This window comes from Ovis aries, chromosome 23 (genome assembly GCF_016772045.2).
Source record: "Ovis aries strain OAR_USU_Benz2616 breed Rambouillet chromosome 23, ARS-UI_Ramb_v3.0, whole genome shotgun sequence".
Classification (NCBI taxonomy): domain Eukaryota; kingdom Metazoa; phylum Chordata; class Mammalia; order Artiodactyla; family Bovidae; genus Ovis; species Ovis aries.
Window position 1 is genome coordinate 23,758,097 of NC_056076.1, and position 288,358 is coordinate 24,046,454.

The window sequence follows — 288,358 nt, forward strand, 5'->3', positions numbered from 1 at the left end:
TAATCATTTAATCTATGAGAAGGAAGAAGCATGTTTTTATTTTCCTCCAAAAGTAAACATCCTTTTTCGCCATCTGGTGGCTAAAGACCGCATTTTCTGTGTAGATGAAAACAGCTGAACTCAGATTTAACAGCTAATTATGTTTAATACTTTCAGCTTCATCTTACTGTAAAGATATGCATATTTCCTTAACCAATGTAAATACAACTGAGGTGATTTTAATGGTTCAGAGCATTTTATTCATATCAATCTATCTGTAATATTTAATGCAAGAAAAGGAAAACTAACCTGCAATTATTTTAAAAAAGAATTTTGAGAGGTAATTCATTTTGAAAGTTAAATATGGTAGTAACATTTTGTCTAACTTACCTTTCTTTTGGTATAAGGAATTAACAATATTTGTATGAAAACAAGAAGATTCAAATATATTTTTAAATAAGCATAATAGATACGGTTAATTTCAAAGAGGAAACCTTTGTAGTAATAGTTACAACTGTATGTTGAAAATTCACCATACCAATAAGGGTAGAAAATTTAGGAGTATATGGTTTGTTCTGCTTATAAACTTTTTGTTAAGTAAAATGTCCAATGTATTTATTAGTACATTTATGTGTATATAAACCACCTCATTTCATTAAAAATTTAAAATTCATATTAAAAATTAGAAATGACAATAATTGAAGGTTGAATTTCTTTATTTTCTCCCAGAATATTTTAATATTGAAACCCAAATCATTACTTTAGAGAAAGGGGAAAACAGAAACATGGAAAGACAAACATTTCATTTAACTTATGGTATCGTGAGCAGTCACTTTTTTAGGCAACACTTTTTTTTTTCTTTGTAGAAAAGAAATAAAAAACAAACAGCACCATTAAAGAATGCATGATCCCTGAATTCTAAACAAAACACTGCCTAAGAATTGTTTCAATGCTTGTTGCACTCCGTCACATTTAGTCAGGTATCAAAGCAAGCATAACAGTATTAAATTGTAGCAGTCTTACTGATTCAACTGCTCCCCCTTCTGAGGATTTTACACACCTTTTCTGAGTTTTTCCTGTGGGAATAATATATTCTTTGGTAGAGGGCTGAAGGAGGGTTGGACTTTGCTGTATGCTGATATAAAATGTCTGTGTACGTTCCGGGCCTTTGCCCCCCAATCTGTATTTGTCATGCATGTTATGTTTGGGTTGATTCACATTTTGCTGTTACACTGTAAGAGTAATACCGCCTTTTAAAAAAGGCATTAAATGGCTAATGTCAAACAGATGTAAACATTCAGAATACTGACCAAAGGGAAAAAAAAAAATACACACAAACACACGTTAAAAAAGTGTACTGAAAATATGAGTCAGATTAGGTTTCCATGAAGCCAGGGGGGAAAAATACAGCAGTACAAGAAAAATTATGGCAACCAAGTAAAGCACTTTCTTTGAAACATTCATGAACAGTACAAATACAACAAAGTTTTTTCTACAGTCTAAATTATTCTGCAACTATCAAAGAGAGTACAAAGCGAAATAGTATGTGCTATAAAAAAAGCAGCTCCTTTAAATTATAGTAAAAATGCTTTTTGTTCGCTTTACAGTGACAAAGCATGAGGACTGAAGACAAGATTTTTTTTCTATTCAGTGACGTTTTGGCTACATCGGCCCCCGACAGTCTGGTGAGTTCCTTTTCCAGGACTCTTCACATTGTTCCCTAGAACATGGACAGTGACTCTGGGCTCTGCGTATTCGGTGGGCTCACTCCCTCCAGGTCGCTAGCCCGGTGCTGGCCTCCACACTACAGAGCAGATACGACCCTTAACTCGGCTTCAGCTTCTGTCACCTGGGATTTGACCAGACCCAGAAGGAACTGGGAAACCAAGGCCACAGTAATTTCCCCTTTAGAAATTGTGCGAGTGTTTGTAAAGGCCATGGGGCTGTAGCATCTTGGATTCTTACTCTTGGCTGTCCTCTGAAGCACCGCACGCACCAGCTTGTGTCTGTTTATTTTGAATGAGTAAGACTCTCCAGCTCTAGAAGTCAACTAAACCTTCCACAGCTCATCCCCAAAACACATACCACCACAAAGTCTTTATAGCAACCAGGCTCAACCTCATAGGTTTGTTTTCAAGTTTTTTCCTTCAAACTAGACCTTAGCAGGGAAATAGTCTATGTAACTATGGTGCTCAGGTCGCCAACATTTCTGCTATTCTCACTTTGGGGAAGGAAAAATTTTTTCATTCTGAAAATGACTCTTGCATGAGAACGTTCATATTAGCATGCCCATTAACTACCTAAATGTCTTTATACAACTTCAGGCAGATGTATATCATATAGGAGAGGGATCAGGGAATAGCAGTTTTCTTCCACCCCTGGTTTCAAAAGTGCTACTTAGGGAAATACAACCTTTGTGAAATTAATAATAAAAAAAATTCCATGATAGATGTGCAAGCCATGTTCCTGATATGGATATCACAGTGTCCAATTACCAGGATAACACACACACTAAAATTTGCACATTATACCATGGTAAACATGTAGCAAATAATATACTCCATTTGCACATAGGCAGATATCAGTGGAAATCAAGACACTAAGCACTTGCTCACCTAATCCAAATATACTGGCTTTTGTATATATATTAAATGGCCATTCATAACATATCTGACCTATGCTTTACTTGTGAATTTTTGTTTCCATCTTTCGAGTGCAAAGCTTTAATTCTTCAGTAATATAAACCATATGTGAACACTGGGAATTTAAACAAGGGCAGAGAAAGAGCAAGGGCAGAGAAATATTATGCTCTTTGGAACAGGGTGATAGAATCCACATGTGATCAGCAACTGATTCTCCAAACTTAATCATGTGAAAAATCAGAAAAGAGAGAAGGACACTTTTCTTTATTCCCAGTGAGTAACTTGCGGGCAATGTTCCACAATGATGGAATTGATAACGAGCTCAGTATCATATCAGCCTCAATTGTATCTCATATGCAGAGTGCAAAGGTTTTGTAGACCGGAGTTTCAACAAGGTGTCAGTTACTAGGGTAATGCTGAATCTGCTGGTGTGGACAGTATCTGACACTGGTAGAGGAGCAACTAAACTTGGGAGGAGGAGGTGGCATGCAAGTGTCTACGTTTCAGGGGTGCCCCTCTGTGAGCGTGCCCTTCCGAGCCAACATCAGAGCCAAGCAGACCATGGAGACCCACTGATGAGGATACCACTCAAACCACCTGGTGCAGAGTGAACTAAGGATCCGCTGGAACGAATGCTGCTTTTCTTGGGAAGGGCTGGTTAAGTGCATTGCTAATATTCTCAGCCACTAATTCTGTTAATTTTAATGTGAAAAACAGAAGTGACAGCAACTGAAGCACTGAATCTCAGCCACGGAGGTAGGCCTTATTTGCTTTGATTTCTTCCTAAGTATCTTTCACTATCAGCAATTTGTTAGTAAAAATGACATATCACTTAATAAAATTTGGCAACATCACAGTAATAAACATGGAGGAAAAAAAAATGCCATGGTTGACTACTATCAAAAAAATTGCAAGCTTTTTTTTTAATCCTCAGGAATGTAATTTCCACTCATTCCAGTCAAATTTTAAGACGTAATTTAAGGGAATGTCAAAAGTTAACTTTGATTAGGACGATGCCTTGTGAAAACAACTGTCATTCTTACCCTGAATACAGAAGACGCCCCCCCACACCCAGATTTTCTACCGCCACAGTCGACCAGTGGGTTTAAGGTACTCCCCATTTTGTGCTCGGCTAATATGAAGTTAAAATGGACATGGTTTTTGTTCTTTCATCTTCCCGCAGTGTGCATGTGCTTTCGAACCTGCTTTAGGAACAGAGCCTGCTGAAACTACAGCTGTCCTCCGGCACGAGGGTGGCTGAAGTCCATGGAATGCAACTCAAATACTCAATGCCCAGACTCTCGGCTAAACATTGAGAACAGTTGTAAGATGCAGTATCCCTTTTTCAAAAGTAGTTCCACTACCCCAAATGTGAAGGACGCACTGAATTCACCTGAGGGTGGGGGGAAACCAAGTCATGGAACACCCACAGCAATTCTAAAGGACTAGTTCAGAGTCAGATGCAATTACAGAGATCCTGACTCACGAGGAAAAAACTTGTTTGGAAAAATGTCAACACTTCAGCCTTCTAGAGTCCCTTTGGTCATCAATGACACTTTAAAAAAGAAATGGCCAACCTCTGCAGAGTCAGAAGTCAGAATGCAATGGTGTCATCAATAAAGGGCTATGATTATTTCCCCCCAATCTCAATATCCAGTAACTGTATTAGAGTGAATAGAATGGACCGATATTTACATCATCAACCCATTTAGGTGTGTTTGCATACACAGCATTTTACTTGTTTGCTCTGAATTTCGGGGCATCTTTTTTCATACTTGCTCTTAGAAGCCAGCCACGCACAAAGCTCTGAAATCCTCTGGGCCTCTTACAGTCTCATGTGTCAAGAGGCTTGAATCAGACTGCTGGGCAAGAGGCCCACACTGCAATTTCAGGCAGAAAAGACATTTCACTATGATGTGTGTGCCATGTCCAAGGCAGATCCAGGTAATCTGCCCATCTCCGAAAAGAGTCAAAAGGGAGGAAACAGAGTAAGGACAGTGGAGTTCATTAAAGGTATACCTCCTTTAATATCTCTTGTGATATGAGTAAATACAAGGAATCATACACTTAAATCAGATTCCCTTTGCCAAACAGAATGTCATCACTTATGGTGAAGGCAGATCCAAAGGAGTCAACTGTGGGAACCCTCACTGGAATGGTTTACCTGTAGAAGAATGTATCACCACCTCAAAATTGCTTTTACCAATCTCTTTCTACATCTCCATTTCTGGTTACCATGAAGTAATTAAATTGTCCTTTTCCTTGCTACACCTGGATTTTTTTTTTTTTTTAACCAACAAATTGGGAGGGAGTGACCTGTATACACACGTGTAGAAATTTTCCAGGAGTTGCAAATAGCAACTGAATATGCAAAAGACATGCTGCTGAGCCCCTTGGCTGGGATGCGATCTCCCCTCTCCCAGAAACGCCAGAAAACAATATGAGATACAGAAAAGAGCCTCTGTTCCAAACTAAAATAAATTAGCATGGGATAGACCCCAGAGTGACTCAATGTGTTGTTGATGATGCCGTTTGGCTTTTCCGTAGAGGAAAAGGGATACTGCACCTTTCACTCGGCTTTTATCGCACAACCAGGCAAGCGACACAGAGTTTAGAAGGCCCTATGCAGTCGTCGTGGCAGAAGGCCCCGCAGCCTTTGCACACAATCATGGCTTTCAGCCGGCAAGAGCATTTCAGTTCCAATTCGTCAGCGTTGCTGCTGTCGGCAAAGTTCTGAACAGGCATCTGGGCGTTTTGAGCGGGCAGGCCCGTGGTGGGACTGGAGCCACTTCCCAAAACCCCAATGGACTTTTCAATGGCAGACGTGGCCCTTCTGAAGCTTGTGCTCCCGAAGTGGATGGTTGGATAGTTTCCACAGAGCTGCTGTTGTTGCTGCACCTGCATTTTCTGAGCAGCTAATTGGGTAAAAGGCTTTTGCGGCTCGGAAAGCAAATAGGAAGAGAAATCGGCATTTTTCAGCGCAAAGGCCTTCAACTGTTCTTTCATCTCATTCTGGTCGTAGGAAACTTGTTTCATGCCCAGTTCGCAGCTGCTGCTCAAACCTTCCTCAAAAGAAAGAGGTTCCGATTTTATATTGCTACATATGCCCGTGGACTGTGGCCAACTGAGTCTCTTAGTGGTTTCCATGGTAACCGGCGGTTGTTTTTGCTCGGGTGGAACTTCTGGGTTAGGATGAGGTGGAGGTAGCGGAGGTGGCGGGGGCGGGGGCGGCGGGGGCAGGGCCAAGGGGGGCGGGGGCGGGGGCGGAGGCGGAGGCGGCGGGAGATGCACCAGGGCCTTGTGAGGCATTCCGTGCGGGGTCCCCCCGACGTCATCACCTTCTTTAATGGGCACGTTGGGGGGTGCCATGTTGGCTAACCTCAGCTGGTGAGGCGCCGAGGAAAGGCCAACCTCCCCCAGTCCCTTCTGTTCAAGGTGCCTGTTGAAGGCGAACGCATTACAGCCTGCTGAGCTCTTGGCAGAGGCCGGTAACAGAGCTGCTGGAGGAAGGGGGCCCCTGGGTGTCAGAGGCATTTGGTAAAACTGCTGTCTGTGCGAGGTCCCGGGGTCGGGATGGAAGCCCCCGTTCTTGTCGACGTGAAACAGGGTCTGCTGGAAGCTACACGAGGGGAGCAGCCGCTTCTGCTGTTTGACCTCAGGGCTGTGAGCAATCCTGCTCTGCGCAGGGTGCTTGTTCAGCCACTCCTGCTTCAGAGGTTGGCTGTGTGCCAGCGGACTCAGGCCGGAGCCGAGGACACAGGGCACCCCTTTCACGTCGGGGTCCACCAGCAGTTTCCCTGGCTCACATTTCACTTGCGTGTGCTCCCCCGCGGTCCTAGCCACCCTCTTCTTGGGGTGGTTCTCTCGCTTCCTCATTTGGAGCGGTGCCAGGGCTCCGGCCAAGTAGCCCTTCCCATCTGGATTGGGCGAGCTGAGGGGCATCTCAACCACGTTCCTCTCCGGGGCTGCTTTACCCGCTGAGGTAGTCGGAAGAGGCAGGGGGAGCCTGTTGATCTCCAGCTTGGCTCCCAATCTGGGCTGCGGCAACACTTTCTCCAGAGGCAGGTTGCCCTGGAGTAACTGTGTGACGAGGGGGTTGTTGGCCTCCACCGACGACAGGCGGCAGCTGGAGCTCCCAGCGCTGGGCACCCGCTTCAGGTTGTCTGTGGCCAAAGAGACGGCCTCCTCCAGGGGCCCGGAGGCGGGGGCCTTCACGGTCTGCGGCGGCTGCGCACTCGGGGCTGCCTCGGCGGCCGGAGCAGGCAGCTCGGAGCTGGGGAAGTCTTCAGTGTCCATCCTGAAGCCCTTGTCCACGTCGTGAGGTTCGGACTTCACGGGGAGCGTGACGCTTGTGATGAGATTCCGGGGCTGAAGTTCCGCCACGTGCGAGTAGCTGGCATGCTCGGTCTTGATGGACTTGGGACAGCTCTGCTCCAGATAGTCCTTCTGTTTGCTGGAAGCCGGATGGCTGGGCGGAGGCTGGCCCGTGCTCCGCATCCCGTCCTCACTCCAGCAGATCCGGCTGCCCGGGTTGTATGGATGGCTACAGGTGGTGTCAGCTTCACTCTTGAATGCGGCTGAGCCACGCGCCTGCTCGGCAAAGCTGTGACTTGGGGGATGCCCCTCTTTTAATTTATCGGGAACAACCAGGAGTCCTTCACGAAGACCCGGACAAGTGGCCTTCATCGTCTGACTGTCTTGCTCGGCCGCGGAAGCCGCGATGAAACTGGAACCGTGATCTCCGCCTTCAAGGGCCACTGGCTCAGGCCTGCTGATGACAGACACCTGCGGGAAGGCCACGGGTGCCCCGGTTGCCTCCGTCCTCCCGGGCCGGGTCTGGAGCTCCAAGCCAGCTTCTGTGCTCTCTAGGGAAACCGTCAGAGACAGGGTGGAGGTGAGCGTGGTGCTGTGGTCCACGATGACCTTACACGGGATCGATCGGTTTATGGCTGCTGGTGTGAAGCCGCCCGGGGTTGGCTGAGGTTTCCCAGAAGGGTCTCCCCTGTTCCGAGTCCCTGAAGTCTTTTCCAGGCTTTCGGCACTTAACTTGGGAGGGCTATCATAAGAGCTGATGGTCAGCATGCTCCCAGAAAACACTGCCACGGGTGGGCGTGCCACCAGGGCGTCGGTGACTGAAACAGGGTCCCTACAGCTGAGGGAGGCTCTCACAGTGGTGCCCATGGGCACGGTGGCCGGTTCTTCGCTCCCAGGCATGGCTATCTTCTCAGAAGGGTATCTGTTGTTCATTCCCGTTGGGGGCATCAAAACAGAGCTAGTGGGGAGATGGTTGGGCAAGTTGCTTCCAATCGAGGGAGCTGGCACGGAGGTGTACTGAGCAGAGCTGAGGCTGCCAGCACTGCTGCTGGGTACCAGTGCCAGCTGGTCATTGCGGGGGCTGGCCGAGCCTGAGCCCTCTGAGGGGGCAGGGAGAGGTGTGCTCTCCATACATTTTGGTATAATGGCTATGCATGGGGTGTCCGTTCCCTGGATGGTTTTTAACATGCTTATGTTACAAGCAGAAATTGTAGCGTTTGCACTGTCAACAGACATTAGGACGGCGGATTTATCAACAGGACTCACAAAGGGATGCTCTTTAATGGCTCCCGACAGAGCGGTGCTGCAGACAGACGCGGGGACGGGGTTTTTATTAAAAAGCATGGGCACACTGCTATTTTCAGAAGAGGTAGATGAAACCATTTTCTCAGGTAAGTGTGACACAGGTGTGTTTTCGTCAGAACTATGCACAGATAAGTCTGTGGCGGTTTCTGGAAGTTTCGTCGGGTTGAGAGGCTGCTGTAGAACCGTGACGGTGTCCCGGAGGTGCGCGGCCTTGTTGCTGGGAGATCGGCAGTTCGGGTTGACAATGATGACGCCAGGCGAGCCTTCAATTTTTGTTTCAGGGGCAGGAGAGACAACGTCTAAGCTTGGAGGCCCTTCCTTTGGGCCAAGCAGGGGAGGCCCCCGGGGCTCTTTCGGGTTCTGGAAGAGGTGGGCTCGTGCTTGATGCTTAGCAAAGAGCTTGGCCTTCGTCTGCTCTTTGATGTGCGCCAGGGTCCGGGCCTTCCCGCCCTCTCCGGGGCTCCCCATGGCACCTGAGACGATGCTGGCCGCGGCTGCCACAGCTGCGGCTGCCGCCGCCTCGCGCTGGGCCCTGGCTTGCTGCGCTCGGGCCTTGATGTCTGCCAGGGTCCGGGCTCCCGTGTTCCTCCCGCTACTGACCGAGGTGCTGGAAGACGCACGAGCCTCTGGTTTGGAGACGGGTTGGCTCTTGATGATAAAGGGTGGCCCGATTTTGGAAAGCTGGATCTACAGGAAGGAGGCGGGGGGCGGGGGGTAGGGTGGGGCGGGGCAGAAATGAAAAGATAAAGTAAGCATAAGGGAGCACCGAAGAGGCGCATGTGCACATGATTCCAGAGGAGCATATGAACTCAAGGGCAGGGAATAACCACGTTTTTTTAAGGGCCAACCCCTAAATCCAGGAATGGGCTTTTGGGGGTAAAAAAAAAAGCAACAATAAATGCAGCACGAATATGAAAATTAAAAAAATTTAACCTCTGTTTTAATCTACAAAACATCAAACAGTGACTTCATTCGGCATGGAAATTAAACATATTAAATGGAACATATATGAATGGAAAGGAAGCCCAAGGGAAAGGAACCCTCTTCAAATGAGGTGAACTAAAAATAGTTAAGCTTTCCACTTATCTTCCTGGCTGGCATGAAAAAGCAGGACCTTGACTCTGTTTGAATTTACTGGTCTTAATTTGACATAAAGGAGAAAGCCCCAAGGAAGGCTCAAGACTAGAATTCTCAGCTGTGATCCCAGGCTGTGTACTTTAGTTTCTCCAACAACCTCCCAAGTCGAAGGCTGGAGGTTTTATGTGGTCCCATACCACCTAGCATGCTGCCTTATACATATAATAAGCACACAATACAAGTTTGTAAATTCAGTTGTAAAATGAGCCTGGCTATTTCCGGTCTATTTCCTTCACAGAGTTGTTATAAAGAGGGAATGAGACTGTTTTTGTGAGAGTGCTCTGCCTTCCAAAGGGATTTTGTTATTAGCAGTATGTTATATTGAAAGCAAGGGCAACTTTAGTTTTCTGCCTCCAAAATAACATGGGTTGGGCAGTTTATTTTGGAAATCCACAGTGTGCTAAATTTCATACATGTCCCAACACACACTGTTCACTTACTCATACTAACTGAGAAACGCATGTGTGTGTGCTCAATTGCTAAGTCATGTCTGACTCTTTGCAACCCTATGGAATGTAGCCTGCCAGGATCCTCTCTGTCCATGGGATTTTCTAGGCAAGAATACTGGAGTGGGCTGCCATTTCCTCCTCCAAGGGATCTTCCCAATCCAGGGCTCAAACTTGCATCTCCTGCTTGGCAGGCGGATTCTTTACCATTGAGCCACCAAGGAAGCCCAAGAGATGCACAGTTGTCACCGAATTCATGAAGCCTAAGGCCTAACAACCAATATCCCAAAGCAATGGCCTGTGATATGCTAGCCACTGAGAATGTTCACAGAGTCACAGATATGTGGAGCTGGAAGGGATCTAGTTAAAGCCCTTAAGGTACAGTTACAAACACTGAGCCTCTGGAGATAGGCTGCTCTGGGGTCGTCTAACCAGAGCACGATGGAGACTTTCAGCTCCCTGTTCTCTCCTGTTGACATGTACTATGCTTCCTTTTATTCTGTCCTCTAGAAAAAAGATTTTTCCTAAAAAACTTACATCTCTCTTCTTAACATTTGTGCACTTACATATGTTGACATTATAAACACGTGACACATATTACAAGATCATTTCAACTTGAAATTATCCTTTAGAACACTGGAAGGTGGAATTATTTTCCTGAGCTCTCATTTCTCATTTTCAAACATGTGCTGGTTCTCTTCTAATCCAAAGGCTCCAAAGAAAGATAAATTTAGAAAAGGATTTCAGCTTTTCCTTTTAAGTACTTCCCTTCATTTAAAAAATTAGAAACATAAAACCTAACAACAAATTTATCTAACTAATCCACATATGTTTACATAAAGGTATATATCACTTTGAAAAACTGCTTTTGACAAAAAACAGGATACTTCAATGTATTATATACTTGTATATTTGTCTATACTTAAACATATTATACTTAAAAGTATTTCCTAGGGGAAGCATGCTTATTATATTTGTCTTTTCATTGCTTCATAAATTAAAATGCATAGCAGGGTTTTAATGGGAGCTTAATGTTCATCTTTTATATCTCTAGAATCTTATTTAATAGGGAATGATTCATTACACAGAATAACTACAATCACACCCTTAAAAGTCAACCTTAGGGAGATTAAGAGTCCCTATTACAAGTAGATGTCAGAGCAGAATAAAATAAAAAGACATGAAGAAAAACAAAGGCTGAGTTTGCTTATAATTCTTTGAATCAATCTTAATTTTCAGTTCATTTAGGCAGATTCAATTATATAAAAGGTTGGTATTCTGAGAGTTAAAAATCTACCTGAGAATCAAAATAAAAAGTATGATTAGGAACGTTTGCCTACAGGCTTTATTATTTTGTGAAGTCAAATACTTCTTAACTATCTTGGAAATAAAATAGTAGCATTTGTATACATGTATATCTGTGGCATTTTCCTCTGGGTTTGCTTTTGCAAAGCAATTTCATTTATTTATTCAAGAAGTATTTAATGAAGGTCTTTCAGAAGCCAGGCCCTCTCTGCTGGGCAGTGTGGTGTGTGGGGAGTTCAATGTTTGTTGGCAAATGAATGAAGGGATAATACGTACTTTCATTTCTTGAGTGCATGCCTCTGACTTGATCACTACTGTCTCTAGTTCTGATAACTTTTATAGAATGCTGAATTAACCTTCAAATTTATGTAGATCTCTGTCCTACATCTTGGAGTCCCCCAAAGGCCATGTATCTGAGTGGCCTGTGGGCTCCTCCAGGCCCAGTTCTCCCTCTTCATTTTTTTTTCCCCTTAAATGCCCAGGTCTAAATATATACATGTATCTAAACTTACTGTATGAACTCAATGCAGTCTGAAAAAGAATCACTTAGTATCAGACTGGTGCTGGGAGTACTGGATTATAAACTGTGACATTTATTTTTGAAAAATGAAATATCTGAATAGGAAAAGCCTATCTATGGAATTTTTCATTAAAAAAAAAAATACCATACCTTGAGAGGTGGGACCCTTGGCTCCTCTCTTGGGGGTGGCTCTTTCTCAGGTGGGCTGCTGGATGAGATGTTCCGTCCAGCAGATGACTGGTCATCGTCTATCCTAGCCCTCTTCTCCTTACAAATCCCAAAACCGTGATGCTCTGCAGTTTTCCTCTTTGATATTTCAGATTCTCTGCTTTCATTTCTTACCCCATCTGGGGACTTGGAGGGCTCTGACAACTTGGAAGAATGTGAGTTCTCCAGCCGATTCTGTGAGCTCCCCTGCTTATGCATTTTATTTCTAGAGCCTTCTGAAAATGAAGCCTTATCTACTGACGAGACGTATTGTTTGTCCTGTAGTTTAGCTGATAGGACCTCATTTCCCTTACTCTCTGTCTCTTCAGAAAAGATGGGTAAGTCCAATGGTGAAGACATCCCTTTCTTTTCTGCTCTTTGCAGGACATTATGATTTTTCACTTTGATCATTTCTGTAGAAGGAAGTTCTGGAATTGAAGTAGGATAAGATTTCTCAGTTTCAACGAGTGATTTACAAGGCTGCTGATTCAGGGTGTTACTGTGTAATTCTTCTGATGAATACGCTTCAGGAGCAATCGAAGAAGCAGCCATTTTGATGGGTTCAGGAGCATTTGATAGAATCTTCTGTTGAGAGGTAACACCCTCCCCCAAGGGCTTGGCAGGAGCAGAACCTTCGTCTTTCTGCGGGGAGGGTGGTTCTTCGGATACGGAAGTGGACTTCCTTTGTTGATGCACCATTCTTTCATTCATGGAAGAACTGGAAACTGGAGATGTTTCTGAAGGAAGTGGCAAACTGGATATAAAAGTGGTCTCAGGTGTGAGAAGCATGGAAGACACTGAAGAAGTTTCTGATGTCAAAGGTAAATCAGACATGGGTGAAGTTTCTGATGTTAAAGGTAAATTTGATACTGGGGATGCTTCCGATGTCAAAGGTAAATTGGACATCAAAGATGCTTCTGATGTCTCAGGTGAGGTGGATATTGGAGAGATTTCTGACAGCAAAGATGCATGAAGGTTTTCATCAGTGGCATTTCTCTGATTGTATTTGTCCACATTTTCAGTGCTAGACACCTCAGAGCAAAACGTTGTCTCAAGGGAGGTTGGAGTACACGACTCTTCTGAAGTGGATTGGTTTTCCCCTGCTGGGGATGTCAGACTGGTACAGGCTCCCTCTGGGCTCTCAGAAGAGAAGGATGTTTCAGAGACACAGGCATTTTCAGAAAGCTGCTCATCAGGCTCGCTCTGCAACTCCATATCCACGGCAATTCCTTCACTTGGAAATCGGCCTTCTAGGGACGATGACCCCGTTTTAATTTTTGGAGTGTTGGTCTCTAGTGCAGTTTCTGGCTCCTTATGTTCTGTGTCACTAACATGAGTCACGGATAAAGTGGAAGGAACAAGGGAGTCACAGACTTCCAGCTGATCAATGACAACCGACATCTCTTCCTGGGAAGATTCTGATTTCTCTTCCACGTTAACTTCGATAGGAGGCAAAGTTTCCAAAACATCATTCATCATAACACAAGATTCCACATGATCTTCAGGAGGTGCTAATTGTGGCTCTTCATGAGAGGTGACTGGACTTTCCGACTCCTCAGAAAATTCAGGTATTGTCTTGTGATTCTCATCCTGGCACTCACAGATGCTGGTCTCAACCTCTTCTGCAATTTCCTCCTGAATCACAGATTCTTCAGGGATCAAGATGTCCTCTGATTCTGACTCTGTCATTACATCTTTACCTACATCTACCACAGGACAAAGAGTAGCGCAGAATTCAGGCTCTGGAGAAATTGGGCTTTTCATGCTTTTTGGCTGTTGTTCTTTCAAAGGAGTCTGTGCAGAAATACTGGGAAGGCCAGGGGTCCCACATGAAGAACTACTTTCAGCTCCATCAATGTTTGGTCCAGATGTGAGCTTTACAGAGTCCTCTCTTGACATGCCCAACCTGAACAGAAATTAGAAATACTAAATTATTGTTCAACCACAAAACATGAAAGGTACAACTTGGATCCCTCACCAAATATAGCATTCATAGAAGTAAATGCATCAAATTAATTTTATTATTACTAAGTAGCATGCTTAGCCTATGTAAACTAGTTTATGATGGCTTAGGTTTTCTGCTCCTTTTATGTGCTCAGTTGCTCAGTTGTGTCCAACTCTTTGCAACCCCATGGACTGCAGCCCGCCAGGCTCCTCTGTCCATGGTATTCTTCAAGCAAGAATACCCGAGTGGGTTGTCATTTCCTTCTCCACAGGATCTTTCTGACCCAGGGATCAAACCTGCATCTCCTGCACTGGCAGGCAATTCTTTACCATTGAGCCATGTGGGAAGACTGCTTTTATAATCGTAACTGAAATAAACTCTGCACGCATGCTCACTCAGTCATGTCTGACTCTTTGCAACTCCATGGACTTCAGCCTGCCAGGCTCCTCTGTCTATGGGATTCTTCAGGTAAGAATACCGGAGTGGGTTGCCATTTCCTCCTCTAGGAGATTTTCCTGACCCAGGGATTGAATTCGTGTCTCGTAAAGCTCCTGTTTTGACAGGCAGATTCTTTACCACTGAGCCACCTGGGAAGCCCCAAAATAAACTTTTGGTTTTAAAAAAAGTATTGATTTTTATTCTATAAGTAAGGAAATATCAACCTTATCAAGTATTAGTAATAATAAAATTGCATAGTACAAAAGATTAAAAAAATATGGGCTGAAAGGCAAAAGAATATAAAAAAATCTAAACTTTTATACTCAGAAAGTAGAAATATATTCTTATAGTAGAAAATCTCATAGTCCTCAAAAGATGCAACATAACCAAGTAATTAAGATAAATGGAAGATGGGTACGCTGTAAAATTCTATAACTGAAATGACTTCCAAAGATTAAGTTCTCTTAACCCAATGTAAAAGATGCCCATCACCTTATTTAAGTATCTAAATGTCTAACCTAAGATATGACGGAAATTTCATTAAAGAATAATAAATATGGTTGGGGTCATCAAAGTTGGTTCCACTAGATTACATCTGTGTGAGGCAAGATATTTCAGTTCTTTCATGTAGATCTCTTACAGTAAAAATATTCCATAAAAAGACAGCATAAAATATCAAGAAATAGCCTAGGCCATAAGACAAAGTTCATCAGAATTATGATTGATAATATTGTAAATCACTATTTCCTATCATACTAAGTTACAATGTTAGCATCAGATGGTAGGGAAATATGCTGTTCTAAATGAAGTTAAATTAGAGTGCAGGCAATTACAAGGATGAGCAGGAGAGAGAATATTCCCAGAGGAAGAAACATATTTGAGTGAGGAAATAGAGCTGTAATAGGAAAATACCTCAGTGAAATCTTCTTCAACCTTTTACTTAAAACCTCAAAATAAAAAGAAAGTAAGAAAGAATGTGCTTTTTGGGTATTTGATCATTGCCTTCTTCACTAAATTTCAGAAATCTGAGAAAGAAAGATAGAGGATACTTCCTTCATAATTAGTCTCTCTTCTTTCAACTTTCCCTAAGATGGGTTCAAATTAAACCACAGTTTATATTATGCTAAGAAGGAAAGAATAATATAACTACACAACAGATGAATTTAGAACAGAAAAATCAGCCGGATACAAGGTCTCCTGGGGCCAGATCAAGTAAAGATATCACTGATACTAGATTAGATTGAGAATACACAAAACCTACCCACCAGCAGCCAAATTTCAGCTAGATGAGTCACAAGGATATTATTAAATATATACTATAATTTTGGATTAGCATATTCATAATATCTACACAAGTAATTAAAACAAATTTAAGACAGTATTCTATCAAAAATCCTCAAGGAAATCAACCCTGAATATTCACTGGAAGGACTGATGCTGAAGCTGAAGCTCAAATACTTTGGCTACCTGATGTGAAGAGCTAACTCATTGGAAAAGAACTTGATGCTAGGAAAAACTGAGGGCAAAAGAAGAAAGGGATGGCAGAGGATGAGATGGTTGGATGGCATCACTAACTCAATGGACACAATTCTGAGCAAACTCCAGGAAATGCTGAAGGACAGGGAAGCATGGCGTGCTGCAGTCCACGAGGTCGCAAAGAGTCAGACACGACTTAGCGACTGAACAACAACCCTGGATTAAAGGCAGAGTAAGCCAGTAAGAACCAAAATAAAGATCTCAAAGAGCAGAAAACTAAATCAGACAGATCTTAACTAAAGGGGAGCTTCAGTGGTAACATTCTTGGGAGAACTCAGAGCAGTGAGAAGGCACATGGTGTCAGCCAACTGAAAATTATCTGATGGGAGGAAAATATCCCTCCTGTATTGAGGGAATATAGGTAATCTGTAAGAAAATTAGAAGGGCAGTCAATGAAATGTCCAAAATGCATCAGTCATCCAGTATGTAATCAAAGATCAGAAAAGATAAGCAAGAAGTCCAGGGAGGTATTGGGACAGAAACTCTATGGATAAACCACAGCAAGGAAAGGGTCAATTAAATAAAAGAACTGTTGAATGAATATGCTCAGTGATTATCTGCTGACTGAGGAAAAGTCTCTGTGTGGTCTTGCAACATGGGCTGTCTGACATAGTGTGTGTGGCACAAAGACAATGCTTGATGAAGACTGAGTTGATAAAAGAACAGGCCCAACACACAATAAAAACTAAGGACAGGTTCTTTGGAGGTGACTGACTTGCTTATGCTTCTTCCATTACAGACAAGAGTGCTCCCAACACTCCCTTTGTCAGAAAAGACAAGGAAGGCAGGGTTCTTAATCTTGCTGGACATCAGCATGATGGAGAAGCATCTAAAAATACAGATTCCAGGGTTCATCTCCTGGAGACCCCCAATCAGTATGTCTGGGCTGAGTGTCCTAAATCTATCTACTCTGTTTTTTAATTTAATCAATTTATTTATGGTTGCACTGGGTGCTTGTTGCTGTGTGCGGGTTCTCTCCAGTTTTGGCAAGTAGGGGCTACTCTTTGTTATGGGGCCTGGACTTCTTATTGTGGTGGCTTCTCTTGGTGTGGAGCATTGGCTCTAGGTGCATGTGAAGTGAGTGAAGTCGCTCAGTCATGTCCGACTCTTTGCGACCCCATGGACTGTAGCCTACCAGCTCCTCTGTCCATGGGATTTTCCGGGCAAAGGTACTGGAGTGGGTTGCCACTTCCTTCTCCAGAGGATCTTCCTGACCCAGGGAATGAACCCAGGTCTACCTGCATTGCAGCAAATGCTCTAGGTGCATGGGCTTCCTTAGTTGTAGCATGTGGACCCAATAGTTGTAGCACAAAGGCTTAGTTGCCCTGTGGCATGTGGAATCTTCCCAACCTAGGGATTGAACCTGTGTCCCTTCTTAACCACTGGACCACCAGAAAAGTCTTGTATCTAGTTTTAAAAGCTGCAATGAGGACTGTGATGCCAGCAGGCTTGAGTAATAGTGCTAGTAATGATATAAGAAGGCTGATAACTAGCCTGCCGCAATTTTAATTTTTGAGAAAGGAGATTACAGCCTTTTAGTTTTGCTTAAATATGTATATGCATCCAAGGTCTCAGGGCAGCAACTGAAAAGGAGCCTTCCTCCTCTTGAGGATGGCTACTTAGGACAATTCACCAGGGATGAGGTGCACTCATGAGAGACTCCCTCTGACATTTTTCCTCATTTACAGGGGAGTTTTGTGAAATTAGATCAAATGGTACAAGTTGTATTGCCTTAGTGTCTTCTATACAAAACACCACTTTCAAGCATCAGTTGTGTTTGTGAGAATTAAAGCACAAATTCTTCTACCTAAGATGGTCTAAAGTGAGTGAAAGTCGCTCAGTCATGTCCGACTCTTGTGACCCCATGGATTGTATATACAGTCCATGGAATTCTCCAGGCCAGAATACTGGAGTGGGTTGCCATTCCCTTCTCCAGGGGATCTTCTGAAACTAGGTCTCCCACACTGCAGGTGGATTCTTTACCAGCTGAGCCACTAGGGAAGCCCAAGATGATCTAAAGTTACTGTCAACTGTCAGCTCTTAAATTCCTCTTTTTTTTCTTATGAATCTGATTGTCTGTGAGACTCAAATTCTGCTCAAGGAAAACGTGTCCCTGTTAACTGGGAGGCAAAGGAGAGGATACTTTCAATTTAGTTCAGTCACTACCACGCTTATCTATGTCTGGCATTATCTTTAAACACACACACAAATCAAAATAAGAAATTAAAAAGTGGTTATACCCTCCTACACTGTTGATGAGAATGTAAATTGGTGCAGCTACTGTGGAAAACAGCATGAAGATTCCTCAACAAAATAAAAATACCATTGTCATATAAGGCAATAATCCCACTCCTGGGCAAAGATCCAGAAAAAACTATAATTCAGAAAGATACACACACCCCAATGTTCACAGCAGCACTGCTGAAAATAGCCAAGATGCAAAAACAACCTGAATGTCCATTGGGAGATGAACACATAAAGAAGATGAGGTACATAAACACAATGGAATACTACTCGGTCATAAACCCTAACGGAATAATATCACTTGCAGCCACATGGATGGACGTAGAAACTATCAGTCCAGAAGTTAAGTCAGACATTTACAATATGATCACTTATATGTGGAATCTAAAATATGGCACAAATGAACTTATCTACAAAAGAGACTCACAGACACAGATAACAGACTGGTGGTTGCCAAGGGGTAGGAGAGAGAATGATTGGGAGTTCGACATTAGCAGATGCAAAGCAGTCTATACAGGATGGATACACAACAAGGTCTTACTGTATCACATGGAGGTGGTTTAGTTGCTAGGTGTGTACAGCCCTTGCGATTCCATGGACTATAGCCCGCCAGGCTCCTCTGTCCACGGGATTCTCCAGGCAAGAATACTGGAGTGGGTTGCCATTTCCTTCTCCAGGGGATCTTCCCAACCCAGGGATAGGACTTCGGTTTCTACATGCAAGTAGTCTCCTGCCTTGCCGGTGGGTTCTTTACTGACCGAGTCACCAGGGAAGTCCATGTATCACATGGATGGAGCTATATTCAATACCCTATGATAATCCATAATGGAAAAGAATATAAAGAAGAATGTACAATATATATTTATTATACATACGTACACTGAATCACCGCTGTAGAGCAGAAATTATTACAACACTGTGAATCAACTATCCTTGAGTAAAATAAAGGGTTTTTTTTTTAATTAAAAAAAGTGGTTATAGAGGAAGAATGGACAGAGCAATAGATAGTACTTCAGGCTTTCCTTAAAATAAGGAAAATTTCCTAAACAAATGTATACTCAGAGTCAACATTTTTGGAAAAATGTGAGAAATAAATATGTGTCTGCCGCTAAGTCACGTCAGTCATGTCCGACTGTGTGTGACCCCATGGGTGGCACCTGACAGGCTCCTCTGTCCCTGGGATTCTCCAGGCAAGAACACTAGAGTGGGTTGCCATTTCCCTCTCCAGAATATGTGTCTAAGGCTGCTTATCTCTAATGATTCATTAATGAAAATACTTAGACTAAAAAAATAGCAGATTTTTACTAAAATCCAGTTAAGAAAGACAAAATTGACTTCTCTGGAATTTCATGTGCTATTTTCAGTCCAAAATGAATTTTCATGGGCGAGTTATAAACCATTGAAAATGCATTTAAAAAAAAAATTTAAGTGCTGATGTGTCACTATAATTTTACCTGCAATTTCTTACACTGAGGGACTATTGCCTTTTATCACAGGTTTATTAAGTTTTACAGCACATGAGTGTGCTATGTGAAGCAAGAGAATTACATTTTCATTTCCTTCTAAGAGAAATGACAAAAAAATGCTCTAGTACTTACTTTTCTCCATAAAATCTTTCAAAGAATTTTTCTTTCCAAGGTTCTGTTTTCTTTTCCTTCTCAATTTCTTGCCTTATCCGCAGTTGCATTTCTGGAGTAAACTCTCCTAGAAAGAAAATGCTTAGATATTGAGGAAAAGCTGTCATATCTTTTGCCAATTAATAAAGAGAATATGTAACTAATTTGAGTAAACGTTTATAAATACTGAAAAGCAACAGGTTGAGTGCTAATGATATTTCTACGGCTTCTCTTTTTATGAACATCACTCAGTAATTTAGTCACAGACAGACTTGAAAGCATTTAGTAAATGTACTGTGTACTAGAGGTGGTAAATGAAACTGTGTATATTCAGTGTCCTTGATGAAACCAATCTGGTGAATGCCAAAGCATACCATTGAGTATAATAATACAAGGTGGAAAGCCCTATATAGGCCATAAGTAAGAATATTCATAAATGTAGGGAAAGTACTTAACTCTGCCTAAATCGATTAAGAAAGACCATCTACAGAAACTGAGTCTTGAGTTAGCCTTTGAAAGATGACCACGCTTTCATAAGGTCATTAGCTCACAAGGCACAGAGATATGAATATGTATATTCATGTTCTTTTAAGAGGCCAATTGTGAGTAAAATACAGGATGAAATGGAATAGGAAAGATAGGCTGCGGTCAATTAACCAACACACATTTTAAAGAGAGCCCTGAATGTTTTTCTGTAAGAGACCGAGGGAGGTCCTGGCGGTGTTCAGGGAGGGAGAAAAATGGCCAAATAAGCAACTTAGAAACTGGCAGGGAGGCTACTAGGTAGCATAGACAGAGATGAGATTACAGTCAGGCCAGCATCTTGAGAACGTTGAAGAAGATGCAGATTCAAAAATGCAAGTTCCTAACCAGATGGACCTGGGGAGAAGGGAGAGGAACAAAGGTATCACTACAGTTCCAGAGTTAGGAGCTGTGAGAAAAGGGGTGCCCTCAGGAGACAGAAGGCAGAAGAAATGGTAGACATTTAAAGGGAATAGAATTTAATGCTGGCATTTTGGTTTTGAGGGGCTTGATGCTAGGAAGATCCTGCAGACTTGTGGAACAGAGCGCTGAGGACTGGGAAAGAGTAGCTGAAGACAATTTTGGACGTTATCAGCTTATGGGCCATAGATGGAATCCTGGTGGTGAACAAGGCTGCTCGGAGTACATGAAGAGTTATAAAAGCGAAGAACAGGGAAGAGAATGGTGGAGGCATCACTATTATCGGCAGGTGAAAGAACAGGAGCTCCTGAAGGAAGCTGAGAAAAGGCTGTCAGAAAGGTACCCGGGATGCAACCTGAGATATATTATGAATGTCTAAAGGAAATGGCTTCAACCGCTCTGGTGAAAGAAAAAGCACACAGTTAACTATAATAATGTAAAAAACCCTGTAAAAGTCACAAGAATAAATGTAGTAAAAGTACAGAGAGGGAAAGCACTTAATTCTGCCTAAAGCAACTAGGGAAGACCATGCATAGAACCTGATTCTTGAGTTAGCTTCTGAAAAGTGACCAAGCTTTCAGCTCACAAGGCACAGAGATACGAATATGTATTGGGCGGGGTAGAAAACAAGTGAGATATTGGAGAAGCAACATGAAAGGCAGGACAGAGGACACTGGGCTTTAAAATCAAGAAAGCAATTCATATTCTCTAGAAAGAACTGTTTCCACTGTGTAAGACTGGGCCACTCCCAGCCGTAACAGCGTGCTTGGGGAAAGGAGTAAAAATGTGGTAACACTGGATATTTTCTAGTCTTTCAAGAAGACTGGTGACTAAGGGAAGGATAAGGCAAAGTGTGCCTTCAGGGGAAGACAACATTGAAAGAAGATTCTTCAGACTCTTAGGCAGTAAGAAAATATATAATATATCAAACATATAATTAAAATGATTATTCTAAAGAATATCTTGCTATATCAAAATGTTATCATGTTCTAGATAATGCTATGCTTTCTGCAAAATTCCTGGACATCAAAATTGCCAAGAATAATAAGAGAATTAATGAAGTCATTCGAAATAGGATGTGAGTTTTAATTCAAGTATACTTCAGTGGGGGAAATGACTTGGGAATCAGAGAAGAGTGCAAATCTCAGAACAGTATGTGTACGCAAATCTGTCAAATAATAATGGAAAATAGAAATTTACCTTCTGCCAGTCGCTGTTTCCAGCCTTGTGCTGCATATGCAAAGAATTCATTATTTAGAGCTGAAGTACTGAGGCGTAAAATTCCATCACTTCCCATCTAGGAAATAAGCCGACAAAAACAAGATTCCATCAAGAATAATTCAAAGCAAAAGCAAGCAGGAAAGAAGCGAAAACTGAAGGTATGTGTAAGAGAGAGAGAAAATGAGAGTGAAAGACAGGGCAGGAGGCAGGGAGGAAAGGAAGGAATTTAACAAAAGATGAATCTCCTAGTAGGAAAACTGCACTGTTTACAGTGACTACTATAATGACTAAATACAGCAATTTAAAGGAAGTCTGTATTAGGCATTTCCATTATCAGTGGTGAGTATAACAAATATATGTGGTTTAATCAAAGAAGTTTTCTATCTTTATCATTTTATTGTGCTTTAAGGGGTACCAAATGAAAAATCAAGATATGTACACACCTTTAGATTGAGTTTTTTAAAATTAAATTTTCTGAATTTTTTGTGAAAGCAAAAGAAATCTAGTCAGATCACTTGGATTCTTCCACTGTCTTGAGGTTTAGACAACAGAAAGTTCTGGAGCATATTAAAACACACCCATGCTCTCATACATACCTCTCTCTCTCTTCTTCTCCCCTCTCTGGATGCACACAGGAAACAAGTATACAAAGTTTAACAGCAGTATACGCTATATGCTACTAATGTTTTCCCTCAAATATTTTTAAAATTCATGTATAGAAGAGATTCAGAGAAGCATCACCAAACTGGATGCTTTTTTTAACTTTCCGACTATTTACAACATCTTTTCTGGGTATATATTCTGCCTGCTGAGACGGGATAAAAAGAACTAGTGTGTCCTTGGCTGACTTTGTAAGTAGCTGTGGAGTGAAGAGAAAACATAAAAAGTTAAACAATGCCAAAAATAAGGTGAGTGGGAATTAAGAAGGGCAAAAAAAAAAAAAGTTAGGGAAGATATCTAGGTGGCCCTGAGTAGTTGAGAAGAACTTGATGCCAGAGGTGAAATGGGTTAGGGTCTTGGGAGATTAACAGGATTGGGACAGGATGGTTTTATACAAAGCATACAGTACAGGGTGTAAACTGTGTTGTGGACACAGGATGTCGCGATCAGTAACTGGACGGTTCGTGAAGAGGTGAAGATGTCTTAGCCTGCTACTCAAAGGCTTGGCAAACTGTAGCTCCAGTCATATCTTCAAAGATTTCTTTTTATTCTCACAAACACACTCATATCCTAAGCTCTAAGAAGTCTCTGCCATCTGAAAACACACTCAGATTTCTTATCCCCATGTTTCCATTCTTTTTTTTTTTCTTTTGTCTTCTTTACACGCCATTTTCACCCACAGAAATGCTGTCCCTCTTTTAAAATTTAACTCAAACCATGACTTCATGAACGTGTCAGCTGAACCATCATTCAGGAGCAAAGAAGAAAACTGAGTTGAACACTAAATCTTATACTAGCGACTCTAAATGGAATCTCTTGTTCAGTCGCTCAGTCGTGTATGACTCTTTGCGACCCTATGGACTGCAGCACCAGGCTCCTCTGCCCTTCACTGTCTTGGAGTTTGTGCAAACGCATGTCCATGGAGTCAGTGATGCCATCCAAATATCTCATCCTCTGGTACTCCCTTTTCCTCTTAACCTAAATGGAATAATGGTCAAAAAATCCAGAGAAGAGAGGCACTGAACAGATGTGACATAAGCTGAATGCTGCCATCACGACAGCCATAGATTGGAGATCTTGAATTTCCTTACCTAAGATACCGATAACCACACTAAAATATTTAGTCCGCTTGGAAAACTTCACCCAAGACTGTTCACTCATGGATTCACCATTTCCTCCCAATGACTTCATCTTCATCCAACAGATACTTACTGCAAGCGTGCATGTTCAGTTGCTTCGGTCATGTCTGACTCCTGCGAGCCCAGGGGCTGTAGCCCCCTGACTCCTTTGTTCATGGAATTATTCAGGCAAGGATACTGTAGCGGGTTGCCATTTCCTCCTCTAGGGAATCTTCCCTACCCAGGGATCGAACCAGCATCTTCTGTGTCTCTTGCATTGGCAAGTGGGTTCTTTACCACTAGCACCACCTGGGAAGCCCAGATACTTATTAAGTCACTTATATGAACCTGTGTACCTGGCACTTGTCTGGGTGCAGGCAATACAGCGGCAGTAAAAGGAAAAGCCTCTACCCTCATTTTCGAATGTACTCCACATATAGCAGATGCTTCTGGTCCCTGTATCTCTCCCACCCACCTGGGCTCAGCATAGTTGTGACGTCTGGTGACACTTCCATGACAGTCTCCACCTCAGGGTCTCACCACAGCCCCAAAATGGGAGTGGATAAATTGGACAATTCTAGGACACCACCTTTTGGGATGCAGTTATGAACTGAACCAAAGGATGCCATTTGGTGCTGTATCCCCAACAGTTAGAACAAGTAGGTGGAAGGCAAGTGCCTTGAAGAGAAAAGTGAAGTAGTTTACTATGAGGTACATTTATGGAAGGCATGATGAACAAAGTTAGATTTTCTACATCTGAGCACATGCATGTGCTGAACAATTTGGAGTCCATGCACAATGCCTGTTATATTGCAGGTACTCAATAAATGTTTATTGCACTCTCCTTGCTTTGTGTAAGTGAACGATTTAACACTGAACTCTAGTAGCTGACATGCAGGATTTTAGTTTAGTATATTTTGCCAGGCCAGGGGACATGACGAGTTATTAATTGACATTTCAGCATAATTTTAAGACACAAAGAAATACCAGATCCAGATTAGCTCTGACAGAGTCTCAAGATTTCAGCGCATGAAAATGCACAACAGTGTGAAATGACCACATTCAAGAATATGGAAGCTAGCCCTGGAGGAAACTGTTTCTCTTTTACAACCGAAAAATAATATTAATGGCCAGCCTTCCAGCCTGTATGAGACAGCACAGTTAAACATGAGGGCTGAATTTGACTTAGGAAATACATGCCAATAAAACTTTTGAAATACACAATTAACTTTATGGCCTTTAAGAAATACTGTCCAAAAGACACGGCATTTAAATGAGCTGGAACAATAAACATTTCTGAAAGGTTTACTTATTTATCACCGAGCTATAAATTCTTGTTGTTTTTTTTTTTCTGATTACCCACAATAGAAACATTCATTCTATGTAACTTTCTTACAATGAAAAATCTAAAGAAGTTATTGATAAGTTATGTTTTATTTTTAATTAGAAGGAAAAAAAAACTCTGTGTGTGCTCATTGCTCTGGAGGAAAATAAGTGTGAGGAAGGAAATCTTATTTGTGGAGAGATCCTTTCATGAAGATTTAAGTCTTGATTGGTGAGTATATCACTTGCCTTTGGGTTGATTATATTAACATACCTTTTATGGGATGTCTATCAGTGGAATGCAAAGGATTAAAAAGATGTTGCTACTTACAAGCCATCCAATGTTTGACGTTCAATTAATATTGTTCTATATGAGAATATATCTTGGGTTAATAATAATCCTTTGCACATCTAATAGATTATGTATCCCTTTTTCTAATTTAGGATTTCCTGCAAGTGATTTGGGCTTCCCAGGTGGTGCAAGTGGTAAAGAACCTTCCTGCCAATGCAGGAGATATGAGAGATGAAGGTTTGATCCCTGGGTTGGGAAGATCCCCTGGAGGAGTGCATTGTAACCCACTGCAGTATTCTTGTTGGCAGAATCCCATGGACGGAGGCACCTGGAGGGCTACAGTCCACAGAGAGGCAAAGAGTTGGACATGACTGAAGTGACTTAGCACGCAAGTGATTTGGAATGGATGGCAGGTGGGCTGCTTAGATGAACAGTGAGAAATGTGCTGCAGAGTCCAAAAGTGGCTAAATCCTAACAGGGCATCTGGACAGACCAAGCAGTTTGGAATTTATTCTACAGGTAGTGGGGAGGGAGCCAATCGAAACAAAGTCAAAACAAGATAAAAACGTTCATGCTGAGTGTGTGGTAAGAAGCAGACTGTCAATCTGTTGATGTAGATGGTGTGTCCGGGACGGGCCTCTCTGTTCATTGCTGATCAAGAACACCGGAGCCAACACTTGCATGAGTGAAGGAGAAGCCACCAGCCATCGGGGGAGGGTATGCTCAGTGGATGGATGTACTTGCAGAGGCCCTCAGGTGGGGCTTGCGAGGAGGCCCTAAGAGCTCGAGAGACCTTAACAGTGGGAGGAACAGGGCCTCAAAGACCAGAATCATACTGGGCCTGGCAGCCCACTGAAAAGACTGGCTTGTCCCTCCTGAGTGAGCTGGAGAGCCTCTGGGGGATTTGGGCCCAACAGTGAAAAGCTCTGACATTTCAAATGGAGAGCTCTGACTGCTGTGTTTAAAAAAGACTTCAGAGCTGCCCAAGAGCAATATAAATACCAGGTCACGTCTGTGATTTTAATTTTTCTAATAATCACACTGAAAGCAGTAAAAACATGAAACTCATTCTAATAACACAGTTTTAATCTGACCTATCCAAGATGTTGTTTCAATATATAATCAATATGAGACATTATCAATGAGCTATTTCTCATTCTCTCTGTATACTAATTCTTTGATGTCCACTATGTATTTTTAGAACATTATCTTAGTTTAGATAACCCATATTTCTAAAGCTCCATAGTCACTGCTGGCTAGCAACTACTGTTGTGGAGAGCACAGTTTTAGAAGACAAGAGACTCACCAGCGACATGAGGATGTAGTTATTGAGATAATCCAGATGGTAGCTGCACTAGGTTGACAGCTACAGAGATGGTGAGAAAGGCTGGGTTCCAATTATATTCGGAAGGTTGAGCCAATAGTACTTGATGATGGACTGGATGTGTGGTGTGAGATAAAGTGAGCAGGCAAGGGTGATGCCAAAGACTTCTGGCCTTGGCAATTAAAACTATGAATTGCTATGTATTACAATGTAAAAAAAGATGGGAAGAGGTTTGGTCTGGAACCAATTAAGGTTGAGATGCTGATTATAATTACACATTGAGGTCTTTTACCTATCATTCTGCATATAGTAGAAAGAATGCCCTGGACAAATGCAGGACTAAAAACAGGGACTTCTGTCAAGAAGGAACAAGAGAAGACCAAGGAACAAATGATGAAAAGTGTTGAGACTACTCAGCAGCAGGAGTAAAGATGGATGACATGTAGAAGTATGGGACTCAGAAATGATGGGGCTGGGTGAGCATGTGTTGGGTGGTGAATGAACTAAAGGCTTGAAAGATGATTCCCAAGAAGAAGGCTTGGCTAATTTGGTGGATGCTGGAAAGAGACATTAGGACAGGTAAAAGCACAAGGAGGGAGTAGTGTCTTAGACAAAGAAATGATGGGATTTTCTTTGAATATGTTAATATAAGGGTATGGAGAAGGCAATCAAGTAAAGGTGATCTAATCAATACTGGAAACTCAGGGAAGAAGCTCACTGGGGAGGAAGGAATCAAGCATAGAAAATTTGTCATTAGTAGTAAAGAAAGTGTTAATTGAAAACATGGATATGAGTGAGAACACCCAGGAAGAGCTAACCAAAAGAGAAGATGGCATAAAGCAGAGCCCTGAGGAACACCAACACAGAAGGAATGGCCAGAAGTAAGTCTTCCTGCTAGGAAGACTGAGAAAAATCAGTCACAGGTGGGAAGAAAATCAAGGCAGATGGCATCAAAGCTGAAAGAAAAGAGTTTCCAGAAGATGAGCTGTACTGTGAATGTACTATCTACTGAGCTATATGGGATTACTCAGGTCAACACTGTGTATAGTACACTATACTAGCTGTTATGTCTGATAAAACAATCAATAGGGTCTTTAGAGCAAGGACAACCTAGTCAGTGAGAGACCAACTAGGAATCTAATGCAACAGCGAAAGAGGAATGAACAGACAAGACTATAAGAAATTATTACCAACCCTCTTATACCTTGGAACAAGCATCCAGTGCCCTTGTAGTCTATACTCCAGGACGAATTAAAGTTGGGGAATTCATCCTCTCTAAACAGTAATTTTTCATTTTTTACCTTACCATTAAGTATGATTCAGATGGCTCAGGAGACTCTCCATAAGTATGGCTCAAGTTTTATCCATAAGAGAAAATGTAATTCTTTAAGCATAAAGTTGGACATAAAAAGTGAAAGAGGGCTGCTGAGAGAGATGGGTTAGTAAGGGTGAGAGAATCAATGGCATGCTAAAGATAATTTGGCCAATAATTTTTGAATGCTATTTCTAAAACTGCATTAAGACAATATTTTCTAAACTGTGTGTTGCAAAACAGGGATTTTTCAAATGAGGAATTACAATTTTAATGGATAATCTAGCTAAAAGGAAATTGATTCTACTATCCAATAAATAGAGCCTATACTTCCTAAACATGGTAGAATGATTTTCTTTACTGCATGTATTCTGGAATGTGTTAGGATTTATTTTAAAGCATCATGCAGTATTTCCCAAACTTTTAAACCCTGCAATCCTCTTCTAGAAGAATTATCAGTATCTCACAGAACAAAAACAAGTGTTCTCCAAAATACAGTTTGGGAGAGGATGTATTGGGTTGGCCAAAAAGTTCATTCAGGTTTTTCTATAATACTATCTTATGGGAAAAAAAATACCATCCTAAGGAAAAAATGGAATGAACTTTTGGCCAACTCAATATTAAAAGTTGTGAAAGTGCCATTGTCACAGAGGTCAAATGAGATAAAACTACCACAGTGAATTTGCACACACTAGGTACTAAATCCTTGTTAAGCAAAATGAATGAAAATTTCTAAGATATAGATATGGGATAACTTTCTGTCCATTGCAAAAATCAAATATTCATAATAAATAAAAAAGTAAAAACAGTAAAGGATGATGCTGTAAGTCTAAACAACCTCAATTTCAAAGCCTACTGCAAGAAACAATTATTTCACGTTACTTTTAAAAGTTTTATCGAGGTATGTGTGTGCGTGCTCAGTTGCTTCAGTCATATTGGACTCTTTATGACCCTGTGAGCTGTAGCCCACCAGGCTCCACTGTCTGTAGGATTCTCCAGGCAAGAATACTGGAGTGGGTTGCCACTCCCTCCTCCAGGGGATTTTCCTGACCCAGGGATCAGACCAACATCTTCTGCATCTCCTGCCTGCAGGTGGATTCTTTACCACTGAGCCACCAGGAAAGCCCAAAGTATAAGCGCATATAACAACTTTTCTTTAAATACACAGAAACTATCATTATAAAATTGTAATCAAGACTATCTGGAACTATATGGATGTCAAAGAAACAAGTGCAACAACATTTTCATCTTTCCTCCACCTTATTTTTTTTAAAAGTGCATGGAATTAAGCTAATGTGAACAAAAAGAAATCCCAGAAAATATTACCAAAGAAATCAACATTTAGATTGAAAAGCAGAAGGCTCTTTTGTCATCACTGTCATAATGGGCCGTTAAAATTGGTTTTATAATAAAAGCCTCTCTTCTGAGCCAAGCTGATTCCTTTTCTTCTTACTATTTGCTCCTCAGGAAATCCCTGCTGAATGTTACATTGGAAACCACAAGATAAGTAGTTGAGCAGGGAAGAATTTGGGAGGTGGAAGATCCACTCTACTGAGGGTGATGGCAGGTGTAACTGTTAACTAGAATAAAGCTCCTGAGGCAGAGGTGTGGGTAACATTTAATTATTAAATGAGATGTGCAAGTATGTAAACTGCCAAGGGGTTTGAAAACAAAAGATTATAAGATGACAAAATAACAGCTAGTCTTGTGGGAGCAGATTCTCACCTCATTAAAAAATACATGTAAACATATATGTGGGTTGGGAAGACTCCCTGGGGAAGGAAATAGCTACCCACTCCAGTGTTCTTGCCTGGAGAATTTCATGGACAGAGGAGCCTGGCAGGGTACAGTCCATAGAGTCACAGAGTTGGCTATGCCTGAGCAACTAACACTTTCACTTTTTTTCATATACCTATATAATCATGTATAACTATGTGTATGTAATAAAGTTTTCTTCATTTTCTTTATCTGGAAACACACTTTAACAATCCAATGACTTAGCTAAGATAAGCATTGCCTTTGGAACGGAATCTCTTGGACCTCTCAAAAGAATTGTTCACCAGACACCTCCCCAAGCCTCCAAGTTGACAGAGGAAGTGTTCAATTAAGTGGTTAGGAAGGCCATGCCCCAGGATAAGACCTGCTGGAAATCAATTTCTCAGGTCCCAATTAATGAGCAAAAGGAATTCCCTAGAAATAAGAGAAAAAGATTTTCTTATAATTGCTGCTACAAATTTCAGCATTTACAATCAGAAGATCCACACTGAGGGATGTGTATGATATTAAAAATATATGAAAACACCATTTTGATATTGATTCTTAAAAGACTTCAATTACTGAGTTTCAATTACTTTACTTAAATGAGATTTACCTTAATCTTATATACAGTATTAAAAGCAAATATCATTTTCTAAAGACATTGTTTTGTACATTTACATTCTGCCACTTTTTCTAAGACTCACTCTATTTTAAATTGCAAAGGGAGGAATCTCTCTGTTCAAAGTGCTATAATGTCTCTAATGCTTCAGCATCCTGCTCAGAAGATACATAGCCTGTGGTGAAATAGGTAAAAATAGTGAAATACAGACATCTAAAGATAGAAGTCAAGTCATAGACAGATCAAGCTTTAATCACCCTTTCAAAATTAGAGAAGTATGTTTTGATCTTTATGGTTCATCTTTTCCATTAAACTTTGTAAACAACCCCCTGGCCACATACTGGGACAATCTGACAGGGCTTGATGAGAAATTACTTTTTTGATCCAAATGTAGATAAACAAAATTTGAACATGTTTTAGCAAATATGAGAATGTGTGTATATCTTAAAAGACATTCTCTCTTATAACTGTATTTTCATCAATGTTCCCTGGGTGGGGGGAAATGCAAAAGCAAACTTCCAATGCAACCATATAATACTAAAGTTTTATGTAGTGAAAAAAGTTCATGTTCTTGTACAGATAAAACTAGGTTCTGTTATAATGTGGTGGGAATCAATGAATCACTGTTTCTGCTTGTACTACACAGAACAGCTGTGTTTAATTGACTATCTATTAGTCACTCATTTCTTTAACAAACATTTCATAAGCAGCTACTACTTGCCAGGGACTGTGAAATGGACAGATAGCTTCTGCTGCCATAAGAGCTTTATTAATATCTAGGATAGGACAGAAAAAAAAATAATGTTCATTGTAATGGTACAATAAGTACCCAGAGGAGGAAAAGATGCTATAACAACTTCCAGGCCTGGCTAACTAGTATGCCTTTAGTTTCCCCTTTTATAGCCTGTTAATATCTATGCCTGGAGTATACTCCTCTCCCCAGTTAAACAATGGCTCGGCCCACTAGTCAGAGAAGGAAATGGCAACCCACTCCAGTACCCTTGCCTGGAAAATCCCATGGACGGAGGAGCTTGGAAGGCTGCAGTCCATGGGGTCACTGAGGGTTGGACACGACTGAGCAACTTCACTTTCACTTTTCACTTTCAGGCAACACACTCCAGTGTTCTTGCCTGGAGAATCCCAGGGACGGGGGAGCCTGGTGGACTGCCATCTATGGGGTCGCACAGAGTTGGACACGACTGAAGCAACTTAGCAGCAGCAGTAGCCCACTACTGTTCAGTTATAGCTATATTTATAATAATAAGTATAATTAATTTAGTACCTACACAGGTAAGTGGTAAAACAGGATTTTATCACTTAAATGAATATATGTTTACTCTACCATGGGGCTTCCTTTAATTAACATGCAGGCATTTATTCTTCTACTCAAAACCATTATGTGTTAGGTGTTGGGGGAAAAAACAACAATAAACAAAAAGACAGGTCCTGTCCTGAAATGTTATAATGAAAAATTGTGTAACATGTACAATGACACAATGTTCCAGGTCCATGTATGTCGGAAGGATTCTCTGAGATACTAATTTCTGGGCAGTGATGTATGTGGAGGCAGGGAAGAGTAAGCCCTGTAAAAGGTGAAGGATAGCTCAGTTGGTAAATCATCCGCCTGCAAGGTGGGAGACCTGGGTTTGATCCCTGGGTTGGGACGATCGCCTGGAGAAGGGAAAGGCAACCCACTCCAGTATTCTGGCCTGGAGAATTCCACAGACTGTATAGCCCACGGGGTCATAAAGAGGCAGACACGACTGAGCAACTCGCACTTCCACTTTCATCAAAACTCTGAAAAGAGAGGTAAAGGATACAATTTGAAGGGTTGAGAGTGTGGTAGCTGAAGGATTCTGTAGCATCAAGATCCGTTGTTGTTTGTGCATATTTCCTTTTTTTAAAATGGATATTCTTAGCTGAGAAAGATCCACCTCTACAGGGTTTAATTTCTTTGCTTATAAACTAAGGATAACAAACTATTTGTTTCACAGAGTTTTTGTGAGGATTAAATCCCTAAATATGTACAAAATGCTTTGACTAGGGCTCATTTAGGGAGAGATCTCAAGAAGTTGAGCTATAATAATAACTAGTAGTAGAGGTGACAGACACACCCCAGGGTACCCCTGATGTGCCTGTGTGTGTGTGTGTGTCTTTGTGCTGTGTATCTGTGTGCTGATATCATTGTTCGGTCGCTAAGTCATGTCTACCTCTTTGTGATCCCATGGACTGCAGCCCGCCAGGCTCCTCTGTCCATGGGATTCTCCAGGCAAGAACACTGGAGTGGGTAGCCATTCCCTTCTCCAGGGGATCTTCCCAACCCAGGGATCGAACCTGCATTTCCTGTACTGCAGGCAGATTATTTACCACTGAGCCACCAGGAAAGCCCTTGCTTATCTGTGTTCAGGGGATTAAAAGAGAGAATACAAGACTCCAAGCAGCATTATCAAGGAAGATGGATTAAAAAGAAAGAACAGGCTAATCTCCATGGGGATAGAGATTTACGTTCCATGATACAGCAGGTTCTTAATAAATACTTGTTTATTTTGTTGTGGTTTAGCTGTATCACTATTTGACGCATCTATGTAACCTTATCTAGTCTTTCGATGGCAGTGCCAAAAAGATGCTTTTGTTAGGGGTGAAAAAAACAACAACTGATTTTATAAGGAACATACAGAGAGCAGGAGCTAATTTTAGGTACTGTTTCTGATGTAAAGTCACAAAGAAGAAAACAAAGCAGACAATGGATTTTAGCTTTCACCCAAGGGGTTATCAACACCAGGGTTATGTTACTGTAACACAACCTCCCAAAGTGAGACCAATGGATACTTTCAAATTAAATCAATCAGTTGTGCAGCAAAACAGAAAATGGAAAGAATACTCTGGTAGGTTTTAAATCCTTCCAGAGTGGAATGTAGAGGTTACTATAATAAATTGAAACAAAAAACATTACAACAAACTTCTAATGTTTGAAAGATGCTCCGTGGCATTCTCCTTAGGTTAAGTCACCAAGCATATCAAAGTGGAAAGAGGGCTGAATTTAAAGTCAGTAAATCAGGCTGCTCATCCCAGTTTTGCATTTCCTATCTGTCTGAAGATGCTCCAGATTCTTAACAGCTTCAGCCTCTGTCTCATTACTCAATGGAAAAGTAAACAACCTCGCAAAGCTGTTCCGTGAATTAGAAATAACAAATGGAAAGAACTCAACCACTTTCTAGTGAGTGAGATTTTAAAAGATAATACTTATGAAAAGCGACATTTTAAGAAATCACTATCTAATGCTGCTGCTGCTGCTGCCGCTGAGTCACTTCAGTCGTGATCGACTCTGTGCGACCCCATAGATGGCAGCCCACCAGGCTCTTCCATCCCTGGGATTCTCTAGGCAAGAACACTGGAGTGTGTTGCCATTTCCTTCTCCAATGGATGAAAGTGAAAAGTGAAAGTGAAGTTGCTCAGTCGTGTCCAACCCTCAGTGACCCCATGGACTGCAGCCTTCCAGGCTCCTCTGTCCATGGGATTTTCCAGGCAAGAGTACTGGAGTGGGTTGACACTGCCTTCTCCACTATCTAATAATACTAACCATCATTTACTGAGTAGTCAGGCTATGATCTTTTAAACCTGGGAATTCTTAAGTATGTTCTTTTTCAGTTGACGTCACTTGAACACATATACCACTGATACCGAAGAAGCAACATTTGCAAGCAGTTACCTGCTTTTGAAACTAGGTGTCATAACTGGAGAGCTGCATACCAGGTAGATATTGTCTTAGTGTTTTCGCTTGTCACCTGAACTCTGCTGTTCCCTTCTGAGTGATCAGTCCCTTAACCTTGAGCAATATTAGTCCTGCTACTCATGCCAAAGCTGGCTGGCAAAGACAAAGCTGTCAGAGAGAGACATTCTGTGAAATTGAGATAACCAATTAATTACCTCCTCCCTGTTTCACAGAAAGAAATAAGGTCTGAAACACCATAAGAGATGTCTTGAGAAGAACCAAGATATACCAGATCATCTAGCAAAAGAATGGAGAGGTCTATACATTTAGCTCCTTCCTCCTCCCCTGTAATTACTTAAAATCCTCCCCACCAACTCATCAGATCTCTTTTTCTTGCAACCTGAGCCAGGCCAGATGAATACAACTAGAAAGTATTACACTGAGTAATCTATTAAACATTTTCTACTTTGAAGAGAGTGCGCAGTTCATTGGAGAAAGAAATTCCTTCTGCAAAGAGAGCCAACAACCATGAAGAAAGCTGAACTGCAATGCAAATGAGTAACGAGCCAGCAGTTCAACTTACACAGCACATTATAAGGGGAGAGTTTCATAAAGATAAGACTCTAAATCAACTTGTAAATTTTTATAACAAAATGCCAAACATGCCACTTAAATCAAACCGACACTGAGCACCTAAGTGAAAACCCTAAGACACACAAGCCTCCCTTTGTCAGTAACGGAGGATGCCTGTCCATCCCAGATAGCTAAATTACTTCAGTCAGATGGTGGCGCACCTAACCTCCATTCCTTTACTTCCTCGTTTCCCCAGGACATTCTATGATAGGAATCCTTGAGATATTATTCCCAGGGAAATAAATAATTTTATGGTTAATTAACTTTATCTACACAAAGTTCAACAAGTTCCTTCTCTGCAGAGCTTTGGAGCCTTTACTATGCCAATGAGTGCGGCCTTTCTCAAACTCCTGAAAGCTCAGAACGTAGCTCCCCATGGAATATTCTGGGGGAGTGAGGCTGTGAAGATTGTGTTCACGACAGGAAAGGCTGCCTTATGGTATCTAAAGTACAGCAAGTCGGAGCATTGACAGAGTCAGAGTCTGGCCTACAGAGTGAAGCAAGTCAGAAGGAGAGAAACAAACATCTGACATTAATGCATATGTGTGGAATCTAGAAAAACGGTACAGATGAACCTATTTCCAAAGCAGGAATGAAACCCAGATATAAAGAACGCGCGTATGGACGTGGGGCGGGGACAGGATGGGGCTGGTGGGGAGGGGAGGTGGGATGGATTGAGAGATTGGGATTGACATAGAAACGCTACCATGGATACAACAGAAAACTAGTGGGGAGCACGGGGAGCCTAGCTCGGTGCTCTGTGACGACCCAGAGGGGTGGGATTGGATAGGGGGAGGTGAGGTAGGCCCAAGCGGGAGGGGATATATGTACACATAGAGCTGGTTCACTTCACTGTACAGCAGACACCAACACAACATCGCAAGGCAATTATCCTCCAAAAACAAAACCTACTGTTCGTTCTGTGAAAAATAAATAAACCCCACACATATCCCCGCCCCCCCCCCAAAAAAAGGGTTATAGACTGAGACTCTTACTCTATCCCTCAATTGACTGGTCTTTGAAATTCCAGTTCAGTGAACTCTCAGCCTGTTGTCAAAGACCAGAATAAAAGAGGCCTTTGTGAACCATGTCCTGGTCATTCTTACAAAATTGCCACTGAAACATAACTCACACACTATCAGGTATTCCCTACATGTAAACCAATTATTCTGTTTTTTTGTTTTTTTTTTAATGAAGTCTGTGTGGCTTTTTGTGCTTGTACTCAGCTCCAGAGTATGTCCACCATGAACAGACTCATTGGCATTGAAAAGCGGGAATGAAAGAAAAGAAGTAGCACACTGAGACCTCACTTGACCTTCATGTCTATCGACCTGAGTCACTCGCTATTGCGGGGTGTGCTGACGGGAGAGGAGGGAAAGAGGACCCCTTTGCCAAGTGGAATAACCTCACACCTTCATTTGAGCTGACTGTACTTCAAGCCAGCACTCAACTTGTTTCCAGGTAAGGAACATTACCAATGGTAAATTTTAACTAAACTTGCCACCACAAAATGAACAAGAGGCTTGGAAAGGTCTCTTCCAAGAAATGAATTCAACATTAGCAAGCAAGTTTAAGCAAAAAGAAACAGAGTAGAGCTGCCAGGAATGCTTCTAGTATAAACCCACTATGGGTCACATAGAAAGAAGGCTTCCCTTGTGGCTCAGCTGGCAAATAATCCTCCTGCAATGTGGGAGACCTGGGTTTGATCCCTGGGTTGGGAAGATCCCCTGCAGAAGGGAAAGGCCACCCACTCCAGTATTCTGGCCTGGAGAATTCCATGGACTCTATAGTCCATGGGGTCAGAAAGAGTTGGACACGACTGAGCGACTGTCACTCACTCACTCACACAGAAAGAAGGACCAGGATAAGGAGGATGGGGAATGGGGGAGACTGGAGGGAGATGTGGGGAGATGCATACACTGTGGGTCTAGAGAATACCACCAACTCAGGAAATAACTTGTGGTCTAAAGCCGAGTGAAAGGAAACTTGGACAGAATAAAAAGGATGCTTGCTTCTCAAGGGAAATATGGGAGCAATAATTGGCCTGTTTTAGAGTTAGAACTAACCATATGTCCTTAGGCGAGTTACTGGAACCATATGAAACTCATTTACAAGGTCTATAAAATGAAGTGATTAAAATAGAAGACCTGGAATGTTTCTTCCAGACCCAACGTTCTCTGACATCGGAAGAGGGAAGGAACAAAAAATGACAGTGAGTCCTGAGACCAAACCCAAAGGCGCGCCTGTTAGTGAAATTAGGGCAAAACGAAGTAAGGAAGAAAGTAGCTGCAGACAAGCTCAAGGAGTGGCCTGATTCCATGGGCTGCGGCCACCTGCACTCAAGGTCACCTGAGTCCCTGAATGTCGCTGCCCTGAAACCTGTGACTAGACCCCCCTGAGATTTAAGAACTAGAGAATGCGTGCGTGTGTCTGTGTATGGGCAGGGTGACCTCTGGAGAACTGCAAAACAAGAGGCAAGGATGACGTCCAGGAGAAAAGCTTTCAAAGGATAAGAAATGCCATTTGAAGTGCCTAGGTTGGGGTGGGGGGATGGGGAGATACTTTCACATTGGGAAACATTCTTGGCCTACAGAGGGCAGAGTGGAAAGATACAGAGGTCCAGCAATGCGCCCACAGTCACGTAATGCAGAAATGCCCTGCAGTTCACACGCCTTAGGGCTTCCCAGGTGGCACAGTGGTGCAGATCTGCCTGCCAAGGCAGGAGTTGCAAGCAACACGGGTTCAATTCCTGAGTCAGGAAGACCCCCTAGAGTAGGAAATGGCACGCAACTCCAGTATTCTTGACTGGAAAATCCCATGGACAGAGAAGTCTGGCAGGCTACAGTCCATGGGTCTGCAAAAAGTCAGACATGACTAAGCGCGCGCGTACACACCCCGTATGCCTTTCAAATGACTCAATGGATGTGCATGCACGCATGCACACACACACACACACACACACACACACACACACACACACACACACACCCCCCATATGCCTTTCAAATGACTCAATGGATGTGCATGCAAGGAAAATACCTGCTATGCTGGTCCAAAGCGAGAATATAAAACCAGCTTTTTGAATGGGTTTTGGTATCTACTGATTTTCTTTCTTGGCATACACCTAATGTATATTTTGAAAGAAAACTGAAACTTGCTGCGTTCAGAACTTTTATGAAGGTCACTCACAGAAAACTGCATCACTGAAGTTACCTCCAAATCTCTATCAACAGTCTGCTATGGCGTTTATCAGTCTCCAACCGCAGCCATGGCACTCCCAGTCATTCCACATATACGTGCATCATTCTACTCCCTAGCAAGCCTACCCAGATGCTCATGCCTGACCATTTACATACCAGAACATGTAACACTTGACTAATAGTAATCTCTGCTTGTTTCTCTTGTATAATTATATAATTCGTATAGTATTTAAAACTACGTGTATAGGAAAATTGTCTTTTCTGTGATTTTTGTTTTAAGGCAGTAAAAGGGCTTTACAAAATATACATTTTAAAATAGGGTCACTGCTTCTGAAGACTTTACATCATTGGTTTTAAAAGTTTTGGGTTCACAATGCCTTTTCTACATTACATAAGAACTATGAAAGAAACTGGGCTTCCCCGGTAGCTCAGCTGGTAAAGAATCCACCTGCAATGCAGGAGACTCCAGTTGGATTCCTGGTTTGGGAAGATCCTCTGGAGAAGGGACAGGCTACCCACTCCAGTATTCCTGGGCTTCCCTGGTGGCTCAGATGGTAAAGAATCTGCCTGCAATGCAAGAGACCTCCATTATGCAGAATACTCCAGTATTCCTTCCTGGAGAATCCCATGGACAGAGGAGCCTGATGGACTACGGCCCATGGGGTCGTAGAAGAGTTGGATACAACTGAGCGACTAAGCACAGCACACAGCATGAAAGATTCTGTGGGTGCAAACTGTGTGGCAAGCTGCTACTCTCCAAGCATTCATCCTGTCCTTCATTCCTTCTTAATTACAAACATTTCCTCTGAGTCTGAGCAGCAGTAGAGACGACATTTTCCAGACTCTCCTGCAGTTAGGTGTGGCCATGAGACTAAGTCCTCCACAATGGAAGGTGAGCAAACATAATCTGTGTATCTTGTACATTATTTCTATAAGCTTGCCATCCACAATCCTTGAACTAGAACACAGATGTGATAACTTCAACCTCTGGGAATGAAAAGCTCTAAAGGGTAAAACTGTCCAGTCTCCATAGACCAACTCTCTACTTGTGCACTATGATATGAGAGGAAAAAAAACCTGCTACCATACTTAAGCTGCCCTATTCTGGAACTCTCTAACACAGCAGCATAGCCTCAACCTTGACAATCACACCCTGGAAATAAAGAAACAAAAGCACAAGCATGCAACATAACGCACACAATTTCAGGAATCCCACAGACCCCTGAAGCATTCCTTGGTGCTCTGAACCAAATATTTGGTAGTAGTTTTAATGGCTCTTATGAAATGTCTCTTTAGGTAGCTAAATTTTGGGTAGCTTAGTTTTAATGTCTCTTAGGTAGCCAAAATGTCTCTTAGGAAAATCAGCTTTGAAAACATCGGATGAGCATTTGTTGTGGAGTAGTCACAAGAAAACTCATTTTGTCACCTGGTATTGCAATTGACAGGTGAAACAGGAAAGCATTCTGAAATAGGAAAGCATGGTAAATGACTGGCTTTTCCCCCGATAACCGAAATTCCTTCATATCTCTTCTCTGTATGTTCAGGACTGCAAGCCAGTACTGAATGTCAAGCTCACTTGGGTGTGCTAATGTTAAGTATCAGAAGCAATAATCATTTAGACTTTAAGACTACAATATAGCTCTTCTTTAAATGAGAGAAATCACTAACATATCATAGCTCATACTCTCTTTGTGTCATTAATAAAGGGTAAATTACCAAAGTAAATATCTTGCAGTAAGTATGTAAAGTAGCAAGCAAAGAGCCAAAATCATACTTTATGATTAACTCCTATGAACAAATACACTTTAAAAAAAAACAAGAATTTAGCAAAATTATAGCCACTGAACGATCAACAATTGTTCTTAGTGTTTTCCAAAACAACATTATCTATTTCCCCTTTAATTTTATATCACTTCTTAGAAAGCAAATAGTATTGCCTGAAGAATAATATTTTGTTCATAAACTAAAAAGTGTAGGAATATGCAAAACTAGTTAATTTCATATAGTATGAAAATATAGGACAATAAGGATTGCATATTTTGTGACTGTATCACCGTTTTTCCAGCAACTATAGGAATGGATAGAATTTTAATATTTTTGACAGAAGTTTTGTATTGCTTAACAACATACAAGTAATGATACCAAAAGCATGAAAACATAGGAAATCAGAGAGGAATTTTTAGGGAAGCAATACTGTAAAAATTCAAGAGATATCTGCAAGAGACACCCACAGACCCCCACCGTCACGCCAAAAGCAGAGTGATCTAACCACACCATATGCTCTCTCCCATGGGACACACATGACCTACATGCAAACAGTCAACTGAACCACTAAATTGTATTCAGGATAACAAAGCAGGACTGCTTTTAAAATTCCAAGTTATTTATAAAAATCAGTTACCACTGATACAATTCATTATCGTAATAACTGAAAAATGTTTCCATCTAATTAAATAATAACCATATACTGACAAGTGAACAGTCAGTCATTTGGGAATTCAGATAGCCCAAAATATATGGTTCTGACCTCATAAACAGGAATCAAATGCAGTTATATAAATATTGTACACAATTAGGTCAGGGGAGCTGAACTAAATTTTGATAGAAAATTATGTCTATTTTGAAAAGCAGTTTGAGGCATATGGCATAAAATCAAATCAAATATTAAATGGGAAGAATGTTCACCAAATTTGCATATAAAGGCAAAAAGGGGAGCAAATGTGAATGCCATCAACATCAGAAACTAAAAAAAAAATTATTTCCCCCAAATGGATAGAGAAATTATGGCAATAAAATAAATTCACACATCTGCTTACAAAATAAGATGTAATTTAGTTAATGTAGAAATCAAGAAAAACCATGATATCTACACTGATTCTAAAATGACAAAATTACTCTCTTGGGCTAAAATATAGGAAACAGAATAGAAAATCTAAATGACATAATGAAAAAGGCAAGAACATCTTTAAACAACATTAGAAAAAGAATACAAAGCTATGTATAAGTGCTTTATATATATTTATTCCATCATAAACTGTTATAAACATTTTATAAAATATAGTCTTGGTAAAATATTTTTCCCAGAAATAATCAATCATACAAAACTTCCCAAACATTCAATAAAAAGATAAAGCTGAAAGTGCCATATGGGAAAAAAAAAAAGGAAGTGTGATATGGTCAGGTAAACTGAAAAATCTATATATTTCATTAAATGATGACTAAAGACAATAACACAGAAATTATATTTGAATGAAAAAGATTGTTAAATTTTTTCACCAATAGATCCATATCTAAACAAGTAGTGAATTATAAATTAGATATTCAAATCAAGGGCAGAAACTCAAGGAAAACTTATATTGGTTGGAATAGATACCATTTAAGAAAGGTAACTACAGAGATACGTCTTCAACAACATAAATAGGGAGAGTCTACTTTTTGTTTCTTTGAATATATATATTCAGAAGTTCACAGGCATCCTTTTCCAAGTGAACTATGATCAAGTGAAAGAGGAAACTCAAACTACAAAAAAAAAAAAAAAAAGTTGATTATGAACAACTCTCTCTAGCCAAGACATTGTAACTGTGAAACCGTGTGGACCCAAGTTTTTATTGACACTAACGCTAATTACAGTTTCCTAGCTGATCTTAATGAGTTACCAATGAAACAAGGTACAACAAGAAGAGGAAAATACCACGTTTTATCCATATCAAATGCTATGACTCAGCTTTTAAGACAGATCTACCAAACTCCTGATGCTGTAGCTGGGGGTAGTGGTGGGACTGGAGTGACCAGAGAGCGGTAGGGAAAAGGAACAGCAAAAGAATTCTCCTTGCACGTATGGCAGGACAGATGGGCTATTGCAAAGCCAAATCACGGAAAGAAAAAACGTGTTTTAAAATTTTTACCACCTTTCCTTGAAAGGTAGCATATATAGAAAATGAACAAATTACAAGTATATAGCCTGAATCATCTTCACAAAATAAACACTTCTGTGTTATCAGTATCCAGTTTAAGAAAGAGAATAGTTACAGCTAACAGAAGTTCTCCCTCCCTGGTACTAATCCCCAAGGATAACAGAACAGGACAGATGAGCTGCATCCGGCTTGACCTTTATGGCGACTGAGGACAGAGTACCATATACTTTTGTACTCAGCACATATGCTCAGTATTCTTGTGAGATGCATCCACGTTGCTGTGAGCAGAGGTACTTAATCCATTCTCACAGTGGTGAATTGAGACACTGGAATAACACCCAGCAATTTAGTTATCCATTCTCTTGTTCACACGTATCTCAGCAGTTTTCTAGGTTTGGGATCTTTCTAGGTACTGAAACAGTATGACTACAATAACTTCTGTTCATGTCTTTTGGTAAATATATGTATGATCCCACTGGGTATAAACAGAAGAATTTAAAGGCTGGATCAATTTTAATAAGTATTGTCAGACCATTTCTCAAAGTCATTGAAAACTCCTACCAAAGCAAGAGTTCTATGTACTTCACTTCCTCACCAGTATTTTTTATTATCTATAAATGATTCCAAAAAATTTTTTTGTTTATTTGCTTATAATGCTAACCATCTTCTTGAATATGTAGTTGTATTTCATCATGGTTTCATTTGTGTTTACCTCATGAATAAGGATGCTGAGAACCTTTTCCTATGTTCACTGACTGTTTTTATACCATACTTTTGAAATGCCAGCTCAAGCTTTTTTGTTCTTAATAAAAATTATTAGCATTAACTAGGAAATTTAACAAAATTGTTGGATAACAATCCACAGAGATCAATGTTATCACTAAATGCCAACACCAAATAGAAAATGACACCACCCTCACGGCAGAAAGTAAAGAGGAACTAAAGAGCCTCTTGACAGTGGAAGAGGAGAGTGAAAAAACTGGCTTAAAGCTCAACATTCAAAAAATGAAGATCATTTAAAGTTTGTGTTTCTTTGTTAATTTTCTGTTTAGTTGATCTATCCATAGGTGTGAGTGGGGTATGCTATCCAAAAGTCTACAAGCAATAAATGTTGGAGAGGGTGTGGAGAAAAGGGAACCCTCTTACACTGTTGGTGGGAATGCAAACTAGTACAGCCACTACGGAGAACAGTGTGGAGATTCCTGAAAAAACTGGAAATAGAACTGTCTTATGACCCAGCAATCCCACTGCTGGGCATACACACCAAGGAAACTAGAATTGAAAGAGATACATGTACCCCAATGTTCATCGCAGTACTGTTTATAATAGCCAGGACATGGAAGCAACCTAGATGGCCATCAGCAGATGAACGGATAAGAGACCTGTGGTACATATACACAATGGAGTATTACTCAGCCATTACAAAGAATACATTTGAATCAGTTCTAATGAGGTGGATGAAACTGGAGCTTATTATACACAGTGAAGTAAGCCAGAAATAAAAACACCAATACAGTATACTAATGTATACATATGGAATTTAGAAAGATAGTAACGATAACCCTGTATGCGAGACAGCAAAAGAGACACAGACTTATAGAACAGTCTTTTGGACTCTGTGGGAGAGGGAGAGGGTGGGATGATTTGGGGGAATGTCATGGAAACATGTATAATATCATATAAGAAACGAACTGCCCATCCAGGTTTGATACAGGATCTTTGGGGCTGGTGCACTGGGATGACCTAGAGGGATGGTTCGGGGAGGGAGGAGGGAGGGAGGTTCAGGATGGGTAACACGTGTATGCCTGTGGCAGATTCATGTTGATGTATGGCAAAACCAATGCAATATTGTAAAGTAATTAGCCTCCAATTAAAATAAATAAATAAATAAATAAAATGAAGATGATCGCATCCAGTCCCATCACTTCATGGCAAATAGATGGGGAAATAATGGAAACAGTGACCGACTTTATTTTGGGGGCTCCAAAATCACTGCAGATGGTAACTTCAGCCATGAAATTAAAAGACACTTGCTCCTTGGAAGAAAAGCTATGAAAAACCTGGACAGTGTATTAAAAACCAGAGACATTACTTTGTCAACAAAGGTCCATCTAGTCAAAGATATGGTTTTTCAAGTAGTCATGTATGAATGTGAGAGCTGGACCATAAAGAAGGCTGAGCACCAAAGAATTAATGCTTGGAACTGTGGTGTTGGAGAAGACTCTTGAGAGTCCCTTGGACTGCAAGGAGATCAAACCTGTCAATCCTAAAGGAAATTAATCCTGAATATTCATTGGAAGGACTGATGCTGAAGCTGAAGCTCCAACAATTTGGCCACCTGATGAGAAGAGCCGACTCGTTAGAAAAGACCCTGATGCTGGGAAAGATTGAAGGCAGGATGAGAAGGGGATGACAGAGGGTGAGATGGTTGGATGGCATCACTGACTCAATAAACATGAGTAAGCTCCAGGAGATGCTGATAGACAGGGAAGCCTGGTGTGCTTCAATCCATGAGGTCACAGAGTCAGACATGACAGAGCAACTGAACTTGAACAATAACAACAAACAACAACATGAATACTACTTTGGAATAAATAAATCCAAATGAAAAATGTGAGATCCTCTATACCACAGGTTCTCAACCTCTTATTCAGTTGCTATGTTATGTCTAACTCTTTGTGACCCCGTGGACTATAGCACACCAGGCTTTCCTGTCCTTCAGTATCTCCTGCAGTTTGCTCAAAATAATGTCCACTGAGTCAGTGATGCCATCTAACCATCTCATCCTCTATCACTCCCTTCTCCTCCTGCCCTCAATCTTTCCCAACATCATGGTCTTTTCCAACAAGTTGGCTCTTCCCCTTAGCTGACCAAAGTATTGGAGCTTCAGCTTCAGCATCAGTCCCGCCAATGAATATTCAGAGTTGATTTCCTTTAGGATTGACTGGTTTGATCTCCTTGCAGTCCAAGGGACTCTCAAGAGCCACCTAAAGCACCACAGTTTGAAAGCATCAGTTCTTCAGCACCCAGCCTTCTTGTATGTTCCAACTCTCACCTCCGCACATGACTACTAGAAAAATCAAAGCTTTGACTATACCTCTTAGCCTTTGAGCCTTTGACTTAACTTCTTAGCCTTGAGATATTCCTCCCCCTGGGGACATTCTGCAACATCAAGAGAATATTTTTCATTGTTAGTACTAAAGGTGTGGGATCCTGATGACCTCTAGTGGGTAGAGATCTGGTGTGCTGGCAAACGTCTTACAGTGCACAGGACAGCTCTCCCCCAAGCCCGGCCCCAACTCCCCACCCCCAACAGAAGACTATCTTATACAACATATCATTAGTGCCAAGGTTGACAAACCCTGCTGTATACTGAAAACTATAAAACATTTAAAAAGTTGAAGGATAAGTAAACAGGGAATGGGATATACATTGTTTAATGGATTAGAAGACTTTAACAAAGTATAGATGTCAGAAAGGCATGGAGAAATTCTTTAGGCTGATGAGTATGTTCATTATGTGAACTCCAGTACTGGTTTCAGGAATGAATATGATACCACCTTGTACACGTTCAAAGTGTGCAGTTTATTTCCTGCCAACCATACTTCAATAGAGCTATTAAGATATTTGTAATTCTCCAAACTAACATAATTTTTAAAAAATGAACTTAAGAGACATTCTACACCTATTAAAAAACTGAATTTGTAATTAAAAGTTTTCCACAAGGAGTTTTCCATGTACAGCTAACTCTGTAAGTGAATTTTTCCAAATAGTTTGGGAAAAAAAATATCCTATTCAAACTTTCTCATCAAATAAGGTATTTACTAAATAATTTTAAGAGGCAAGCATCACTTTTACTAGGAAAACCTGACAAAGATATTGCTGCTGCTGCTGCTAAGTTGCTTCAGTCGTGTCCGACTCTGTGTGACCCCAGAGACGGCAGCCCACCAGGCTCCCCCGTCCCTGGGATTCTCCAGGCAAGAACCCTGGAGTGGGTTGCCATTTCCTTCTCCAATGCATGAAAGTGAAAAGTGAAAGTGAAGTCGCTCAGTTGTGTCCGACTTTTAGTGACCCCATGGACTGCAGCCCACCAGGCTCCTCCGTCCATGGGATCCTCCAGGCAAGAGTACTGGAGTGGGGTGCCATTGCCTTCTCTGACAAAGACATTACCAGAAAGGAATTACTACAAGTCAATTTCTCCATCGATCATAAATACAAAAATCCTAAGCAAACTACAAACAAATTACATTTATATGTATGAATGTATGTGTATGTTTTGGAGAAGGCGATGGCACCCCACTCCAGTACTCTTGCCTGGAAAACCCCATGGATGGAGGAGCCTGGTAGGCTGCAGTCCATGGGATCGCAAAGAGTCAGACATGACTGAGCGACTTCATTTTCACTTTTCACTTTCATGCACTGGAGAAGGAAGTGGCAACCCACTCCAGTGTTCCTGCCTGGAGAATCCCAGGGACGGGGGAGCCTGGTGGGCTGCCGTCTATAGGGTCACACAGAGTCGCACAAGACTGAAGTGACTTAGCAGCATGGAGGAATTAATCTACTGAAAGATGTCTAAGACCTCTCCTAAGGAAACTGCCAAATTATTGAGAGAAGTTAGAGAAGACCCAAATCAATGGAAGGTGAAACTATTATTCATTGATTAGAAAATTGAATGTGCAAAGTTTTAATTCTTCCCAACCAGTCCATTCTGAAGGAGATCAGTCCTGGGATTTCTTTGGAGGGAATGATGCTAAAGCTGAAACTCCAGTACTTTGGCCACCTCATGCGAAGAGTTGACTCATTGGAAAAGACTCTGATGTTGGGAGGGATTAGGGGCAGGAGGAGAAGGGGATGACAGAGGATGAGATGGCTGGATGGCATCACTGACTCAATGGACATGAGTCTGAGTGAACTCGGGGAGTTGGTGATGGACAGGGAGGCCTGGCGTGCTGCGATTCATGGGGTCGCAAAGAGTCGGACACGACTGAGCAACTGAACTGAACTGAACTGAAATCAGTCTATATATTAGACTATATATGCATTCCTAACCAAAATCTAAGCATTTTTATGAAAATTGATACTATTCCAAAATCTCTATGGAAATACAAAGGGCCTCTGAAAGGTAAGTGAAAAAAAGGTTGGTGGATTGCCTCTATCAGACCTCAAGCTGCCAATTGTCAAAATAAGATGGTCTGGATGCAAAAATAGACAAAAAGACCAATGTAAACAGCATCTATGAAAGAAGCAAAGATTTCTGGTCAAGAAGCTTTTGACAAAGGTGACATTACAGTTCAATGGGGGAAAGAATGCCTTTTCAGTAAACTATGTTTGGCAAACTGGATATCATTTAAACAAAAACTCTGTATCTCATATCACACTCTAATTTAACCCCAATGATTTGTAGGTGTAGATCTAAGGGGATCATTTTAGGACATTTCTCATCACCACACAAAAAGGTTCAACACAGTGATAAAAATCAACAATTTGGGGTACTTTAAAGTTAAGAACTTCTTTTCATCAAAGAAAAAACACCATTTAGAAAATCAAAAGACAAGCCAGAATGTGAGAGAAGACATCAGCAAGTACCAAGACAAATCAACAAGGAAGAGATGACTAAAGTGGATTAAAGACTCTGAACTGGTAAGTGACCAAACGGGCTATCCAAATATCCAAAAACAAAATATTGCTCAGCCTCATTAGTCATCACAGTAATACAAATTAAAACTACAATATAAACTTATAAACACTGACAATTTCCAGTCTTGGTAAGGATGTGGAATAAACTGAATGCTCACATACTCCTGATAGAACTGGAGTAACTACTTTGGGAAGTTGTTTAATACTATTTTTAAAAATTGAATATATACAAATTCTATGATCCATCAATTAGACCCATAGGAATATACTCCAAAGACTTTTGTACTTAGGTAAACCAAAAATCACAGATACCAAGTGTTCAGAGCAGTACTACTCAAAACAGCCCAAACTGAAAACAACCCAAATGTTAATCAAAAGATTCAATAAGAAAACAATGATGTAATCACACAAAGAAAGGCTACACAACACAAGAATAAACTAATTACTGCCACACAACAAATGTATGAATTTCTCTCACGTATTTACCTTAAAAAAAAAAAAAGTATACATGGAATGACTACATTTACATAGTTGATGGTGACACAAATCAGGATAGTGGTTCCTCTGCAGGAGTGTTAAGAAGGCCAAACAGGGTTCCGAAATGGTAGGATATGCTTCATCTTCCTAAGAAGGACTGCACACCAGTTTTAAGGATGTGCATCTCAAAAATCCATGAAATATACAAATATCAGACGGACATTCATTTGTCTGCATGCTGTATGTCAATAAAATGTTTGTTTACATGTAAACATGAAGTATGTTTTCCTCTCTCATTTTAAGAGACAGCTGACCCAGAGAACAGCAAGTAAGAGAAATGTGGTAGCTGAGACAGACCTAGAATTGATAAAATCAGAAACTGCCACGGTAAATTTGGGGGCTTTCCTAAAAAAACGTAAGTTTAACATTTTCTGCAATTATCTATAGTTTGGCATAAGCTTTTAAAAAGCTAGAGAAAAAAACTTGATTTTGCTGCTAAATATGTTTTCTTTTACATAAAGTAAAAGCTTACAGTACTCTGCTGACTACATTATTAAATTTAAATCAAACTATCAAACACATTTGGTATAACGAAAGCATTTTCGGTTAAATTTCAAGAATTGCAGCTTATCTTGAGTTTTGAAAGTGGATCTGTGTAAAATTGGTGGGATGGTTATTTTCCAATACTTTTTCTTCCCTGATGAAATACTCTAATATTCAAAATACAATAAATGTTAGCTTCATTATTGCTATAAAGTTATTTTGTCTTTTGTAACATTAAGTGTAAGTGTGTGCATTTTAAGATAACCAGAAGGCAAAAATTTTCCTTATTCCTTAAGAATCAAACATATATCAATATATGGAAATATATCAATATAATAAATATCTCTAAGCTATTAAACATATCAAATAAAACCTGTGCATCAATAAGAGCTTAGTCAATTCTGCTTAATAGTTTTTTCTGGCTTCTTTCTTTTCCTTCCAATAGAATCTCTGAACAGATAAAACAAGTATCACATGAATAATTTAAATAAGAACACAGAGCACAAAAAGTAGCATTCTGGAAACAATCCCAAGAGGCAATTAAACAAAATGGGGAAATTGAACCACCTGAAGCACTTCCTCAGCCCTCCATGAATGCCTTCATTCTTTCTTTCACTCACCATTTATTTAACAGTATTGTTATGTACCAAACACCAGATTTAAATAACCAAAACTCTGGCACTGAAACATCAATTATTAAGAAATCTGAAAAGGCTTGATGCACAATTACTATAGGCAAGAAAAAGAAATGAAAGATATATTCTATGAGTCATTCTCACCTCCGAGCATATTTCTATGGCACACTTCTGTTTTGGACCTTACCATTTTTGAAGATTCTTCCACCTTGTATAGTCCTTGTAACTTTACCCCACTGCTTTCCAAACAGGATGCTTAAGATCAGCCTCCATGTTTATGAGTATGGTGACCGCTGAAAATCAGGCATAGGGAAGGGACTTGTGGTCACAGCAGGGGAGGAGAGGGTGGGACACGGAGAGAGCAGCACTGACGGGTACACATTGCCGTGTGGAGAACAGATGGCTAGTGGGGAGATGCTGGGCAGCGCAGGGGGCTCAGCCCGCTGCCCTGTGGCAACCGAGGGGCCAGGACGGGTGAATGGGAGAGGCGGGTTATATGCACACGCACAGCCGCTGCACAGCGGTGAACAGCAGAAACCGACACAATACCATAAAGCAATTATTCTCCAACTAGAAATAAATTTTAAAAAAATTAAAAGAAAATCTGCTATAAATTATCTCACTCTCCAAAGCAAATAGACACAAACACCTCAAAAGTATGGAAGATAATGACAAAGTGAAAGTGAAAGTGAAGTCGCTCAGTCGTGTCCGACTCTTTGCCACCCCGTGGAAGTAGCCTGCACCAGGCTCCTCTGTCCATGGGATTTTCTAGGCAAGAATACTGGAGTGGATTACCATTTCCTTCTCCAGGGAATCTTCCCTACCCAGGGATCAAACCCAGGTCTCCCACATTGTAGACAGACACTTTACCGTCTGAATCACCAGGGAAGTCAAAGATACAATCAAAAGAAACATTCCTTTTTTTGAGGGAAAAGTACTTTAAACAATTACTATAGTTAATTACTGAGTGAAGTTGCTCAGTCGTGTCCAACTCTTTGCGACCCCATGGACTGTCGCCTACCAGGCTCCTCCGTCCATGGAATTTTCCAGGCAAGAGTAATATAGATATTAATAATGGAAACTGAAAAGCTGTGTTGTTTTTTTAAGTAATCTTATACTTTAGTACAATCCTCTCTTTACAAGCTTCTGTAAAATAAAAGAGCTTAGCAAAACTGCAACTTTTCTCTTTGAAGTCTTTATGTGAAATATAATCTAAGATGACAGGAAAACTATAAAGCAGTTTTTCTGAGGTGTTTTTACCCACAGAAATATTAATTTAAATTTCATTTAAAAATACTTATTGAGTACCTACCACATTATAGCACATATCAAAATAGCCATGCATTATTAATATGTCACTTTTAGAAAAAGGATGGCTTACTCAATAAAGGGTTTTAGTATACTTGGTAATCCAGCAGAGGAAAACAATTTGAACTAATATTTATTACCATCTATAAAAGCTACACTTAAATCGAAACACAGTGGAGTTCCATTTTCAGAATGCTTGTGAAAGGAACTCTTTGAACCTGTCCCCAGTGAAACAATTATAATAGTAAAAAGTTATTCTAAAAAAAAATACAACAATTTAAATTTTCTGGAATTTGTCTTAAGGGAATATAGCAAGTGAAGAGTTATCCAAAAAATCTACTACATCTTGGTAACCACAGCAAGAGTCTGTGTCAGTTAAAATCCAAACCATTGCCTCCACCCAGCAGGTTCCTGTGATGGAAGCTTCTCCCTAGGTAGCTGCGGCCAAGAAGAGGGGACCCCTCTCTCCTCAGTGTCCAGTAAAGGAGTCCAGTAACTCAATGGGAGGGACAGGCCAACAGCATATCTCACCCCCTTCTAGCCCTGAAGTGCAGGGGCTAGATTCCTGGCAAGTACAACCAAGAGGTCAAGGGTTCTTTCCTCTATCACACTCCAGACAGTAGCTCTACTCCAGGTGAGGAAGGCCAGGAATACTGGACCTTGAACGTTCTTACTTAAGCCCACCTGCAGGGTGGAGGTTCCATTCCAGCAGAGACAATATGAGAAAACCAGAGGCTTGCACTCCCACCAATCTTTGCTTCTAAAGCAGGAGTATCACTCCTGTCCCCAGCTCTGGAACAGTGGCTCTGGATATTTTCCAAGGTCAAGAGGGACTCGATAAGAACAGAGACCTTCTAAAGTCTCCCCCACCAAGGCTGACTGTACTTAAAACAGAGTGCAGGGACGTTCAAGCTGAAGGGTACTCTTGAAACAAATGGAGATTTTGCTGGTGGGCAATTAAGAGGAGACTGGAAGGTTTCTGAGAGCAACAAGCTAAATTTATCAGCAAACCAGGGAAAGAGACAGGTAAGAGGTGCCCTCTTAGAGTTTAAACAAACCTCTAAAAGCAGCCTCAAAACCATCCCTAAAAGGGCTCTAATTTAATTGGATCAGACTGTGGAGAAATTTATGCCCCAGGGCCTTGTTAAAAACATAAAGCAATTAGGTAGCAATTAATAGAGCTTAAGGGCTGAGTGTACTACCAAATGAAACTATAAAATCCTTCAGCACACACATTATATCTACCCAATAATCTTATCCCCCCTACTCACCAAGGAAACAGAACACTTAGAAAGAGGCTAACAATGTGTGTGAATGGCAAGTGTAATTTTATTATGATGACTGAAAACCTAATACAAATTGATTCCCATTCCCCAAAGCAAATATAAACAAACTTTTCAAGATTATAATAAATAATGATAAAGTTACAATCAAAAGAGCTATCCTCCTTCTTTAATGAGAAAAAATATTTTAAACACTTATTAGATTCAGTGCAGATAATTATAATGGTTTAGCAGAGAGATCAGGGAAAGGGACAAAGAGCTCTAGCATGACTGTGTTCATGGCCAAGGCTGTGCTCTTTAAGAAGAAACAGCAGAGGCTTGACACTGCAGGAAAAATCAATTTCACTAAAATAATCCAGCCAAGTCCCTAATCAAATTAACAAGAAAACCACAACACAAACAATCCCTAGAGAAGGGCTGGAAGTGGAATCAGTATACAGATGCTGCAAGATATAACGTACAATTTCTAGAGAGGGAGACAGAGAGAGGGAGGGGGGCTACTGAGAGAGACATAAAGAAACAGGAAAGTGTGACCCATAGGCTGGAAAACAATCAGGCAAGAAAAGTGCTTGTGAGAAGCACGGATGTTAGATTTAAGACAAAAAGGCTTCAAAGCAGCCATGATAATTACCTTTAAATAATTAAACAAAATTATGTGCAAATAAGTTGAGGAAGGTATGCTGACAATGTGTCATCAAATAGAAAATATCAATAAAGAGACAGCAACTATGAAAAAGAACCAAGTGAAAATTCTGGATTTAAAAGTAAAATAAAATGAAAATCACACTAGAGGGGCTCAAGAGTTAATTCGAACTGGCAGAAGAAAGAATCAGCAAACTTGAAGACAGAGCAATAGAAATTACACATTCTGAAGAACACAGAGAAAAAAAGGATGAAATGAGTGAAGAGAGCCTCAGAGAAATGTGGGGCACAATTAAGTGTACAAATGAATAGGTAACAGGAGTAACCCAAAGAGAGGAGAGAGAGAGAGAAGGGAGCAGAAAACGGTCAAAGGAATAATGGCCAACCACCCCAAACTGAATGGAGAATGGTCTACAAATTGAAGAAACTCAATGTACTTTAAGTAAGATCAATGTAAAGCAATGCACACTCAGATACATCATAGTAAAAATGCTGGAAACCAAAGAGATAATTCTGAAATAAACAAGAAAGAAAAGACTGATTATGTACAAAGAAAGCATAATAACATTCATTACAAATAATAAAATAAGGGACCTCCCTGGCAGTCCACTGGTTAAGACTCTGTGCTTCCACTGTAGGGGACCCAGGTTTGATCCCTGGTTGGGGAGCTAAGACTCCCACATACCATATGGCAGTGATTAAAATAAAATAAAAGAATACAGCAGTAAGGGGTACATTTAACAAAAGAAATGCAAAATTTATACTCTGAAAACAAACAAAAAATTTTTTAATTGAAAGAAATCACAGAAGATCTAAATAAATAAAAAAACATCCTAAGTTATGGATCAAAGGACTTCATCCTGTTAAGCTGGCAATAGTCTCAAAAGTGATCTACAGATTTGACAATTCCTATCAAAATTACAACTGGCTTCTTTACAGAATTTGACAGGCTGATCCTAAATTCTTTGGGAAATTCAGGATCCCAGAACAGATAAAACAACCTTGAAAAAAAAAAATGGCAGGATTTACATTTTTAAAAATCTAAAGGAAAAAAATTTTAATATTAAAAGACTAGACTAGTTTGGGGTGTATGAGTATAATATTGACATAGGCAATATATTCTTAAGCTAGACATGAAACCCTACATCATACAGGAAAAATCAAATTTTCTATAGAGCTAAGGGTAGCTTAAGAAACACTATAGGCATTTGGAGAAAACCAGGAAAATACTCCCAAATTCTATCACAATAGGTAGAACAATAGCAACAGCACAATATTGCTCTATCACAATAGCATTTAATTATATATTATGCTAACCCAGCTTCCTCTTGCAAACTTGCTCACATACTCCTACAAGGACCATTCCTGGACTTACACCTCTTGAATTGCACCCAGTTCACTGTTGCACCACCATCAAAAAAGTGAGAGAGTTCCAGAAAACATCTATTTCTGTTTTATTGACTATGCCAGTCTTTGACTGTGTGGATCACAATAAACTGGAAAATTCTGAAAGAGATGGGAATACCAGACCACCTGACCTGCCTCTTGAGAAATCTATATGCAAGTCAGGAAGCAACAGTTAGAACTGGACACGGAACAAAAAACTGGTTCCAAAGAAGTACGTCAAGGTTGTATATTGCCACCCTGCTTATTTAACTTTTATGCAGAGTACATCATGAGAAATGCTGGGCTGGAAGAAGCACCAGCTTGAATCAAGATTGCTGGGAAAAACATCAATACCCTCAGATATGCAGATGACACCACTCTTATGGCAGAAAGTGAAGGAGAACTAAAGAGCCTCTTGATGAAAGTGAAAGAGGAGACTGAAGAAGTTGGCTTAAAGCTCAACATTCAGAAAACTAAGATCATGGCATCCAGTCCCATCACTTCATGGGAAATAGATGGGGAAACAGTGGCAACAGTAGCTGACTTTCTTTTTCTGGCCTCCAAAATCACTGCAGATGGTGATTGCAGCCATGAAATTAAAAGACACTTACTCCTTGGAAGGAAAGTTATGACTAACCTAGACAGCATATTAAAAAGCAGAGACATTACTTTGTCAACAAAGGTTCATCTAGTCAAGGCTATGGTCTTTCCAGTAGTCATGTACGGATGTGAGTTGGACTATAAAGAAAGCTGAGCACAGAAGAATTGATGCTTTGAACTGTGGTACTGGAGAAGACTCTTAAGAGTCCCTTGGACTGCAAGGAGATCCAACCAGTCTGTCCTAAAGGAGATCGGTCCTGGGTGTTCATTGGAATGACTGATGTTGAAGCTGAAACTCCAATATTTTGGCCACCAGATGCTAAGAGCTGACTCATTTGAAAAGACCCTTATGTTGGGAAAGATTGAAGGCAGGAGGAGAAGGGGATGACAGAGGATGAGATAATTAGATGGCATCACCAACTCAATGGACATGAGTTTGGGTAAACTCCAGGAATTGGTGATGGACAGGGAGGCCTGGCATGCTGTGGTTCATGGGGTCGCAAAGAGTCAGACACAACTGAGTGACTGAACTGAACTGAGTCCACTGTTCCTCTCCTTTCATCATCTCCCTTGTTATCAACTTTACATCTTCTGGCTCATCATGTTCAGATGATTTTGCCCTTCCCATCTTCTGGATACACCCATAGGATGAAAGCCCAATCTATGGTAGAAAGCCCTTGTTATTCTCTAGCCAGTACAGCTGGTATATTTTAGAAAAATCTATTCTATAAAGTAGACAGTTTTGATAAGGCAGTCTTCAACTCTGGGACACATCTCTCTCTCCAGCTTGTCTATTCTGCTGCTTTCAATGAACTGAATTTCTCACTCTTCATTGACTATTTCAACTTCCATTCAATCCTCCCACACATGAAAAATTTCAGCCAAAATCTCACCTCTGTCCTTAAGTTATGCTGTTCCAGTTAACCTTACGACTATTTATACATCAAAACAAATTTCTTAAATGATATATTCCTGTCTCTATTTTTTCCCTTCCTTTTTTCAATTTAATCCTTACCCTCTTCCAATCTGGTTTTCTTCACTATCAAATAAAGGGACTGCATCTAAAAAGTACACTAACGAGGAAAAAGGAATTACAATTATCATTGTTCATGATACAATGATCTGAAAAATTTAAGAGTACAAAACGAAAAACAATTAAAATATATCAAAAATTGAGTAAGATGGCTAAGGGAAAAAAATAGCTTTCACATACACAAGACAATTCTGTTACAGAAGAAAAGACTCCATTTACAATAGCACTTTTTAAGAGAACAATGGCCTCAAGGGACTCAGTAAGAAATTCTAAGATCTTAGAAACCTTTCAACAAGAAATTCTAAGATCTAAGAAATTCTAGGGCTTCCCAAGTGGCGCTGGTGGTAAAGAACCCACCTGCCAATGCAGGGGAAGTAAGAAATGTGGGTTCGATCCCTGGGTTGGGAAGATCCCCTGCCGGAGGGAATGGCAACCCACTCCAGTATTCTTGTCTGGAGAATCCCATGGGCAGAGGAGCCTGGCAGGCTACAGTCCAAAGGGCTGCAAAGAGTCGGACACGACTGAAGTGACTTAGCACAGACATGCACACAGGAAATTCTGAGACTTATATGAATGGAAAAACGAAGCAGTCTCTCCAAATTCTCTCCTTTCATTCTCTTTCAAAGCCACTCTCCAGTGGTTTTTCTTCCTACTATACCTTCAAAATTGTTCTTGGGAGGATCACCAGTGAAATGGGGACCGATCCATCATCACCTCTTAGATACTTGAGTGTTAATATAATTCACTCACTCCTTAAATATTTACTCTCGATTTCTGTGATACAACACTTGGGTTTCCTCTATGTCATTTCATTGGCTATTGCCTTTCAGTTTTATTTGCAAGCTGAATCTCTTACTCAGTCATTAAGACATGGAACTCTCAAGCCTAAGCCTTAGCCCTCTTCTCATTCTATCCTTTAGTACATGTCATTCATACCCATGGCCTTAACATCTGTAGGTTAGTGGTTCCCAATTTTTTTTTTAATACCTTCTGCTTAGAACTCTAACCTTCAAACCAACAGAACTGATTTTCAAATTCAGAATTTCCCTACAGACTTCTCAAAGGCCCCTCAGATGGAACATGTCCTAAACCAAAAACATGATTTGCTTCCAGTTTTACCTACCCCAGTGAATGGCACCAACCATCCATCCACTGATGATGGGCTAACAAGACACTGAAGCTGAGCTATCAGAGGAAACCAAGGCAGCTACAGTTCACATGAAGAGAATCAGAGAACCAAAGAAGAGAACCAGAGTACCTCAGAGAGAAAATCTAGAGTTCTCCTTGGACAAAATAATCAGGGGTTCGGCAAGAACTACTCACAAAGTCCTCACCAAGAGATTGGAAAAACACAGACCTCAGTCATGGGGAAGAATCTGCCACAGACTGAACACTTCTGATTCGGCTTAAAATATGTTAGGGTTCAAGTATCAAGTTGTTTACAGATACAGGTATATCTCGTTTTGTCATGTTACTCCACTCATCCGATACTGTGTTTCTGCAAATTAAAGGTTTGTGGCAACATGCAGTAGCAGTCTATCAGAGCCATTTTTCTAACAGTATTTGCTCACTTTGCTTCTCTGTATCATATTTGGGGAATTCTCATAATACTTCAAATGTATTATTATTATTATTATTACATTTGTTATGGTGATCTGTGTTTAGTGATCTTTGATGGCACTACTGTAATTGTGTCAGGGGACCATCAACTATACCCATGTAAGATGTCAAACTTACTATAGCACTTACAATAGTGCTGGTCCCTGTTTCCTGTAGAATGTCACAAACCTCATTTCATAGTTCATCAGGCACTCTATATATCAGATCTAGGCCCTTAAATCTAATTCTCATTTCCACTATATAATCATAAGGGATTTGATTTAGGTCATACCTGAATGGTCTAGCAGTTTTCCCTACTTTCTTCAATTTGAGTCTGAATTTGGTAATAAGGAGTTCATGATCTGAGCCACAGTCAGCTCCTGGTCTTGTTTTTATTGACTGTATAGAGCTTCTCCATCTTTGGCTGCAAAGAATATAATCAATCTGATTTCGGTATTGACCATCTGGTGATGTCCATGTGTAGAGTCTTCTCTTGTGTTGTTGGAAGAGGGTGTTTGCTATGACCAATGCATTTTCTTGGCAAAACTCTATTAGTCTTTGCCCTGCTTCATTCTGTATTCCAAGGCCAAATTTGCCTGTTATCTCCAGGTGTTTCTTAACTTCCTACTTTAGCATTCCAGTCCCCTATAATGAAAAGGACATCTTTTTTGGGTGTTAGTTCTAAAAGGTCTTGTAGGTCTTCATAGAACCATTCAACTTCAGCTTCTTCAGCGTTACTGGTTGGGGCATAGACTTGGATAACTGTGATATTGAATGGTTTGCCTTGGAGATGAACAGAGATCATTCTGTCGTTTTTGAGATTGCATCCAAGTACTGTATTTTGGACTCTTTTGTTGCCCATGATGGCTACTCCATTTCTTCTGAGGGATTCCTGTATGCAGTAATAGATATAATAGTCATCTGAGTTAAATTCACCCATTCCAGGAGACAGGGATCCTGTCACCCATTGTACAGAAGACAGGGATCAAGATCATCCCCATGGAAAAGAAATACAAAAAAGCAAAATGGCTGTCTGGGGAGGCCTTACAAATAGCTGTGAAAAGAAGAGAGGCAAAAAGCAAAGGAGAAAAAGAAAGATATAAGCATCTGAATGCAGAGTTCCAAAGAATAGCAAGAAGAGATAAGAAAGCCTTCCTCAGTGATCAATGCAAAGAAATAGAGGAAAAGAACAGAATGGGAAAGACTAGAGATATCTTCAAGAAAATTAGAGATACCAAGGGAACATTTCATGCAAAGATGGGCTCGATAAAGGACAGAAATGGTATGGACCTAACAGAAGCAGAAGATATTAAGAAGACATGGCAAGAATACACAGAAGAACTGTACAAAAAGGATCTTCATGACCCAGATAATCATGATGGTGTGATCATTCATCTAGAGCCAGACATCCCGGAATGTGAAGTCAAGTGGGCCTTAGAAAGCATCACTACAAACAAAGCTAGTGGAGGTGATGGCATTCCAGTAGAGCTGTTTCAAATCCTGAAAGATGATGCTGTGAAATTGCTGCACTCAATATGCCAGAAAATTTGGAAAACTCAGCAGTGGCCACAGGACTGGAAACAGTCAGCTTCCATTCCAATTCCAAAGAAAGGCAATGTCAAAGAATGCTCAAACTATCGCACAAATGCACTCATCTCACATGCTAGTAAAGTAATGCTCAAAATTCTCCAAGCCAGGCTTCAGCAATACGTGAATTGTGAACTTCCAGATGTTCAAGCTGGTTTCAGAGGAACCAGAGATCAAATTGCCAACATCCGCTGGATCATCAAAAAAGCAAGAGAGTTCCAGAAAAACACCTATTTCTGCTTTATTGACTATGCCAAAGCCTATGACTGTGTGGATCACAATAAACTGTGGAAAATTCTGAAAGAGATGGGAATACCAGACCACCTGATCTGCCTCTTGAGAAATCTGTATGCAGGTCAGGAAGCAACTGTTAGAACTGGACATGGCACAACAGACTGGTTCCAAATAGGAAAAGGAGTACGTCAAGGCTGTATATTGTCACCCTAACTTATTTAACTTATGTGCAGAGTACATCATGAGAAACACTGGACTAGGAGAAACACAACTGTAATCAAGATTGCTGGGAGAAATATCAATAACCTCAGATATGCAGATGACACCACCCTTATGGCAGAAAGTGAAGAGGAACTAAAAAGTCTCTTGATGAAAGTGAAAGAGGAGAGTGAAAAGGTTGGCTTAAAGCTCAACATTCAGAAAACGAAGATCATGGCATCTGGTCCCATCACTTCATGCGAAATAGAATGGGAAACAGTGGAAACAGTGTCAGAATTTATTTTGGGGGGCTTTAAAACCACTGCAGATGGTGATTACAGCCATGAAATTAAAAGACGCTTACTCCTTGGAAGAAAAGTTATGACTAACCTAGGTAGTATATTCAAAAGCAGAGACATTACTTTGCTGACTGGTCTGTCTAGTCCAGGCTATGGTTTTTCCTGCGGTCATGTATGGATGTGAGAGTTGGACTGTGAAGGAGGCTGAGCGCCAAAGAATTGATGCTTTTGAACTGTGGTGTTGGAGAAACTCTTGAGAGTCCCTTGGACTGCAAGGAGATCCAACCAGTCCATCCTGAAGGAGATTAGCCCTGGGATTTCTTTGGAAGGACTGATGCTAAAGCTGAAACTGCAGTACTTTGGCCACCTCATGCGAAGAGCTGACTCGTTGGAAAAGACTCTGATGCTGGGAGGGATTGGGGGCAGGAGGAGAAGGGGACGACAGAGGATGAGATGGCTGGATGGCATCACTGACTCGATGGACGTGAGTTTGAGTGAACTCCGGGAGATGGTGATGGACAGGGAGGCCTGGCGTGCTGTGATTCATGGGGTCACAAAGAGTCGGACATGACTGAGCGACTGAACTGAAATGAACTGATAGTGCTGGTCCAGAACAAATGCCATAACTACATCAAGCTCACTTCTTTGCCTGCTCATAAGCTTCCTCTCTCTTCAAAACTTTATTCCCAGTGGCTTTCTGTACATTCCCTCCAATTGTGGTTTCTCCTACCAAACTGTAAGCTTGGTGAAGGCAGATACAGGGTAATCTCATGTAACTGAGTATCCCCCATGACTAGCACCCTACACTTAGCTCCCCATTAAACTTCTATTAATATTTGCAAATATAACTAATTTCCCCTGAATCATCTTTAGCTTTAACTGAAACTGCTGAAATCATTTTTATCCTGTTTCTGTATGACGCAGTCGACCTTGTTCTCTGAATTGTCACACTGGGTCCAGTTTCTGGACTTCCAGGTCTATCCTACGTCACCTTATTGAGCTCTCTCTTCATCCTAAGACAGAGAGGTCTGTAGGTGTTGGATCATTACTGGATATTGAGAGAGTCTTTTCAGGAACTCAGCTGCACCTTGTTCAAGTCTTTCAGATCCAGATAAGGGATCAGGAAAAAGCACACGCTCACCCTACTGATGCTTCCTCAAGTAAAGGTTTGTACTTGTGGGGAGTAACAATTGATGCTTTAAAAAGAATCTACTAACCACATGTTTAAGGATACATCACTGAGTCTAGGCCTCCCTTTAGCTGGCAAAACAGCCAGTCGTTGGGACACAGAAAGCCAGCTAACCCCTTAGGCAAGCGTGGACTGGAAACATGTTCTTCAGTGGGAATGTCCACAGTTGAAAGATTAAATCCTAGAGGAATTTCCAGAGAACAGGAGCCAGGTAGAGATTTACTCCTCCTCCCAAAGGCTCCACCCTTGCTTCTGGCCCTGATAACACAGCCGGGGTTCCATCTAAGGTAAAGCTACAGTCTCTTTCAGTCAAATCCCATACCAGTTCTCTGCTGCAGGCAGTTATTTTTATTCTGGTCACCTCTGAACTCCATGTGGGTTTCCCAGGTGATGTAGTGGTAAAGAATCCAACTGCCAATGCAGGAGGGCCAAGAGAAGCAGGTTAGATCCTTAGGTTGGGAAGGTCGCCTGGAGTAGGATACGGTACTTCGCTCTAGTATTTTGCCTGGGAAATCCCATGGACAGAAGAGCCTGGCAAGTCACAGTTCATGGGGTCACAAAGAGTCGGACATGACAGCACATACACACGTAACTCCATCTACTCTCATCTGCATTATCTCCAGCAGAAACCTCACAGTTTCTGGAATCGGGATGGCATTCTCCATCCAGGTTCCAAGACTGGTAAAGAAATAGAATGATGGGTAAAAGCCAGTCCCCTTTTAATGGGAATTTTAGAAGCAGGGAAGTAAATTAAATATGCAGACTTATACTGCCAGCTTAATCCAGAAGCTCAGACATAATTAGACCATCCCCATCCTGCTTATAATTGATTCTTTACTCCTTTACAGTGATCTTTAATAAATTTGACAAATAGAATGAAAATATTTTCTCAGGCAATTTTATTTTCTGATTAGGGCTTAATAACTGCTATGAGTTCTAAAGGTGAATTCTGTTCTCTTCTTCTCTTGAGCCTAATTTAAGAGTAAGTCACCGTATGACACCTGTTCCTACTCATCCACAGTGACCTTGGCATTACAATACCCCTTATTAAAAGGAGAGGCACTAATATGTAACCTGCCATATGCATGACTCTCTTCCTCAAATCTAGTCCTTTGTATGATAAGACAAGTTGTTCAAGTTCCTTGTTCTCCATTCCTGTATAAGCTGGTAGTTAGGAACTGAGCATACATGCATTATTAAATAATTTATATAAAAAAGGTAATTATGAAAATATCAGATGACAATATTAAATATTTATCAATCTGATATGCCAGTGACCGTTGATAATACAGGGCCAAGGATACCCCCTCATGCCTTGAGAGCGGCCACTTAGTATCTAATATAAAGGAGGAAAGAAGTGGTTTAACGCACAGAATGGGACATTGTCCAGGTTAAATGAGTTTGTGCTCTTCAATTAATCACCTCACACATGGGATGGAAGGAGGCTCCATTTGTTGGATTGCCTATTACGTGCAATTACTTGCACATCTGTAACTCAATCCACTTTAAACATTATTTGATACACACTGAAGCAGATCCTGATAAACAGAAGTTGATGTTAACTATCCAGTTAGCTAAGAAATGAATAATATCGTGATGAAATCACTTCCCTCCATAAGCATAAGGCTCAAATGGCCAGAATGGAAATATGCAGGCATGGTCTGCATGGATCTCTCTGACTGTGCGTGATTTACAATCACCAGTAACTGAGTCAGGATAGAAGGAATATTGGATTTCCTAAGTACTTTAAGACATCCTTTCAGTAGCAGGGAAAAAGCCAAAGTGTCAGTTCCATTAAAATAATTACATCTCAAGTACGCACTTACTTTTACCTCAAGGCTTAAGATATGAGTATTTCTTTAATATCTTTAATACGTTCAAATTTTTATAATCTGTTAGGTAAATTGACATTTCATTATATATGCTATTTGTAGAATAAAATAACGGTATAATTTTAAAATCAATATATACAGTACATAGAGCAATCTCTAAGAGGAGCCTGAGTTATTGCAAATGTATGAGCTATTCCCATGAAGGAAAAAGATGGAAAGCCCTTTCCCATTTGCATTTATAAAGGCTGCGTGACTTCTTTAAATATATACACTGATGCCAACAGAGCCATCAGAAATCAATAAATCACATTCTCCCGTGCTGTAAAATGTCTGACACACGCATTCATTTTCCCGGTCCGAAATTCTCTGCAAAAGGGACTGTGTAAATGTTCCATTTTGGTTTAATGACATTCTCCACAGTTAAAATTATGTGCATTATTGCCAGTGAGTTCAAAAACCTGAAGAGCACAAAGCTAGATCGGATTTTAAAGAGCCTACATAGTACATATCCTTCAGTGGCCCATCATTTAATAGACCATAGGCACACAGAACCAAATGGGAAGATAAGTAAGAATGGATTGAAATACTGCAATTACCATTTGCACACACAAAAATAATAGGCATAATTTATTTAGAAGCAGCTGGGGGAAGGCCCTGTAAGTATTTGGAGAGACAGTCTGATAGCCTGACGCCACCGAATGGAGGCAAAGATGAACATCACTTAAAAATGATACGGATGACAGAAATGACAACTATCTATTCATCAGTGATTTTCAATCTGAGAATGTAATAAAAACCTAAATACGACTCCACTTTAGTTGACATTTATTCTACCAGCTGCCATATATTTTTAAAAGGTCATAGAAGTGTCCTATGTCGACGTCATTTATAAAGTACAAATTCTTAAAGAAAGAAGGGATCCGTTATGTACAATCAAGAAGGTTCTAAAAATTCTCCAAGCACATCTTGCAGAGAGCTAAGCAAAAAAGCCATGTCTGAAATAAACCCAAGCACTGAATTTAATAAGCCAGCATGGGGACTGAACAAGAACTAGCTAGCAACAGTTCTACCTGCTCACCGGCAGTAACCAGTGCTGCCCTGGCCCACCCCTTCTTTCCTTTTTTTTTTTTTTTGCAGTTTTATTTACTTATTTTTGGCTGTGCTGGATCTCCGTTGCTGTGCAGGCTTTTTCTCTAGTTGCAGCAAGCAAGGCTCTCTCTCCAGTTGTGGTGTGCGGGCTTCTCATTGCAGTGACTTCTCTTATGGAGCACAGGCTCCAAGGCGCAGGGGCTTCAGTAGTTGCAGGGTCTAGAGCACAAGCTCCACAGCTGTGGCACACAGGCTTAGCTGCTCCGCAGGCTGCGGGATCCTCCCAGACCAGGGACCCAAGCCACGGCTCCTGCATTAGCAAGTGGATTCCCCACCACTGAGCCACCAGGGAAGCCTCGCTTCTTTCTGTGTGTTGATCTCTGAACCAAAATGCTGTGGCCAAGGAGATGACGTTTGACTCCTGTGTTTTCCCAAACTGGATTATACTGGAAGTGTGTTATTCTGAGACTCTTTTTTTTTAACAACGTGTCTTTCTTAACCTTTATCCCACATTATCCTTTTCATGAGACCTCCACCCACACCAGTCCCCCTGACCTAACTTTTCTTCCTATGGAGCCTGGACCCCATAATCAGTTGCCCGAACAAGGATCTCACAAGTCCCTTAAAATCTTTTGGCTCCTTTTTAAATCTTCAACAGCTCTGGCAAAACTCAACTGCTGGCTCCAAGCTAAATGGACCACTATCTAGCAGTGTTGAGTGGAAAACACAGAAGTAGACCAAGGATGTCTGCCACCATCTACACTCAGATGGGGCCTTCATGTTGGTCAGCAAGCACTTTTCTCCAGGATGAATTCATAGGACAATCCATCCAGCTGCTTTCCAAAGCTCTTTAACTCTCAAGAAATCCTGAATCCTCTAGTTCCTGAGCAGACAAACCACCACCCAGCTGAAAACCCCTCACTTTACACCATACTCTTTGAAAGAAAGTGTTAGTCTCACAGTCATGTTCAACTCTCTGGCGACCCTATGGAGTGTAGGCCACCAGGGTCCTCTGTCCAAAGAATTCTCCAGGCAAAAGTACTGGAGTGGGTCGCCATTCATTCCCTTCTCCCAGAATCTTCTTGATCCAGGGATAGAATTCGGGTCTCCTGCATTGCAGGCAGATTCTTTACCATCTGAGCTACCAGGGAAGCACTGTACCCTTTACTTTCAGTTATTTCTTCACTCCATCCTTCATGATCATCTTCTCTCTGAGCTCAGAAATTAGCACTATTTTTTTTTTTTTCTTAAACCAGCTTCTTCAACAAGAAGTCTATCCCTTTCCATTATTCTAAGACTTGGGGTCATAAATCAAATCCTTGTTCTTCTATCTTCAATTTCTTCTGGGAACTGCCTCAATTTTTAGGACAAAATCATGTTTAAGTCCACCCTAGCTTTAAAAATACAGCAATACTTTGCTATTCTTAAGTGCACAATAAATAGTACCTAAAAGGAGTGTTCCATTTCTCCTTCTCCCTCAAATCCAATTACCAAGTCATGATGATTTTATTTCTAATGTCTGTATTGGGCAGAAGGGCCTCCCCTCCTGAATTCATAGGTTGAAGCCCTAATTGAAGCCCTAACCGTACACTTGGAGACAAGGCCTTCAGAAAGGTAAATGCATGTGTGCTAAGTGGCTTCAGTCGTGTCTGACTCTTTGCAATCCTGTCGACTGTAGATCTCCTGGCTCCTCTGTCCATGGGATGCTCCAGGCAAGAATCCTGGAGTGGGTTGCCATGCCCTCTTCCAGGGGATCTTCCCAATCCAGGGATCGAACCCACGTCTCTTATCTCTCCTGCACTGGCAGGAGGGTTCTTACCACTAGTGCCACCTGGGAAGCCCCCTTCAAAGAGGTAATGAGGGTTAAATCAGGTCATACTGGTGAGGCCCTAATGCAGTATGAGGGGTGTCTTTATAAGAGAAAGCGACATTGGAATTTGGGGCATGCAAAGAAAAGGACAAGTCAAGGCACATATAAAAGGGAGCTATCTACAAGCCTAAAGAGCAGAGAGGCCCAGGGAGACTCCAAGAATGCCAGCACCTTGATCTTGGACTTGCAGCCTCCAGAACTGGCAGAAAACAAATTGCTGTTTTTAAGTCACCCAGTCTGTGGTATTTTGTTAACAGCAGCCCTAGCAAACTAATACACTGTCTTCTGAATAAGGCCCCTCCTTTCCATTCTACAATATAGTGGCTTTGGCTAAAATTCTTATTTATCAGACATGTTAAATTAGCCTTTTAAGGGGCTTCCCAGGCTGTAGTCATTCATTCATTTGGAAAACATTTACTGAGCACTCATTCCAGGCCTGGAAAATCCCATGGACAGAGGAGCCTAGTAGGCTGCAGTCCATGGGGTCGTGAAGAGTCAGACACGACTGAGTGACATCACTTTCACTTTTCACTTTCATGCATTGGAGAAGGAAATGGCAACCCACTCCAGTGTTCTTGCCTGGAGAATCCCAGGGACGGGAGAGCCTGGTGGGCTGCCGTCTATGGGGTCGCACAGAGTTGGACACGACTGAAGCGACTTAGCAGCAGCAGCAGCAGCACTCCAGACCAGGCACAGTGAGGAGGAGAAATAGAGCCACTTTACCCTGGGGCTGTTAATTTCCATGGGGAAAGACAAAAGAACAAATACATAAACAAGTTAGTCACAGACTTTAATAAGTGCAGGAAAGGAAACAGAAAACTTAGAAAACAACCAGAGATAGTACTTTAGATAGGAGAGAGAAGAAAAGCGCTTGTGAGGAGCTGACATTGAGACTTAGTGGAAAACGAGGTGGCTTTGCCAAATGATGCTGGGAAAGCATTTCCAGCAGAGCTGAGGGACAACAAAAGGCTGAGGCATCAGGCACAGGAAGGAAGACAGTGTGGCTACATGGTACCCAGAAGGAGAGCGCGGGATCTCTCCTCTACCATGCTTCGCTCTTCCAATAGAGCTTTCTCTGTAACACAAATCTAACAACAGCACGCTCCAAATGTAAAATCTTGGTATGTTCTACATTGCTTACTGACCTATGAGGACTTTTTTAAAAGCTCACTCCACCTACCTTTCTAGCCTCAACTTTCTCCCCTCAGCCATCTCAAATTACGTGTGGACAGATACCATACGCTTCTCTGCCGGTCCTGGCCGCAAGGGAGCATGATGCAGAGAAAGAACATCACATTGGGGGTGGACAAATCTGTGTTCAAATTCTGGTGTCCATGTTTTTACTTGGAAGAGGCTGGGTGAGACCTTTCCTTTCCTTATCCTCAGTTTCCAGTTATATAAGACAGGAACACAGACTCTTCGGAGAGCTGCTGTAAGGACTAGTGACCATCTCTGTGGGAGGCCTGGCCCTGTAGGCAGTCAGTGTTATTACCGGTAGGCATGGTTTCCTCTGCTAGGAATGCCCGCCTTACTTCTTAACCTGGGAAACTTCTCTATCATTTTGGACCTCGTTCAATAATACCTTCTCTTGAAACCTTCTCTAACTCCCACAGACAGGATATAACCACCTCCTCTATGTTCTCGTGGGACTTCACTGGTAGCTCAGCTGGTAAAGAATCCACTTGCAATGCAGGAGACCTCCATTTGATTTCTGTGTTGGGAAGATCCCCTGGAAAAGGGATAGGCTACCCACTCCCAGTATTCTTGGGCTTCCTGGTGGCTCAGGGGTAAAGAATCCACCTGCAATGCAGGAGACCTGGGTTCAATCCCTGGGTTGGGAAAAGCCCACTGAGGAGGGCATGTCCACCCACTCCAATATTCTTGCCTGGAGAATCCCCATGGGCAGAAGAGCCTGGTAGGCTACAGTCCATGGAGCCGCAAAGAGCTGGACATGACCAAGTGACTAAGTGCAGCACATGTCCCCTTAGCACAATGCATATGCCACCACCACAGCACTGTTCTCACCTACAGGCTTTCCTGTCTCTCTTCTCTAACCATACTTCCCTCAGGATATGAACTGTAGGTATTAACATCTGTATCATCAATGCTTTCCCAGGCAGCACTAGTAGTAAAGAACCACCTGCCAATGCAGGAGACATAGAGATGCAGGTTTGATGCCAGGGGCAGAAAGATTCCCTGGAGGGCAGGATGGCAACTCACTCCAGTATTCTCGCCTGGAGAATCCCAGGGACAGAGGAGCCTGGTGGGCTACCGTCCACAGGGTCACAAAGAGTTGGACACAACTGAAGCGACTTAGCATGCACGCACAGGTTACATAAACGTAGTTGAATGAATGGACCATACATCCTTCCCCAAACCACTAGAATTGGCTTTCCATCCATATCATTCTACTTCCTCAAAGGGTCTGTCAGTCAGGAACCCAGCAGGTACAGGTGACTCATTCAAGTTAGCATTCTTCAAAGAAAGTGGATTAAAGGGACTGTTTATAAAGATGTGGGCAGGATGCAGCCAAACCACGGAGGACAGTGCAGTAAGCCAGAGTGAACGATGGGGGCAACTATTGGACCTGAAGGGTGAGGGGAGAAGGGAGTGATTGGAACTTGGAGAGGGATGTGTGGTGCAGACTTTCTGATAGAAGCTGCTCAATGGGTGTGGCTTCTGTTGTCCAGGAAGGGCAGGTGAGGGGCTCAGTCTCACTCTGCTTCCTCCCCTGCTGGGGCGTCCCAACAACAGAAACCAATTAAGAGTCCAGGGGCCTTCTCATCCTCCTCCTGAGTGATTCAGGCCGGAAGTGTATATGAACGCGGGCCTCTGAGCTAGAGAAGTTGTGGCGGGACTCGTGTTGGTGCAGAGTGGGATCACGGAGCCCAGTGGGGTAAGGTGAGCGACTGTATGGAGGGGAGACCTGGAGAGGGGAGACAGAGCAGGTCGGGGGGCACCTTCACAGCGTGACGGAGGGGTCAAGCAGGAAGGGAAAGGCGCAGGGGAGGTGGGGAGGTGGGCAGTCATGGAGAGTCAAAGCCTCAGGCTGGTAAGGAGACCATCCCCACGGGGAGGTAAGGTGACCAAGACAGAAGACTGACTGACTCCCAGGGGGTTCATGGACTATTTAGATATATTGAGAGTAACAGAAAGTGATTTGTCACTGTCAGTGTTGGACAGCTACAGAAAGGGATAAAGCCAGGATAAACCAGGAGGCATTAGGTTAGTTTTGATGCATTAGTGTGAATTCATAGTTTACAAGTTATAGAGGTGCAACTAGAAATAAATGTAAATGGAAACTGGTTTACAGTTACGGACTGTGAATAGGCTCATACTCTTTCTCCTGTAAGATGTGCCTCATCTCCAAGACACAGAAGGTAGTCACACACGCAAACATGCACAGGCATGTATGGATGCACGCAATCCTGCATATACAGACATGTATGTATTTCATAAGTCTGTCCTAGATCTGGGAGCAGCCATACCCCAACAGCAAAGAACATATGTATAGTAAGATCTTGATTTCTAAATACTACCTTCCAGTAAAGGGAACTAAGGTTCCTTGGAGAAGGGGTGCATTCCAGGGCTGGGGCAGGGAAAGTATAAGATGAGATTGGAACAATTCCAAATGAGATACTCAAAGAGTGATGGAGACACTTCAGAAGCCAGAGGAACCAGCTTGAACAGGCTCCTAGTGACCAAATGTGGACAACTGAGCATAATAACTTGCTAAAAAACTAGGGAACAATGAAGAAACCACAGAGAAAGGAGTAAGTGGAAAAACTGACAGGCTGAAGAGGAATAGGATATCTACACAGCTTAAAAGAAAGTCCTTACAAAATACTATTTAATTACAAAGAAAAAAATATGTAATATCCTGTAGAAGCCTTGGGGGATACATTTTAATAGAATGTTCAAGTGATCAACATCAGTATCAGGAGAAATCAAATTTGTGCCAGCTCATAGGTGCAAGGAGAACACATCATCACTTGTCATATTCTTCCTCATGGTAAAATCTGAATCTGATCACTAGGAAACATCACACAAACTAACATTGGCTTATAATCTTCAAAAGTGTCAGAATCACAAAGTCAAGGGAAGAATGAAGAACTATTCTAGAGTGAAGGAGACTAAAAAGATATGACAACTAAATACAATGACAGATTTGATACTAAAAGGATCTTGTTACTAAAAGTGACATTACTGGGACAGGTGGCTAAACGTGAATAGAGTCTAAGAATTACACAGTAAGAATCATAAACGCCAGTTTTCTGATCTTGATTGGCTACATTGTGCTTATGTAAGAGGATGCCCTTGTTTGCAGGAAAAAAAAAAACAGGCTTAAAATCATAATATATTGGGGACAGGGGGTCTGATGGATAATGAGGCTTGAAACTTCTCTACTATATTTTTAAGTCTTCTAATAGTTTGTTATTATTTCCAAGCTATGGTTTTTCCAGTAATCATGTTTGGATGTGAGAGCTGAGGACCATAAAGAAGGCTGAGTACAAAATATTGATGCTTTTGAACTGTGGTGCTGGAGAAGATTCTTGAGAGTCCCTTGAACTGCAAGGAGATCAAACCAATCAATCCTAAATGAAATCAATCCTGAATATTCACTGGAAGGATTGATGCCAAAGCTGAAGCTCCAATATCTGGCCAGCTGATACGAAGAACTAACTCATGGAAAAAGACCCTGATGCTGGGGAAGACTAAAAGTAGCATGAGAAATGGGAGACAGGGGATGAGATGGTTAGATAGCATTACTGACTCAATGGACATGAGTTTGAGCAAACTCTTGGAGATGGTGAAGGACAGGGAAGCCTGGCATGCTGCAGCCCACAGGGTGACAGGGAACTGGACACGACTTAGCAAACGAACAACAGCAAAATTAAAAACAAAGGAAGACAGAGGCATTGTTCTTGCTGAGGCAGCAGTCCATATATACATTAGTCTCTATAGACAGCCTCCTGGAGCAAAGCAGAGCCAAGGAGGCAGAGGGCGGATCTAACGGAATGAAGGAAAGATGTCCCACTTACTCCCTGTGACCTCCTAAAGTCCATTTGACACTACTGCCTGCACATAATCTCATTGATGATCTCACAGATTTGCTATTTTCTATCTATTCCCTGGCTCCTCCCATACCCTTTATAATATGCACTTCCTCACAAATATATGTCTTTTTCTGGAATGATTATGATATCTCACAGTATCATCAAATTCCATAGCTGACACTATAATCTATGTAGATTCTAATCATTAATTACATTTTCTCCAGTTACAAAACTTGAACACATAATCACTTCTGGACATTTCCTATAATAGAAGCATCTCAACCCAACACATTAAAAATAAAACCCATACCTACCCCATTTCAGTGAACAATGATAGTTGACTTTCCCCCCAGACCCCCACTGCACAGCCTCCAACAGAACTTCCTAAAAACCAAATTTCTAAAGTTGAATTCCTCACAGTGCACCATTTTACTTTTGGAGATGATGAGCACTCTAAAGTTCAAGAATAGGCCTGGCTGCTTTAAACCAATTTGAATATTCCATTTCCCCCCAGTTGGAGTCATTGTTTAAGTGGACAGGTGATCCATATAGTACTATTCATGTGACTCTTAGGTCCTGTTTTTGAAATACTAGGACAGAAGCATCAATATGTAACAGGAAGGAAAGAGGCAGGGCACAACTTATGAAGGAATGACACAGTCCAAGGACACAACATATACCAAGGAAAATCAAATGGGTCCAAGACGGCAGACAAGCAGACTCCGACTAGCCTTTGATCCTCAACCAGCAAGCTAGATGACACACCCAGAGGCTTCCTGACAGTTCCAAAACACTACCAAAAGACAAAGGAGTGGGCCCAATTCCTGGAAATCTCCATCCCTTCCCCAAAATAGCTGGAATAACCCTCCCACTCATTAGCTTATGAAGTTACCCAGCCCATAAAAACTAACCGCAGCAACATTTCAAGGCCACCAGACTCTGCCCTCTGCGATGGCTCATACTCTCTCCAGACTCACCCTCTGCAATGACCCTTACTCTCTCTGTGGAGTATGCTTCTCCCTGAATCTGAGAAAATCCACGTATTACCTATCCCTTTGTCTCTCACTAAATTCTTTCTGCGATGAGGCATCAAGAACCTGAGCTCCATTATGTCCTGAAACCAGTACCATGGGTTTGGGCTGGAAGGAAATGGCACCCCACTCCAGTACTCTTGCCTGGAAACTCCCATGGATGGAGAAGCCTGGTAGGCTGCAGTCCATGGGATCGCTAAGGGTCGGACACGACTGAGCAACTTCACTTTCACTTTTCACTTTCATGCATTGGAGGAGGAAATGGCAACCCACTCCAGTACTCTTGCCTGGAGAATCCCAGGGAATGGGGATCCTGGTGGGCTGCCATCTATGGGGTTGCACAGAGTCAGACATGACTGAAGTGACTTAGCAGCAGCAGCAGCAGCAGCAGCAAGTCCTGACCATGTGGGTTTGTGTCCCACCCTGGGTTTTGGCTGGGTTGGAGTCCCAGCATAAAGTCCCAATCTGAGGTCAACAAACAGCTTCAAATATATTCCCTAAGAATGTGAACCAGTAGAAAAACACCCAGTTTTTAAAAATTCAGGTAGCCATCTTACCACAAAGGAATTCAGGTTTAGAATAGTGCCAACTATAAGAGAAAAGATTTTTTTAAATGAATTCTTTAAACACAGTTAAACTGGTCAGTGATAACTGAATCCTTGGACTAACAACTGGAAGCCTACTCCAACCTTCATCTTACAATTACCTGAGCCAATAAATCCCCTTTATATTTAAGTAAGTTTGAGTTCAGTTTTCTGTTAATTGCAGCATAATGTGTGTGAGGTAAAATTAAAATCAACTAGATGTGACAAGGTTATAAAACAACTAGGAATATGTAAAACATGTAATCTAAGATAAACAGTCCTCTAGAAAAAGAAAGGAAAAGTACAAACATGGAAAAAAAACCAAATACCAGAAAGGCTGGCTTAATGATAAATGAGGAACCCAGCTTCCCTTATTTTAAAGGTGTCATAATGAATTAAACTTTGGCTTCACATGGCCCAGAATAGGAGAGCATATAGGACTGCTTCAGGGGAGAACTCAGGCAGTAACTTGGGCAGTCAAAGGAAGAAGACAAGAAAGCTGAGAATTTCAAATTTTGTAAAAATATGTGAAATCAGGCTTTCATACAAGTGAAATTTCACATAATTGCACTACCTTCCACTGACTCAAGTAAATTTGTGTAATCAGATTCACATTTCCATGCCTTTCCTACTCCTTCTGGCCTAGAAAATGGTGATGTTCACCTCCTTCTGGATTTTTATAAACTGAACAGAAATAGAGCAGTTTTGGAAGCTTGTTGCATTCAGTCGCCTGTTCCTTGCTGCTGGGAGAGAGGGCTGAGCTCAGCTCCAGCAGGGCAGAGACACAGTTCTCAATTTCTCAATGTCGAATGTGGATGGGGCCACAGAGTCTTCCTGTCCTCCCAAATAACTCTAGATAGTATCTCCACTTGCCTCCAGACCTTCTACAAACCGACCCCACAGGCAGTGTCATTTACTTTTCAGGGTTGAAAATATGCAGGGAATTCAGTCCTTTCGTTTCTTCTCGAAGGCCTGATGTCTTAGGACAGACTCTTAATCTCTCTTTTTAATTAATTAATTTTTTTATTGAAGGATAATTGCTTTATAGAATTCCGTTTTCTGTAAAACCTCAACATCAATCAGCCATAGATATACATATATCCCCTCCCTTCCGAACCTCCCTCCCATTTCCCTCCCCACCCCACCCCTCTAGGTTGATACAGTGCCCCTGTTTGAGTTTCCTGAGCCACACTGCAAATTCCCATTGGCTATCTGTTTTACATATGGCAATGTAAGTTTCCATGTTACTCTTTCCATACATCTCACCCTCTCCTCCCCTCTCCACATGTCTGTAAGTCTATTCTCTATGTCTGTTTCTCCACTTCTGCCCTGTAAGTAAATTCTTCAGTACTATTTTTCTAGATTCCATATATATGCATTAGAATACAATATTTAAATATTTAATCTTTTTCTTTCTGACTTACTTCACTCTATATAAAAGGTTTCAGGTTCATCCACCTCATCAGAACTGACTCAAATGTGTTCCTTTTTATGGCTGAGTAATATTCCATTGTGTATATGTACCACAACTTCTTTATCCATTCATCTGTTGATGGACTCTAGGTTGCCTCCATGTGCTAGCTATTATAAATAGTGCTGCAATGAACAACGGGATACATGTGTCTTTTTCAATTCTGGTTTCCTCAGGGTATATGCCTAGGAGTGGGATTGTTGGGTCCTATGGTGGTTTTATTCCTAGTTTTTAAGGACTCTCCATACCATCTTCTATAGTGGCTGTATCAATGTACATTTCTACCAACAGTGCAACAGTGTTCCCTTTTCTTTACATCCTCTCCAGCATTTAATGTTTGTAGACTTTTTGATGATGGCCATTCTGACCCATGTGAGGTGATATCTCATTGTAGTTTTGATTTGAATTTCTCTAATAATGAGTGATGTTGAGCATCTTTTCATGTGTTTCCTAGCCATCTGGATGTCTTCTTTAGAAAAATGTTTGTTTAGGTCTTTTTCCCATTTTTTTATTGGGTTGTTTGTTTTTCTGATATTGAGTTGTATAAGCTGCTTGTATATTTTGGAAACTAATCCTTTGTCAGTTGTTTCATTTGTTATTATTTTCTCCCATTCTGACGGCTGTCTTTTCACTGTCTTTACAGTTTCCTTTGCTGTGCAAAATTTTTTAGTTTAATCAGGTCCCATGTGTTTACTTTTGTTTTTATTTGCTATTCTAGGAGGTGGGTCATAGAGGATCTTGCTTTGATTTATGTCACCCCTAAGGAGACAAAAGAACTGTACACAGAAAATTACAAGACACTAATGAAAGAAATCAAGGACAACATATAGAGAAATATTCCATGTTCCTAGATGGGAAGAATCAATGTTGTGAAAATGAATATACTACCAAATGCAATCTACAGATTCAATGTGATCCCTGTGAAATTACCAATGGTTTTTCACAGAACTAGAACAAAAAAATTCCACAATTCATATGGAAACACAGAAGACCCTGAACAGCCAAACCAGTCTTGAAAAAGAAGAATGGAGCTAGAGGAGTCAACCTTCCTGACTTCAGGTTATACTACAAAGCTATAGTCATCAAGACAGCATGGCACTTGTGCAAAAACATAAATATAGACCAATGGAATAAGATAGAAAGCCCAGAAATAAACCCATGCACCTATGATTACCTTATTTTTGACAAAGGAGGCAAGACTACACAATGGGGCAAAGACAGCCTCTTCAATAAATGGTGCTGGGAAAACTGGACAGCTACATGTAAAAGAATGAAATTAGAACACTTCCTAACACCATAAACAAAGATAAACTCAAAATGGATTAAAGACCTAAATGTAAGAAGCCATAAAACGCTTAGAGGAAAACACAGGCACAACACTAGATGACATAAATCAAAGCAGACTCTCAATCTCTTATCTCAACTACTGTCTTTATCTCTTACCCAGTCTCCCTGGGTCTTATCTTTCGTCCAATACATTACTTACAGGGCTACTGGCTCCTAAGAGAAAATAAGGACTGACTTTATTATCCTTTGGATCTTCTTCTCCTGCCCTAGGTCCAGGCAGTACATTTATTTAAATTATTCTTTGTCTGCTGTTTCTCATTTGAGAAATTGCTTGAGTATCCCCTGGTTTCAGAAGAAGTTAAAGAGTTGACTCTGCAACCAGGTCTCCCAGGTCGTAGACCACACTGTCCTTTAGCACAGTATCCTACCATACACACAGCAAGTCTTTGTAAATGACAAGCTCTTCCTCTGTAAAATGCACTTTCTCTTGATGCTACTTACAAAACACCTTCAAGGTGCAAGATAAGCATCTGTTTCATCCTAAAATCTTCTTCAGTACTATGATGCTTAGGGCTGGTGCACTGGAACGACCCAGAGGGATGGTATGGGGAGGGAGGGGGGTGGGGTTCAGGATGGGGAACATGTGTATACCTGTGGCGGATTCATGTTGATGTATGGCAAAACCAATACAATATTATAAATTAACCTCCAATTAAAATAAATAAATTTATGTTTAAAAATAAATAAAGTTCTTCACCCTCTCTGCCTTCTGAGGACTTTCTTTATATTTCTATTTATAAGACAAGACAGAAAGCCTGGTCTTATACTAAATTTCCCATAGATCTATCCAGTTATCAGACTTCTTTCCTAGTAAACAGGAAGCTATATTTCAGGATAAGCTTGTCTTTCTCCTCCACCTGCTATTCCTCTGCAAGAATCATTCTTGAAGCCTCTGTATTTAGCAAAGTAATAATACATGCTCTGTAAATATTTCTTGAATACATAATTTCCCACTGAACTACCTGTTCTTTGAGGACAGCTATTGTGCCTTATTCATTTATATGCCTCACAGTGACTGGAAAATACTGAGTAACAGAAACTGCTACAGGTTGGTTTAAATACTAGACTTATTCAGAGTGGCCTTCTGGGTTACTGAAATACTTGGCTAATCCTAAGACAATCTGTCATTTCTTTATTGCAAAAAGATGTGAGTATTTTATATATGCTGAATCTCATTCCAGCAACAGGAGGTAGAACTGTAAACAAGATAAACCACACATACCTTGAAGTGGAGGGAATAGCTGTATAACTAATAAGTTCACTGTCCCCCAAATAAATAAAGTTTTTCTAAATACCTGAATGCAATGCTCAGTCATACCAACTTGAAACCCAAGAATTATCAGAGACTTCTCCCGAAATCCTGCTTCAAGTGTTATTTGGAAAAATGTAAAATTGCTACCACTGGATGATAGTGATGATGGTGGCTATGTGACTGGTGATGGTGACTGCATTATCCTATTCCTTTTCCCTTGTAGCTCAGTTGGTAAAGAATCTGCCCGCAATGCAGGAGACCTGGGTTTGATCCCTGGGTCTGGAAGATCCCCTGTAGAAGGAAATGGCAACCCATTCTAGTACTCTTGCCTGGAGAATCCCAAGGACAGAGAAGCCAGGCAGGCTACAGTTCATGGGGTCGCAAGAGTTGGACGCAACTTAGCAGCTAAACCACGTTCCTTTTCAAGTTCAATGCTATTCCTCAAATTCAAGCTCTCGTTTTGCCTTTTGGAACAACTAAAATGACCTTCTAACAACCCCTTCCACATGCTTCCCATCTCTAACATTCCCTTTTCAGTACTGCCAGAATAATTTTCTTAAGAAGTAGTGATCTTATTACACAGCTCTGCTCAAAAGCCCTCAATGGCTTTGCACTGCAAACACAGCAAGAACACTGTTCAGACTTCTTAGCCTTATACTCAAGTTATCTTCTAAAATCGACTTTGAATTTGTCATTCCAGACGCACTGGTACTGTCATTCCTATAATCCAGACTCCGCTCACAATTCACTTTTGATTTTGTATATTTGAATCTTTCACATAAAACACATCTCCACCTATTTTATTCAAATTCTGCCTATACTTCTAGGCCCAATTCAAGGATCTTGAATTTGTCTGTGATTTTTTTTTCCCTTCTACATACAAAAGTTCAATTTACTTTGTGCTTTTCTCTATATGTTCACCTGTTTCTAACTCATATTTTCATTATTTAGGAATATAGCTTCTGTGTCCAACTAGAGTGTATTTAATCACTGATTCAATAAATATGTAATAGGTACTTACTGTATTTCTGTTATTCCAAAGCACCAAATATTTATTATATTCAGAAGTAAATATTGAATAAATTTTCAAACAAAAATGCACAAAAATCAAAATAGTATTTTTCTAAAATGAACAATAATATCCACCAAAGATATACAAAAGAATGGTAGAAAATAGCAGCTCATCAAATTTTAAGTATGTATGAAAGGGTTGTTAAGAAAACAGAATCAAACAAAAAGCTAAAAATATTTGTTCAAAATAATATGGAAATGTTGAATCAACCTTGCCCATATCAATTTATGGATGTGTCTATAGTTTTGAGATGCAGATTTATAAACACATGCATAATATGTCCATCAACTGCAAACTACATACAGTGTCAACTCTTATTGAAATGAGAATTGCAAGGAAATGTTTCCTTAGTTACCATTTAATAATTTTGCAAAATTTAATAAAAATTTATGTGATGAAATATTTTTTTTTCTTTTCAAAGCCAACAGCTTCAGGAGATGATTGATGCCTGCTATTATGAGTCTATATTTGTACTTCCTTATTTTATAAGCTTTTCAAAAATACAAAAATACACTTAAAGCATTTCCAGTTCAACTAAAAATAAAGATAAAAAGGTGATTATTTATAGGCAATCATATTCATGATGATAGACTCTCAGAAGCCAACTCCAAACATAAATTTTAAATGCTTTTTGGAAAGAGCTGAGAATGAAAACATTTACATAATTTCTTAGAAACCCTGGCTTTTTATTGCTGCACTTCAATATTCCCTCAGGGCAAAGGAGCAGCTACTTCAAAGATTTATTTGATAATGGAACATTTGATTTCTTTGTTTTTCCTTCTCAATGTGGGTAGGTCTGTTGTTTCCACTCTATGGCAATGTGCTATATTTTAAAATTTGAATTGGCTCACTAGTGATAGTAAAAAATGAGTCTGTTTTGGCAGATTAAGCAAACACACTAATGCCAGCAATAAGTATATAAATTACATAAATATACTAGATTATTATACTAGATTATTACAAAACCATCCACTCAGGTATCAGTCATCTTTGATAACAGACCCGGCACTTCATAATGATATAACTGGTAACTGATATCAAATGTCTGAAACTTCTACTTACCTGCCTATCCACTTCTGGGAGCAAAAGCAGGAGGTACTGTTGAAAATGCTGAGGTAAGGAAGCAAATGTATGTTTATTTATTAATGCCCTCAAGTTAGTGTTGACAAGAATAGATCCCGGGGTTTCTATGTCAATGTCCTCAGCTTTGGTCCATTTCAAGTGTCCTGTGATAAATAAGCAAGAGGTATGAATTCACTATAGATTGGGAAAACATACACCTGTACACACACATAAAATGTATACTGAAGGTATATATATATATTCAATAATGTACTTAATTGTGTCTCTTTTCAGAGTGACATTTCAGAAGAAAATCTCCAAAGCTTCTTTGCGTTTGTATTTTGCCTTAGTTGCCTTTAATTTTCATAATGTCTACTTCACTCAATACCATCTGTTTATTTAACCCAAAATAGCACCAGGTCTAGATAAAGTTGATAAAAATATCTGGAATGCAGCATTAAAAATGAGTCAAAAATGCAGGATAGAGCAAAAATACAGGGAATAGATTGAGTAGTCAGGATGCACATTTATAGGAATTTGAGAATGAAAAAACACAGCATATCACAGAGGGACAATATTTGAAGAGCAAATGTCTCTCCAAGTTTTAGAACTAAAAAATGAGTTTTAGAACTAAAAAATGACAAGAGTCCTCAGAAAAAGCAACATACCAAATCACAAAAAGGATAAATACTCATTCCTCCATCTGATGTGTTGAAACAGCAAAATATCAAAAATAAAAAGAATATCTTAAAATTATTTTGAGCAAAAACAGATTACCCGCAAAGAGATCAATGTAAGACCCAGGAATCATATTACCAACAAATAACAGATGACAATGAAAAGGCCAAAAGAAAATAAGTTTTGATCTAGAATTTCATTAATAAAAATGTCCTTCTAAATGGCAATGATAGCAAAGATATAAGAATATTTTCAGTACCATCCAAAATGGAAATTCTCTCAGATATGCAGATGAGACCACACTAATGACAGAAACAGAAGAGGAACTAAAGAGCCTCTTGATGAAGGTGAAATCATAGAGTAAAAAGCTGGCTTAAAACTCAGCATTCAAAAAAAACCTAAAATGGTGACATCTGGTCCCATCACTTCATGGAAATAGATGAAGAAAAAGTGGAAACAGTAACAGATTTTATTTTCTTGGGCTCCAAAATCACTGCCAATGGTGACTGCAGCCACAAAATTAAAAGATTCTTTCTCCTTGGAAGAAAAGCTATGACAAACCTAGCCAGTGTATTAAAAAGCAGAGACATCACTTTGCTGACAAAGGCCCGTACAGTCAAAGTTATGGCTTTTCTGTAGTCATGTACAGATGTGAGAGCTGGACCATAAAGAAGGCTGAGTTCTTGAGGAATTAATGCTTTCAAACTGTGGTGTTGGAGAAGATTCTTGAGAATCCTTTGGACTGCAAGGAGATCAAACCAGTCAATCCTAAAGGAAATCAACTCTGAATATTCACTGGAAGGATTAATGCTGAAGCTGAAGCTCCAATACTTTGGCCACCTGATGCAAAGAGCCAACTCATTGGAAAAAGACTGTGATGCTGGGAAAGACAGAGCACAAGAGTAGAAAGGGGCAACAGAGGATGAGAAGGCTGGATGGCATCACTCTCTCAATGGACATGAGTTGAGCAAGCTTGGGAGATAGTGTAGGACAGGGAAGCCTGAAGTACTGCAATCCATGGGGTTACCTTAAAGAGATGGACACAACTTAGCAACTGAACAATAGTCCCTTAGAGAATCATGCTGAAAAATCATTAGTGCATGCTTTTAACAAACAAAGAAATTAACTCAAAGCAAGAATGGGTGGGTTGCAGAAGTAATAAAAACCCAGAAGATGAATAGACATGAGTAACTCCAAATAAATACTAACAGAGGAAAATAAAACTAACACAAATTAAAATGTAAAAAAGAAAAAAGAAAACAGTACACAATTGCATGAGAGATGATGCAGTGTGACTGAAATAAGAATGCTATATAACTCTGGCACTGTTTGGGAACAAAAGAGATACCATCTAGCTTTTAACTTTGTTAAAACTCTGTAGGTAGAGTCTATAGGTGTCATTGGGAAAAATGAAAGACTTAGAACTTCCAAATAAATTCCTGGAAAGAAAACTCAATCATATGAAGTCATAAAAGGAGGAGAAAAAAATTTTTAATTAAGTCCCCCAACTCAATAAAAAAATATACAAGTGGATTTTCACATTAGTTTTTAAAAGTAACACAATCCAATTATATGCTGTCTTACAAGAGATACTTAAAGATCACATGAATAGAAGAAAATGAGGAGAAAAACTCAAAACAAGCAGGCAGACATTCAACACAACAAGAAAAGCAATACTATAATACTAACATCAGATAAAGATAAACAAAGCTTTAAAAGAAAAAAAAAACCCTTTTTGGGGGTAAAAAAGCAATTCCTTAGGTATAAAATGAATTCACTGGGAAAATACAATGACCTTAAGCCTGCATCCATTTAAACTGCATAACATTCAAAATTTAAAACTGAGAGAATTAAAAATAGAAATTGGTATTCCATTATGCTAGTAGGATATCTGGACATATTTTATCAGACAGTAGACGGTGAAGAAGCTGCCTGCAATACAGGAGACCTGGGTTCAATCCCTGGGTCAGGAAAATCTCCTGGAGAAGGGAATGGCTACCTACTCCAGGATTCTTTCCTGGGAAATCTCATGGACAGAGGAGCCTGCTGGGCTACAGTCCATGGAGTCACAAAGAGTTGGACATGACTCAGTGACTAACATTGAGGTAACAGGTAAAAAACATGTCTTAGGAATGCAGAGGACTTTAAAAACTATAATCAATCTTAAACCAATGAATTTAACATATAGCACTGAACTAAGGCATTTTCTTTTAGTAAGCACTCAAGAAACAGTTTTTAAAAGATACCCTAAACAGACCAGTGAGTCTCAACAAATACTGAAGAATAACAGAAAATCTCATCTCTATATCCACAAAGAAATAAACTTAGATATCAATAACAGAAATGTAGCAACTCTTTGGTCTTCCCACACCAATTATATGTTTGGAAACTTGGAAGCAAACTTACAAGTAACTCATAAGATAAAAAATTTTGTAAAGGAAATTACAAAACATTTGGATTCTAAGTGACATGTCAAAATTTGTAAAAAGCAGCTAAATTGTTATAAAGATAAATTGTGCATATTTAAGAGTACAAAAAATACTGAAAATTCAAGAGTTGAGTGTGCAAATCAAGAAGTTAATGAGTGAACTACTGAATAAAAACTGAAAAAGAAAGATAGTAAAGAAGCAGAATGGATATTCATAAGTAGAAAAGAACAATTATGACTATCAAGAACAGAAAAAGGATTTTTTCATTAACATTAATAAAACAAGTATACCTCTAATGAGAGATGGCTTAAATAAACATTAATAGGAATAAAACATAGGCACATATTTGAGGTACAGTATAGATTCAAAGGCAAATATAATTATAATGAAAAGTAGAGTTAAAAAAGTATGGATGGATGGATGCTCAGACGTATTAGACTGATGCCAGGTTCCTCTGTCCATAGAATTTTCCAGGCAAGAATGTTGGAGTGGGCTGCCATTTCCTTCCCAAGGGAATCATCCTGACCCAGGGACTGAACGTGCATCTCTTGCATCTCCTGCACTGGCTGAGACAGAAGTAAGTAGGTGCCCAACACGCTACTGGAGATCAGTGCAGAAACAACTCCAGAAAGAATGAAGGGATGGAGCCAAAGCAAAAACAATACCCAGCTGTGGATGTGACTGGTGATAGAAGCAAGGTCCGATGCAGTAAGGAGCAATATTGCATAGGATCCTGGAATGTCAGGTCCATGAATCAAGGCAAATTGGAAGTGGTCAAACAGGAGATGGCAAGAGTGAACATCAACATTTTTGGAATCAGCGAACTAAAATGGACTAGAATGGGTGAATTTAACTCAGATGACCATTATATCTACTACTGTGGGCAGGAATCCCTTAGAAGAAATGGAGTAGCCATCATGGTCAACAAGAGTCCGAAATGCAGTACTTGGATGCAATCTCAAAAGGACAGAATGATCTCTGTTCATCTCCAAGGCAAACCATTCAATATCACAGTAATCCAAGTCTATGCCCCAACCAGTAATGCTGAAGAAGATGAACGGTTCTATGAAGACCTATGAGACCTTTTAGAACTAACACCCAAAAAGATGTCCTTTTCATTACAGGGGACTGGAATGCAAAAGTAGGAAGTCAAGAAACACCTGGAGATAACAGGCAAATTTGGCCTTGGAATGCGGAATGAAGCAGGGCAAAGACTAATAGAGTTTTGCCAAGAGAACACACTGGCCATAGCAAACACCCTCTTCCAACAACACAAGAGAAGACTCTACACATGGACATCACCAGATGGTCAACACCGAAATCAGACTGATTATATTCTTTGCAGCCAAAGATGGAGAAGCTCTATACAGTCAACAAAAACAAGACCAGGAGCTGACTGTGGCTCTGATCATGAACTCCTTATTACCAAATTCAGACTCAAATTGAAGAAAGTAGGGAAAACCGCTAGACCATTCAGGTATGACCTAAATCAAATCCCTTATGATTACACAGTGGAAGTGAGAAATAGATTTAAGGGCCTAGATCTGATAGGTAGAGTGCCTGATGAACTATGGAATAAGGTTCGTGACATTGTACAGGAGACAGGGATCAAGACCATCCCCAGGGAAAAGAAATGCAAAAAAGCAAAATGGCTGTCTGAGGAGGCCTTACAAATAGCTGGGAAAAGAAGAGAGGCAGAAAACAAAGGAGAAAAGGAAAGATATAAGCATATGAATGCAGAGTTCCGAAGAATAGCAGGAAGAGATAAGAAAGCCTTCCTCAGCGATCAATGCAAAGAAATAGAGGAAAAGAACAGAATGGGAAAGACTAGAAATCTCTTCAAGAAAATTAGAGATACCAAGGGAATATTTCATGCAAAGATGGGCTCGATAAAGGACAGAAATGGTATGGACCTAACAGAAGCAGAAGATATTAAGAAGACGTGGCAAGAATACATGGAAAAACTGTACAAAAAGATCTTCACAACCCAGATAATCACGATGGTGTGATCACTCATCTAGAGCCAGACATCCTGGAATGTGAAGTCAAGTGGACCTTAGAAAGCATCACTATGAAGAAAGCTAGTGGAAATGATGGAATTCCAGTTGAGCTATTTCAAATCCTGAAAGATGATGCTGTGAAAGTGTTGCGCTCAATATGCCAGCAAATTTGGAAAACTCAGCAGTGGCCACAGGACTGGAAAAGTTCAGTATTCATTCCAATCCCAAAGAAAGGCAATGCGAAAGAATGCTCAAACTACTGCACAACTGAACTCATCTCACAGGCTAGTAAGGTAATGCTCAAAATTCTCCAAGCCAGGCTTCAGCAATACGTGAACCATGAACTTCCAGATGTTCAAGCTGGTTTTAGAAAAGGCAGAGGAACCAGAGATCAAATTGCCAACATCCGCTGGATCATGGAAAAAGCAAGAGAGTTCCAGAAAAGCATCTATTTCTGCTTTATTGACTATGCCAAGGTCTTTGACTATGTGGATCACAATAAACTGTGGAAAATTCTGAAAGAGATGGGAATACCAGACCACCTGACCTGCCTCTTGAGAAACGTATATGTAGGTCAGGAAGCAACAGTTAGAACTGGACATGGAACAACAGACTGGTTCCAAATAGGAAAAGGAGTATGTCAAGGATGTATACTGTCACCCTGCTTATTTAACTTCTATGCAGAGTACATCATGAGAAATGCTGGACTGGAAGAAACACAAGCTGGAATTAAGATTGCCAGGAGAAATATCAATAACCTTAGATATGCAGCTGACACCATCCTTATGGCAGAAAGTGAAGACGAACTAAAAAGCCTCTTGATGAAAGTGAAAGAGGAGAGTGAAAAAGTTGGCTTAAAGCTCAACATTCAGAAAACGAAGATCATGGCATCTGGTCCCATCACTTCATGGGAAATAGATGGGGAAACAGTGTCAGACTTTTTTCTTTTTTTGGCTCCAAAATCACTGCAGATGGTGACTGCAGCCATGAAATTAAAAGACGCTTACTCCTTGGAAGGAACGTTATGACCAACCTAGATAGCCTGTTGAAAAGCAGAGACATTACTCTGCCAACAAAGGTCCATCTAGTCAAGGCTATGGTTTTTCCAGTGGTCATGTATGGATGTGAGAGTTGGAGTGTGAAGAAAGCTGAGCACCGAAGAATTGATGCTTTTGAACTGTGGTGTTGGAGAAGACTCTTGAGAGTCCCTCGGACTGCAAGGAGATCCAACCAGTCCTTTCTGAAAGAGATCAGCCCTGGGATTTCTTTGGAAGGAATGATGCTAAAGCTGAAACTCAAGTACTTTGGCCACCTCATGTGAAGAGCTGACTCACTGGAAAAGACTCTGATGCTGGGAAGGATTGGGGACAGTAGGGGAAGGGGACGACAAAGGATGAGATGCCTGGATGGCATCACCAACTCGATGGACGTGAGTCTGAGTGAACTCTGGGAGGTGGTGATGGACAGGGAGGCCTGGCGTCCTGCAATTCATGGGGTCTCAAAGTGTCGGACATGACTGAGTGACTGAACTGAACTATGATTTTAGCCATTATCTTTGAACACATCCCCAGTGGCTAAGATGGTAAAGAGTCTGCCTACAGTTGGGAGACGCGGGTTCAATCCCTGGGTTGGGAAGATCCTCTGGAGAAGGATGGCAACCTACTCCATTACTCTTGCCTGGAAAATCCCAGGGATGGCACAGCCTGGTATGCTACAGTCTATGGCGTCACGAAGAGTTGGACAGGACTGAGTGACTTCACGTTCAACACAGACTGTTCAGTTAAAACTTTATGGTTCCCTGGTGGCTCAGACGGTAAAGCATCTGTCTACAATGTGGGAAACCCGGGTTCAATCCCTGGGTTGGGAAGATCTCCTGGAGAAGGAAGTGGCAACCCATTCCAGTATTCGTTCTGGAAAATCCCATGGATGGAGGAGCCTGTTAGGCTACAGTCCATGGGGTTGCAAAGAGTTGGACATGACTTCACTTTCACTTTTGAAGACAGATAAACTAAAATATTTCAAGCTCACAAATTTTCAAATTATATTAAAAATAGCAAACCTCAGTAAATTTGTGTAAATTCTTATAAAATAAATAGAAAACCCTCCCACTCAAAGTGTATACACATCACATATTACAAACAGCTCTGAAGACTAATTTTACCAATACATCAAGCAACTCTCCCACCACATATATATATATTCCAGAGAATAGGGAAAGAAAGACAGCTCTTAAATTTACTTTATGAAGTTAATATAACTTATTTCAAAATAAGGACACACAAGGATAATACAAGAAAGAGAATTTGTGGCCAATCTCACTTCTAAACACAAAAATGTACAATCTTATCAATTAAAAAAAGGGTGTCCACTTTCACCGCTACTATTCAACATAGTTCTGGAAGTTTTGGCCACAGCAATCAGAGCAGAAAAAGAAATAAAAGGAATCCAAATTGGAAAAGAAGAAGTAAAACTCTCACTGTTTGCAGATGACATGATCCTCTACATGGAAAACCCTAAAGACTCCACCAGAAAATTACTAGAGCTCATCAATGAATATAGTAAAGTTGCAGGATATAAAATCAACACACAGAAATCCCTTGCATTCCTATACACGAATAATGAGAAAGTAGAAAAAGAAATTAAGGAAACAATTCCATTCACCATTGCAACAAAAAGAATAAAATACTTAGGAATATATCTACCTAAAGAAACTAAAGACCTATATATAGAAAACTATAAAACACTGATGAAAGAAATCAAAGAGGACACTAACAGATGGAGAAATATACCATGTTCATGGATCGGAAGAATCAATATAGTGAAAATGAGTATACTACCCAAAGCAATTTACAAATTCAATGCAATCCCTGTCAAGCTACCAGCCACATTTTTCACAGAACTAGAACAAATAATTTCAAGATTTGTGTGGAAATACAAAAAACCTCGAATAGCCAAAGCAATCTTGAGAAAGAAGAATGGAACTGGAGGAATCAACTTGCCTGACTTCAGGCTCTACTACAAAGCCACAGTCATCAAGACAGTATGGTACTGGCACAAAGACAGACATATAGATCAATGGAACAAAACAGAAAGCCCAGAGATAAATCCACACACATATGGACACCTTATCTTTGACAAAGGAGGCAAGAATATACAATGGAGTAAAGACAATCTCTTTGACAAGTGGTGCTGGGAAAACTGGTCAACCACTTGTAAAAGAATGAAACTAGATCACTTTCTAACACCGTACACAAAAATAAACTCAAAATGGATTAAAGATCTAAATGTAAGATCAGAAACTATAAAACTCCTAGAGGAGAACATAGGCAAAACACTCTCAGACATAAATCACAGCAGGATCCTCTATGATCCACCTCCCAGAATTCTGGAAATAAAAGCAAAAATAAACAAATGGGATCTAATTAAAAGCTTCTGCACAACAAAGGAAACTATAAGCAAGGTGAAAAGACAGCCTTCTGAATGGGAGAAAATAATAGCAAATGAAGCAACTGACAAACAACTAATCTCAAAAATATACAAGAAACTTCTGCAGCTCAATTCCAGAAAAATAAACGACCCAATCAAAAAATGGGCCAAAGAACTAAATAGACATTTCTCCAAAGAAGACATACGTATGGCTAACAAACACATGAAAAGATGCTCAACATCACTCATTATTAGAGAAATGCAAATCAAAACCACAATGAGGTACCACTTCACACCAGTCAGAATGGCTGCGATCCAAAAATCTGCAAGCAATAAATGCTGGAGAGGGTGTGGAGAAAAGGGAACCCTCCTACACTGTTGGTGGGAATGCAAACTAGTACAGCCACTATGGAGAACAGTGTGGAGATTCCTGAAAAAAATTGCAAATAGAACTACCTTATGACCCAGCAATCCCACTGCTGGGCATACACACCGAGGAAACCAGAATTGAAAGAGACACATGTACCCCAATGTTCATCGCAGCACTGTTTATAATAGCCAGGACATGGAGACAGCCTAGATGTCCATCAGCAGATGAATGGATAAGCAAGCTGTGGTACATGTACACAATGGAGTATTACTCAGCTGTAAAAAAGAATTCATTTGAATCAGTTCTGATGAGATGGATGAAACTGGAGCCAATTATACAGAGTGAAGTAAGCCAGAAAGAAAAACACCAATTCAGTATACTAACACATATATATGGAATTTAGGAAGATGACAATGACGACCCTGTATGCAAGACAGGGAAAGAGACACAGATGTGTATAACGGACTTTTGGACTCAGAGGGAGAGGGAGAGGGTGGGATGATTTGGGAGAATGACATTCTAACATGTATACTATCATGTAAGAATTGAATCGCCAGTCTATGTCTGACGCAGGATGCAGCATGCTTGGGGCTGGTGCATGGGGATGACCCAGAGAGATGTTATGGGGAGGGAGGTGGGAGGGGGGTTCATGTTTGGGAACACATGTAAGAATTAAAGAAAAAAAAAAAATAAATAAATTCCATTAAAAAAAAAAAAATTCTAAAGGATTCCCAAAAAAACTCTTGACATTTGTTAGGAGTGAAGTCAAAGTGATACAGATGTATGTTTGATTAGCACCTTTATTTTTCTACATATTTAAAGTGTTTCACAGGAAAATAAAATAGACTATAAGGAGAAAGGAATTTCAAACTTATGCTGTTGGTTACTATCTGGCATGGTTCAAAATACTTAAGAGTATCATAGGGATGCAAAGAAAGATTCAGAGAGGTACACAGACTTTCATGAGAAAAAAAAAAGATCTATTTCAAAGATGTCCATCGAAGCAAAAATATGCTTTATAATTTCAGAACAAAGACAGAGTAGATGAAGTGAAGTCGTTCAGTTGTGTCTAACTCTTTGCAACCCCATGGGCAGTAGCCTGCACCAGGCTCCTCCGTCCATGGGATTTTCTAGGCAAGAATACTGGAGTGGGTTGCCATTTCCTTCTCCAGGGAATCTTCCCAACCCAAGGATCGAACTCAGGTCTCCCACAGTGTAGATAGACACTTTACCATCTGAGCCAGAACTTATTGCTAAATTTGTGGCCACACAGGATGTTTAATCCCATTTTAATTATCCTAACATACTTATTCTTAATTGGCTTAAGAACAAGCTCATTATATCTAATCTTATCTTATACTTGTCTTATCTTATCAAAGCTAGTACCTCACCTCCCTAATCAGAGGAAGAAAAGAGGCAGTTATCTTAGTGTCTAATCCCTGCACACTAAAGTATATAGTAGTTGAAGTCTAGAGAAGCAGAGAAGAGAAGGGACAAACTGCCACACTAAGTGTCTACATTACAGAAGACAACATTAGGAGTCAATAAAATCATGGGAAAGCATCTGATCGGGGTCAGGGAAATTATTGTAACCAAAGGGAGTTTGAAGAGCATCAATCTGAGTAAAGGCGGCAGACTCTGGAGCTTTCCAGAAGGGAAATCCCACAGGATTAGCACATAAAATGTCCACAGGAGATACACTCAAGCAGAGGGAAGGAGCCCATTAAAGAGGCAGACCAAAGCCTTATGTTACAAGAACTGCCCAAAGAAATACAGAAAGAGCTCAAAATCAAAGAGTTCTTCGTTGTCTCAAAAAAAATTACAGAGGAATAGATTCTGAAAGAGCTCAGTGAAGAAAAGTAGGCTTTTGAAGAGTGAAGTCTAAAGAAAAAACAATGATCAGAGGGCAAAATCTAGCCATCTACAACCTAAATTCAAGTACCTTTCACAAAATGAAGAGACTGTAAAAATTCTATCAGGGAGCATTGACTTGATTACAATACAGTACCCTGAGGTTAGTGACAAACAAGGATTATGGAAAAAAAATAGATTTTTAAGTGTTAATAATCCTGATGGACTCTTTGCAACCCTATGGACTATACAGTCCGTGGAATTCTCCAGGTCAGAATACTGGAGTGGGTAGTCGCTGCCTCCTCCAGGGGATCTTCCCAACCCAGGGATTGAACCCAGGTCTCCCACATTGCAGGCAGATTCTTTACCAGCTGAGCCACCAGGGAAGCCCATTTAAAAAATAACATAACGAAAACACAGAGGTAAGAGGGACTGTAAGTGCGATTATCTCCCCCTCCTTCAAAATACATTATCCAAAGTTTGAGTAGTTAAAAAAATTATCACTTCTATTTCAGTCTGTCACATTTTAACAGCTTTGGAGAGAACTTTCAGATATGAATACATCTTGTGGCAATGTTTAACGATTTTGTTTTTGGTTTTACTTTCATTCTTTTTTATTATTCAGGCTAAACTTAATTAAATTTAGTATTTTTAATTAAAATGGTATAATTCGGTTTTTCTAAGATGACCTCTGACTATGGCTACACATTAGGAGATGTCATATACTATTTATAAAACAACAGGGAAAGTTATCGTTGATAACAGGGTTTCAGGTTACTATTCAATTTTTTTACTTTCCTGCATTAATTTATCTTAAAAGTATGTAACATTTTATGAAACCAGCAAAATTGTAATTCTTCACTACAAAAAGATTAAACCTAATAAAATATACTGGAATGAATCCCAGAAGTTGGACTCACTGAGGACATTTATTAAAATCCCCTCAGAGACATCCATTAGAAGCTAGAATTTGTTTAGCAAGCACTTTTTAAACTCCTACTGTGTGACTAGGAAGGAAGAAGCATAATTATAAATGGTATAGATCAACGACCTCTAATTCAAGGAACTTACATTTTACTTATAGAAATATACAAGAAATTAATACCAAAAAAGTGGTAAGAAAGATTATCATTAATATTTTTTTGTAAATTTCATAATCCATCTCTCAGAAAACTCCATAGGTGACGTTTTATATGAGTTTTATCCTTTGCTAAGATAAAGATATGGGCTTCCCTGGTGGCTTGCTGCTGCTGCTGCTAAGTCACTTCAGTTGTGTCCGACTCTGTGCGACCCCATAGATGGCAGCCCAATCTGCCGGTAATGCAGGAGACCTGGATTCGATCTGTGGGTCTAGAAGATCCCCTAGAGAAGGAAATGGAAACCTTCTCCAGTATAATTACCTGGGAAATCCCATGGACAGAGGAGCCTGGAGGGCTACAGTCCATGGGGTCACAAGAGTTGAACAGGACTTAGCGACTAAACCACCACCAAGTTAATGATAAAGGACATGAAAACAACTGATCAGGCAAAAAAAAAAACCCATATACTTCAAACTCCATTTTCAGTCAGAACCCACCTTACAATCTCACTGATGTGGTTTTTCCACCTAGCTATTTGGTGGTCTAATACTATACTAATTTTCAAGCCCTGAGATAATCAAAGGGCCCCTGTAGATACTGTTAGTTTGTTTTCATGCATGTCAGATTAGTGTTTTCTACCAGGCATGACTCAGAAATGGGAGCAGGACCAACAAGGTTTTGGTTGTTTTTTAATATAACATCATCAAATACTCTTTAGATCCATTTTCTTTTTCGACTGCACTCACTCAGAGTAACCCACGTCACCATGTCTACTCAGCCAGAGAGCTACTCGGAGAAATAGCCACAAAACCCTGGCCAAGAACAAATAAGATAAAACAGGAAAAAAAAAAAAAAAAACCTATGTGAAAAGTAGTGGGTTCCCAAGCTGAGTGCTATCAGTATTTCTTGTAAGAATTTCAAGATCACTATCAGAACCGGAACAGCTGAGGGACGCTGAAGCTTTCTTATGATTACTACTGTAACCCTGTCACTGCTGCTGCCACACCACCACCACCACCACTGTCTCAGCCTCCCCAGAAAGCTGGCCTGTGAAGGAACCTGAGGAGGGTTGCACTGTGGTCTGTCCTTTACTGCAGGGACCTCGGGGAAACTCTGGAATTCACTGTGTCCTGGGCCACATACATTTAGATGCCAAGATCCTGTTGAAACCTATTACCTTGGACAGGGTGACTATTCCACTATTGGACAAATTAAGTAATTGCCAAAGACCAACAGGAAGCATTCAGGTACAACTAGGAGTGTTTTGTGTCCTGTTAGGATAATCTGACAATGAGGATCAAACTCTTCACAGTCTGAAGTCTAATTTAGACTGGATTTAATTTCAGAATTATCAGCTGAAGGTAGAACAGACTTACAGCCTTTATTTTCATTCAGAATGATTTCAACAGGCTAGGACTTATATTCTGAAGGAGATCAGCCCTGGGATTTCTTTGGAAGGAATGATGCTAAAGCTGAAACTCCAGTACTTTGGCCACCTCATGCGAAGAGCTGACTCATTGGAAAAGACCCTGATGTTGGGAGGGATTGGGGGCAGGAGGAGAAGGGGACAACAGAGGATGAGATGGCTGGATGGCATCACTGACTCAATGGACGTGAGTCTGAGTGAACTCCAGGAGTTGGTGATGGACAGGGAGGCCTGGTGTGCTGTGATTCATGGGGTCGCAAAGAGTGAGACACGACTGAGCGACTGAACTGAACTGAGGACTTATATAGTTATCTCTCCATAGAGAAGACAAAGAAGGTTAAAGCTACATTTCTAAAACTGTGTGAATTAGATGTCTAACTGGTAGGAGAGGCAGATGACTCTATCTGGCTGGCTAAGGAGTGCCGGGTGGGCTCATCTGGTTTTGCGTTCACCCTGTGTCGGTTCAACACAGACAGACCTTCCCAAAGAAGCACAGGGTCAATCTTATTCAACTACACAGAAGTAACTATCCTACTATGCAGAAAACTACAGGATGTCTCACTCATCAAGACAAATATACTTGCCTGTTACTTATCCTGTTACTTATAAATAACTCGCTGAAAACGTATTCAACACCTACTAAATGAGAGAGACATAATGGGTGCGGAAAGTACTACAAAGATAGATGGGAAAGTCACTGTTTCTAAGGAAGTAACAACTTCATGGCAAAGAGTGGGGAGCAAAATGTACATATATATATGAAGTAATAAAACCATCCTGATTCTAAAATGTTGCACAGCCCACAGAATCTTTTACTCTGTAAGAGCCCTAAGGTCACAGAAAATCAGAAACATCACTTCCTAAAAGAGACATGAGATACTACCTGGAGATGGTTACATTTAAGGCCGTTTTACTTCCCTTCGACATGTTTTCACTTATCATTTTATAGTGCCGGGCATACACTGGAGGGTTAATCAGTACCACTGACTTCATCTGCACAAAAGAAGCCGCTGTACTCAGTTGGTTGCTGGGTTAGTCAGTCAGTCAGAGTTCCTTCCTAGTAATAAACTTCAGGTAACTTTTGACAGATTTTTACAGTAATTGACTTATTTTAAATCTCACCTTCTTCCTCTGTCTGATCTTATAGGATCAGCCAGAAAATCTGTTAGTCACTAGCTCTCCTTCTATGTGCAACTACGGTCTCTACACTTCCGTGCCCATGGCAGGCTCGTCACATCATGGATGCTATGCTGCTCTTCACTGATGCCCACAAGTCTAGGCAGACTAGACATTCAGAACATATCCCCAGATAAGAGTTTAGATTTTGGGAGCCAGCCAGTCCCTGGCTTAGATCTTTAGCCATGTCATTTATGGACAACCTCCTTCACCCTCTGGCCCTCAGTTTATTCAGGTGCAAAATAAAAATCATTCCACTGTACATAATTGAAGCAAATGAGATAACATGGCAAAGTATCTAGTCATTGTTCAGTCGCTAAGTTATGTCCGACTCTTCTGCAGCCCCATGGAATGTAGCCAGCCAGGCTCCTCTGTTCATGCGATTTTTCCAGGCAAGGATACTGGAGTGGGTTGCCATTTCCTTCTCCAGAGGATCTTCCCCACATAGGAATCCAACCCGGGTCTCCTGCATTGGCAGGCGAATTCTCTACCACTGAACCACCAGGGAAGCCCCATAGTACCTAGACCACTGCATTAAATACAGGGAGTGGATAAGATTTTACCCTTCCATTCCTTCCTTAAAGTAGCTTCATGATTTCCAGTACTCTGTAGTCTAACAAAAAGCAGGTTAAAAAGAACATTGTGGTCTCTCCTTTATCACCTTTTAAATTTGCTAGCAAATGAGCCAAAACACCTTTACTGTTTTTTGTTAATGCGTAAGATGTTTAGTGGCATGCAGGATTCCTAGGTTATGACAATTAAAACAAAAGATCCTGACTGAAGACCTGAACATCTGATAGGATCCTGAAAAGAGTACAAGCCTTGCTTACCTCCCAGCCCTGAAGGCAGCTAATTAAAGGAATGAAGAGGTCCCTGTGCCTTGAATTTTCTTAACTCATGATATGGTGTTGACTTTCCTGAGGTTGGTAGCACACAAATTTAACAGACGGTCACTGACTTTTTAATTACTTAAGGTATCATATGGTGACTGCAGCCATGAAATTAAAAGACGCTTACTCCTTGGAAGAAAAGTTATGACCAACCTAGATAGCATATTCAAAAGCAGAGACGTTACTTTGCCGACTAAGGTCCGTCTAGTCAAGGCTATGGTTTTTCCTGTGGTCATGTATGGATGTGAGAGTTGGACTGTGAAGAAGGCTGAGCACTGAATAATTGATGCTTTTGAACTGTGGTGTTGGAGAAAACTCTTGAGAGTCCCTTGGACTGCAAGGAGATCCAACCAGTCCATTCTGAAGGAGATCAACCCTGGGATTTCTTTGGAAGGAATGATGCTAAAGCTGAAACTCCAGTACTTTGGCCACCTCATGCGAAGAGTTGACTCATTGGAAAAGACTCTGATGCTGGGAGGGATTGGGGGCAGGAGGAGAAGGGGATGACCGAGGATGAGATGGCTGGATGGCATCACGGACTCGATGGACGTGAGTCTGAGTGAACTCCGGGAGTTCGTGATGGACAGGGAGGCCTGGTGTGCTGTGATTCATGGGGTCGCAAAGAGTCGGACACGACTGAGCGACTGAACTGAACTGAAGGTATCATAACATGATGTTTTGGGGGGCTTGTTTCTTTTTAGTATATTCTTTACATATCACTCTCCCATTACACTTTTCAACTTCAGAAGCTACTTAAAATACTTTAGAAAACTCAAAGATTAAGGGGAAAATGTCAATATATATGTAGGTATGGTTATACACTAACTTACACATTCGAGGCCAGACAATAACTATAAAATGATTTAGCCTTGGAAATAATGAAAAAGATAATTCTGCTATATTTAAAGAATTTGTAGCAAAAATAAATTCTGTTTTCCCAAAGATCTCTGATATAAGGCTATCTAAACCCTATTATAAAGACTTTACTGAAAATACGCTCCCAGAATTTAACAAAATCTTGGTATGCAGTTGGCAATCAATAAATCTTTACTCAATCAATAAATACATGGGTTAAAATCTTGCTTGAATTTTACAAACAGATAAAACTCTGCAAATAAGAATTACCGTAAGTTGCCAAGTAAGTAAGTGGCAGAACCAGTAATAAAGTTCAGGTCAATAAATTTGTACTTTCTACCAGCCATTTTACAAAATGTTACAATGATCATTACCCTTACTCAGAGATAAAATAACTGAGAGAAATGAAGCCATTAGGTCCAGGCATCCAATAAGGCAGGTTTGGTCTAGAATTTTAATGTTCAGCCTAGGATATGTTTATTTCCCTCTTTCTCAATTTTCATCTTCCTTTTCCCCCTAATGTTGCTGTTGATTTCCTGATGAAAAGTCATCAGGAAGGAAATCTTCAGAAGAAAACCTGGGGCTGACTTGCAGGACCTCATATGTGTGTCTCCTACACTTCTCAGCAATTGTACACTGTTTTTCAGACAAGCACTACTGAATATTTCAAGCAGCATAAGATGAAAAGCAAGGCAGAGTAGTTTTACTGCAGCGAATCCCAACAGTGTACTCTTTAGTTCAGTGAACACTTTATAAAAGTTGCACTTCCCCTCCTCCCCCCAGTACAGTGTATTCCAATAAAGTGAAACCCAGTAGGCAGGAACAAAACACAGCACATTAGATTGAATCATGACTTGGCAGATAATTACTTGAATCGTATATCCTTTTAAATCCCTTATCTTTAGCCTCTGCTCCGTCCAGCAATATCATTCATAAATTTAGCAACATGCTTAAAATCATTCCACTGTAATATGCTGCCTTATTTAGCACCTTCTTTGGTTTAGATACATTGGGAAGATTTAAAATTTCCCTTGTTTAACTATTAAAAGAAAGTTCCTATTATTTCATTCAACAATATTTAAATCTCTAAAATGAGAAATGTTATAGTCAATCGAACACTCACCTAAACCAGACTTTTTTAATCGCTTTAAGTGCTGACTTGTTTGTTTTCCAGTGGGAGATTTTTGCCCATGTTTCATTTCTTTATCTGAACTGTCTGCTTCACCATTTTTAGATTCAGATCCTAAAAGAGGAAATAGTTATTATGTCATTATCTTCCTCTTGCTGTCCTTGAAAAGAAAAATCTCAAATTGTTTTACCAACCATAGATATAATCTCCTTTTCTAAGAGTTAATACACTGCCTTTGGCCACAATCTGATTCCTCTACTGGATATAAAGAGAAAAGTCCAATAAATCAATCAAACAGAACAAAAAGCAAGAACAGATGGCCTAATAGTGGAGTCAAAAACACATTCACTGATCTGATAGCTTTTAAAAGAAACACTCAGATCTTTTGTGAAAATATATGAATACACTTCAACAATACTATGCCACTTGGAGACGATGCAAGGCCAAGACAGAAAGATGAAGGATGAAGAGAGGGAGAGATCATGCCTTTATGAATAACTTTACGTTGAAGCAGGAAGAGAAAACGCAAACATCAATCTATAATAAATAGAATGGTACATAGCTGAAAAAGTGACAGAAGGTAAATTAGAAGAAAAGGTCAGGGCTGCACTGAGGTGAGAAGAATGCCGCCAGAACACAAAAACTAATAAACGATTCCTAGATTTTGTAGCAGAGGATGGCAAAACAAATTCACACTCACAGAAGAATGGCTTTTGATGGCATTACACATCAGCATGTGGTCCAGCATTCAAGTTCAGCTTTCACACAAAAGCCAAAGCAAGAGAAACCCAGCTAGCAGTACCACACATCTCCTTACATCTATTGACATTAGCAAATGAAGTCCTGTGATGATGAGCAAGACATGCTCTTGCTTTTTTCTTTTTTAAGAGCAAAATGCCCAGTTAGGTTTGAATCAAGGAAAGAGTTGAAGGCACACACACACACACACACACACACACACACACACACACACAAATAAATGAAACCTTAAGTGGAAATAGTATTCAGTTTCAGAGAAAATTCATGACATCTCTCTCTCAGTGAGGAACTCTCCTCCAGGGAGTAACTGACCAAGCATAGAATATTTTAGCTCTTTACCTGAAGGCGAATCCGACTGCTCATCAGACACCTTTAATGGTGTCAGAACCACACGAGGGACAGTCTTGTTTACCATCATTGAGACTCCATTTCTTCTCTTCTGCTGCTGCCTTAAAGCCTACAAAAACATGATAATAAAATAGAACAGAAACATGTAGTCAGAATGATTTCTCATAACTGAATTAAATGATCCACTTGTCTATCATTAGATAGAACCTCTCAGACTTAAATTCCACAGAGTCACTCATATGTCAAGACTCTTCAGCGTCACCTTCTGTCATTTTTCCCTCAAAAGCATAAAATTGGGCTTTGGCAGAGGGTAGAAACCTGAGACCATTTTCGGGAGAATTCTGAAAACCAAACAGCATGGGGAGGTTTGTGGTACCCGAGCTGTGGCTTGAGAGCCCATGGAATTGGAAACCATGACTCCCAAAGAAAAGAAATGTAAAATAAATGTTTCGAAACCAGGATAAAAATATATGTGTCTGCACTCCTCTTGCAGGTGCGTCCTCTCCAGTGGGCTGCTCAGTCAATCAAGTTAACACCGAGTGTCATCAGTATGTACAGCAGGTAAGGACTACAGTATTGATGCACTCACTCAGCCGTGGGGAGCGCTGCACAAAATCACTGAACATGGCAGGAATCATTTATTTCTGTGAAGGGAATCAGTCCTAATCTTGGAAACCTTGCAGCACTTGGCTCCTGTCTGCTTGACTTTGGGCATTAACCTTCAGAACACGAACATGACGGCGTTCTGGCAAATCCAGTGCGGGGGGTGGGGGGGGGGAGATTGATACGAGAATAAATTGCTCCAAATGGGAGTGCTTTATGTTTCATAAATGAATCGGCCCTGGTGATGATAATGTAATAAAAAGACATTGAAAAGTTTTGAAATACAGCTTATCTAGCTGATCGTTTTACGCAGAAAATTACCCGTAATAAAAAGGGGCTTAAGCATACACAATTGAAGAGACATTAAATTCACGGTTCCAGGAATGCTAAAACTCCTCAAAAGGGTAAAAGGCTGACCACAGACAGTCTCCAACCTTTTTATTCCTGGTTTCTGTGTAATTTCTACCAATTTTATAACATCTCAGTTACTTGATTAATGTTCTTTGACCAATAATTGTCACTGTCTCCTGAAATGCTGTATTGACACTATAGCCCCCTGCTGACAGAAACAACACTATTGTATATGCGAAGTGTTTCACCTGAATGTCCAACTTGCTGACCATGAAATTCAGCAATCAAATAATTACAGGTGTGTAAAACTAAATATCACTTAAATGAGAGAAAGCATATTCAGATGAGAGTTAAAACCAGGTGGGGAAGTGAATAGCTTAATGATACTGTTGCTAATAATAATAGGGGACATTTTCCCTTCAATTCTTACATTTAATGAGTTTATAAAGTACCAGCCACTTGGGGAGGCGCGGGGGGATGGAGGGGACAGGAGATACAAAGATGATAAAGACGCCATCCTCCTCATGAGTTCACGTGCTATATAAAATATTTACAACATTTACTCTTTCATTAAGATGTGTACATAATTGCATACATTTCTCTAGCCCTGCATAAGAACTCCAAGCACTTTATAGACATTAACCTACAATCCAACATAAAACAATATAAGGCAAGGCAGTACCTTAAATTACAATTAAGCTCACCTTTGCCCACTATATAAGATAAGACTTCCCAAAACAATTAAAATCTATATAAAGAGTGATCATTTTCTAGGAGTCTACATAGATTTCAAATTTTTCCCTTGGCAATCCTAATAGGTATTTTTAAAATATTCATTTAATGGCACAGTGGGGCAGTATATTTTGGAAAATGTTGAAGAGATGATGAAAAGATAAAAGAGATGATACAATCAGAGGCTTAGAAGCCAGAATCACAAAGTCAAAGGTGACATGTCTTTTTATAGGGTTTGTGGTAAATAATTACTAAAATAACAAAAATGCTGTCCTCAAGTCTTACAGCTAAGACTCTGTTATAGAAAAAGTAACAATTGGACAGAAATAAACCAAGATAACAATAATATGAAAAGAAAAACCCATGGCTATTTTGAATTTTAAATAGTCAAGCTGGAGCCAAGGTAGATATAAGGAATGTTAGTCAATATTGAGCCCATTTCAATGGTCTCAATGATTTTTTCTGAATATATATTTCCTACCCAGAAATTTAAACATTATTCCTTGGTACAGCATGTTCTAAAATATTGAAATGCAACACTACATGTTTGTAGGTGATGAAAACTTTGTCGAGCTTTCTTTTTTTTTTTTTTTTGCTTGTACTGTGTGGCAATGCAGAATCTTCTTATTCCTTGCCTACCAGGGGTACAACCCACACCCCATGCAGTAGAAGCATCCTAACCACTGGATGCCAGGGAAGTCCCAACATGCCTACCATTGAAATGACTTTTGCTCTTTAGTTCTTCTATGTCTTTGCTAAAGTCTCGTTAGTAAGTGATGATGGGAAAACTGGACAGCTGCATGTAAAAAATGAAATTAGAATACTCCCTAATACCAAACACAAAAATAAACTCAAATGGATTAAGTACCTAAACCTAAGGTCAGATACTATAAAACTCTTAGAGGAAAATATAGGCAGGCAGAACTCTCACATAAATTGCAGGAAGATCTTTTCTGACCCACTTCCTAGATTAATAAAAATAAAAACAAAAATAAACAAATGGGACCTAATTAAACCTAAAAGCTTTTGTGCAGCAAAGGAAACCATAGAAAAAGTGAAAAGACAAACCTCAGAATGGGAGAAAATATTTGCAAACGAAGTAACTGACAAAAGATTAATCTCCAAAATATAGACAGCTCATGTAGTTCAATACCAAAAAACCAAACAACCCAATGAAAAAAATGGGTGGAAGTCCTAAATAGACATTTTTCCAGAGAAGGCATTCAGATGGCCAATAAGTGTATGAAAAGTTGTTCCACATCACTAATTATTAGAGAAATGCAAATCAAACCTACAGTGAGGTATTGTCTCACATCAGTTAGAATAGCCATCATCAAAAAATCTACAAACAGTAAATGCTGGAGAGGATGTGAAGAAAAGAGAACCCTTTCACAATGTTGGTGGGAATGTAAGGTGGTTCAGCCACTGTGGAGAACAGTATGGAGGTTCCTCAAAAAACTAAAAATAGAACTAGTGTAGGATCCAGCGATCCCACTCCTGGGTATATCCCTGATGAAAACCGTAATCCGAAAGATCCATGCACCCTGCTGTCCACTGCAGCACTGTTCACAATAGCCAGGACACGCAAGCGGCAAATGTCAATCAGCAGAGGAATGGATGAAGAAGCTTGTTGACCATGCCGCGTGAAACCAGCAACCCGCTTGGCAAGGATCCCTCTTCGTGCCATTGCATGGTACATACATGCAATGGAACAGTGTGTGCATGCTCTGTCACTTAATCATGTCTGACTCTGTGCAACCCCATGGACTATAGCCCATCAGGCTCCTCTGTCCATGAAATTTTCCAGGCAAGAATACTGGAGGGGGTTTCCATTTCCCACTCCAGAGGATTTTCCCAACCCAGAAATGGAACCTAAGTCTTCTGCATTAGCAGACAGATTGTTTACTACAGATTCTTTACTACCTGGGAAGCCCAAAATGTACTATTACCCAGCCATAAAAGTAAACAAAATAGAGCCATTTGCAGAGACATGGATAAACCTGGAATCTGTTGTATAAAGTCAGAGAGAAAAAAAAAAAACACAAACATTGTATAATACAGTTTATCTGAGGAATCTAGGAAAAATGACACAGATAAACTTATTTGCAAAGCAGAAATAGAGAAACAGATGTAAAGAACGAAATTCTGGATACCAAGGGGAGAAAGAGGGGTGGGATGATTGGGAGTTTGGGGTTGACATATGTACACTATTGATACTATGTATTAAAATAGATATTTAATGAGGACCTACTTCATAGCACAAGGAACTCTACTCATTGTTCTGTGGTACCTAAATGGATAGGAAATTTCTTTTTATAAATTTATTTAACTGGAGGATAATTACTTTACAATATTGTATTGGTTTTGCCATACATCAACATGAATCCGCCACAGGTATACACGTGTTCCCTATCCTGAACCCCCTCCTCCCTCCCTCCCCGTACCATCCCTCTGGGTCATCTCAGTGCACCAGCCCCAAGCATTCAGTATCATGCATCGAACCTGGACTGGTGATTCATTTCTTATATGATATTATACATGTTTCAATGCCATTCTCCCAAATCATCCCACCCTCTCCCTCTCCCACAGAGTCCAAAAGACTGTTCTATACATCTGTGTCTCTTTTGCTGTCTCGCATACAGGGTTATCGTTACCATTTTTCTAAATTCCATATATATGCGTTAGTATACTGTATTGGTGTTTTTCTTTCTGGCTTACTTCACTCTGTATAATAGGCTCCAGTTTCATCCACCTCATTAGAATAGCAAATGAAGCAACTGACAAACAACTAATCTCAAAAATATACAAGCAACTTATGCAGCTCAAGTCCAGAAAAATAAACGACCCAATCAAAAATGGGCCAAAGAACTAAATAGACATTTCTCCAAAGATGATGTACAGATGGCTAACAAACACATGAAAAGATGCTCAACACCACTCATTATCAGAGAAATGCAAATCAAGACCACAATGAGGTACCATTTCACACCAGTCAGAATGGTTGCAACCCAAAAGTCTACAAGCAATAAATGGCGGAGAGGGTGTGGAGAAAAGGGAACCCTCTTACACTGTTGGTGGGAATGCAAACTAGTACAGCCACTATGGAGAACAGTGTGGAGATTCCTTAAAAAACTGGAAATGGAACTGCCATACAACCCAGAAATCCCACTGCTGGGCATACACACTGAGGAAACCAGAACTGAAAGAGACATGTGCCCCAATGTTCACTGCAGCACTGTTTATAATAGCCAGGACATGGAAGCAACCTAGATGTCCATCAGCAGACGAATGGATAAGAAAGCTGTGGTACATATACGCAATGGAGTATTACTCAGCCATTAAAAGAATACATTTGAATCAGTTCTAATGAGGTGGATAGGAAATTTTAAAAACAGGATATATGTATACATGTAACTGATTTTCTTTGCTGTACAGCAGAAACATAACACCATAAAACAATGATACTCCAATAAAAATCAATTAAAAAAACACTGTTCTAAGTGTATTAAAAATACACACTTTGTTTGCCTTACCTCTGAAAACCAAGCATTATTTTCTATTCCAACTAACATTTTTAGGGTCAAATAAGCAAAAACTGGGAAGCCTTTGTTTACTATGATGTTAGTATCTAGCAGCTGAACTCAGGAGTATCGGGATTCAGCTATCAGAGAGGGCATCTTGATTATGTTTACTTGATCCATAGCCATTTTAGGGTGAATCATTTTAGGAGAGCCTGAAGCTTCCAACTCATTTTCTAGAAAACAGGACTTATTTGGCTATGGATCCTGGGGATACCCTCCAAGCAGATCAGAATATGGATAGAGGAGAAAAAATCATGCTGACTTAACTGAGGTGTCTGGGATAGTTTGGGATGACTTGCGACAGGAGAACTCCAGCGTTTGTTATGTGCATGCGGTGGGCAGTAAAGTGATCCGGAGTCCCCCACGGCAGGGTATACATTCTGCAAATAGAGAAGCTAGCTGCTCAAGGTTTGTTTGGGTTGGTTATATAACTATATTTCTGCAACTACGTGCACATCGGGCACTTGCCACATATGCTGCATGTCTCCTGACATTCCCCTGAAAAATACGCAATGCTTTCTGGACCACGCTGGCTAGGGTAAGACGATGACAAGGGGTAGGCTGGGGACTGCAAAAGCGCATACCCCCTGGAAGGGGAGTAACGGCCTAAGAGTCGAAACGCAACTGGACTTTTTGGTGAGGTTTCCTGTTAAACAATGTGCCTGACAAAACAAAGAGGATTCTGAGCCAAATTCAGCCAGGGGGCACCACTTTTTGTACCTGCTGCTGCTGCTAAGTCACTTCAGTTGTGTCCGACTCTGTGTGACCCCACAGACGGCAGCCCTACTAGACATCATTCCCAGTGTTTCTCAACCTCCCCAAATAAATGAGTCTGACCCACTGCCTGAGAGAATTATTTGAATCCCCCTCCTCTACTGAGCTGACTTACAGCAGAACAGGGGCTGCAGAGCTGTCTTAATGCCTGTGAGGTATGAGGCTGTAGGGTCAGTGAAAGACTTAACTCATGAGCTGAGTAATGCTGGGCAAATTACTTGGGTAAATGCCCCTGCAAAACAGAGACAACAGTGTTGGTAAGATATCTTAAATAGGAACACCACAGAGCTATAGTTTAATAGGCTTTGGGGGGATGGTTTATAGCCACCTGGCTTCCTTTCAGTGAGTCCTCTGAGACTATGTCTAGCACCCCCTTCACAACAGGATACTCATGTACCCCATTATCCTTAACTTTATCCATTTATCTTTAACATCATCCATTATCCTTTTAGCTTCAGCCAAAATTCCAAGAGAACAAGAACACTGCCTATTTTACACTAGAAATACAATAGAGGAGAAATGAAATTTACTTGGTAATTGTCTAAGCTTGGGTATCTCAACCTGGAAATATACATCCATGTAATAGATCAAGAAAATATGATTAGGAAGGCCACTTTCAATGGTCATGGAAGATCTGATCAGCACAAGGATACCCTGAAAAGGGAGATTATCTGTTGTTGTGACAACATGAGGATTGGATGGTTATTTCTATTCCACATCATAGGTTTTAATTAGTGAGTGGTGGCCCTGTTGATCAATCTATAACAGTTTTAATTTGTCATTGATATTATACAATAAGTCTTACTGTATCAGTCTAGATTCATTTTTAAGAAGAAGATGTCAATGAGGTGCCTCCAACTACTCAACTCTTAGGTATATGTTGGAATGTTAATGGAATTATTTCACTGAACTACTTTAAATCTTAATTTCAAGTCTAGAAAGAAGCAATACTGAAACTAAATAAAAAAGCAGACAGCACGTGTAAATACAGCCCGCTATAAAAGCTGCCCATACATGTAATGTCCTCATGTCCAAACTACGCAGAGTACATTGGACTTGCCAAGTTTAATACTTCCAGGTATCATTCAATATGAAAGAAACTTACAGGCTTGCACTTGGAAACAGACTTACTTATTAAAGGAAACCAACATAACAGAGCTAAACCAGTCTAGGAAAGTAAAGATCATGTCACACATCAATTACAATTCTGGCTTTAAGTGAAAAGAAAGAAATCAAAAGATGCTGAGTGAGCATGCTTTCCTCTAGAGATGTATTACAATATTCTCTTGTAAAAAGAGACAGAAAATCTTTAGATAAACATTTTATTTTAAAAGAAAAATTCTTGGGAAAACTCAAAAAATATGGAACAATTCTCATTTCCACCTCAATGAAAAATAAAGTAAAATCTAAAGTCAGAGGCTTTTATGTTAACTTGGGATTTACATAAGAAGTAATACCTTCTTTGTTTTCATAGAGAAAGAAGAGCAACAGTGTAATTTAAGAATGCACTGGATGTGGCAAACCCTTCACTGAAAAATCTGAAAATAGCACATGCTGTGAATGCTGAAATAATGAGAAATACACACATATGAAACAGCTGGCTGTGTCAGGCACCACCAACGCGCATTGTTGCTTGTACACTAAATGTCAACACCCACGTTCAGAAACTGCTATCGGGCAACACAACCTTTGGAATTTCACAGTATTGGTCAAACATATAAAGCAGAAGCAAAATACCAGGAATATGTCTGATTTGTGATACAAAGGGGGAAAAGTGATCTGCAACTTTATGAATAAATTCTACCATCCTAAATAAATAATGAAGAAAGTCAAAGAAACTAACAGGAACAAGACAGAAAGGGTCTCTTGTCCGTCGTGTTACCTCCCATCGTAACATATCTCATCCTTTTTTAATCTTGTCTTTGACTCTGCTGTTTAGAAACTTCCAAAATTTAACCTTCCTTAATTATGCTTCCTTGAAATTCAAAATATAATCATTTCACACTTTTTAGGATCATTACAGCTAAAATATCCAGGCAGAAAGAAGACAGGGAACGAGGTAATCATCAGCAATCTGCTATTCTCCAGAGGCTTCTGATTATTATTTGGAAGATGTTATTCAGAAAAATAACTACTGAAATAACAACATATTACTAATGCAGTTAAACTCCACATATGATATGAACTAATGTCCCGATGATTAGAAAGTTAAAGGGACCCAAATATCAGGAGCAATGAAAATACCCTACATCAACAGACAAGGGGCATCCCAGCTTTCACAAAGCCCGGCTTGTAATTACACTGCAGTCAAGAGCGGTGCACAGTTAAGTACCCACTCACTGTGGCAACATGCTTTGGGTGGGGGTGGGGGCTTCAGAGCTGGGGGATTTTATCTGGCTTGTTTGGGGTAAGGTTTGTTTCAGACGAAGCAATTAAAACATTTTTAAGTTTATTATTGACTGTGCTGGGTATCTTCATTGCTGCGTGGCTTTTCTCGAGATGTGGTGGCTTCCCTTGCTGCTGAGGACAAGTTTTACAGCTCTTGGGCTTCACAAGCTGCGGCACGTGCACCTTAGAGCACGGGCTTGGCAGTTGGTGCATGGGCTTCATTATTCTGTGGCATGTGGGATCTTCTCAGACCAGAGATCGAACCCACGTCTCCTGTACTGGCAGGTGGATTCTTTACCACTGAGCCACGAGGCAAGCCTGAGGTTTGTTTTAAATTACTTTTCTTCACTATGTGCTGTGCTGTGCTTAGTAGCTCAGTCATGTCTGACTCTTTGCGACCCCATGCACTGTAGCCCGCCAGGCTCCTCTGGCCATGGGGGATTCTCCTGGCAAGAATACTGGAGTGGATGGCCATGCCCTCCTCCAGGAGACCTTCCCAACCCAGGAACTGAACCAGGGTCTCCTACAAATCAGGCAGATTCTTCATCAGCTGAGCTACCAGGGAAGCCATTTCTTCACTATACTTACATGTAAAAAGCTGCTGCTGCTACTGCTAAGTCACTTCAATCATGTCCGACTCTTTGTGACCCCGTGGACTGCAGCCTACCAGGCTCCTCTGTCCATGAGATTTTCCAGGCAAGAGTGTGTAAAAAGCTACTGGATTTTTTTCCCCCACCTTCTTTTTCTAAGAATCTACACTGCGCAATATAGAGCTGAAATACAAAAGCCCTACTGACTCAAAATATACTCCTAGTAAAATGATAAATGCTACTATATTTAAGTATCTACCTTTAATATGTGCTGATACTGAACACAAGCAGTCTTTGTTAGGAAATAATATTATTTTTTGAAAAAATTATCTTGTTTTGGCTGTGCTGTGTGGCACGTGGGATCTCAGTTCCTGGACCAGGAACTGAACCCATGCCTTCTGCATTGGAAGGTGGAGTCTTAACCACAGAGAAGCCCAGAAATAATATTCTTAATGACTAAGTGCACTGGAGAAGGAAATGGCAACCCACTCTAGTATTCTTGCTTGGGGAATCCCGGGGATGGGGGAGCCTGGTGGGCTGTCGTCTATGGGGTCGCACAGAGTCGGACATGACTGAAGTGACTTAGCAGCAGCAGCATGCTTTCCTTACATTATACCACTACTCGGGAATGCAGGTTTCCTTGGATGATGTCAAAACTCCATGTATCCTATTACACTGCTGTAGTTGTTTTTAGTTGCTAAGTTGTGTCTGACTCTTTTGCGACCCCATGGACTGTAGTCCACCAGGCTCCTCTGTCCATGGGATTCTCCAGAAAATGATACTGGAGTGGGTTCCCATGCTCTTCTCCAGGGGATCTTCCTGACCCAGGGATTGAACCCACATCTCCTGTACTGCAGAGGGATTTTTTTACCACTGAGGCACCTAGGAAGAATATGCTAAAAGGAACTAATAGTTGAGAGGGCAGAATCTGAAACTGTGATTCTGGGTTCAAATGTCATCTTCAAGATTTACTCACTGGACAGTCTTGGGTAAGTTTTCTAGTTCCTCTGGGCTGTAGCTTCCTCATTTGAAACATATTTTAAAGGATTACTTTAAAAGATTTGTGTGAGCATTAAATGGCATAGTGCCTGTTAAATGCAGAGCATAAAAATAAATGACAAGCTAATGTAATTATTTTTAGGGTTATTCGGCTGGCCCTAGGTTCTTAAGATTATGATTCATGCTGTAAGATTATGGTTTATGTATACACACAAAACATATTCACAACCACAGAACACATACATATATATATATATATATATAACAGTATATACACTTTCAAAGAATTCTACACGGTCATAGGCCATTCAACTATCAAAAAGAAAGCTGCAAATCTGCTGAGGCTGCTGCAATTCAAAATGCCGCATATTCAGTCAATTTTTGAAACGCTGCCTTAAGAAACTCAGCAATTACAAGGAATCTGGCAAAATTCTACAAGAACAGCTTTTCTTCTAAATGTACTTCCAATACGAATTTGATTATTAATCAAATATTAGCATATCTGCTATATATTGTGCCACACTGTCCGGGTGACTAACTTGTTACCTGATTATAAGACAGTAAGTTTTAAGACATGAATAAATAGCTCTCTCAGGACATTAAGAAGCTTACAGGGCTGGCTCCTTAAAACAAGGTTTAGATGCTAATCAAGCAAGTAGTACTTCCCGTGGATACGCAATCTACAAAAAATAAAACAAACAAAAAATACCCAGGAACTCAAAACTGTGTCATGTTTTAGTAATTGTAAAAAAAAAAAACAAAACAGAAAACAAAAAAAACATTCAAAGGATATGAAACAAACATGAAGAAAGTTAAAAATAATGTGACGTGACGGTAAAGAGATGTGAATGAATAGCTTTGCATTCATATGGAGGACGATTCGCGGTGTCCACAGTTTCTAAATCACTGCTCTTCAGAAGCATGAGTGTCGTTTAGGTTTGCATCTACGTCTCTTTTTTTAAATTTTAATTTATTTTAATTGGAGGCCCGTCTAGGTTCGATGCAGGATACAGGATGCTTGGGGCTGGCACATCTACCTTTCCTAAATGCTCAAGTCAGCAGTCTCCCGTTTCGTTGGTATGTTAGTACCTGCATCCACTTTCCCACTAGAATCAGCCTTTCCCCAGGCGTCCCTACCATCACCCCTAGTTTACTTCATCAGGGAAAAAGGGATCGCCACACTGAATTTAATTTTGTTCTCTGGCATCTAAAACATTTCACAAGAGCAAGGACACAAATAGCGAGCTCAGTATTTGACCTCTGTAGGATGAAACACTGTTACTACCTTACATATAATACCAGTGAGTAGAAATACTGTGATTTCAGTAGCTAAAATGGAATTAAAAAGTAATAGAATTCAGTATAAAAATGTTGTTTCCTTCTTAAAGTTTCCTAGTTTGAAACAGAGGAGTCGGTGGAGACATTCTAACTTCAAGAGATTAGATGTGAATATTACGTAGCTTTATGTGTTGGTAAGACTTCAAAAATGTTTTTAACTTTATTTAAAAACATGGCTTCTTTTTCCTTCTTATAAATCTACCATTTAGAATGACACCTCTATTACTAGACTTGGTAAGGGTCAGCAAGGGGTGAGGTGGAGGTGGCTGTCACAAAATGATGAAAATAAAAAATCAGGAAAGCAGTTAAACAAGGGAAAACCATGAATTCAGGGCTAAGTATGTGAGCTCTGCATTTACTGACATTATTCTAATCATGCACTGCTCCCCTCTGCCCACAGAATCTCCTTCTTTTCTTCTGGACACATGCAGCATTTCTGGGGTGGCTGTAGCTAACATTCATTAGCGATTATTATGGGCTACACATTCACTTTACCACCTCCTTTCAGCTTATCACCTCTCTTAATTCTTGGATCATTCCCAGGTGAAGGGTACTTTTATTTTCTCCATCTTCTAGAAGAGTTAAGATTCAGAAAAGAAATGTGGCTTACCCAGAGTCACATAGTGAGTAGCAAGGGTTGAAACCAGGTTATGTCTGAGTGGTAAAGAATCCGACTGCAATGCAGGAGACCCAGGTTCAATCCCTGAGTCAGGGAGATTCCCTAGAGAAGGGAATGGATACCCACTCCAGTATTCTTGCCAGGAGAATTCCATGGCCAGAGGAGCCCGATAGGCTGCAGTTCATGGGGTTGCAAAGAGTTGGATACAACTGAGTCACTAACACTTTCTTTCTTTCTCCAGTCCAATATTATAACCACACTTTTCACCATCATCTCTGGACAAGGACACACAGGTCAAGACTGCTTATGTAATGTGGGGATGATACTGCAAAGCTGACCTCTATTCAGCACCAAACACACTAATGGATAGTCGAGATGCAAGGAAGCCACAACCACTATTTTTCTTATTTATAGCAATGCATTTCAGTAACAAGAAAGAAATTACATTTCTTTTTGACGTCAACTATCAGATAAACATAAGACCATAAATAGAGACAGTATTTTCAAAATACGTGTATGAACAAGCAATATATTTGCTCTAAATCACACACACACACACTCACACACACACACACACACGCACACTCTTAATTAAGTTCGATATGTTTCCAAGCACACTTTGCCTCTTCTATTTTACATCAAAGTTCTCAGCCAAGCCTCTCCTAGTCTGTAGCTTAAAGTCAGCGTACTGGATATTAGCGGGGTGGCTGAATCTAACACATCTCTGCGGCTTCCAGATTACTACATTCCTATTTATTTTGCTTTTCCTGCATAAGCTTCATTATCTTAAGTAGGTAGAACTGAGAGACAGACAAGTGCCAGCGACCTTACCTGTTTGAGAGCCTTTTTGGTGTGTTGCTGGAAGGAAGACACTAACTTGCTCTGCACTGCTGTGTTAGGAAGGCTTGAATCTCGGGTGGAAGACGCCTCATCGGTTACCTGCTTCGCACACACTAGAAACAGAGAGATAATGATATTACTAATTTGAATTCCTTTTTTTAATATTCACTATAATTAACTCGCTTGGAGCTTTTCTCCAATTGAAAATGGATACCTAAAAAAAAGCAAAATAGCACAATATAAAGATGAGTATCTCAATTTGAAAGAAGGGATCATTTAATCACTCTGTGGCCACAGTTACACTGAACCTCTCTGAGCCTCAGTTCCCTTACCCGCTAACTGATGATAATTTCAATGTCTCGGGCTACTGTACAGACATAAAAAAGAGCACAGTATCTGTCTCAAGAGGTGGGAGTCAGTAGGTACTTTCTGGAGGTGAGTATGCAGACTGGGCAATTCATAACATTCTGAAGAAAGAATCCACATCAATGAAATTGTTTTCAATCTACCAACCGCAGAATCCCCTGGAGAAGGGAATGGCTACCCCCTCCAGTATTCTTGCCTGGAGAATCCATGTACAGAGGAGCCTGGTAGGCTACAGTCCATGGGGTCGCAAAGAGTCAGATACAGCTAAGCGACTCACACTTTCACTTTCAGCCTCAGAGGTACTGTGAATCTTCCCTTTAAAAGCCCTCCGTCTATAGAATCTGTGCACTGGGGTGTGTGTATATCCTCTGCTATGGGCCAAAGTACATAGCATGGAGAAGGAAAAATGAAATGTGAGATGCTGAGTGTTAACTGAAGGTAATTATTTTTAAGAAAATCATGGACTCTGCAGATTACAATATGATCTACCCATTTTTACTACAGTCAAGCCATCCCCGGTGCCTCATCTATGGAAGTCAAGTTCACCGTCATTTCTACTCTGTAACACCTGTGCTGGAGCGCCAACGCTTCTTTCCATCCTCCTCAGACACTCTGCCTGAGAGAGCGGGTTTCACACTGATGTGACTCTGGCAGCAGCAGAGATAGAAGGCCTTTTCTCTGTACTCCAGGGGAGGGGGAATTTATGTGGAAAATCCACACAAGGAAGCACTGTGATTAGTGGCAAATGGAGGCATATGTCAAAGGCAGGAGGCAAGAGGAAGTCATATGGAAGAAAATAACTCGAGAACATATTGTAAAAGCTTAAAATAAGCCTTCTTAAGGGCACCAGGGTTAACACTAATCTAAGAAAAATTTCCAAGGAACAGGAGCTTGGGACAATTCCGACCTGAGTGTGAAAGGTGGGTGGACGAGTTAAGATTCTAGTCACACTGTAGAGTCATTTTACTCCAATAAAATCTGAAACAAACAAACAAAAATTCTAGTAAAAAATGCAGACATGTGCATGTGGCCGTGTTGACAGCACTGTTTTGGGGAGGTGGGAGGGGGATTCAGGATTGGGAGCTCGCATACACCCGTGGCGGATTCATGTCAATGTATGGCAAAACCAATACAATATTGTAAAGTAAAACAAAGTAAAAATAAAATTAAATAAATAAATAAAGCTCACACTGACTAGAAACGGAAAATGCAGCCCATGAAAGAAGATGCTCAGGCAAAAGAGTGAATCGAGTTTTGTTTGAGTGATACAAAGTAGTCAGGAAGACAAAATGAACACATTCTAGAAAATAGCTGTTAGTTATTAATGCCAGGCATTTCACATACGTGACCTCATTTCATCCTCACAGCTTCCTTGCGAGATGGAAAAAGTGTCATCTCCACATTGGAGAGAGAAAACTACAGCTCAGAAATGGTCATTCATGTGCCCACGCTCACAGCCAGTAGAACAGCAGAACTGGGGTCCAAGGCCAGGTCCATAATCTTCCATTTAGAATATCTGGCTTCAAAGCCAAGAACTGATACAGAAAATTTAATGTCTAAAGAACATGTTGCATAATGTTGGAAGACATGAAACAGGAAGTTAATAAGGCCACAAAGAAACAAGACGTTGAGCTCTGATAAGAAAAAACTGAGGTCAACTGGCCCAGAAAACATTAAGGTCGAAGTAGCAAAAGGATGAGCCCAGATATCCAGGGAGAGCAATGCCTGAGTTAAAGATCAGGTAACTTTTTTCTCTTCGATACACTATGACATTTTATGCTTAAAACAATCTAAATGGTCCAGTAAAGAAACATTTTATAATACTGCTTACATAAACTATGGCTTCCTGGCCTCTCTCCTTAATATCATCACTTATTTGTACCCTTTGCCAAAGCTTACTTATCAAGGAATATGAGAAATAGCCATCAGTTTATATTCTAAAGATAAATTTATTTTTATACTGATTACATGGAACACTTTTTTTTTTTTCAATATTCTGGAGTCAATAGGAAGTGTGTCAAACTGGAGAGATGAGAGGAAGGTGGTGGATACGTTATACAATCCCAACTGAACAGAGCTAAATGGATGGAATGTGAGCCCAGCCAAAAGAAAAGTGCACATTAGCAAATACGTTTTACTACTTTCACATTCTTAAATTAGTATCACCACCTAGAAAAATACAAACCTAATGGTAGTTTAAAAAGACAGCCAAAATGCAGCACGTGGGTTTCAGGGAATTTGTAAAAAGCATCAGAATGCTCCTGGCCTACTGGGCATCAAAACACATTTACCAATTTTCTCAGGAAATGATTTTATTCATAAGTGTTTCAAAGGTAAACTTCAATGCAGCAGGATCAAAAAAACAACAATTACTGAATCAGTGTGGGTGTAATCAAAACCTTATGTCTTTTATTTTCTGACTGCTACAATAAGCAGTATACACTCAGCTGTCACTTCCTGAGGATAACAGGTATCTAAATTACAACTGGCTCTATTTGTTTCTGACCTAGGAAACCACGGGGTATTGTGATACCTATTTCGGTGTCAGTGTATACGCTGTATGGTTGTTTAAATTCACTACCGCATTGTGTTAATAGTGAATCACATGTGTTTACACACAGTGCTTCCAAAAGAAAGAGTTGTCAACATATAGCCCAGAATTTCAGTTGGAGGGAATGACAATAAAAGTGAAACAGCCTCAAAAAATACTGTGAAGTTTTTCCTCAATGTGGTTCAATTCCCTTTAACTCAATTCTGTTTTACTTCATCTTACATTCCAGCCTAGACCCAAGTGAAGCATCATGAGAATTCCTTTACTACAGAGTCATTTTCCTCCCTGGTTCCTCTTTCTGAACTTTATCCTATTTCTCTGGGCCAAACTGGTTTCCCTGTAATTATTTATTTCTAAAAAAATAAATGCAGATTCTTAAAGAAAAATGTAATAGAAAATAAAATATATAAATGAGTATTCCTGTATATTTAAACCTTGTTTCTAAGGGAAAGTTCAAGAATAAAAATGAGTAGGACAGAATATAATGCATGCACAGCCTTCAAAGAGTGTGTGCCTGTGTCTGTGTGTGTGTGTGTATGTGTGTGTGTGTGTGTGTGTACACTGATTATATAGACCCTAAACACGGGCATCTAAGTGATATATTCATTCTCTGCCGTGAGGGTAGCTGAATCTAAAACCACTCACTGTGGAGATGGAGCAGTGGTTGAACACACTCTTGCAAGATTCATATTCTGACAAAACACACAGTTTTCACTCTTACTTTATCCTTGCAGCTTTCTTAACAGATGTGATAAATAAATAATACAGGGCTTATTTTAAACAGTTGCCTGAATATTTATCTAAGGGCTGCGTTTGGCCTCTGAAATACAAGCCAAAAAAAAATTAATGTTCAAGAAAGGGCCAGGGGAAATCCCCTGTATGTTGAAATTACAACAGGAGCCAGGAAACTGAAGAATTAGGACAGATGTTTTAGCCAATAAATATCTAACTCTGACATGCAGCTTAGAAGTGATATCTTCTTGGCACTTGGGATAGAACAGAAACTCTTTCTCTTTTTTTCTTTTGTAACTCTGCACTGGCAGCATCACAAAATTCATGCTAGGACTTTATACCTGGAAACCCCACAAGACTGCCTGCCCTACTTGTAGCTGGACAAACTGAAGACTAGAAAAAATAAAATGTTTTAAAAGGCACAGGAATATTATTTCTATGTTTTGCTTGCCTGATAAAACTAGGCAAGCTAAAAGCATAGTTGAAAGTTAATCTGCCAGGTTTTAATTCCAACAGTTTAATGGGACTTTTCAGTCGCTGTCGCTCATCTACCTCTACTCTCATTCACACTCAGATTCCCAAACTCCTCCTCCAAAATATTTTACTGAGAAGGCTTGGGACCCAAGGGATTTACAGGTCATCACCAGTTAGCCCTTGAGGCTAGAGGAACTGCTGAGTGCATCTCAACAAGACTGGATGGCAGCCTCTTTTCTCCAAGTCCCAAGCTGTCCCTTCCCCTCTCTCTTCTTTTTCATTCACCATGAGACCCAACAGTGTGACGGAACTGGAAAATATGGACTAAAGCTCATACTTTGTGAGCAGGGCTGCTCAGAGTGGGAAATGACTGAGCGCCTGAGCACAGCACTGAGATGAAGGCATGGGTGACATTCCCCCCAGCCTAAGTACTAAGCCCCTGACAGCTACACAAGAGGGCTTTGAACTTTAGCACAAGACACAAAAACAGGAGAAAGGAGAATGGACTCCTTTGAAATTTTTTTTTTAAATTTTACATTAGCGTATAGCTGATTAACAACGTTGTGATACTTTCAGCTATACAACAGAATGATTCAGTCACACATATATAGGCATACATTCTCCTCTAAACACCGCACCCCACCCCCACCCCGCCACCATCCAAGCTGCCACATAACATTGAGCAGAGTTCGCTGTGCTATACAGTAGGACCTTGTTGGCTATCCGCTTTAAATATAGCAGTGTGTACATGTCGATCCCAAACTCCCTTCCCCCGATAACCGTATGTTTGAGCAGAATGCAATCTTGACTCTGTCTTTATTTCTAGTCTCACACCTGGTCATCTTCCCAACTCCCATCTCTCTGATTCAGCCAGTCGAAATCTTGTGGCATTTCCTGAACTCACATAATACTCGCCGTATTTGTCTCACTTGCTCTGACCGTCCCTCTTTCATCTTTCTGCCTAGCAAACTCATCTTGACAGACCGAACTCAAACAGCTCCCTCCAAGCTTTCCTGACTATCCCCATCTCTGAGGAAGACTTACTCTTCTCCTACCCATGCTTTCTTGGAACTTAGTGTTATGAATTCATGTCAGTCTCTCAGATACTGTTGCCTGCATCTGCCTTATCACTCACAGGCCCAGCAACTTGAATACTTACTTCTGTGCAAAGACTGGCACAGAGCAGTTGATCCATGAACGTTAATTAAACTAAACTGTCCAATTTTATTTTTATGAAATTTGTCTCAAGTATCTATTTCTTTTCCTTAAAAAAAACATTGGCTATGCTGGATCTTCATTGCTGTGCAGGTTTTTCTCTAGTTGTGGTGCTGCTGCTGCTGCTGCTGCTAAGTCGCTTCAGTCGTGTCCGACTCTGTGCGACCCCATAGATGGCAGCCCACCAGGCTCCCCCATCCCTGGGATTCTCCAGGCAAGAACACTGGAGTGGGTTGCCATTTCCTTCTCCAATGCATGAAAGTGAAAAGTGAAAGGGAAGTCGCTCAGTCGTGTCCGACTCTTAGCGACCCCATGGACTGCAGCCCACCAGGCTCCTCCTTCTGGGATTTTCCAGGCAAGAGTACTGGAGTGGGGTGCCATTGCCTTCTCTGGTAGTTGTGGTGAGTAGGGGGTTATTCTTTGTTGAAAGTGCTTGGGCTTCTCATTGCAGTGGCTTCTCTTGTTGCAAAGCATGGTCTCTAGGCAATTGAGCGTCAGCAGTTGTGTCTCTAGAGCACAGGCTCAGTGGTTGTGGTGCACGGGCTTATCTGGCCTGTAGCATGTGGAATCTTCCTGGACCAGGGATTGAATATGTGTTCCCTGCATTGGCAGGTGGATTCTTAAACCACCAGACCACTAGGGAAGTTCTGAAGTATTTCTTTCTAAAGTTAACTTTCAGTTACTGTTTTTAACAAGAATTCATGGAAGGGGAAGTCAGCAAAGCACAGTTGTTGTTATTGTTGTTGGTTTTTTTTGGTGGAAAAGCATATATACACACAAATTAATTTTTAAAATTTGAAAACAGAATCTTTATTAAAAGATTGCACGTTATCCTAAGATAAATTAGGGAAAATATGAAAACCAAACTGAAAAAAAACATCTTATGCAAGTCCGTGGCAGATCTATGTGAAGTGTGAAAGCTAAAAGTGTTAGTCGCTCAATCGTGTCTGACTCTTTGGGACCCCATGGACTGGAGCCCGTCAGGCTCCTCTGTCCATGGAATTCTTCAGACAACAATACTGGAATGGGTTGCCATTCCCTTCTCCAGGGGATCTTCCCGATCCAGGGATCGAACCCAGGTTTCCTGCATTGTGGGCAGATTCTTTAACATCAGAGCCACCTGGGAAGCCCCATGACCTGCCACTAAATGTAGATACATTTCCTTTTGCTGTCCTTACTTGTTGACTTATTTCAAGAGGAACCTCACAGTCTGGAGGTTTTGTGTGGTAAAATAAAAATAACTATCACTGAAAAGTCAAAATTAGAAATGACAATGCTTACTTGAAATGTCAGGAGCCGTGTGGGGGCAGAACCACAAAATAGCCCAGGATGTGGGCACAAGAGAGTCAACGCAACAAAGATATTAATCATCATATGTCTCATTCATCTACATACGAAGTGACTGGCTACCTGAGGTAACCAGGGTTCAAAGGGCTAATGAAGGCAGGAAAATGAGCATTCCTTGATCGATTTCATTTCTTTCAGTTCTTCCTCCAACCACTTCATTTCAATTTTCTGAACAAACAGACACTCTCATATCAAAACAGTTTTCCATCAAATTGATCCTGTATACGCTATAGGCTTAGCAGAGTTCTTCTAAACTACAAAAATTTAAATCAACTAGCACACAGTATATCAGGATTAATAATGTGGAACTGTGGTGTTGGAGAAGACTCTTGAGAGTCCCTTGAACTGAAAGGAGATCCTACCAGTCCATTCTAAAGGAAATCAGTCCTGAATATTCTTTGGAAGGACTCATGCTGAAGCTGAAACTCCAATACTTTAGCCACCTAAAGTGGTGCGAAGAGCTGACTCATCTGAAAAGACCCTGAAGCTGGGAAAGATTGAGGGCAGGAGAAGGGGACGACAGAGGATGAGCATCACCAACTCAATGGACGTGGGTTTGGGTGGTCTCCGGGAGTTGATGATGGACAGGGAGGCCTGGTGTGCTGTGGTTCATGGGGTCACAAAGAGTCGGACACGACTGAGCGACTGAACTAAACTGAATGTGGCACATTGTTAGAATTCAATTTCAAAAGAGGGCTAGATCTTAGAGGAGCTTAATTGTTTATTAATCATTTATTCAATTGCAACACTTTTATTAAACACCTTCCTGCCAAGGACTGTATAAAATGCAGGGGAATAACAGTGACGAAGACCTAAGACCTGACTTTGAGCCCTTAAGTTTTCTTAAAAGTACTTTTTTCATAAAACAATGGTATAGGGCTTCCCTGGTGGCTCAGTGGTTAAAAAAAAAAATCCGCCTGCCAATGCAGGAGGCATGGGTTCTATCCCTGATCCAGTAAGATCCCACATGCCACAGAGCAGCTGGCCCATGCACCACAAATACTGAGCCTGTGCCCTGGAGCCTGGGAACCGAAGCAAGAGGACTCACCGCGAAGAGAAGCCTGCACATGGCAACTAGAGCCCAGCCCCTACTCCCTGCAACTAGACAAAAGCCCTCACAGCAATGAAGATCCAGCACAGCCAAAGATAAGGAATGATTAAAATTAAAAAAAAAGGTTTAGAACTATTCCTTCTGCCTGAGAAAAACCAACCCTATGAACCTGCTGGCAGTGATAACCAAAATTTGTTTTAAAGGATCAATAAGTGGATAATTCAAAATTATCCCCAGATTGGCAAATAACCCCAAAAATTTATGTTTGAACTGTGCTATGTTTTATGTGTCACACTTACATTTGAAATTGTGCACATCAGATACTCTGGATATAAACAGCAGCAACATACATGCCAAAAACTGTTGAAGATGACTTAATGGCAACCAGACAAAATCATGTGATCTCAGCTAAATATTTCCAGGACTCCATTTCTTTCAGGAAAAAGGCAACTCCTTAATCCTTTTTGGATTCAAACTGAGGAGAACCGCTCCTCTCAGAGCAGTCCTTATTCCAATATATGTTTAGATATCTAGATTTAAACAATTTCCCTTGTTGCATTACAAGAAAACATCCAAAGGGTATAAGAGGTGAGCAATTAAACAGAGAAATAATAGCAATAAAATAATGGAAACAGCAATTTTCCCCTCAGACTTTCAAGGGAGGCAGTGTCTAAACATTGTAAGTACTGGTATTAGATAGTATTTGAACAACATTCTCTATGAATAAAATACAACTAATATAACTTGGATGGTGATTTCAGCCATGAAATTAAAAGATGTTTGTTCCTTGGAAGGAAAGCTATGACAAACTTACACAGCATATTAAAAAGCAGAGACATCGTTTTGCTGACCAATGTCCATATAGTTAAAGCTATGGTTTTTCCCGTAGTCATGTACAGATGTGAGAGCTGCACCATAAATAAGGCTGAGCACTGCAGAACTGATGCATCAAACTGTGGTGCTAGAGAAGACTCTTAAGAGTCCCTTGGACTGCAAGGAGATTAAACCAGTCAATCCTAAAGGAAATTAACCCTGAATATTCATTGGAAAGGCTGATGTTGAAGCTCCAACATTTTGGCCACCTGACATGAAGAGCTGATTCACTGGCAAAGACTCTGATGCTAGGGGAAGATTGACGACAAAAGGAGAAAGGAGCGGCAAAGATGGTTCAACAGCATCACCGATTCAATGGACATGAGTTTGAGCAAACTCCAGAAGACCGTGGAGAAGAGAGGAGGCTGGTGTGTCCATGGGGTCCCAATGAGTCAGACACAGCTAAGCCACTGAACAACAACAGAAACAAACTAAACTTTACTATACAGTCTGCTATATTAGGTCAAAAGGCCCTTTTCTTGGTCAGAAGAGGGCTGCAGAAAAGAGAGCAAAAATTAACTAGGAGGAAGAACGAATCAGATGATTCATGAGTATACCAGGCATGTGTATCAGTAAGAACGTGCTCCACAAGACGTAATCATGCCAGACACATTAACGATTTGGGTGGCAGATATCACACACGACAAATGACGGTCATCTGATATCCCAGACCTAGATGTACTGCAATTTTATTGCAATGTCCTCCAATAGTTCACAAACACATTGGTTTGTATCAGACCAGACAATGAATTTCCACAAGTAACTAGGAAGAATAGTTTACTCATTGAAGGTATAGGAATCCCTCCTAATCAGCACTCAATTTATCACCAGGACATTTTAGTTGGATTAGTACCTCTGTATATCTAGACAAGAAGCTCAGATAAGAAAAGAGAAACAAAACCAGAAATAATAATATTTAATAGAAAAAGCATACATATCCCATAAAGTGAAGTCACTCAGTCGTGTCCAACTCTTTATGACCCCATGGACTGTAGCCTACCAGGGTCCTCTGTCCATGGGATTTTCCAGGCAAGAATACTGGAGTGGGTTGCCATTTCCTTCTCCAACATATCCTATAACCACCTAATCCCTCCTATCATAGAACCAATATAGAATCCACTTAGAATTATGGAAAATAACACAATAAGCTGCTTTGTGTGGTGGGGGGGGTGGTAATTAGAAGCTATTTCTCTTATACCCCACAACACCTGTGATCTACATGGCAACAAGTTCCTGAAACATCTGCTCCAAAATACAGCAACCCATCTAGAAAATGAGAAATAGAAAAAAGCAGCCGCAAAGAATATCATTAAAAGGTTGGCATAGGTCAAGGATAAGTGCTTCATTCATGGGCACTACTAATGATGCCATACTTCAACATATAAAGCATAACTCCAGTGAATAAGAAAGGGAGTTAGACAAACAGATGGTTAACTGTTTGAGAAATGGTTATACCCTGTCACTTTAGAGAAAAAAGAAACGATGGATTATCTGACATGACTGAAAAAAGTACTTCATTTTAAAAGCATGGATTCTTTGTTCCTCTCTATCAATCACAAACTGTATCAATCAAGAAGAAATCTGACTCTTTGGGATGAGTAATTGGTAGAATACATTTAATTTTGGTTTTATATGAGAGGGACTTCGCTTTTATCATGAGATCGTACTCTATTTCCAATCTTTATCTCTATATTATGAAATATTTCTTTCCTTGAACAAGAAAAGAGGGGAAAGTACACTTAAATGGGTCACTTTATCTACACTTAAAAACTTTTTTTTTAACTCCATGACTCTTGGACTGTTAAAATTAACCAAAATCCATTTACACAAGAACAAAGTTCAGGGTTCAAGGGGAAATATGTAAGAAAAAGAGGTCCCTAATGGGTAAAAGAAATGGAAAATAGTATCTATAAGTCATGTTTGAAAGAGCTGGGATAAGTTATTTGGAGGAGTTAAGATGAAGGGGGTGGGAGCTAAGATGATGCCCAGCTGTTCTCCATCATCAGAGGGGGGAAAAGGAGAAAATTGGTTTAATTAAAAGCTCCAGAGATTTCAGCATAAGGAAAAAATTCTTGATTATAAAGGTTATCAAAAACACAGAGACACAAATATAAAGAAGACTGTGGGATTCCCATCCCTCTGGGCATTTACTATTAGAATAATGTCTCCTTGAATTGACTGGTTTAAGTAAAATGCTGACATGAGAGAGATCCAGGCCTGTGTGAATCTCTGAAGTCCCTCATACTTCCCCTGAACTGTGAAGGCTGTGGGCTGGGATGAAAGAAAGGAGAATGAGAAAGAGTGGGCAGAGGAAGTTTTATATCCTGCCAACGGTCATTTCTGACTGTGAAGAGTATTCTTTTTCCTCTGTTTTTTCTTCCATGTGTAACTAAAACAACAACATTTTCACACACTTAAGTTTCCCTGGGCCACCAATGTAGAGCAGGTGTCTCTAGGAGCCAACAAAGCTGTTAACGATAATGCAGACGTTGGATAAAAGACAAATTCGCTCAACCTAAGAAAAATCAGGGGACCTGACACAGTCGCTGAAAGAATTCCTTCCCTCCTACAAGATTCTCAGGAATGGCTGTCAGGGAGAGATGGATGATGAACACAAAGAAGGCTCGTGTGTCATCTGATGTAAAATCACACGTGAGCAGTCACAGGCAAGCTCCTGAAAAAGCCCAGCAACACCAGACCAATACCACCGCGAGCAGAGACACCCAATTGTGGGGCGACCTCTTCAAAAGTCACTTGAACACATCCTCCACAGCTCCAGGGTGCACACATCCCCCTTCCCACCCCTTGTATAAAACTGCCAGGGATAAACTGCCAGTGTGACCATTCCCAGAGGGAGCCGAAACCTTCATTAGTACCCTTCTCACTTCCTCCAGGAAGCTGCTCATCTGGGTGTAATTGATGTCTCAACTGAGATCCCATCCACACACTTCAGGCCATTTTAAAGCACTTTTCACTTTTGAAAAAAAAGGCCCCTCAAACTGCGGCCTCTGAGCCAACGCAAACAAAGAGTGAGCTGAATAATGTTTCATTAAGTTAACATGACTCTGCCAAGAATCATACAATCAGAAACCCGCTTATAAAACTGGCCATAAGGAATAATGAAAAGGGACCACATAAAATTCTGCGAATGCTAGAATCATTATTCACCCCGGGATCTGAGGACTAAAACATAGGATGTGTGTTCTCTATAATCTTTTTCCTTAAATAGAGACTTTGAAAATACTAATTCTCCAGCTAGAGTGCTGCTTCCTCCCTGAAAGCCATTAGGGTTAATAACAAGCAAAACCTTTTTTGATCTCTATGGATGAAAATTGTACATTCTCCAGTTTCCTCATTTTAAAAGATTAAGTAGGATGGCTGCTTTGGATTTTAAACATGAAATATATTATGGCCACAAAAAGAGAAGCTCATTATTTTTTCTTTTTAATAACAATTTATAAACAGAAGGGGAAGGAGGTGAAGACGATCTACGGATGGTATCGTTTCTATAAAATAAGTATGGTTTCCACAGCCAGCCATGTATTGTAAGTCAACCTAATATGTATAAGCAAACTCATAATATACCAATGTATTATGTTCAGAAAGCAACTCAGACACAAACATAAGCATAAATCTCAGACTAAAATAGTCCACAAAATTCTAAATATTTTCTTTGGGTGACACAGATCTATACTTATACAGACATAAATGGTCATGGGTTGTCAACAAAGATATATATATCAAGTGATTCTCCTAAATCACTCTTTCACCTCTTGAGCTAAGCCTATAAAATGTGAAGAGTTTACTTTCTTGAGTCTCTAATTCTTATTAACTGGAAAAATTGTTTAGGAGTCAAAGAAACCTAATGCACAGCTCTAGTTTTGTGTCTTGCTAATTCTAGAATTGAGAATATATTACCTTTCCCATACTGTAAAAAAAAAAAAAAAGCAACCAGACTTTAAAATAAAATAACTTGGCGAGGCGTCTATCATTTAAAAACAAATCTGTTTTGCTGGCCAACGGACTGCAAGAAGAAAGCAAACGCATTACTGTTATTATCTTTATCTAAAGATTCGCATGTCACTGGAATCAAGCTACAAGACTTCTTTCCGGTTACCAGCTTTCGTAAAGCGCTTTCTTTTCAAATACTTTCCTGAGTTTCCATTTAGTGGTGTAACACATGTCAACTAATCTCTGTTCATCTGAAATAACTCTATGGTAGCAGAGGCTTAGTCTCAGGACTGCCCCAAGGGTATCTTACCAATTGATAGTTATTATTCACTTTAATACTATTCACTCTCTCATATCCCAAAGGAGGAACGGGAAAAGGAGAAAAGAATAAAGATTTAAAAAACAGATGGTGGGACCCTCCTCTCCCCTGCCCTCTCTCCCAAGGCCCCCACAACCCCTCACTTCCCACCTTCCCTCTCTAATTATATTTTCAAAGTGTATTTGTACAGCTGTAAGAAGTGTGGAAATTATATCCATTCTAACTGCTGGTTCAAACACCTATTAGAAATAGAGTAAGTAAGGAAATCATCTAAACCAGTTCAGCTTCATGGCATTTATTACTGATTTGTCAGAAATCATGTGGTAGCCCATTCCTTCATTTGGATAAGCCGGTGGTTCCTCCTTGTCAAATTCTCAAGGTTAGCATCAGAACAGAGTTGGACAACTGTTGCAAAGCTAAACTGCACCAGTGACTCCCGGGCTAAGAGTGTTCCCCAAGGTTCCAGGCAGGGTCACAGAGTGGTCAGAGCCTGGCTTTTGGGGTCACTCACATCAACCTGAGCATGCCACCCGAATGAAACACTGAACCTCTAAGTCTGTTTCCTTACTGGTAAAAAAATAAATAAATAAATAATAAAATTAAAAATATAAACAACATAAAAATCAAAAATAGAAAAATTCAATCAAATACAGCAACAGAGCCTAGGAAGTCTGACTAGCTCACAGGAGAGCTGTCAGCATTAATCAGTCTACATGTAAACAGTTCACAAAGGATAGGCGTTGTGAGCACTCAACATATTTTCAGTATCGAGGTTTGAAAATCTATCCTGGGGTTAACAGACTGTACACAGAAGTATATGGTATTCATATAGATAGGGAACACACTCGTTCTACAAGAAGCAATTGTGGTTTGCAATAAGATGTAAAAGTGGGCAAGTCAAGGAACACTCAAGGAAATAAGCTATTTACCATTCTTTCAGTGATTTCTCAAAGCAATTTCGTTAGTACAACTTCAAAGGAGAGACCAGGAAATCCAGTTTTGGTCCCCATTAGCTGGAGATGTGTGGGTATGTGCTCTTTGGTGAAGTACTCATTCACATTTCAAATTAGGGGAGTTTGCTTATCCCTGTTGTGGTTTAATTATTGCCTAAGTGCTTTCACCCTGCCCTGGACCCCTTCAGAGCCACTAAAACCCTCCCACTCTTTCTTCTGAAATTCAGGATTAGTCATTAGCAAAATCTGATTGACCTGGCCCTCGTCCACGGACACTACTTCCCCTGGAACCTTCTCAGGTAGCAGCCTGTGTCTTTCCCACACATCTTGTATTGCTGGGCCTGAAAATGGGACTTCTGACATCTGTGCTCCTTCCTGCTCCTTAAACGCCTCCAGCATTGTATCTCCAACAGTCGGTTGTCAACAGACTGTTTTACCTTTCTGTAATTATCTACCAACTCCTGGGTCACTCCCTTTCATCTCTGGACGATTTCAGCTCCTAAATATCACACCCTTTCAATGCTAGTTCTGTCGTAACCGTTTCAATATCCACACAGATGATTCTCTACTACCACCAGCCTTTACAACATCCTTGTGCGGATAAGAAAAGACAATATTTCCTCCATGTTGACCCTGCTCCATCTCATGACAGGAAGCTGGGCAAAGGAAGGGCTGCTCAATTTCAGTCACTGATGCTCACCTTGGCCAGGACACTCTGAAGAGGGCCCACACTACCTAACTATTCGTAACAGCCTTCAAGCTCCCCTCCCTCTTTCTTCTCAGCTCAGACACACCTCCCATAATCCACTCTAGCCTCAAGTTCAGGGCCTTCCCCAGTGGCTCAGGGGTAAAGAATCTGCCTGCCAATGCAGGAGATGGGGGTTCGATCCCTGAGTTGGGAAGATCCCTTGGAGACGGAAATGGCAACCCACTCCAGCATTCTTGCCTGGGAAATCTCATGGACAGAGGAGCTTGACAGGCTACCGTGGGGTAGCAAAGAGTTAGACATGAGTTAGCAACTGAACAACAACCACAACCTCAGTTTCATATATTCCACTCTTAAAGCATCTATCCTTCCAACTCATTTCCTCTTGAACACCAAATCAAACAATTCTTCCTCCCTAAGGAGACCTCCACCTCCTCCTTCATGCCATTCCTCACACAAATGTGCCTTTGCTCAACCCCCACAACCAGCTTAAATTCCACAGAGATGGGTCTTAATGCTCCATGTCATGCACCCTCAACTCCCGCACCCCTCTCTGGCTTCATCGTTCACCCCTGAACCCCAGCTCTGGTCCACTTCAACATCGGTCTACTCTGCACTCACAGAGTGGTCCTGAACGTGACTGGAGAAAAATGCACAGAAATGCTGGCTGTTCTCACGTTAAATTCACGATCAGCAGTCTCAGAACTGTCCTTAATGATGTCAGACCCAAGACAAACAGTTTTTCTATCTTCTCCTTAGATCTAGAGCTACCTCTCCATCTTCACCCGTGGCTGAAGAATTTATTTCCTATTTCACTGAGAAAAATGGAGCATTAGGAAGTGAACTTGTGCAGCCCCTCCCCACATACTCACCTACCTTCATTTCTAGCTAGCACCCTCATTTTTCCTATTGCTTCCTCACAGCACCAGTCAATACTCCTGAAGAGTGCCAATCCCTTCATCTGTGATCGCCTTCCCTCTCATCCAATCAAGTACATGGCAACAGGACACCTTCCTCATCAAAACCTCTTCAACTGGATTTCTTCCCAGCAGTATATGATTGTTTTCATTTATCTCTCATATTCAGAAAACTTTCCTTTCTTCCACTTTCTCTTGCAGCCATTTCCCCATTTCACTCCTTCCCTTTATCTCAAAAAACCTTGAAAGAATTGACTACACTTGGGGTCTCCCAATTTCTGTTCTCCCATTCTCTTGCACATTACTCCATTTGTGCTTGCAGTCTTAACGTATGATAAAAAAAAGTCATTGTCAATAATGTCACAAAACTAAATCCAATGTTTTTTTCTCGGCCTTCATCATAAGTTGACACAGAGAGAGCAACTGACACATTTGAGTTACATCCTCCCCAGACACACTTTCTTCACTGTTTTCAGAACAGACAACATAAGTTGTCTGTCCACTTATCCTCTGTCTCATTTGCTGGTTCCTATAATCTCTCCTACCTCTTAAATTTCAAGTACCCCAAACTCAGTTTTTGAGCCTCTCCTCTTTTCTATCTGCCTTCAATTTCTTGGTGATTTCATCCAGTTTCTTACCTTTAAAGCTCATCTATAAACTGACCACTTTCAAATGTATATTTCCAGCAAAGTCTTTCCCATTAATCTAAGACAGACAAGTCCAGTTATTTAACATATTCGCTTGGATGCTGAAAATTAATTTCATGTTTAATATGTCCTACACTGAGCTCCTCTGTCAACATCCCCCACCCCAAACTGACTCTCTTGCAAGTATTCCATCTAAGTTAAAGAAAATAGTTCTACTTGCTGGCATTCAAAACTCTGAAGTCATCTCCAACTCCTTTCTTTATCTCGTAACTACACTAATTTCAGCAGTTCCTATTGGGTCTACCCTAGAATTCACTTACTTTTCATCACATTCATTGCTACTGTTGTTATTCAAACTCCATCATCTCTTATCTAGATTACACCAAAGCTTTCTAACTTGTCTCCCCGTTTTTGTCCTTGTTCTCTTATATATGGTTTTTTTGTACTTAGTGATCCTGCTAAGGCCTGAGATCATTGTTCTTCTAGCTCAAAACCCTGCAGTGGTTTAACATCTCACTCAAAACAAAATTTTGTGTCATGGCACTCTAAAAATTCTCTGCAACTGTATCTTACCATCTTCTCCTTTGCTCACTCTGGACTCCAACCACACTGGCCTAATGTTTCTGGAACATTCCAGGCACTCTCCAGCTTTAAGGCCTTTATAACTGCTGCTTCTTCTGTCTAGAACTCTCTCCCATCAAATGCCTGTTCCCTCACTCCCTTAGGTCTTTTCTCAGATGTACTTCTCTCTCGTTCTTATCTCCTTATTTAATTGATTTTGCCCCATAACACTTGTCAGCACTAAATAAGCTGTAAATTTCACATAGTTATCTTGCTTATTGTCTGTCTCTCTACCAATAGACAATCCATGCGAGGTCTCTTTTAACTGCAACAACTATAATGTTGAGAACAGCATTCGGCACATAGCAGAAACTCAATATATATGTTGATCTACATTAACAGAAAGTAGGTGGGAGAGACAAGGAGGTTGCAAGTGTTCATGCAAGCATGCAGTACAGCAAGAGGACCCAGTAAGATTCCCATTCAGCCACTGAAGGAGAATATGCCCCATTCACTAGGCCTGCCAGAAATCCAGAAATTGTCCTGCATCTCTGCTCTCTCTTTCTAAACACAAGGAGCTGCCAAAGTTCACAGCACTACCGTAATAGTGGTGGGGGGTTTAGTTGAGTTTTCAGAAGGTACAGGAGGAATAAGGACATCAAATTAAATGAAAGCTGGTTTTAAAAAAAAAAAAAGTTTACAAAGCTGATTTCAGTCATTTCACTAAGACAAGAATCTGTTTTTCCTATAATAATTCAGCACCTTGGCTACAGGTCAGATGGCGCTGAAGCAAAATCAGCCTCTAGAGGACTATCAGAAAGACACCAGTTTAAAGGGCAGGAGTGGCTAGTCAGAATACAAAGGGACTCCTACGACCATTAATGAAATGAATGGCTTTGGGCTATTACTGAAATATGATATTTCTGCAAGGATCCTTTAAGGTTTGTTTGTTTAACGGTAATTTACTGATTTCTATGAGTCCACCTACACAGACTTTAATGACACAGTCTTCCTCTCAAAGCATGATATGGGTCCACTTGGGGGACCAGTGAGTTAGGTTAAAAAAAATAGAAAAGAACAGCAGCTTTTGTGGAGCAAAGATTTGCCAAAACTGCAGTACAGAAATTACATACACCAACAGATCATAATGCAAGTCTTGAGAAAGTTAAAAATGAATCCACATGGACAGAATTCAAGTGGAAAATGCCCCCTTAGAATTCCAGAAGGGTTGTTCACTTTTCAAAAGCATTTCATAAGAATATAACTCATTCGGTCCCTGTTTCACTGTGAGGAATGTTAACATTAAGCTTAATTTATTAAACACAAACCTAGGAACAAAGTTATTATAAAACTACTTGGGATCACAGGAAAAATCAGCACAATCAGAAACCAAACATCAGCCGAGCTGTCTCAAGCCTCACATAAGGATAAAACCACAGCAAACCACATAAGCCTCTCACCTTGCACAAGAAATATAACGATAACACTCAATACTATGCAGGGAAATCCATACTGTTAAAAAGCAAAATAAGGCAGAAAGCAAACAACTGAATCCTTTTCTTAGGTGCTAACCTTTAGAACTGTTTAATGATAAATGGTGGCAAAAACTTAAAATTGTATCAATAATGGTAGGGAACTCAATTAGCAAGTTATTGGAACTCTACATAACCTTTAAGAGAACAGAATTTCTATCTCAAAATCTGCCACACTTACCTCCATTTCCTTCCCCATTGGCATTGGCCTCCGCCATCTCTGAGCCATCCAATTCAGACTCACAGCCTAAATCCAAAGTTCCATCAGCTGAGCATGATGACTCCTCTTTCTATATTATTTTAAAAATAATGATTTATGGAGATGTATTAGCAATGGAAAACACTCAAAATACTTCCAGAGCCCTAAGGAATTATCAAAGTTACTTGTGATTTTAAATTGCAATACTGATTTATTTTTTAACATAAAACCACTCCTTGGAGGGGGGTGGATTACTGGGAAAAGCACACTGCCATAGTTGATTTTTTTGGGAGATAACCTTTAAAATCTACACAAAAGACAAAGTTTCTTTTAGTCATATGTTTCTCTTTTTCTCTCTACCGTCTTCATTTTAAAAAATGGCTTTACAACTTGGATGTAATCATAAATTAACCCCCAAGTAGCTACAAAAAATAATAAATAATACAAGTCTTTTGATTAACCTGTATTATTTTCTTAAACACACACATAGAACAAGAGCCTGATGCTTAAGAGCTGAGAAAGAATCCCCACTTCTTTGCCAGGTATAACTTTTACCATTCAAAATAAAACAGAAGAAACTTCCCAAAGGAAATTAATGAATTTTAAACGTAACCCATCATTTACTAAAGCTGATATTTTCAATTTATGAGAAAATACACTGATTTTGCACGTTCTAAGTTATACAGCCATTTGTATCAGCTTTTGTCCTCTGGAATTTGGCATCTTACATGGCATTTCCATTCCAGATGTAAATGGAAATTACACCAAAATCATTAAGACTTGGTTATCTGCAGCTTTTAATTTCTCTGTTCTTCTCATATGAGTAAAAGCTTTTATTACTAAAAACTTCCCAGAGATCACTGTTTCTTTCAAATTTAAATAACATTTAAAACAGCAAATTTTCAAGAGGAATGGGTACATTTCTTATTTTTATAAAAGACAGACATACAGGTGTGAAGCTGGTGTATCAATGTGTAATCATCAAATCAAATAGGTTTTTGGCAACTGTGATCATCTTAAAACTTTTGGCTGATGAACCATGGCATTCCTCCATGTAAATTTTTAAGAATCAAGAATTTCAAGGAAGCCACAACCATTTTCCATTACTATATGTTAGAGTGAAACCACAGATATGCTTTCTTTAAAGAAGAATGTCATTGTTTATTCTTAATATGAAATCATTTTTAAGACATCTGAAAACATTTAAAAGGCAAAGGGATCATTCTACCCCCTCACCCAAATCTAATTTTGTTTACCTTCACATGTCTGAATAAAGGCATGATACACAGTAATAACAGACATAATATGCAGAACAGTCCAACTTACTTTGAGAGCATAGAGGCCTGACTTCCCAGGGATTTTGAAGAATGTTCCATCCCCGATTCGCGTGTTAGTGTGAAGCATTGCATTCAGACAGGCTAATGGAGAAGTTCCACTAGGAAATAAAAGTGCGCAAAAAATGAAGCAGTCTGAGATGCAGTTTCTGGGGCAAAACCGTTCTCAGTCTCTTGGGGGAAAAAAAAAAAAAAGACCCTCTTGCATGCCTTTTTAAAATATCCTCCCAACCCCGAAAACATCTACATTACAATAACAGGCCAGTCCAGTTTCGCCAAAGTTAATCAGATGCATCTGTCTTATAGGCTTCAGGCAAAAAGTCTCCTGAATTGAAATTATGCTTTTATTCATAAAGCAACCAACACTATATTTCAAAGAAACCAAAGCCCAAACGTTTATGTGGTGTTATTTTGCAAATAACACCATGAAGCCTCAGGTTTTAAATATTACAGACAAGTTGATGGTTGCACTTGAATGATCAAATAAACCAAGTTCAAGGACAGCTCCATCCTATAGGTTGAAAAGCAACAAAAGAATAATAAGAAACCAGGGAAGAACTGATTTAAAATTACAAGTATTTAAGTTACTCATGGGATTGCACTTCTCAGAAGGCCAAGTAAAAATCTATATCTATGCTTCTTCAGTGACATTCTTTCCTCAGCTCTTTATTTGTCAAATAAAGAAAACATGTGTTTGGGAATCCTACCCAGCTAATGATAATGTTCTGCAGTAAAGAAGTAAGTGACTGAACTATAAAAACAGATTTTTTTAAAGGAATCAAATGGTATTAAATATTGATTAAAATATCAAAACACATATGTACAAACATCTTTGAAATGTATTCATATAATTAAAAAGATGTTTATGAAATGTATAATACATATATATTTTCTGGGGTAACTTTAGAACTTCTTTTGTGTTTTGTTTGTAAACTGATATTTCTGTATACTAGAATTTAGAGGTAGAACTGTTACTTGCATTTAATTATGTTTCCATATACACTTTACTTCCTAATACGCTATAAGTTCAATATTTGGTTGAATCAATACAGATTAGAAACCCTATTCACCATCTCATTCACCTAGTTAGGGTTCTGGGTATATAATCCAAGAAATCCTTGGACAAGAGAACCTTTAGGATATCAAGGTTTCAAAGTTTGAATTTCTGTGATAGAAACATATTTTTATGTGACTAAACTAAAAGTGTTCTAAAAACCAAGATTGTCCCATCTTTTACTTCCTATGAATGCTCACCAATAAAATGGAAAAAGCCAAATTTGCTGAGCTGCCACAACACACTTACTAGCCAGTCAGCATATATACACATCATGGTCATAAAGGTTTATAAGTATTCTAATAAGAACACTTTATTATTTTAGGAAACAGTTTCTCTATGCCAACACATCAGTACGTTTCCATTTGGTCTGACAGGAAGCAAGAGCCCTAGCATAAATTTGGTCACAGAACAACACAGAACAGTGAAGTACACATGGAAATAAGGCTGGGAGTTTATGTAATAGCTTTCCTCTCGAAGCTTCTACAAGCCTACAGACCTCATTTCATTATTTTCCCTCACAAAAGATGCTCTGCTCATATGTAAAGTGGGCCAAGCATTCCTTATAAAGTAAAATACATTCATCTCCCAGAAATAGCTGTCCATGAATAAATTTCAGATAAACAAGGCTATACATGTTACATTGAACACTGTAAAATATATATTTTTATCATTATTCTCTTCAGAAAAAGCACAGACAATTTGAAGCTGGGAATTATTATACCAGATTTGTGGAGCTTTAATTTGGCGAAACTGTCAGAAACACAGATTTTTTTCTGTAGGGACCTAGCAAGAAAATGTTACCACTACAAGTAAAATAGAATTCTATACATGTAAATGAAACAATATGGTTTTGAAATATAGAAATACTTAATAATACTAATTGTCCACATTTCAAACCTCACACACATTCTTCCTTTTCTTCTTTCCTAAGGTCCTAATACACACAATTTCAAGAACTCAGATTTAGAATTTTAGAGAATAATGCAGATTTAAAGACAACTAAAAAATACAGAATAAACATAATTTAATATCACTATAATTTACATTTTCTTTCTAAGGTACAGTAAACCAAAGATAATGGTGGAAGATAAACTGACTACTAAATAGTTTAATGCTATGCTTGTTTCAAAGATAAGTGATAATACCCAGTTTCATATAAATAATAAGCTCTGTTGAATATGGATATATTATTAAACTATATTGTTTATTAACTCAATAAATGCAAGATTTACTGTGGAAATATTTTAAAAATATATAATTTATAATCACATGACACAGATATCCCAAAGTCTCAAAGACTACTGTCATTTTCCCCAAAACAAAAAGGAAATCCACTTTATTTTAAAACTATACATTTGCATTTCAGAAGAATTAAAAATATTTTGCAATCAAATGCAAATTTTACTACTCAGGCTGATTAGTCACTTAGTTTTAAACATATCAATTGCATTTCTTCATAGAAAAAAAATCAAATTAAATGGCCCATTCATTTAAAAACTGTAAAACTTTAGCATTGAAAGAGGAAGTGCTTACTAGAAAGGTAACTTTCATCCACTGCATATCCATAGGAAAGTGAATTTTAAAAATCTTTCATACCCTTTACTTATTGCTATCATTCTCAACATTTCCACAGAGTCTGGAAATTGTGGACTGCTTTCCCTGAAAAAGTGAATGTCCTAAGTAACTGCCACTGAATAAGAATAAATAAAAATCTCATTAATGTATTTCTATTATTTTAATATTCAGAAAAAATAGATTCAGCAAGTGTACCTAGGCCAGCTTTAAGAAAGATATAAATATATATTTATATATCTGTATATATTAAAAAACAGTGTCTTATTGTGGGTATGAAAAAAGATGAGGCAAGTATGTGTTAAAAGTCTGTATTCTTAGAGAGCATAGACATCTTCTATGTAATATTCCTTATTTTTAAATTAAAAAATATTTGCTCACAATGTGAGTTAATTGCCTAAGTCAGAATCTGAAAGCAAAAAATTCTGGAATAGACTATGTGCCTGTGTATACTGTATATGACATAATAACACATCAACATTTTAATTCAAAAATCTCCAAAATTTCAAGTTACTTACTTTCTAAAAGGATGAATTGGAAGAATTGCGATATCCCAATTTATAAAAAGAGAAAGAAAAAAGGGAAACAAAAGTTAGTTTTTCAGCTTAAAATGCAATTCTACATCCCACTATTTCAATAAATAAGACAGTATACAAGAAACACACCAAACTCTTAGATTTGGCTGTAAACTCTGGAGGACTGGAGTAAAAGGTAAATTCCACTTTCTTCCCTACACTTCCATTTTGTCTACAATGCTCATATATCGATAGCACCATATTGGGAATATAATTAGAAACAAACAATCAGGACACTATTTGTCCCCAGTTCCTTTCTTTCTGCCATGCCCTGTAACCAGGCCCTTCCCTATACACCTGCCAGGATAGATATACAGCTTCTTCTATTTGTTTGTCTTCCTCCCTAGACTGTAGGGTTGTGGAACCCTTCTGGCTTGTTTTCATTTCCCACAACCCCTGAAGCAGAACGGGGTGAAATTTGGAGGCAGGGGAGCAGGCATAATTTAAACTGTCTAGACATCAAAGAACCCCCAGAGATGCTTTGCAGAGCCCCAGTGCTGTGTGAACTACAGAAAAACCGTTGCTTTATCACATCAAATTGCTGACAGAACATATAAAATTTTACTAATAGTGCACACTTGGTGAAGAGAATGGATGGCCTGTCTATTTTAATAATTTTTAAAACCAGAGAAAATACCTGGGGAATGCAATTGGAAGGATATTTAGATACGACAAAGAAAACATCATTCCTTTCCATAGAAAATTAACAGTGCTTTATAAGGCAATAATTAAGTAATCCAAATCTTAAGCTACTTTATTTTACTAAGCATCTCTTCACAAAAATTTCAGATGAAGCTGTTTCCTGAAAACATTTTTAAATCTTGCTTTGTAATCTGGGGAACATTGAAAAAAGTAATCCTAAACAACGTTAAGTCTAAAAATTCAACAGATTTAAGGAGTGATTATTAAGCAGCATTATTCATCAGTTACTGTGCTAAGTCCTATTAATACAAATTAACTGAACCAATTTTATATTCACTCTTTAAAATAATAAACTTCAAGTATTTTCAGTGTTGAGAGCCAGGAGAAAATGTCTTAATTTTAAAGAATATATTTTTAAGAGGAAGTTATGTGGACCTCTGAGATGGAAGTAATGTTTCAGTTCTTTATACAGAATATTAGTATTCATTATGTGAAAATTAATTGTTTACTTAGGATTTGGTCATTTCATTTTATATATGTTATACTTCCCAAAAATGTTTTCTAAAATACTGAAAAACAAATAATGCACCCTTGGCTTTATGCATGTGCTTACATATTCAATGGGCAAGTCACTACTAGTGGAGAAGAAAAAACTATTTCTACCACGGAATGTGGATAAGTCTTAAACACACATACACACAGTTTATACCAGTTGATAAATCAGTAACCTAGATGGTTAAAAACTATCCTAGAAAGTCAAGGCCAAACTAACTTTTTATTTTTTTGAAAGGCAAATATATTAAGCATTTATTGAGTACATCATTATATTTTTTTACTTTATTTATTTTAATTGGAGGCTAATTACTTTACAATATTGTAGTGGTTTTTGCCATACATTGACATGAATCAGCCCTGGGTGTACATGCAAACTAACTTCTTACTCTAAGAAACAATACTGTTAGTCTGGAACCCTTGAAAATGAGTGGGAAAAAAAAGTTGAAAGTTAGAGTCCTATATACATATACATTATCTGAAGAAGCTCAGCACACAGAATATTAAGACCAAAAAAGAATCTACAGAAAGTCTGAAATTTGATTTGGATGATGAGAACAGTGTCTCAAGTTTCACAGAACCTCTTAGATCACTAGTGAAAGTTGTTTAATGGGCACTGACATATGACAAATAATAAAGATTTAAGTTATAAAATGTAAGTTTGATTCCTAGTTTTCAGGTGTAACTGAGACTGCAGTTAAGAATCTCACTGTAGTCAACTAGCTAAGAGATACAGCTGAAATCTAAATTCTACTCTGATTTCAAACCCCATGCTGCTGCTGCTAAGTCGCTTCAGTCGTGTCCGACTCTGTGCAACCCCATAGACGGCAGCCCACCAGGCTCCCCCGTCCCTGGGATTCTCCAGGCAAGAACACTGGAGTGGGTTGCCATTTCCTTCTCCAATGCATGAAAGTGAAAAGTGAAAGTGAAGTCGCTCAGTTGTATCCAACTCTTAGCAACCCCATGGACTGCAGCCTACCAGGCTCCTCCGTCCATAGGATTTTCCAGGCAAGAGTACCAGAGTGAGGTGCCATATATAAACATACAAAAATAAACAAGAACAACCAATTAATTCAAGAGATGAGTCACTTAAAAGGAAAATATTTTCCATATTTCTTTATAAAGAATACCTACATGCTTTTCATTATTCAATGTGTCTGTAGGGTAAAATTGGAAACATAGCCCCAATATTCTTTTACTAGGTATGGATATTGAAGCAAGAAATAATTACCAAGTGACATATGTTGCACAATTCTTAAATTTAGAGAAACAGTTTCAGACTCCAAACCTAAACACACATCTCTGATTGGCTTGAACAATGTAAAATTATATTCTTTGGGGAATATAAACAGGCATTTGAACTTAGACCTTTTATCCACTTTATGGACACAATGAAGCTACCACTAGATAGACTACAGTGATTCCTATAGTCATGTTCACTAAACAGACCTTTTGTTTAAGGAGACAAGAATTTCAAAACATCAATGCAAGGACAAAAGTTTGCTTAGTATTATTTTAGAATAGTATCTATAAGGAAAATTAAGAAATAGTCCTATAAAAATGTAAGCTAAAGCATATAATCTAAATTATAATTTTTAAAGACCTCAAAGTAAAATATGAGGTGATCTGGTTATCTTTGATTATAGACATTAAGGGAAGGATATACCACATGTATAGCTGGAAACGAGGAATTGTATGCATGTCGTGACGGGCCACATTACCACTGCTATCCTAGGAAAGGCAATGCAGTACAATGAGAGACTCTAGCTTCTGAAGCCAGTTAGCCTGAGTTCAGCTGAGGATAGACCATTTACTAGCTCTATGACTTTAGACTTCATTTCTATGGGTCTCAGGCTTCACAACTACAAAATGTGGATAACAAAGGTCACTATTTCATAGGGGATTATTCTGAAGATTTAATGAGTTAAAATACATAAAACACCCAGAATTGTGTCTGGCATACTGTATGTGTTTAAAAATTATAAATTATTACTATGTATAATAATAACAAATTATTATGAAAGGAAATCAACTCGGAATATTCACTGGAATGACTGATGCTGAAGCTAAAGCTCCAATACTTTGGCCATCTGACGGGAACAGCCGACTCACTGGAAAGACCCTGATGCTGGGAAGCATTGAGGGCAGGAAGAGAAGGGAGTGAGACAGGATGAGATGGTGGGATGGCATCATCGACTCAATGGACATGCTGCTACTGCTGCTGCTAAGTTGCTTCTGTCGTGTCCGACTCTGTGCAACCACACAGACAGCAGCCCACCAGGCTCCTCCATCCCTGGGATTCTCCAGGCAAGAATACTGGAGTGGGTTGCCATTTCCTTTTCCAATGAATGCATGCGTGCTAAGTTGCTTCAATCATGTTCAACTCTGTGCGACCCCATGGACAGCAATCCACCAGGCTCCTCTGTCCACAGGATTCTCTAGGCAAGAATACTGGAGTGGGTTGCCATGTCCTTATCCGCAATGGACATTAAGTTTGAGCAAACTCCAGGAGACAGTGAAGGACTGGGAAGCCTGGCATGCTGCAGTCCACGATGTTGCAAAGAGTCAGACACAACTTAGCAACTGAACAACAATTATGATAACTACTATGCCCCAAAATAACCAACATCTAAAGATACAAAGGATGGCAAATGGAAAGAGATTAAATATTCTGTAGTTTAAAGAACTTATTCAGGTAAAGTTTTAATTTCATTTTTGTTTCATTAGCAAAAATAAGTGAAGATATGCAAGTGTATACATTCCTTTCCCACAGCCTTTCACATGTGATTAATACTGAAAATAACTTATTCAGTAGAGAGAAAAGATGCTAAAAATATCTATTATTATAGATGCCATTTATTGAGCATCTCTACGTGACTGGGCTTTCATACTATTATCTATATTCCTTACAGTTCCCATAAAATGTAAGCATGGTCCCTAGTTTTACAGATGTAACCGAGGCTGAGAGGTTAAGACTCAGAGTGTAGTCAGATAACAACTAACTGATACAGCTGAAATCCAAATTCTACTCTGATTTCAACACCCATGCTCTTTTGACTACCCCCAATTCTCTGTCTATAGAGTTGTTTCTTCCACTTAACTAACCTTGGATACCACAAGTGAATATATAACACTTGAGGGAAACACACAAAGGAAAGCCAGATGCCAGAAAAGAATAAGATGTTGGCTTCATCTTCATTTAATATTGTCTGTAACAACGACTCCTCTAGGGTAAATTCCAAATAATATAATGAAAGAACCAGATTACAGAAGATGACATTGTTGGTTGTCTTGTTCAGGTAATGCTACCCTATGAAAACGAAGGAAGAAAGACCTTTGAGAGAATATGGTTAAGAATTCAGACCCATAATTGAGATGCCTCTTTGCAGAACTAGATCATTAAAGAATAACACAATCCATTAGTTGAATAAATATTTATTGAGCACATTATATATGTGAAGCTAATCTTGAAATAAATTTGCACTCTTGACAGTGCTTTGCACAGAACAGAAATGTAGGCTGGGCTGAGCTGAATTCTCTGAATACATATGAAATGACAAGGGATTCAGGAGAAAGGAGCCTTGAAGCATGTGTCACAAAATGAAGAAAATCATTTGGAATTTAGATGTTATCCCTAATTTATTCCAGGGAGGCAACTGAGATGCAATCACTTGTGGATTTATTCTATCACCAGCTCCAGCGCAGAGGCAGCCAACCCATGGTCTTTGATGGCTTTTCAGGACTTTATACTACTTCCCTACAACTGTAGTCTCAGAGTATTTTCACTTAAGCCAAAAAAAAAACCAAACATATAAAATAAAACAATGGATTTCATATATTAAAGAACAGCACTGTCAGCACAATTGGTATGATAAAACAGGTTTGTATCAAAATGTTAATTTCTGTATACTACTTGCAGCTACTCATACTCACACTCTCTCATTTTTTAGTAATGGCCAATACCACAGCACTTCTGAATGTGCGCTATGGGATGTTAGTTCCAAGTGCGCCTCAAAAAAACTGTCAAAGGAGTTTCAGAAAAAAAAAATGCATTCTCCTCTTGCAAACTCAGCAAATATATTAACAGTGTACACTAAAATCTCTGAAAAATCTTACATTAACTCCAGAAACCTGCTTAAGTCAGTGTTTCCTAAGCATATGTAATTTAAAAATCTTTTCCACAATAGTATGTAGCAACATCTCTGATTATAGTATGCCAAGAAAAATACTTGAGGAAATGCCGAACTATATTTATGGTTAGGGTCATGAGGAAATAGTACCTAGCGGTCATATTCCCAGGAACATTTAATTGTATTAGCAAGATGCTTAAAAATTATTTGAAAAGTATATAAAATAGTTGTTTCTCTGTGTAAAAATAATGGAGTGTGATTATTCTTCCGTGTGTAGACTTCCAAAATTGAAAAGCATCCAAGTACTTCAAACAGCATTGAAAAATTTACAAACAGTATCCATATATACATGAAAACATATTTGCAATATCATATTACCTGAAATGAAAGTCATCATACTTATCTCTCCCAGTGGAGAGCTTCCTCCTGACTCTAATTTCTCTCACTCAATGAGTATGGTCTTCCTCTTCATCACCCAGAAATGAAGCATTTCTTAGACTATTAGAATTATTCTGCCTCAACAAAGTTCATCTTTCAATTTACATTTTTCACTTCCTCACAGCCTAATTGAAACAATCTTTACATCACAAGAGGACAGTTTTAGAAACCCTAGCCCTACCCCTGCCTTCAATGTCTGCCTGCTGCAATTCCATCTACCCACAGGGGCCAGGGCCATGTTCCTATTTAAAAGACAAAAACAGATACAATGTTGCTCAGGCTTCAGGCCTTGATGTGCACCAGATTGACTGACTGCTTCTTTACCATCCGTACTTTTCACTCCCTACCAAAGGAAGCACAGAGTCACTAGGACCCTCTACCGTAGGATCCGCAACCCCTTCATCTCCACCTTCCCCAACTCTCAGGTTACTCCCCAACCCCAAGACTACTCTCCTCTAATCTGATGCAACTCCGTAAACCGTGTGCCTCTGCAGTTTCCCATCTCTCTGTTTTGGCTCCTCTCGCATCCTCTGCCTGGAAATGCATCCCACTCTTTGCTCCATTTATCACTCAAAACAAAGTGTTTCGCTACCACCTGTATGGTGACGTCTTCCGTGATACCACGGTGTCTCCCTCACTGTACGGTAGTCTCAACACCCTGGATATCCCTCACAATTTCCTCTCATTACAACCGTTTATGCGTCTAACTCTCCTACCCTTAAAACTTCCAACAAGTTTGGGAATGCCACGGGGGACAGACACATATTTATCTATCCTTTATTATTTGACAAGCAATCCCAAGGCACTCAGAAGGTGTTTGTTGAAATGAACATAATCATTGCTATAAAAACTGTTGCAATCACGGATCTGTGGACATAACACCCACACGCTGAATAGCCTCTATAGTCTATTTAAACTCCTGACTACAATCATATGTGTCAAACAGCCAACATATCACACAGGCTACGTAGTAGCCATATTATATTTGCACGCTCTGCATTCCTTTCTCCTAGGAACTTTCCTGACTTTAGTTTAGCCATCACTGAAATGGTCCTGACTTCATCAGAAAGGCTAGCCTTGGTAACTATCTGGCCAGATGGTAGGAGTCTGAGTATCTTTGGGGAAGCATATAGAAATAAAGGGAATGAGCATACATTATTTTCAGTAGAAACATAAGCTGTAAAGGGACAAAAAAAAAATATTAGCTAGGGACTACCTTCACCTCGACAAGCAGGGAGCCTACCAAGAACAAAACTAACCACAGTCAAGCAGAGCAAAACAGAGGAAGAAAACATGGGGGAAACGATGGCATCACTCGGACTCCTGCATTATCTAGTCATGTTGAAGGTCAACTGGATGTCCACGTTAAATAACCCAACAAATCCCCTGCTTATTTTATTGTTGACACTTGGATAACTGAGAGGCTGACCTCATTTTTCTAAGCCTCAATGTGCTCCTCTGTAAAATGATGAGTTTAAAATAGGTGATGATGATGCATCTGAGTCAGTTCTAATGAGGTGGATAAACCTAGAGCCTAGTATACAGAGTGAAGTGAGTCAGAAAGAAAAACACCAACAGTATATTAATGCATATATAATGGAATCCAGAAGGATGGTACTGACAAATCTGTTCACAGAGCAGCAACGGAGACGCAAACACCAAGGACAGACATATGCACAAGGGTTGGAGAGAAGAGGTAGAGGGTGAGATGAGTGGAGAGAGCAGCATGGATGCAGCAGCGTGGAAGCCACTCAGTTGTGTCCAACTCTTTGCAACCCCATGGACTATACAGTCCATGGAATTCTCCAGGCCAGAATACTGAAATGGGTAGCCTTTCCCTTCTCCAGGGGATCCTCCCAACCCAGGGATTGAAGCCAGGTCTCCCTCATTGCAGGTGGATTCTTAACCAGCTGAGCCATAAGGGAAGCCCAAGTGAGTAGCCTATCCCTTCTCCAGCAGATCTTCCCAACCCAGGAACTGAACTGGGGTCTCCTGCACTGCCGGTGCATTCTTTACCAGCTGAGCCACACGGGAAGCCTGCATGGACACACATACACTAACATATGTACATATATGACCAATGGCAACTTGCTGGATGACTCAGGGAACACAAGCTGGGCTCTGTAATAACCTAGAAGGTTGGGAATGGGTGAGAGGTAGGAGAGAGATTCAAGACGGAGGGGACGTATGTACACCTATGGTTAATTCATGTTGATGTATGACAAAAACCAAACCAATATTGTAAACCAATCATCAATCAAATAAAATTAAATAAATATTTTTTAAAATATGTGATGAGTTTTAAATAGCTTTAAAATTAAAGTTATACTAATATCTTTCTGGTTAAGGCTTCAAGGGCAATTACAAATGGTTGGACAACTGGCACGTTGTTCATTTTAGCCACGCCACCTGTCTCTTCGCCTCTCTTCCTACTCATTTGTCAAAGGCGGCTCCCATTCACCTCCTAAAAATTTCTAATCAACGCTCTAGTCTATAGCAATGGTTTCTGAACTTCTGTAGGCATCACAGCCTGTCCTGTGACTGCAGCATTTAGTTCTGGGCTATCTAATATCTCACGGCTCAAAGGCAATAAGTGCCTTAGGGCACTGGCTTCATCAAGACCCTTTGTGTCCCCCTCATTAAGGCCCTGTCAGACTCAGATGCTCAGAAAACATTCAGAGACTGGTGATAAGCTTAACATTTCATAATCTACAGAACAGAACAAAATTTGAAGCACGGCAATACCAGCAATTGGCTGAGGACGTCCAGAAATAGGAACTATGAATTACTCTAGTGAGAATATAAACTGACACAGCCAGTTTGAAAAGACATCTGGCAATATCTAGAGGGAAAACAAAACCAAACAGGTGTGCAAGCTTTACAAATCAGCAATTCCACTTTTTGGTACAGACCCTAGAAAAACTCAACTCACATTCACAGTCCCTAATTTTTTTAGGAGGAAAAAAAAAAAAACTGTCAGTAAATTAAATGTTCACCAGAACATAATAACTATAGACATAGATACACTTAATCTATATATACACAGTGAAATTATAAAATCCTGAGCCACAATGGTATACAGCAAACATATAACAATGATTAACTCTGAGTAAAAAAGGAAATCAAAGGAACTCCAGCTTTTTCTGCCAGACTTTATTTAAAAGAAATCCAAAGCAAATATGACAATAAGTCTACAACTGTTAATTCCAGCTGGTGCTTGTTGGTCTACGATATTTTGCTGTATTTTCAAAATTTTTCAGAACAGAAAAAACAAAGACTATTGATAATTTTGTTCTTTAACCCTAAGTTTATCTGCTGTCCAATTCTATTAGATCTTTCTCCCTATTTCAGCTTATATTAAGGTTTAAACATTTTGCACATGTAAATCCATATATACATGGAATTATATGGAAGTGTAAAGGTACATCATTATACAGACTAAAAGCAATAAGCCACTCTCAACTTCTCCCAACGACACCCATTGCTTCTGAAATAATGACTATTAATGATGTACCACTTTTTTTTTTCTCCCAGAGCTTTTCCTATTTTTATTCTGATATATGTATAGATTCAACTCTATGCTTTTATATTTTAAATTTATTTTCAACAGAAGTGAGAGATATTATTGCATACCAGTAGATGCATGCTTTTTTACTTAATAACCTTAAGTTTCCCATAGAATATATTTTTTGTTCTTAATGTTCCACAGACTATTAAATGCTCTTAATAATCATGCAATGCTCCCACTATCCTATAGAGTAGATAAGCTGTACTGTAATTTTTAAACTTCTTTATTATTTAACATGTAGCTTACATCTGATTTTACCCATTAAAACAGTGCTGCAATGAAGAACCAACATATACACCTCCTTGTTTATGTGCTATAGATTGAACACTTGTGTTCTCCCCAGATTCATATGTTGAAACCTAATCCCCAATGTGATGCTAATTGAAGGTGGGGGCCTTTGGGAAGTGATCATATCACAAAGATGGAGCCATCACCCATGGTATCAGTGTTGTTATGAAAGAGACTGTCCACAGGATTTCCCAGGTGAGAATACTGGAGCAGGAAGCCACTCTCTTCTCTGGGGGACGTTCCCATCCCAGGGATCAAACCTGGGTCTCTGGCCTGGCAGACAAATTCTTTACCATCTGAGCCACCAGGGAATTATAGCAGCCTGAACAGTTGGACTGTGAAGAAGGCTGAGCGCTGAAGAATTGATGCTTTTGAACTGTGGTGTTGGAGAAGACTCTTGAGAGTCCCTTGGACTGCAAGGAGATCCAACCAGTCCACTCTGAAGGAGATCAGCCCTGGGATTTCTTTGGAGGGAATGATGCTAAAGCTGAAACTCCAGTACTTTGGCCACCTCATGCAAAGAGTTGACTCACTGGAAAAGACTCTGATGCTGGGAGGGATTGGGGGCAGGAGGAGAAGGGGACAACAGAGGATGAGATGGCTGGATGGCATCACGGACTCGATGGACGTGAGTATGAGTGAACTCCGGGAGTTGGTGATGGACAGGGAGGCCTGGCGTGTGGCGATTCATGGGGTCGCAAAGAGTCGGACACGATTGAGTGACTGAACTGAACTGAACAGAACAGAACAGACTAAGACAGTAGGTATAATATAACTATTCCTCTAGGATAGATTCAAACAGTAGAATTACTACATCAAAAAAGCATAAAAAAAAATGTTGATAGCTATTTCCAAATTATCTTCCCTGAGAGTAACTACTTTCCCCACCCGAGTCAAGGGTGGACAGTATGAATCTTTACATTTTTGCTAATCTAATCAAATGGAGGTAAAGTGGTCATTCCAGGTAGAGGGAGCAGCATGCAGGAGGCACAAAGGAAAAAAACGGAACATGTCTGCAGAAACAGAATTATTTGGTATTTCCAAGCAGCGAGTGGGAGGGAGAACAGGGCTGGGATCGGACCCCAAAAGCAAGGTACACACCATGCCAGCTGCATGACACTTGTGCGTGCTTAGGTGTTCAGTCATGTCCGACTCTTTGTGACCCCATGGACTGTAGCTTTCCAGGCTCCCCTGTCCTTGGGGATTCTCCAGGCAAGAATACTGGAGTAGGTTGCCATGCCCTCCTCCAGGGGATCTTCCCAAACCAGGGATTGAACCCAGGTCTCTTGTATTGCAGGCAGATTCTTTACTGACTGAGCCACATGGGAAACCCAAGGATAGTAGAGTAGGTGGCCTATCCCTTCTCCAGAGGATCTTTCTGAGCCAGGAATCGAACCAGGGCCTCCTGCATTGCAGGTGGATTCTGTATCAGCTGAGCTACCAGGGAAGCCCAGGCATGACGTTTATACCTCAGTTTAGACTCTATGGAGAGGAGTTTAGACTCCATGCAGGACACGATGGAGAGCCCCAAGGGACTTTCAGGAAGGAAATGCCCTTGCCCTGCTGTACACAAGATCCAGAATGAGACCCATTTCCAAGAAGACACAACAGTTAGGACCCTGCCGTCCTTGATTGAGGGAAGACAACCTGAGCTTCATCATAGCAATGATGGTAAGGAAAGGATGTAGAGAAAGACTCAAGAAATACATGAGAAGAGAATGAACTTGCGGTTGCTGAGGAGAAGACTGGGAGGAAGGGATAGTTTGGGAGACTGGGATGGACATGTACACACTGCTGTGTACGAAATGTATAACCAACAAGGACATACTGTAGAGCACAGGGAACTCTGCTGAACATTATGTGGCAGCCTGGATGGGTGTGGAGTTTGGGGGGAGAATGGGTACATGTATATGTATGGCTGAGTCCCTTTAATGTTTACCTGCAACCATCACAACACTGTTTGTTAATGGGCTATAGCCCCATCAAAATAAAAAGTAAAATATTAAAAAGAGATACATGAGAAGAAATGTGGGGGACAAAACTCAGGAGGACACAGAAACTGACTAGATGTGTGTGATGAGGTAGTAGAAGCGGGTTAGAATTGCTTCAGGGGCTGGGGGTAAGCAGTGGTGTTATTAATTAAAATTGGTTAACATAAAAGAGATGGTTTGGGGAAAAACATGGTAAATTTAGTTCTGGACTCACTAACTTAAAGGTATGCAAGCATACAAAATTCAGATACACACACATCACAGAGTTAATGCTGGGGTTAGAGACTAGACACTGGGGGACCATCACTTATAGAGGGTATTTGGAAAGGTGAAAATTGAAAGGCACAGATGTGGAGTGATAAGAGAAAAATGACTGACTGGAGCTTATTACATTTCTGAGTCAGAAAACTACATGAGAAGATATTTCTGAGATGAAAAACAGGAAAAATGAATCCTATGAAGAATTTCATTATAATAATATGAAATGTAACTCTAACTTGAGGATATGATTATTTTAGAAGTCAGAACAAATCTCTGTAATCACAGGTAGAAACAACCTGTGAGTAGGAAATTACCTAGAGGATCTCACCAGCAGGGACTTTTCTTTTAAATATGCTTTTTTTCTTTTAATATAAGAACATTACTAAAATATCTGTCAACTGAATAAAAGATGAAAAAAATCACTAAAAATTCTCAATTCCTTATAACAACGCTGAGCATTTTACAAACTTTCTACTAGTCTATGTTTCTGGTAGGTTTCTATTTTAAAGTTATGATTTACCTAAATGTTCAATCACCACATTTTATTTTATACTATACCCTGTCCATACTACTACACAGCCATAATATATCAAGTGGTTAAAAATATTCTATTGACATGTGTCAAGCCAGTGGTTTTCAATCTAGCCATGCATTAAAATTTTTAGGGCAATTTTTTAAACGCAAATTTTGAGGCAATTCCAAACATCTTAAATAAACATCTCTGGGTAGAGCCAAAGCACTGGCACTCTCTTTAATGTTTTTCCAAATGATTTTACTGCACAGTCAAGTTTGCGAATAACTGATATTACTGGTGAGTGTTTAAATTATATTCATTTATAATTGAAATAGAATTGATCTGAATATTTTAGTATATATGATACTTTTTTTTTCCCCTTACATTCAAGAATATTTTAAGATAGGCTTGCATAAGTGGCATTATTATTTCAGGAGATAAATGTTATCTAATGACCTTTTGCAAATAATGCCAACTGGCTTTTCAAATGAGTTGTTTTAGTTTATACTCTCACCAGGAGTGAGAAAGCAGAAAGCATCATTTGGAGTCAGGGTGAAGTGCTTGTACTAACTAATTTATTAGGTAAACCAAAGGACAATCTCCAATGGCTACTTTACCTTGCATTTCTATGATTACTAGGCAGATCAAATCTTATCTACATATTTGTTTATTCCCTGGTTTTATGCACTGCAGTTCCTCTGTTCATGACCTCCGACCACAATGTTCTAAGGTCAACACCTCTTTTTGTTTTCATAATCTCTTGAATTAATAGCTCTAGCTTTTATTAACTAGAAATATTAACTAAAAATATTTTCTGCATTGTCACAATGCTTTTGTGATATACAAACACATAAAATTTTATGTAGTCACATACATTCATCTTTCCCTTTGTCTATTGTAAAGCTTCTGTGAAGAGTCATTCCCCTCTCAATGTGTGCATGTGGTAAGTCACTTCAGTCATGTCTGACTCTGCAACCCCATGGACTGTAGCCTTGCAAGCTCCTCTGTCTGCAGGACTCTCCAGGCAAGAATCCTGGAGTGGGTTGCCATGCCCTCCTCCAGGGGATCTTCCTGACCCAGGGATCGAACCCACATCTCTTCTATCTCCTGCCTTGTCAGGAAGGTTCTTAACCACTAGCGCCACCTGGGAAGCCTCTTCTGTCTCAAAGGTGAATTCAAATGTTAAATCTGAATTTTTCTGTTTTTCCAGTGGTATGACTTTTCATGCTTTAATTTTCGATCGTGTCTGTTTCTTCCTCAATATAAAACATAACTAACACATAACATGTTCCATAAACACTTTTAAGGTGTATAAACATTTCCTTATCCATTACTTCATTTCTGATTCATCCTCCTACCCCTCTCTGCAGAAGACTCTGGTACTACTGATGGGAAATTCCTTGATCAGCAGAATGTCAAAAGAACTCAACTCAGAGTTTTGCTGGCTATGGGAAAAATTTTACCTTTAAATGTTTGATAAAGGAAATGTCTAAAAATAACTACACCAACCACTACTGTTAAGACTGGCAATCATACCACAGGACAAATGTCAATTTAACTTAGTTTTCTTCTCCCTTCCTTCCTTCCCTTCTTCTTTCTTTGACTACTTGCATTCTCAAGGCAATTTGTTCAGCAGCAGTTGTCTGGTTTGATTAAAAGTATTCCCATAAAAAGATATTTAATAAATTTAGCTTTTTGCTATAAAAATAGAAGTGTTATCAAATTCAAACACCATAATGATTTCAGATAGCATGAAATACATCCACAAAATTCAGACAGAATTACAGAGTAAAAACAAACTTGAGAAAGGAAAAATACAAAGATCAGTGAATTTAAGCATCTTTCCCTTCCCCAAACTTAATATTCGACACCTAAAAATACATCTAAGAAGCTGGCAGTAGGCCTAAAAGAAATTTAATACACCTAGTTCTTGTTTTAATTTCACCCTCTGGGAAATATGATTCATGAGAGACCTAGCTGGGAGTAGGGACTGCAGAAAAGCAACCCAAATTAAATCTCTCCGAACAGAGAAAAAGAGTAAAATAAAAGCAACAATGGCTAGGATCAATGCAAATGTAAAAAGAGAATAAATAATACTGTTTCAGACTAATGTTTGTTGAAAACTATAAAATTATACTCACATACATAGTAATAAATTCCAAAAGTAATGCTACTGATATGTTATATATGTATTACCTCTGTTTTATGGAAATAAAGATCTTCCTTAGGAAAAATGCGCATTTTGATGACCCAGGGGAAGAAACGTATCTTTAGACAAAACAAGATTTCCTGTACATTATTTTATAGTAATATTAATGTTCCATCTAGGCACACAGAGACTCTCCAGACAACAACTCCAGCAACAAAACGAGAGAACAATATGTAAATACAATTGGGTGGGGTGGAAAGGAAAAGAATTCATGAGCCTATTCAAGAAAAATTATTTTAAACCTGAAGCCTTGTTCAATCAACTAAATGGTAACTAAATAGTTATGAAAATTATAGAGAACTATCTATGTTTATGTAACAATAAATGGTCTTCTGTCTTCATTCTTCAATGTTTTTTAAAAAATAAAATTTTGGATATGATGGCTTCTGGCCACTTGGCAAACATCTTATTTAAGTAAGCACAACTACTCCAAACCACTCATTTAGTCTGAATTAATATTCTTGAGGCTTTAAATACCCACTTGAAACTTCCAGGAAATAGTTCTTCAATGCACCTGCCACCTAATTTCATGAAATCAATATTTCACTTAAGCTAAGTCAGGAAATCTTAAGATGCTGAATTCAATTATGACCATTACTTCATGAGCTGCTAGTAGATAAAGCACAGCACTGAAGTTGAAAATCATTACAGTTAAAGAGCTTTACCTCTTTGGAAAAGTGGGGTGTTTCCTAAGGTACCATTAACATAATATAGAGCATATCATGTTAGGATAACAGTAACAACTTAATATATAATATAGTGCCTTTCTATTGCCAAATGTTAGTTTATAAGCACAGAAACAATATCTCTCTGGCTATGCCTACAATAAATCTATTGGGATGGTGGGAAGCATCTATCTACCCATAGAAAAAGGAAAACTAATAATATTGATCCAAACTTCATCCAAAGATGCAAATAAGTATTTAGTGAAATCCACATATATTACTGTTTAAGCAAAACACAATCACCACATCTTCAGTCATGTATAAGCACAATGTTATACATGAAAGGCAACAGGAAGCTGAGGTTCCACACAGAAAAGCTCACACACACATTAAAAGGAAAAAATAAACTTTTATAAACAGTAAACGCCTGGTACTGGTTTTCAACTGCTGTCCCTCCCCAGATATGTACTAACTACCTGACTGGCTTCCATGCACCGACTCTTCTATTTCCTCGAGTCCAGAGTGGGGTATCATTACTTCTATTTCTAAACAGAGAATGAAAAACTTTCCAAAGAGATAAAATTTGAGATTCTAAACCTCTCCATCCTGTAAATGGTAAACATTTGACGATCATTAAATTGCTCCTTTTGTCACCTGACTTGTGAAAGTGAGTTTTAAGAAAACTCAGGAAATATTAAAAATAAATGTTATGCTAGTACATTCCTAGGTCTCCCATTTCCTCCTTGGTTTGTTCTAATAGGTATTCTTTTTCTTCTTTTTTAGTTTCCTTCAGGACCCCTTCTTCAAGTCTAACGTTTGTCTGTGACTTAACACTTGACTGTGATAGAAAGTTTGAAATTTCGAGACAGCCAAACCCAGGCTCAAATACCAGAGCTTCCACTTATAATTGTGTGAAGTTAGGGAAGACATCTAACTTCTCTCAGGATCGATTTCCTCATCTGTAAAATGAAGAAATAACACCCAACTTCTCAATGTTACTGTATGGATTAAATAAGCTAAAGGATAAAAACTGCCTGGCTCAATGCCTAATACTGACCAGTTACTGCATAAAAGTTTGTTTCTTGCCCTTTTGCCAAAATGACAATCAACAGACAGTTCTAATGATATTCACAGACACATTTATCCGTGTTTGTTCTTTTCTGTTCTTTACTTGTATTCTACTCTTAGACCTAATGAACTTCATGCGTGTTCAACACTCAGCAAGCTTTTCATTACCGTAAAGGAAAATAACTGAAATAATATTACATAAATAAATAGCAGCCGAGAGGAAGCACCGAATTTCTAAAGAACATATTCAAAATTGAAGAAACTCTAGTATATTCTCTCTAAAAACAAAATGCCCAAGCAGTTTAATGAGGACCGGCAGAATTTGTTAAAAAGTACAGCCCAATTTGATTCTTAGTAAAACAGGGTTAGAAAAATGAAGTGCTCTCAGTGAAGGTAAAGCAAAACATTCACTGGGAAAAGTCAGCCATCACCCGCAACAATATTTATTAATGTAGGCAGACTGCTTAAAAGAGCCCCAAGCAAAAGGGTGAACAGGTAGACCACAACTTCAGCAAGAGGATCATGGAGATGCAGTCAGTGTTCACAGGGAAGAAGGCTCCAGATATATACCAGAAAGGAAAATAAAATATTTCTATCTAATGTTACAATGGGATTTTTGTGTGTAGATGAATTTGGAGTCAAAATATGGCCACAGTTTACACAAACTGTCATTCGGACAGAGAAACCAGAAAACACAACAGGGCCTCCCAAATATTCTCTTTCCAACAAGTCACGCTTTCTCAGTTTAGATTCTAGTCTTCACTGTCACACAGACAAAACAGAGATAATGTAGGTAAGCGACACCAAACTGGGAACCACCCTCATAACCTTCTTCACAGTCATTCAAATCACTGCCTGGCCTCCAGGTGGCCAGTTGTCTCCTCACACCCACTAAACATGAACCGGGGAATGAGTGACAACGTCAGGGTTCCATACAGGGGACCCTCGATGTCCGTTTTCACCCAACATCACTATCTGGTACCTACCCGGAAGGAATGAACGGAACCACTCCAACGCAATCCCAGCCACTCCTGCTAGTTCAAGCATTCGGTTCAGCATCACCTCATGACCAACACGAAAGCAGCTGAGGCTCTAATATAATCATCATGGAAAGTTGTCCCAAATCCTTCATTCGAGGAAGATCCTTCATACACACCAACGCTGTCTCCAAGCCATGCCGGGGTCTGAAACCAGACTGGAAAATATTATATATGTGTATATATAGTAAAACTCCCACAAACCACTCTTCTCCTACGTCACATTTATGAACAGCTGCTTAACCCCTCCTAAACACATATATTGCCTTCTCAAGGTGAAAATATGAACATTCAAGGAAAGATCTTTTCCACAGTAGAAGGGAAACTGAGAGTATATGAAGACCTGGTGCTGCCTGGTAAGGTGGTTGAGGCGGTCCCAAACGGAACATACTTTGTCCTGAAGGGGAAAGAGAAAACACAATATTGGTTTCCAAGGCTAGTCTTCTAAGCTTGGTACATAGGATCAAGCTCTTCCAGTATTTACAAAACACAACAACAACAACATATCTTGACTTTTTCAGGAGGCGGGAAAGCAATGCCATATGAACCACTGATGCTTTGTTTGGTATTACCAAGGTGCCTTCTTCCTCCTGAATCCCACTGTGTGGTCACCCACCACACATCCCACTTTTGTAATCCTGCCTACCACTGCCTTGACTGCATTACCAGACTCTACTGATGCAGGAGGTCTATACTGACTACATTTGCTCACTATGTAGACACAGCCAGCAGCCTTTGAATGAACAACAACTTTAATGGTAGCAATTATTAAAAAAAATGATCAATGAGCCCCAAGAGGTATTATATGGTAAAGAACAAGAACAAACTAACTTTAAAAATACCAATTTTCCTCCTCACTTTTTAATGAACAGGCGTTTGTAGAAACTGACATTATATAAAGTTTTCAAAGTTTAAACAGATAATCTACTATTTTTATCCTCTTGAGACTTCTATTACAAGATTTAAGACGATTTCCTTGTCACTTGTCCCTTTCTCTCCTAAAACAATACTTAAAACTAAAACTTTCAATGCCATTACAGTATTTTACTAAGCTTCTCTATCTCCAGTGTGTGTCTAAAATAAAATTTAAAAATGGGTTAAATCACCGCAGCGTTATTTTCTATGTGCTTAGCCTAAATGATCTGAATCAAGCAAATGGCTACCTATAAGATGCTCATCATATATAATTCCATTTGAAATTAATAAAATTCTGTTTTCTAATCTCCATTTCATTTACTTTACTGGCCAGACTCATCCCATCCTTGCCAGTTACTAAAATTAAAAAATGTGGTGATGCCCATCTGGTGTACTGTTTCCCCTGCCCACTCGGTATATACTTTGGTTCTCAAGTCAATTATTCCATTGATGTGAAATATCCAGAAACGTCGTCGACAGGCCTGGATCTGAGATTTATACCGAACATGACAGTCATTATATTTTTCTGGACACTCTCCACTAACTTCACTGTATCTCATAAAATATGACATGTCTCTCATAAAGAAAACGTGGAATGGATCACCTACACAAAGGACTCAGAAAATATTACACTGAAAGCAACAGATCCCTTGGTTGCTTAGCTCAGACATACAGTCCTGTTGGTGCTTAGCAAAATACAATGCTTTTCCTCTGAAAATTTTAAGTCCTTGTATATGACATATTGCCCCTCTTATGCATAATCTGTGGGTCTGCAAGTATAGTAAGTATAAGCGTCTTCTCAAACCATCCCATTTACAGATCTAAGATAACAATGTCTATAAGTAATACATGTTCAAGAAAATAAATATTCACTGAGATGTCTGTCATGATCTAAGGACTATATAGGATGTGCAAACATGAGTAAGATACGTCACTAGCTGTCTTGGAATTCATAGCTTAGTTGAGAGAAAGACACAGAAACTAAAAGAATTGTGATAAAGTTACATTTAAAAATCTCTCTTGTAATATAAAAGAAGGGACCATATTTCTGCCTGGAAATCGAGGAGAAAGTTTCCAGAGGAGGTGATCCACATCTTAAATGATGAATAGCTATTATCCCGGCAGTGATGGTAATAACAAACAGAAGCTAAGGTATTAGCATATGTGTAATTTACAAGAATATTGGAAAAAAAAGATCACTGCTCTAAAGCAAAATATATTCTATCCTATAGTATTTAGTTTACAGACAGTAGAAATATTTCAGTATAGTGAATAAACTCCTAGTGTTATAGGAAAGTTCAGTAACTACTAACCAAGCCAAAGCTATGAGATCCTTAATGACAGAAACATACAAATAATGATGTAGAGTTTTCCTAGAAATTAATAATTCCCACATACTTAAATGCAGACCTCCTCGGAGATAGCAGAGTAGCTATGTTTACTAAAGTCTCTTCTTCAAAATATCATTTTGCATATGTGAAACTTCTCAAATTCCAAACAAAATTAAGATGATAGTACAAATATACAGGACTCCGAGACACATCTTTTTTTTTTTTCCCAAAACATACCAATTAGATAATTAGCAGGAGGTACTGTCAGGATATGACATGTTAACATAAAATTTGGAGAGTGGAAAAGCAGAAGAAATAGTACATCTATATTGTACATTCAAAAGGCTAAAGTGGCCCAAGTGGTCTAAGCATGAGAGCAAGATACAGAAATACACCTCTTTAGTTACAAATAAGATCGTCCTCAAAGCATTTCATTTAATGAAAAACAATCTACCCACTGGTATGTTGTAAACTGGGAAAATCCTCGATCCTGGAATACCAAAATTAGTCACTGGCAGGCATCATACTAAAAACAGTTCGGGCTCCGCTTCATCAGGTAACAGTGGTTTTAAATCTAATCACTGAATCTGAGTTTAAGAACACAAACTGATTAGAATCCCTTTGCTAACTTCTCATGAACTTTTAGATTAAAACTTATGTATTAAATAATACAGCATGCAGGCACATTCTGTAGCACTAGAGCTGCCTGGGAAGCCCATTCAATAATATTATATACTTCTTAGTGAAATATGAATCTTTTAGCACCAGTGTGCCAAAATATCACTGTGAAATATGATCAAATACAAATTTACTTGATAACCCATTCCATCTTGATTAATTTTTTTAAAGTACTACTAATGCACTAGGGTATGAAATCTCACAAATCAAACATATGATTGACAGTACATTTAAAAAATTATTTTATCCTCATTTCAGCCCTATAATACACAATACAGATCCATAAGTTTCCCTATTTCACTGGAGAGAAAAGACAAAAAAAGAAAACAAAAAAGACTGAGTGACTTATCCAGGATAACACATTTCATTGGAAATGGAAATAGAGCTAGAATTCAAATTTCCAATCAGAAAATATCATGAGTCTATTATATGAAGGGCACTATGGGGAAGAGAAGGATCAATGGGACAAAAACTGCAGTCCTGTTACAACAAGAGAAAATTTGAGATAGTTTATTAGCTACTACAACAAAGGCATAGATGTATTAATGCTATAAAGAAACAACAAGGATAAAATGATGAATTAAAGCTAAAGAACTCTTCACTGAGGAGGTGGTATATGACAGGTGAATTGGGCTCTGGAGGCAGGGGGCAGAGGACAAGAAATAGTGAAGTTCATAACAGGCTGTCTAGAGTCAGAGAGTTGAAAATATATGTTAATGTCTGCATAAAGTCAAATATATAGGTAATTTTTTCAAATGTCACAAGTTACAGTATATACTTAACTAAACCAAGTCTAAGCAGGAGATTTTATTAAAAATAGATACAACAAAGGCTAATAGTTGTTCCCCTTAAGTTACCTTTCCCTACAGCTAAGACTCCCACATTTTAGCTGGGAACACGCTTCCTGCGACAGACTACACTCTTCTGTTTCCCATTCTGCTAACTGTAAATATATATCTGGTCAATGGGACATGAGGAAAATGGATGCACTCAACACTTAAAATGTATCTACAGAGGGACTGTGCCTACCTCTTCTACCTGCTGCTTGGAACACGGATTTGGTGGCAATCATGTCAGACCATAGTGATAAGGACTCAATCCTAGGGACAACAGAGCAATAAGACAAAAGGACCCTGGCTCCTTGCATATCCTGATATAACAAAGCTATCCCATCATTCCTGGGACGCCCCACCTTCAGACTGTAATGTGAGAAATGAAGTTTTATTTGATCAACCACCTATTTTGGGACTCCATGAAACCCATGCAAACCTATATACTAGCTTGTATAAATATCTATGCTATGAAAGTGAAAGTCACTCAGTCGTGTCCACCTCTTTGTGACCCATGGACTATACAATCCATTGGAATTACCCAAACCAGAATACTGGAGCGGGTAGCCGTCCCCTTTTCCAGGGGATTTTTCCAACCGAGGGATCAAACCCAGGTCCCCCACACTGCAGGCAGACTCTTTATCAACTGAGCTATCAGGGAAGGATAAATAAATACAAATTAAAAGTATTCTCAAAACCTGAGCAAAACAATCTGAAAATATTTACTCACAAAGGATTTATATAATCAGCAATATGCAGTTGTCATAATAGGCTTTCAATCTATTTTTAAATTTGAATCTATATGATAACCCCTAAACAGTGGAAAGGTCAGAGATCAATACTATTACAAGTGAAGAATAAAACAACAGATCAGGCATTCATTACAAAAAAACTTTGACAGATTCAAATTTTACTGGCTTTAACTTCATTTAATCCATGAAATAATCATTACATATATTTCATACTATATTGATATACTAAAGATCCATTTATAAAGAAAAGTCAAATGAGTTGTTAATGCCCAGAAAAAGAATCAATAAATGAAAACTAGATTTTTACTGTAAGTTTACATTAGTTGACAATGTTCCATTTACCCACTAGACTTCTCAATTTTATTTTGATTATCTTTAAATATTTCTATTCATTTTTTATAGAGAAGAGAGGAAAATTTAATAAGTAAACATAAATATATTACCATGATGTGAATGAAGAAACAGAGCAGGCTGCAAGAGTCTAAAAGGAAAAGAGAAAATAGAGGCTGGATGCCCTGTGTGCATCAAATTGTCTGCAGGCAAATCTATTTACCCTTGCTTCACAAATTACTTATATTATAGACATTCTAAAGAATAACAGGAATAAGCATGTTCAATAAAACGATCCATGCCATCGTGTCTTACTGAGCTCACTGGCTCTCTATGTCAACCCACAAAGGCAGGAGTGAAAGGCAGTCACAACCCTTTCCCTTGTTCTTCTCAGACTCCTTCTTTGGGTAAAGTCTTGATGTTAACTGAAAGCCAATGAGTCCAGAATCAAGAATACCAGATAACCACCTGAAGTATAAATTACAGAACATTCTCTCTTGCACCCCAGTCCCCTGCCAAAATATGTACTATTGGAGGCAAATAAAACCAGGTAATAGAGGGTGACTGGATCAATGAAAACACATCACTTCAGGAAAATCGATTGAAAGACATGTCCTTTCTAATAGTACCTTAGAATAGAAGATTTATATTCTTTTTTGTGTGTTTGTGGTCTGTACTTTACTGGGCTTTTTGCACATCATTCTTCTCAAATTCTGAAATGATCATCCTCTTCTAAGTTTTAAGATGAGTCACATATTTACTAGTTCTATTACAGTGGACAATTCATCTTCTCTAAGCCTTAGTTTATTGATTTGCAAAATAAAAGCTTAAGATGATATGATCTACAAAGTCCTTAACAGGAACAAAATGTTATTGTTCTGAGTTAAACTTCATTCACATCTTAGATTGCATCGTAATGCTGCTCTGAATGCCCTTCTTTTAAGGAGGCTTGCTTTCAAATAAATTCTCAAAAGCATGCCTAAAAACTGGGAGAGTAATAACCACAGCAAATGGCCCTTTGGGTAAACTAGTCCTGATTTTACCAAAAGGTCTAATGGCTACCCACTCCAGTATTCTTGCCTGGAAAATTCCATAGACAGCAAAGCCCAGCAGGTGACAGTCCATGGCATTGCAAAGAGTCAGACACGACTGAGCGTGTACCTTTAACTCCTCAGATTCTAGGAATTAGGAATTCTGTTACTCTCTTACCACAAGAAACACTTCTAATAAAGGCTGGAAATCGCCTGGGTCACCAGGTGGTAGAAAATTGGGTAAGGAAAAGACTAGGTTTAAAATTTAGATAATCAGATGCTCCTACTCAAAATTCTACAGACATCATTTCACAATATGCCATCCCTTTCATAGGAAAAAAAGGAGATAAGAATGAAGGAGAGCGTGGGACACATTGAGACATTCCATAGCATGGAAACATTCACATTACCATGGGTAAAATAGACAGCCAGTGGGAATTTGCTGTATGATGCACAGAGGCTCAAACAAAGTGATCTGTGACAACCTAGACGGGTGGGATGGGGAGGGAGGTGGGGGGTGGGATTTAAGAGGGAGGGGACATATGTATATCTATGGCTGATTCATGTTGATGCATGGCAGAAGCCAACACAATTTTGTAAAACAGTTATTTTTCAATTAAAAATAAATACATTAATAAAAAATAAAGAGAAAAAAGAACATGCCACTGTACCTAACAAAATGATTTATAACACTTTGAAAACTAAAAGTTTTCAATGGCTTGACTCAAAAGGATGGTGCTTAAAAACAATAAAATAAATCCTAATTTTAAAATCCAAGTTCATACTTTCAACATTAAGGACAAGTAAAAGAAATGGGCAATAAAAACAACTATTCTAAGTAATTCCAAATAGTACTGTCTAGCATTAGTGGTTCAGGGGTAGAATTCTCGCCTGTCAAATAGTGTTTTCTGTATACCTGATGCAGCACTTTCCTTCTTGGCATGAAGATGCAGGGTGATTCCAAAGTGATCTCTATTCTTCAGAATTCAGGATTTGAGCCACTGACTATCCCACTAGCCACAATGTATTCCAACAAATCTTCATGTGTGATATTTTTCTATATCTAGCAATCAGTAGGTCACCTTCAACAAATGCAAATTAAGCAACAAATTGAAAAATCATCATTGCACACATTGTATTTCATGCAGACTGGTTAGAGAGGAATGAAATTACGGATTTGGGCTATCTGCAGTGGTCTGATGGAGAAAGTGCTCTACCAGGAAATTTTACAATTGTCTTTTGTAAAAATGAGCAATAAAAGTAAAAAGGTATGAGTGGTGTTTTTATACCTCCCAGTAGAAATAGAATGGATGGATGTGATGAGAGAGGATGGATAAGTGGTCATGACATAGATTCCCAATAACAGTAAAGTTTATCTGACTGGTCTGCTTAAGAAAATGTTCTAAAGAATGCAGTGATGCTAGTCCTGACCATACTCAACTATTCACTTGCACCTTCTTTTCTTTCCCTAGATGCATATCTTAAAAAAGAATAATGTTAATAACAGCATCCTCCATCCCCATGGTTTAGTCAGTCTCATCTATTTTCATTCAGTTATTTCATAAAAATAGTGACTACCACTTTCTAAAACTGTCTTTTGTTAGCAATATGCTTTGGCCACAGTGAAACAATTCCCCCAGAAACAATCTATAAGTCCAACTTCGACAGCAAAACAATAAGAGTCCTATGGAGGCCGTGGTTCTTCCATTATCCAAAGTATGTATCCCACCTTATGACATCATCTTCCAGATAAAACAGCAAAGAGTTACAATGCAAATACATCTTGCTGCTACCCATAAGCCCCAGTCTTCACTAAAGATCACCCACCCTCCCACTTCATGTTGGACAAGCGTAACAGGTGAAGTTTGGGAAAGGCTTTGAAGCTTCCAAATCTGGGTGATGGAAATGGAATTTTAAAAATTCTTTCAACTCTGTTTACAAATAGGCTCTAAATTGAGAGTCTCAACACACCTATCTACAGGCTTGACTTAAATCTCAGTGAATTTTATACACATATATAGACAATCAACAGTTAGCCAGAGAAGCTGCAGCTGCTAAGGGAGTGGGGGTTGGGGTGGGGGGAGTATTTACTTGATAGACTCATACAAACAATACTTTTAAAAACAAAATGTTATCCTGCCAACAAATATTTTTAAAGATTAAGTGCAATTTGAATCAGATATCAAACTCCAGACTTGTCACCTGCTAGCTAAATGAACTATCTCAAGTTACTTAACCTCATCTGCCTTAGTTTCCCTATCTGTAAAATGGGAAATATAGTATCTATCACCCACCTGTTTAAAAAGATAACTCATGTCAAGTCCTTACTCTTGGGCCTAATAAAAGTAAATTATATATAAAAAAAAACAATTAGGTATTCTTTTACTTGTCAAGCCCCTACTCATTAATCTGCTTGACATGCTACAGTAAGCATGGTATCTCAGCTCTAGGTAAAATAAATTAATGGATACATAGATGCAGTTCCTATCTTTGATGAGCTTATGTTTGTGATGGAAGGACAATACTTCTTGATAGGTTGGAATATCATATATTTTATAAAGAATTTAGAAATTCCTAAGTTTAGCTTTTTTAATAAAAAATAAAAACCCATTATGTTCTATGCTGAAGACATCCTCCACAGAGGAGAGGTTAAAAGATGTAATTGAAAGATTCAGAGAAGAATGTTTGGAATCACATTGTTAAATCTTCAAAAGAAGGAACTTCATTTTATTCATCTATGAATTCAGCAGCTTCCACGATCTCAAGAACATAGCATATGCTTAATAAATGTTATTGGAATGAGGATATGCCTTAAAGCTTCCACAAAACCCCCGGATTTTACATAGCAAAAAAGGACACCCTTGATAGGTATTTGATTAACTTATCGATGTCCACACTTGTTTTCTTTTCTCTGATGTTCTTTTATTTGACTAATAAACACCTGGAAAAGATCTACCCACATGCGTGAGTCCCCTGGCCAGAAGACAGTCACCAACAAACTGAAGAGAGAACAGAGCCCAAATACAAGCCTCATTCAGCACCTAAAGCAGGGCTTAACTAACTTTTTAAAAAATGTTAATAGAAATCATCTGAATTTCAGAAAATTATCCATGTGATTCTGTATAAGACATTCAGGAGGTAGGTAGGATATATAGTCCTTAATTGTCCTGAAAGAACTAGGACGTTGTCTAAGGAATTATCCACTGTAGCTTTTAGAAAACCTGTCTTAACAAAATGTCATGATTTTTATTCCTCTGAAAACAAATCAACTATAAAAAGAAGTCCTATGTCAGCATATCAACTGTTTTGCATCTGAATTATGTTGTCAAGTTCAAAACATGGAAGCAAAACTAAAATCATTTAAGCATGTGGCAATTAAGAGCAGAAGCAATGAAATGAGGAGATAAGGAGAAAACCACCACCTAGAAAAAAATTAAATAACAATACCCCAGTGAAACGGGTATTTCGTCCAAAAGATTTTCACCTGCATAGGATACTTAGAAAGACTCAAATACAATATAATTTTATATCCATTTCTGCTCCTATTCCACACTGAAATGTTTATAGAGTGCTCAGTATTTCTGGAATAAATTATACCAAGATCTTGATAAAGCTGAAATCACCTAAATTACCTCTTTTGTTCAATTATTTGGAAGAATGGAGAAAGAAGGCTTGACAGAATAAAATGTTGTATTAAGAAATGGCCATTTCATAGCTGTAATTGCATACCTTAGTGAATATTGATGCCTTGAGGGTTATGTGCAGTCACCACAGCTATTTTTACCAAAGGCTTCAAATAAAATCCAAATCAATTTATGTTATGTGACTATATACATTATATTTGAACAGGCAAGTTAAGCCAAGTATTTTATCAGTTTATATGTTAGGAATAACATATGAACACACATATTAGGAGTCTGTAATGACAGAAGCGCAGTACAGTGTTAAGCACACTGTTACGAATAACTTCCAAGTTGAATCAGATACTCAAAATTCTAGAAAAATTCTATGGTATGCCATGAATTCTAGAAACGTAAAGTCCCACGTTCTGAAAGACTCTTGTAGACTGAATGTGTGTGCACCCCATCCCACAATTCCTGTGTTGAAGCTCTCGTCTCCAATGTGGCTAGGAGGGATGGTTATCTCTCAGGAAGGGATTAAGGTTGAAAGAGGTCATATAGATGGAGCCCTGATCTGATGGGAGTGTCCTTAGAAGAAGAGACACTGAAGAGCTTTCTCTAGCTCCCTCTGCACACACACACACCCAGAAAAGGCCATGTGAGGATACAGTGAGAAGCTGGCTGTCTACAAGCCAGGAACAGTACCCTCACTAGAAACCTATCCTGATGGACCTGCATCTAGGACTTCTAGCCTCCAGAACTATGAGAGAGAAAAAGCAGTTCTGTTGTTTAAGCCGCCCAGCATGTGATGATTTGTTATGGCAGCCAGGGCACAGTAACCAATCGCTGCTATTACGACCTCAGTCTGGGAACCAGGAGGGGTACAGATGCAAACTTATTCCACTGGTTTGAGGCTTTCTGCCTGAATACTGCTTCCTTTCCATTCTGTAATCCAGTCTTACGGAACAATGTGAAAACTACCAGAAGTGTGTGACACACGCAGACACAACATTGCTTACTACCGTCTCACAGGCCCTACTTCTGCTTTGCAAATTACAAAAAGGTGCTGGGAGAAATTTCACAGCAAAGGGAAGTACAGCTGACCCTTGAGCAACATGGAAATTAATCTGCATATAATTCACTGTCAGCCCTTTGTATTTGCAGTTCTTCCATGTCTGCAGATTCAACCAATGACAGATTGTGTAGTACTGTAGGATTTACTATTGAAAAATATTTGTGTATAAGTCGATCCACAAATTTCTAAAACCCAAGCTGTGCAAGGGTCAGCTGTAGTCAACTGTGGCTGCAACATCAAAAGCGTGACTGCAAAGGCTTTAAAACTGCCAAAGTCCAGGTTGATTAGGGCTGGGCTGAAGAGTTGAAATTTGACCCTGTAGGGTAATGTTTCACACAATTATTTACCTAATTCAGGAAATGCTTCCACAGTAATATATAATCATATTATCCCCTTGAAGAATTATTCCAATCACTGTGTCATCATAAAAAGAAGGAACTTTAAGAAAAGTTTAATTATGAGAGATTATCATAATCATGAGAGATTTTGCTTTTAAACAATGATACCCACATATAAATTATGAATGCTTATTTAATCAGTTTTATACCATTTAATTTAAAACTAATTAATTGTGCACAAGGCACACAATTCTAACAAACAACATTTTAAGTGATGTATTTGGGGAAGAACCAAATGTTTGTAAGAATGACCAAATTAGAAATTCCAAATCTTATATCTAAATGTAAGGTATAATGTATGCATTCATCATTCATATCATAAACCCTACATTATCAGAATAGCATGTGTTTCTTCAGATACCATGTGACTAGAAAAAAGTACCACGCCTGATCTCATCTAATTATATCCAAACATACAACCAACAACAGCTTTTGACTCATAGTTTATTAGGTACAATATATTCTCTGCATTATTTTGGATTATCAGTTAAGAAATGCTACTATAAATGGGGTAGTTGTTAAGCAAAAAAATAGATTTAAAAAGGGGGAGACCAGATTTAAAGAGATGAATTAAGAAGACACTGTATTAATCTAGCTGAAAATTTTTAAGTGCAAAGAATGAATGGCAAAGACTAGGAATAGAGAGAAAGAAAGATGTAGTTAGAACACAGAACTAACACTAACCAAGAACCAACTGGCCATGAGAGGAATGGGAAAAGAGAATTAGGAATGATCCCGACTGAGATTTGTAATCCAAGTAACGACAAGTAAAATTTTATGTCAACTAAGAGAGAAACTATTCTAAAGGCTTGCTTACATACTCTCATGAACACACACCTAGACACCCATATAAATACATGATTTACATATGATTTTTCTATGATTCTGATTAATAACATCACTGTCTCCTTCATTCCTTTCTAAGTAGCTGAGTGTGCACACCATTTACACAATGAGAGAATTAGATGTTAGCACACGGCAGGGTGACACTGTGAGTTAACACTGTAATTCTAAAAGGCCCTGACACAAACTAGACCATCATTTCAGTACAAAAGGGGCGATGCCAACATGGAGTCTGGAAATCAGAATTGATTTTGCAGTTGAAATTATTTGTGTTTCTTTCTTATCTTTAGACAAAACATTTTAGCAGTGAGAAAGAAGCATCTCCTATAGCACTAATTAGAAACATAAATCTCACCAAGAGAAATGCCAAAGAATTTTATTGTTTGTCACTGTACATGCTAATGGAATTTTTTGACATTTTATCCCCCTGGAAAAATGCAACATCTTTAATAAACCACAGTACAAAGTGAAGACCCTTATTTCAGAATATCATGACAAAGCCTGCAAAACAGAAAACATGGAAGACCTTAAGACAGGAGCGAACAACAAATTTAGTCTCAGAATTCCCAGGAGGAATAAAAAGTTCTCACTGATAGCAGGATAATTACGAAATCTTGGGTTGTCAACTGCATGCTCCACATTACAAAATCAAAAATATGTCAACGTCCTGAGTAATACCAAGCATGAGAGAGATCATTTATAAAGTTTTTCAAATGTCTCTATTGTGATATGTAATTATAGGTTGCTGTCCTGTAAATGGTTGATGAAATCGAACATAGATTTTTTTTTTCCCTGAAGTAAGGCATCTATAGTATTGTAAAAGTGTACCTTACAGGGCTTCCCTGGTGGTCCAATGGTTGAGAATCTGCCTGCCAGTGCAGGGAACTTGGGTTTGATCCCTGCTCCAAGAAGATCCCACATGCCAGAGAGCCACTAAGCCCATGTCACAACTACAGAGCCTGCACTCTTAGAGCCTGGGAGCTGTGACTACTGAGCCCGTGCACCACAACTATTGAAGGCCCTGTGCTCTGCAACAAGAAAAGCCCCCCCAATAAGAAGCCCACACAATGCAATGAGAGAGGAGCCCCCTGCTCTCTACAGCTAGAGGAAGCCCAGGAGCAGCAACGAAGACCCAGTGTAGCTAAAAATAAATAAATAAATCTTTTTTAAAAAATAAATGTACCTTATAAATATTGCCCGGCCCCTAACCCAACAGAGGGTTTTTTAATTGTGCTATGATTTTTTGACCATTATTTTAAGACTGCCTCACCTCCGTTAGAAAACTATTTACCTACTATCAAATAATATGCCAACTATATCACAGTTTATGCTACATTAATGACCGGTATCTTGTAACAATAATGCTGGGCACATAACCAGTTACCCCCACTGACAAATGGGGCCCCTCCTTTCACTAGGTAAAGCTACAGACCTCATTCCTTGACCTACTGCTCCTGGATGTGTCACTAAAACAGCATATGTTTCTCTGGAAGCATTGCTTTAAAAATCACATCAGCAGAGAAAAACATATCCTTGGGCATCAAAACTCCCTCAGTCCCCTTTGTAAAGGAATTATAACTTCTGAATAAGCAAGCCAAAAGCAGAAAATCAGAATCAGGGCAAGGCAACCCCCAAAGTCATCCAAACCAACACAGTCACCGCAGTTGCTTTCTCTTTTTCTATGAACATATGTTTAATTACTGCAGACAAGACTAGAGTCCACAGTAGCACCCTCTCTCCCTCAGGAAGTGGGAATGTTTAGCCAAGCAGTCCAAACAGGAATATCAAATATCCATCCATAAAAGCTGCAGTCTAGAATATGTACATTTCTATCCTCTCTGTGCAAGCAACATGGCTCTTTGACTGATTATAAGATTCTGATCATGTGAAAAGCATTCCGAACAGCTCTGTCTAATCAACTGTTGACAACTCATTAGCACAAAGTAACAGAAGCCTGGAAATAACTCAATCAGTAAAGCAAGTACAATATAGATGGACCAGAATAAAATTATATTGATAAAGATCTTCTATGTTATTATACAGAAGGGAATTAAAACTTACCAGATATATTTTCCTTAAAAATACTTCTAGGAGATCTTGCCATGATCATATTAATTTTCTCTAACAAAAACTATATGTTCTTCTGACAATTTACTATATTTATATACCTTTTTAAAAACCACATGGGGAATTCTTATTTCAGTCTAGCTTTCCCAAATACAGTGCAACCAAATACTATACATTTCATCAATAACTTGAAGAAGATACACAGAACATGATATGGAAGAGCTGTTCTCTTTTTATCCTGTCTGTATGAAAATTGTGCAATTTGAAGTGTCCCTGGGAAAGAAGAAAAGGTACCATAAAATGTCAAAAATAAATAAGTGAACAATATCACATCTACTGAACAAAAACATCAGCTTTGCCAAAATTATTGGTTTATTTTTTAAGTTTTAAGTGTCAACCAGAGGCACCTACAGTGTTTGAGAACAGGCAACGGCACAATAAGCTCATGTGTTCACCACTCATCTGTCAGAAGCGATCTGCATGCATTTATTTAAAGGTATTCCCTCAAAACTGGTAGATTCTTTTTGATTAAAACAATTAAAAATAGGATTAAAAAATACAACCTGTAATGCCAAAAAGAAGCTTCTAACTTTAAATGCAAGCCAAAGGGATCACTGAGGACCAGCAAGTTAACATCCTGAGGAAGAATGTTTGCTCAACAAATATTTACTGAGTATCTTCTGAGTGCCAGGAGTGTGAGGGTACCCTCCCCATAAGGAGTTCACAGAGCAGCGGGAAGACAAACAAGGACAAATTTAGAGTCCAGTGAGGTCCAGTGTTATAGGAAACCTGCCTGACACACAGGACGAAGAACCCTCCCCCCACTGCCCAACAACCCAGCTCTTGAAAGAAATGGCGTTATTTTAAAACAAATGGCATTGGAATGATGATGGATAAAGGGCCAATCTTCTCTCTTCCAGAAATGCCAGGCACAGCGGTGGACTGGGGGAGGGCCGCTAACATGACCTCTCATTCATAGAGACCCCCGGGAGGTTATGGGCGCATCAGTAACCTTCACAGTCACTCCCCTGCAGTTAATCAGGCATATCTGAAAGCCTGCACATCTTGAAAAGCACATCATTAATAAATACCTAGAAATGAAACAGCTATGCTTGACCTTATGATGATGGAATTTTTAAATGTAACTTTACTTAAGAAAAACAGATACAGTTACACTTCATTTACTCAGCTCCCATAAATACTTGGAAACTATTTAAGAATTTGAAAGGTAACAAAATAAAAATAAATGTCAGAATCTGTTCCCTAAAGCAATATACAATAGGAAAGTTGAAACTCAAAAATCTGAGAACTACTTTTATTTTAGAGATGATTTTAATAAGCACACTAGAAAAGAAGAATGGTTACAGATACAGCAGTTGTAAGGAACCATCACAACTGACAGGAGCGAGAATTCAAAGAGACAGAAAGAAACGGGGACATAAAATGCACAGTGTGAAGCCCTCTGCACAGAGTTGATTTTATAAAGTAGAACTTAAAACAGAACCACGGTCTCTTTCTTGGCCTATTCCCTTTCCTATTTAACTTGTGAATCCCTTGCAGGTAACTTTAAACAGTTCTACACAGATTCATCCGTACTTATAACGACATTTTTTTTTTTTTCTTCACAGGACACAATAAGAGAGGACGGGGATGATGAAGAGGGGTTGAATTCAGAGGAATAGGGTATGTTTTCCATTTCAATTTTCATACTCTTTAAAGAAGTTGTGTTTTGTTTGTTAACATATAGTTAAAGCCCTTTAATGTACCATTCTGGGAAGACGAGCATCTTGAAAAAACTATGAAAAAAAAATTGCTGTTACAATGGTTAAGTGTAATTAAAATGCTGCTCATGGCCATGGTACAGGAGTTTTATATCTCAAGGTACATAACAGCTGATAGTGGCCTGCTCACTCCTGTGGAGAGGATCGCGGTGAACACATTTCAAGTGTCTGCTTATAGGAGAAGCTTCGAGTGCTTGCACTGGTAGACTGCGCTGGCTCAGCCCACATTCAACAGGGGTTCAGATCTTCAGGTTTGTACCCCTTCTTTTCTTCTGGCTATAGCCTACACATTTCGGACAGGCAGTCAGGGGAATATTAATTTCCAGGTGTCCCTGTTTTGTTCCTGAGCCCCTTATAATGACGTCTGGCTTAGAAGCAAGGGACCCCTCTAAGAGAGTTGTTAGGCGCTGTCAGCAACTTTCCTCCCCAGTGTTACCTCCACTTTGTGGGAAACAATAATTGCAAACACTATAGTTACATTAGCTCGGGCTCTTTCTTCAGAACAGGCAGATAAAGCCTCTAAAACAGAGATGAAAAACTGAGCCTAGGAGTCCTTCATACCACTAAATTGTGATGTTCGTGGGCAAAACTTGCAAGAGATGCATTTTAAACAGCTAGAAGCCAATGAGACTCACAGGTTATAGTAACGAGTTTCAGGTAACACCAATTTTGTAGGAAAAGTTAGTCTTGGGAGGACATTGATTGCTCTCTGCAAATGCTATCTCAGTTACCAGATTCAAAAGGTAACTCAGCAGATTAAATTTTTGCCAAGCTGAGACCACTGTCTTGTCAATGACTTACAGGCAGGCAACATCATACAATTAAAAAAATTTACTCTATGTAACATGAATGAGTAGATACACATATGACAGCTCTATGGTTATTTTACCTTATAACAAATTCCTTTCTTCTCTTTGAGTAATATCATTTATATGGCCCTAAACTACTGGATAAGGCCAACACTGTAAAATTCATAACTAAACAAAAATAAAGGATCACCACAGATAAAGAAAATGTAGTTTACATTCATTCAATAAAATATTATTTGGCAACAAAAAGAAATGAAGTACTGATTCATGGTACCACACAGGTGGACTCTGAAAACATGATGCTAAATGAAGCCAGTCACAAAAGGCTATAGAGTGCATAATTCCAATTATACAAAATGTCCAGGATAGGCAAATCCACAGACAGTAGTGCATGAGTGATTGCCAGGGGCTGGGGAGAATAGGGAATTGGGAGTGACTGCTAATGGATATGGGGTTCACTTAGGGTGGTGAAAATGTTCTAAAATTAGATAGCGGTAATGATTGCACAGTTTTGGGGAATGTTCTGGAAACCAACAAATTGTACATTTTCAAAGGGCAAATGTTATGATATATGAATATCTCAATAAAACTTTTTCTTAAAAAAGACAATAATTTATCCAAGTAGAGTAATTCTAAATATAAGAGGGCTAAATTTTCAACTACATTCACTGGCAATTTCAATTTTATCAGAATGAGCTCATCTTACATCCTGGAATCTATCTGTGAAGCCTGTAAAATGTTTCTCTTTCAGTAGTCACTTTCAGAAACAAAAATCTTCTCTTACAAGAAAGATGAGTAACTCCAACTATAGGCAAATTCACACAGTGCTGCTCCTTGTTAATGAAATACATTCTCTATCAGTCTAATTTATTAAGTGAACAAGTAGTTTCAAGGAAATCTTGGGTCACTCAAATATTTGGCAGTCACCAAAGAATCCGCATGTAGCTACTTAATTCGCAATCAACTACAACATCAAAACCTAGATACATCTGTTGCTTTGCAATCAGTAGCAATTGTTAATCAAAGAAAACAGAAAATGTAAATATGAATACTGACCTTGTTTCTTTTAACCCTTCTTTCTGAATGACTTCCAATATCTGCTTTGCTGTCATTGGTGAGTTGGGGTGTTTCTCTAGTGCCTAAAAAATAAAGACAGACATAAGACTTCTAGATTACTGCATAGAAGCATACAAGATGAAAATGTGTGTGAATCATGCAAATTTTAAAGGGGAAGGGGCTATTATGCCAAAATTAGGTTACATGATACATGTCAGGTGTGCAAGTGATAGGATATAATTTTTTCCTGGGCATTTATGGCAATTTCTGCAACATACAGGGGCCATTCTGCAAAAATGTCACAAAGGCATACACCACAAAAAAAAGTAATGTGAAACCTAAAAACACCGAGTTAGTAAATGTATATAATTTCCTTTATTTAAAATTGCTAACATTTTATTGTTAAAGTCATGTTTTCAGGCTGTTAAAATGTTTCCTAAATTTCTAAAAGCTTGGAAACATGAGCCTGAATACCATCAACAGCAGAGAACAAAGCACTAGTCAGAAATAACCTCACTGGATTCATAGTCTGATCAACTTCTTCTGTATTAAAAAACAACAAAAAACCCTGTATTAAAAACCCTTCGTGGCCAAAATGGAGAAAAAGCACACAGAAACCCAAGTATCCCATTACAGTGTGTCTTCCAGTTCAGCTCAGTTTCCTTTCATTTGCCTTTTCCAATTCATTTTCAAGTAAACCCCCTTCCTCTTCCGGTTCAGCCCATCTCAGCTTTATGAACTGAGTCCTATTTTCTTTCTCTCCCCATCTGTCCTACTTATTTTTGAGTGGAGGAGATTTTTTGAACAAAGTATGGGAAATGACATGGGACACAGTTAAATATTTCCACAGGCATTAGACCACCAGCCCTGGAAATCAAGGCTCTTTATTTACCCCGGGACTGAACTACACGCAGTGAAAGCAGTGAACAATGGTCCCCACACTACTCACGAACAAGGGCTGTGAGGACCACATCTGGGACAAGAAAACAAGTCTACACATATCTCCACAATGACTTCTTCCAAGGGTAGATGACACCTATTGCGTTAGCCAAAATGTTCATTTGGGTTTTTCTAGGACGGGGAAGCCCGGTGGGCTGCCATCTATGGGGTCACACAGAGTCGGACATGACTGAAGTGACTTAGCAGCAGCAGCAGCAGAACATCTTATGGAAAAACCCAAATGAACCTTTTGGCCAACCCAATACTTAAATTTTCTGTACAGGAGTTTGTGCACAAGTCATGGCCCCATACAACTTAATGATTCTAGAGTCCTAATTTATGATCACTATGATTATCAGACCAGAATTATCATAATAATTGAGGATTAATCAAGAAGTTTTCAGGCAAATTTTAAATTGAAAAGGCTTCCAAATATATTCAAAAGAGCTCTGTGATCTCTTCTATGATCAATGGCTAAATTTCAGCAAGGTCACTGGCAAGGCTTCTGCTCCTTGGGGCTCTGTTCCTTGTGGTTATCTAGTGAATTATACACAGCCTGCCGTTCCTCACCACTAAGGCCACTTTTCTGTTCTCGCCTCTAGTTCCCAGAAAGTGTCCCCGGTTTTCCCAGTCTGGTCAGTCCCTTAGTTGCAGATGGCAATTCTTTAAAGAACATCGAAACAGGCTACACTGGAAAGAGCGTAGCAACAAGTATGTCAACAGGAAAGAAGAAAACTGTCCTCAGAGAGGAGACTATTGGGAGGGATGGACTGAAAACTATCAAAGGGAGGGGGGGAGAAACATAGGCACAGTGGTGCAGGGAAGAGGACCAAAGAGTAAAAATATTGGCTTAAAAAAGGCAAGAAGGAAACTGCATGAAAGAGCTGCAAAGGGGGAAAGATTAGGTTACAAAGAAAGGCAGGAAAGATACAGACATGGAAACAAAAAAGCCGACAGAAGTTCTGAAATAAAAAAGAACCGTCAGTATTGTAGAACAGTTCATACTCATGAGTTACTGAAAGGCGATGCTGTGGTCACATGGACTAGATACAAGGTGGGCATCACCCCCCAGGGACAGGCAATGCTGGGAACAATGGTCTCTCATAGAAGGTATGGGCAGAAGGTCAACACACACACACATACATGAGAGCAAGCAAGGAAGAGGGAAGCTGGAGGGGAGAGACACGGGATGGCAGAAAAGAGAGCGGGCAAAGGAGAAAGGGGAGAAAGGAGGCATATTGAGCTGAACTGGGAATGTCCAAAAGGCAAACTGGTTAAATCTAGAAAGGGCGCAAGAGGAAACGGCAGTGTACTGGGTAAGGTTTTCATGGAAAGTTGGGTGCACTCAAAAGTGGGGTTACTCACTGTGGAGGACGCCCTGTTTCTCTTCCTGAGTACAGGCCCCTCAGCACACCTTGGCAGCTCCTCCCAGCAATTGAGAGAATTTGGATAGCCCTGTCCCCTTCTCTATGACATCACAGCCTACTCTACAAAGGAAGTAAAAGTGCGAAGAATTACATCGCGAAGTGGATGAGAGGCAGGAAGGAAATGCTGAAGCCACACAACACCAGAAGCCACCCTCAGCTCCTGCAAGACAGAGAAAGGGGACGGAGCAGGAGAGGGTCCTGGGTGTGAACAGGCTTCACTGAACTAGCTGCGGGAGCATTCAGAGAACAAGATAGAGATAAATTACTTTCACGGGACAATAACATGGATAGCACTGAAATAACATGACACATGGCAGGGACAAGATTCAGACCAGCAGGCAGCCATACTCAAACACAACAGAGGGAAGAAGCCACAGTCAGAGGGAAACTACAGCCCCCAGCGTTAGACTGAGGAAGCACTCACACATGCCAGGAGTCAATGTCTTGGCTGTGTAGTGCTTCCTAAGTCCTGAAAAATCATACTTCCTGGATTACCTTTCTTGACATATTCAAATACAATGAGCATTTGAAAATGTCTTCCTGGTTATGTAACAATCTGAATTTAACATATTCTTCCAATTGTTTTCCACCTTGTACCTACCTCTTAGAAACAGGGGTCAAGGATGCAATGGAGCAGTGAAGAGTGGGATTATATACAATTTTTAAGATTCTGTATCATAGTAAGATTAGTAACAGAGCCAATAAATATTTCAGATAATCAAAACAGGTTCAAACTGTCTTGGGCAATAACAATACAATTAAGACAAAATATAGAGATTCCAATTTTAGAGTTCACCATGGACAACGATAATTTTAAAAGTCTTGTTTTCTGATTGAAAAAAACTGGAAAAATCCAAATTCATACCTGTATTATAGAAAACAAAATGCGCTAGTGAGTTTACGACCAAAAATAATTTCCCAAAGAATACACTGAATGTAATGTTCTTAGAATATTATTGAGTCAAAGGATATGAGCTCTGTTATGTCTCTTGATACACTGCCAACTGTTTGAAAAATATTTTAACAATGTATACACTCACCAAGCAGAACTGAACCTGCCTCTCTCCACAACTTTGCCAGGATTAAATATTATCTTTTTCACAATATTTGCCAACTTGGTAGGTCAAATAAGTTGTAATTCATTGTTACTCTAATTATACTTTTGTAAATACTAATGAGAACAAAGTTTTTTTTTCAAATGAATACCATATGGGATATCTCTTTCTTACTAATGTGTAAAAAGCTATTTATATATTAGAATAATATTCACTATTGGGCATGTTGATAACAGATTTGTATTCTTTATGTTACTTATTTTTGAATATTTATGAAGACACATAAAGTATTCTATTTTCACATAATTACTTATGTGACTTTTCCATTGTGGCTTTACCTGCTCTTATGTTTAGATATTCCTTTTATCCAGAGAGTTGGTAATTATCTACAAATATTTCTTGTATTTTATGCTTTCATTTTTAATCCCTCAATCAATCCAGAATGCATCTGTTTGCAGCCTTGTGAATAATTAACTTAAGCCCCCACCTACTATTAATATAGGTCAAGATTCCCCAACACAATTTGTTTCATAAGCCAGTTTATGGTTTATGGTTAGTGAGGCATCTCCTGCCATATATTACAATTAGGGCAATGAAAATGCTTCTGGATGTGAAAACAACATAAAAATGTGGAAACCCAATATAAAAGGCACAGATGGTCAAGAATCTGCCTGCAATGCAGGAGATTTGGGTTTGATCCCTAGATAGGGAGGATTCCCCTAGGGAAGGAAATGGCTACCCATCCCAGTATTCTTGCCTGAAGAATCCCATGGACAGAGGATCCTGGTGAACTACAGTTCATGGGGCCGCATAGAGTCAGACAGGACTGAAGGGACTTTGTATGCAAAGCAAAGCTGTTGCTGAGGTAGTGATGAGAGTGCTCAGAACCCCCAGCACTTACTCCCTCTAATGGCCAAAGGCGCTTCTGGGAACTTTTCTGGTCTCTGAAATGAACTGCAAACCACTGTCCCTGGGGCTCACCCAGAGGTCCTGCTATGTTCCCCTGTGAAGTGAAGTTAAAGTCGCTCAGTCGTGTCTGACTCTTTGTGACCCCAAGGACTGTACAGTCCATGGAAATTCTCTCCAGGCCAGACCGAAGGGAATCCAGATCAAACCCAGTTCTCCCGAATTGCAGGCGGATTCTTTATCAGCTGAGCCACAAGGGAAGCCCAAGAAGACTGGATTGGGTAGCCTATCCCTTCTCCAGGGGACTTTTCGGACCCAGGAATCGAACCGGGTCTATTGTATTGCAGGCAGATTCTTTACCAACTGAGCTATCAGGGAAGCCCCTATGTTGCCCTGACTTTCAGTCAATTCCTGTGCCAGCACCACCCTGTTTAAATTGCTGTGACATTACAGCACACTTCACTCTCTGGATAGGACATGGCTCTCATTATTCTTAAATTTTTCATTGCTCACTTCTTTATACTTCTAAATGAAACATAGATTGGAATTAAATGAGACATTCTAATTAAACTTTCAGGCAATGTACACACATTGTTCCATGTTTGAGTTTTATTTTATAAACTGTAATAGGCTTTTTATTAAGTGCTTTATATTTTGGGCTGCAACTCTGAATATACTTTTTTCATAAAATATTTTCACATTTTATTGCTACACACAAAAGCCACTGAGCTGTGGTAATTATTATCTATATGAACAGCTAATTGAATTCTTAATAGTTCTAATAGCACAGAAGTATAAAATCACATTTTCTACAAAAACTATGTATTGTGTCTCCTTTCCAATAGTTCTATGTTTTCTTTTTCCTACATTATTTACTTTGGCTAAAAAATGATCTTTTCTAGTCCCTTTCAAAAAAATTTCTTGCTGAAAATGGAGCTGTTTTATAATTTATTTCCTCAAAAACAAGCCCCTAAAACTGCCATTTCCCGAAGAAAATCTGTAGCTAGAGTTATTAGCCGAGAGAAGGCTGCCAAGAGAAGGCTGTAATTAGAAACCTTTGGCCAGATATCACTGTCTCTTCTATACAAATCAGTCTGTCACAGTGTTCAATCTTTACATAAGATGCCCTTTCTTTCTTTGTAAAACAAATTGCTCTGTGTTAGAGCTACATTTGTGATTCCACTTGACTTTGTCTCCCTAAGAGTTGGATCTTATGCCTCTCATACTTCCTTCTCATGAACTAAAGTCCTTTCAATTTTCAACTATCTTCTGTCCCCTGCATTGCTACTCCCAACAGGTTGCAGGCTCAGCACTGCTCAAACCAAAGTGGAATTTCCATGGCTAAGGACACAAAGCACACATACTATCAATGGCCTCCCTAACAATGGATTCTCTTGCATTTTCCAGAGGGCATGAACAGAGGTGCAGAACAGAGGTAAACAACCCACTGGATGTCACCTTCCTTACTGATGTGGCTATTTATATCAGCCTGTAGGCATGCATGCTAAGTCACTTCACTTGTGGTTGACTGTTTGCAATCCCATGGAGTGTAGCCCACCACTCTCACACTCTTGCCTACTGGAGTGGGTTGCCATAGCCTCCTCCAGAGAATCTCCCTGACCCAGGGATCAAACCCACGTCTCTTACATCCCCTGCATTGGCAGATGGGTTCTTTACCACTAGCGCCCCCTGGGAAGCCCAACTACATCAGAGCCTATCTCAAAGACACGTACATTTATGCAACTTTGAGACACGACGGACAAGAGTCTATCTCAGACTGCTCTTCCCCAGATTTCTACACGCCCCATATGAAGAGAAAAAAAAAAATCTGCAAAAAAAGATAGCAATATAGAAAGAGAAGGAAAGGGATGTTTGCTGACTCACTGAGGACACAGGCCATGCTAAGAATGATTTCTGTCTTAGGTTCAATCTTTCAGCACTTTTCTGGTCCATATGTCAAACATTTTAAAGCTTACCCAGAAAAGTCATTTCCAGTACCCTACGATAAACTGACTCATTCGAAAAGACCCTAATGCTGGCAAACACTGAAGGCAAGAGGAGAAGGGGACGACAGAGAATGAGATGGCTGGATGGCATCACCGACTCAATGAACATGAGTTTGAGCAAGCTTCAGGAGTTGGTGATGGACAGGGAAGCCTGGCATGCTGCAGTCCATGTGGTCACAAAGAGTTGGACATGACTGAGCAACTGAACTGAACTGAAGATAAACATATTAGACCAGTGTTCATCTAAAGGTAAAAGTCTTGGTCCTTCAGGCCCTGAAAAAAAAATTTCTGAGCTTATTTATTTAACTGTGCAATAAAATGACTTCTACAATTTATTAATACAGTCACATTGATGATACAGGTTTAAATCTTTCTCAAACATTAAAGTATCTTCCTTTAAATCATATTGACAGTTCATTAAAATGTTTAGCTATTTAAGGTTTCATGTATTCAGTAAATGATTCAGAGGTTATAACAATAAACCATTATATAGCTCTCTACAATCAAAGAGTGTTGACTTACAACATATATTATTTCATTTGCTTATATATGATTTATATTTATATATATATATAATTTGACCCTGACACCTCAGTGAAATGCATAGGAGAGACAGGATTAACTTCCTCTGAAATGCACTGAGGTGAGGTAATTGGTCCAAGCTCATAAAGCTACTTTGTAGAAGGACAGGACTTGCACACATGATAATATTGATGATGACAATGTTTAAATACAATAAAAGCAGCTAATATATATTAGATACCTTGTCCCTGCTAAGTCTCCAGAGGTTTTACTTGTATTACAATAGACTCCTGGATTTATATATATCAGTTCAGTCACTCAGTCGTGTCCTACACTTTGTGACCCCATGGACTGCAGCACGCCAGGCTTCCCTGTCCATCACCAACTCCAGGGGCTTACTCAAGGTCATGTCCATCAAGTCAGCAATGCCACCCAACCATCTCATCCTCTGTCTTCCCCTTCTCCTCCTGCCTTCATATATTTGACATTCCCTATTTCCACTCTTCTTGAGAAATCTCAAAGATCCATGTCATTTTGATGAGACATGAATTTCAATGGCTGGTAGTATTTAGGTGAGAAAATGAATCACATAAAAAGTGATAGCACCTTGCTCAGCGCCCAATATCTATACCTCAATGAGATGGTTCTCACTTCTAACATATGTGGTTACTAGTTAAGGGTATAAAAATTATACTCTGTTGTTGTTCAGTTGCTAAGTCGTGTCTGACTCTTTGCAACCCCATGGACAGTAGCCCACCGGCTTCTCTGTGCATGGGATTTCCCAGGCAAGAATACTGGAGAGGGCTTCTGTTTCCTTCTCCAGATCTTCCTGACCCAGGGATTGAACCTGTGTCTCTTGCATCTCCTGCACTGGCAGATGGGTTCTTTACCACTGAGCCACCAGGGAAGCCCCAAAGATGACCCCCACAATTTTTCTACTCTACTTCCCTGCATTTTATGGGGAAATCGCATGCTGTAGTAGTATCTGTGAATGTGTGACTTAAAAGATGCAAAATTTTGTTATAAAAGCTTTGAGAGTCAGGCCAACTTCACCTACAAGAAAAGGTGTCCAAGAAGATAGAGTCTCTGAGACCTGGCAGTAGGAAGTCAATGGGTCTAGCCAAGAGAAGTCTGCTCCTTCTACTAAGTTAAATTGCTTCTCATCTTGAGCACAAGGCTCTCATAGAAACCGTGGGCCTGGAGTCAAGACATTATACGCGCCATCCAGCTCATCATGCCCCTGTCAGCAATCTCCCACTTCAGAACAAATCAGATATTTCCTTGAACTCTCAGATAACGGTTTAACCTGTACTTTCCCATGGCAGCGCCTGTCACAGCTGTCCTTAATTAGCATTATCTGTTTAATGATATTCTTCCAGGGACACTGCAAGGCTTGTGTGATCAAAGACCTTGATCCTCATTCACGTCTGTAGCATCAGATTAGAGCATCATTAAGCAGGCTTCGATGGAGACCAAGTTAGTTTTGAGTTGCTGCACATTAGGAATTTTGATAGCATAACAAGGAAGTCAGATAAACCAGGAACTGCTACTCACTAGCTGTCTGATCTTAGATATTTAACCTCCTTGAACTCAGTTTCTTCATTTTCTTTTTTAGAAAAATATTGTGAGAACTAAATGGGAGCTTGAGTGTAAAGCACTGATTATTTCCGGATGCCAAATGACTGCCTACTACAACATGTGTTAGTAAACATTAGCTAAATACTATTGGCTGGGAAAATTGCCTCCTTTGAGCACAGCTTAGAAACATGAATCTTTTCAACACAAAGAAGGGAGCTACAGAAAAAATAATAATAATAATAATAATGGACATTAGGTGGAGTCTTTCTTTGCAATTTCCTGCCTAAACTGCACTAGGGTTTCTACAAATCAGGTTAGACACATATCGCCAACCCCATCCCTGATCATGGTCAAGTTTATTCCCTGTGGATTCAGATGTAAACCTGCACCACCCAGTATCTGCTTTCACCAACCCAAAGTCTTCCTCCCGGTGTTCAACAAGAGGGATTATCCACTAGGGCACTCTTTCAGACACTGCTCTGTTATCTAGGAAGAAAAGCACCCTTTGGGGACAAATTATCCAGTTGTGTTCGTGTTACAAATCAAGCAAAAATAGAGAATACCAGAAGCGGCAACTTACTTCCAACAACATTTACTTAAAGATGAACTTTCTAGCAATTATGATCTACAGTATTATAGAATGTCCATCAGAAGGAAATTCTGTCTTACAGTAAAATTATTTTGGTGGCTCAGCTTCATAAAACCTGAGCAGGGCTCAGAGTACAGAGATGGTTTTCTGAAGCCTGGAACAGTTCAGACAGTGACCACTAACTAAATCTGCAGGTAAATTTCTATGCAACTGAGAGATGACTTCTAATTTCCTGTGGGATTTTGGCAAGCTTGTTCTACGTCAGTAATTTTCTAAGCTCGACAAACAGTTGACATTTCTTTTACACACAGAAAAAAAACACACAAGTGAGAGACCTGGAATTTCCACAATGTTCAAAAAAATGTAAAAGAAAAATATTAATCTATTTAATTGGAGATACATATGAAACCTGTCTTAAAAAGTCAGACATCTCTTAAATGAAGAAGAAATACTCTTATACCACAGAAATTTGCAGATGGCCTATTCAGAACCTACTGATTATTAAAATGTTTCTTCTGGGTATCAAGCAAAAATTCCGCTTTCCTATTACTTCTGCTATGTAGTCCTGGTTTTTGCCTTTGAATGTGACAAATATTTAATATTCAATTACAACTACTTGGCTACCACGGAAGCCTAAAGTAAGGTAATTGTGTTACGGGTAATTAAAATGGGATCCAATAATTTATTCACATGATATAATGCTGTTTGAAAAAACTATTAGGGGCCCAGCCTCCCTTTGGTTGTTTAGTCGCTAAGTTGTGTCCGGTTCTTCTGCAAACCCATGGACTGTAGCCACCAGGCCCTTCTCTCCATGGAGTTTCCCAGGCAAGAATACCGGAGTGGGTTGCCATTTCCTTCTCCAGGGGGTCTTCCTGACCCAGAGATTGAACCCAGGTCTCCTGCGTCGGCAGGTGCATGCTTTACCACTGCGTCACCTGGAAAGGCCCAGCCTTTTATTTTCAGGCTAATGGATCCTTGGTTTCTTCCATCCATCCTCACATAAAATAGCTTGCAGACTACCTCCCAAATCATCCTTCCTTGAATATTCTTGAATTTGCTATTGTCATCTGTAATTCACGTCTTTAAGAACTATCCTAATTAAATTAGTTAAATGCCATTGATAAATATTCCAAATGTAGTTTGATTGAAACATAATCTGTATAGTAAACCTATTACTTCCATTTCTCTAGCTCATATAATTACATTAATACAATCTAGCAGAACACTTGCTCTTTTTCAGCAGTCCTCACACTGTCAATCAACTAAAACTTCCAGATCGTTCAACATTTGCTTCTGAAACCACATGCCTAATTCTGTGGTATATTTTCCAAACTCGCCAGACAGAAATGTATCTTTATGCACTAGGGTTTGTTTCAATCCATTTTTTCAGGCTCTGAAATCCTATTATTCTCTAATATCTGATTATTTAAGGTAACAGGTAAATTTTGCTTTATCCACAAAGTGGAGAAATATTTATCTGAGTTAAATTTCATCTTTTTAGGTGCAGGTTGTTCATCCAAGCTTCCAAACTTCTTTTGGAATCATTATTCCCTGGTCCAACTGTTCAGTTTCCCTTTTTATTCTGTGATATCCACACACGTGACAAGCATGATTTGACGGATCCCTCCAAGTTATTCCTGACAGGAGACTAATGCAAGGAAAAACAAAGCCACAAACCACGTGGCTGCCACTGGGATCTCCTTTCAAAATGATACTGATGAGCCAATCAGTATAATTTGCCTATAGAAGCTCAATCTGCTAAAAATTCATTTAATTAAACTATCGCCCAGTTCATATTTGCCCATCAGTTTTAAAAGAGTCCCATAAGAGAATACGTCAAATGACTGGCTGAAATTTAGCTCCACCAGGCGCATCCTCCTGCTGTATGTCTAATAATCCTATCAAAAATAAATTAATTTAGTTTGACATGAATTAACTTAGAGAATCCATAATGCCTTCCAGGGATCACTACTTCCATTTCTGTTTAATAATGCTCTGTAGAATTTTACTGAGAGTTGAGATAAAGCTCTACAGTCTGTAATTTCAAAAAGTTTTTCTTTTTCTTCTTTTATAATAATAACAATAGAAAATGCCCAATAGCTACCCTGCATCAAATTCTGTTCTAACATAAATACAAGCTTACTTGATCCTCACAACCACCACTTTATCATCATGGGAAATAGTAACACCCTCATTTTACGAGAGGGGAGGCAACTAAAATGCAGGCATGTTCATTTGACTCTCCCAAAGTCACACGGTCACAAAGTGCTTCAGCTCTTGGAAAATTACGCCCCTGCTCTCCCTGGTTTTCCCCACGGTTATGAGCAGCACCCCTGATCATATCTGTAGATTTTTCTCAGTATCTTGTTTGTCAAGCTCATATTTTATCATTTCTTATCTCATCTAAAACATAGGATATAACCTCTCTATTACTTTATTATACATTCTTTTTAGAAATAAGCACTAATTTAAAGAAGAAAATATAGGGAATATTTGAAAACTAGGAAATCATGCCCTGTGATCAAGCTGCTGTGATTCTGACCTAGAATACGGTACTAATTCTAAGGCAGCTAAAATGTAGAGACAAACAGCCAGTTAAGTCCTATTAGCTTCATGAAAGAAACACTGGTTTGTCAGAGAAGATAAAGATTCCTATCCCTAAACTAAGAGGATCGTGCCAAGTGAAATTCATAGAGGCACTGGGTGGTAACAGGCAGGATCCCCAATGAGAGTTTCACAATAGCAAACACAGAACATACATAAGTTCATATTGCTGAGTCTCTCACAAAATCTAAGCATAACATAAAAATACAATGTGTGTGTGTGCTTAGTCGCTCAGTTGTGTCTGACTTTTCGTGACCCCATGGACTGTAGCCCACTAGGTTCCTCTGTCCATGGAAGTCTCCTGGCAAAAATACTGGAGTTGTAGCCATGCCCTTCTCCAGGGGATCTTCCAGACCCAGGGATTGAACCCAAGTCTCCTGCACTGTAGGCAGATTTTTTTTTACTGTCCGAGCCACTAGGGAAGCTCAAAAATATACTACTACTACTACTACTACTACTACTACTACTACTATTAAGTCACTTCAGTCATGTCCGACTCTGTGCGACCCCATAGACGGCAGCCCACCAGGCTCCCCCATCCCCGGGATTCTCAAGGCAAGAACGCTGAAATGGGTTTAGTTCAGTTCAGTTTATTTGCTCAGTCGTGTCTGACTCTTTGCGACCCCATGAATCGCAGCATGCCAGGCCTCCCTGTCCATCACCAACTCCCGGAGCTCACTCAGACTCACATCCATCGAGTCAGTGACGCCATCCAGCCATCTCATCCTCGGTCGTCCCCTTCTCCTCCTGCCCCCAATCCCTCCCAGCACCAGAGTCTTTTCCAATGAGTCAACTCTTCGCATGAGGTGGCCAAAGTACTGGAGTTTCAGCTTTAGCATCATTCCTTCCAAAAGAAATCCCAGGGCTGATCTCCTTCAGAATGGACTGGTTGGACTTCCTTGCAGTCCAAGGGAATCTCAAGAGTCTTCTCCAACACCACAGTTCAAAAGCATCAATTCTTCGGCACTCAGCCTTCTTCACAGTCCAACTCTCACATCCATACATGACTACTGGAAAAACCATAGCCTTGATTAGACGGACCTTAGTCGGCAAAGTAATGTCTCTGCTTGAGTCTAATTAGGTAGACAGTATTCCCAAGATCTAATATGATTAAGTTAAAAAGTATATACCCTAATGACAACTTGGAGTTTATTTATACTTTACTGCTAAAGGTAGATGGACTTTCCAGGTGGCGCTAATAGTATGGAGCCTGCCTCCAACGCAGGAGATATAAGTGATGTAGGTTCAATCCCTGGCTTGGGAAGATCCCCTGGAGAAGGGCATGGCAACCCACTCCAGTATTCTTGCCTGGAGAACCCCATGTACAGAGGAGCCTGGAGGGCAATATGACTGAAGTGATTTAGCATGCACGCACTACAGATAGATATGACGACTCTGAAAAGCAGACGTGCAGCAGCAGAATAAGATAATATGAAAATTAAGAAGTTTAATTTATATTTTTGTCCACACGTAGGAGAATAAACACCAGTCCATATGGAGGTCTCTGGTCAAGGTCCGTGTTCAGCATAACATTATGAAGGAGCAATCAGCTGAGACCCAACGTTTCCTTATCTTGGGAATCCTTACACGGTGCTCGTGTTAACAATAGCAGATAGTACTTACATAATACTGGGAAGAATTTTTAATAAAAACGCATGAGACACTTTTATAAGAACTTGACTTACATTAAAATATTTAGTTTTCACAGTCACCAATCAAGGTAGGTATTATTTTTCTGTACATGAGTAAACTGAGGTACAGATAAATTAAATTGCTCATTCCAGGCTAGTCCCAAGCCACAAGCAGAGGGGAGATTCAAACTCATGCTCCTGAACTCCAAGTGTTTCACCACCACAATATGATACCTTGTAGCAAAAAGTCCAAACTTAGTTGGAGGGTACTGAACAGTACTATGAAAATGTAGCAAGGTAAGTGGTCCCATTTTTCAAATCTAATCTATCATTCTGGACTTTCCTGATAGCTCAACTGGTAAAGAATCCACCTGCAATGCAGGAGACCCCAGTTCGATTCCTGAGTCAGGAAGATCCACTGGAGAAGGGATAGGCTACCCCCTCCAGTATTCTTGCACTTCCCTTGTGGCTCAGCTGGCAAAGAATCTACCCGCAATGCGGGAGACCTGGGTTTGATCCCTGGCTCGGAAGATCCCCTGGAGAAGGGAAAGGCTACCCAAGAGTCGGACACGACTGAACAACTTTCACTTTCAGTCTATCATTAGGTATTTATCATACAGAAATCCTCAGCTCATCCTGCATATGCAATAAAACATCATTCTAAAATTGTTTTTAAAAAAATACAATCTAAGAGAGGGAAGGTTAAATAATGAAGGCACATACATCCCACAAAATAAAACACAGACATTAGAAGGAAAACATGTACTGATTTGGAAGGATATCCACTAGAAAGTGATGAGTAAAAAATATAAGCAAGCTGAAAAATAATGCATACAGAAGGGGCATATATGCAAGTACATGTGGTGCACATACAAATACACCCACAACCTCCCCCCCCACACACACACACACACATTCACACCAGATAAAAGTATCCAACATCTAACAATTGTTACCCTGGAGAGTGGCAAAAAAGCAAAAGCTGAAGGAGGAAATTTCATATTCTTAAAATATTGTTGTATTTAGAAGCACAAATTACTTTCATAATCTTTAAATTGTATATTAAGATAATCTTTATATCATAAAACATATAATGGAAAAATATATAAATTATATAATATTTAACTAATTTAAAATCAATTTCAAAACAAAATAAAAATGAATATTCAAACAACAGCAGACACATTTATATACCCTCTACTGTAAAGCACAGTAGAGAAAATAAAATGCAGGTATATTGAATTTTTTCCAAAGCAAACATTATTCATCATTCAATCTGAGTCAGAATTCTTCAGTGTTATCCTTATAGACTAGCTTGAAATGACACAGCATCCAGATGCAGCTGCCAGAAGGAATTAGTTGCAGAATATATCTTGAGATAATTGTAGAAAATGACTTTGTTATATGGGATTATTTGATTCTGACCTCTTAAATGTTGAAGAATGACAAAAACAATGATGCTTTGTCACAGTTAATAGTGACTCTTCTCCTCACTGGAGCTAAACAACAGCATCATCTCCTCAATAATTCATTGATTTAACAAATATTTACCAAACACACACACATACGCCAAAATGAAATGCAATAAAACACGCCACCATCATCTCTAGAGACACTCATCCTTTGGTTTACTATTGCTGAGGAGGGGAGGGTGGGAAGCATCAAATTTATTTAGAAATGACTTACAAAGGAGACTAACCCATGTCTTTTTAATCGATTCAAAATGCTAGTTTAGTCTACATAGAAATGACCCTTCCCTATCCTATTCCAGTGATGATATTATAAGTCAGAGTCTGTGGAAGTAATTATGGTCATCATGGTATTTTGTTTCTTTTTTGGTCATTGCTTTATATCCAATTACCTGGCACATGGAAAAACGTATACCTAATGAATGAAAACAAGATAAATAAATGGTAAGGAAGAAGTGATGTATTAGACTTCGTGTTTTTTGTGAACATATTACTCTCCTCTTTTGAAAAATACTCTTCTCTACCTTGATTTTAACGGGGGGACATTCTATTTCTGCAGATACTGAAGTTTTGTTGTTTCGTCTCTGTGTTGCATCTGACTCTCTGTGACCTCCTGGACTATAGCCCATCAGGCTCCTCTGTCCATGGGTTTTTCCGGGCAAGAATACTGGAGTGGGGTTGCCATTTCCTCCTCTAGGGGATTTCCTGACCCAGGGATCAAACTCAAGTCTTCTGCATCTATTGCACTGGCAGGAGGATTTTTTACCACTAAGCCACCTGGGAAGACTCTCAATAGTAGAATAGCTGTTATGAAAACTTACTTCTTTTTCACTCGTAACCCCAATTCTTAACCAAATAAAACTCAGAAATTCCGAGTTAGTCCTTTGTCAGGCATGCACTTTGATCATCCAGAGACAATAGTTAAAAGATTAAACAATTGTATAAAATTAGGAACTCTCCAGGCAAAGCTATAAATAATTCTCACAATAAGAAGTCTTTACCCAGAACTCCACTCTGATGAATAACAGTTAAAAGAATTTCTGAATCCCAGGCTTCAGAAAGAGGGCCAACATTTAAAAATATGAAGCAGGTACACCAATATTTTAGTGATATAAGCTACAGGCCTTCTATAGACCAAAGGTTTCGGTGATATGTGCTTTCCTGTCTGTAAATGAAAGCATGCATAAAAATCTACCATAACTATTTATACTAAAAGCCAAGTCAAAGATCTCCCACCAGATTTACTGTACTCAAGTAATTAAGATATAATTAAAATATCTGCAATACAATTTACTCTAAATACATTCTTGGGGCAATTACTTTAATATTCTACTTGATGTATTACCTACCTTAAAATTAGCCAAGTTTTCCAATTTTCCATCCAACCCTCCTTTCTGGTCCTGTCTTAAACTACGTGCCAGAGGAATGAAGGCCATATTTATCAGGGCACAAAGCAAACAGAACTGGTTTCAATCAGCCCATATTTGTTGATATGAAGTATAGGCTGAGTCTCTTTAAGGAGGCAATGGAACATTAAAACTTACCTTTGCCAACAAAAGATTCTTTATGAAATCAGATAGTCCCTATTTGCTTTTTAGCCTTCCTCAGTCCTGACTTTACCAGCTGAGTTTTGCATACAACCAGGCTGCAAGCTCATTATACCATAATGCCACCTTTAGAAGTCAGAATGAAGAAAAATTATGAGTTCCAATATGATCAAAATATCTATCCCTTTGAAAGAAATACAAATAAGAGTTACCTATTAACCAACTCTAAATTAGTGCTTTTATGAAGTCTCAGTTAGGTTTTTCCCGTAAGTTGTGATTTAGCATTATTGAATTATGCCCGAATATAAATTAGGCCAGATGTTTTTCTCCTAGATACACTCAACTATGGGCAGTAGATATTAGGCTCAAAAGGAATCAAATTCTCCCTGAGGAAACGATCTGTAGGAAAAGTTTTGAGAGTTCTGCTAACTACCCTGACATTCAGGTTTTAAGCGCTAACTACACCTGCCATCAGGTATAGAGAACCGACAGAACAAACTCTGGAATATCCCAGCCACCTGGCGCAAAAGGAAGATAAACACAAAACGCATCCTCTTCATGTTACTGGGAAATCATATAAGAAGATGAAAGTCTACTTTGTAACCCTAACGATTCAGTCATGGCCTTGCCTATAATAATTAAAATGGAGTAGCTACACTTCCATATAAAGGCCAAGACATTTTGAAGATAAGGAATTCATTGTGAAAATCAATGTCTCCTACAGATAAATTATGCCATAATGAAAAATATAATTTAACATGTAAGGGACTGTGCATGAACAACTCCACTGCTATTTGGTAGAAACGTCTGGAAAATCTGGTTTGGAGTTTTTGCTTCCAAGCACAGAATAGACAGGTCTGCACACTGGCAAGTTGAAGGGCTGAACAAACATTGTTCGTCTGGTTTAAGATGCATATGGTCAACACATTCCTTGGGTATGAAAATCTGCAGGCTTTCAAGACAAGTTTTCTTCATTTTCTCCCCCTTTTCCTACATGAAAAGGTAAGGGCTCAATGGGGAGTCTGTCAGCTGTCAAGAGTTTCTGTGTGCTGTACCTAGAAAGAGTAAAAACTGGTGGGAAACGGCCGGAGGGTGACCGAGCCCTCAATGGACGGGAAATGGAGACAGGATGCTCTGAGACAGACTGGGAAATATAATCCCTGAGTGGGGGCGCCCCTTTCCACCAGCTCTCCTCTAGGCCAAAAGAGAGAGAGAGAAAGAAGAAGAAAGGAGGAGGTGTTACTGCAGTGACTGCTTTCCTCTCCTCAATGGTGTGGAAATCTGGTCATACCTTTGCAATGAGGAACACACTTTGTCTGGACTTGGGAACCTGCACTTGTTGAAAATGTCCAGGGGCCCTTTTTCTATCTCTGCAACTATCTTGGAACTCAATTCCTTGTTAACAGTAATTGTTTCACTCTCTCTGGTCAGAAATCTGTCCTCTTGAGTAGACAGATGGAAGGGAAAGCATTTTTTTTTTTAATCAAGAAAAAACATAAACAGAATTATCTTTAGAGAGAATAGAAACAAATTTTCCTTGCAATGAAAATCCTCTACTGGTTTCTGGTTTGACAAATATCAAAGGTATTTTTTACAAGATAGGGTGATTTTACAAAGCAGTTTAATGTAATGAAGAAGAAAACAGGGACTTAACCTTGTTTGCTTTACTTACCTCTTAAGCATGTAATTAAGCATTTACTGTCTCATAAACAAAGGGAAAGGGTGGCCTGGAACAAAAACATCCCGAGTTGCTATCAGAACTGTATCTGTCAGGAGGCAGGGATACAAAACAGTAAAAACCAACCCCCAAATCTTGGTGGATTAAAACAAATGCTGATTCCTCACTCGCATCTGTACGTCCAAGCTAGAAGCAGGGTGTCTGAAATTTCATCTTGTTACCAGCTTCTGTGATTAACACATCCAAGAAAGAAAAAAGCTGAATCAAACCCTGGCTAGAGGGAACAAGACCATGCACCTGGTAACACCTACTTCAAGGGGCAATAAGTGTCGCCCTGTGCCAATCTACTGCCTATAATGAAAGAGCCAGTCAACCATTCATCAAAATTGAAGGAAGAAATTTTAAAATATAAGTAGTAGAAAACTATCTTTTCATCTCTTTGAGTCTCTCCGACACAACTGAAAACCAGCTGACCCTTGAGCCACACTGGTTGTAACTGCACAGGTCCACTTACAGGCAGATGTTTCAACAATAAGTACTACACGATCCATAGCTGGTGGAATCCATTGATATGAAACCACAGATGAAGAGGAACTGAGGGTAGGGGGCACCAACTCTAAGTTATATAGGTTTCTGAATGTGTAGATGGTCAGTGCCCCTAACCTCTGTGGTGTTCAAGGATCAAGTGCTTTTTCAAAACACACAGAAAAAAAATTAAAACAAAACACTAAGTTTCCTCAAAGTCCTACTATTGTTCCTTTATCATTCATCTTTCTGGATGATACCTTTAATGTGCTTCAAGTTGCTTTTTTCTGAAAAGCTGCCTATGGCTATCATCTACACCAGGAAAATAAGAAACAATTCATGAAAAGAATGGACTGGGAAAACTAAACAAATTTTTAAAGGGCCTCCTTCTCCACTGAAGCTTTTAATGAATGAAAATAACTTTATGAATCTTGCATTCTCCACCAATAAGCTGAACTCACTTAACAGTGAGTTCTGGAACAAAGAAAACTAAAACAGTCATTAGGAGACTAAAAGGTAATGCAATATCTGTATTTGCTCATTGATTTTTGTTTTTCCTACTGATAGTCCTTCAATTCCCATTTAATTACTAGTACTTGGTTTGTGAAGACAGCATTAGCTAAAAGTGATAAAAACAGATATCTAAAAATTGGAGGAAGGAGGAGAACAGGAGTCAGATAGTATTTTTGTTTATACTTAATAGTGTTTTATTTTTACTTTTCTCATTTCCTCGTTAAAGATCCTGGTGGGCTAAGTGTGTTTTTCTCTTTATTCACAGTAGCATCTCTGCCTAGAACAGACTGTGAATAAACATCAAAAAGCTCAGTGGCATCAACCTTCATCCAAACTGAGAAGGGATGGTTAAATTTCCACAAGGCTAAGAGAAAGAAAAAGGGAGAAGGAGAAGAAGAAATTTTCTAAGCACAACTTTTGTTTCACTTAAGCTCTAGAAGAGAAATGCCGTTAAATGAATAAATAAGAAGTGGCAGCCGTAAGATTATGATGGCCACTGAACTGTACATAAGACAGGGAGTCACCATCTTATGCTGATCTCGTCTCAATATTCAGAGAAACGAGTGAGGGTTTACGCTGGGGAGAAGAAAAGTTTGCTCTCTTTCATTAAACTAACATTCTCTTAGGGTCACAATTGATCCTGTGAAAAAATCTTGGCATTTAGTCAGTGAATGAAAGTATTTACTTGCATCCAGAAGGAACCTGGAAGCCTCATCCAGAATTATTATATACTTCGTGAATTCAGGTCATGAATGGTGCTGAACTATAAATATTATATAAAGACCATTCATATAGAGTGCTATTTAAAGAAACTGGTCTGTGAGGAAAAACAGAACAGAAACCATCCATTGTAATATCTAGCCTCTAAATCAGGAAAGTAAGTTCCAGAGGAAACGCTCCAAAGAAATCTTTAGAATTTTTGCAGTGGCTGTCTTGGCTTTAACATCTTGAAAATGTGAAACAAATAATCATAAAACTGATACTGGGAAGAAGGAATAAAAAAGTATCATACTTTAATATGCTTAATGTCTAGAACTCTGAGCATGGCCAGACGTCGGTTTTAATCACTGCTCTACTACTGAATGGCCTTCCCCTGTGGCTCAGTTGGTAAAGAATCAGCCTGCTATGCGGGAGACCTGGGTTTGATCCCTGGGTTGGGAAGATCCACTGGAGAAGGGAAAGGCTACCCACTCCAGTATTCTGGCCTGGAGAATTCCATGGACTGTATTGTCCATGGGGCCACAAAGAGTCAGACACGACTGAGCAACTTTCACTTTCTTCTACTGACGAGCTTAGCAAGCTAATTCGCCCTCTCTGAAAGCACAGGGAATGGCATGTATAATTTGTTTTTCTGGCATACTTTCTATCTCCCTTTTATTGGTGCTTTTGCATAATTTTCTTCTGCTCCAAGTCATTGCTGCATGGTAATCCATCATGCTACCTGATCCTGGCCACGGCTGTTGTTGAGAGATGAGTAAAACAGTCGAGTAGGACAAAATAAAGACTACCCTGAGAGGGCATTTAAAATAACAGCAATGGTAATAAAGAGAGGAGCAGGGAAAGTGGTTCTTTTTATGCTTGGAGGATGCAGGTCGGGGGTGCCAATGAGCATCTTATCTTGACCAAGACTTCTACCAGATCCTGGCTGCAGTATTAAGCCAAGGAGAAACAAAGATAAAAGATGGAGAGAAAGCAAATATTTTGATGACAGTCTCTATATCTCTATAACCACTTACAATTGACTGACTTCCACCCTTGGATTTCTCAGTTAAGTGGGACTTTTTGCTTAAACTAGTTTTTGCTAAATTTATTTCACTTGCAACTGAGAGAAACTAAACTGGCACTCTAAATCTCAATTTCTTCATTTAAAAAAGATGGACTATGCTATAGGTTTGCACTATAGGTTTGCACTTAGTCTCCTAGGTTTGCATTTAGGATTAAACAATATAATGTATATAATAAATTAGTGTACTATCAGGCACATAAGTACCCAATAAGCATTATTTAAAAAAAACTCTTATTAGCCATTTTTAGTCATTACTTTAGCAATAATTATTTTAATTATTAGTTACTTTAGTAATAGTAATATTTTATGATATCTGATATATAAAGTCTGTTTCATCATTATATCAGATTTCTACACTCTCAAAAGGAAACTGTGACATCAAGTTGTAAATATTTTGCATGCATGCTCAGTCACTAAGTCATGTCCAACTCTTCAGCTCTTCGCAACCCATGAACTGTAGCCCACCAGCCTTCGCTGTCCATGGAATTACTCATGCAAAAATACTGAAGTGGGTTGCTATTTCCTTCTCCAGGGAATCTTGCTGACCCAGGGAATGAACCCATATGTCCTGCATTGGCAGATGAATTTTTTACCACTTTACTATATGAACACCAGGGAACTCCTTATAAATATTTTACTTACATGTATAAAGGCGATTATTTACTTTGTAAACATTTCCAATCTGTGTTGTAATAAATATACTATATAATTCTTCTCTTGCTTTGTAAGTCACAGAAAGCCTTTATAAAGTAAGATACATCATTGTATCTTACTAAAATCAAACATAAAAGATTACTTTTATGTTACTGAATTTCTCCTAAACTTTGCAACTTAAAATTTACAGAAAAGTATCTCTTGGGCTTCAAGGGTTGTGTTTTTTTTTTTAATGTTAATTTCCCAAAGGTCAAGTTCCATATTTTATTGTTTTCACAGGGTACATAGCATATTAATGGCAGGAATTGAATATTTTTTCATTGCCATTAACTTCAACAAATTATTCCAAAATAATAAAAGAGGCTAGTGAATTGACAGTGCACACAGATTTTTCAAAACCTATCAGTTGTCCAACTGAGTCTCAGAAAATCAGATCCCTTCTCTAGGCTGTACAATGACAATTCAGCAATGACATGGAAATAAGTCAAGAAGAGATAAGTTTTATAGTTCTACAGATCTTCTGAAAGCTTAAAAATTAGCTATAAAAGCTCCTCTGAAAAATCTCCTTTGACTCATTCACTTTATTCAACTATAATCAGCACCCTCTTAACCTGATATAGTACATCAAGTACTCAGGAAACAACTATAAATAAGAAAGTAAGCAAGTAATTATAATAACAGTCCCAACTATGAAGTGCTTTGGGGACATACAAAAACTTTTTAAAGGAAGTTGAACTCTGAAGGGAGTGTTAAGAATTTACCAGATGAAAACGAAGAGAAGGGGAGGGAGGGAAGATTTACAAAGAGAAGGAACATGTACAAAGTTGAGACAAAATATGGGGCAGTATGATAAGTTCAAAGATCTAACAGTACTTTTATATTAAGGTGTTTAAAATGCCAATGGTGAGAGAATCAAGCAACGAAACTGGAGATGTATACAAAGGACAAACCTGAAGGATCCTGAAACAAGGGGCATGATGCTCTTAGAATCATGGGAAGCTACTGAAAGGTATTTGAAAAAGAGATGTTTTCTGCATTCCCCATTAGCAGCTCCAGATTCAATTTTTACTCTTCTCTACTCAGCTTCATGCCAGTAGGCTGACAACCATGAATTTCCTCAATGGAAGTCCTGTGTCTTCTGACTTATACATGGATTCAGCCTTAGGAGGCACCAACTGGAGATCAGAAGATGGAAGGAGAGTGGAATCAGAATGACAATGAGCATGCTTCTCCCCCTTGCAAGGGTGATGGTGCTGGCTATGTTTTACTTCTGATCCTTCTATAATCAGAACCCACATCTCTGCAGTAACCGCTCTCTGGTCTCCTTGGCCCTTCAAGTCTAAGAATAGTAATATCTTTCTACTGGTAATATCCCTGATTTGTCTATCTCTTGTTCTTTTCTTTTATTGTGCCCTAACTTTCTTTAATCACTCATTATAAGATAATGCCATCTGTTTCCTATAGCAACTTAGTCAGGCTCAAGGGGATAACATGAACCAGTTCTACCTTTAAAGAAGCAGCTGTGGATGTAATAAGGAGAATAAGTCTGAGTGGAAGCAAGTCTGGAGTCAGTAAAACCACTTACAAGGTTGTTGTATCAACTTAATGAGAAGATGGGAACTACCAGGCAAAACATTAACTGGCACCTTCTAATGTCAGACACTGTACTTAAGTACCTTATGCACGTTATCTTATTTAAATATTCCAACCACTCTGTAATGCCATTATTCCATTTAATAGACAATTGAACTAAAATTGAGAGATGTTAAATAATTTGCCCAAGGTCAAACACATAGTAAGTGGCAGAAATGAGCCTCAAACATAAATCTGCCTGACTTTTAGGCCTGTCATTAATCTATATTCTTTCCCAAACCCATACACTGCCTGACTCAAGATAAATTACAGTGGAAATGGATACGTGTAGCATGTAAAGACAAGGATTTGAAATTTTGAAGAAAAGGAAATAAAACTGGCATAACTCAGTGATTACTGAATAAAAAGAAAAAAAATACAAAAGGGCATTAATGCTGACAAGAAGGTTTCTGGTTTGGGGAACTACAGAGAGGGTGATGGCTTTCACTGAGAGAAGAAAATTGGGGAGCAGAATTGCTGAGAGCAGGTGATGGAAAGAGGTGGGGCATTCAGTTTTAATCTTCAGTTGGCTTTATTGCCACTATGAATATATAAACATAGATGCTTCCACTACAGTGGTGAAGAGGCCACATACACCTTCTCATCAGTCTTCAGCAGCTAAGGTATAGACTTGGGAACTAGAGTCTGACAATTAGATGCATCTGCCTGTAAATTTGAATCTTGAGTCTTGGATGCAAAGACAGAGGAGACTATAATACATTCATATGAAACAGCAGAGTCCAATGTCAGCACTAAGTCACACAGGTGACCATTATTGTGCTAGTGGTGTCCACAGCCACAGTCCAAGTAGACTGATCTTGCAGCATGACTGTGTGTATTTCTGCTGCTCATCCTCTATTGATTTCTGCCGATTTTTCCAACCTTTTTTTTTTTTTAAGAAGAAGGTGATGACTTCCTGATGACTATATAAACTACTTTATGGTCTCAAAAAAAATCTCAATTTTCTATACTTAAGTTAGCAAGAAGTGGTTTCTGTTGCTTGCCATCCACAATTCTGACCAGCTAAGCCAGCACAGTCACTGCTGTATCCTGTTCCATATTAGGGAAGTCCTTTCTACACTGTATTTAAATCACTGCTAACCCATAAACTAAACCATTAGATGCTGTGGCAACACTTAGAAGACTTCAAAGAATTCATGGCCTGCTGGGGACACAAGACAATATAAGTTCTATACCAAAACATGATTAAAATTTTAAAGTATAAAAAGGCAACAATTAAAGTTTACTCTTTAAGAAAAGTATGGAAAGGAAATGGCAACTATTTCCACTATTCTTACCTGGCAAATGCCATGAACAGAGGAGCCTGGCTGGCAATAGACCACAGGATCACAAAGAGTCAGACACAACTGAGCAACTAAATGCACACACTAAAAAGTAAACTCTAGATACCAAGCATAATAACAGAAAGACAAACATTTAAGACAAAGCATTAAAACTTCATAACTTCAGGATAAAGAGAACATGTAAACACTCTCAGATACAAAAAGCATATTACTTCTTTAAAAAGTAACAATGAAACTCATCACAGACAAGACATTGCAACCACTGATGCAAAAACATAAGGAAGAAACATCTCCAATGTACTAAGGATAAAGCAACTGTCAACTAAGACTTTTATAACTAGTTAAATTATCACTTAAAGGTGAGAGCAACAGAGAATATCTTAATTTTTTCCTTAATTTTTTCCAACTTTTTCCATTTATTTTCTAATGGAAGATGAGCTGAACTTTGTGAGAATAAAAATATTTTTGAATTATAATCCACACATTTGATGGATAATACTTCCTAAAAGCCAAGGCTGATCACTTTGTACACCTGATCTTTTTTTTTTTTTTTTTGTATACCCAATCTTGACTACATTAAGATTAAAATTATGAAAACAGGGGGGATTGGGGGAAAGGGTATGGATGATTAGGAAGGATTGGACTTTTTCTTAAGTCCAATAGGAAGGAAGGACTTTTTCTTAATTCTTATAACTTCATATGAGTCTGGAACTAACTTAAAACACAAAAGCTTAATAATCAAAATTTTAAGGTGTGGACAGTTTTTAAGGGGTAGACAAACAAAAACATGTCAGAAATGCAAAGCCTGTGAACCCAGAGACCCTCAATTAATTTTTTTTAAAAGCTGTTAAAGGAGGCAATTTAGAGTGAATGCAATATGAGAAATAAAGTTGAGCATGGAAGTTAATAAAATGTTATTAATTTATGTCATATTAAAAATAACTGCTGTGTTTTAAAAGAATTTAAAATAAATGTAAGGCTGCAGAAATTACTACATGATGGGAAGGTTGGTGTGATGTATAACAGATAGAACATGTTAAATTCTTGATACTATTAGGGAGAACAATCATATATCACCTTTAAAAAAGGATTTCTAAGGTTAAATTGAGTTTCCCATGACCTGCCGAACTTCAACTTAAAGGTAATCACAAAACTATAAGTAGAGGAATGATTCAGTAAGATCAAATCTGTTTGAGAAAGATTAATACAGCTTCACTAAGTAAAATTTGGAAAACCCAAATTAGGTTCAGAATTAGTTGGAAGGTCAGCACTCTGTAAAACACACAGAATGAAAAGAGGAGGAGCTAAATGTGAGCTATAGTTAGGATTTCCACCCTTCACAGACATTATTTATGCTCATACATGTAAGTGCCCTCCAGACAGGAATGATATCCTTTCCTGTTGTGGACCCAATGCACTGCACATTTGTGGGAGGTCACCAATGAATGTTTAACTGAACTGGATGAATGTCGTTTGGAATATCCATAGTGCAAGGTGATAAACAATAAAAATTGTTAGTATAAATCCAAATTTAAAGAAAAAATCAAAGCTAGAGTCTTGTCCTGGGATACCTGCCACTGAAGTGGGTGAGACTGCTCAAAGAGAGGGAGAAAACTGAGAATAAAAAGGAGGGAGACATAATTCTGAGATACAGCAACATGAAGAGGGAAACTGAGAGGAGACCCTACAGCAAGCAGGAAAGAGCAATCGTGATGCAAAGAAAACCAGTAAAATATCAAAGTTTAATTCAGAATGTTTAACTGAATTTCCAGAATTGACTCAGAAGAGATTAAGAGGACCAAAGTAGACTAAACAGGGACTTCGGGAATGACAATTCCTGATTGTGAGATTTTGAAGATATGACAACACATATCTTAAAGCAAGGAGATTTTCTTATAAACAATTTTTCAAATAATGAGTGTGTGTTGTGTGTGCATGGGAAGGAGGGGGAGGAAGGGGAGGGTGGTGGTGGGGAATACAGAATCCTGATGGTCCAGACATGGACTTAGTTCTGCAGCCATGTCAACAAGGTTTCTATACGCGCACAAATTACATGCGCAGCCATTTATTGCGGACATTAAAAAAAAAATTAAGAAAAACCAACAGCCTCACTATATATCATGTCTTCTTCATGACTAAGCTGGAAAACAAGCCCAAAGACCCAATTTCAATTTCTAATTTCTTGAATTCATTAAAACAGGTTTCACTACATGAAAGTTAACAAAATCCTGAAAATACCATCTGTCCTCTGAGTAAGATGAAGAGGGTCCCTCCCATTCCCTTCCTTAAGTCATAAATCATACACTCAGAAATCAACTGTTGGATTAGTTAAAAATAAAAATTAGAACACTTGCCAAAAAAAATCAATTTTGAAATTATTTTAAAAATCATTAAGTTAATGGACTAATGTATGTTACAGATAAACTGATATAAACAACTGTATCATAAAGTCAATTATACATCTATATACTTAGACAAAAATCTTACAAGTTCTAAGCTTATCCATTAAAGTATAAATTCCAATGCCTTGGAGAATTCCTCAGATTCTAAAAGATCCACTGAAGCTAAGGTCTTAGATGTCATTTAAGTTGTATATTGCAGCTATTAAAGTCAGTGTTCTGACAAGCCCTTTGGCTCTAACCCCAGGGCATGAATTTGCCCTAAAACTACATAAGAATGTGTCAGAGGGCTACATGTCAATCAACCAGGAGAAGTGCCTATTTCCAGTTTGGTGTTGTCAGTTGCTGACATTAAAACCAGCAACAGTTAATTGTTATCCGTTTCAAGTGGGACTAGGGAGGGAAGAGGAGAGATAGGTGTCTAAGTTCAGGCAGATAAAGCTGTTAATTGCTACCCTTTTATGTAGATTTGTTTAATAATGAAAACAATGTGGCTAATCATATAATGTTTCTATTTGTTCCCCAAGGGCTCTTCAGGGAAAGTTTCAGCCAGGGCTAGATTTCCACAGCTACCAACTGTGCAGGGACAAAGGCAGAACAATCAAGGCTCTCAGTGCTGGCAAATAGCGGAAAGTCCTTCTATACAGATGCCCCTCCTTCCAGTCCCACCAGGAAGGAGCCAGGATCTGCTCCAGAGTACCTCAGGGGTGGGGGAGAGTGTATTTAAAATTATGAATTAACAACAGCAGCAGCAGCCATGCAAAGTTTTGATGCTTAAAAAAATGGGGGGAGAAGGAAATGAAAGACAGGCAATCTGAAAGACGGTCAGTAAGTCTGATGGAGGCTTGCATCCTCCCTATGCCTCCATGCAACAAATCAGTTAAATTTAATCAGTTAAAATGCTTGTATTATTTTTAAAATATCAGACAGCACATAATTTTTCAAAGGACTTAGGCCAGCCCTGCTCCTTACAAACAAAGTGAAGATACTGGATACATCATTAAACCACACACCAGGAGAATGAGTTACTGAGCAAACCCCAGCTACCCACGGATCTCAAGGGAGTATATTCAGCAAATGAGTGCTCTGTATATGTTTTCTACAAATGCAATGTATAATACTTACTAATGTTTACTTTTCCTCATTTGGAAGGCTATGACACAGAACAAAGTTGTGTTTTCTTAAATAAAATATTTCTAACATCAATTTTGGTTTCAGATTCTCTAAGTAACGGAGTCCCCTCTCTATAAGGAATAGTCATTTGGGAGTATGTATGTACACCAGGTGTTTCTACTACCCCACTACCCCATCAGCCCCATGCTACAACTTACAATGTCCAGCTATCTTAAAATGACTTTTCGAACCCCTCCCCAATTGAGTCACACTCTAATTTTCAACTTTATTGCAGTGCAAGTTTCCCTCAAGTCTTCTGAGATTTCTAGACTGGCCTGTTCATTGTCACCTGAATACTTCCTCTCACCTAACACCACACCTTTGTCCATACAGTTCTCTTTTCCTAGAGAGTTTCTCTCATCACCTGTTTAATCTTACTCATATTTCAAGGACAAATCAAGCTTCTTCAGTCAACTTCTCCCTTCTGTAAATCTATAAACTAGCACCTCTTGATCATCCATGTGATAATGCCCAAGGATGGTGTCTGTCTGCTCAGCCACCCTCCAGGTTCGCTCATCTCCCCCACAAAACTCTACACTTCTTCAGAATATACGTTTGGATTGCCCCTGGCATCTGACCCATATGCTATGTAGGAGCCCTCAGAATATTTAGGGACTAAACTTCACATTTCCAATGCATTTCAGTGACATAGTAAATGATTACATTATTAAAAATTAAACTGAATTATTTTATCAGTTTGTTGTTCTGTGGTGAAATTCCTTTACAGGTATAACTCTACAAGTCTAAAAGCTACCATATGCTCACCTGTGACCAAAGAATTTGTCAAAGAGAGAAAAACTTAAGAAAGAATTCTTAAAATTCTCTTTCATGTCAGCAGGAAATAAAAAATTAACAACCTATACACTGCCCCAAGTTCACATCCCTCATTATTTTTTTTCCAACTTGAAACTCTTTTTTTCCTAGAGAGGCACAGAGCTTGCTAACTCTTTTCCATCTTTGAAATTGCAAAATGAAAATTTAGGTTCCATATCTGAAAGAAAGATGATGATACAGACATAAAGAAATGATGCTATGTGTGAATCACAGAAAACAGCTGAAGCAAGCCAAATGAAATGTAAGCTATTGAAAATAAAATTCCATTTGCCAAACACATCAGCCAGTCTCTTAAACCAGTAATCACTCTCACAGTTATGCTCATGTACACCTTTGGGGCTTACCCCAAATCACAAGTCAAATGTTCGCTCTTACAAAGGCCTGGTCCTAACCTAAAATCTAAGCACCACTAACACAGTGAAAAAATGCCAAAAGCAAGACCAATGCTCTCTGCTCTACCCTACGTTTATCACCCCTGAAAAATTACATTTATTTCTAAAATACAAAGACAAAAGGCAAGGCAACCAGTAAATGAATAATTATGAATTGTTTTCTAGTTTAACAGCTACCATTACCATTCAGCTTTATTTGATAAAAACCTAACAGTTTATTTAGAATATAATGCATTATGCAAAAGAATCTTCACTATGCAAAAGATTCACACAGATTTCCTTTAATTAATAAACCCCTACTTAATTTTTAATACAGTATGATTTACAAAAGTTCAATTTACTTAAAACCTTCAGTAACTCTGCTAGGGCATAAAGGAATATGTGCCTGCTTTTTTCTCAACAATGAGGCAAATTTGCCATTAAAATTTTTTCCAAAGGTCACCTTGAACCCCACCCACCCCCCCAAAAAAAACCCACTGATATTCATTATCTGTGTGAATGTATCTAAACCACAAGCAAATAAATCAGCCATGTTACCAAGCACAAAGCTATTGAAGATTGTTAAGATTTATTTTCAGGTGCCAGTGAGACTAAACAAAGATTGTAAGGAACAAAACAAATAGAAGGAAACTCAGGGAACAAATTAATACATTGAACCATTATCTTAACAGCAGCATTCCCTATAGAACAAACTGATGAAACTATCAAAAAGCACTTCTCAAAGCAACAACAATTTTGCATGTCAAAAAAAAGAGAGAATTAACCTAGACTAAATATATAAATAACAGTATGTTCTGTGTTAAGCCAGTAACAAAGAAACCCCTTAGTGCAGTAAAACAAAGTCCTGTCAAATCCCCATTTTTTACAAAGAAGCATGAAGATCCTTTCACAATGGTTTAAACTGTATTTATAGTAACAGAGTGAAGACTTGAGATAAAAGTCAAAAGGATTAAAGTCAAAGCCCCAGCTCGACATGAGTTATGGTTTTGATTTTTATTCTTATTGTGGGCTACAAATATTAAGACAGAAGACACTTCCATGTGATTGTGGGATCCTCTGAGACTCTACAACCTTAGACGAGCAGATAAAACAGATGAAAATGCATCTGGTTTGGGAGCGGACTCCATATTAAATGGTCCTGCGCTAAGTAACCACCACAACTGCAGAAGGCCGAGGGGGAGGGGGGAGAGGGTGAGGGCTGAAATTTCTGCAATTGATGCAGGGCAGAAAGAAAAAAAAAGAGGGGGGGGGGCAAAGATGTCATATTACTACTTTAAAATGGCAGCCTGTTAATAATCACCACATTCCTGAAAATACAGGGGAATTATGCCACCAGTCCTCCTTTCCTAAGATAAACAAGCCCACCACATCCAAACAGGACATACTTCTATGAGAAAATTGGTGGAGCTTGATAGCTACATCTCCATCTAAAACAAAATCCCTGGAGCTGCCACTCAGTTTGCAGATTTGGATGCCGGATACTTTTCTTACAAAGAAAGAAAATCTAAAATCTGTTGTTGAAGGGAAGTTCTAAGTTACTCTGGAAAGAACTGCTCTCCCTTATACATTTTTCTTAAAAATGAATACCAAGCTACACTTCAATATAAGCTTTTGGTCTCAGTTCAAAAAATCTATTTTGCATTTCCTCTGCCCTGATACCCTTCCATTCAAGATAGTCACATGCAAACACACATACATACACACCAGTAGAATATATATATGTACATATATACAGATATACACACAGATGTATATAGATATATAAAAGTATACATGGCATATTTTTGAAGATTATTCTTAATGTTAATTTGGATACTTTCTCTTTAGTTCATATATTGCAAGAACCACATACTGAGCTGCATATTTTCTATCGATCTTTAGTCTTTAGTTTTAAAATCAGACATCTGGTTTAACATTTGATGGAGAAAAGGCTAAAAATTCTTTACCACCACCACAGCAAAATCAGCAGTGGCAGTGTGAAAATATAAAATAGGACTTCTATCACAGAAATGCACACAAAAAAAGGCATTTTTTTCCATTGAGTATAATACTATCACTTTTAAGAGTAAAAATGTTTTTCATGCAAGTTTGGAAGAGAGTGTGTCCATATGCATTCACATAACCATAAAGAAAATATGAAAAATTGTCACTATTACCCAAGTGGAATCATTTCTCCTTTTTTACCAAATAAGTTAAGAATGATCATAAGTCACCATTATAAGTGGCAAATTTCTGAAAAAGATATTTACAGTAACAATTATTTGCTCCTTTATTCAGTATTTTATTTCAACTGTCAACATTTTGAATACATACACATTTGTACAACTACCAGGGGAAAAATAACTTGAACCAAATTGAAAAATTACCATAACTACTAGTTCAATATGTCTGGTTAAAACAGAGACATCTGGTCTATCATTAATTCTTTTGTGTTGATGACTCCTAGTGTGTCTTTTCCCATCAATGAACTTTGCAAGAGGAAAATGAAACTTTTAACAAAAAAAAATGTAACTCTGAAACCTATTTCCAGATTTATCACTATAAGACAATTAAATCAAATAAAGTGTAGTACTTTCAAGAATAGCAACATATACTGATTGACTACAAATGGTTAGCTTTAAATTCCATCAGAATACTGTTATTTATTAAGAATTCTCTGCAGGCAGATATAGCTAATTCATGAACCATTATTTTAAAATATTTATAAATCAACTCATTGTTCACATGTTTAGAATACATACACCGAAGCTCTATAATAATACTTGACTGCCACTCCAAGGAACCGGAATAATGCATTTTCAGAAACGGTGCACAACCCCCCCCCCCACACACACACACACACACACAATTCTGAATTAATGGCTGAGCAAACAATAAGTAACCTACTCTGCTCGAGCAAAAATCCAGCGATAACATCAATCTGGCATTTACTTAACACTGCTTACTTTTCACATATTCCTTACAAATAAGTTCACTCTCCCAGATGCAGTTCATTAGAGAATGACTATTACCTGCCCATTCATCCACGGAGACTGAGTGGTTTAGCGATTAACAGGACCGCAGATAAAGAGAGAAATCATAGCATGCACTATTACAAATTAAAAATGAATAAAGGGGCCCGGCCACTTCAGCTACCAATAACTAGACTGCAATTAAGAAGGACTTCTGTCACTTCTGCGCAGGGCAATAGGGCCAATTATCTAAAACCCTTTGCCAGAATCCAGAAACATACCAGCAAGGCCCTTCAACCAAACTCAGATAATTACTTTTGACAAATGTTCTCCTTGAACATGATGTAGTTACTCAAAAGCTTAAAAAAAGAAAGAAAGAAAGAAAAGAAAAGACCACAGTTATAGTAAAACAATCTTTAAGAGTCAACCCAGTAACATATCCTGGGGTTTTCAGCTCCCCCCACCCCCACCCCCGCTGCATGCAGTCTGCTTTCTTTTGGTCAATTTATAACAGATAGTAAGTTGGTGAATAAATATTTAATTTATGCAACCGAAAGCCTGAAAGGCTAAGCTTCAAATGTTATGCCTTACATTCCCATGAGACACACTGTACAGAAATATCCTTAAAAAAAAAAAAAAACCGTTTACAGCTGTCCGTTAAAAGATGAAGAAAAAAAAAGAGAAAAACCCACACGTACACATACATCAAACCAAAGACGCCGACGCCCCTCTGCCAACCAGCATTTCTATAGAGACATTCTTTCGCTGATTAAAACGTAAGCTCCGAAAGGTTAAAGAAAAGGAAAAGCAGCGAAGTAACACCGCCCAGGAAGCCAGCAGCGAAACACACCTAGCTATACACTCTTCATAATCCCCCGCTACAAATGACACTGACTCAACTTCACGAAACACACACACACACCCGGACAAACATACTCACAAATGGCACACACGTGCACGGAATGTACACACAAACATCGGGCTGAGCACAATACCTACAAACACCAACGAACTTGAGCCACACAAAACCTGCACGTATCAGTGTGCATACATAATGCACACGACACGGCACACAGAGCCGCCACGACGGAGCCCACATGCAACACGCCCCACAAGTCCGGGTAGGACACACACCGGGCATGCACGTGTGAAATGCATGAACTCACAAACGTCGAAACCCACACAGACCGTGCACGGAGAGTTATCGATGGAATTCCGGGGGGTGGAGGGGCCGGGAGGGAGTGGTAATTGCCACACAAAGGTCTCCGGAGCGGCAGAGCGAAGCGGAGCGCGGCCGAGCGCTCGGAAATTCCCCGGCGGAGGAGGCACGGCCGAACCCCGAGAGCGAAGTACCGGGAGAAGTGTCCCGGGCGGTCCCGGGCGCGGCGGGCGCCGGGCTCCCCGAGATAATCGCTGTGCCCCTCCGCGCGCGCACGCACACACACACACACAGACACACACACACACACTGGGGCCCCCGGGCGAGCCCACTCCCGCAGAATAACAAAGAGCGGGAGCCCGGCGAGCTGGCGGCGGCTTGGGCTGGAAGCGGCCGTCTCCGCCGGCGCGGGCCGGCGCGGGGCGGCGGGCGGGGGGCGGTACGTACCAGGCGGGCAGCCTCGGCCCAGGTGCGGTCCTTCTTCTTCCTCTTGTCTTTCATGTTTGCATCTCATTGATGGTTCTGCTGATGACGTGGGGGATTCCACGGGGTGCTCGGGGTTCGGGCGCCGAGACAATGACCCAGTGACCCGGTGACCCGCACTCGCTCCGCGGGGGGAGGCGCGCGGGCGGCGGGTGGGAGGGATGGAGCGAGGGGGTGGGGTGGGCTGGGTGGGGGCGCGCGGGCGGCGGCGGCGCGCGACGGGCGGGCCGGGGGCGGGGGCGGCGGCGGCGGCGGGGCCGGGGCCGGGGCCGAGGCCGGGGGTGGGGGCGGCGCCGGCCGGGCTCGCTCGTGCGGGGCTTGCACTGCGCCGCCGCCGCGGTGACAGCTCCGGGGATGCTCCGCTCGGCCCCGCTCACAACAATACACTCTGACGTCACGGGGAATGGCGACGCGGCCGCACACTCGCCGCGCTCACACTCGCCGCGCTCACACTCGCCCTCTCTCGCGCGCGCACACCCGCGCACACTCGCCGCGCGCCCCCCACTCCAGCCACGCCCTGAAACCCTCGCGAGACCCCTCTCCCTCCCACCTAGACCCCGAGCCCCTCCGGGCGCTGCCCGCTGCGCTCAGGCCGAGCCTCTCCGGCCCCCTTTGGGCCAGCCACCGCGGACACGCGGGCCTTCGGAACTTGCGTACGAGTCCGCTCCGCAACTCGACGCCTCTGTCCTGTGCGCTCACACTCTCTCGCACACTCATTCTCTCTCTCTCTCTGCGCTGCTCCCCTCTGCTGGACTTCTTTAACCCTTTTCTGCTGGGCTGGGTAGATTCTTAGAGTCAGAAAGGGTGAAAAAAGAAAAGCCTCTTCTGATACAGAACTAATTCTGAACGTGTGACTTGACACAGTGTTGAGCCCCCTACATCATCTAAAACAATGCGAGACCAAAGCGCGGTGGCCGTGGATCAGTGCCGTGCGGTGTCTTAGCATTAGTTATTTTTAATAGTGTCCAGTCATCACTCTATAGCGTAAAACATAAGAATCTAAACAGTTGCACAGCTAACGCTTGTGTATTTAAAAATTGTTTGTAATGGCCAGGTTTGGGGTGCGTGAAGAGTTGGACTGTTAACTTTGCTAGCGAACTACAAACAAACAAACAGCAACAACAACAAAAAAACATGTGTTAAGCCTTGAAAGTTTATTGTAACCTTTCCAACTTCTCAGATCCCTGGTGAAGTGTTTAGGTCAATAAAGTTATTGTTACGCCAAGAAAGAAATGGCTCTATGACCCTCACATTAATTATGTGTGTATTTATCTTGGGTATCTAAAAAAGCAAAACGAGCACTCATTCTGGATGATTTATGTACGGTTATTTCCTGACTGTAATAATAAAGTATGTAAATAGTAGTCTTGTTTTTTCATGTACATTATCTCATTTCATCCTCAAAACAACGCAGTTAAACGTATATTTTTCCCTCTACTGCACAAAAGAGGAAATGAAGCTTAAAAACATTACATTGCATTCAAGGTCTCTAGTTAAATCAGTTCTGAATCAAACTCAAGTCTTTTGACCCTAATCCCATATTGTTTCTATTACTCTAATCTGCAATGCTTAAAAATAAATACTCCTAACTTGAAATGAACATCTAATGAAAAGATGTATGTCTGAGAATGAACCAATTATAGTAAGGTGATTCCTTTGAGAACAGTGTCAAATGACTGAAGTAATAAAAATATTTGAAATTAAGCAGAGGCAGTACTTAATCATAAAGAACTGATTATGCTAATTCTTTAAGAATATTTACCTTATTAATTCATTAGAATAATAAAAATCTATTCATTGTCTTTAAATATCAAAAGATTATCTCCATTTTTTTCCTCTTTCTTTTTAAAAATGGATTTAGAGAACACATTGAAGTTATCCCTGGGCTGAAAGTAGTGGTAGTTTGGTCTCTAAGTTATGTCAGATTCTTGTGACCCCATGGCCTGCAGCCGGCCAGATTTATCTGTCCATGGGATTTCCAGACAAGAATACTGGAGTGGGTTGCCATTTCTTTCTCCAGGGGATCTTCCTGACCCAGGGATCAAACCCAGGTCTCCTGCTTTGCAGGCAGATTCTTTACCATCTGAGCTAACACGGAAGCCCTTTGCATAACTCTATTCCTGTGTATTATATTTTAACTTTACATTTCATATACATTAAAGTTAGTATTACATTCACATCTGTGTGCTCATTCCAATGTTTTCTCTTCCATTCAGAAATACTTATTTAAAGCAATCAGACCATAGCATATATATATAAACATATAATTTGGGTTTTGTGTGTGAAATAGTGCTTAAGAACTTTTGGAAAACATACATACTCAGTTCCTTTGCAGCAAATTATTATTCTTTAATAACCAATTCTGATTATTAAAGAAATATATCAATGCACTTTGTTGTTGTTGTTTAGTTGGTAAATCATGTCCAACTCTTTGTGATCCCCTGGACTGTAGCCCAATAGGCTCTGTCTATGGGATTCCCCATGCAAGAATACTGGAGTGGAAACCACACTGGGTTGTGATTTTCTTCTCCAGGGGATCTTCCAGACCCAGAGACTGAACCTGCATCTCCTGCATTGGCGGGCGGATTCTTTATCACTGAGCCACCTGGGAAGTCCATCATCCACTTTAAGCAGACGTAAACGATTATATTTTTAAAACTAAAACAAAAGTTGTTTATACATCCATTCTTTGACAGTGAGCAAAGTATTATGAACTGACACTTAAGATTCTACCTATCCCAGGTGGCTCAGTAGTAAAGAATCTGCCTGCCGCTTAGGAGACAGGGGTTCCCTTGGTCAGGAAGATTCCCCTGGAGAAGAAAAGGGCAACCCACTCCAGTATTCTTGCCTGGAAAATCCCATGGACAGAAGAGCCTGGTGATCTACAGGCCATGGGGTCACAATGAGTCAAACACTTAGAAACCGAACAACAATGAGTCCATAGTAACTAAGTCTGATTAAAGATTTTATCAATATTCTCTATCCAAATAGCGTATGTTTCATATAGCACCAGAATAGAGGTGGGCCCCTTTCCAGAGATGCTGATGCTGTTGCTGTTGTTGCATTCTTTTCTTCTGTGTATACTTATCTACATTCAACCATACTTTTCCTTATGAGTAACTCAATCTCTCAATAAATGTGGTGTGAAGAGGGAATATATGGATCAATTGTAGATTTTTTTATAGCTTGCTGAATTCCATGAGTATCTTTTTTAACAGATGAATGTTATGTGATGAATGTCACAAGAAATGTACAAGTGAAATTTTATGAAAATTAGTAAGAGAACTCTCTACTGGGGAGATTAAAGAAGGCTTTAAGAAAGATGTTCTTTGAAATGGGATTTGAAGGATGGGTAGGATTTGAACGTTCAAATTTGTAGGAATTAAGAGAAGCTTTTCCAAATATACGTAGAGTAAAAAGTCAGGACAATTTAGAGCTAGGAAAATATTCAAACAGAAAGATGACATCCACCAAGCACTGCTAGCACTCATTTAAATTTCATATAAGATCACATATATTTCAAGAACCCTTCCTTCAAATGAGGAGAGAAGAGTAACTCAAAGAGTACAGGTTCTAGTCAGAACTGCCTTATAAATTGTTCCTTTTCTAAGATTCCCATCCCAATTACATAGCCATAGGGATAGCTCGGAAATTCATTTGACATCTAATAGCACCTTCTCTGCATTTCTCTGCTTTTTAAAATCCCATTCTTGCTTCTAGGTTCAGAATTCAACAGTTCAACCTCATGTGTGCATGTCGCCTGTCATCAATTCCAGCAGAGCCTTTAATGTCCTGGGATGTTGGGATTTTCTGGACAAGGGTACTAGAGTGGGTTGCCAGTTTCTTCTCCAAGGGATCTTCCCAAGCCAGGGATCAAACCCAGGTCTCCTGCACTGCAGGCAGACGCTTTACCATCTGAGCCACTAGGGAAAGTGAAGTCGGTCAGTCGTGTCCAACTCTTTGTGACCCCATGGACTGTAATCTACCAGGCTCCTCTGTCCATGGGATTTTCCAGGCAATAGTACTGGAGTGGGTTGCCATTCCCTTCTCCAGAGGATCTTCCCGACCCAGGGATCGAACCCGGGTCTCCCGCATTGTAGACAGGTGCTTTACCATCTGAGCCACCAGGGAAGTCCTTATTTTATATTACACTTAACTTACAATTACACTTAAGGGAAGCCCTTATTTTATAATATACTTACAATTACACTTAACCATTGATAAGTGTTCGGTACTGATCAAATCCAAACAGTAATCAATATCAGTTTGAGAAAAACAAAACAGAGGTAATGTTGTACTGCAAAAGGGTTCATGTTCATATGAAAATCCAATACTAACACAAGAGAGACTTTAGAATCTGAGGACAGAAGTTGTTGTGTCATGACTGATCTGTTAGGGAATACAAATTTTCACCATGGATCCTAAAGTGTTGACCATAGATGAGAAAATTGAGGTGTTTCAGGCAGGAATAAGGGACTGAGATTGCTTCCCCAGCCATCCCACATCCCATTGCCTGTGGAAGTCTGGAATGAAAGGAAATCTCTTCTACCCCTCCCCCACACATGCCCACCAGCAGGCACAGCACAGAGCAGAGGGTGGGGTGGGGAAGGAGTAATAAAAGTTGAAGAGAATAGAGTCAAGGGTTGCAGGGGAGATGGGAGAAGTCTTAGGTTGTCTTGATGACCAGGCAATATTTATTTCTGAAATATATATATATATATAATCCAGAAGGTTCGAATCTCTGTATTCTACAAATAATAGTATTTAATAATCCTATTTTTTTTTCTACATATCTTTTGTTAATGATCAATTAAGTTCTAAGTAGTCTGGAAATTCCACGAAAGTGGTGTCGTATCTTCTTTATCCCTTGCCCCATTCACTGAATTTCCAGCACAAAGCAAATTACTTGTCATAATCCAAGCCACAATAAATACTTATTGAGTTAAAAATAAATTATTGGAAATTGAGTAAAATAATTCCTGTCATTGTACATATGATAAAAGTCCAGCCAATCAAGATGCATTTGCTTTTTTTTCCCTCTTGATAGCAAAATGCTCCCTCCCCAAATATTTCAACTGAGCAATTCGGAGTAATACAAAGCGAAGTGAAATGGACCCAAGTATCAGCATTATTAATTACGTATAGTCAAAATGCTGATAAACATTAGCTTCACTCCAGGAACATACAGAAGGGTTTTAAAAATATTGTCTGAGACTAATTTTATCTAAACTATTGACAATTCTTCTACTAGGAAATTAGTGGATTAACTGTGGTTGCTTTTGCTTTGGAAATCTACAACAGTTTAATATTTTAAGATTTCAATGTGCTCTCATTATAGAAATATTGTAGCTAAAAAGAAAAAAAAGATTGTAATTTTCATCAAAACCTCTCTGTAACTAATTTTATTTGCATTGTCAATATATATAGTTTTCCTTTTTTAGTTGATTAGAATGGTTTGATGCCCATTTTAAATTATCCCGTCAGTTTGTAGTACTGTGCATTTAAGTGTACTAAATTAAAAAAATGCTCACCTTATATCTAGTCCTTTTAGCAGGTAAGGCATTCTTAAATCTGAGGAGAAGTAGAATAAAATGGTTAAAGCACTTTCATAGTTTTCCTCTTTCATTCTCTTAAATTGCTCTCTTTTTTCTGCTTTATCTCTCTACTTCCTTTGTGAAATTACGAACTCTGCTTCTGAGTAGAGCCCTTCATTCAAGAATTTACCTTTTCCCCCTTTAAACCCTTAATTAGGCATAGAGAACACAGTCTGATTTATGGCCTAGTGTTTAACAGGACTCACACTTTATCCATTACACAAAGAGGGATACACATATTCCCTAACAGCACCACTCATTAGTTTATACAAAGTGAAAAAAGAAAAAAAAGACACTTAGGAAATGTAAATAAAGCTTGGCTTGATACTATCTTCTTATGCATATGTAATGTGATCAGGATATCAACATTGCAGTCTAACAGCTTTTTGCTTATTTTCCAAACTACAAATTAGATTTCTCTAGGTAAACTCTAATTCAATCCCACATTTAGTGGATAAGAAGGAAAATTACATGCTGCTAAATTCATCTTTGTGTGGAAAGAATGTTCTTAGTTCACAAGGGAGACGACTAGAATTCTGATTACAACTACTATCTCAAACTCTAATTCACAGGAATCTTGGCCATGTTTCTGATACTCCCCTTGCCTCAGTTTCTATGTTTACCAGGAAAATAATTTTTGTGATTGAGACTCCTAGAAAAAGAACTTTGGAGGAATCACAAACAAGTAATTTATTCCAGTAATTTTTCACCTAGCTGCTATTTTAAAAAGATTGGTAAGTATAGGTATATAAAGGATACACTGTGGTATAGAAAGTAAGGTATAGAAAGTAAGGTATATAGAGGATACACTGTGGATATTATCTAATGGTAGGACTTCCTCTCTATTCCATTCATAGCACCAAAAGCTCAAAGGGAGATACAAGGCCATTCTGAAAGTTTTACAAGGACGGATTGAAGTGATGGGGAGATAGGACTCCTATTGTAACTGAAGAATTCGTATTGCTTTTCCGTTGAGTTTTATTGCTGGGGACACGGCTGACCATCTTAGCCAACACACTTCCAGTAACCAAGGGGTGACAAGATTGATTATCTAAATAGCAAGAATAACTGGAAGATCTCTTAGGAGCCCATTTAGCCAGAGAAATACCATCTAATTGTTTACCAGTTTATGTGATGACAGAAAAGAAGTGTGTGTGTGTGTGTGTGTGTGTGTGTGTGTGTGTGTGCGCGCGCGCATGCAGGAATTTCCACCTCCACTCAGGGACCCACCTAGCAGTGAGGGAAAGGAGTAGTATTGCATTTCAGAAAAGAGAACAATGATCCTGAAGTGTCTGAAATCTGTCCAGGATTTTCACAGCCCCCCTGAGGCGTGGGGGAAGGGTGGAGCTAAGCATATTTACCTTTTTGTGAGAATAGAGAGATGCAGAAAAAGAGATTCTTACTCACCCACTCCACCTGATTTTCTGTTACTCTATCATGTTTAAGTAAGGTATCCCCAAGGAAAAGGATCAAAGATAGTTATGACATTTAGATGTCAAAATAATGAATCATGCATTTTTAACAATACCTGGATTGAGTTGCTGGTAGGAATTTTGATCAATGCGCATTTTTTAGTAGAAATTCTTTTCTCTAGAGACTTTCCCCCTTAATCACCCAGAGGTGATTAACTCTGTAGTGGATCCAAAATGTCTAGATCACAACTCTTCTACCTAACTCATAATCATTTATTTAATTTCCATTTCATAAATCTAATTCCTTCCCCCTTTCTATTTGTGGGTTTATTGCTAATTTCACTTCCTGGGCAAGGAGTGTTTGCTTTGTAAAATTAAAATATTTTTTAAAAGTGTATGCTTTTTTAAAGCTTGAGGTTTAATATAATCATCATAAAATAAAATGCACAGGTCTCAAGTGCCCTGTTTGATGACATTTGATAATTGTATATATCTCAGTAACTATAACCCACAACAAAGTACAAAACATTTCCATCATTCTCAGAATGTCCCTCACAGAAATAACCACTTTCATAATTCAATCACCAAAGATGAGTTTGCCCTTTTAATGGACTGTTAATATTTTCCCCTGGATATAGTTTGTCGATTCGTTTTTTGTAATGGCCTATTTAATGAAGTCAGTTTTATCAGTTTTTCTTTTATGATTAGGGCTTTTGAGTATTGTGCAAGAAATCTTTGCTTATTCCAACTTCAAGAAGGTATTCTCTTATCTTTTATTCCCAGTTTTGATATTTTTTTACATTTTTGGAAATAGTATTTTAATTTTACTTTTTGATTATTTGATGATGACATATAAAAATAAAATTGATTTTTTAATATTCATCTTGTATACTGTCACTTTGCTAAATTCATTTATGATGTTACAGAGTCAAGTAGAGTCTCTGTGTCTATAATTATGTTGCTTACAAATAATAGAAATTCTACTTCTTTTCTGATTTAGTATTTCATTTCTTTTTCTTGCTTTATTGTGCTGGCTAGGGCCTCTGCAGCAATTCTGGATATAAGTTATGAGAGTAAACACATTTACTCTATCCCCAAACTTTGGAGTAAAGATTCATGTTTCACTTAAGTATCATGTTAACTGTATGATTTTTTAAAGACGCCCTTATTACTGACTGAGAAAATTTTCTTCTTTTCCTTGAAGACTAAGAGTTCCTCCCTTTCCCACTATGAGTGAGTTTTAAATTTTATTAAAATCTTTTCTGCATCTATTGAAATAATCAAAAGACTTTTGTCTATCATTCTGTTATACTGTGTTACACTGATTTCCTTTTTTTTTTTTTTTCAGTTTTTATTTATTTTTGGCTGTGCTGGGGCATCGTTGCTCAGTGGGTTTTTCTCTAGTGACAGCTAGCGGGGCTGCTCTCTAGTTGTGGCGCACAGCCTTTTCCTTGCGGTGGCTTCTCTTGTTGCAGAGCATGGCCTCTAGGGTGCTTGGGCTTCAGTAGCTGTGGCCTGTGGGCTCCACAGTTGCAGCTCCCAGGCTGAAGAGCACAGGCTCAATAGCTGTGGCACATGTGCCTCATGGCTCTGTAGCATGTGGGATCTTCCTGGATTGGGGATCGAACCAGTGTCTAGTGTACTGGCAGGCAGAGCCACCAATGAGCCTCCTTGATTTTCTAAAAGTAAATCAAGCTTGCATTTCTACAATAAATCTCACCTGTTCTTTTTTATTACATTTTTATATGTTGATGAATTCACTTTTCTAGTATTTTGTTAATTTTGTCTTCATGCTCATGAGGAATATTGATCTTTAATTTTATTTCCTTGAAAATTTTTTGAGTTATCTTGCTATCATGGTAGTGCCGAACTTATAAAGTGAATTGGAAAGTTTCTTCATCTTTTGTATGCCAGAATATGGAGAGGATTATTTGTTTAGTCAGTGCAGTTCAGTCGCTCAGTCATGTCCAACTTTTTGCGACCCCATGAATTGCAGCACGTCAGGCCTCCCTGTCCATCACCAACTCCCGGAGTCCACCCAAACCCAGGTCCATTGAGTCGGTGATACCATCCAACCATCTCATCCTCTGTGGTCCCCTTCTCCTCCTGCCGTCAATCTTTCCCAGCATCAGAGGTTTTTGAAGTGAGTTAGCTCTTCGCCATCAGGTGGCCAAAGTATTGGAGTTTCAGCTTCAACATCAGTCCTACCAATGAACACCCAGGACTGATCTCCTTTAGGATGAACTGGTTGGATCTCCTTGCAGTCCAAGAGACTTTCAAGAATTTTCTATCTTTTGGATTAGTGTTATTTCTTCCTTAAATGTTTGGTAGAATTCATTGATAAAACCACCTGGAACTGGAGTTATAATTGTATGTGTAAATGTTTTTGAGAACAAATTCAATTTCTGCAATGCAGAGAATGAGATGGTTAGATAGCATCAGTGACTCAATGGGTATAAAGTTGAGCAAACTCTGGGAGATGGTGAAGGACAGGGAAGCCTGGTGTGCTGCAGTATATGGGGTCGCAAAGAGTCAGACATGACTTAATGACTGAACGGCAACAACAATTCATGAAAAACTGTTCATTAAAGCATTCCACTGTTTCTGTGAATTCTATTTTATTAAAGTTTTATCAGTTTTATTGAGGTACCATTTACATACCACACATGAATCCAAGGTAATTGTACAGTTTGATGTTTTTAGTTTTGAAAATTTACACAGTTGTGCAACCATCACCTAGTCTAATTTCAGAAACATTTGATCATCCCCAGAATTAACCTCATGCCCATTTGAAATCAAACCCCAGTTCTACCTCCAGGACATGGAATTATACAGTGTGTAGTTTTGTATCTGTCTTCTTTCATGTAGACATAATTTATTTTAAATTTGCCAATCTTTTTCTTTATTTTTTAAATATAAATTTATTTATTTTAATTGGAGGTTAATTACTTTACAATATTGTATTGGTTTTGCCATACATCAACATGAATCCACCACATGTATACATGTGTTCCACATCCTGAACTCCCCTCTCCCCTCCTTCCCCGTACCATCCCTCTGGGTCATCTCAGTGCACCAGCCCCAAGCATCCTGTATCCTGCATCAAATCTGGACTGGCGATTCATTTCATATATGATATTATACATGTTTCAATGCCATTCTCCCAAATCATCCCACCCTCTCCCTCTCCCAGAGTCCAAAAGACTGTTCTATATATCTGTGTCTCTTTTGCTGTCTCACATACAGGGTTATCATTACCATCTTTCTAAATTCCATATATATGCATTAGTATACTGTATTGGTGTTTTCTTTCTGGCTTACTTCACTCTGTATAATAGGCTCCAGTTTCATCCACCTCATTAGAACTGATTCAAATGTATTCTTTTTAATGGCTGAGTAATACTCCATTGTGTATATGTACCACAGCTTTCTTATCCATTCATCTGCTGATGGCCATCTAGGTTGCTTCCATGTCCTGGCTATTATAAACAGTACTGCGATGAACATTGGGGTACACATGTCTCTTTCAATTCTGGTTTCCTCGGTGTGTACGCCCAGCAGTGGGATTGCTGGGTCATAAGGCAGTTCTATTTCCAGTTTTTAAGGAATCTCCACAATATTCTGCATAGTGGCTGTACTAGTTTGTATTCCCACCAACAGTGTAAGAGGGTTCCCTTTTCTCCACACCCTCTCCAGCATTTATTGCTTGTAGACTTTTGGATCACAGCCATTCTGACTGGCATGCGATGGTACCTCATTGTGGTTTTGATTTGCATTTCTCTGATAATGGGCGATGTTGAGCATCTTTTCATGTGTTTGTTAGCCATCCGTATGTCTTCTTTGGAGAAATGTCTATTTAGTTCTTGGTCCATTTTTTGATTGGGTCATTTATTTTTCTGGAATTGAGCTGCAGGAGTTGCTTGTATATTTTTTGAGATTAGTTGTTTGTCAGTTGCTTCATTTGCTATTATTTTCTCCCATTCTGTTTCACCTTGCTTATATTTTCCTTTGTTGTGCAGAAGCTTTTAAGTTTAATTAGGTCCCATTTGTTTATTTTTGCTTTTATTTCCAATATTCTGGGAGGTGGATCATAGAGGATCCTGCTGTGATTTATGTCGGAGAGTGTTTTGCCTATGTTCTCCTCTAGGAGTCTTATAGTTTCTTGTTGCATGTATCAACAGTGTGTTTCTTTTCATCTCTAGACGGTATTCCACACTGTATGGATGCTGTTGTTCAGTTCCCAAGTTATGTCTGACTCTTTGCGACCCCATGGACTTCAGCACACCAGGCTCCACTGTCCTCCACTATCTCCTGGAGTCTGCTCAAATTCATGTCCATTGAGTCAGTGATGCCTTCCAACCATCTCATCATAAACATTTTGTTTATCCATTCACCAGTTCAAGGACATCTGGAATGTTTGCAGCCTTTGATTATTATAAAGAATTACTATTATGACTATTTGTATACAGATCTTTGGTTAGACATGTTTTCATTTTCTTTATGTGTGGAATTATTATAAAAGTTGCCTTAAAGCTCAACATTCAGAAAATGAAGATCATGGCATCTGGTCCCATCACTTCATGGGAAATAGATGGGGAAACAGTGGAAACAGTATCACAGTTTATTTTTGGGGGGGCTCCAAAATCACTGCAGATGGTGACTGCAGCCATGAAATGAAAAGACGCTTACTCCTTGGAAGAAAAGTTATGACCCACCTAGACAGCATATTCAAAAGCAGAGACATTACTTTGCCAACAAAGGTCCGTCTAGTCAAGGCTTGGTTTTTCCAATGGTCATGTATGGATGTGAGTGTTGGACTATGAAGAAGGCTGAGGGCCAAAGAATTGATGCTTTTGAACTGTGGTGTTGGAGAAGACTCTTGAGAGTCCCTTGGACTGCAAGGAGATCCAACGAGTCCATTCTGAAGGAGATCAGCCCTGGGATTTCTTTGGAAGGACTGATGCTAAAGCTGAAACTCCAGTACTTTGGCCACTTCATGCGAAGAGTTGACTCATTGGAAAAGACTCTGATGCTGGGAGGGACTGGGGGCAGGAGGAGAAGGGGACGACAGAGGATGAGATGGCTGGATGGCATCACTGACTCGATGGACGTGAGTCTGAGTGAACTCCGGGAGTTGGTGATGGACAGGGAGGCCTGGCGTGCTGCGATTCATGGGGTCGCAAAGAGTGGGACACAACTGAGCGGCTGAACTGAACTGAACTGAAGAACATGTTTGAGTTTCCCAATTACTGTACCTTATTTTAAGTATACATCTACATTTTAAAGAAACTGTCAAACTGGTTTCCAAGGTGGCACTCTATTTGATGAAATGTGTATTCAAATATTTTAGCCATTTTAAAAATCATGTCACTTAAAATTTTATCATTGAGTTTTAAGAGTTCTTTATATAATATGTATTTGAGTTATTTATCAGATATATATATTTTCCCTTAGTCTATGATCTATCTTCTTATTTTCTTAATGGTATATTTTGAAGAGAAAAAGATTTCATCCTTGATGAAATTTGATATACCAGTTTTTAATGTAGTATCCTTAATGGCATCATAGCTGAGAAATCTTTGTCTTACCTAAGATCACATTTTTCTTTTGTTTCCTTCTAGGAGTTTTTCTAGTTTCAGCTTGTAAATATTTGTATACAACTATTTTTGATATATGGTATGAATATGGTATAAGGTAAAGTTATCAGTTATTATTCGTGGCATATGGATATCCAATTTTTCTAGTACCTTGTATTGAAAAAAAAGTTCCTTCCCCTATTGCAGTATCTTGACACATTTGTTGAACATCAGCCACAGTTATGTAGTTATTTTTCTGGGCTATCTATTATGTTTCTCTGATATAGATAGATATATACTTTATACCAGTATCAGACTTCTTTAACTACAATAATATTATAAATCATGAAACCAGGTAGAATAAGATCTTCAGTTTTCTTCCCTTTTATAAAAACTGTTTCATCTATTCAAGATTTCTCAGATTCCACATCAGTGTTAGAATCAGTTGGTCAATTCCTGCCACGAAAGGACAGGGAGGAGGGTACTGGTACACAATCTCTATGAAATTCTTCCATTGTCTCTTCATTTGCATTATTTTTTGCTGAGGATCCTGAAGTGGTCTGTATCTTTGTTTCTTTCTTCATAAGGAGTCTTTTTCTCCTTGGAGGTTTTATTTTTTTTTTTAATTTGTCAGTGAATTTTGAGCAATTTTATTATAAATTTTATTGGTGTAGTTTACTTCATGGTTCTTGTGTGCGGCATCCACTGAACTTCTTCCATTTGAATGTATGTATTCAAAATTTCTTCAGTCATGAACAACTCTTTCCGTCTCCTGACTATAGCCCACCAGGCTCCTCTGTTAGTGGGATTCTCCAGGCAAGAACACAGGGGTGGGTTGCCATTTCCTCCTCCAGGGGATCCTCCTGACGCAGGGATTAAGCCCACGTCTCTTATGTCTCCTGCATTGGCAGGGGGGTTCTTTACCACTAGCATCACCTGGGAAGCCCATTTGAATGTATCAGCTCGGTTCAGTTCAGTTCAGTCACTCAGTCATGTCCAACTCTTTGCAACCCCATGAATCGAAGCACGCCAGGCCTCCCTGTCCATCACCAACCCCCAGAGTTTACCCAAACTCATGTCCATCGAGTCGGTGATGCCATCCAGCCATCTCATCCTCTGTCATCCCCTTCTCATCCTGCCCCCAATCCCTCCCAGCATCAGAGTCTTTTCCGATGAGTCATCTCTTCTCATGAGGTGGCTAAAGAACTGGAGTTTCAGCTTTAGCATCATTCCTTCCAAGAACACCCAGGACCGATCTCTGGGTTGCAAATCAATAAAACTTTGTTTATCTGGGTGCTCAAACTGTTCCAGTTTTGGCCATTGAGAACCCTTTCAGATGGCTTCTATGTTTGTTTGTTTGTTTTTAACATACTCCCATTTTTTGGTTTTAAAAATATTTTGCTTTTTGTTGTTTTAAGAAACACATCCTTACCCTCTGACATTAGAAGGTGCTTGAGGCTCACTTTGTATATTTCCTGTTCCAATCTTAGAATCAGCCATTTCTCCAAGGAGCCCTGGTTCTTTTATCAGAGAAAGGTATTAAAAATGAAAATCTGAGCATTAGCTGTGGTTGTTACTCCTGAGGTCTTTTTTTCTAACCCTTCTCATCTGAAAGAGCAAGGAAATACATGTATGAATACCAATGTATATACTATTTATAAATACCAGCTGTCTATATTTCTAAATGTACACATCTGTATCTATTTAAGGTGAACACCAGTTCATACAATTGGTCTTCAACTAATTCGTTACCACATCTATCATTCTAGTCTCTTCTTGCTTATTTATAACCTTCCAGTACAACAGTTAAAACAACTCCAACCATCTGCCATCTATTTCATTGTTCAACTGGACATATACATAATTATATTTGAATTGTTAACCAGCATCCCCATGTGAAGACACCAACAGGTGGAGTACAATCCTCATGTATAGTTCAGTTTGCCTTCAATCTTACAAATTCCTATATCTCCTAAGTTAGTTCGGTTAACAGTGTCTACTTTAAGCCCCTTCAATGATATTGTTTCACACATTTGTAATAAAGTTATTCTTTTGTCACATTATGCATTCCAGTTTGTCATTCTATAATGTATCCATTATTATAGAATCATACTGAATATTTTCACTGCCTTGAAAAAATACCCTGTGCTTCATGTGTTCAAACCTCTCTTCACCAAGCCTCTTGGACCACTGGCAAACACTGATCAGTTTCCTGTCTCTATAGTTTTGCCTTTTCTAGAATGCCATTTAATGGGAATCACACAGCATTTACCTTATTTAGATTGGCTTTTTTCACTTAGCCATATGTGTTTAAGTTTCATTTGTCTCTTTTACTGATTAAATAATGCATTCCTTTTAACTGCTGAATAATATTCCATTATACAGATGTACCATACTTTGACTATCAAAAGGCATCTTGGTTGTTTCTAGTTTTTAGTAATTATGAATACAGCTATAAACACTTAGTTTTTGTGTGGACATAAGTTTTCAACACATTTGGGTAAATACCTAACAATGCAACTGATGTATCAAACAGTAAGACTGTTGTTCTCACTTTGTAAGAAACTGTCAAACTGTCTTCCAAAGTAGCTGTAAGATTTTCATTCCCTCCAGGAATGAATGAGAGTTCCTTGTGGCTTTTCTTCCTCACCAGTTGTCAGGTTTTGTCTGGGTTTTAGACATTCTAATAAGTTTGTAGTGGTTATCTCATTGTTGTTTAAATTTGCATTTCTCTAATGACAAATGACTGAGCATACTTTTATATGCTTATTTGCCATATGTATACCTTCTTTGGTGAATTTTCTGTGTGTATTTCTTGCCCAATTTTTATTGGCTATTTTATTACTGAGTTTTAAGAGTTCTCTGTATATTTTGGATACAGGTACTTTATCAGATTGATCTGCAGACATTTTTTCCATGTCTGTGGAATGTCTTTTCATTCTCTGAAATAGAGAATTTCTCAGGGCAGAAGCTTTAAATTTTTAATTAAATCCAAACTGATTATCTTTTATGGATTGTAGGTCTTGTGTGTGTGTCGTTAAAATCTCAACACCACAAAAGCCATCACAATATTGTAAAATAATTATCCTCCAATTAAAATAAATTAATTAATTTTAAAAATTCACCACCAAATTAAAGGTCAGATAATTTTTTTCTTTTTTTCTGAAGTTTAATAGTACGCATTTTACATTTCAATTATAATCATTTTGAATTAATTTTTGTGAACAATTCAAAAATTTTTGAATAATATCTAGGTTCTTTTTTTTTTTTTTTGCCTATGCATGCCCAGTTGTTGAAAAGATTATTCCTTTTCCATTGAAATATCTTGGAAACTTTGTCAAAGATCACTTGAGAGACAATTATTTAATATGTGTATGTAGTTAATTTGACTGTTAAAAAGATGGTGCTAATGAGGTCAATTGCTTTACTAGCATGTGAGATGAGTGCAATTGCGAGGTAGTTGAGCATTCTTTAGAATTGCCTTTCTTTGGGATTGGAATGAAAACTGACCTTTTCCAGTCCTGTGGCCACTGCTGAGTTTCCCAAATTTGCTGGCATATTGAGTGCAGCACTTTCACAGCATCATCTTTCAGGATTTGAAATAGCTCCACTGGAATTCCATCACCTCCACTAGCTTTGTTCGTAGTGATGCTTTCTAAATCCCACTTGACTTCACATTCCAGGATGTCTGGCTCTAGATGAGTGATCACACCATTGTGATTATCTGGGTCGTGAAGATCTTTTTTGTACAGTTTTTCTGTGTATTCTTGCCACCTCTTTTTAATATCTTCTGCTTCTGTTAGGCCCATACCATTTCTGTCCTTTATCGAGCCCATCTTTGCATGAAATGTACCCTTGGTAGCTCTAATTTTCTTGAAGAGATCTCTAGTCTTTCCCATTCTGTTGTTTTCCTCTATTTCTTTGCATTGATTGCTGAAGAAGGCTTTCTTATCTCTTCTTGCTATTCTTTGGAACTCTGCATTCAGATGCTTATGTCTTTCCTTTTCTCCTTTGCTTTTCGCTTCTCTTCTTTTCACAGCTATTAGTAAGGCCTCGCCAGACAGCCATTTTGCTTTTTTTGTATTTCTTTTCCATGGGGATGGTCTTGATACCTGTCTCCTGTACAATGTCACGAACCTCATTCCATTGTTCATCAGGCACTCTACCAATCAGATCTAGGCCCTTAAATCTATTTCTCACTTCCACTGTATAATCATAAGGGATTTAATTTAGGTCATACCTGAATGGTCTAGCGGTTTTCCCTACTTTCTTCATTTAAGTCTGAATTTGCTAATAAGGAGTTCAAGATTTGAGCCACAGTCAGCTCCTGGTCTTGTTTTTGCTGACTGTATAGAGCTTCTCCATCTTTGGCTGCAAAAAATATAATCAGTCTGATTTCGGTGTTGACCATCTGGTGATGTCCATGTGTACAGTCTTCTCTTGTTTTGTTGGAAGAGGGTGTTTGCTATGACCAGTGCATTTTCTTGGCAAAACTCTATTAGTCTTTGCCCTGCTTCATTCTGCATTCCAAGGCCAAATTTGCCTGTTACCCCAGGTGTTTCTTGACTTCCTACTTTTGCATTCCAGTCCCCTATAATGAAAAGGACATCTTTTTTGGGTGTTAGTTCTAAAATGTCTTGTAGGTCTTCATAGAATCATTCAACTTCAGCTTCTTCAGCATTACTGGTTGGGGCATAGACTTGGATTACCGTGATATTGAATGGTTTGCCTTGGGAACGAACAGAGATCATTCTTTTGTTTTTGAGATAGCATCCAAGTATTGCATTTCAGACTCTTTTGTTGACCATAATGGCTACTCCATTTCTTCTGAGGGATTCCTGCCCTCAGTAGTAGATATAATGGTCATCTGAGTTAAATTCACCCATTCCACTCCATTTTAGTTTGCTGATTCTTAGAATGTCGATGTTCACTCTTGCTATCTCTTGTTTGACCACTTCCAATTTGCCTTGATTCATGGACCTGACATTTCAGGTTCCAGACATCCTGGAATGTGAAGTCAAGTGGGCCTTAGAAAGCATCACTATGAACAAAGCTAGTGGAGGTGATGGAATTCCAGTGGAGCTATTTCAAATCCTGAAAGATGATGCTGTGAAAGTGCTGCACTCAATATGCCAACACATTTTGAAAACTCAGCAGTGGCCACAGGACTGGAAAAGGTCAGATTTCATTCCAATCCCAAAGAAAGGCAATGCCAAAGAATGCTCAAACCACCACACAATTTCACTCATCTCACAAGCTAGTAAAGCAATGCTCAAAATTCTCCAAGCCAGGCTTCAGCAATACATGAACCGTGAAGTTCCAGATGTTCAAGATGGTTTTAGAAAAGGCAGAAGAACCAGAGATCAAATTGCCAACATCCGCGGGATCATCAAAAAAGCAAGAGAGTTCCAGAAAAACATCTATTTCTGCTTTATTGACTATGCCAAAGCCTATGACTGTGTAGATCACAATAAACTGTGGAAAATTCTTCAAGAGATGGGGATACCAGACCACCTGACCTGCCTCCTGAGAAACCTCTATGAAGGTCAGGAAGCAACAGTTAGAACTGGACTTGGAACAACAGACTGGTTCCAAATAGGAAAAGGAGTATGTCAAGGCTGTATACTGTCACCCTGCTGACTTAACTTCTATGCAGAGTACATCATGAGAAAGCCTGGGCTGGAAGAAGCACAAGCTGGAATCAAGATTGCCGGGAGAAATATCAATAACCTCAGATATGCGGATGACACCACCCTTAAGGCAGAAAGTGAAGAGGAACTAAAAAGCCTCTTGATGAAAGTGAAAGTGGAGAGTGAAAAAGTTGGCTTAAAGCTCAACATTCAGAAAATGAAGATCATGGCATCTGGTCCCATCACTTCGAGGGAAATAGATGGGGGAACAGTGGAAACAGTATCACACTTTATTTTTGGGGGCTCCAAAATCACTGCAGATGGTGACTGCAGCCATGAAATGAAAAGACGCTTACTCCTTGGAAGAAAAGTTATGACCAACCTAGATAGCATATTCAAAAGCAGAGATATTACTTTGCCAACAAAGGTCTGTCTAGTCAAGGCTATGATTTTTCCAGTGGTCATGTATGGATGTGAGATTTGGACTATGAAAAAGGCTGAGTGCAGAAGAATTGATGCTTTTGAAATGTGGTGTTGGAGAAGACTCTTGAGAGTCCCTTGGACTACAAGGAGATCCAACCAGTCCATTCTGAAGATTAGCTCTGGGATTTCTTTGGGGGGAATGATGCTGAAGCTGAAACTCCAGTACTTTGGCCCCCTCATGCAAAGAGTTGACTCATTGGAAAAGACTCTGATGCTGGGAGGGATTGGGGGCAGGAGGAGAAGGGGACGACAGAGGATGAGATGGCTGGATGGCATCACAGACTCGATGGACATGAGTCTGAGTGAACTCCAGGATTTGGTGATGGACAGGGAGGCCTGGCGTGCTGCGATTCATGAGGTTGCAAAGAGTAGGACACGACTGTGCAACCGAACTGAACTTTGATATTGCAGCTCACCATTCTAGGTCCAAGGACTAGAGGAAGGGATGCCAAGAACTGAAGAAAAAAAATTATGGATATATATGCATTCATGTGTGCTAAGTTGCTTCAGTTATGTCTGACTCTTTGTGACCACATGGACCATAGCTTTCCAGGCTCCTCTGTCCATGGGATTTCCCAGACAAAAATACTGAAGTGGGTTTCATTCCCTTCTCCAGAGGATCTTCCTGACCCAGGGATTGAACCTGTGTCTCCTGTATTGCTGGTGGATTCTTCACTGCTGAGCCACCAGGGAAGCCATAGACACTCACACACACACACACACACACACACACACACACACATATATCTATATATATATTAACTTTCTGTAATGTGGTTTTATTAGCTATGGAATTGTTGTTCTTCTTGCTTCTTCTGTCTCCCCTCTGCTGGAGGAGGCTAAGAGGCTGGTGTAAGTTTCCTGATGGGAGGGATGAGTGGTGGGAAAAACTGGGTCTTGCTCTGGTGGGCAGGGCCATGCTCAGTAAGGTTGCAATCCAATTATCTGTTGATGGGTGGGGTTGGGCTCCCTCTCTGGTAGTTCTTTGACCTGAGGCAACCCAGCCTTCAGATTCATGGTGACCTCCAAGAGTGTTTACATCAAAATGGACCTTCTCAGACCGCTGCTGCCAGTCCCCCATCCCTGTGGTGAGCCTCTGCCATCCTGCTCCTCCACAGGAGACCCGCCAACACTAGCAGGTATTTTGGTTCAGTCTCCTGTGGAGTCATTGCTCCTTTCCTCTGAGCCTTGGTGATTGCAGGTTTTGTTTGTACCTCCAAGACTGCAGTCTCTGCTTTCCCCAGTCCCGTGGAAGTCTTTAATAAAATCCTGCTGGCCTCCAAGTCAGATTCCCTGGGGATTCTCAGTCCCTTTGTTGGGTCCTCAGGCTGGGAAGCCCGATGTGGAGCTCTGAACCTTCACAACAGTGGGAGAACTTTTTTGGTATTATTGTTCTCCAGTTTGTGGGCTGGACTGGATGAAACACAAGCTAGAATCAAAATTGCCAGAAGAACTAACAATAGCCTCAGATATGCAGATAATACCACCCTAATGGCAGTAAGTGAAGAGGAATTAAAGAGCCTGTTGATGAAGGTGAAAGAGGAGAGTGAAAAAGCTGGCTTAAAGCTCAACATTCAAAAAACAAAGAGCATGGCATCCAGTCCCATCAGTTCAGTTCAGTTCAGTTGCTCAGTTATGTCCGACTCTTTGTGACTCCATAGACTGGAGCACGCCAGGCTTCCCTGTCCATCACCAACTCTCAGAGCTTGCTTAAACTCATGTCTGAGTCAGTGATGCCATCCTACCATCTCATCCTCTGTCGTCCCCTTCTCCTCCTGCCTTCAACCTTTCCCAGTATCAGGGTCTTTTCCAATGAGTCAGGTGGCCAAAGGATTGGAGTTTCAGCTTCAACATCAGTCCTTCCAATGAATATTCAGGACTGATCTCCTTTAGGATTGACTGATTTGATCTCCTTGCAGTCCAAGGGACTCTCAAGAGTCTTCTCTGGTTCCACCCTTTTATGGCAAACAGATAGGGGAACAATGGAAACAATGAGAGACTTGACAGTGACATGTCTTGTACTCCAGAATCACTGTGGATGGTGACTGCAGCCTTGAAATTAAAACACCTTGCTCCTTGGAGAAATGCAATGACAGACTCAGACCGCATGTTAAAAAGCAGAAACATTACTTTGCCAACAAAGGTCAGTATAGTCAAAGCTATCATTTTTCCAGTAGTCATGTACAAATGTGACAGCTGGACAGTAAAAAAGACTGAGTGCTGAAGAACTCATACTTTTGAACTGTGGTGTTGAAGAAGACTGTTAAGAGTCCCTTGGACAGCAAAGAGATCAATCCAGTCAATCCTAAAGGAAATCAACCCTGAATATTCATTGGAAGGACCGATACTGAAACTGAAGCTCCAATATTTTGGTTATGAGCCAACTCATTGGAAAATACCCTGATGCTCAGCAAGATTGAAGGCAGGAGGAGAAGGGGATGACAGACGATGAGATGGTTAGATGGCATCACCAACTCAGTGGATATGAGTTTGAGCTAACTCCAGGAGATGGTGAGGGACAGGGAGGCCTGGTGTGCTATAGTCCATGGGGTCACAAAGAGTCGGACATGACTGAGCAGCTGCACAACAAGTTTATGGGTCACCAACCTGGCAGGTATGGGATTTGATTTTATTGTGATTGTGCCCCTCCTACTATCTCACTGCAGGTTCTTTTTTGTCTGTGGACATGGGGGATCTTTTTTGGTAGGTTCCAGTATCCTCCTGTCAATGGCTGTTCAACAGCTAGTTGTGATTTTGGTGCTCTTGCAGGAGGAGGTGAGTGCACGTCCTTCTATTCTGCCATCTTGAACCGAAAGTGCTACTATTATCTATCTCTATATGTATGCACTGCTGCTTTTCTTTCCTAGCACTTTTCAACTGCCAGCAGTTAGGAGCTATCCTCTTGCCCTAAACTTTGCAGTTATAGCAACTTTTACTACTATTAGAGGAAAGTGTTTCTGATCATCATTGCCTGGTTTTTTCTACCTAATAAAAATCACCATGCCCTGCAATTCTTGCAGCAATAAAAAAATTAAACCACAAATGTTTAATACTAAAACAACAATAACCCTTCACATTCATTTTGCAAGATAAGTCACTCTATTTAAAAGCAAATAAAAATAGCAACAACCCAAGCACTGTCTTGCCCCATAGCTTTGAAATGCATTGAATAATGAAAGAGGTTATGATGATGTCCACCTCTGGAAGCTCTGCATCTCTCCCTTGAATACACAATTAACACAAAGGTAATAGTAGGCACGTACATATCTGGGAGTTCATAAAACCCACTTCACAGTCCAAATCAATGTCAACAAATTTCTCTCCTGTGAGATGAGCTCCTTTAGAATTTTGTTGGCTTGTCAGCTGTTTCATTAATATTTTATAACAGAAGGTAAATGTCTTGAGAATCCAAAATCATCACAAACTACCCCAGCTTCACTCTATTGGTTATTATAATGTCATCAAAATCCTTTGATATATGTATAGAAACCTCCTTACAGGGGAAAGTTTCTATTCTCAGTTTATACATATGCAGAAGGAAGAAAAGCTACAAAATTCAACTTCAATGCCATTGAAGGTTTGGAAGGCCGTTTTAGAAATCTGTGTACATTTTTGTCTTCTGGATGGTTCCCATGGTGAAGGGTACTCAGCACCTTTTTTTTCAGGCAACATCAACCCTCTTGAATTTTTCATCTTTTTTATCTGGCCTCCTATTTACAAATTGATAAAGAAAATATTAAAAGGGAATGAATATAAATAGCAGCTGTAGAATGTATTTTGCCAAGAATAAATCCTGTCTTAGAATTGCTAATGTATTAGAACTGTTTCACAGAGAAAAAAAAATGCTTTTTATGACATTTCCTACTCAGTAAAGATTCCTCTCCAGCTGTAGTTGAAACTTAGAACTGTATATATACATACATACATATATATATGTATGCAGATTAAAGTGAAAAATTAAGGCAAATAGAAATATTTCCTTTCAAATATGTGTTTTCATATCACAAGAGTCAAATAATTATTTGCTCACTAGAAGTGATATTTAGGAGATAATTCATAGTGACAATTAATTTTTCATGAAGTATACATAGAAAGCTTTATTCTTCAAACCTTTTACCTTAAAACATTACCGTAAAGCTAAAACTGGGAAGAACGAGCACATATATTGTTCACTTAGATTCAGTAACTGTTGTTACTGTATTGTTACTTTTGAATTTGCTCTGTGTGCATGTGCTTATGTCTTTAAGTATAAATAACTTTAGCTATAAATTTGTGAGTTTGTGATGAGGAATTGAACTTTTTTTGGGGTCTTCTGTTCACATTGGTATAGAGTCCTAGGGTGCAATTAACCTCAGAAAACACCTAGAGGATACCTACAAGGTCAAATGGAGTGGTTTTACAATATAGTTTCCTAAGAGCACATCCTAAAGAATTTTAAAAACTATTAAAACTACATGCACTACTATTCTTACTCTCTAGAATATTAGCAATTTATATCTTATCAAACATACACAAATCACAAAATATGAGGAAAGTTCTAAAGATGAAATATGATACTGGTCATTTTTCATTTAGTTAATTCATTAAGGATAGTATATTTTTGTTCTCATTGAAATGTCAAATAATCAGTATTAGTTTTTAGTGACAGCATGTAATAAAATATTTTACTTTTAAAAATGTAGTTTAAATTTGAATTAAACTTATTAATTAACTAAATTAGAAATAAAGCTAGTTGAGTTCTAGATTAGCTTTATTTCAAGTCCTGTTTCTAGTGGCTATTGAACTTGCAAATATACATAGAACTAAAGGAGGAAAAGTTTCAATTACTGTACTTATTAAAAGATAAAGCACATTTTCTTTTTAATTTATTCTTGTTTAAATTTTTATTTTATATTGGAGTATAGCTGATTAACAATGTGTTAATTTCAGGTGCAGAGCAAAGTGATTCAGTTACATATATACCTGTATCTATTTTTTTTTCAAATTCTTTTCCCATTAGGTTATTACAGAATATTGAGCAGAGTTCCCTCTGCTATACAGCAGGTCCTTGTTGATTATCCATTTTAAATATAGCAGTGTGTACCTGTCAATTGCAAGATAATGTACATTTTCAACCACATTCACCAATAATGAATGCAAAAATGTATGTTAGTTCAGCTAATGTATTTCCATACAATGCCAATGAGTTGCTTTAGCAAACTAATTGGAAGATGTTGGATTTTAATCACTTTACCAAATTGGTTAAAAATAAATTACTGAAATTCTTCATTTGCAAGATTAATGGGTTAGAAAAGTCTATTTCCAAATGTTTTTATTAACATGACCCAACATGTAAATCTTTTATTTAGAGTTGAAATACTTAATGTCACATCAGCCACAAAATTCACTTAATGACAGTAACATTTTCAAACATCTATTTTCAGCATTCTCTATTCTTAAGATTCTTTTGGAAAAGCAGCTATTTTTTTTCAAGTATTGCTAAAAAGCATGTCTCCCTTAAAGCAATAACTGTAACTATATATACAGTTATAACAGTTGACAGCCATATATATCATATAAAAATATGAAAAATTGGAACAAATGTATTTTTGTTAAACAAAAGAAATATATAACTCTTTAAGCTCAATGACTGTTTTAAGTATTTCACTATTGGATAAACTTCAAACTCCTGTATGGTACAAAAGGTTTTCATGTTCCCTCCTGATTTCTTTATAAGGTGTTCTAAAGATTCTATTTAAAATCATGTACAGTTGGCCCTCTGTTCTGTGGCTTCCACATCCTTGTGGATTCAGTCAGCTATGATACTATGCCATTTTAAATAAGGGACTTAAGCATCTGCAGAATTTGTTTCCAGTGCAGGTCTTGAAACCAACTCCCTGTGTATACCAAGGGTGACTCTCTTTGATCAATCTGTTACTTCACAGTACACTGTGAATGAATGAATGATTTGAAACTGAATCAATAACTTCGAAGGCCACTGTGAGATCCTATGTGTCATATAATTTTTCATTCTTTTCTCTAAGGATACCTGACAGTCTCTTTATGACATGTATCCCAATATCACTCTAAGTATTAGAAATAGCAATGTATCCATTTTTTTTTCTTTCTTTTATCAGAAAAAGTTATAAATATGGACAACCTAATTTTTGTTTCCAGATCCTCAACACTTGATTTTACATGTTCCCTGGGACATGTGTATCCTATTTTTGGAGACCACAAGTATGAAAGATATTTCAAACTTGGGTGTGATTCAGTCTTTAGTAACAGGAGGTACAGTATGTCCTGAAGAACATCTATTTCAGGAAGTCTTACACTGGGTCAGGGTTCAAGAAGGCATCTTTCTAGAAGATCTGTCAGGATTAGCAGCAACTGGGCAGATCCAGCCCTTTGGAAAGAGGGCTGGGCAAAAAAGAGCGAGGATAGTCATTCAAGGAAATTGTTGTTTATGTTACGGCAGAGTATTACACCAGGAAACTCATGGATCGGAAATCAAGATGAGAGCATCAGACAGAGCACACTGACAATCAGAAGTTAAGTGTGTATGTAGGGCTTGCCCTGGCATACCTGATCAGGCTTTAATTAACTCTGGAGAAGTCTGATGGGAGAGGAGTCAGGGGAGAATGAAGGAACACAGTAGCCATGACAGGCCATTATATCCCAAGGATGACTCTGACTATTCCAAGACCCACTGGAGGCTGCAGTAGCAGCTGTGCTATACACTTCTTTCCTCAGTCAAGATTACTCCAAATTTGGAGAGTATTAAGCCTGCAGCATGTGAGAGAATGAACAAGAAGAGGCTGATTAAAATATAAACACTAAATGCACTAACATTTTGTAAGATATTATGAATGTTTGTGAGCCATTGGAAGGTAGTCTGGTGAAAGCTACCAACTCAGTCAAGCTTCATATTCAGTAAAACTATTGAGTTGTCATGGTTATCTTTATCTCTTTGTGTGTACTCAGTTGCTCAGTCATGTTCATCTCTTTGTGACCCCATGGACTATAGCCCGCCAGGCTCCTCTGTCCATGGAGTTTTCCAGGCAAGAGTATTGGAGCAGGTTGTCATTTCCTACTCCAGAGATCTTTCCTACCCAGGGATTGGACTTGCCTCTCCTGTATTGCAGGAAGATTCTTTACCACTGCATCACCTGGGAAACCATGGTACAGGGGCTACTGGATAAAAAGGACTTCAGATTTTGACCTGTATTTGGGACCTTCATACTTGCATGAAGTATGAAACTTACATCTTTCTTTGTTATGTAGAAAGTTATGTAAACTGTCTTTCTATAAATAGGGGGTGGATTTGAGATTTAGAAGGACCAGTGACGATGCTTTTGACTAAGGTAGGGCCTATACACATTTTGCCAAATGAGTCTTAATAATGGTGTTGATGAATTCAACTAAATCAGAGGATTGAGGGTGGTAAACAGGAAAAGAGTAGAACTGTACAAACTCTGCAGACTTGTCAAAATACCTTATCAGTAGAATGGGCTCCTTGATCACTATGAAGTTTGAGAGGAGTTCTGTATGTAAGAATAATCTTTTCCAAATGGACTTCAGTCACCCAAGAGGCATGAACCTGTGTGCAAGGGTGAAAACATATCGACTATGACTAAAACATTTATATCCATCTGAAGGAAGAAGTTGAAAGAAATGCATTTGCCACACCTTGACTGGTCCATTAGGCAGTTAAAATGCCTCAGAGCTGTACAAACAGGCATCCTTTCATTGTACTTTGAACAAGCGGAATAAATGAAGTAGGCACTTTTTATGGCCTTATTAATGTTACCCCACCAGTACTGATTCATGAACGATATCATTTTGTCAGTAGACAAATGGTTTAATGCATGTACACTGGCAAGGAGTGGGGATTTTTAGTCTCCAGAAGGACTGGGTTGTTATTTGGTCATAACCAAAGCTTTCTCTTTTTATCAAACATAATTGTTGGATTTCAGGCTTGGTTTTCCATATTTTGAGGGCAATTTCTGGGCTTCTCTAGACAGTTTTTTAAAATTATCATTGAGGGAACTATTCCCTTGGGGACCATGACAGAGATTTGGCTGCCACTGGTTCCTTTAAGGGCAGAATTCCTTGTGGAAATACCAGCAAGGTGATTTCCCCCGTTCCCAGATTGTCATGTTTAGAATGCCCTAGAATCTTAATAATAGCTGAAGCAGCAGGTAGAAGTACTGGGTCCAATAATTCTTATACATTTAAGGACATTTACAATTTTATATATGCTTCAAGTGAGAAAGCCATGCTGTTTCCACAACGTTCCAAAATCATGAGCTACATTGAAAGCACATCCAATATCAGTATAAATATTGGCAGCTTTGCTCTTGGCTAATGTGCAACCCATAGTAAGAGTGCTTAATTCAGCCTGTTGAGCCAAAGTAGACATAGGTAAAGATGTTGCATCAACAGTATCAAAAGGAATAGCAATAGCATACTGAACACAATATTTGCCATGTCACCTTTTAAACAAGAACCATCAGTGATCCATGAGAAGTCAGCATTACCCAGAGGAATTTCCTGCAGATCAGCACAAGGAATCAGGAGATGATACCTCAGCTTAAAGCTGTCATGAGGGGCTTCATCAGTGAAGAAGGGAGAAGAGTAGCTAGGTTAAGGTTTGATGTTGTACAGTCACTAAGTTGTGTCCAACTCTTTGGAATCCCATGGGCTGTAGCACACCAAGCTCTTCTGTCCTCCACCATTTTCCAGAGTTTCCTCAAATTCATGTCCATTGAGTTAGTGATACTATCTAACCAATTCATCCTCTCCTGCCCCCTTCTCCTATTGCCTTCAGTCTTTCCCAGCATTAGTATCTTTTCCAATGAATTGGTCCTTCCCATGAGTTGATCAAAACATTGAGTTTCGGCTTCAGCATCTGTTTCTGAAGAATTTTCAGGGTAGATTTCCTTTAGGATTGAATGGCTTGATCTCCTTACAGTCCAAGGGACTCTCAAGAGTCTTCTCCAGCACCACAATTTGAAAGCATCAATTCTTTGGTTCTCAGTCTTCTTTATAGCCCAACTCTCACATCTGTACATGACTACTGGAAAAAAAAATAGCTTTGACTATATGGACCTTTGTTGCCATAGTGATGTTTCTCCTTCTTAATATGCTATCTAGGTTTGTCACAGCTTTCCTTCCAAGGAGCAGGAGTCTTTTAATTTCATGGTTGTGGTTACCATTAAAGTGATTTTGAACTCCAAGAAAATAAACCTGTCACTGCTTCCACTTTTTCCCCTTCTATTTGCCATGAACTTGTGGGACTGGACACCATGATATAAGTTTTTTTAATGTTGAGTTTCAAGCCAGTTTTTTCACTCTCCTCTTTCGTCCTCATCAAGAGGCTCTTCAGTTCCTCTTCACTTTCTGCCATTATAGTGGTATCATCTGCATATCTGAGGTTGTTGATATTTCTCCAGGCAATCTTGATTCCATCCTGTGATTCATCCAGCCCAGCATTTTGCATTATGTACCCTGCATAGAAGTTAAATAAGCAGGATGATGATATACAGCCTTGTCATACTCCTTTCCCAATTTTGAACTAGTCGCTCATTCCATGTTGGGTTCTAACTATTGCTTCTTGATTTGCAAACACATTTTTCAGGAGACAAGTAAGGTGGTCTGGTATTCTCATCTCTTTAAGAATTTTCCACAGTTTGTTGAGATCCAGACAGTCAAAGGCTTTCGTATAGTCAATGAAGCAGAAGTAGATGTTTTTTTGAAACTTCTTTGCTTTCTCTGTGATCCAACAAATGTTGGCAATTTGATCTCTGCTTCCTCTGCCTCTTTGCAACCCAGCTTGTGCATCTGGAAATTCTCAGTTCATATACTGCTGAAGCCTATCTTGAAGGATTTGAGTATAATTTTGCTAGTATGTGAAATGAGCACAATTGGACTGTATTCTGAACAGTCTTTGACATTGCCCTTCTTTGGGACTGAAATTAGAACTGACCTTTTCCAGTCCTGTGGCCACTGCTGAGTTTTCTAAATTTGCTGACATATTGAATGTAGCACTTTAACAGCATCTTTTAGGATTTTAAGTAGTTTGGCTAGAATTCCATCACCTCCTCTAGCTTTGCTGGAAGTAATGCTTCCTAAGGCCCACTTAACTTCACACTCCAGGATGCCGGATGTCTGGCTCTAGGTGAGGGACTAAACCATCATGGTTATCTGGATCATTAAGACCTTTTTTATATAGTTCTTCCATGTATTCTGCCACTTCTTTTGCTTGTAATCTGTGTGCTCTCTTTTGCTTCTGTGAGGGCCTTACTCTTTCTGTCCTTTATCGTGCCCATCCTTGCATGGAATGTTCCCTTGGTATCTCCAATTTTCTTGGAGAGACCTCTAATATTTCCCATTCTCTTGTTTTCCTCTATTTATTTGCATTGTTCATTTAAGAAGGCCTTCTTATCTCTCCTTGATATTCTCTAGAACTCTGCATTCAGGTGGGTATAACTTTTGCTTTCTTCTTTGCCTTCTGCTTCTCTTATCTTCTCAGCTATTTGTAAAGACTCCTCAGAGAATCACTTTGCCGTCTTGCACTTCTTTTTCTTTGGGGTGGTTTTGGTCATTGCCTCCTGTACAGTATTACTAACCTCTGTCCATAGTTTCTTAGGAACTCTGTCTACAAGATATAGCCTCTTGAATCTATTCATCACCTCCACTGTAGAATCACAAGGGATGTGATTTAGGTCATCTCTGAATAGCCTAGTGGTTTTCCCTACTTTCTTCAATTTAAGCCTGAGTTTTGCAATAAGGAACTCATAATCTGAGCCATAGTCAGCTTCAGGTCTTGTTTATTGACTGAATAGAGTTTCTATATGACCTGCAAAGGACATAATCGATCTGACTTTGGTATTGATCATCTGTTGTTGACCATATGTAGAGTTATCTCTTGGGTTGTTAGAAAAGGGTGTTTGCTATGACTGGTGTGTTCTCTTGACAAAACTCTGTTAGCCTTTGCCCTGCTTCATTTTTGTACTCCAGGGCCAAACTTGTTTGCTATTCCTGCTTTCTCTTGACTTCCTACTTTTGCATTCTAATCCCCTATCATGTTCTTCTTTTTCCAGTTGTCTCAGGTATAAAATTACGTTTTCTATTTAATGTTTTTTTCTTGTTTCTTGAGGTAGGATTGTATTGCTATAAATTTCCCTCTTAGAACTGCTTTCACTGCATCCCACAGGTTTTGAGTTGTTGAGTTTTCATTGTCATTTGTTTCTAGAAATTTTATTTCCTTTTTGATTTCTCCAGTAACTTGTTGGTTATTTAGAAATGTGTTGTTTAATCTCCATGTGTTTGTATTTCTTACAATTTTTTTTTCTTGTAATTGATATCTAGTCTCATGGCATTGTGTTCTGAGAAGATGTTTGATATGATATCAATTTTCTTTAATTTACCGAGGTTTGATTTGTGACCCAAGATGTGGTTTATCCTGGAGAAAGTTTCATGTGCATTTGAGAAGACAGTGTATTCTTCTGCATTTGGATGGAATGTCCTGAAGATTTAAATGAGATCCATTTCATCTAATGTATCATTTAAAACTGTGTTTCCTTATTAATTTTCTGTTTTGATGATCTGTCCATCGGTGTGAGTGGGGCCTACTATTATTGTGTTACTGCCCATTTCTCCTTTTATGTCCGTTAGTGTTTGTCTTATGTATTTAGGTGCTTCTATGCTGGGTGCATAGATATTTACAATTGTTATGTCTTCCTCTTGGATTGATCCCTTGATCATTAAGTAGTGTCCTTCCTTACCTCTTGTAATCTTCTTTATTTTAAGGTCTATTTTGTCTGATATGAAGATTGCTACTCCAGCTTTCTTTTGCTTCCCATTCGTATGGAATGTATTTTCTATCCTCTCACTTTCAGTCTATATGTGTCTTTAGGTCTGAAGTGTGTTTCTAGTAGACAGCATATATATGTGTTTTGTTTTTGTATCCATTCAGTCAGTCTGTGTTTTTTGGTTGGAGCATTTAGTCTATTTACATTTAAAGTAGTTATTAATATATATGTTCCTATTGCCGTTTTCTTAATTGTCTGGGGTTGTTTTTGTAGATCTTTTTTCTTCTATTGTATTCCTTAACTATATAAGTCCCCTCAACATTTGTTGTAAAGCTGGTTTGGTGGTACTGAATTCTCTTACCTTTTGCTTGTTGAAAAGCTTTTTATTTCTCCATCAATTCTGAGATCCTTGCCAGGTACAGTGATCTTGGTTGTAGACTTTTCCCTTTCAGGACCTTAAATGTATCCTGCCATTCCCTTCTGGCCTGCAGAATTTCTGCTGAAAGATAAGCTATTAAGTGTATGGGGTTTCCCTTGTATGTTACTTGTTGCTTCTCCCTTTCTGCTTTTAATATTCTCTCTTTATGCTTAGTCTTTGTTAGTTTGATCAGTATGGGTCTTGGCGTGTTTCCTTGGATTTATCCCCTATGATTAAAAGGACATCATTTTTTGACATTAGTTATAGAAGGTGATGTAGGTCTTCATAGAATAGGTCAACTTCAGCTTCTTCTGCATCAGTGGCTGGGGCATAGACTGATTACTGTGATGCTGAATGATTTGCCTTGGAAATGAACCAAGATCACTTTGTCATTTTTGAGACTGCATGCAGTACTGAATTTCAGACTCTTTTGTTGACTATGAGGGCTACTCCATTTCTTCTAAGGAATTCTTACCTACAGTGATAGACATAATCATCATCTGAATTAAATTCACCCTTTCCCATCCATTTTAGTTTAATGATTCCTAATATTTTGATGTTCAGTCTTGCCATCTGCTTGACCACATCCACTTTACCTTGATTTATGGACCTAATATTCCAGGTTTCTATGCAATGTTGATCTTTATAGCACTGGACTTTACCTTCACCACTAGACCCATCCACTACAGAATGTTGTTTCTGCTTTGGCCCAGCCACTTCATTCTTTCTGGAGCTATTAGTAATTGCCCTCTGCTCTTCCCCAGTATCATATTGGAGACCTACTGACCTGGGGGCTTATGTTCCAGGGTCATTTCTTTTTGTGTTTTTGTACTTTTTGCCTTTTCATTCATGGGGTTCTTGTGGCAAGAATGCTGAAGTGGTTTGACATTCCTCCTTCCAGTGGACTACATTTTGCCAAAATTCTCCACTTACGATCACTCTGTCTTGGGTGGACCTGCCAGGCATGGCTTATAGCTTCGTTGAATTATGTAAGCCCCTTCACCACAACAAGGCTGTGATCTATGATGAGGGGGGGTGGGGGCGGGGTGTGTGTATGTTAAGGTTTCTACAATGTTAAACAGTTGCGTGAGGAACAATTAACAAAAAAGACTTCTTAGGAGACAAGCCGACTTAAATACCCCAAAGGTGGTTTTCATTTACAGAAGGGAAAAGTGAATCCAATAATCAATATGCCTAATGGCAGGTAGTTTCATCAAACCCTCCTTTAAAACCTTGAAGACTATGTCATTTGGTTCTTCCCATAAAACTGGGTTGGGGTCATTTTAATTTTAATAAAACATGTGGAGATTGGCTATAAGAGAGAAAACTGAAATCCAGTTTCAGCAGTAACTAGCTGGTCTGAGAAAACCTCACACTTGCTTCTTAGCTTTGAAAAACTTAGGACACCATGAAGTCTATCTAGGTATAGCCCTTGTTTGGATAGCACATGCCCTAAATATCGAACCTAGGTTTGGTCGAACTGCAATTTTTCTTTGATGATCTTATGTCCCTTTAAGGCTAAAAGCTTTAGCAAGTGGATGCTGTATTTCTGTGAGGAGGCTTGAGAAGAACAAAGAAGCAAATCATCCACATATTGCAACAAAATCAAGCCACTGGGGAACTTTATATCATTCAGATCAGCCGTCAGGATTTGCAAAAAACAAAAAGGACTCTCAATAAAACCCTGAAGCATTACTGTCCAGATGAATTGCTTTTCTTCCCAAGTGAAGGCAAAAAGATATTGGTGAGCTTTATCAAATGGAATACTAAAAAATGCATTGCATAATCAGTTACAGTAAAAAAAAAAATTACTTCTGGTAATTCCCATGGATTTTAGTAATGTATGAGGTTTAGGAACAATAGGGTATTAAGGGATAACAATGTTATTGCTCAGAAGTCCTGGACAAACCTCCACCCTCAGCCTGTAAGTTTTCTCACCGGTGAAAGAGAATAGTTACAAAGACCAGTACAATGGATAATGAGGTCTTGACACTAGTAATCTCCTATAATGGGTTTCTTTACTTATAGGGTATTGATTAATTTGGGAAGAGGTTTTGAGAGACCTATTTGAATCTTGATGGTAGGTGCTCTGTGAGTTTGGCCAATATCAGTTAAAGACTGTGCCCATAAGAAAAATGGTAGTGAATTCAATAGGGACAAATGATTGGTGTTTTCAGAATCTGCTCAGTATTGTCAGAGATGGAACAAATAAAATATGTCAAAGCTTCATTTCATTCACCTGGTTGGTTACTTCGATAACTATCACCAGTTTCTAGAATCACTGTTCTCTTTTGGGATAAATTCCAGTATGATACCTCTCAAAGAATTCTTGGCCTAATAAATGAATCATGGGTGGAGAAACTAAGGAGAAAAGAATGTGTCTATCTCAAAAAACGAAAACAAATGGGAATAGGATCAGAGACAGGAACTTTGTGAGGTTCATTTTAGCTATTTGAACTGTTCCAGTACTTTGAGGCAGGGCCTGCTTTATAGCAGTGGGGTTGAACATCGAGAGTGTGGCTCTGATATACATTAGGACTGAAAGAGATTCATCCACAATTGGAGAAATGTTTCTCTGAACTGATTTAGAGAGAAGACTAGAAAGAGCTCTTGTAGTTTGTCAGAGCCCTATCACCAAGAATTGGAAGGACACTGGAAAGTATAATAGGGGGCTAAAAAGTGACTAAAGTGCTTAAATTAGTAAAAATCTCATTTTCAATGTCCTCTTTGCAATAATAGCAGAAACTAGGAGGGTTTGGGTTTCATTTAGGAGCCTTCATTTACTGGAGTTGATCAAGAGTTTTGGTGGTCCTCCTTTGCGATAAATCATCCAGGCTGGGAGTGGCTGATTTGGCAGATTAACTTAGTCAGAGTACACACAGTTTCCTATTCCATCCTGGTCTTTTTTACTAGAAGGAAAAAGCCATGGTTCAATCCATTAATAAACATAACAATTAAAAGCTACCCAATTGTTTCCTTAAAAACTCTCTGAAGTGGATTGTAATATTCATGAACAGGATCATGAGATTTTTGCCTGAAAGCCTGAATTTTGTTCCAATCAACAGGCTCTTGAAAAGCCCTCAGAAGTGCTCAATAATGGAGCCTACTGCTGCTGCTGCTACTAAGTCACTTCGGTTGTGTCTGACCCTGTGTGACCCCATAGACGGCAGCCCACCCGGCTCCTCTGTCCCTGGGATTCTCAAGGCAAGAACACTGGAGTGGGTTACCATTGCCTTCTCCAATAATGGAGCCTAGTCATATAATAATTCATGGGCTGGTCTCCCAGTTGTAATTTGAGCAACCTTTCAGGATTTTCCCAGTTAGCAGCTGTCATCCAATGCTAGGCCTGACTTTCACCAAGTATATGAACCAGCCAATATAAGTGAAGGAAAGCAGACTGATTAGTTTGAATGACTATATTAAAATCCTCATCAGATCTGGGAAGATCTTCGGTTACTTTGGGAAACTCTTTGACGATGGCTCATGGTTCAGCTTGAGTTCACGGAATACAAGAAATTAACGGTTTCCCTTCTGGATCCCCATAAGGCTTAATTTTAAAGGGGCAGGTTCTGACAAGTTCAGAGGAAAAGTGAGTGGAAAAGAGTTTCTGAGAGAAAGTGAAGTTTGACAAGATAATTAGCTTGGGGAAGTTGAGGTTTAGAGAAGGTGTAGATAGCAGGGAAGGGAAGGAGAAAAAGGGAGCCAGAGGTGAGTCTGAGGGCAAGGAGCTGAGGAAGAGACTCAAGATGGTGAGGGAGGCACAACCTGAGATAGAGAAGCCAAGGAAAAAGAACTTGCAGCCTTGGGGTCAATTTTATTTTCCTTTAATAGTTTGCTTGCCTCAGTTAATCTCAAAATCTTTTGCAGAAAGGCAATTGTAGGTTCCTGATGACATTGGGAAGCTTTGAAAAACCAACTGAAATAAGCATCCCACTCAGTCCTGGAAATGTTTGAGCTTCTGAAGTCCAATTCGGTTTTAAGGAAACTAAGTTTGTGCATTTCAAAAATTTCTCATAATGGCTATTGATATTCTAAATTATGTTTGGTCTCCTTTGTCCATTTTGTTGAAAGCACTCATCAGGAACAACTGCAGCTTTTAAAAATAAAATCGGCCAAGTCCCCGTAGGGGAGCACCCTTAAAATATTTATATAACTTGGATCTCTTTTCTCAGACAGTTTTCTCTAAAGAACAATTTTCAAATAGCTCAAATAATTTATAGCTCAAACAGCTCAATTCAAACCAGCTAATCTCAGCCAGTTCTAAAGAGACAGCTTGGTCCTGGAGAAGTCAGGCTAAAGGCTTTTTTCCCAGCCAGTTTTCAGAGAATAGCCCTATCCAAAATTATAGGCAAAGGCTGAAAGACAGGCACAGATTCAGAGAAGTAGCCCCTGCTCCAGAAGGAAAGAGTGAAAAGCATTTTCAGACAGCTTTGGTTGAAACAGTCTGATTTCAAAATCAGACCAAAGTGCCAAATGAATACTTGCCTACAGAACAAGGCCTTACCTAGAAAAATAAAACCTTATAATAGATCCCAAACAAAGCTGGAGAGTTCCAGAAGCAGAGGGTGGAGCTTGGATCCAAAAGAAAGAGGTACCTTCAAAATCCAGGGCTGGAGAGACAAGCTGTGAGCAGCAATAGGCTCAATTGTGAGTACCAGGCCTGTGTTCTCACTGGGCTCAGAGCTGTCGGGGGTCTTCTCCACCCCTTGCAAATGTAGACCTAAAACAAACAGCCTGCTGGGTATGTCTCTAACAAAGATGAGTTTATTTGGGATCAGTAGGGATTTACAGTTTGGAATCTACAACCATGACAAGTGAAAGTGAAAGTGTTAGTCACTCAGTCACGTCCAACTCTTTGCGACCCCACCAGACTCCTCTGTCTGTGGGATTCTCCAGGCAAGATTGCTGGAGTGGGTTTCCATTCCTTTCTCCAGGGGAATCGTCCCCACCCAGGGATCAAACCCGAGTCTCCTGCATGCAGACAGTATCTTTACTGACTTAGCCATCAGGGAAGCCCTGGTGACAAGCTACAGGTTAGCTGCCGCTGCATAGCAAAGAAAAAAGAACACTAATATAGAGAGGGAAAGGGAGGTGGGATGATTTTAGTAAACAAAGAGTGCATGGCTTTTCATTGGCTGAGTCCTTGCAAGGAAGGAGGAGTCTTTCTTCTTCCCGTTGGGCTCTGATATCATCCCAGGATGTGAGAGCTTCCCTTTCTGATCTCCCAGCTCTGTTTAACTGAGGTTTGTGTCTGCTGATTTTTTGCAATTTAAAAATTGGCTTAAAGTGTATACCTTATGTTAAGTATACTCTTATCACAAAAATAATCATAACAACAAATAAAGAGGGCAAGGGGAAATTTATATAGGTGATGTGTATATTTATGACAAACATCGTGATGGTTTCATGGTGTACATGTGTCTCCAAATCATTAACTGTTATGTGTTAAATAGGAATAGCCTTTTGTGTGATGCTCATACTTTAATAAAGTGTATTTAAAAAAATAACAATGTAATACAGCAAAAAAATGATAAGTTTGACTAATAAATATATTGGTTCTTTGGAAAATAACAGAATATTTACCTAATATAATGAACTTCTACCTAACGGTGGTAGACTTCTACTTAATTAATAAAGAAAATGGAGAAAACACAGACATACAAAGTAAGAAATGGCATAAAGGTAATAACATTGAAATAGAAGAAGCATTTAATAAAATATTGAAAGAGGATTCTTTGAAAGCCTCTATGAAAATAAATTTGAAAGCCTTGTTTAAATTAATACATATAGAAAAATAACTGTTAACAAAACTGATCTTTTAGAGACAAAAAGCTCAGCATATTAATTTCTGTAGAAGGAATTTTAAATAAGAAACTACTGTACAATAAAGGGCATCCCTGGTGGCTCAGTGGTAAAGAATCTGCCTGCCAGTGCAGGAGATGTGGGTTCGATCCCTGGGTCAGGAAGATCCCCTGGAGAAGGAAATGGCAAACCACTCCAGTATTCTTGCTTGGGAACTCCCACGGACAGAGGAACCTGGCAGGCTATAGTTAACGGGCTTGCAAAAGAGTCAGACATGACTTAGTGACTAAACAACAACAACTCTATAATAAAGCACCCAGTCCAGTCAGTTTCCCAAAAGAAGCCTACAATCTTTTGAAGAACAGATAATCACAATGCCAAATAAAATGTTTTGAGTGGTAAATGAAGAAATACGTCCCAACTTTTTTTGAAGCTAGTTTAAAATCAATAATTAAACCAAATAAAGATAGCACAAAAAGTTAACAAACCAGTAAACAGAATATCCATTACCCACTGTACGGCTTGGTGGTCTACAGTTGAAAGGGTTGTAAAAAGTCGGACTGAATGACTGAAAGACTAAATGTGTGCACACACACACACATGCACACACACACACTTACACACACACATATGCATAATGAAAGGTAAGTGGTATTTATTTCAGGAAAGCAAGGTTGGTTATTTATGTAGATTAGATATAACTATAGACATCCCAGGGACAGGGGAGCCTGGTGGGCTGCCGTCTATGGGGTCGCACAGAGTCGGACATGACTGAAGCGACTTAGCAGCAGCAGCAGGATAGACATAGACATATGTCAGGTAAAGAGAAGTAGTCCTACTCTCCCCTCTCTTGTCTCTCTGTTATTTAGCTATTCAACACTGTATTGGAGGTATTACCTAATGTAATTTGATAAAAGAAAGCAGTGAGACATCTGAATTAAAAAGAAGTAAAAATTCCCTATTAGCAAAGATACAATAGTATACCTAGAAAACATGAGAGAATCAATTTTCATATTGTCAAACACAAAAAATGAGTAAGGTAGCAAGGTATACAAATGATATTTTTAAAAATCAGATTTTCATATATATAAATAGCCACCTAGCAAAAATGTTAGCAAACACCTCATTTTTAATCACTAAATAAAGTTGAAATACTTGGAAATTAATTTAACACATAATGAGCAAACCAAAACAGTCCTAAAAGACACAAATGTAGATTTATACAAAGAAAACACATCCTTTTTCTTCAACAGAAGTCAACATCACAAAGATATCAGTTCTCCCTAAAGCAATTTTTAAGCTTTATACAATTCTTTATTCTTAAATTCTTAAAATATTTAAAGCCAATAAACTAGTTTTTTGCAGCTAGAAAATTTGATATTAAATTTCATAGGAAAAATAATAATGTAAGAATAACAAGGAAAAAAGAGGAAAACCTGTAATAGACTTCACAAGATATTAAAACATGAAATTGCCCCCATAATGAAGGCAGTATAGTATTAACTCATAAACAGATGTAACCAGTGTATAACAGAAATTTCAGAAATAGACCAAGGTACATATGTACAAATTAAGTACATAACAAACATGGCATCACAAATCACTGGGCAAAGATAGGCTCTTTCTCAATGATGCTGAGATCATTGGCTAGCCATTTTAAAAAGATGAAGATGATGATTGATACCAGACACTATATGTAAAAAAGAAATTCAAATGTATCAGGGATATCCATATAAAAAATACATACAAATAGAAAAAGACAAGTAGTGCACGTTCCTCAAAAACTTGGGTGTAGAAAAGACTTTCTAATTATGACTCACAATCCAGATGTAATATTGAAAACTTTCCAAATTCTATTATATTAGAAAAAGCCAAACTTTTGAGTGATGAAAACACAATGTTGCTGCTGCTGCTAAGTCGCTTCAGTCATGTCCGACTCTGTGCGGCCCCATAGACGGCAGCCCACCAGGCTCCCCCTTCCCTGGGATTCTCCAGGCAAGAACACTGGAGTGGCCAATAAAGCAATCTAAAAAACAAAGGAAACTGGACAAAAATTTAAATGTACAGCAAAGTTAAAGGCTAGTATCCCTAATATTTGGGCTTCCCTCATGGCTCAGATGGTAAAGATCTGCCTGCAATGCAGGAGGCCCACGTTCGATCCCTGGATTGGGAAGATCCCCTGGAGAAGGGAATGGCTACACACTCCAGTATTCTTGGCTGGAGAATTCCATGGATAGAGGAGCCTCATGTGGTATAGTCTATAGGGTCACAAAGAATCAGACACAACTGAGCGACTAACACACACACACACACACACCCCTAATACATAAAGAACCACCAGTAGCTTCATAGTGACTGTCTAGAAGTACCAGAGCAATTATTCACTTTCTTTCTGAAACTTCCTTGTCATAATTATGCGTTTCATACAGAATCATTCATGTGGTAGTTTAAAAGAAAGCATACACTTCCAATATTTGAATTAAATATGAGTATAGTACTAAACTCAGAATACAGAATGTAGCTGTAAATTCAGTGCCTTTGGCAAAATTGTCTTTTGGCAAATTGAACTCAGAATCATTTGATTGCAGAAGTCATATCCCCAGCCTGATTGTATGCTAATTGGCCAGGTGATTCAGGTTTTAAAAACAAATTTCTTTCCTTCATCCCCTAATCAATTTACTGCTCTGTCTTTGAAGTTTTACTACACATTCTGGATGAATCCATGGGTAAATCCACCACAGTCTCTTTGACTAAATGGATGTTAATGAATACAATACTGAGCTTTTTGTTGGCTAAATTACCTCTAACAAGATATTTTTGAGTTAATTTAATGAAGTGCACTAGGAAGTAAAGTAAGTGGCTTATTTTATTGAATGAGGCAAGTTGAAAGAGAATAAACACAATAAATACTGTAAGGTAAAAAAATACCATAATTTTATTGTCTACAAAGTGTTTTGAAATCCTTCAAATGAAAAGGTCACTGTTGTCATTAATCACTTCCTTCTATGTCTTATCTCCCTGAATATTGGATTGATAAATTTATTTTGTCTCTTGCTATTTGGGGGCTTCCCTGGAGGCTCATATGGTAAAGAATCTGGCTGCAATGCAGGAGACATGGGCCTGGAGACTTCCCTGGGATGGGAAGATCCTTTGAAGAAAACGGCTACCCACTCCAGTATTCTTGGCTGGGAAATCCTATGGACAGGGGTGCCTGGCGGGCCACAGATTTTGTTCCAGGATGATTTCATGTAAACTATGTAAAACAAGTACATGATGTTACTATGTAACTTTGATAGATGTATCTGAATAGTAAAGTAGAAAAAGCTGCAATCTTTACTTGTATTAACTATAGAAATACTTGTGTTGTTTTCAAAATGTCATTAGAGATAAGAATTGCATGGCTACCTTTCCTACTTTTAGGAAATAGCTCTCACCCTAAATATGGGCATACTGATTTAAAGTTTACATAGCATTTGACATGTATTATCTCTTGATTCCTACAACAAACCATCAAGATAAACAAAGAAGGATTTTCTGCATTTTAGAGACAGGAAAACAAAGGAACTAAAAGAGGTTGACATAAGATCATACTGCTGATATTGCTGAACTTTCCCTATAAACTAAAGTCTTCCCTGACGACTCAGACAGTAAAGAATCTGCCTGTCATGTGAGAGACCTAGGTTCGATCCCTGAGTCATCGGGAAGATCCCCTGGAGAATGGAATGGCAACCCACTCCAGTATTCTTGCCTGGAGAATTCCAGGGACAGAGGAGCCTGGCAGGCTACAGTCCATGAGGTAACAATGAGTTGGACACGCCTGAGTGACAAACACTTTTTAAAGTGCTGCTATAAAAAATAAAGTTGATTTATTAATTGGTCTGGGGACAAGCTGTTGCTACATGCAGAAAACAATCAGTTCACACTGGCCTCTTTAATTTATATTCTACCATCTCCTTGCCAAATCAACAAATGCTACAGGGAAGAGTTTTCCTGATATTTCTACCACTGCTGAGCAGGGTTCAGCAGTGCATCAGTTGGAGTGCATATGTACTTTCACCAAACATTGTGAACTCTGAAGACAGATAAGAAACAGGGACACTCTCTGGGCAATCAGTCCAGAAACTTGTTGACTTGCCACAAACACATGCTGTACTATTGTGTTGAGCTGGAAGCAGTCATATACTTGCAAATGTCTAGCAACTGGCTCTCTAGGAAACCAGAAGTCCTGATTTGCAGGGTTTGCCATCTCTGTACATATTCTCACCAAGGCTAATTTCAAACTTCAACGTCACTGAACAGAGTTGGGAAGGGGTATGCCCCATCCAATCTCATCGGCAGATGTTATTCAGCCCCACCCAACACATCACTGGCTGAAGGTCACCATTAATTTCCATGTCTGAAGTGTAGCTTTTGGAAAAGAGGTTATGGAGAATATACTTTTGTATTTAGATTAGATTCTGTATTTTACCTGGATCACTTGATATTTTCACCTAATCCGTAGCCAGCTTAAGACTGGGGGAATATAAAAGCACAGAGATGAATGTTTCCTACTCCCATTTTACCAGAAAACTTTCAGTAGAGCTCTGATGTAATGAGTCAACTAAGAATTTAGTCAAAATTGTACCACAGGAAATAAGATAGCCCACAGAACTCCAAAGGAGTGTATATTTTCTGAGTCTGAGTGAATAAAAGAGACCTTCTTTGTGTTTCACAAATAGGATTTCCCTCTTAAAAGTCAGAACTTCGTTGTCATGGCAAAATATTAGACAAGTCAGGCATGCGCTCTGTTTTCTAGGGGTCTACAATCTACCTGGAAGAAGGACTTAAACATAAGTACCAATAATGTATGTCTTTAACAGCAAGCATTTTAAATCTATATAGCTTTGATGTAGTAAATCTCTAACTGCCTACTCACTTGACATCAATTTTTGAAGTCTGTTTCTTTCTTAAAAAAAAAAAAATATTCATTTCGCTGCACCAGGTCTTAGTTGTGGCATGAGAGATCTTCGATCTTTGTTGCCAAATGCATGATCTTTAGTTGGGGCAGTGATCTTTATGGTTCCCCTACAAGGATCGAACCTGCAGCCCCCGCACTGGGAGCAGGGAGTCTTAGCCAGGGGCCATCAGGCACACCCGTAATGTTTCTCAGTCTTTCTTTTCACACAGACCAATGAGTTACTTGTGATCCTTGGAATTAATTTAGGTTTTTCTCTGGAATTGATACGTTCAACATGTTTTATGAACACTAACAGTGGATTAGGCTGGCACATTGTTTCTGAATGATAACTTTGTGTGAACTGGAACAATGTTCCTTAACTCAACCAGTTATTAAAAATTGACTCTTCTCTGTCTGGATGATCCTGTGTGATGACAATCCATAGCAATTCCAAATGGTTTTCCAGTGAGAGTTTTCCTGGAAGGTCTGGTGAATAAATCTGTTCTAAGTGACTATACTCTCCACCTAGGAGGGCTGCCTTGTGTCAAATTACTGAGAAATAACCTTCAATGAGGAGCATTTATCCTACTCTTCAGTTATTCTGTCTAGGTGACCATCTGGTTCCCTGTACTAACACCACCAAAAAGTAGAAGGCTAGAAACAAACAAAAATCTGTTGAAATATGTAGGCTCTATTCTTAGAATTTCTGTTACAAAATTGTCATTCAGTTGCTAAATTATGTCTGACTCTTTGCAACTCCATGGACTGTAACATGCCAGGCTCCTCTTCCCTCCACTATCTCCCAGAGTTTGCTCAAACTCATATCCATTGAGTTAGTGATGCCATTCAACCATCTCATCATCGGCTGCTCCATTCTCCTTTTGCCATCAATCTTATCCAGCATCAGGATCTTTTCCAGTGAGTCTGTTCTTCACATCAGGTGGCCAAAGTATTGGAGCTACAGCTTCAGCATCAGTCCTTTCAATTAATATTTAGAGTTGATTTCCTTTAGGATTGACTGGTTTGATCCCCTCACAGTCCAAGGGACTCTCAAGAGTCTTTTCCAGCACCACAGTTCAAAAGCATCAATTCTTTGCTCAGTGTTCTCTATGGTCCAACTCTCTCATTGGTACATGACTATTGGGAAAACCATTGCTTTAACTCTACGGATCTTTGTTGACAAAGTGATGTCTCTGCTTTTTAGTACACTGTCTAGGTTTGTCAAAGCTTTCCTTCCAAGGAGCAAGCATCTTTTCATTTCATGGCTGTGGTCATAATCTGCAGTTATTTTGGAGACCTAGAAAATAAAATCTGTCACTTCTTATACTTTTTCTCCTTCATTTTTCCATGAAGTGATAGGACCAGATGGCATGAGCTTAGTTTTTTGAATGTTGAGTTTCAAGCCACCCTTCTTACTTTCCTTTCTCATCATCATCAAGAGGCACTTTAGTTCCTCTTTGCTTTCTGCCATTAGAGTGGTATTATCTGCATAGCTGAGGTGGTTGATATTTCTCCTGGCAGTCTTGATTCCAGCTTACAAAACTCCAGTTACAAACTTGGCTATGTTTAAATCATACATCAACGGTTTTCACAGTGAAGTTCCTCGAGTAGAAGTAGCAGCACATGGAAATAAATTCTCCACCATATCTGGTACCTACTGAATGAGAAATTCTATGGGTGGAATCCAGGAATTTATAAGCTCTCCAGATGATGCTGATGCAGGTTCAAGTTTGAAAATCACTCTTAGGACAAGTATCTTTAATATGCAAGGACTCTCTCCCCCTATTGGTTTAATGAATAAAATTCTAGAAAGATACATGGGCAATTACTTTTTTCTTGACATTCTTTCCTTTTCAGTAAATTTTTTCTAATTTTTTTCTCTTAACCAAAATCTTCAAATACTGTTTACCTTTCAGTATTAACTTCTGTGATGGAATAAACTCATTCTATTGAGGAAAAGCTAACTGACTCCTCTAAGACTTCTAGACCACTTAAATTACATTTAATTCTACTTTAAAAACAACATAAGTTGATTTGAATTTTAGGGCTTTTAAAGAGAGGTGTTTATTTTGTAGTTAATGAAGGATGAGAGGACCCTTCCAGAAATTTCTGGTTGAACACTTTTATGTGAGGGGGTCTTTCAGGCTAAATTTAAGTCCCATAATTTCCCAGAATTGCCTGTAAGAGTCCAGGAATCTCTGGCAGAGGCCTGGGTCAGTGGCGGCCTGCTGCAGGGCTGGGGGCACTGAGTGTAGCAGTGTATGCACGGGACCTTTTGAAGGAGGTTGCCGTTATCTTCATTACCTCCATCATAGTTTGGCCTCAGGCAAATAACAGGGAGGGGACACAGCCCCACCCACCAACAGAAAATTGGGTTAGAGATTTATTGAACATGGCCCCTCCCATCATAACAAGACCCAATTTCCCCCTCAGTCAGTCTCTCCCATCAGGAAGCTTCCATAAGCCTCTTATCCTTCTCCATCAGAGCTGAAAACCACAATCACAGGAAATTAACCAATCTGATGACATGGACCACAGCCTGTCTAACTCAATGAAACTATGAGCCATGCCCTGTAGGGCCACCCAAGATGGGCGGGTCATGGCGGAGAGTTTTCACAAAATGTGGTCCACTGGATAAGGGAATGGCAAACCACTTCAGTATTCTTGCCTTAAGAACCCCATGAACAGTATGAAAAGGCAAAAGATAGGACACTGAAAGATGAACTCCCCAGGTTGGTTCAGTTCAGTTCAGTTCAGTTCAGTTGCTCAGTCATGTCCAACTCTTTGCGACCCCATGAATCGCAGCACGCCAGGCCTCCCTGTCTTTCACCAACTCCCAGAGTTCACTCAGACTCATGTCCATCAAGTCAGTGATGCCATCCAGCCATCTCATCCTCTGTTGTCCCCTTCTCCTCCTGCCCCCAATCCCTCCCAACATCAGGGTCTTTTCCAATGAATCAACTCTTCGCATGAGGTGGCCAAAGTATTGGATTTTCAGCTTTAGCATCAGTCTTTCAAAAGAACACCCAGGACTGATCTCTTTTAGAATGGACTGGTTGGATCTCCTTGCAGTCCAAGGGACTGTCAAGAGTCTTCTCCAACACCACAGTTCAAAAGCATCAATTCTTTGGCACTCAGCTTTCTTCACAGTCCAACTCACATCCATACATGAGCACTGGAAAAACCATAGCCTTGACTAGATGGGCCTTGGTAGGTGCCCAATATGTTACTGGAGATCAGTGGAGAAATCACTCCAGAATGAAGAGATGGAGCCAAAGCAAAAACAACACTCAGTTGTGGTGTTGGAAATAAAGTTAGATGCTGTAAACAGCAATATTGCATAGGAACCTGGAATGTTAGGTCCACGAATCAAGGCAAATCAGAAGTGGTCAAACAGGAGATGGCAAGAGTGAACATCGACATTTTAGAAATGGACTGGAATGGGTGCATTTAACTTAGATGACCATCATATCTACTACTGTGGGCAAGAACCCCTTAGAAGAAATGGAGGAGCCATCATAGTCAACAGAAGAGTCCAAAATGCAGTACTTGGGTGCAATCTCAAAAATCATAGAATGGTCTCTGTTCGTTTCCAAGGCAAACCATTCAATATCACGGTAATCCAAGTCTATGCCCTGACCAATTATGCTGAAGAAGCTGAAGTTGAACAGTTCTATGAAGACCTACAAGACTTTTTAGAACTAACACCCAAAAAAGATGTCCTTTTCATTATAGGGGACTGGAATGAAAAAGTAGGAAGTCAAGAGATACCTGAAGTAACAGGCAAGTTTGGCCTTGGGGTACAGAATGAAGCGGGGCAAAGGCTAATAGAGTTTTGCCAAGAGAACGCACTGGCAAACACCCTCTTCCAACAACACAAGAGAAGACTCTATACATGGACATCACTAGATGGTCAATACTGAAATCAGATTGATTATATTCCTTGCAGCCAAAGAAGGAGAAGCTCTATACAGTCAGCAAAACCAAGAGAGGGAGCTGACTGTGGCACAGACCATGAACTCCGTATTGCCAAATTCAGACTTACATTGAAGAAAGTAGGGTAAACCACTAGACCATTCAGGTATGACCTAAATCAAATCCCTTACAATTATACAGTGGGAGTAACAAATAGATTCAAGGGATTATATCTGTTAGACAGAGTACCTGAAGAACTATGCGTAGAGGTTCATGACATGGTATAAGAGGCAAGGATCAAGACCGTCCTCAAGGGAAAAAAATGCAAAAAGGTTGTCTGAGAAGACCTTACAAATAGCTGAGAAAAGAAGAGAAGTGAAAGGCAAAGGAGAAAAGGAAAGATATACCATTTGAATGCAGAGTTCCAAAGAATAGCATGGAGAGATAAGAAAGCCTTGCTCAGCTATCAGTGCAAAGAAATAGAGGAAAACAACAGAATGGGAAAGACTAGAGATCTCTTCAAGAACATTAGAGATACCAAGGGAACATTTCATGCAAAGATGGGCTCGATAAAGGACAGAAATGGTATGGACCTAACAGAAGCAGAAGATATTAAGAAAAGGTGGTAAGAATACACAAAGAACTATATAAAAAAGATCTTCGTGACCCAGATAACCACGATGGTGTGATCACTCACCTAGAACCAGACGTCCTGGAATGTGAAGTCAAGTGGACCTTAGGAAGCATCACTACGAACAAAGCTAGTGGATGTGATGGAATTCCAGTTGAGCTATTTCAAATCCTAAAAGATGATGCTGTGAGAGTGCTGCACTCAATATGCCAGCAAATTTGGAAAACTCAGCAGTGGCCACAGGACTGGAAAAGGTCACTTTTCATTCCAATCCCAAAGAAAGGCAATGCCAAAGAATGCTTAAACTACTGCACAATTGCACTCATCTCACACTATAGTAAAGTAATGCTCAAAATTCTCCAAGCCAGGCTTCAACAGTACGTGGACCATGAACTTTCAGATGTTCAAGCTGGATTTAGAAAAGGCAGAGGAGCCAGAGATCAAATTACCAATATCCACTGGATCATCAAAAAAGCAAGAGAGTTCCAGAAAAATACCTACTTCAGCTTTATTGATTACACCAAAGCCTTTGAGTGTGTGGACAACAACAAACTGTGGAAAATTCTTAAAGAGATAGAATACCTGACCACCTGACCTGCCTCATGAGGAATCTGTATGCAGGTCAGGAAGCAACAGTTAGAACTGGACATGGAACACAGACAGGTTCCAAATTGGGAAAGGAGTATGTCAAGGCTGTATATTGTCACACTGCTTATTTAACTTCTATGCAAAGTACATCATGAAAATGCTGGGCTGGATGAAGCACAAGCTGGAATCAAGATTGCCAGGAGAAATATCAATAACCTCAGATATGCAGATGACACCACCCTTATGGCAGAAAGTGAAGAAGAACTAAAGAGCCTCTTGATGAAAGTGAAAGAGGAGAGTGAAAAAGTTGGCTTAAAACTCATCATTCAGAAAACTAAGATTATTGCATCTGGTCCCATCACTTCATGGGAAATAGATGGGGAAATAAGAAACAGTGACAGACTATTTTGGGGGGCTCCAAAATCTCTGCACATGGTGACTGGAGCCATTAAATCAAAAGACGCTTGCTCCTTGGAAGAAAAGTATGACCAACCTAGACAGCTTATTAAAAAGCAGAGGTATTACTTTGCCAACAAAACTATGTCTAGTCAAAGCTATGGTTTTTTCAGTAGTCATGTATGGGTGTGAGTTTGGACTACAAAGAAAGCTGAGTGCCAAAGAATTGATGCTTTTGAACTGTGGTGTGGAGAAGACTCTTGAGAGTCCCTTGGACTGCAAGGAGATCCAACCCATCCATCCTAAAGGATATCAGTCCTGAATATTCATTTGGAAGGACTGATGCTGAAGCTGAAGCTCCAATACTTTGGTTACCTGATGCGAAGGACTAACTCATTAGAAAAGACCCCGATACTGGGAAAGATTGAAGGCAGGCGGAGAAGGGGATGACAGATGTGAGATGGTTGAATGGCATCACCGACTCAATGGATATGAGCTTGAGTATACTCTAGGAGTTGGTGATGGACAGGGAGGCCTGGCATTGTGCAGTCCATGGTGGTGAAGTCGCTCAGTCGTGTCCGACTCTTTGCGACCCCATGGACTGTAGCCTACCAGGCTCCTCCGTCCATGGGATTCTCCAGGCAAGAATACTGGAGTGGGTTGCCATTTCCTTCTCCAGGGGATCTTCCCGACCCAGGGATCGAACCCAGGTCTCCCGCATTGGAGGCAGACGCTTTAACCTTTGAGCCACCAAGGAAGCCGTGGTGCAGTCCATGGGTTTGCAAATAGTCGGACATGATTGAGAGATTGAACTGAACTGAAGTCCCATAATGAATAGTGAACTCCTCTTTTTCCTTTTCTTCAGAAATAGTTCCCGAATATTTGAAACTGAAAGTGAAAGTCGCTCAGTTGTGTCTGACTCTTTGCAACCCCAGGGACTCTAGTCCATGGAATTCTCGAGTCTAGAATACTGGATTGGGTAGCCTTTTCCTTCTCCAGGGGATCTTCTGAACCCAGGGATCGAATCCAGGTCTCCTGCACTTCAGGTGGACTCTTCACCAGCTGAGGTACAAGCAAAGCCCAAGAATACTGGAGTGGGTAGCCTATCCAGGAATCAAACTAGGGTCTCCTGCATTGCAGGGGGATTCTTTCACAGCTGAGCGACCAGGGAAGCCCCATTGGGAAATTAATTTAGACGAAAACAGTACTCTGTTGCATGTGTGGTTAGCCGAAGATGGAGCTTTTCCTGAATACTAGCTTCATCTATGTAAGACAAGCCAGTCTCCACAATAACTCATAGAGTCAACAAAGCCCAGGTTCCCTAGGCCTTTCCTCCTTTCTCTTTTCCCAGATATGTTACTTCTTTGTTTCCTGCTTGAATTATTCCCCAAGCCACTTTTCTCTATTTTATCCCCAGTTAATTTTTATTTCCCACCTTCTTTCTTGTTCTGACCCTACTACATTTCATTCTCCTAGTTTTATCCTGGTTCCTTTGTCAGGAACATGGACTGGCTTCAATTACAGAAACCTTATATTTACTCTTTTAAGATTCATATTTGAAATCAACCTCCTTCACAGATAAGTACATTTTCTTTCTTTCTTTTTTTTTGCAAATAGACTACTGCTATTCAAAGAAACACTTACTGACATTAGAAATAAGATTATTGATTCTGGTTTCAGATAATCAAGAAAGTAAAAATCTTGCCCTATTGACAAAAAGATCTGCTGGATTTTCCCCCTTTGCTTACTTGATGGTTTATAACGTTTTAAAGGTAATTGTTTAAAGCCATAAAAGTTTAAAGCTATCCTCTAATGAGTTTCTACCCACTTCTTGTCATCTTGTTTATCATTCTTTACAAAGTACTGGTAATTGTTTACTTGTTTTTTTAAAAAACAGATTATTCAGATTATTTTGAAGGTCATAACATTCAAGAAATGCTGTAATTTCTACAGTTTTAATATGCAAATTAAAACTTCAAAATTTTCTGTTTTAATACCTGAATACCCTACAAATAATCACAATATTTCTGTCTACATTTTCTCAGGCAATGTAAATGTCACACATCTACCAGTTTTTAAGTTTGAAATACTATAAAAATATGAAACACTCACTTATCAGAACATGAATTCTTTGGTCCTTCGGTTTGTAGGTGCTCTGGTAATGTGCAAATATGTGGAAGACTATTCTACAGCTCTCTCCCATCTCAGAGGAGCTGGGAATTCTAGACACTTGGTTAGCATTCTTTAGATTTTGCATATCAACCTAATGCTTAATTCTCATTAATTTTGTTGAATAAATTCATCCTATCCTATGTTAAGTAAAGAGGCAGTGTGTTCATTTTAGTTTTTGTTGTCACTTGCATGAGCAAAAAGTAATATGAGCAAAAAATACATAAGAATTTAGTACAGATTTCATGACTGATTCAATTAAAGATATTTTTCAATTCCTAAATATTTTTACTTACTTTGAAGTATCTAAGTATTTAGATGTACTTATATACCACATATTTCCAAAGTTATTTTTGAAAAAATTAAAAAGAGAAAAGTACAAGTATTATAGACAATTACATGCTGAAATTAATAAACACTAGCATTTTATTATTTGCTTCATAAGTATTAATAAAAGCAAAATTATAAGTACATTTAACATTTCCATTTCCAAAAACCAAAAAAAAATGTCCATTGTCCATCATTCCCAATTCACTCATTATTATGAATTTTATATTTATTCTATCAGTTCTTATTTTATATTTCAACAAATATATGCACATCAATGAATATAATACAATTTGTAGCTCTTTCAAAAATTGTATGTAAATGGCATATTATTCAATCACTCTGCCGCTGGCTTTTAAAAAATTTATTGTGCTAAAAAATAGACCTATTTTATTCAGTTTATTACAGTACACTCTTCCATTCTGCTAATCTTCTATATTTTAAAACCTGTTTCTGTACTGACAGCATCTTTTTGCTGTTATAAACAGTTTTTAAGTGAACAACTTCATATCTGTCTGTTTATGACCTTGTTGGAGGTGTTTTTCTATTAGGGTAGACATCATGACAGTTGTTGGGTTATAGGGTATGGATACTTTCAACATGACTAGATTCCCTCAAAGTGTTGAACAAGGTGATCATACCAATGCACACTTCCACAATCTATGAAAGAAGTTTCAGTTTCCTCATTTATTAGTCAATGTATAATTATAGTCAATGTAAAACGTTAGCATAATTAGTGAGAGATTTTCTTATAACATTAATTGCACTATTTCTGATACTCAGACTTTCTCTTTTGTGACTTCTCTATACATATTTTTATAGCATCCTTTGTCCTTTTCTTGTTTATCTACATGAGAGCTTTATATATTTTAGATTTAAATAATATTTTTGCTATGTTGCAAATATCATTTGGTTGTTTATCTTTTAACTTTGATTATATATATAAAACATCTTAATTATTAAAGATGTTAAATTATAATGTCTCCTCTGATTGACCAAGAAGTTTATCAATAATTTGTGTTCCAGTTCTCCTTGACTTACAGCTCTAATTAAATATTCAAGCTGAGAAGTAATATTTAACTTTTAAGAAAACATATTTGAAAAACTGACCTCATTGGGAATATATTATAACTATTATGTTTCTTTCATCAATGACATCAATGAGCTTTGAATTCTTAAAATATTTGGAACTATATGGTATGATTAAGAACTAGATTCCCAAAGTTGCTACATTTTGGCATTGAAAGCAGTCTGAGATCAACTTTTTCTTGTGTTACACAAGCTGGAACTAAAATCAAGAAAATGTAATGGCCCAAAACCCAGTATCTGTGGGGACATTCAGCCAGAATCAATACCTATTTATTAACTATTTTGGAGTATTTTCCCTGAACCACAAAGCAACTCCAAGAACAAACAGATGTATTTCACGTTTCAGAATTAAAGTAACTGGTATTTTGAACTAGCATGTTTCCTTTCTTTCCAGAAATGAGTAATATCTGACAGTCAGTTCTCATATTTCAAGATAACACCAACTTTCTTTGTAATGGGGGAAGGTAAGAACATGACCTAGTTAGGTTCTTTCAAACAAGTGAAAGGGGCACAGGCACCGCATATATTGCTCTTCCTGGTGACTCCGCTTGGCAGGTGGCAGGCACTGGGAACAAATCTAACTTGCAGAAGTTTTACCAATTCCAGCTCCTAGAAAATTGTTTTCACATTCAGAGACATTCTCTAGTAAGGCTGCACTAATCCCAGGTTTCTATGTGCCAAAGTTAAGTTTTAAACATTGTTCACAATATGGAGACTGTTGACCAGAGTAATTACAGTGTAATTATGTTTGTCATGTGTTTCCAAGGTCCTATAACAGGAAAAGCAGTAAACATTGCAGATGCTTAGCTACTCACTTTTACCTTTAGTTCATCAACACCGTTCATTTTCATTTGCTTCAGGAATCAGTTTAACCATTCAGTTTTGTTGTTGCTTTCCAAGCAGAAAGAACCTGTGGTTGGCAAAGGGATTAAACAAATACAACTAAGAATACACCTTTGGATCAGTGTGTAGCTATTTTAAAGGGTAGCTGAAATGCTCTCAAACATAACCTGAGCTTTCTATTCCCTGAGCTGTTTGTAAGTAGGCATCCTTTCATTTTTCTGTGATAGTTCACCGTTTATTTACATCTTTTAATAGTACATTTTGTAGTTCTGACATCAAGGACTGTATGTTCTTTCCAGTTTGTTCAGTTTGGGATCAAAATAAAACTAGAGGGTATTAGAGGCAGGAAAAAAATTTAGTATTTTAATATTGTATTAGTGTACATAGGAGGCTTCCCTGGTGGCTCAGACAGTAAAGCGTCTGCCTGTAGTGCAGGAGACCCGGGTTCGATCCCTAGGTTGGGAAGATCCACTGGAGAAGGAAATGGCGAACCACTCCAGTACTCTTGCCTGGAAAATTCCATGGACTGAGGAGCCTGGTAGGCTACAGTCCGTGGGGTCGCAAAGAGTCGGACACGACAGCGCTTTCACTTCACTTCACTTCAGTGTACATAGGAAGGCAATCTACACCGCAAGCAAGTTTACATATGTGATACCTACAGCGTGAAGCATGCTGAGTCTTAGAGGTCAGTTTGTGCCCCCCATAATATTCTCCAGTTGCCATGGCAATTACTTGTTTTCATTGGGTAACTGAGCGAATGGCCACATCTGTTCTTGCTGAGCTCTCTTTTACCCCCACGTAGCACAGAGCGTAGGGAATAGATTCACTTCTGAGTGCTCAAAGATTTACACGCATAACTGTCTCCACATCAAGGAGAGACCATAAATCCTAGGTCAGAAAGTCACACTTGTCCTCGAGTCCCTCCTTTTTTTCTGCTCAAAAGTTCTTCTGTTCTTATATAAACACAACTAAATATGCATGTATTCAATGGAAAAGGAGACGTAACATTCCCCTGAGGCAATAAAGCAATGTATATATATATTGAAGAAATGGCAACTTTTTCACAGGCACGATGATATCCTACAATGCAAAATAATAGTTTCTTTGGGATAAATCTGCATCTTTTTTTTCCTTTTTAAGCAAATATTTCTCGCTTTTTTTTTTTTTGGTAAGTTCCATTGCCTTTATTTTATTGTTTAAAATTAATTTATTTATTTTAATTGGAGGCTAATTACAATATTGTAGTGGTTTTTGCCATACATTGATATGAATCAGCCATGAGTGTACATGTGTCCCCCATCCTGAACCCCCTCTCCCACCTCCCTCCCCATCCCATCCCTGTGGTCATCCCAGTGCACCAGCCCTGAGCACCCTGTCTCATGCATTGAACCTGGGCTAGCAATCTGTTTCACATATGAAAATATACATATTTCAATGCTATTCTCTCAAATCATCCCACCCTTGCTTTCTCCCACAGAGTCCAAAACACTGTTGTTTACATCTGTGTCTCTTTTGCTGTCTTGCATATAGGGTCATCATTACCATCTTTCCATATATATGCATTAATATACTATGTTGGTGTTTTTCTTTCTGAATTACTTCAGTCTGTATAATAGGCTCCAGTTTCATTCACCTCATTAGAACTGATTCAAATGTATTCTTTTTAATGGCTGAGTAATACTTCATTGTGTATATATGTTCTATAGCTTGCTTATCCATTTGTCTACTGATGGATGTCTAGGTTGCTTCCATGTCCTAGCTATTGTAAACAGTGCTGCGACGAACATTGGGGTACATGTGTTTCTTTCAGTTCTGGTTTCCTCAGTGTGTATGCCCAGCAGTGGGATTGCTGGGTCATATGGCAGTTCTATTTCCAGGTTTTTAAGGAATCTCCACACCGTTCTCCATAGCGGCTGTACTAGTTTGCATTCCTACCAATGATGTAAGAAGGTCCCTTTTCCCCTGTACCCTCTCCAGAGTTTATTGTTTGTAGACCTTCTGATAACAGCCATTCTGACTGGCGTGAGATGGTACCTCATTGTGGTTTTGATTTGCATTTCTCTGATAATGAGTGATGTTGAGCATCTTTTCATGTGTTTGTTAGCCATCTGTATGTCTTCTTTGGAGAAATGTCTGTTCAGTTCTTTGGCCCATTTTTCAATTGGGTCATTTATTTTTCTAGAATTGAGCTGCATGAGCTGCTTGTATATTTTTGAGATTAATTTTTTGTAAGCAAATATTTCTTAGTTGATGAAGTCTTTAGGTAAGTATTTTGATATCTTAATTCTGATGCTAAATAGGACTAGAAGACATTTTTGCACCTTAATAAATTTGTACCAGCATCACTGAAATAAATAACAGTTGAATTGAGTCCATTCTTTTCCATTTCCTGCACCCCCAGACACAGAGAAGGGAGAACAGTGATGTTAGAGATATTTAAGCCAACATTGAACTCACTAATATTGAGAGTTATGAAAGAGATAATTTCTGGTACTTCTCATGTCTTTTTTTTTTCTTTTAATCTGAAGATCACAAGATACCATCTAAGAAAAGAGTTAGCACAGAGCTTCTTGTATTTCCTATAGTTATCAAGTACTTTTCTAAGGCTAAAGTCTCATATTCATATTCTTCTAAATTTGCAGAAACTACTGTGTAATTTTGCTAGATTTTTCCTAGGAGGATTGGGTTCAATCCTCAAGATCTAAGAGATTTTTCTAAAGATGTTATTCTGGGTGATATGGAGTTATCTTGAATTCTGCCAGATAGACGAGGGAAGTTAGAATTTCTTAGGTACAAGAAATCCTACTGGATGACTCTACTCAACTTGAGAGTCAATTGGTTTTCCAGTTATTTTCACAGGATGTGAGGCAGAAGTTTCAAGAAGCAGGACTGCATGGTGGTAAAAAAATTCTGGGTGAGAAAAGCTGGACACCTGTTGTCAACCTGACCCTAACAGTTAAGCCAAACCTGAGGAGATAAAAGGATAAAGAGGAAACGTGGGCATTTGAGCACAAAGGCAGGGATGAACTTCCTCCACGGTAAGGGCATCCAACAGTGGAGTCCAGAGCAGAGTCAAGAGTCAAGCTGTTCATCAACAGAGACAGGAAATATACAGAGGCCTAGGCATGTGAGGGTTTAATTCCTCTTCCTGAGGAGTTAGAGTAGGTCTGAGTTGAATATCAGGTCACAATGGCTGAAATGCAGGAACAAACACTGAAATTTCAGGAATAGACACTGGGTTCTACATTACTGAGTTATCCACAGCAACCAAGAGAAGGAAGAACAGAAGGGCAAGTTCAAGTCCAGACCTAGAGCAAGTACTACAATCCAAGGATGACTGCTGAATCCTGTGTGGTGCAATGCCTGAGCATGGGCTTGAGACAAGAGACCATGGATCGGGGTGCACTGGATTGGTACAGGGAGGCAGAGGCAGTTGGAAAGGGCAGAGTAGCAAAGGGATCACTTCCAGCAAGGTTAGTGTGCCTTTGAGTGGGTCCTGCATGCGTGCTCAGTCACGTCTGACTTGTTGCGACCTCATGGACTGTAGCCCACCAGGCTCTTCGGTCCGTGGGATTTTCCAGGCAAAAATACTGGAATGGTTTGCCATTTCCTTATCCAGGGGATCTTCCTGGACCAGGGATCCAACCCACGTTTTCTGCATTGGCAGGTGGATTCTTTACCATTGAGCCACCTGGGAAGCCCCTTTGAGTGGGTCAGCCTGATTTAAAAGCACTGTATCCAGCTGGACATATGGAGATCTGAGAAATCAGGGTAAAGAGTCAAGAGATTCCTGTGTTGATCACAGTTTTTATGAAATTTACACATTATAGATATTCATGTTCCTCTGCTGAGTCCATGGCTAAAAATCTTAGCACTGGCTAATTCAGGGACTTTGTCATTATCATTAAACCAGGCCAAAGAGTTGAAAGCCACAAACAGATTCCTCAAGTCTTTGTTGCTTGTGGGAGTCAGAAGGCATGAAGTTATACGCATTTAACAACTTGACCATCACTTATCACTGTGTGTGTGTGTGTGTGTGTGTGTACTTAGTCACTCAGTCATGTCCTACTCTGTGATCCCATGGACTATAGCCTGCCTAGCTCCTTTGTCTGTGGGATATTCCAGGCAAGAATACTGGAGTGAGCTGGAATGCTCTCCTCCAGAGGACCTTCCTGACACAGGGATCAAACTCAAGTCTTTTGTGTCTCCTGCATTGGCAGGCAGATTCTTCACTGTGCCTCTTGGGAAACCCTCTCACTAAGTAGTATTTAAAAATAGTAAGTCAGATTATGCCAACATATTAGATTTCTCCCTTTCATTTTCCAGTCAACAAATATTATGGAATGCATACTGTGTGTGAGACAGAATCTTGGGTGACATGGCCATGATACACAGTGAAATAGTAAAAAGGTCCAGTTCCTCCCTCAAAGGGCTTAGAGCCTTAAAGAGAGACAAATGTTACATAGCTCATTTGGCCAGTCAGGCTGCTGCTGCTCCACTTCTCTGGCCTAGCTCTATTTCTGCCTTTTTCTTTCATCCCTGACCAATTATTCATGCATTTTCTATCTCTTTTGTGCTTCTTTGGTTATTACTGCCTTTCCTATCCTTCTCTAGAGGCTCTTCCTCATCTCCACTTCTCCTTCCCCTTCTACTGGTTCCTTACCCTTAGCACATTCAGTCGGTATCCAGACTCTTATGAAAATGTGGCAGGATAAAATTTAGAGATTTATATTTGACTTGAGTTTTTAGTTTTTGTTTGACTGAGAGATGACACTGACCGGGTTGATATTGGAGATTGGGGGAAACAGGTGACTGCAATTTAAATATTTATTGTGTAATTAGAGTACCTCCATAAAGTTGTTCTCAGGTCCTATTAGGAGGTAATTCCATGAAGGCAAGGATGGGGTTCCTTTAGTCCATTTGCAGCCTCAGTGCCAAGACAGCCCTGGAGCAAATAGTTTTTGGTGAATGAATGCACACAAGAATGAATGAACAATTAGATGAATGAATAGTGGAGGATAGACAGGAAGAAACAGGATTGGACTGTAGGTTCTTGGAGTCACTGTTAGGATGGACATGCTTGCGTTTATGGCATGGTATAGGAATTGAAACATTAAAGAGCCTTGAGACACTAAATCAAAGTTCTGTCCACTTCACAGATTTTACTGGAGAGGGGCCTAGCTCATCTCTACAGGTTTACAGAAAAATAAAGCCTCTGTGTTTAGTCATCTCATAGGCCTTGGAGTTGGCTGGACCTGGATTCACATGTCATAGCTCTGGGGCAAGTTACCTAATCTTCATCCCAAGTCCCTTTATTTTTAAAACTAGAAAATGATACTTATCTGAGAATATATCTGCAAGGATTAAAAATGAAGCGGCCAGAATTATTTCATTTCAATGCTCAAGGAAGTCTTTCTTCTTCTTTACAGCACTTGCTATTCTTCCTGCCCTTCCCCACTGCCTCCTCACTCATTATCAGCTAACTTGATTTCCAGTTTGGTTCATATTTCCTTTGTTAATGGAAAAAATAAACTATTTAAATAAATGATGACAATTATAGTACATCTGAATTTTAAAGAGAATTCTGGCAAAAATGTTCTGGATAAAATGGATAATTTCAAAGACTAAAGCCAATAGAACAAATAACACAAGACAAATAATACGAGCGAACATTTGCAATAAAGAACTGAAAGTCTCCAGTTGTTCTTTCAGAGTACATTTGAGCTTCTTATTAATCATAATTTTATATTTATACAATCAATGTAAATGTGAGGGTTTCAGGAGATTTTATTAGCATTAATCCATCTTCACAAATGGTGCTATTTCCCCCCCCCCCCATTTTCAGACATTTAGAAGGTATTTAAAGCTACAAAAGAAATAAAGCATCTCTTTTGCTTCCAAGTTTGATAGATTTTTTTCAGGGAAACCTCTGGGGTTTATTTAAAACAATTCTTTGAATGAAATTAAATGTTAATTACCAAATTATTTCATGTTTAGCCATAGATGAATGCATTTTTGCACACAGATTTATAAACTTTTGAAACAGCAATAGCTCAATTGTTATACAGCACCAGTAGTTGTCTTTCATATGTATGAACCAGTATAAAATGAACAAGCTTTATTCAATAGTACATTTTCACATTTATTTCAACAGACTAAAAGTATCCCCTTGATTCTTTTGCATATGGATCAAAATATTGTGACAATGACACAGGGAAGGAAATTATCCTATTTAAAATACTGGTAAAAAGAAAGTTACTCTGAAACCGAGCTTTATTAGATATGTCAAATAATTATCCATTTTAAAAAACTATATTTTCCTTTAAAATGCCACCAAGACACAATTAATTCCTTGCATGTTCTGCCTAAACAAACCAGTAATAACAACTACAATAAATATTTGAAGGGTAAAATTACAATCAAGATCTCTTTTAAAAATTATCCCCATGTTTGTCATATTTGTCAGTAAAAACAATCTAGTGTTAGTGAAAGGTACAAGTTATAAACTACGTGCGGGGCTTCCCAGGTGGCTCAGTGGTAAAGAATCCACCTACCCATGCAGGTGACACAAGAGAGGCGGGTTTGATCCCTGGGTCGGGAAGATCCCCTGGAGAAGGAAATGGCAACACACTCCAGGATTCTTGCCTGGAGAATCCCATGGGCTGAGGAGCCTGGCAGGCTATAGAGTCCATGGGATTGCAAAGAGTTGGACACAACCTAGCGATTGAGCACGCACATTAACTAAAGGCAATACTGCACTTGTGATCTCAGATTTCCTTTGTTAAGACTCAGATCTGAGACTGAAATACCTTTCGATTTAGGGAGAAGCAGGAGTCATAAAGTGTGTTTGTCTAAGCTGGTCCATCCGGGCTTTTCTGTAGGGTTGGAGTTGCAGGGTTCCCAGGCCCAGCCTGCCCAGGAGCTCTCACCACAGCTCACTGTGTGCTTTCTGAGAGTACCTGGGATGTAAAGTGTTTACTCACTATGTCTACTCTAGTTTTTTTTTTCTTTTCAAATAAAGTCAGTTGTGAGTAAAAAGCTGTTTCTTGAAATTTCTCCAATTTAACTCATTATGTACCTTCAAAAATGACAAAGCCTATTCTTATAGTTAAAACTGTTCTCTAAGAAGATACTTTCATTCCAGCTGTGAAACTGATTGATGTTTTTAAAACCCCTGAGGAACTTCTGCTGGCAGCTAAGTTGTAGTTTCAAAGAAGAAATAGATGTGGCATGTGTCCTTTTGTAAAGAAACATTTCTATCTGAAGGAGCAGCATCACTGCACATGAGGGACTGAAAAACCAATGCAGTTAGTCAACATCTAAAAATTCATTTTACTAATGCTTAATTATTTTAAATTAATACAAATATTGGTATATTTTTAGACTACTGCAGCATTGCAGAGATGGCCCAGCTATGAATGATCAAAATGCTGTATTTTTGAGGAGGTTGTTCAGAGCCAGGAAAATCATTAAGGACTTATTTAGTGGGGGTTAAAAACATTGGAATATCTCTATGCATACTTTGGAATATGTGTCTTAGAGGAGGAAAGGAGAAGGAATACAAAGGAGAAGAAAAGTGAATAGTGAAAGTGTTGTTTGCTCAGTGTGTCCAACTCTTTGGTACTGCATCGACTGTAGCCCACCAGGCTCCCTTGTCCATGGAATTCTTCAGGCAGGAATACTAGAGTGGGTAGCCATTCCTTTCTCCATGGTATCTTCCCAACCCAGGGATCCTGCATTGCAGGCAGCTTCTTTATTGTCCGAGCCATCAGAGAAGCCCCAAGATACTAAAACAGCATGACAGTTGACTCCCTTCTCCAAAAGTAACCACTGAGAAGCTAGGCAGGAAAATAGCAAAAAAAGAAGAAAAGTGTAAAATTCTTCTGGGTAATAGGGGGATTGTTGCAAAACAGTGGGTTTGAGGGAGGTCAATTCTAGACTTTAACCAGGTCAAGATTGGCAGCCTGGGGTTATTGAGAGAGGGAAGGTGGCAATGCTGGAGCTAGAGTTCTGCTGTTGCTTCCTCTCTATTATTGCCTTGGTAGAAAGAATGTCTGTCCACAGCAAGAGTGATACAGAATTCTGGTGCAGGTGTCTGCAGGAGGTAGTTCCCATTAGAGAAATAGTAGAACTTTGGATCATCAAATTAGCTGAAGTGCCAAAAGTGGAGACTAGAGGAGACATGGCGCATTTGCTGAATTTTGAATTCGTGTGGTGTGTGAAGCAAACAAGCTGTAATGGAAACCAGAGGTGAATCAAATGCAATTGTAGGAAACAAAGATCTTTCAGGGGAAATGACTCCAGCAAATATACCAGAACCAGTGAACTGATTATCTGAAGTCAGTTTTACAAGGACATTTTGCTGATTTGGGGGAATTGAGGCTATGGACTGAAATTTCTAGCTTTGCAGGATAGAGGGCCTCTGCAGAGAAAGATGGGTTTTTAGCCAGCATATGGGATGGAGGGAAAGATAGAAAACTGTGAAAGATGGAAAACTGAGTCTCAAAAGAAGACATTCTTTCTTTTAAACATTTACACAATTCTAAGGCTGAGAGCCGAAGAATTGATGCTTTTGAACTGTGGTGTTGGAGAAGACTCTTGAGAGTCCCTTGGACTGCAAGGAGATCCAACCAGTCCATTCTGAAGGAGATCAGCCCTGGGATTTCTTTGGAGGGAATGATGCTAAAGCTGAAACTCCAGTACTTTGGCCACCTCATGCGAAGAGTTGACTCATTGGAAAAGACTCTGATACTGGGAGGGATTGGGGGCAGGAGGAGAAGGGGACGACAGAGGATGAGATGGCTGGATGGCATCACTGACTCGATGGACATGAATCTGAGTGAACACCAGGAGTTGGTGATGGACAGTGAGGCCTGGCGTGCTGCGATTCATGGGGTTGCAAAGAGTCGGACACGACTGAGCAACTGAACTGAACTGAACTGAACTGAAAACACTTCAGTGCAGAAAACTAAAAAGTTATGCCAAAATCTCTCAAAGGATCACAGTACTCATGTCATTCTGCACTGCTGAGAGGACAAAGACCAAATACAGGAGAAGCCCTCATGAATATAAGCATGAAAAGTGAAAGTGTTAGTTGCAACCCCATGGACTTTAGCCCTCTAGGTTCCTCTGTCTGTGGGATTCTCCAGGCAAGAATGGAGTGGATTGCCATTCCCTTCTCCAGGGGATATTCCCAACCCAGGGATCGAACCTAAGTCTCCTGTACTGCAAGTAGATTGTTTACCATCTGAGCCACCAGGGAAGCCCAAACATAAGCATACTCTCATTAAAAAACTTCTGAAGGCCAAGCCCTAAAGACAGAACCATCCAGATGCAGACCAAGCCTTATTAAAATGTCAACCAAGCAGCCAACTCCATCTGCCTAGCATAAAAAAGGGAAAATACTCTCAGGATGTGATAACATTGTCATAAAGAGTCAATAAAATAATATTAGCCAAGAAACAAGACAATTTGACCAGGCTAAGGAGGAATACATAGACAATAATAAAATAATAAAATGCAGATTAGATAGTGAAGCTATCAAAAACTTTAAAACAATTATAACTAATCCATTCAGGATAAGAAAGAAAAAGTTGTAGAAAACACATGAAAATATTGAGTTTCACCAGATACTTGGAGTACACAAGGAAAACATATATAACAGAGATTCTAGAATTTAAAATACATTATCTGAAACTAGAAACTAATTTAACTAGGCTTAACATCAAACCAGAAGTAGCATACACCAAGATTAATAAACTGAAGGACAATAGAAACCCAAACATAAAGCACAAATTAAAGCCTATCAAATGTGTAATGAGAATCCCAGAAGAAAACAAGAAAAAGAATGGACCAGAAGCAACACTTGAAAAAGTCATAGCTCACTATCTTAAAAATCTTTAGGAATCCCTATGTGAAAGTGAAAGTCAGTTGTGTCTGACTCTTTGCGACCCCATGGACTATACAGTCCATGGAATTCTCTGGCATCTCCACGGACACCAGAATACTAGAGTGGGTAGCCATTCCCTTCTCCAGGGGATCTTCCCAACCCAGGGATCAAATCAAGGTCTCCTGCATTGCAGGTGGATTCTTTACCAGCTGAGTGACCAGGGAAGCTAGGAATCGCTATAAGGATCTATAGAAAGATAACCTATCCACAGCATGTCACCATAAAACTATTGAGCAACAAAAACAAAGAGAAAGTCCTAAAGGCAGTAAGAGGTGAGAAAAGACATGTTACCTTCTAAGGAAGAATAATACTAATGATGGAAGCTGGAACACAGTGAAATGATACACAATTAAGGAACTGAAAAGAAAAACTGCCAACCTAGAATTTCTTTCCCAGTAAAAATATTCTTCAGTATACCTCCATGAGGGTAAAATAAAGAGGCTTTTAGACAAGCAGAAACTGCAAAAATATGTTGCCTACAAACTTGCCCTAAAAATATAAAGCAGTTAAAATTCTAGAGATCTTTTATGTAAAAGCTTGGAAGTCATCACTCCTGTCCTTAAAATAAGACAACAGTTGAGCATATTGGAAACCAAGGACTTTTCTTAGATTCATCAGAGAAATAGGGTCACAAGGCAAACTGCCACCCTGAAATCTGGAAGGACTCACAGCTGAGATTGGTTTATCTGGAGCGAAAATTACTAAAGCCACATTCTGGTGGGAACGCTTAAATGACAATTTTGATGAATTGTTGGAGGCTAAGGATAGACTAATTTCAGAGTGAGAAACTCTTTGGGGCCCAACATTTCCTGGATTTTTCCTCTAAAAATTCTGCCAAGTTCTAATAGAAAAGCAGTGGAGTAAAAATCTCCATGTGTTTATGGCAGGAGATGAAAGCATCCATTTTAAAATATACCCAGAGCATTCCCTATTAGAAAAACAAAAACCTCCTCTCTAAGAGAAAATACTTTACCAGAGCCTTATCTGACTTTTGTTGCTGTTGTTCAGTTGCTCAGGCGTGACTGACTCTTTACGACCCCATGGACTGTAGCATGCCAGGCTTCCCTGTCCTTCACCCATCTCCTGGCGTTTACTCAAACTCATATCCATTGAGTTGGTGATGCCATCCAACCAGCTCATCCTCTGCCATCCCCTTCTCCTTCTGCCTTCAGTCTTTCTCAGCATGGTTTTTTCCAGTGAGTCAGCTATTCCCATCAGGTGGCCAAAGTACTGGAGCTTCAGCTTCAGCATCAGTCCTTCCAGTGAATATTCAGGGATTGACTTTCACTAGGATTGACTGGTTTGATCTCCTTGCAGTCCAAGGGACTCTCAAGAGTCTTCTCCAACACCACAGTTCAAAAGCATCAATACTTCGGCGCTCAGTCAATTTTCACATCCATACATGACTACTGGAAAAACCACAGCTTTGACTAGACATAGCTTTGTTGGCAAAGTAGGGTCTCTGATTTTTAATATGCTGTCTAGCTTGGGCATAGCTTTTCTTCCAAGGAGCAAGCATCTTTTAATTTCATGGCTGCAGTCACCATCTGCAGTTATTTTAGAGCCCAAGAAAATAGTCTGTCACTGTTTCCATTGTTTCCCCATTTTTTTTTCTGCCATGAAGAGATGGGACTGAATGCCATAATCTTCATTTTTTGAATGTTCAGTTTTAAGTCAGCTTTTTTACTCTCCTCTTTCACTTTCATCAAGAGGCTCTTTAGTTCCTTTTTGCTTTCTGCCATAAGGGTGGTATCATCTGCATATCTGAAGTTATTGATATTTTTCCCTGAAATTCTGATACTAGCCTGTGCTTCATCCAGCCTGGCATTTCACATGATGTATTCTACATAGAAGTTAAATAAGCAGAGTGACAATACACAGCCTTGACGTACTTCTTTCTCAATTTGGAAGCAGTCCGTTGTTCCATGTCTGGTTCTAACTGTTGCTCTTTGACCTGCATACAGATTTTGCAGGACACAGGTAAGGCGGTCTGGTATTTGCATCTCTAAAGTTTTCCAGAATTTGTTGTGATCCACACAGTCAAAGGGTTTAGCGCAGTCGATGAAGCAGAAATAGGTATTTTTTCTCTTGCTTTTTCTATGATTCAATGGATGTTGGCATTTTGATCTCTGGTTCCTTTGGCTTTGGTAAATCCAGCCTGTATATCTGGGAGTTCTCGGTTCATGTACTGCTGAAGCCTAGCTTGGAGAATTCTGAGCATTACTTTGCTGAAATGTGAAATGATCTTGAGAAACCAAAATTAACCATTCCAGCCCTCTGACCTTCCTGTCTCACGTCAGGGGTAGGTGGGGAAGAACTAAGAAGCATTTTAAATATCTTGCCCCAAGACTCAGTCCCAAGGGGAAAAAAATTTTTTTAAATAAAAATACAGGCTTCCTCTCCTCAATTTACCATTACTTCAACAAGCTGACACATTAAGAACAGTGAATTGCAGCTGAAAGAGCTGCAAGACTCGTATCTGATCAAGAAAGCATTCTTAGAGAAATCTAGACAACAGGGAAAAAGAAAAAGGCACTTGAGAAGACTGAAGCCTCTGCACCTACTTGTACTGAAAACATTAAACACAGTCCAATTTTGAGCCGATTAAACATAAATTCTCCCATGAAAGGCCTTTGTATCTCAGATCTTATTACCCAATGTACCACATCAAGCTTTCAACAAAAATTTTCAGGTACACCGAAGAGAATAAAAAAATAGTCTGAAGATATACAGCAAGAATTGGAACCAGACTCAAATATGACACCAATTTTGGAAATATTAGACCAAGCATTTAAAATATATATGATTAACATTTTAGGGGCTTTATGGAAAAAGTAGACAGAATAGATGTGTAATTTATGCAGAAAGATGAAAACTCCAAGAGTCAAAATGATATGCCTGAAATTTAAAATGCTGGAAAAGAAGAAGAATGCCTTTGATGGGCTCATCAGTAGACTAAATCAGGAGGAAATTGCAGTGACTCTGCAGATACATTAATCGAAACTTCCCAAAGTGAACTGCAAAGAGAAAAATGACTTAAAAAAGAATATCCAAGCATTATGAGGTTGTGGGGCATTTACAAAAGGTGTAAAATAAATGTAAGTGGAATATGAGGAGAAAAAAAAAAAACAGGCAAAAGAAATATTTGAAGTAATAATGACTGTGAATTTTCAACTTTAATGACAGACACCAAACTACCGATCCAGGAATCTCAGAGAACACTAAACAGAGTAACTATCAAAAACATAAAACTAAGCCATATCATATTCAAACTTTAGAAACCAAAGGCAAAGAAAATCTTCAAAGAATGTGGAAGGGAATAGGGGTACACTTTACTGAGGAGAAAAATAAGAATTACATCAGATATCTCATCAGAAACAATGAAAGGAGGAAGAGAGTGGAGTGGCATATTTAAAATGACTGGAAGAAAAAAGAAATATCAAACTAAAATTCTGCATCCATGGAAATGAAGAGAAATAATGACTTTCTCAGAAAATGAAAATGAGTGAATTCACTGTAGTACAACTTCCTTCCAAGAAACACTACAGAAGTTCCTCTGAGAGAAGGGAAATGATGTAGATCAGAAAACCATATCTTCATAAGAAAGGAAAAGTATCACAAAAAGAGTAAGTGAAAGTAAAATAAAGCCTTTATTTTTCCTATTCAAAAATAATCTATAAGATAACTGTTCAAAGTAATAGTAGTAATAGTAATAGTAGTAATCACCATACTAGGTGATTATAGTTTATGGATAAATGAAATGAATAGCAGAAATGTTACAAGGGATGGGGGAGAGGAATTGGGAATTGGGACTAATCTGTTATTATAGAAGTAGTAGTTATAATATACATATGTATGCATAACATATATATACATATATACACATAGGAGAAATATCAATAACCTCAGATATGCAGATGACACCACCCTTATGGCAGAAAGTGAAGAGGAACTAAAAAGCCTCTTGATGAAAGTGAAAGAGGAGAGTGAAAAAGTTGGCTTAAAGCTCAACATTCAGAAAATAAAGATCATGGCATCTGGTCCCATCACTACATAGGAAATAGATGGGGAAACAGTGCCAGACTTTATTTTTTTGGGGCTCCAAAATTACTGCAGATGGTGATTGCAGCCATGAAATTAAAAGACGCTTGCTCCTTGGAATAAAAGTTATGACCAACCTAGATAGCATATTCAAAAGCAGAGACTACTTTGCCAACAAAGGTCCATCTAGTCAAGGCTATGGTTTTTCCAGTGGTCATGTATAGATGTGAGAGTTGGACTGTGAAGAAAGCTGAGCGCCGAAGAATTGATGCTTTTGAAGTGTGGTGTTGGAGAAGACTCTTGAGAGTCCCTTGGACTGCAAGCAGATCCAACCAGTCCATTCTAAAGAAGACCAGCCCTGGGATTTCTTTGGAAGGAATGATGCTGAAGCTGAAACTCCAGTACTTTGGCCACCTCATGTGAAGAGTTGACTCATTGGAAAAGACTCTGATGCCGGGAGGGATTGGGGGCAGGAAGAGAAGTGGACGACAGAGGATGAGATGGCTGGATGGCATCACCGACTCGATGGACGTGAGTCTGAGTCAACTCTGGGAGATGGTATTGGACAGGGAATCATGATGTGCTACTATTCATGGGGTCGCAGAGTCGGACACGACTGAGTGACTGAACTGAACCAAACATATACATATAACATACGTATAAGTTCAAGTTCAGTCACTCAGTCATGTCCAACTCTTTGCGACCCCATGAATTGCAGCACGCCAGGCCTCCCTGTCTTTCACCAACTCCCGGAGTTCACTCAGACTCATGTCCATTGAGTCCGTGATGCCATCCAGCCATCTCATCCTCTGCCATCCCCTTCTTCTCCTGTCCCCAGTCCCTCCCAGCATCAGAGTCTTTTCCAATGAGTCAACTCTTCGCATGAGGTGGCCAAAGTATTGGAGTTTCAGCTTTAGCATCATTCCTTCCAAAAGAAATCCCAGGGCTGATCTCCTTCAGAATGGACTGGTTGGATCGCCTTGCAGTCCAAGGGACTCTCAGGAGTCTTCTCCAACACCACAGTTCAAAAGCATCAATTCTTCGGCACTCAGCCTTCTTCACGGTCCAACTCTCACATCCATACATGACCATTGGAAAAACCATAGCCTTGACTAGCCAGACCTTAGTTGGCAACGTAATGTCTCTGCTTTTGAATATGCTATCTAGGTTGGTCATAACTTTTCTTCCAAGGAGTAACATATAACATACATATGTATGTTGTATACATTTAGTATTAAAGTGTCCTAGAATCTATTATGAATTATCTGTACTACTCATGAAGTAATGTGGTGCTATTTGAAAGTGGATTAGTTAAACACATAGATTGCAAAATTTAGAGCAGCATCTAAAATTTTTTAAGTATAATTGATGTGCTAAGAGAGGATAGAAAATGGAAACAGAATACTCAATGAAAATCAGAGAAGAAAGAAAACTGAGAGAAAGATTTTAAAATGAAGAACAGTTATAATGAATAGAAAATACTTACAAACTGGTACTTATTAATCCAACTATATCAGTGGTAGCTTTAAATGTAAGGGGCCTAGGATTGCTGTTTAAAAGACAGAGATTGTCAGAATGGTGGTAGAAGAAGAAATAAGACCAAACTATGTTGTCTACCAAAATACCTTGTTTTAATATAAAGACACAGGTTAAAAGTAAAGGAATGGAGAAAGACATTACATGCTAACAATCAAAAGAAAGTTGGAGTAGCTATATTAATTTCACATAACACAGACTTCAGAACAAGGAAAAAATATTAAGAATAATGAGAAGCATTTCACAATGATAAAGGGGTCAATGCTCTAAGAACACATAAAAATCTTTAAAGTGCACACACCTAACAACAGAATGTCAAAACACATAATTTAAAAACTGATATGTGTGTGGATTTATCTCTGGGCTTTCTATTTTGTTCCATTGATCTATATTTCTGTCTTTGTGCCAGTACCATACTGTCTTGATGACTGTGGCTTTGTAGTAGAGCCTGAAGTCAGGCAAGTTGATTCCTCCAGTTCCATTCTTCTTTCTCAAGATTGCTTTGGCTATTCGAGGCTTTTTGTATTTCCATACAAATCTTGAAATTATTTGTTCTAGTTCTGTGAAATATATCGCTGGTAGCTTGATAGGGATTGCATTGAATTTGTAAATTGCTTTGGGTAGTATACTCATTTTCATTATATTGATTCTTCTGATCCATGAACATGGTATATTTCTCCATGTATTAGTGTCCTCTTTGATTTCTTTCATCAGTGTTTTATAGTTTTCTATATAATCCACACACATATGGACACCTTATCTTTGACAAAGGAGGCAAGACTATACAATGGAGTAAAGACAATCTCTTTAACAAGTGGTGCTGGGAAAACTGGTCAACCACTTGTAAAAGAATGAAACTAGATCACTTTCTAACACCGCACACAAAAATAAACTCAAAATGGATTAAAGATTTAAATGTAAGACCAGAAACTATAAAACTCCTAGAGGAGAACATAGGCAAAACACTCTCCGACATAAATCACAGCAGGATCCTCTATGATCCACCTCCCAGAATTCTGGAAATAAAAGCAAAAATAAACAAATGGGATCTAATTAAAATTAAAAGCATCTGCACAACAAAGGAAAATATAAGCAAGGTGAAAAGACAGCCTGCTGAATGGGAGAAAATAATAGCAAATGAAGCAACTGACAAACAACTAATCTCAAAAATATACAAGCAACTTATGCAACTCAATTCCAGAAAAATAAACGACCCAATCAAAAAATGGGCCAAAGAACTAAATAGACATTTCTCCAAAGAAGACATACGGATGGCTAACAAATACATGAAAAGATGCTGAACATCATTCATTATTAGAGAAATGCAAATCAAAACCACAATGAGGTACCACTTCACACCAGTCAGAATGGCTGCGATCCAAAAATCTGCAAGCAATAAATGCTGGAGAGAGTGTGGAGAAAAGGGAACCCTCCTACACTGTTGGTGGGAATGCAAACTAGTACAGCCACTATGGAGAACAGTGTGGAGATTCCTTAAAAAATTGCAAATAGAACTGCCATATGACCCAGGAATCCCACAGCTGGGCATACACACTGTGGAAACCAGAACTGAAAGACACATGTGTACCCCAATGTTCATCGCAGCACTGTTTATAACAGCCAGGACATGGAAACAACCTAGATGTCCATCAGCAGATGAATGGATAAGAAAGCTGTGGTACATATACACAATGGAGTATTACTCAGCCGTTAAAAAGAATTCATTTGAATCAGTTCTGATGAGATGGATGAAACTGGAGCCGATTATACAGAGTGAAGTAAGCCAGAAAGAAAAACACCAACACGGTATACTAACACATACATATGGAATTTAGAAAGATGGTAATGATAACCCTGTATGCAAGACAGCAAAAAAGACACAGATGTGTATAGCGGACTTTTGGACTCAGAGGGAGAGGGAGAGGGTGGGATGATTTGGGAGAATGACATTGAAACATGTATACTATCATGTAAGAATCAAATCGCCAGTCTATGTCCGATGCAGGATACAGCATGCTTGGGGCTGGTGCATGGGGATGACCCAGAGGGATGTTGTGCGGAAGGAGGTGGGAGGGGGGTTCATGTTTGGGATCACATGTACACCCGTGGTGGATTCATGTCAATGTATGGCAAAACCAATACAGTATTGTAAAGTAAAATAAAGTAAAACAAAACAAAACTGATAGAACTACCAGGAGAAATAGACAAATCCACTATTATAGTTGGAAACTTCAACACCTCTTTATTCCAAAAGTGAAAAAATCAGTAACGATAGAATTACATGAAAGAGCAGCTTCAATCACTTTGTTCTAATTGACATTTATAGAGCATTCCATCCAGCAAAAGCTGAATACACATTCTCCTCAATCTCAAATGAAATAGACCACATTCGGGGCTACAAAACACAGCTTGAGAAATTTAATGCAATAGTAATCACTCAAAGTATGCTCATAGATGACAATGGAGTTAAACTAGAGATTAGAAAAATAACAGAAAATTAGATGAAAAACAAAAATAATGGTCATTAAATAATACTCTCCTAAATAACATGGGGGTCAAAGAAGTCTCAAGTGAGATTTTAAAATATTTTTAACTAAATAAAAGTGGAAATACAACTTATTAATATGCAGCATGCAGCAAAAACAAAGTTTACAGGAAAGTTTATAGTATAAAATGCATGTATTAGAGAAGAAACATATCTAAAATTTAAAAATCTAAACTTTTCCCCTAGGAAATTAGAGAAAGAAAAGCAATTTATGCCCAGGCAAGCAATTTAAGTCAAAAGAAAGAAGAAGAAAAGAAAAATTAAAGCAGAAATCAATAAAATTGAAAACAGGAAATCAATAGGCAGAATCAATGAAACCAAAAGTTGGTACTTTGAAAATATCAATAAAACGTCTAAACCTCTAGCTGGACTAACCAAGAAAAAACCCTTCAGCAGAAGGAAAATGATTCCAAACAGCTATGTGGAAACACAGGAAACAGTGAAAAGCAATAAATGGTAAACACAAATGTATACTGATTGCATAAGATGATAACAATATTTTGTAGAATTCAAAATACATGCAGAACTGACATGCATGACAACAGCAGGGCAAAAGATGAAAGGCACAAAAGTAGAATTCAACCATCCTAGGATCTAAGCATTATCAGGAAAATGACAAAATTAATCATTTTACTAGAGGCATCAGGCCACATATCCGTCCTCTAAAGTAGAGATCTCTAAAATGACCATTAAATAATTCCTCTTGATAGCAGCTTCAGCAATCACCTCAGCAGTGGGAAGGTAATGTGGTGAATCCCACACTTGCTTTGAAATATGTCCCCTCAATGTCATACACACACACACACACACACACACACACACACACAAGTAAAAATAGTAAAAGAATGTATAACCAATTAAAGATGGCGAAATAAATAATTTAACATGTTTTCCTAGTTCAAAGAAAACAAGAAGGCATAGAAAAGTAAACATAAAGAGATCAGTCACAAATAAAACCAATTGCAAGATGACAGACATTGACCCAAGTAAATCAATAATTAAAATAAATGGAAAAAATATTTCAATAGAAGAGTCAAATTCTCAGACTCAGAATTTAAATATAACATAGCAATTAGAAGTAAAGAACATGGCACAGAACATTTGAATCTCAAGGAATGAGCATCACTACCAGAGTTCCATGGAGACATTTGGTAATATTGTCTAACTCATTGGTTAGAAACAAAAACCATAAGTATATGTGTGCACAGTTACATATCTGACAGTATATCAGATAAAACCTAGTTAAAGTAAATAGTGACCTACACAAATCTACAATCCTGTCAGGAGATTTTATTGTGCTTCCTTCAATAGCTAATAGGACAACATAAGGAGTCTTCCCTCTTAAGTCAACTTATACCCGAAAGACAAAGCTTGCAACTCTAGTGAGAGGTTTTCCCAAATGAAGAATGATTATCTGTGTTTTTTCTGCTGTCTAGACCTCTGTAATCACAGACCATATCCACTCTCCTCCCTTGAAACCTATAAGGCTTTATAACCTGAGATCTGACCTCCCATACTTATTATCTGACAGGATATCTGATACCCCCAGAGGAAATGTCCTCACAGAATAAAATAACAAGCTATTTGAAGAGAATGATTTGTAAAGAAAAAAAAAAAGTCCTTCAGAAATAGAAGCATCAGAGCAAACAAAATTTTAAATTAATAAAGTATAGTAAAATATAAATAAGGTATTTTTAATGTAGAGTAAGACAACATTAGAAGAACAAACATGAAAAAAATAATTTGAAAAATAGAATAAAAAATAGTGTAAAGAACACAATGGTTATAAGATTTGAATTGATACAACTGAGGGAAAAGTTAATAATTGGTAGACCCACTTGAGTAATTACCTAGAAGAAAGAACTAACAGAGAAAGAATAATAAAATAGCTATCTGGAAAATAGTATTAAAGTAGAATAAAAAAATACAGATAATAGAGCCTTAATAAAATCATACAAAAACTGAAAGAAGTAATAGAAAAATATTTCCTGGAATTAAAAAAAAATAAATGAAAAAATTCATATTGTGAGCATATATGCATTGTTAAAAGTGAGAAATTAATAGAAGAAACCCACCTGGGAATGAAAGAATCTATCAAAGACAACAAGAAACTTCTAAAAGCTTCAGAAAGCAGGAGCATATCAAGAAAGTCATCAGGTCAGCAAGACATTTTTCAACGACATCACTGGAAGCCGTATGAAGTTGGAATAGTATTTTGAAGACACTGAAAGAAAAAAATTTGAACACAGATGCTTAGACTCAACCAAACTAATTCAAATATTACGTGATTAAAAAAAATTTCACATGAATTCAAAGCGTTAGTTTTTCCAAAAAAAGATTTGCATTGAAAATAGTTTTGGATATTTTTGAAAATAGCATTTTAAATAATAACATTTTTATTTTTCAGTAAATCTATGAGCTGCTATAAGAAATATGAAGAAATGAAATATGTCAGTGAAGTTTATTTTCTTTAAAATCACAGTGAGTATCAGAGAAAAGAAAACAGATGCACATTGTCCCGGAATAAAATCTAGATCACATCAAATTAAGAAGGAATGAGGATGTGTGTGCCAGCAGGATGAGAAAGTGTATACCATTCTATTTTAAAAAAGAGATATAGGTAACAGTTGAAGACAATAAGTAGAAATGAGTTTTAAAATAGACACAGAAAACATACATTAAACCAAAATGTTAGCATTTAGATACAAATATATGAAAAATTAATCTAAATGTAGTTTCTCTAAACTCACTATTCAAGACACATTTTCAGATTAGATAAGATAAATGTTGTTTACAAAAGAAAGAGCTAAAGAATAAAGACACATAAGACTAGACACTTTTTAATAAGTGAAAGTATTTTTATCAAATAAATAGTAACCAAAACTGGTGTAGGTAAAGTACTATTAGAAAAGTGCACTTACCATCCTGTAGTGCTGTGTGAAACAAGGTGTAATCTATCTTAGCACGTCCTACCATCTGCCCAGATTTTTGTGTGGAAATGTTTCTGACACATGACACAGGGAAGTGGAACCAAAACAGTAGGAAGTGGTTAAGAATGAGCAGAGAAGAAGGTGATCAGAGCTCTGCGAGGCAGAAGTAGCTGGAAATCTGTACGTCATTGTTACAAAGAAGAGGGATCCATGCAGAGAAATGCTTCCATAAATCTTCATGTTTGCTCAAAGAGTAACCAATAAGGTGTAAACTGAATATTTCACAAAGCTCACACAGAGCTGGACATGTGCATCCCAGCCAGTCAAAATAGAGAATCTTTGGAAAATACCCTAAGCATTCAAAAGAGACCCCCGAAAGAGGCATGTATTAGTAGATGGTTAAATTCCAGAAAAAAAAAAAGCACTATAAATGCACCAAAAAAGTCTTAAAAACAGCTTTCTGTTATAAAATAGAAAAATCTCAATAGTTATGTCTTCTTAAAAAAATTGAGTTTACAAGTAAAAAGTTTCACAAGGAGATTCTGTCCCAAATGGATTCAACAGTAAATTCTGTGAAACATTTCATAAAGAATAATACCATTCTCATACAAAATTTTTCAGGAAATAGAGGAAAGGGGGACATAGGCTAACTCATTCAATGAGAAAGCATTGCCCTAATAACAAAAACAGAAAACTGGATTACAAAAAAAAAAAAATTAAAGAATGTTACAGTCAGTTGCATTGATTTATATTTAAAGGACACTTCCCTGAAACACTACTGTATAACTGCCTCTTTGTTAAATATCAGATTTGATGTCCTCGGGGCAATGTACCATGTTAAATGATGAATGGATGAAGGGTAGGTGAGAAAAGGAGAATCAACTGGATTTTAGGAAATGGTACATATGGAAGCTTGTGGTCAGGAAACTGACAGCTTTAAAATTTCTGTTACCTCTGACATCCATATTTATAACCCTAAATTATATTGTTAAGCAATGTACAAGTATCTGCCCTGTTGCCTGAATAACATTTCAATATTCTTCAGAGAGGAGATCTCGCCTCCAAGGATACTCTTCTGCTTTGCCTTTTATATAGTTTACAATTATGTTTTACTTACCCTTCATTTCAACCAGATTGTTTTTATTCACCAACTTAATAAGCATAGAAATGGGTTAATTTTTTAAATCGCCATTATAATTTTATCTTGAAATATTTATTATAGTTGTTAATGCTAGTTCATTTAGGCATGAGAATTCTGTTCCCCATCTGACTAAAAATCTGATCATGTTGTTAAAATATTGAAGCATCTGCCTCCAATAGAAGTATTCATGCAAAGTACTTATCACTGTTTCTTAAGGATAGAGAAATAGGACTTAATTAACTTGAAAAGAATAGATTGTTTAGTATATTTATGATTGCCTGCTAATAAGTAATTATGGCAGAATTTGTTTCAAAATGGTTTTTTTATGATATACAACCTAGTTTAAAATTTGTCCAGTCAGTCAGTTCAGTCGCTCAGTCATGTTCGACCCTCTGCGACCCCATGAATCGCAGCACACCAGGCCTCCCTGTCCATCACCAACTCCCGGAGTTTATCCAAACTCATGTCCATCGAGTCGGTGATGCCATCCACCCATCGCATCCTCTGTCGTTCCCTTCTCCTTCTGTCCCAATCCCTCCCAGCATCAGGGTCTTTTCCAATCAGTCAACTCTTCGCATGAGGTGGCCAAAGTGCTGGAATTTCAGCTTTAGCATCAGTCTTTCCAATGAACACCCAGGACTGATCTCCTTTAGAATGGACAGGTTGGATCTCCTTGCAGTCCAAGGGACTCAAGAGTCTTCTCCAACACCACAGTTTAAAAGCATCAATTCTTTGGTGCTCAGCTTTCTTCACAGTCCAACTCTCACATCCATACATGACTACTGGAAAAATCATAGCCTTGACTACACGGACCTTTGTTGGCAAAGTAATGTCTCTGCTTTTGAATATGCTATCTAGGTTGGTCGTAACTTTCCTTCCAAGGAGTAAGCGTCTTTTAATTTCATGGCTGCAGTCACCATCTGCAGTGATTTTGGAGCCCCCCAAAATAAAGTCTGGCACTGCTTCCACTGTGTCCCCATCTATTTCCCATGAAGTGATGGGACCGGCTGCCATGATCTTCGTTTTCTGAATGTTGAGCTTTAAGCCAACTTTTTCACTCTCCTCTTTCACTTTCATCAAGAAGCTTTTTAGTTCCTCTTCACTTTCTGCCTTAAGGGTGGTGTCATCTGCATATCTGAGGTTATTGGTATTTCTCCCGATAATCTTGATTCCAGCTTGTGCTTCTTCCAGCCCAGTGTTTTTCATGATGTACACTGCACAGAAGTTAAATAAGCAGGGTGACAATATACAGCCTTGACGCACTCCTTTTCCTATTTGGAACCAGTGTGTTGTTCCATGTCCAGTTCTAACTGTTGCTTCGTGACCTGCATAGGTTTCTCAAGAGGCAGGTCAGGTGGTCTGGTATTCCCATCTCTTTCAGAATTTTCCACACTTTATTGTGATCCACACAATTGAAGGCTTTGGCATAGTCAATAAAGCAGACATAAATGTTTTCTGGAACTCTCTTGCTTTTTCCATGATCCAGCGGATGTTGGCAATTTGATCTCTGGTTCCTCTGCCTTTTCTAAAAACCAGCTTGAACATCAGGGAGTTCACGGTTCACGTATTGCTGAAGCCTGGCTTGGAGAATTTTGAGCATTACTTTACTAGCATGTGAGATGAGTGCAATTGTGTGGTAGTTTGAACATTCTTTGGCATTGCCTTTCTTTGGGATTGGAATGAAAAGTGACCTTTTCCAGTCCTGTGGCCACTGCTGAGTTTTCCGAATTTACTGGCATATTGAGTGCAGCACTTTCACAGCATCATCTTTCAGGATTTGAAACAGCTTAACTGGAATTCCATCACCTCCACTAGCTTTGTTTGTAGTGATGCTTTCTAAGGCCCACTTGACTTCACGTTCCAGGATGTCTGGCTCTAGGTGAGTGATCACACCATGGTGATTATCTGGGTCGTGAAAATCTTTTTTGTACAGTTCTCCTGTGTATTCTTGCCACCTCTTCTTCATATCTTCTGCTTCTGTTAGGTCCATACCATTTCTGTCCTTTATCGAGCCCATCTTTGCATGAAATGTTCCCTTGTTATCTCTAATTTTCTTGAAGAGATCTCTAGTCTTTCCCATTCTGTTCTTTTCCTCTATTTCTTTGCACTGATAGCTGAGGAAGGCTTTCTTATCTTTCCTTGCTATTCTTTGGAACTCTGCAGTCAGATGCTTCTATCTTTCCTTTTCTCCTTTGCTGACAGAATGTGGTCAACTGGAGAAGGGAATGGCAAAATTTGTCCAAGGAGTCCCTAAAGCGCTCACCCAACTCAGATTATTGAAGAATGCCATAATTATAGATGGACAGCTCAGGTGACAACAATACCTCCTTAAAATCAGGAGCAAGAAATCTTATTTTTTTTTTACTAAGAAATTTGATGATTATGATTTTTTTACTCCTTACTTTCATTTCCTTTGAGGACTTCCCTTGTGGCTCAGACAGTAAAGAATCTGCCTGCAATGCCAGAGACCCAGGTTCGATCTCTCAGTTAGGAAGATCCCTTGGAGAAACGAATTTGTACCCACTCCAGTATTCTTGCCTGGAGGCAGAGGAGCCTGGTGGGCTATAGTCGATGGGGTTGCAAAGAGTTGGACACAGCTGATACTTTGGCCACCTGATGTGAAGAGCCGACTCCTTGGAAAAGACCCTGATGTTGGGCAAGACTGAAGGTAAAGAAGCAGCAGCAGCAGAGGATAAGATAGTTATATAGCATCACCAGCTCAATGGACATGAGTCAGAGCAAACTCCAGGAGATAGTGAAGGACAGGGAAGTCTGGTGTGCTGCAGTCCATGGGGTTGCAAAGAGTCCGACGTGACTCTGTGACTAAACAACAACTATCTATAAATAATTAAATCTCATCGTCTAACAATGAAATATTTTAAAATAAATAAAATATAGATATCCAAACAAATGCTAACTCACAATAGATAATGTAACAATTTTTATGTTTATTAATGTTTTGTTCTTGAGAAATGGTTTTCAAATATTATCTACCCAACAAATTGCCTCAGAATGATCGTTTCTGTGTGTTTGTATGTGTGTGTGTGTACAGGGAGAAGAGAGGCTGTTAAATCCAGGTTCATGGGCCTCTTTCACAACTAATGAATTTAAATTTCTGGGGGTGGGACCCAATAATTTACATTTTAACAAGTCTCCTCTCCCAAGGAGATTCTGATTCATGTTACATCTTGTGAGCAACAACTTCAAAGTCTCAAGACATATACATATTTCTTTTCTAAATCGTTCATACAAATGCAAATGATAAATTGCTATTAACATCATTGTCATAATTAATTTAAAATGATTAATGAATTGGCTTTAGTTTTCCTGGTTTAATTATTTGCTAACGACACTAGTTTAATTAATTGTTCATGTCGACAAATATATGATTCCTGTTTTCACAGTTCTTCATAAGCCCACCCAGAAAGCAGATCTTTTCTCAATGCAAGGCATGGTCCACCTGTCACCATTTCATGTTGCAGTCATGTGCTAATTTGATACTGTTTAAATAGTGCTATATCCATTTCCTTTTCCAGCCTTTTATTCAGCCTAAACATTTCCAAAGGACTAACATCTAGTAGGCAATGGCACCCCACTCCAGTACTCTTGCCTGAAAAATCCCATGGGTGGAGGAGCCTGGAAGGCTGCAGTCCTTGGGGTTGCAGAGGGTCGGACACGACTGAGTGACTTCACTTTCACTTTTCACTTTCATGCATTGGAGAAGGAAATGGCGACCCACTCCAGTGTTCTTGCCTGGAGAATCCCAGGGACGGGGGAGCCTGATGGGCTGCGGTCTATGGGGCTGCACAGAATCGGACACGACTGAAGCGACTTAGCAGCAGCAGCAGCAACATCTAGTAAGCTTTGTCTTGGTATGCACAGACATCAACTGCACCCCTGAAAAGGAGTTCCTTCAGTAACTCTGATGAACATGCATTTGCCACGAGAGGTGAATGGAGAATGTGGAATTATATGTATTTTAACATACCCCTGGGGAAATCATGCTTTAGGAGTAAGACAACTTTTTTCTCAAGCCTTAGAACCAAAAGGTCTAATTAATTTCCCCCAGGAAACTGAATAGAATAATTCCTTGCTTCTGTGGCCCCCAACTTTATCGTTTAGGGAAAGGAAACACTTTCTTCCATGATTCTATTTGTTTTTCTGGCATCTTTCTTTATGGAAAAGAGTAGAAAATTTGAAACTTCCTGTCTCTGCTGGGGCATCCTGTTACAAACGCATTTGTTTTGTTTACATCATACAACCAGCCATAGCACAGTCCTTGGACTGTCATAGGTACTTGGTAAATGTATCTTGAATCTCTCAGTTTTGGGTTACTTCTTAGAATATTAGGGCTGTTGCACTGTCATTCTTATGTACAACCTGCAGGAAAAGATATATTTTCCTTGAAACATTTTCCTGCTGAATTTTAAGCATGTAGCAAGTAATTATCTTAATCTGAAAATTTGTTTGTCAAACTACTTACTCATTTTCTTTCCTTTTTATTAATTGCCACAATTTTGGCTCAGAATATCTCTCTCACTAAGTTGATGAGACATTTCCCTCTTATCTCACTGCCATTTTTACCAGGTCAGGAACCAAAGTACAAAGTCAGCAAAGCATTGGGAGCTGAAATGCAGATCTGAGGAAGAGAATTTTAAAGGCATAAATGATTACTGACATGTGAATAAAATGTATCTCCCCCAAAATTTCAGCAAAGTATAACCTCACATATCTGGGAAAGACATCTGGCTTCAAGATGGCATACAAGTTTATACGAGGGAGACTGAAAAAAGATTAAACCTTGATGTATTAAAAATTCCGATCCTGCATGTGTATTAACATTTTAAAGCAAACCACTATTGTAGAAATAGACTGTAAAACGTACAGAGAAGTAAATGGAACAAAGAAAATGTAATCAGGCCAATAAAAGACAGAAATGTTAAAAATGAGAAGGAAAAAGAGAGTACCATAAATATGAAACATGAAACAAAATGGCAAGAATAAGTTCAAATAAATTAACAGTAACAATAAATAGCGTTTGGCTGAAAAATATTTGTTGTTTGTGTCAGAAATAAAGCTACATTTTATTTTCCAGACACATGTCTGAAACAAAGTGACACAGGATGATGGAAAAAAAAAATCTAGCAAGTACTAACATAGAGAAAATAACTCAAGGTATAAAGCATTAAAAGGATCAAGGTAAGGCATTCTTTTTTTTTTCATAAAAGGAACCCTCCACCTTAAAATAATACAATAGCCACGGTCCTTACAAAATAAACTCATAAAATGCAACGAAAAAAATGACAAAAATGTTATATTGACAGATTTAAAAACATCTCTCTCAGATTAATAACCATGATGTAAAAAAAACTCTAGATGTTTTAGATATTATAAATGCTGCTACTGCTGCGAAGTCGCTTCAGTCGTGTCCGACTCTGTGTGACCCCATAGATGGCAGCCCACTAGGCTCCCCCGTCCCTGGGATTCTCCAGGCAAGAATATTGGAGTTTGATCTAACTGGTAGTTACTCAGAATTATTTGCACATAAAATAGATGCTATAGTTTTTCAAGCATTCAAGAATTTTGAAAGACTTTAAAAGTAATCATGTACCAGAGTCATAATTTGAAAATTTTTTCCAAAAATTGAGAAACCAATGACTTGTATGCCTTGATTAAAATGCAATAAATATAAAGGTGTGATGTGTGTGTGCTCAGTCACTCAGACAACAATATGAAAGCCAAACATCTTGTGCAATGGCAGTGTTGTAAAATAAACTTGCAAAAAAAGTGATGGGTCAAAGAGAACATCAAAATGAAATTGTTAACATTTAGATTTAGAATAAATATTGGCTAACTACTTATGTATAAACAGTGTGGGACATTTTAGCCTTGAGAAAAATGTAGAACTTAAATATATTAGAAAATAAAAAAATAAACAATAAGTAAACTGAGAGTTCTCTTTTGATTAGCATGTAGGATGCTTGTGATATAATTTTGCTTCCGTGGTGACACCAACAGCAATAGCCACTTCTTAGGTGAAGAACAAACCCTTCATAGGTGTGTACGGAGCTGAGGAAAATTCTACAGCTGGAGGTGAACATCTTGCCTGAGTTCAACCAGGTCAAAAATCAGTCTGGTTGAGATGGATTATTCTTTTTCTGTCACTAAGTCGTGTACAACTCTGCAGTCCCATGGACGGCAACACACCAGGCTTCCCTGTCCTTCACCATCTCCTGAAGTTTTCTCAAACTCATAACCATTGAGTGGGTGATGCCATCCAACCACTTCATCCTCTGTGGCCCCCTTCTCCTCCTGCCCTCAGTCTTCCTCAGCATCAGGAATGCGGAGAAGTCAACTGGGTTGGGGAAACATATTAAGATCTGGAGCCCTAATTGCCCAAATGAATTGATTAGTCCCACGATTTTATCAATACGTGCTCTCTCCTCCCAAATTCTACAAAGAAAATAAAAGTGGAAAGGGGGTTCAAAGTGGAGGGACATTGTTTCATGCATTCACGTGATAATTGCATTCTAAGATCCTAACTAAGTTGAATTCAAAGGTGAACTAAAAGATTCAAAAGTACAGTTACCCTCTCCCAGGTCAAAAAGTGACTATATTGAAAAACAGATGTGTGAGAGAGGTTAGATGCAGAGAACACAACTGGAGAAACTCACCTAATCAAAACTAAGGAACAGCATGAGACCAACTTGACCCTTAAGAAAAATTTAAATAATCAATAATAATCTTAGCTACCACAGAAAGACTTTCATAGTCTCTGAGGGGGAAAAAAAAAAAAACAATTCTGCAAAATCTTACAGTCAGTCTCCATTGTCCTTGTATACACAATGTCTGGAGTAAAACAAAAATTTATGAGACAGGCACAGATGCACATTTTCCTGTAATTCTTTAGATATGGTTTCCTTTTGTTCTTTGAACATATTTAAAATAGCTCATTTAAAGTTTTTGTCCAGTAAATCCAATGACTTAGTACCCTCAGGGGAAATTTTTATCAATTGATTTTTTTTTCCTCCAAGTATGAGCCAAACTTTCTCATTTCTCTACATGTTTTATTAATTTCTTTTGAAAACTAGACATTTAAACATTAAAAAGTTTGTCATTGTTGTTTGCAGTTGTTATTGTCTTTTTGTTGTTTGCTTGTTTAGCAGCTTTCCTGGATAAATTCTTTTAGGTCTGTATTCTTTTTAGCAAGTGGCCAGCGATGTCTGTGCTCAGTTAGCTTAATGGCTAGCTAATGACTGGACAAAGATTTCTTTTAATGCATGAAGCAACAAGTCTTTCAGATTATGAACAAAGTCTTTGTGTGGTTTGGGGGAGCCACTGATTTAACGTCAGACATGAAGTTTACAAGTCTACCTTAACTTTTATTTCCTATGTATGCAGAACTTTGCATTCAGAGGTGGAGAGCTTAAAGGCCCTCTCAGCTCTTTCATAGCTGTTCCCAGAGCCTTTTGCATGCACATCGCCCTCCAGATTTCTAGGAATATTTTAGAGTTTTTCAAAATCATCTACATATATCTCATTCAAAACTTTTCCTTTTGAGATTTTTGATCTGTTTGATGTTTGTGTCAATTTCCATTGCTACCTAAGCAGTTGGGGTATTAAACAATTGTGGCTGATTGTTTCTGACAAACATCTCTAGGGAAAAGGCTCTCTACATTGGGCCAGCTCTGTGTCAGGCCAAAGAAAGATAAGCCTTACTGTTGGGATTGCCCAGAAAACTACTAGACAGGTCGAATAATGACACTTATCTGGGAATCGGATTTTAAATGTTATCTCACTCTGTTATTTCACCTTCTAGGCTGTAAGGCTGTTGCTTTCAGTAAGCTGGTGAAGCATTGGTTTTCAGAGCTACTGTGGGGTTGATGCAAAGTCACAAGACTAGGAGAAGTTAAAATAGCACAAAGTTCACTGTTATTATCAAGATTCAGCCAATTTTCTTGAATAAAGAACCTACAGGTTATTGACTGTCTTTGGCTAATTTCCACATTTCTGAAAATGTTGATTTTGACAAGTTTGTATGTTATCACTGCTTTTAAGAAGGAGAAGATTGTTGGAGCTCCTTATTACACCATTCTTGCTGACATCTGGCAAAGAGTTCTTAGACTTGATACCAAAAAGCATGATCCATAAAATTTTAAAAATTGATTGTCAAAATTAAATTTTTTGCTCTGTGGAAGACGCTGTTAAGAGGATAATAAAACACATCACACAGTGAGAGAAATCTCTATAAAGCACACGCCTGATAAAGGACTTGCATCTAGAACATATAGAACTCTCAAACTCCAGTATTTAAAAACCAGCAGTCAAATTAGAAAGAGGGCAGAAGACTGGAACGGACACTTTTCAAAAGAAAATATGAAGATGGAAAATGAGTGCATAAAAATATGTTCAACATCATTAGTCGGTTCGGTTCAGTTCAGCCGCTCAGTCGTGTCCGACTCTTTGCGACCCCATGAATCGCAGCACCCCAGGCCTCCCTGTCCATCACCAACTCCCGGAGTTCACTCAGATTCACGTCCATCGAGTCAGTGATGCCATCCAGCCATCTCATCCTCAGTCGTCCCCTTCTCCTCCTGACTGCAATCTCTCCCAGCATCAGAGTCTTTCCCAATGAGTCAACTCTTCGCATGAGGTGGCCAAAGTACTGGAGTTTCAGCTTTAGCATCATTCCTTCCAAAGAAATTCCAGGGTTGATCTCCTTCAGAATGAACTGGTTGGATCTCCTTGCAGTTCAAGGGACTCTCAGGAGTCTTCTCCAACATCATAGTTCAAAAGCATCAATTCTTCGGCACTCAGCTTTCTTCACAGTCCAACTCTCACATCCATACATGACCACAGGAAAAACCATAGCCTTGACTAGATGGACCTTTGTTGGCAAAGTAATGTCTCTGCTTTTGAATATGCTATCTAGGTTGGTTGTAACTTTTCTTCCAAGGAGTAAGCGTCTTTTAATTTCATGGCTGCAGTCACCATCTGCAGTGATTTTGGAGCCCCCCCAAATAAAGTCTGGCACTGTTTCCACTGTGTCCCCATCTATTTCCCATGAAGTGATGGGACCAGATGCCATGATCTTTGTTTTCTGAATGTTGAGCTTTAAGCCAACTTTTTCACTCTCCAGTTTCACTTTCATCAAGAGGCTTTTTAGTTCCTCTTCACTTTCTGCCATAAGAGTGGTGTCATCTGCGTATCTGATGTTGTTGATATTCCTCCTGGCAATCTTGAGTCCAGCTTGTGCTTCTTCCAGCCCAGCATTTCTCATGATGTACTCTGCATAGAAGGTAAATAAGCAGGGTGACAATATGCAGCCTTGACATACTCTTTTTCCTATTTGTAACCAGTCTGTTGTTCCATGTCCAGTTCTAACTGTTGCTTCCTGACCTGCATATAGGTTTCTCAGGAGGCAGGTCAGGTGGTCTGGTGTTCCCATGTCTTTCAGAATTTTCCAGTTTATTGTGATCCACATAGTCAAAGACTTTGACATAGTCAATGAAGCAGAAATAGTCACTTAAATAAATGCAAATTAAAACCAACCAACTGTCAGAAGAACCAAGTTAAAAATAGTGATAATACCAAATATTGGTGAGGATGTTGAAAACCTAATCTCTCCTACATCTCTAATAGGAATATAAAATATTGAAAGCACTCTGGAAAAGAGTCTCCTAGTTCCCTTTAAAATTAAAAAATGTATTACCACATGATCTAGAAATGGCATATGTATTGTATACATATGCCAAAGTAATGAAAACTCTTTTCCTTGTAAAACCTTGGACATGAATATTCTTAGCAGCTTTAATATAGTAGTCCCAAACCAGAAACTATCCAAATGTCCTACATCCAATTAATTATTGTATGATTAAGAAAGTAAGATGCATCTGTGCCATAGAACACTACTCAGGAATAACTTGCTATTGAAAGCTGCAATAACTTGCAAGAATGTAAAGGACATTATGTTGAGAAAAACATCTAATACCAAAAGCATATATACTGCATGGTTCCATTCATATAACACTCGTGAAGTAGCAAACGCATGGATGCAAAACAAACTAGTGATTGTTGAAGGTTAAGATGCAGAGGCAGGAGTAAGTGTGGCTGTAAAAAAGTTGAATAGAGGAGTCTTATCATAATGGTTCAATTAAGTATCTTGATTGTTGTAGTGATTACTTATGCATGTGATAGAACTGTGCAGAGCTATACCCCTCCTCCCACACATAAATGAATGTGCTTATAACTGGTGAAATCTGAATAAGCTCTAAGGGTTATACCAGTGATAGTGCCAAATTACAAATAAAATATTAGCCAATCAAGCAATGTGTTAAAAGGACAATGTATTACAAACAGAGAGAGGATTATCAGTTATCTGCTAAATACTCAGCTTCCTTCTTCCCTAGTAACAATCCCCTCATTTTAATCCAATCACTAATATAACCAGCTTAAAAATTATACTTCTCTCAATCTTTTGGAGGTTGGATGGATAACAAAATGCAAAGAGAAACTTAGGGTTAGGACTTCTGGGAAACTATCATTACTCAAATCCCTTCCCTGCAACTCCCCCCTCATTTTTCCTGCCTCTAATGAGGACATGATGCTTACATTTCTAGTGGTAATCTTGGGATTACAAGCAAAAACAAGAAGACAAAGACTTCCCCCCTTATATCCTTAAATTGCTGAACCAGTGCCAGCAACTGCTTTACTCTAGACCTGATTATGTCGGGAATATGAGCCCTTGCGTATTCAATTCACCATAGCCGGGTCTCTCATACTAGTAGCTGAATGCAATACTTTATGATATACTGACCAAGAAAGCTTATCCATGCATTGAAAAGATAGGTCAAAATGAGAAACTCTATCAAGGTAATTTTCTTTGTTAACAGACTTGAGGAGAAAATTGTATGATTATTTGCATGGATGTTAATTAAGAATTTTATAAAATCTAACATACATTCATGGTAACAACTCAAAAAATGAGAAGTTGAAACTTTCTTAATTCACTAAGTACCATCTGGTAAAAACTGATGCAAAAATCACATTTAATAATGAAATATTAAACACATGCTCAGTAACAGCAGAAATAAGAACAGAATTTCTTTGACCATTTCTATTATTGATTGTTATACTGGAGACTAAAAGTAAAATAGCCAAAGAAAAAAGTGGCTCAAAGATTATAAAGATAATGTTCTTCCTAGAACATTTAAGAGAATCAACTAATAAACAATGGAACTGATAAAAAAAACTCAGCAAGTTGGCTGGATAAAATTTGCCATGCAAAATCGATTTAGTTTTCATCAGTAAAAAACTAAAAATCAAAATATATTATAAGAACAGTTACAACAGTAACAGAAAGTTAAGATCCCTGGTTTTAAAAAAAATTAAAAATGCAAGATGTTTATGGAGAAAGTAATAAAACCTTATTCAGTAATACATATAGATATAACTAAAAGGAGAAATATGCTATGTTCATAAATGGCAATATTCAATATTAGGAAAAATATCAGTCCTCTCCAAATCAATCTAGTCATAGAAATGTATATAAAAACAAAGTGAGATTATTTTATGCAAAAGTTTTAAAAAGTAATGTGTCACGAAAAAAATGTAGAAAGCAGATTCATTCTAAGCTATTTTTAGAGTATGAAAACATTGATTTACTCACATTAGGTAGAAATTTGGAAGTATAATTAAAAGTAAATTTTCCAAGCCTGTGACCTTGCAATTCTATTTCTAGATATCTGCTTGAGGGCAAAAGAATGTCTGCTACAGCATTATTTAAAATATCAAAATATTAAAAACAAACTACACGACTTTCCAAAGAAGTTTAAGAGACAAAAGGTACACTTTATGGAATAGTGTCTATGAATTAAAATATAAAATCTATAACTATCAACATAGATTACACTAAATGTTTTATATTGTATAGTTCATGGAATATGATAACCTTTAAATAAAAATAGATAAAATAATTTAAAACAGCACACACATACACTAATTGAAGTTTTTTTAGAAAAGGAGATATGCACCAAAGACATAATATTGATTACCTAGAGGAATGGGAAATGATACTATGACTGAGGAGGTCAAAGTGGACTTTAGATTTAGATATAATGTTTTTGAAAATGTAAAAGGAAATATTGTAATTATATCTTAGTTGTGCAATTAAAAATGAATTTAAAGGCTCTGGTAAATATTTGTATAAGTGGAGTTGATGTTGATCAGTTAAAAGGTAGAACAAAATTCTGGGTCATGCTGGATGAATACAGGTATACTTATCAGAGATTTGCGTTGGACACATGCTTAGGAGCACGTATAGGCACATAACACAAATAATCAATCAAACAATATACTAAGTGCTATGACAGTGTTGGGAATAGAGAAGAGGAAGTTGCTGGCGTTTTCTTAGGAACTATGAGGAGGTAAATTTGAATTTTGAATTTGAAGGGGAAAAAATTTTAAATTAAGAGCTCAGGGTGAGCAGAGTGATTGCAGGTCAGGCGAGCAGCCTGTACCAAAGATGTGAATCTAGAGAGGGTTTGACATGTCTGAAGGATAGTATTTGCAGGCTTGACTGTGTATGGGGAGCAAAAGTTGTGGGGGCTGTAAAGAGAGCAGAGGCTAGAGATTAAATGTCTGTGCCAGATTGTGGGATCTTTCTGCACAGAAATATATATGTTGTTTTCCTGATCTCTAAGCCTCTCCCTAAATTTTCTCTACTTGTTTCACCTATTCTTAAGTTTCTACCTAAAACCCCATGGTACTTTCCTCACCTACCTCAATCCATTTTGAGTTTTTCAGAATGTTTTCAGTGCCTGTAGTCTATATACATCATTTTAATACTTAAGTGTCTTCATTCCAAAAAAAATTAAATTGTGTTATATGTTTGCCATGTATCCTGAAATCACTAAAACGGGTGTTAGGATCATAATGGATGACTATATTTTCTGAGTTGAACTGAGAGGAGATAAAGTGGTACTTTCTAGGCTCTTCAACAAAATTAGCCTTTAACATGGGCAACAGTGTACAAAGAGTAAGGCCGCAAGAAGTAATTCATTTCAGTATCCATTTTGCTTATTAGCTCTGTTGCTTTGAAGGGTTGTTTACGTTCTTTGTCATTCATTTTCATCAATAAAGTAGGGATGATACTAACACATTTAATTTGTTGGCTTTTTGCAATATACTAGGAACATTGCTAAGGTGTTTTTTTTTTTTTTTAAACACGTAAGAGGTACAAACTGGCACCATAACATTTACATATAATAATTGTAACATTTCTTTAGTTTTCTAAAGCAAATCAATTCTAGCTTAATCACTACCTGCCAGGGTTTGAAGAACCACCCACAACCCTTGGGACTAATATAAACTTGAGGTTTAGTCTAGAGAAGCTGGACTTAGTCTATATGGACATCATTATATGTGCTTATTATTCAATTTTAGAGACCCATTTAAAGGCAGGTGACTGCAGCTTAAAGAATGCCCTCCATTCTTTCAATACCGAATTCCGCTTCTGACATTTACTGTAAGCCAGTGGTTCTCCACAGGGTGAAGGGGATTTGGCCCTTCAGGAGGCATTTGGCAATAATAGGAGACAGTTTTAGTCATCACAGTTTGGAGGGGAGGTGCTAATGGCATCTAGTGAGTATAAGTCAGGGATGCTGCTAAATATCTGGCAATGCCAGGACAGCTCCTGACAACAAAGAATTATCCAGCCCAATATATCAACCGACCAAGGCTGAGAAACTGCTCTGAGGGTTAGCGATGATACTGTGGACAGAACCATGGGGACTGTGCTGTTCGCTGAGAACTAAGGAGTATAATCAGAACTCAGT

The 288,358-nt window shown here is 39.1% G+C and overlaps 1 protein-coding gene across 1 annotated transcript; it reads right to left on the bottom strand.

The window, feature by feature from the left end:
* Positions 1–677: 677 nt before the first annotated feature.
* Positions 678–200,906, bottom strand: ASXL3 (ASXL transcriptional regulator 3). The gene is made up of 12 exons (XM_060405208.1): positions 200,742–200,906; positions 167,022–167,104; positions 128,931–129,039; positions 127,587–127,695; positions 109,202–109,323; positions 96,387–96,504; positions 95,283–95,402; positions 77,980–78,143; positions 21,777–21,873; positions 19,617–19,722; positions 11,799–13,761; positions 678–8,927 (listed from the first exon to the last, which is right to left on the bottom strand). The coding sequence occupies exons 1-12, from the start codon at positions 200,793–200,795 to the stop codon at positions 5,202–5,204; spliced, it is 6,771 nt and encodes a 2,256-aa protein (XP_060261191.1). The 5' UTR covers positions 200,796–200,906; the 3' UTR covers positions 678–5,201.
* Between the last annotated feature and the right edge of the window lie 87,452 nt (positions 200,907–288,358).

Excerpts from the sequence above, each read along its gene's own strand:
- ASXL3 (XM_060405208.1), bottom strand. The coding sequence starts at position 200,795 with ATGAAAGACAAGAGGAAGAAGAAGGACCGCACCTGGGCCGAGGCTGCC. Across the intron at positions 96,505-109,201 it reads CCAAAAAGGCTCTCAAACAG|GCTTTAAGGCAGCAGCAGAA; the intron begins GTAAGGTCGCTG and ends ATGTTTTTGTAG. Across the intron at positions 95,403-96,386 it reads GCAGTCGGATTCGCCTTCAG|GATCTGAATCTAAAAATGGT; the intron begins GTAAAGAGCTAA and ends TTCCTCTTTTAG.